Consider the following 288358-nt stretch of genomic DNA (forward strand, 5'->3'; position numbering starts at 1 on the left):
TTTCTATTCTGTTCCATTGGATGACATAGCTATCCTTACTGCAATACTTCATTGTCCTGATGACTGTAGCTTTACACTAAGTCTTGAAAGACTTGAAATCAGGTAGTATAGGTCTTCTGACTTTATCCTTTGTTTTTAAGATTGTTTTAGGTCTTGGGGACCCTGTGTGGCTCAATTGGTTAAGCATCTAACTTTGGCCCAAGTCATGATTTTATGGTTTGCAAGTATAAGCCCTACATAGGCTCTCTGCTGTCAGCATGAAGCCCGCTTTGGATCCTCTGTCCCCCTTTTTCTGCCCCTCCCCAGCTTGCACACGTGCATGTGCATGCTCTTTCTCCCTCTCTCCCTCTCTCAAAAATGCATATTTAAAAAAAAAAGATTGTTTTAGGTCCTTTGCATCTCCTGATTCTAAAATGTGTATATCCATTACATGTGTATACAAACATATGTATCTCTTTGTACACTTTAGAACCAGCTTGTCAATTTCTGCAAGAGTTTGCTGGGATTTTGATTGGGATTATGTTGAATCCATAGATTGATGTGGGCAAAATTGTCCCTTTAACATTTAGTCTACTAATCTAAACTCATGGCATGTATCTCCACTTATTTCATTTTTCAGTTTCTATCAGCAATCTTTGGAGATTTTTTATATACAGTGTTTTGTAAATACGTATTTTGCTAAGTTTACCCATAAGTATTTTATTTTTGTTGCTATCATAAATGGTATTATTTCTAAATTTCATTTTCTTAAAGTTCATCACTATTATATAGACACAGAATTGATGTTTATATATTGACCATATATTCTATGACCTTGCTACATTCACTAACTTGGTTGTTGTTGTTCTCTGGTTCTCTAGCTTTCCAGGATATAGGCCCATCTGACTTTCCTTCACTGTCCAAAGATACCTGAAAGAGGCAGATTCCTAGTCCCATTTGTGCTGACTTTACAGGCATCTCAGATATTCAAGGCTGTAGTGGTAAAGTGGTTGCAATAGTGGAACAAGATGACAAGTCCAGTATTGTCACTTTTATTTGGGATCAGACAGGAATACCTGTGTTAGAACTGTTTAACTGCACAGAATTCATAAAATAAGAAAAAAATTTAATATCAACACTTGGAAATATTTTTAAATGTCTCTCTGACCCCTCTGGAATTTTCTATTTCCTTTTACTTCAGCTTCTCTATCCAGGAGACCCTTGGGAGCTGTGACTTCTGGTGTCCAGAGGTCTTCTCTGCCTCTCCCTCTGTGATTCCCTTGGTGCCACACTACCTCAGGGTGGCAACTCCAATCTGGCCAAGGACAAAACTGAAGTAATTTCCATTTCTTTCTTGCCAACGTGGGACATATTCTCGCTCGTGATTATTCTGATAATTCTTCTTGCACAGAAGACTTGTCTGTCAGGTCCCTGCTCAGCTTTTGGGGGAGGGGTGGTGGAGTAAGGGCATAGTAGATGGGAGGGCCTGGGACATTGTCAGAGCTGCGGGAAAAAGAGGAATCAGAAGAGCATCAGGGATAATGAAGGAACAGTGAAGAAAGGAGAGACTAAGCCAAGAAGGGTAAACAGAACAGCTGACCAATGCCTGAATTAGCTGTTTATATCCACAAAAATGCTCTTATTGACATAGATTAAAATGTCATGATAAAATTTCAGACTTCCAGACAAAACGATAGTAGTTAAAACAAAATAGTATTGGCACAAAAAAATAGATGCATAGATCAATGGAACATAATAATAGAAAGCTCAGAAATAAACCTACAGTTATGTGGCCAATTAATTTTCAACACAGCAAGAAAGAATATGCAGTGGGGGAAAAGGCAGTGTCTTTGACAAATAGTGTTGAGAAAACTGGACAGCAACATGCAGAAGAATGAAACTGGACCACTTTCTTACACCATACACAAGAGTAAACTCAAAATGGATTAAGGGCCAAATGTGAGACCTGAAACCACAAAAATCCTAGAGGAGAACACAAGCAGTAACCTCTTTGACATGGGCCATAGCAACTTCTCCCTAGATATGTCTTCTGGGGGAAGGGAAACAAAAGCAAAACAAACTATTGGGACTACATCAAAATAAAAAGTTCCTGCACAGCAAATAGTATCCCAAATATATTTTAAAGTTATACAACCCAACATCCATAAAACAAAGAATCCTATTAAAAAATAGGTGGGAGACATGAAGAGACATTTCCCCAAAGAAAACATCCAGATGGCCAACCGACACATGAAAAAATACTCAACATCACTCATCATCAGGGAAATGCAAATCAAAACTACAATGAGATTTCACCTCACACCTGTCAGAATAGCTAAAATCAACAACACAAGAAACACAAGTGTTGGTGAGGATGTGGAGAAATAGAACCCTCATGCATTGTTAATGGGAATGTAAACTGATGCAGCCACTATGGAAGATATTATAGAGGTTTCTCAAAAAATAAAAAAAAAAGAACTACCCAGTGACCCAGTAATCATACTACTGGGTATGCACTCAAAGAATACAAAAACACTAATTCAAAGGGATACATGGATCCCTGTATTTATTGCAGCATTGTTTACGATAGCCAAATTATGGGAGCAACCTAAGTGCCCACCAATAGATGAATGGATAAAGAAGATATAGTATATATATGCAGTGTAGTATAATTCAGCCATAAAAAAGAAGGAAATCTTGCCATTTGCAACAACATGGATGGATCTAGAGAGTATAATGCTAAGTGAAACAAGCCAGTCAAGAGAAAGACAAATACCATATGATTTCACTCATATATGGAATTTTAAGAAACAAAACAAATGAACAAAGGAACAAAAAGAGAGAAAAACCAACACAGACTCTTACTGTAGAGTACAAACTGATGGTTATCAGAGGGGAGGTGGGTAGGGGGATGGGTGAAATAAGTGAAGGAGATCAAGAATACACTTATCTTGAAAAGCTCTGAGTAATGTTATGGACTGGTTGAATCACTATACTGCATACCTGAAACCAATATAACACTATATATTATCTATGGTGGAATTAAAATTTTCAACTTTAAATGATTAAAAGCAAATAGGGAAGTATACTCAAATGCTGAAAAGCAGGACTGCCAGCTCTAGAGCCATCTGAGGACTCTTCACAAGGATGCTAGACTCCAGAGAGTCAGGCCTCCAAAGGTGACCTCTATGGTGAAGAGTTCCTTTTCCCAAAGCAGATAGTTTTTCTCAAGGCCAGCTTGCTGGAAAAAGAGGCTCTAGAACAGAGGTCTTTGAGCTAGATGGCTCAATCTAGTGTGAGAGAAAGCCAGGTGATTTCGAGATGTGTGGATCAGGAAGGAAAAAAGGGCCCAGACAGGTCTGGCAAGCCCCCTGTGCTTTTCCCTATTCCAGATCCAAGAGAGGCTGCAGTGGCCCAGTAGATTTTGTGGATCACCTCCTTCCTGAAGGGGCTGGACTCCAACTGGCTTAGCTGATCAAAGGTATTATCAGTGGAAGTAGTTAAGCAGTGAGGACTCCAGGGGATTTGCCAAACAAAGCTTTGTAGAAGGGGAAGGAGGCAGGCCTGGAGCAAGTCTCCGCACCTGGAGAGGGTGCCCACTGGACTTTTTTATATGGTCTATGGCTTCTGTGTGGCAGGTGAAAGAGGCAGTAGGGAATGTGTCCAGGAATGGAATCATATGCCAACTTTTCAGAGGGTCTGAGGCCACCAAGAGTCAAAAGGGTCCAGACTGAGCATCTGAAAAAAAGGCCCATGGAGTCCACAAGAGGCCTTAGGGAGAGGGAGTAGGTATGAGATCTGATTCTGCAGCCTGTCAGGATGGCTATGCCCTGATACTGCTTGACTTCCCACTAACATTGTACTGGCACTCAGCATAGTGGCCTAGCATCTTTTTTTTTTTTATTGAGATGCTCACTTTATTGAAGTGGTCTGGGACCAAACCCACAATGTCTCTAACGTATGTTCCTATATGTATTTGTGAATTTGGTTTTTAAAAAATTTATTGGGTTATCATTGCCAATAGATATCAAACTAAAGTTGTTTTATAGCTTACTTTTTTAAAATTTAATTTATTCTTTAATTTACATCCAAGTGAGTGAGCATATGGTGCAACAATGATTTCAGGAGTAGATTCCTTAATGCCTCTTCCCCATTTAGCCCATCCCCCCCCCACAACCCCTCCAGTAACCCTCTTTTTGTTCTCTATATTTAAGAGTCTCTTATGTTTCTTCCCTCTCCCTGTTTTTATATTATTTTTGCTTCCCTTCCCTTATGTTCATCTTTTTTGTATCTTAAAGTTCTCATTATGAGTGAAGTCATATGATATTTGTCTTTCTCTGACTGACTAATTTTGCTTAGCATAATACTCTCCAGTTCCATCCACATAGTTGCAAATGGCAAGATTTCATTCTTTTTGATTGCCGAGTAATACTCCATTGTCTATATGTACCACATCTTCTTTATCCATTCATCCATCGATGGACATTTGGGCTCTTTCCATACTTTGGCTATTGTTGGTAGTACTGCTCTAAGCATTGGGGTGCATGTGTCCATTCGAAACAACACACCTGTATCCTTTAGATAAATACTTAGTAGTGCAATTGCTGGGTCATAGGGTAGTTCTATTTTTAATTTTTTGAGGAACCTCCATACTGTTGTCCAGAGTGGGTACCCCAGTTTGCATTCCCACCAACAGTGCAAAAGATATCAACTTTCTCTGTATCCTCGCCAACATCTGTTGTTGCCTGAGTTGTTAATGTTAGCCATTCTGACAGGCGTGAGGTGGTATCTCATTGTGCTTTTGATTTGTATTTCCCTGATGATTAGAGATATTGAGCACTTTTTCATGTGTCTGTCTGCCATCAGGATGTCTTCTTGGAGAAGTGTCTATTCATGTCATTTGCCCATTTCTTCACTGGATTATTTGTTTTTTGGGTGTTGAGTTTGATAACTTCTTTATAGATTTTGGATACTAACCCTTTATCTGATATGTTGTTTGCAAATATCTTCTCCCATTCCGTCAGTTGCTTTTTACTTTTGCTGATTGTTTTCTTCTCTAAGCAGAAGCTTTTCATTTTGATGAGGTCCCAATAGTTCATTTTTGCTTTTGTTTCCCTTGCCTCCAGAGACATGTTCAGTAAGAAGTTGCTGCGGCCTAAGTCAAAGAGGTTTTTGCCTGCTATCTCCTCGAGGATTTTGATGGCTTCCTGTCTTACATTTAGGTCTTTTGTCCATTTTGAGTTTATTTTTGTGTATGGTGTAAGAAAGTGGAGCAGGTTCATTTTTCTGCATGTCACTGTCCAGTTTTCCCAGTACCACTTGCTGAAGAGACTGTGTTTATTTCATTCGATATTATCTCCTGCTTTGTCAAAAATTAGTTGGCCATATATTTGTGGGTCCATTTCTGGGTTCTCTATTCTGTTCCATTGGTCTGAGTGTCTGTTTTTGTGCCAGTACCATACTGTCTTGATGATTACAGGTTTGTAATACAGCTTGAAGTCCGGGATTGTGATGCCTCCCGCTTTGGTTTTCTTTTTCAAGATTGCTTTGGCTATTCGGGGTCTTTTTTGCTTCTATACAAATTGTAGGATTATTTGTTCTAGCTCTGTGAAGAATGCTGGTGTTATTTTGATAGGGATTGCATTGAATATGTAGATTGCTTTGGGTAGTGTTGACATTTTGACAATCTTTGTTCTTCCTATCCAGGAGCATGGAATATTTTTCCTTTTTTTATGTGTGTCTTCTTCAATTTCTTTCATAAGCTTTCTATAATTTTCAGTGTATAGATTTTTCACCACTTTGGTTGGATTTATTCCTAGGTATTTTATGGTTTTTGGTGTACCCCAGCTTCTTCCTTCCTCCATGGAGATGTCCCAGCTCCAATGCTTCTGCTCCTCTCTGGCTTTTCCAGTTGCCCCCATGGCTCCTCGGGAGCAACTCTGCTTTTACCCTCATACTCAATCTACCCTGATTCCTCCAGGGAGCTGACCTGTTCCATCTGCCCTGTGTCAGCCTGTATGGCAGTTCTGCCAACATGGCTTACCAGAACATGAACTCCTGGTGTGACCTGAGAGCATAAAGATAGGAAATGTCTTGTCTGGTGTCGGACAGCTGACTAGAAGCAGAGTCAGGGTAGAAATCAGATCCCCAAACCCCAGGACTTAATTAGACATGTAGCGTGGTACATAGAATAATGGCCTACCAAAGATGCCCACCCTCCGATCCCTAGAACCTTACATGGCAAAAGGGGATTTGCAGATGTAATTAAAGGTATAAATCCTGAGATGGGGAGATTATCCTGCATTATTCTGGTGGGTACAGTTTAATCACATGAGTCCCTAAAAGCAGAGAGCTTCTCCCGGCTTGCTCAGAGAGATGAAATGGAAGAAGAAGAAGAGATTCAAAACATGAGCGGGACCCTTGTATTGCTGGCTTTAAAGATGAAGAAAGAGCCCAGATCCAAGAAATGTGAGCCCTCAGCTGACAGCAGCAAGAAAGGAAGACCTTGGTCCTACCAACGCAGGGATCTGAATTCTGCCAACAAGGCACATGAGCAAGGAAAGCCTCCAGAAAACAGCCTGCCTGACACCAGGTGAGATTTACATTGGACGAATGAGCTGAGAAACAGTAAGACAATAAATGTGGGTTCTTTCTGTTTGTGGTAATTTTTTATAACAGCCACAGAAAACTAATTCAGATACATACTCAAAGGCACACAGCACCCAAAGAAGAGCCCAAAGAGCAGACTCCAGAAAGGGTGGGAGCCCAGACATCTCTGGCATCCTGTGTACCAGAACCTTGAAGGGTGCCATGAGATGACTGGGCTCCATTCTCATTCAATGTCTGCCATGTCTCCACATAAGTTTCCAGTTCATGAGAGAGAATTCACTCTTCCAGCAGGGCCCATACCAATCCTGGTGGTCAGGGTAGAGGACCATGTGATTGTCATCACCATATGTGGGGTTGTGGAGATGAGTCTTTCCTAAGAGGAAGAACTATGGATTAGCCAAAACACCAGTTGCTCACTGGCAGTGTTCAGGCACATTCTTCTATAAAAAGTGTTTGAACAATGGTTCTTCACTGGGATATCTATGGTCACACAGGCCTGGGAGTAAAGATATTGTCATAATAATGGTCACCACTTATTTGTTCTGTGACTCTGCCCCTAGCCTTCTGCAGGGAAGTTTTATTGTATTTATATAATGTTCTCTGAGGGTGGTGATGGAAGTGTTTCATTGGGCTCTGTGTAACTAGCCTCTGTGGAGTGCCTGTCACTTAGTCTATTGGTGGAATGAGTGGCCCATTCTTCCTGTCTGCTCCATAGGCCATTCTTCCTGTCTGTCCACATGTCCAATGGACATGTGCCATTGTCTTCTCCTCTGGCTGCCAGGGTGATCTCTCTTGTCCTTTGTAACACCACAGACAGTAACCTAGCCTCTAATGTGGGCACACTAACAGCTCTGCTCCCGGCAGCCACTGTGAGATCTCAGGGTTGGGGGGCCATGACATTGGCATTTGTTACTATGGAAACTATTCACAGCTGTGTTAGTGGTTCTTTGACATCTCAACCTCCCACAGAGGCTGAAATGAAAAAAACATTCTTTCTGCCTTTTGTGCTTCTCTCTACCCTTTGCATGAGTTCTGTGAAATACCACTAGTTGCCTACTGAATGACCAATCTTCCCTTCCTTCCTAAAAATAGTGTCTTCAATTTTTAGCTAGACACATTTCTGTCAAGGAAAACACCTGCAGTCCCCAGACTCTTTTGCAACACAGTGTCTGTGTTCCAGCCACTGAGATATTAGTGGAATAGTCCTGTGCAGCTTCCAGTAAAGATGGGGCCTTTTTTGCTCCTTACTCCTGGCTAAAATACAGATGTGATGGTGTGGTACAATAAATAATTTGTCTGGTCTTTGTGCTGGGTTCCTGGCAGCAAGCTTCAAAAAAGCTTGGGATCTCCTGGATGAGGAGGGTGACTTTGTTATGTTAATGAGATGATTCCTGGTGGGCCTTTATATAGCTCTAGGATGGGGGCAGAGGGCTGGGACTTTCAGCTCTGGTGTTGGAAAAGGGGCTGGAGATTGAGTTCAGTCATCTGGCCAATGATTTCATTGCTCATGCTTACATAGTGAAATACGACTATAGATTCTAGACATTGAAGTTCAGAGAAGTTTCCCGGCTGATGAACACACTGATGTGCTGGGAGGGTGATGCACCCCAATTCTGTGAGAAGAGGGCATCCAAGATCTGCACTTCCTCTCAGATCTCACCGTATGTGTGTCCTTGACAATAAAACTGTAACTATAGCGCTTTCCTGAGTTTCATGAGTCATTCTGGTGAGTTTTTAAACAAATTTGTGGGAACCCCCCAAATTTGTAGCCAATTAGTCAGAGGTACGAGTGGCCTGGGGACCCCCTGAAATTTATTGCTGGGGGCAATAAGTGAGGGCAGCCTGGGGAGGACCCTGCCCCCAACCTGGGGAGGCCTACACTAGTGGGTGGTTAGTGTCTCGACTGAATTGCAGTCCACTTAGCACTAGACCAGCTGGGGTGGAACCAGAGTAATAGATGGCTAGAGCTGGTGCTGCCAACTTGGATCATGAAATTTGGCAGAGCAGGAGACAGCAACTGGGATCTTTGTAGATGGCATGGCCACTGTATCACCTCTCAACTGCCTGCCTTCAGGTTCACACCTTACCTTGACAGGGTTTGGCTGCTACAGTGAGACTCACTCAAGTTAATGTGAACTTATCAACAGGTTGGGCATGGCTGTAAAGAAGATGGGTTCACTCTGGCTCATCTGTATATGCAGATGCTGTAGTTGAAGACACACAAACCTCCTCTGGGTCAGTTCTAGAGACTGAGTCAGCTGGTTGCTCTGGCTGCTCTGGCTTTCTTTTTCTTCTTTAATGTTTATTTATTTATTTTTGAGAGAGAGTGAGAGAGATACCGCAGGGAGGGGCAGAGAGAGAAGGACACAGAGAATCCCAAGCAGTCTCTATCCTGTCAGCACAGAGCCCAGTGCTGGGGCTTGAACTCAATGATCGTCAGATCACGACCTGAGCTGAAATCAAGAGTCAGACGCTTAACCAACTGAGCCACCCAGGAGCTCTGGTTGCTCTGGCTTTCTAAGAGGTAATTGTCCATCTCCCACCCACTGCCTAATGAATTGGCCCTTATCTGTTTCTGCTTCTATGGTTTCTCCCGACTTTCAGTTGTCCTTGGGAACTCTATGCTGCTCTTTTCTGTCTATGGCTGCAGCCTGTTTCTGGCTCAGTTTTCTTATGGTTTTCATTAATGCTCAAGCTTTTCAGCTTCTGTTCCTTCTCTTCTTCTATATATTTCAAATTCTACTTTCAAATTCTGGAGAATTGAGAAGTTTGGTCAATTACATTCCTTCTAGTTTGGACAGTATATTCCTTCAGGACAGCCTATAGAATAGATGCCCTAGGATCAGACGCCACTCTACTCTGAGTGTATTAGTTAGCTATTGCTGAATAACAAATCACCACAAACTCAGCAGCTTAAAACAACACATGTATTATCTCAATTTCTGTGGGTCAGGAGCCCAGGTGTATCTTAGCTTCATTCTCTGCTTATAGTTTCCAAGTCTACAATTACAAGTATCAACTGGACTAAGTTCTCATCCAGAAGCTTGACTAAGTAAGAATCAGCTTCAAAGCTCACCCAGGTTGTTGGCAGAATTAATTCCCTTGGTGTGTAGGATTGAAGGTCTAAGCCCTTGCAAGTGTTTTCTGGAGGCCACCCTCAAATCCTAGAGGTTGCTTACAATTCCTACAAGCCACCTACAGTCCCTTGCCATGTCACTTGGCTGTTTCATCAGCCCAGGTAGGAGCCTCTAGATCAGGTGTGGCAGCAAGACAGTCTCATAGAATATGACATGTCATGGAGTGGCATTTCGTCACCTTTGCCATATTCTATTGGTTACAACAAATCACGGGTCCTCCTCATACTCAAGGGAAAGGAATTATACAAGGGAATAAACACCAGGAGGAGGATCATGAGAGGTCATTCTAGTGTCTGCCCACCACACCTAGCATACATGCATTTGAGGTAGGGACAGTGGTACAGAATGTGGTGCCAGGCGGAGACAGATGCTGAGTCTGGCCTCAGTAATAAACAGATGAAGGTCATAAAGACAATGGATATAAGAAAGTTCAAAAACATCACATCCTTTATATCTATAGTTCATTTAATCTATACAAAAAGATAGAGATAGGTAACGGTATTCTCCCTTTACAGATGAGCAAACCAGAAGGGACTAGGTTTCTCTGTATGAAGAGCTGGGCCAATGGGAGTTTCTGAACTTAGAGGAACTGCAAAGAGTATCATTGGACCACTGAGGCTCTTACAGACTGAGAACCATTGGGGTCCAGTACCAAAGGCATTGTTTACTTCACAAACACGTATAGGCCACCTGCTGACACTTGACTGACCACCACAGGACACTTGCATTGAGAACCTGTGCCCTTTGTTGGCAAAGGGGAGTAGTTACTTCCCTTTCTTTAGATAACCACCTAGTAGATGCATACCTGTTGGTGTCTTTGCTCAATCCATCAAAACTCTCTTGTATGGGCAACATCATTTTCAAGAATCCAAGAGAGTAATGAGTCCCTGAAACTGACAGGGGGCTTGAATACCTGAGATATATGGAAGATTCATCCCAGCCAGGGCACCAGGAGGTTGTCTTCAGCACACCAAGCCCAGTAGATGGGGATTCTAAAACCTAGCAACACAACCATGGATTTTCCTTCAAGTGTACATGATATGAAGGATTGGAGATATGCATGAATACAGCAGCAGAGACTATCCCTAGTAACTAAAGAAAACTCAGATTTCACTCATGTACTCTGACTTGTTTGTGACTAGACTCAGCAAACATTTATTGAATTCTTCCTGTTTATTGGAGATATAAAGATCAGTGGTTTCTTTGCCTACTCCAGGAGAAATACAGAGTAGACAGTGCTATATTAGAGGCACTGAAGAAGTTCCAGGAAGTATCCTGTGGAGGAGAAGGGAGGAGAGGAATTCAGGGAAGGCTTGTAGTAGATAATAAATCCTTTTCTTTCCAGTTAGGTAGCGTAGAATCGGCAGGACTCTACCGGATGATCACTGAAGGTTGAGGCCTTTATAGAAGGCATGTCAGCCTTGAGCAAAACTCTGGAAGTCAAACTGTATGGAAATTTGGTGTAAACTACTGTTGAGAAAGTATCCTATGTTTGGGTAGGAGGGATTAAATTATTAAGACCTTGAATACTGGATTTAGAGATTTATTCTGAAGTTACTGAATGCCAAGGATGGGAGGAATGGACTCAGATTAATGTTTTAGAAAAATAACTGTGGAGGACAGATTGGGGGCAGGATGAGATTCACATGGGGGCACTCATTACAGCACTGCTCTAATCCAGACAAGAAATAGTGAAAGCTTGAGCCAAGGCTATGGTAACCATTGGAAAAGGGGTATAGAGGTATATATGGTGATGTTAGGAGATGGAAAAGTGGAAAATAACAACAATAAAACCACAGGCAGAGAGGATGGTGATGCCATTCATCAAACCCAGAAATCAGGAGTACATACATGAGACAAATCAATAAAGGTGTTCTATCGGTTACTTTTCAGGGGGTTGTAAGACATATTTGTGGACCTGTAAGTGTACAACTATGAGAGAAGTCACATAGTGTAGATAAGATTTTGAGTCATTTTCAAGAATGATATTTGAAAGTGTGAGAGTGCATTAAACCAGTTAGGAAGATAGTATAAATCAGAAGATGGTTGGAGCCTTGGAGAAGGCTGTATTTGTGAGAAAGAAGAGGTACCATGGAGTTTGATAAGGATAGGAGTAGAACAAGGAGAAAGCGTGGTTATAGAGGCCAAGGGAAGAACACTTTAAGGAGGAATTACTGTCAGCCAGGTAGAGGAGATGAGAACTAAGCAAGGACCACTGAGTGAAGTAGGTTACTAGCAACTTTTGGGGAGCAGTTTGAGAAGAGTGGCAGGAGCAGAATCCAACAAGGGGTAGAGACTGCCTAAGGAGAGAGCAGACTAAAGTATATCACATCAGTTACTTTCAGAAGAAATCTGAGAAGGGAAGAAAGTGAGAAAATGGCTTGAGGAAGGAGAGGGGTACTTGAGACTCATCTTTGTTGCCTTGAGCTACAATCGTCCTACCAATCAGTTATCTTACAGAACTGTGCACGATAGAAAGGAGAGATTTAAGCCCCTCTTATTTCTAACTTGTCACAAAAGTCCAGGCCTAAATTACCATCTGGGAAAGGAGGAGGGGAACATAATACAGATCCAAATTTTGCTTCCCCAGTTTTCGCTAAGACTTCTACAGGTGTACAAACTCCAATCTTCCACCCCAAACAAAACAACAAAGCAACACCATCCCCTTTGGCTTCTTTGTAATCTGGAAAAAACTGAGCAAGTGCACAGTGCCCGAGCCTTGCGTCAGGATACCCCCTCTAGCCGGCCTGATTCAACCCGAGGGTGTACCGCTCTGGGGAGGCCCAGCCCGGTGCGCAGTGCCTGAGGCGGCGCGCTCGGCGCAAACCCCACAGAATAGCTCCAGTTCAGCGCACCCGATTCTCCCACGGTGCTTAGGCTTTGCTAGCCGTGGTTGGCCTTCGGTGGTGACATCAAGTCCCACACACCGCGCGGGGAAGTGAGCACAGTCAGGAAAACCCTCGGCCCTGCCTGCGGCCTCTTCGGCCCGCTGCAGTCGGCCTGCATTACCCTTTTCCCGTGCCGCACCTCCATGGGGAAAATGCAACCTAGTGCCATCAGCTGAGGCAAAGGGGTGGGATTCACTACCTTTTAACTAAGCAAAGAGAAAAGGCAGAATCCACTCTAGGCAGCAAAGGGGTGTGTTACACGAGCCGGGTCGCCCGGAGGTCCCGCCCAGGCCCGCCCTCCTGGCACCGGAGACTACATTTCCCACAGGACCCCGCGGCTACGAGGGGCAGGCTCGTCCGCTCTCCGGCTCATACTGGGCGGTGACTGGCTTCCCCAGAGGGAGGCGGGGTCTACCCCAGCCAATAGATGAGAGGCTCGTTACGGCGGCGGAAGCAGCGGCGCTGGGCTGAGGGGTGGGGGGCAGAGTGCTAGCGCCCCGGCGGTGGCGGCGGGTCCAGAGCCTGAGGACGTCGGCCCCAAAAGCAGAGAGCGCACAGGAGCGAGCTCGAGGCGGCGCGGCGGCCCCTCGGCGCAGCACCCAGGTAATGGCGGGACGGGCGCCTGGGAGGGGAGGGGAGGAGAGGGGAGGAGACGAGGGGGCGGGGCGGCTGAGCCGGGCTGCAGCGTCCGTCCCGCTGAGCGTCCCTGGGGAAGGGCAGCGGTGCCTCGTCTCCTGCGGCTCAGATCTACGCTTTTCCATGAGCTGGGCATGGCAGTTGGGCCGGCGGCAGGGACCCGGTGTCCTGCGGCAAGGAAGAGAGAGGCTCCAGGAGGGGTGGGCTGTTTCGGGCTTGGGGGCGTGGCGGGCGTGGGCCTTGGCGGGGAAGTAGAGCGGCTGGGGGAACGCCGGCGGGCGGGCGGCCCAGGGAGTTTGGCTCCTGGAGCAGTTTAAAGTGACTCTCCACATCCGGGCCCTGCGCCCGCCGCTTTCAGACCCCGACCGAGGCGGGGCCTCCCACCTCTCCGCCCCACTCGCCGGGAGCGCTTGTCTTCCTCTGCCATTGGCTCAGCCTCGAGGGGTTTGGGCTGCCCCGGCGAGGCTCGCGCCTGATTGGCTGGGAGTCGGCGGGAGGGTGGGGCGGGATCAGAGCGCGCAGGCCTCTGCGGATTGGTGCGGGCCCTCGAATGACGCGCCCGGCGTGGGGCCAATGGGCGGGCAGGGGAGGTAGGGGCAGGTTCGGGGGCAGAGTACTGGAGCTGAGCCCCGGTGGGGTGGCGGGGGTGAGCGGGGCCGGCTGGGCTGGACAGCGGCGGGCCCGAAGTGGGCTCCGGTAGGATCCGTCTCCACGACTCCAGAGCCCAACGCTGCCACCGAGATGGGCCCTCCGCGGCACCCCCAGCCCGGCGAGATGGAAGCGGGAGGTGCGGGCGGCGGGCGGCGGCTGCAGGTAAAGAGGCACGCCGCTTGTGCTAGGGATCCCTAGAATGCCGTCCTCCCTCTAACCCGAGAGTCTCAGACACCTGAAGTGTGTCTGGAAACCTGTGTTCTCCAATCTCAGCGGTGGGCTTTGGGGTGGGGGTGGGGTTGCGTGCGAATCGAAAGACCGGTAGAGCTTGGCTCTTGAGGGAAAAGTGGGGGTCGATTTAGAGAAAGTGGTGAAGGTCTCTGGTTCCTCTGGCTTAGTGGGGGGTGGGGGTGGTCTGTGAGAGAAAGGGGGAGGAAATCGGTAAACGGAGGCCTGTGCAGAAAATCATTTGAGAGTTCTTTTGAAGTAGGTCTTGATGTCAGGTTTCTGATTTCTTAGAACAAGGTATCTCCCCTCAGATTCCTCCTATGACATACACATGACAGTTGTGGTCACCTTGGTGTAAGCTTCAGTGTTTAAAAGGACATGCTGTTTTCCATAAAACTTTATACCGATGTGTATGTATTGTGTTAATACCTGTCATATGGCTGTTGTACAGAATTCAGTGTTGATTTTTTAGAGTGGTAAGCTGTATTTATGGAGTGTCATAGTATCCCCCAACACCACACAAATGATTTTATTATTGAACCTATGTCCACTAAAAACTTAACAGAATTTAGTTTACTTCTGCACTGTATATTGATCACAAATAATTGTTCTAGGTGAATGATGCTGCATTTGCTTTTCTAAAGGAAAGTATAGGTACTGGAGATGCTTTAATTTCTCATTATTGATTCTAACGTGAGAATTTAGTAATAACCATATGACTGTATGCACTGCAGGTGGAAATGAGTTCTCAACAGTTTCCTCGGTTAGGAACCCCATCCACTGGGCTAAGCCAGGCTCCTTCACAGATTGCAAACAGTGGTTCTGCAGGATTGATAAACCCAGCTGCCACAGGTGAGATATGCGATGTTCTCCTATATTGCTTCTTGTTTTAAGAATGTTGCCAGTTTTGGGGGGGTGCCTGGATGGGTCAGTTAGTTCAGTATCCGATTTCAGCTCAGGTCATGATCTCATGGTTCGTGGGTTCAAGCCCCACATCAGGCTCTGTGCTGACAGCTCAGAGCCTGGAACTTGCTTCCGATTCTGTGTCTCCTTCCCTCTCTGCTCCTCCTCTGCTCACACTCTGTTTCTCTTTTTCTCAAAAATAAATAAACATTTAAAAAAAATTTTTTTTAATTAGCAAATTCCTTGTGGGATTTTAGTAAATACTAGGTTATCAAATTCGAATAAAGGATATATTACAATTCTAATCTAAACAAGGCTTTTTAAATTCCTTTTTTAATTCTTTCACATGTACTAGAGTATACCAGAAACCTACATTAAAGCATTCCTACAAGAACTATATTTTTAATACAGTAGTGTGTTCTCCTTTAATTAACACCCAGAGTATTAATAGTGCCATGAGAGAGTCCAAACTGTGTAAGGCATAGTTCTTGCCTTTTATGAGCCTATGAACTAGGAAAAAGGTTTGAAAAAAAAAGTACATTTGACCCTTGAAAAATATGGGTTTGAACTCCATTACATGTGGATTTTTTCTGAAAAAAATAGTAAAGTACTGTAAATGTATTTTGTCTTCCTTATGATTTTCTTTTTTCAGTAATTTTTTTAAAATTTTTTAAAAATTTATTTTTAGAGATAGAAGGTAGGTGAATGTGGGGGAAGGACAGAGTGAGAGAGGGAAAGAGAGAATCCCAAGCAGGCTCCACACTCAGTGTAGAGCCGGAAGCGGGGCTCTATCTCACAACCATGAGATCATGACCTAAAGCAAAGTCAAGACTGGGCTGCTCAACTGACTGAGCCACCCAGGTGCCTCTTCCTTATGATTTTCTTACTAGCATTTTTTTCTGTAGCTTCATTTATTGCAAGAATATGATATATGATACTTACAACATACAAAATATGTATTAGTCAACTGTTACAGGTAAGGTTTCTACTCAACAATAGACTATTAGTAGTTAAGTTTAAGGGAATCAAAAGTTATATGCAGATTTTTGACTGCAGGTGTGGCCATCACCTAACCCCTACATTGTTCAAGGATCAACGGAAAATGCACACATATATGCAGTTAGTTTTTGGTTGTATACCCTTTGAGTGCTATAGGTCCGTGGTCCTCAGCAGGGATGATTTTGCATTCCAGGGAATAATTTGGCAATGTCTGGATACATTTTTGGTTGTCACAACTAGGGGGTGCTATTGACATCTGATAGTTAAAAGTCAGGGATGCTGCTAAATGGGCCTTAGAGCTTCCCCTGCCCCCGTGCCCCCAAGTATCCAGTCCAGTCAGTAGTGCTGAAGTTGAGGAACTCCTTCAAGTGGTCTTTTCTCTAAATGTGTCAAGAAAAAAGTTGGCACTGCAAAGTGGAGTATTTCTTTTTCTATTCCCTTTTCACCTCCTGCTTCCTAAGTTCCTTATCGTGGTAAATGGTACCACTGTCTGCTCATTGCTCAAACCAGGAACATGGCCTCATCTTTAATTGCTCTGTCTCTCTCTCTTATCTGTGAGCTATGGCCCTTTGTCTAGTGTTTCAACCTCATTATCCCTTTGCTTCCCTCCTGCCAACTTTTTTTTGTTATAAATTCATTTCAGTTCTCTTTAGACTTGAAATAACTTTAAGCTACTTTATGTCTCCTGCTTAATAGTAGCTACTCATTTTCTAAATGAATGACAAAAAGTTCCCAATTTTCTTGACTCTGAGACTTTATACATTCTGTTCCTTTTGCCACAATCTTCCTTCTTCCTTTTCACACTCACTTACCTGATTAATTCCTGTTCTTCCTTGAGGTTTCATCTCAGATGTCACTTTCTCTAGGAGGTGTTTACTGATTCCACCATCCGCAAGTCAGGGGTTGGACCTCCTGGAATGAGGGCTAGAACCACGTCCACCTTGCGTACCTTTGTATTTGCTGTACTTGCTACATCATAGGACACAAAGTAGTGGTCATCAAGTCCTTAGAGAGCCATTTAAAGTTCTTTGCTTTTTAATAAATATTTTTTACAGTATTTTGTCTTTGATATAAATTCATAGAATAATTTAAAGAAACATAGCTTAGGGGCACCTGGTGGCTCAGGCAGTTAAGTGTCCAACTTTGGCACAGGTCACAATCTCATGGTTTGTGAGTTTGAGCCCCGCATCAGGCGCTGCGCTGACAGTGCAGAGCTGGCTTGGGATTCTCTCTCTCCACCCCTCTCTCTGCCCCTCCCTGACTTGCATGCTCGTGCGCTCGCTCTCTCTCTCTCTCTCTCTCTCTCTCTTAAAATAAATAAATAAATAAATAAGCATAGCTTAAAGGGAGTATTTTTGAATGTCTATTTGCAGAGAATTATGCTACTTATTAAAAATGGTGTCATTTAGGAATAATTGCCCTCAGATTTTGTTGAGGAAATCATTGACTTAAAATTGTCTGTAATTTTACTTGTGAATAGTGTGTGTTTTTTCCTTCTATTGCTCTCAGAGAAGGAAACAAAAGTTTTCCATAAGGAGTTAAATATTTTCTTGATATTTCCTATCGCTTTTATCAGAAGTAAAAGCATATCAGGATCTCAAACACGTTCAAATTTCAGAAGTGTAGACTACAACCAGTGTTCTTAACTACCCTTTCAGGATTCTTTTCAGGTAAAAATAAGCTGAAGTGAAGAACTCAGATATCTGGAAGGAAATGATAAATGGTTTCAAAAAGATCTTAACAGGAAATGGTCAGTAAAGTGTATCTTAATGAAATTGTCAAAAATCAAAGTCTTCCTGGACAAATAGGTTTGGGGAAAGTTGTTAAATTGTCCATTCCCTCAAAAATTTAATTATGGGAAGATCTGTTTGGATAACAGGGAAGGTTCAAAACATCATATATAAAGAAAATACTAGGGTGCCTGCCTGGCTTAATCAGAATAGCATGTGACTCTTGATCTTGGGGTGGTAAGTTCGAGGCCCACATTGGGTATAGAGATTACTTAAAAAAAATTTTTAAAGCCCTGTAAAGAAAAGGGGGAGCCGAGTGGCTCAGTCAGTTGAGCATCCAACTCTTGATTTCGGCTCAGGTCTTCATCTCACACTTAGTGAAATCTAGCCCTGTGTCGGGCTCTGTGTTGATAGCACAGAACCTGCTTGGGATTCTCCCTCTCCCTCTCCCTCTCCCTTTCCCTCTCCCTCTCCGTCTCCCTCTCCCTCTCCCTCTCCCTCTCCCTCTCCCTCTCCCTCTCCCTCTCCCTCTCCCTCTCCCAGCTTGCATACATGAGTGCACATATACTCTCTCTCAAAATAAATAAACTTTAAAAAAAAAAAAAAAGAAAAAAGCTGTTAGAACTAGTAAGTGAAATTAGTAAAGGTTTCAGGATAAAAGTTCAATGTATAAAAACCAATTATATTTTTAAATACTAGCAATTTTTTTGAAAAATGAAATTTTTAAAATGTCATTTGCAAGAGCATCAAAAAAAAAAAAAAAAAAAAACCCCAGAAAATATTTAAGGATAAACCAACAAAACGTGTGTAAGACTTAGGGTTAAAAACCTATGAAAAACATTGGCTAAGAATAATTAAAAACCTAGATAAAAGTGGGGCATCTAGGTGGCTCAGTCAGTTAAGTGTCTGACTTCTGTTCAGGTCATGATCTCACAGTACGTGAGTTCCAGCCCCTCATCAGGCTCTGTGCTGACTGCTCAGAGCCTGGAGCCTGCTTTGGATTCTGTGTCTCCCTGTTTTGCTGCCCCTCCCCTGCTCACACTCTGTTTCTCTCTCTCTCTCAAAAATAAATAAACATTAAAAAAAAATTTTTTTTAACCTAGATAAATGAAATGATCAATCATGCCTATGGATTGGAACACTCAATATTTTTAAAATAATAGTTCTACCCAAGGGGATCTGTAGATTTTTAAAAATCCTGATGAAAATCCTTTCATGTCCTTTTGTAAAACTTGCCAGCCTGAATCTATATTTATGTAGAAACCAAAGGATCTACAATAGACAAAGCAATTTTGATCCCCCTAAAAAGAAAAGAAGGAAGACTCTACTACGTTATTTTAAGACTTGCTGTAAGCTTACACTAATCAAGACAGTGTAGTATTGGCATAAAGATAGAAATATAGATCATTGAAAGTGGAGGATCCAGAAACAGACCCATACATAATACTGGTCAGCTGATTTCTGATAAATGTACATAGATAATTCAATAGGGAAATGATAGTCTTTTCAACAAAATAGTGCTTGAACACCAGAATATCCATATGGAAAAAATGAACCTTAACCTTTACTTTTGCCTTACACGAAAATTAACTCACAATGTATCACTATGGACCTAAACGTAAAACTTAAAATTTCTAAAAGAAAACATGGAAACTGCAGTGACCAAATACTGTTTAGGTCACAAAAAACACTAATTATGAAAGAAACAACTGATACATTGTACTTCATCAAAATTAAAAATGCCTGTTCTTCAAAAGACACCATTAACAAAAATGCAAGCCACAAAGACATTTGGATAAATATATCTGCAGAGGACTTATATCCTAAATATGTAAAGAACTCTTGTAACTTAATAGCTTTTGCTATTTGAGACACTCTGATTTTTTTTAATGGGCAAACTTTGAATAGACCGATCACCAAAGATGCTATAGGAATGTCCAATAAGCACATGAAAGATACTCAATTGTGTTATTTCCTCAAGGCTATGCAAACTAAACCACAGAAAATACTACATATCTACTATACTGACTAAAATTAAATACCAGCAATACCAAGTTTGAGGTGTTCATGGAGCAAGTAGAATCCATACCTTCTTGTTGGGAATGCCAGATAATCTAGCTACTTTCGAAACAGTTTGGCAGTACTTCATAGAGTTAAATATAAACTTGACCATACAACCTAGCAATCCCATTCCTAGATATTTCCCCAAGATAAATGGAAATGTATGTTCAAAGACTCATACTTCAGTGTTCCTAGAAGCAATGTTCATACTTCAGTGTTCCTAGAATCAGTGTTCCTAGAAGCAATAGCCATAAACTGAAAACAACCCAGAATTTATCAGCTGGTGACTAGATAAAGTTTGGTTTACACATACAGTGGAAAACTACTTAATAAAAAGGAGCAGACTGCTAGCATATAGAACAACATAGATGAACCTTAAAAACATTATACAGTTAACCGTTGAACAACCTGAGGGTTAGGGTCACTGGCCCTCTGAGTCAATTTGAATATAACTTTGACTCTCCCAAAACTTTACTAATAGCCTACTGTTGAGCAGAAGCCTTACTGATGACATAAACAATCGATACATATTTGTGTTTTATATATCATATACTATATTTTTATAATGAAGTAAGCTAGAGAAAAGATAATGTTACAGAGAAAAGCCTAAGGAAGAGGTGCACCTGGGTGGCTCAGTTGGTTGAGGGTGTGATTCTTGATTTCTGCTCAAGTCATGATTCCAGGGTTGTGGGATCAGTGCCCGTGTCAGGCTCCATGCTGAGTGTGGAACCTGCTTAGGCACATGCATGGTCTCTCTCTTTCTAAAATAAAGAAAGAAAGAAAGAACAGCATATGGAAGAAAAAAATCATTTACAGCACTGTACTGTATCAAAAGCCGCGTGTAAGTACAGCTGTGCAATTCAAATCCATGTTGTTCAAGGACTGACTATACTAAGAGAAAGAAACCGACACAACAGACCAATTATTGTATGATTCTATTTGTATGAAATTCCAGGAAACACAAAGCTATAGTATTAGAAAGCAAATTAATGGTTTCTAAGGGGTAGGAGGGTCTGAGGGAGGGAACTGACTGCAAAGGGGCATGAATGAACCGGTAAGAATAATGGAAAATGTTCTCCATCGTGATTGTATTGTGGTTAGAATACTGTATACTCCTGCAAAAACTCATCTAATTTTATACAAAGGATTAGTGGATTTTCTATGTAAATTATACCTCAGTAAAGCTGACTGACTAGAAAATGGACAAAATATAGAAACATACACTTCATGGGGAATCTGCATGGCTTAGTCGGTTAAGCATCCGACATCGGCTCAGGTCATGATCTCACGGCTCATGGGTTCGAGCCCCATGTTGGGCTCTGTGCTGACAGCTCAGAGCCTGGCGTCTGCTTTGGATTCTGTCTCCTGTCTCTGCCCCTTCCCCACTCGCACTCTATCGGTCTCTCAAAAATAAATAAATGTAAAAAAAATTTTTTTTTGAAAAGAAACATATACTTCACAAAGGAAGATATTTATGAATGGCCTGTGACCACATAAAAAGAAGTTGCACATCACTAGTCATCATGGAGATGCTAACTGAAATCACCATGAGAACCCCGCTAAACACCCACTGGAATGTCTGTGTATCAAGAATTGTGAGGATAAGGAGCTGCTAGAACTCTGATCCACTGGCTGATGGGACTATAACACGATACAACCACTTTGGAAGGTATTTTGGCAGTCTCCTATAAACATTTACTTACCATTTGACCCAGCAGTTCTACTCCTAGCCTGTTGGTTAAGAACGTAAAAAAAAAAACAAAACTGTTTTTGAACTCTCTAGTCTCCGAATAGCCATTTTATTGTATGTAAATTGTACATCAATAGAGTGGTTTTAAAAATCAAAGTAAAAAAAATCTGAATGACCAGGGAGAAAAATCAACATATAACAAAATGTAAAATATACATCTGTCTTTTCACGTAACACCTGTACTCAGAGATTTTTTTTCCTGAGGAAATCGTTGGACAAGAACTCAAAATACATATGGATGTTTATCCCAGAGTTGTTGATAATAGCAAAAATTTGGAAATAACCTAAAAGCCCATCAGTGATATAATGGTTAAAAAAGCTATGGTATATCCAATGGAATTTCATTTAGCTTTTTTAAAAATTTTATTTGTTTATTTTGAGAGAGAGAGAGAAGGCATGCATGGGAGGGGCAGAGAGAGAGGGAGAGAGAGAGTCCCAAGCAGGCTCTGCCCTGTCAGCACAGAACCCAATGTGGGAGTCAAATTCCCTCAATTTTAAATTGTTTTTAAATAGTTACATGTTGTTCCGGTCCACAATTCCCAAAGAAAGAGTGTATAGCAAAAAGTATCTCTCCTATCCCTATTCTCTCAGAATCTACTTTCTTTCCCATCAAGAAATCAAGATACTTTGGGAGTTATGTTTCTACATAAGAAAATAAAGGCATGTATGATTACTTTTTCACTGTTCTGTACCTTGCTTTTTTCCTTTAGATATGTTTTTGCATAATGCACATTACCGATTTTTTAATAAGAATACCTAAAAAGCTTCCTTGTCTTATTTTTATAGTTACATGGTAGTCTGGGAGTATACCGGAATTTATACATCCAGTCACCTGTTGATAGATGCGTAGGTTTTAAAAATTCCTTTACTGGAATAAAAATGGTGAAACAAATAATGTACACAAGTCATTTTACACACGTACTATGTATTTTATAGGATACATTGCTGCAAGTGGAATTGTTGAGTTTCAAAAGGTGTACATAATGATGATAGGATTGTAATAATGATAGAGATCTCCATGTTTGTTTTGTAGGAAATTTGTTTTGAAAAGCTGTATGTTCTTGGGCTTAAGAATATTTATGTTATCTTTTTAATGTTAGGTTTTTATAACTTTTTAAATAAATACCTTAAATGAAAGCATCCTGTCTTGCATTGCTCTTCCAACTGTTTGAGATCATTTTTTTTAATTTTTTTTAACGCCTTCTTATTTTTGAGAGAGAGTAAGTGGGTGAGGGGCAGAGAGAGAGAGAGAGAGAGAGAGAGGGAGACACAGAATGCAAAGCAGGCTCCAGGTTCTGAGCTATCAGCCCAGCCGACAGCTGTATGTGCTGTTTACTTCATTAGTATTATTTAACACTGAAAGCATATGACATGAGGTTTCTCCCTTAATGCCCTTACTAGTCAATGATGAATCTAGTCGAGAGGCTGAAGTCACTGCCAGGGAGCACATGGGTTCCAGCGGCTCCCTCCAGTCCCGTGAAGAGAAGCAAGAGCCTGTTGTGGTAAGGCCCTATCCGCAGGTGCAGATGTTGTCTACACACCATGCTGTTGCATCGGGCACACCCGTCACAGTGACAGCCCCACCAGCACATCTGACGCCAGCAGTGCCACTCTCCTTTTCGGAGGGACTTATGAAGGTAATGGAGAGGTTTAAAATTTCACATTAAACCACAGCTAAGGACTGGCTCATGTTCCTGACAGTATTCACAGAGTCTTAGGCCGCATCCAGGATCACAGTGTTCTCTTTTTGACCCATCAGTTCAGCTCTTTTCTGTCGCTCAGAGCTCTGCTGTTCTGCAGTGCCTATCTTGTGCCGCTGGGCAGTTGGCATCACAGGATCTTTTCTAGTATCCATTTTGACATTGACTTTATTCAAGTTAATGGGCATGCTGACTTAGTTTTTATCTTGGAGTGGCACTCTTCTCCAAGGTTTTGTTTTAAAGCTCACTAATTTGGGGGTATCTGAGAATATCGCCTTGTGTATTACCTTGTCGCAATGTTTTAGTTACTGGGAGTTTTGTTTACTTCCGCCCAAACTTGGGATGCAGCATTGTACAGAAGAAAGAATGTGGGCTGTGAGCCATCCAAGTCTGGGCTTCAGTCCCAGTTCCAGTTTTTACTGTCTGTGTGGCTTGGAGCAAGTGACATAGCCTTGCTTTGTATGCTTCCTCATCTGTAAAATGGAAATGCTGGTACTTGAATGGAAGAGCTGTGATGCTAAGAGATAAAATATATAAGGCTTCTGGATCTTTCCTGGCCCTCTCCAGGTTTGATTTGTGTACTTTTTTAACTATAGAAGGAAATGCATCACTCGTAAAAAGCTATTGATTGTTTCGTGTGGTTTTCTGTTCGCAGCCGCCCCCGAAGCCCACCATGCCTAGCCGTCCCATTGCTCCTGCTCCACCTTCTACCTTGTCACTTCCCCCCAAGGTTCCAGGGCAGGTTACCGTTACCATGGAGAGTAGCATCCCTCAAGCTTCAGCCATTCCTGTGGCAACAATCAGTGGACAACAGGTTTTTCTCCTCTTAATTTGCTGATTTTCAAACTGAGATGCCAAACTGTTGATCATTATTTATTGAATGCCAGCAGTACATTAGGCACTGTATTAAATTAAAAAATTAAATGGTCACTGGTATCTGCAAGGGGAGGATAGCAGGTTTGAGAGAGAAGGATATCTGCAGGGAGTAAAACCAACATGCACAGTGGTCTTTGTCATTTGGCCAGTATGTATTGAGCATCTGCTATGTGTGAGGCACCACTGTCCATGTGAGATACAAGTCTAGACAAGACCGTCCGTATCCTTGAGGTGCTCAGAGTCCACTTGTGCTGGTTAGCTTTGGGGGGTGGAGAACAGCCTCGTGGCAGTAATGCTTCTTTAGGATTTTTCTCTGAGGAGGATGATGATGTATGTCTTGGGCACCTAGCAGGTGCCCTCAAGCAGCTCATCAGTCGTGAACATTTATTTTGTAGTCTCATGTTTTAGCTTATGTTTTTTGGCTGAAATTCTACTCCTACTCTATAATATGTATATGATTTATTTAAATATTTTTAATTATTGACCAGTGAAAAAACCTGAATCTAAAAACTTTCCCTTCAAGTTTTTAAGAAAAAAATTGGTATTCCAAGAAGACACTATGTTTTTTGTTTTTTGTTTTTTCTCTTGTCATACTGCTGAGTACTCCCAGAAATACTGGAACCCCCACCTGGGTATCACTGGCATCAGGGTTGGGAGCCTGTGAGGAAGGTCCTCTAAGGAGGGGAGGAGTTGAAGAACTCGTATGGGAGTACCTGCTGAGTGCTAATTGACATTTGCTTAGAAGTCCTGCATAACATAAAGAGTGGATGAATGCAGTGGCACGTAAAAAAAATAGAATAGGAAATAAGAATAAAATAGAATAAGCTTTTGGCTTATTCTAAAATAGAATAAAATAAAATAGAATAAGCTTTTTGCCAACGCAGAGAGAACAAGTGTGAAAGACTAATATTGGAGATGAGAGTGTCCCAAAGTGGGCAAATGAGTCCATCTGTTAGAGATCTAGCACCTACTGTGGCTCAAGGCAGTTGAAGTGTCCTCACAGTCACTTGCCCCATGCTTGAGGGCATGGGTCTTCATGTAGTATGTTGCATAAAAAAAACTAAACATCCTTTCCCTTGGGGTACTCACTGTCTAAAAGGAACACCCTGACCCACATTTGGAGGCAGCTGACCTCCTAGAAGCAATGGCTAAGCATCAATGGCTAAGACCAAGCACATGAAAATAACATTATGTCCTGTTTCTTGCAGGGACATCCCAGTAACCTGCATCATATCATGACCACAAATGTACAGATGTCTATTATCCGCAGCAATGCTCCTGGGCCCCCTCTTCACATTGGAGCTTCTCATTTACCTCGAGGTAAAAACTGTACGTTTTGCTTAAGTTCTCAAAATGCATTGGCAGATACACATTTGGTAAGAGATACAGTAATAAAAAATGTATCTAGAATCAGCTTATTAAAGTTATAGGACAGCAGGAATAAACTTAGAGCAATACACATTTTTGGCATGGTCAAATATGTGCTAATTACAGTCATACCCCAACAAGCATGTGTGTATGCTTTTGGGTGTAAACTTTAAACAATTCAGATTTTTAGTAGGGTCTAAAGATTGTCCTTTATAATGAGGAACGCCTCAGACTTATGACAGTCCAAAATGATCTTGATGTTTAGAATAAAGTCACAAATACGAATACTGAATATTTTAAAGGTTTAGTGATAATGGTAACTCAATTAATACAGCTGTAAGATGGATTTGTTCTTACAGTTAAATTCTGATAGGTTGTCAAGTATTAAATTCAGTGACTTTTCTCAGCTACTTCATCAGCCTTATGTTGGAGAGTGTAAAATCATTGTTGGCAAAATCAGGCTAACAAGTACAAAACCAGGTTTACTTGGTCATAACGTAATTCATTGGTCCCCAGAGCAAAGTTCACAGATTGCAAGGGCATCTGTGTTAGATCGAATGTACTTTCGTGAAAATACTAAGATGTCATTTGCCTGTATTTGACAATACAAAGGCAGAGGTAGTTCAGGTGAACCCTCACTGATGGTTAAACCGCTGGAGCCTTGCCCTAAATGAAGGCAGCAGCCCCGCGCTGTGCTATTCAGTGTGTGCCTCTCTTCTGCATCCTTGCAGTTAACAAAACAGAAAACAGTTTCATTTCATAGTGTCCTTGAAGAAGCAAAACAGTTTACTAATCTTAACAAATCACAACCCGTGAGTGCACTTTTTAAAATTTTCTATGTGACAAAAGGGAAGTATACAATACGGCATGTCAGCTAAATTATTGACATACTGAGTTTTAGAACATATCTGCACTCTTTTCCTAGGGCATATGATTGGAATATTTAAATGGTGAGCCCATAAGCCATACTAATGACAAAAATTATTTTCCAGGTGCAGCCGCTGCTGCTGTGATGTCCAGTTCTAAAGTGACCACGGTCCTGAGGCCGACTTCCCAGTTGCCAAATACTGCTACAGCTCAGCCGGCAGTACAGCATATCATTCACCAACCTATCCAGGCATGTCAGCTTGTGGGTAGTCAGCCAGCAAGTATCAAGTGCCTACTCAGAGTTCTTGACTCTGCTAGAGCCTGGGAGAGTCCTTTGACCTCACATGACTTTTGATCTAGTCGCCAAGGTGTCCAGAAGGTTGAGTTCTATACGGTGTGAGATGATCAGCCACGGAGATTTAGAAGAGCAGGGCCAAGGGAAGCTGTCGTAGGGATCGGTGTAGAGGGAGATTCAGAGAAGTGAAGAGGCGGTGAAAGGGAGTGAGACTGCACAGTGGCAAGGAAGACCATGGCACTTGTATACTGGGTTTAGTAAAGGTGAGCCAGAACGGAGAAGTTTTAATTCAGATAGGGATGTATGAGCCCCTAAATACTTCGTGCACATTTTTATACACGTGTGTGTGCTTTTCAAGAAAGACAGTCTGTGTCTTTCAACTTTTTTCCAAGGAAATCTATGGCCTCAATAGTACTGAAGTATACTGTGTTATGAGGTGATACTGTGATGTCTCTGAATTCAGAGCTTGAAGATACAGAGTGTAAACTTGATTTTATACACAGCAGAGAGCCACTAAGTTTTTTAACATAGTAATATGAGATCACAGAAAACTCTTTGAAAGATTAATGTAGCTGAACCACAGACGGTAGATGCATGTTCAAATACTTTTGGGGGCCAGACTGGTCACATATATGGGACAGCTGGGTTTAACACAATCAGGAAGATTGCTGGGTAGGACACTGGGTAGTACATGTCCAGCCTAGAGTTTTCAATTTAAAACAAGAGGGCTTGCTGGCTAACAAAGCACATTTGGAGACTCATTCGGCCCCTGGAGTGTAAATGATATACAGGAAGGACAGGAGAAAGAACCCAAACAGGGAGTTCTAAAGCTAATGTGATGACCTGGTGTGAGACAAGCTGTAGCAGTAGGCGTAGGCACTGCAGATCGAAGGTCTGGAGATAAGAGGCAGATCCAAATGGGCAGCATTTGCGAATTGAACTACATGTATCAGGGTCAAGAAAGGGACTACTCAGAAGAGCTCAGATGATCGAAAGAAATGACAGTGGACAAGCCAGTGAAGCCCAGGGTGGAACTTGTCTGGTGAAGATTTTATACACAGATGTAGTATAAAGGAAGGTAAGAGAAGTACATCCATGTGAAAACAGCCAGAGAGAAGCTGGGCACCCTGAATCTTCCATAAGCAAATGCTGTTTTCACGTGTTTGCTGGCTTAGAGGGCCCGAGAGCCAGCATCTCCATCCGACGGCTTAGAGCCCTCTGTGGCAAGCGCTTGGTTGTGTGGGAGTATAGAATGTCTATGTCAGAACCAACAACAAATCTGTGGGCACTCTAGATCTGAAGGGTTGGATCCCAACTACTCCCCATAGGATAAATGTTAAATCTAGTCGTATTTGGAAAGGAGGAATTTATATACTCTATCCAGCCAAAATGGGAATTTTTTTTGTAATTCTGACTCTTGGTCTTAAAATTACCTATCTGAACATAGAATTCCTTAGTCAGAATGGTGAGAATTTCCTTTCATTTGAACAACATACTTGTTTGGAGGCCCAGGTTTTAAATTACACTTACAGTGTTTGGCTTACTGTATTTTATTTTGCTTTTTGTTTTAAATGAAATATTTTTTTCTCTTTTCTTGGTAGTCTCGTCCACCTGTGACCACCTCTAATACCATCCCTCCTGCTGTGGTAGCAACAGTTTCAGCCACCAGAGCTCAATCTCCAGTCATTACTACAACAGCAGCACATGCTACTGATTCAGCACTCAGGTATATTTGGGGCTTAAAAGATCTAGCCCTCCTTCTTTACCTTTTTCTTTCCTTCATCCTTTCATTTACCTCAGTAAATACTCCTTGAGTGCTTTTCTATGAGCTCTGTAGTGTTCTAGATACTAGAGGTAAAGCAGTGAACAACGAGACATTCCTGCCCTCATAGAGTTTCTATTTTTAGGGGCTGGAGACACACAAAAACAAAGTGTCCTAGATGGTGCAAAGTGCTTTGGGGAAAAATTAGATAGGGTGAGATTTGGAGCGACAGGGTAGGCCTACCACTTCATGTAAGGTGATCTGGGAGAACTGTTGATAAGAACACATTGGAGCCAACAGTTGAAAGATGTAATGAAGTGAGCCATATGGCTGTGTAGGATAAGAGCATTCTAAGCAGTGGGAACAGTAAGTGCAAAGGCCTGAGATTGTAGTGTGTTTGCCATGCCTAAGGAGAAGCAAGAGGCTGATGGGAGGAGAGCGGCCAGAGATTATTTTAGGAAGTAACAGGGTCTCCATATCACTTAGGGCCTTAGGAAGCCCTTTACAGATTTAGACTTTGCTGGGGTGCAGCGGGAAGCCTTACCAGAGTTTTGAGCAGAGCAGCGTCCTGATCTGAAGTTTTTGGTGGATCAGCTGTGGAGAGGCAAAGTGAGAAACAGAGAGATGGTTTAGAAGGATGTGTCAGGAATCCAGGAGAGAGGATTGCTGGAGGTGGAACCTGGTTAGATCCAGAGTAGAGGTTTGAAGTTGGTTGAGGACTTCTGAAGAATTATATAGGGGCAGTGAGAGAATAGGAAGAGTTAGGATTTTGGCCCTGCCAGTTGTGTAGCTAGGAAGGTTTCGCAGCAGTAATACTGCGTGGCTAGGAAGGTGACATCATGTGGCTAGGAAGGTGATGCTGCAGTAACGTGTGATGAAGAACAGTGGGAGGACTAGCTTTGGGGAGAAATCCCTGATTGGTTTTGAGCACTGGAAGATGGTGTTGACTTCTGAGCACTGAAGTGGAGATGTTGAGATAGGTTAATAGAGGAGTTTGGAGTCCAGGTAAGAGTTCTGAAGGAGATAATTCAGGAAGACCATATAGATGGGGAAGAGGTTTTTGAGAGAAAGGGTCTCCCAGGTGAGAGGGCTGAAGGGGGAAGGAGTATTCTCAGGGGAGAGCTGAGATTCATTAGGGCAGGGAGGTAAAGGATATATTCAGATTAGAGATTGCGGATTTGCTAGAGATAGACTGTAAGTCTCTAGGCTGTATTGGAAGGTTTGGGTATCTGAAAAGGGAGAGATCAACAGGGCCCTACAGGGATAAAGTCTGGTTGATGAGGAATGATCTGGGGTGCCTCTAAGGAAGTACACCGTTGGGTGAAGACATGATGGTATTTGTCCTCCTGATCCCCAAGGCATATTGCATTGTATTGCATTGTGGGAAGGTTGTGAAAGTCGGGCGGAGACAATGGGATGTGAGCCTTGCCAGGAGGTCTTTCTTGATTAATACCTTTGGTTATGTGTTGCCTTTGGCAATATAAACAAGAAGTGATTCACTGAACAAAAGAAGGGGTAGTAGGCATGAAGACCAAAACAGTCAGAAGAGACCATCCATAAGTCTTGATTACCAGCTGGAGGCAGGGCAGAGTGGTGAGGAAGAAGTCTAGATGTCTCCTTGGTTTTTTTCCTTGTTTGACCAAGTAAGTAAAAAGGAAACAAGGGAAAGAAAGCAAATGTTAGAAATAATTTTGATTTTTGGGATACTGAGTTTATCCATGGAACAATCAAGTGGCTGTTGTCAGCAGGTGGTTGAAGAGATGTCAGAGCCAGAGATAATGGGTTTGGGAGTTATCAGCTTGTGGGCTACAGTTCAAGGTTGGGGGTATGAGTCTCACCAGGGGGAATAAATACAGTGAGAAGAGGGTCTGGAACAGAACTCTGAAGAAAGTAACTTTTAAATGTAGAAGAGTGCCTAGGACTTCTATTTAACCATTAGCTCTGTCATTCACTAGCTGTGTGGCATTAGGCAAGTTTCTCAACATTACTGATCCTTAGTTTCCTCTTCAGTAAAATGAGCATACGTTACCGTTTGGTAATTTAAAATATTGCCTGAGGTATAGAGAAACACAACTGCCCAACATAAAACAGATTATATGTTGTTCATTTTAATTTTGTATTACCTTGAAGAAGTTAATGTATTCAGGGGTGCCTGGGTGGCTCAGTCGGTTGAGTGTCCCAACTCTTGATTTCAGCTCAGGTCATGATCTCACAGTTCATAGGATTGAGCCCTGTGTTGGGCTCTGCACTGACAGCACAGAGCCTGCTTGAGATGCTCTCTCTCCCTCTCCCTCTGCTTGCTCGCTCTCTTTCTCTCTTACTCTCAAAATCAGTAAATAAACTTAAAAAAAAAGGTTAATATATTCAGATGGTATGAGGAAATTTGAAAGTTAGAAATGTGCAGACAATGAAAACTAGAGTTTTTTTTTTAAAGCATGTTATCAAAGTATCTATCTTTTCCATGTATTGAATTTTTAATAAAAAAATGGATGTTGAATTTTGTGAGATGTACTTTGAGCATTTTGCCAGTCTCAGTACTCTGGGCGCTAGAAATACACTAGTGAATTAAACAGGCAAAAACCCTAATGACCAGATTATTTTTCTACTTAAATCTGTAACAGTGATAGGGGCACCTGGCTGGCTCAGTCAGTTAAGTGTTCGGCTCAGATCATGATCTCATAGCTCGTGAGTTCAAGCCCTGCATCGAGCTATACATTGACAGTACAGAGCCTACTTCACATTCTGTCTCTCACCCTCTCTCTCTGTCCCTCCCCTGCTCACACTATTTGTCTTCCAAAATAAATAATTTTTTTTAAGTTTAAAAAATCTGTAACAATGATAAATTTCTAATATTTAGCTCCCTTTGAATTGAGCCAGAAAGTTCATTTATTTTTTTAATTTTGTTTATTTTGAGAGAGACAGAGCATGTGAGTGGGGGAGGGACACAGAGAGAGAGAGAGAGAGGGAGAATCTCAAGCAGGCTGTGTGCTGTCAGCATAGAGCCCAACGGAGAGCTTGAACTCACAAACTGTGAAATTGTGACCTGAGCCAAACCTAAGAGCCAGATGCGCAACCAGCTGAGCCACCCAGGTGCCCCTGAAACCAGAAAGTTTAAATAGACCAATTTCTATTGGAGAAATAGAAAAAAATTTCAAAGCAACATCTCCCAGAAAAGCACTAGGCCCAGACGGTTTCACTGAATTCTATCAAACTCTCAAAGACCAGATAAACCAATGATAATTAAATTGGTTTAAGGCATAGAAACAAAGGAAAGTTCCAAAAAAATTTTGTCTTATTCTTTTTGTTAAATAGAGTAATCCTATCTGCCAATTTTTTAAATCATTTTTTAATTGTTGTTCGTTGCTTGATTGAATGAACTCTATTACCTTCCTCAAAAAGAACTTACAGGACCAGTATTTTGAGTTTTCACATGTTCAGAATCATTTTGCAGTGATCACTATACTTAAGCAGTAGTTTAACTGATAATTCTTTTGTTTCTGTATTCTTTCTGTGAGTACTTTATCAAGTGTTTTTCTTCTGCCTTCCAGAACTAGATGATGTACAGAAGTAAGGCCAGCTTGATTTCTTTTTTTAAACACCTTAAAAGGATCTTGATATTTTTGCCTGATTGCCTAAGATTTTTTTTTCTTTGTTTTTTGTTTTGTTGTGTTTTGTTTTTGTTTTGTTTTTTTAGAGAGAGAGAGAGAGAGAGAGAGAGCATGAACAGGGGAAGGGGTCGGGAAGGGAAGAGAGAATCTTAAGCAAGCTCCATCCTATGCACTGAGCCCAGTATGGGGCTCAGTCTCGACTCTAGGATCATGGCCTGAGCTGAAACCAAGAGCTGGAAGCTCAACCAACTGAGCCACTCAGGTGCCCCTAAGGCTCTCTATCTTTGAATTTCGATGATTTAACTGGGATTTGTTTTGTAGCGACCACTGTGTATTGTTCTGTTCTGAAACATGGTGTATGTTTTTAATCTGCAGTGTGACACCATATTTATGAACAGTTTTCTTGGATTGTGTCTTTATTCTATTCCATTTTAGTGGGAGGGGGCACCCAGTTATGTGTTTGTTGGATCCTTTTTGCATGACTTCCTTATCTAAGCCTTATTAACTTTTCCCCCTTTTGATTCTGCTTACTTTTCTCACAATCTTCTCTGTTTCTTACTGAGTTTCTACCATTGTCTGGCATGCTCTACTTTTTAGTTTTGCTTTCAGTCCCGATGCAGCTGAATATTTTCTTCTGTTTTTCTCTTGAGCTATGCTTATTTTAGCCCCTTCTGTTGTCTAATCATTATGTCCAGTGAGCTCTTACATCTTTGCTTTGTGTTTTCATTTCTGGAAGCAGTTATTGCATCAGGTTTCTTCATTCATGGCACAATTTTCATCTGCTTAGTGAAAGTATTTCTAGTGAACTTCCCCTTTTTCTGTCCACCATTTTTCTTATAGCATCATGAGATAGATCCTGTGCTGGTTGTGTTCTGACTACTCATCTTTGAATGGAGTTGAATGTATTCTGCATCATCTATTTGTAATTGGTTCTTGTTGTAGGCTGGGCTGTGTACTGGATTAGGGGAGATTTTCCTAATGGCTCAGAATCCTGTGTTTGTATTTTCTTGGTCATTACTTCTCTCTTGCTAGTGAAGATAGATTGTCCCAAATGGCAGTTTCTCTCTTCCCTGCATCTCACCACATGCTGTTTGTTTGTTTGTTTGTTTGTTTTTTAAAGTAAACTCTGTACCCAACATGGGACTTGAACTCATGACCCTGAGATGAAGGGTCACATGCTCTACCAACTGAGCCAGCCAGGTGCCCCTCACCACACCCTGTTTTTCACATGGCACTTATTTGTGTGTGTGGTTAATAGTTTAACCCTACATCGTTGATTCCTGGATCTTGGAACTGGTCCGAGTCTAGGTTCTGCTTCAGTGACCCCTCTGATTGTTACAAACAAAAGATTATGGTTTCCTGTGTCAGAGTATGCTCCTCGCTTTGGAGAATTATACTTGACTGGATCTTGTCCCTTAAATTATAGCCGCAGAAATCCTGTCTGTATTGGCTCATGTTTGAGTACCACTGCCTTGGCCGTTCTGCTACCCCTTCTGTGGTTTGAGTTTTCAGGTCTCTCCTAGTTTTGCCAAAGATGGAGACTGAATTCCTTTTTCTTTTCCTTGTTACTGTTTTCTGAGAGGTGAGAAAATCCCAAACCAGCAGTCTCTGCCTACAGCACTTCTTGTCCTCACTCTAAAGTGAAGCAAACATCCAGTTTAACACTGGAGGATGCTCATTAGTCTACTCATTGTAAATTAACCACATATTTTCTGTATTTGTCTAAATTGGGTGTCTATTCCTAGAGCTGCCTCTGAGGCCATTAAAAAGAATAGTATAGTGATTAAGACAACAGACTTGGGAGCACTTTCTAGCTGGCTGACCTTACTTAATCTCTTTGATCTTTTTTTGTATAGGAGGGTGTTGCTACTATGGATCAGGGATATTTTCTTTACTCGGTGTATTTTAATGAAAATCCCTTTCTTTCCTAGCTGCCCCAAATTTGGCTAGTGAGAACCCCTACAAACTGGCTTGAGTGTCATTTTGATATCTCCTTTTGGACTTCACATACTTTCCTATTTCTGGTACATGATAAATTAGGCCCTTTTTTATTTTTTCTGCTTCCCTGGTCTTGAAATCAGCCATTTCTGCAAAGATTCTTGGTTCTCTTTAGTGGAGAATGGGAATTAGAACCCAAGATCTGGTTGCTAGGGGTACACATTGCTCTTGAGGTATCATTCCTTTTGGGCTCTTTCTTTGGACAGAGGTAATCAATATAGTAAACATAGTCATGGCTTCATGCTGATATCTCCAAATGAAATTTAACATTATAAGTTTTTTCTTTCCTTGATTTTATATACATATATATATATTTTTTTTAATTTTTCTAACATTTCTTTATTTTTGAGAGAGAGAGTAAGCACAAGTGGGGGAGGGGCAGGGAGGGTGACAAGAGGATCCAAAGCAGGCTCTGTGCTATGAGTGCAGAGCCAGATGCGGGGCTCAAACTCACGAACTGTGAGATCACAACCTGAGCTGAAATCAAGAGTTGGCCACTTAAACAACTGAGTCACACAGGCGCCACATATATATACACATGTACATATACACACATACATATAAATACACGTATACGTATATGTATGTGTGTATATATATATGTATATATATATATATATATATTTTGTTTTTTGTTTTTGTTTTTTTTAGGTTTATTTATTTTGAGAGGGTGAGAGAAAATCTCAGGCAGTCTCCACGCAGTCAACGTGGAGCCCCTCCTCAGGCTCAGTCTCACAAACTGTAAGATCATGACCTGAGCCAAAATCAAGAGTCAGACACTTGACCAACTGAGCCACCCAGACTCCCTCCTCAATTTTACACTTGTGCATCTTTCATACTGAAAACCTTGTGTCCTCAAGACATTAGCATAACTAGTTGGGTTTTTTGATCTATAATATTAAAAACATAGTTTCATAGTAACACTTCACAGTCCCACGTCCACCGTCGAAAATTAACCCCTTATTTTCTGTAGATTATGCTCACAATAAGACTGAATGAAGTTTAAGACTTCTTTACAGTTCTTTTGTCCTCAAACTGGATCCCACTAAAAGTGAGAATGTGTTCAGAAGTCACTTGATTATTTTCTCTGTAGGATATGTAGTAACATTTTCTTTCTATTCACATATGTCCAAAATGTAAATATATAAAAAGATATACAGTGAGAAGTATCATTCTCTTCTCTGTCCCTCAGGTACCAATTTCCCATGTTCCTATACCTTTGCTTTTTAAGATAACCTGTTCCTAGTTTTTTGGTTATCTTTTTAGTGCATGTTTATTATAATTTAATACATAGTTAGGACTGTTTGTTTAAATTTGTTTTTTAATTTTAAGGATTTAGTTTTTTTTAAGAGAGAGAGCATGCATACAAGCATGGGAGGGGAAGAGAAAGAGGGAGAAAGAGTCCCAAGCAGGCTCTGTGCTGTGAGCTTCAAGCTTGATTTCACGAACTGTGAGATCATGACCTGAGCCAAAATCAAGAGTTGGATGCTCAACTGACTAAGCCACCCAGGCGCCCCTAGAATTTACTTTTTGATTTAACTTTTTAAAAAACATGGAAAATATTTATTTGGTTCAAAAGTCAAAGCTGTATAAAAAGATGGACTCTTAAGTGTCTGTGGCTCCACCTAATTTGCCATTTGCTCTTTAGTGAGTCCCCATTTTATTACTCTCTGATTTGGTGTCTCAGGGTTTTTTTTTATGAAGTAAGTATATGCATAGATAAACCCATACATTTTGTTTGTTTGTTTGTTTCCACTCCTTTCTTACAGAAAATCTAGCACGTTGTATTTATATATACTGTTTTGTATCTTGCATTTTTCTCTTAACAATATATTCTGGAGAGGACTCCAAATCAGTACCTAGAGATATCTTATTCATTCCTTTTATCTTTGGCTGCATTGTACCCCATCTTATGGATGTTGTGTTGGACATTTTGACACATGTGCTGTTCCATGTTTTAGATGGTGTATTTTCAAACTCTGTTTATGGAAGTGAGAGTGCTAGTCAAAGAGTTAATACCTCAATTCCCTCACGTAGAAAATGGCAATAATATTAGCTACCTCAGAGATCATTATAAAAAGTGATTATAGGGGTACCTGAGTGGCTCAATTAGTTAAGCATACGACTTTGGCTCAGGTCGTGATCTCGCAGTCCATGAGTTCGAGCCCCACGTTGGGCTCTGTGTTGACAGCTGAGAGCCTGGAGCCTGCTTTGGATTCCGTGTCTCCCTCTCTCTCTCTGCCCCTTCCTCACTCGCACTCTGTCTCTCTCTCTGTCTCAAAAATAAATAAACATTCAAAATATTTTTAAAAAATTTTTTAAATAAATAATCATTAATATATGTAAAGGACTTAGAATATGCCTAGCATGTAATATATGTTATAGAAATGTTAATATTTATCGTTTTTTATTAAGAGTACACGAAAAGTCAAAGATTACTATACACTATAGTCTGTGCTTTCAAAACCACTTAAAACCATATTTGAATCCTTAATACAGATATTCTTTTTTGGGTATTTTTTGCATGTGCTGGACCTCTTAAATGTCAGTGCATTCAGGGTGAATTGAGGAGACCCTTTCCCAGTTATCCAAATGTTGGCGTTATTCTTTGTTATGAGGTTTTTCAGAATTACTTTTATAATTAAGTTCATCCATCCTAAAATTTGTCCTTATTTTAATTATATATACATGTATCTCTCTGAATGGTTTTCATTATAAATGCTAGGAGCAAGTATCTTATGTGATGCTGTATTCAGCACATTATGTTGTCAACTATTAAAATTCCAGTCTCCAGGGCGCCTGGGTGGCTCACTCCGTTAAGTGTCTAACTTCGGCTCAGGTCATGTGAGTTTAAGCCCCACATTAGGCTCTAAGCTGACAGCTCAGAGCCTGGAGCCTGCTTTGGATTCTGTGTCTCCTTCCTTCTTTGCCCCTTCTCACCCCTCTCTCTCAAAAGTAAACATTAAAAAATCCAGTCTCCAAAATGGATTTTTACCTGATAAAGCTGCAGAGACGTCCTGATAGCTGGAGCAACAAGTTTATGCAGGTGGTCTGTGTCCCCAAATATCTGCTCTTCTCAGGTTATTCTAAAGTCACCTTCGAAGAGGGTGTGAAAGCCACGTAGGGAAGAATCCAGGCTGTAAAACAAAGTCGTAATTACTGTTCATTCACTGGACCAGTGGTGTTCAGAATCCTGTTAATTTGAGCAAGGACTGAGTCTCCACTTGCTGCATCAAGAATAATATCTTTAGGCAGATTCAGCAGAGATTGTACCAAACATCTGACCCTGCAGCCCGCATTTGGACCCTCAGGACAGTGGGTCCAAATGGTCATTGTCGGTAATGTTAGGACCCACAGAAGTACTTCGGTTCGCAATGTGGTATCTTGCGCAGTGTGGATCTCTACATCCTGGTCAGAATTGGTCTACCATGTATGTGCTAATCTAGTCCAATATTCCCACCAGCGTGCCATTTCTCCGGTGGTGACTAACCAGGCTGTGAAATAGGCACAGCTTGTATTTTTCTTCTTTGTGTTTCTGGATATAACTTTTGGGCTCTATGACTTATAAAAAAAATTGGATTCTACCATAATAATGGAGAGAAAATGAAATGGAAACAAAATCTCAAAGTGGTCATTTAAATTATCAAGAGAACATTCATTTCTCATTCCCACCCTTTTTTAGATGACTAACAGAAGAGGCATAATAAAGGCTTGAAATGAATAACCAAAAGACTTTTCAGGGCTATCCAGGTTTTTATGTTTCTAGTTTTTTTTTTCTGGCTTGAGAACATGAGAGTCACTTAAGAGGAAATCTTTTGGGGTCCTTTACATCTTGGGTGAACATAGGGAATGGGTTTGGGGAAATGGCTCATCCTGGAAAAAACAAAAATCCAAACATGAAAATCCAGTCTCCGGTAGTAGGCTTTCTCTTCAGTGAGTTCTACCAAGTTGCGTAGTTGTGTTTGTGGCCAGTCTTTTCAGCTTTCCTTTAAACTCGAATGATAGGCATTTAGTTTTCTTTTCAGAAAGAAAACCATCCTTCATTCAGTTTTAACACTTTATATACACTAATATCCCCCATGTCTGTTTTTTAAGAATTTTGAGACAGGATCCTTATGATGAAATTAACCATTGCTTAGTTTAGATACATGCAGTCCTGGGGCACCTGGCTGCTCAGTTGGTTGAGTGTCTGACTTCAGCTCAGGTCATAATCTCACAATTCATGAGTTCAAGCCCCAGCTGTGCTGACAGCTCAGAGCCTGGAATCTGCTTTGGATTCTGTGTCTCCCTCTCTGTCCTTCCCCTGCTCATGTTCTGTCTGTCTCTTTCTCTCTCTTTCAAAAATAAATAAACATTAAAAAATATTTTTTTAGATATATACAGTCCCAATCAAGTCTACCCTTACAGCTCAACTAACCAACTTCTTTTTAATTTGTAGTCACATGTTTTCATAATATAAAAGCATAAAAAAAGATGTGTAGTAAGGAGTGTTGTTCTCTCATCTGTCCCCTGTCCACCAAGATCCTATGTTCCTTTCCCTTTGCTTTTCTAAATTACCTGATAATAACTTACTGGCTATCCTTCCAGGGTTTCTTAAATATGGTCAGATTCAGGGGCACCTGGGTAGCTCAGTTAGTTGAGCACCCGACTTTGGCTCAAGTCATGATCTCCCAGTTCAGGAGTTCAAGCCCCACATCAGGCTCGCTGCTGTCAGCCTATCAGCGCAAAGCCTGCTTCAGATCCTCTGCCCCCTCTCTCTGCCCCTCCCCGCTTGCGCTCTCCCAAAAAATAAATATGTAAATAAAATGTATATAGTCAGATTCACATACAGTTCTTACTTCTGTCCTTTTTAACCAAAAATTAACTCATAGATTCTCTTTGCTTTCTTTTCATATAGGAATATACATCGAAAGTTTCCCACATTCATAGACCGTTTCATTGTTCTCTTAGTAGCATACATACATACATTGTATGTATGAACGGGTTTGAGGTTGTTTCCAGTACTTTTCCTATCATAAGTAATACTGCAGTCAATAACGTGTGTAAGAATATCTATATTCCCAAAGTATAGATAGATTCCCAAAAGTAATCAGCAATTATATACAGTTATAATTTTGATATCTACTAATTGCCTTCCTTAGGGTTTATACCAGTTTATACTCCATCCAGAATGTTTAGAAGTGTCTGTTTCCAGGCACATGAAAAGATGCTCAACGTCGCTCCTCATCAGGGAAATACAAATCAAAACCACACTCAGATATCACCTCACGCCAGTCAGAATGGCCAAAATGAACAAATCAGGAGACTATAGATGCTGGAGAGGATGTGGAGAAACGGGAACCCTCTTGTACTGTTGGTGGGAATGCAAACTGGTGTAGCCACTCTGGGAAACAGTGTGGAGGTTCCTCAAAAAATTAAAAATAGACCTACCCTATGACCCAGCAGTAGCACTGCTAGGAATTTACCCAAGAGATTCAGGAGTGCTGATGCATAGGGGCACTCGTACCCCAATGTTTATAGCAGCACTCTCAACAATAGCCAAATTATGGAAAGAGCCTAAATGTCCATCAACTGATGAACGGATAAAGAAATTGTGGTTTATATACACAATGGAGTACTACGTGGCAATGAGAAAGAATGAAATATGGCCCTTTGTAGCAACATGGATGGAACTGGAGAGTGTTATGCTAAGTGAAATAAGCCATACAGAGAAAGACAGATACCTATGTTTTCACTCTTATGTGGATCCTGAGAAACTTAACAGAAACCCATGGGGAAGGGGAAGGAAAAAAAAAAAGGTTAGAGTGGGAGAGAGCCAAAGCATAAGAGACTCTTAAAAAATGAGAACAAACTGAGGGTTGATGGAGAGTAGGAGGGTGGGTGATGGGTATTGAGGAGGGCACCTTTCGGTATGAGTACTGGGTGTTGTATGGAAACCAATTTGACAATAAACTTCATATATTGAAAAAAAAAAGAAGTGTCTGTTTCCTTGCACCTTGTTTCCTATGCTGTCCATTTGGGGGATTTTTTTTGGCCATTCTGATAGGTGAACAGTGATGTCTCAGTGTATTTTAAATTGTATTTCTCTTCCTATGAGTGGGGGTGAGCATCTTTTCTTTATTAAGGGGCCGTTTGCATTTTCTGTTAGTGAAACGGAACTGGCTATGCGTATCCCTTGCTTGTTTTCTTTTGGGGAATTATTTTTCTCATTGACTACAAGGAGATCTTAGTATATTAAGATTACACTTTCATTTATGAGTCTTTTGACTATGTTTATAGTATGTTTTGCTCTATGTAGGTTTGCTTATTCACAGAGTAAAATTTATTGATCTTTTTATAAGTTTTGGATTTTCAAAGCTTCTAGTAGTTAAAAAACTCTCTTCCACTCCAAAGTTATGAAATAATTCTTTTTTTTTTCACATGCTTTTTTTAAATTTCTTGTAAAATCTTTGATCCTTTTCCTATGTATCCTGGTGTAATGTGTGAAGCAGGGATCCAATTTTATTTTTTCCAAATGGCTACCTAGTCTTCCCAACATCATTTATTATCAAGTAGTCCATTCTTCCCCCTCTGACTTGAGATGCCAACTTTGTTATAATGTCAAGTTCTCCTGCCACTGTTGGAATTTCAATAGCTTATTGCTAGTTAATTTGACCTGCTCTCTGTGTGGATATCCCTTTCATCATTAGGCACTCATAACTAACACTTTAAGAATGACATGGAAAGGAATAATACAAAATTGGGAGCACGTCAGTGCTTCAAGGGCCCTGACATAGGCTGCTGTTAATCAAGTTGTCTGTAATCCTCCCTCATAATGTAAAAACCTTAGTGTGTATCTCCAGTTTTGTCCGCAGAGTGAAGTGTATTGATTATAATAATGCTTACCTAAGATTGTCCTAGAGTGTTGATTAGCTACACTGAGAGTACTGAGAAGGACTAAGAATTAATTGATTTGGTTCATGGTGCATATTGATACCTTTGGAAATGAGGTTTATGGGACTTTCAGGAGAGAAACTTAACAGGCCATTTATGTCCTAGGTTCATCTGTACACTTTACAGACCTACAAAAAATACAACTGTATGACAGTGGTCTAGTACAAGATAGTAAATGGAGTCTCCTGGGTGGCTCAGTCAATTGGGCATCCAACTTTGGCTCAGGTCATGATCTGGCGATTCATGAGTTCCAGCCCCACATTGGGCTCTGTGCTGACAGCTCAGAGCCTGAAGCTTGCTTCGGATTCTGTGTCTCCCTCTCTTTCTCTGCCCTTCCCCTGCTCACACTGTCTCTCTCTCAAAAATAACATTAAAAAAAAAAAAAAAAGTAAATGGCCTTGACCGCCTGCATCGAGTCTAGAAGCAAGTTAGAAGTCACAATGTCTTTTCTTCCCTTTTCAGTCGGCCAACTTTGTCTATCCAGCATCCACCTTCTGCAGCAATTAGCATTCAGCGTCCTGCCCAGTCACGGGATGTAACAACAAGAATCACACTGCCATCTCATCCTGCATTAGGGACGCCAAAACAGCAGCTTCACACCATGGCTCAGGTAAAACCAGAGGCAAAACCACCCATGTAGGCTGTGGGTTAAAACCAGAGTTGTGCAAAACTTGATAAGAACCTCGCAGTATGGAAGGCAGCAATTGCTTTTAACTGCATTGAGGTTGAGCTGTTCTTGTTTATAACTGTGTTGTGGATCTCCCCCCGCCAGAAAACTATCTTCAGCACCGGTACACCAGTGGCTGCGGCCACAGTAGCACCTATTTTGGCAACCAACACCATTCCTTCAGCGACTACAGCCGGTAAGTTGGCAGCCCTGCTCTCCTGCTAGGGAAGTGTGAGTCTTAAGTGTTGAGTTAATTTTTCATTTCTCAGCTTCAGTCAGAGGAAACGAATAGGCTAGAAGAATTTTCTTATCTTTTCCTAAGACCTTTTGTCAGGTTTTGGAGAATCTGTAGTGTGTGTAAAGAGATCATTGTTGAAAAGGTTTTTTTTCTCCAATTTCAGGCTCTGTGTCACACACACAAGCTCCCACAAGTACAATTGTTACCATGACAATGCCCTCACATTCGTCCCATGCTACCGCTGTGACCACCTCAAACATCCCAGTCGGTAAGTGTCCTGCAACCTTCACACAGAGCTTGAAAGGGATTTTTCTGCCCCTCTGACCAGGTCTTCATATACAAGGCTAGTATTGGTAGGGTTTTGTGTTTTGTTTTTTTTTTTCTAATTGTTGTTGATTTTCAAGGCAATGCTGAATTTAACTCTTAAATGTCTTTGTCATACAGATTTGGCATTGAGAGTAAGGGGGAAAAAGAGGATAATAATGTTTGAGAGCTCAAAGTAAACATTATTTTAACACAGCTTTGACTTCCTCATTCATCAGACTTTACCTCTTCTGTGTGTACCTATTAAGAAAAAGTTAACTTCACAGACATAGACAAGATTCACAGGAAAAACAGGAAAGAAGCACGGATCTGGAATGAAGAGAACTTGTACACGGCTGGATTGTTTAGGAAAAATCTCTGGATGATGCACAGCAGGAAGGGTGATAACCCTCAAGTTAATTACCTTAGGTTCTCATCTGACTGCTACCTCAAGATACTTCACAACCATCATAAAATTTCTTCTAAGCTTTGTTCCCCTTTTAAATTTGTATATGCCTTGAATATTAAGAAGCAAATCTATGTGGGACACCTGGGTGGCTTAGTCAGTTAAGCGTCTGACTTTGGGTCAGGTCACAGTCTCATGGTTTGTGGGTTCGAGCTCCGCATTAGGCTCTCTGCTAACAGCTTGGAGCCTGGAGCCTGCTTCAGATTCTGTGTCTCCCTCTTTCTCTGTCCCTCTCCCGCTCATGCTCTTTCTCACTTTCTCTCAAAAATAAGCATTAAAGAAATTTTTAAAAAAGAAGAAGAAAAAATCTTTGAAACATTTCTGGCAGCCAAACTTTAATCATTAAGAGCAGGGATCGAGCATCTTTCTGTGTAGCTCCAGATTATAAATATTTTAGGCTTTGTAAGCTTCATAGGTCTGTGTCACAACTGCTGAGTTGTGGATAATATGTAAACAAATGAGTGTGACTATAGTTCAGTCTTTTTATGGACACAGAAATTTGGATTTCATATAATTTTCATGTGTCATGAAATGTTCTTCTTTTGATTTCTGCCCTCCCCGCCCCACCATGACAAAGTATGAACCCATGTACAGCCCATGGGCCATACAGAACCAACATCAGGCGGGAGTTGCCCACAGGCTGCCAACACCTGTCCTGGGGGCTGAGGTCTCACCGTCACAGCTTCCAAAGCGGAGACTGACCTGTGAGGCAGAGCACTGCTCTGTTTAATTCACAAGCCCCAGGTTTAGTTTCCAGGGTTAGCTTTGATTTGGTTGTATGAAATTAAGCATGTCATTTTACTGTTTATTCCCAGAGACATGGGACAGCTGCCATGTTTTTCATAAACTTTTGGAAGAGTGCTTTCTGTGAGATGACACACTGACATACTTACCTGGCAGAAGTCTGGTGAGCAGACACGGAAGAATGGCTTCCCTACTGCTACATTCCAGTGTTCCTTCCCTCTGTGCTTCCTTCCTTTCTTCCTTCCCACGTCAGACAGCTTCACATTCCTCTGGGAAAACTTGGAGGACACTTTTCCGGAATGATGGTGGGACCCAGGAAGTCCTTCCCCCTCCCTTAGATAATTTGGCCACGCCAGTCCTTAACTTGGTAGTAAGTCCCACAGTAGGCTTTTAGCAGTGAAAAAACACTGCTACTGCCTTTTTCTCACATTACCGCTCACTGCATCTTGGCGTTGGAGAGACCATACGTCTTTCACACCCCTCTGAATTTAATTCCCTCCTTTGAAAAGAACTTCAGAGGGTATGATTTTAGCATTGATACACTTTTATTGGAAAAGAACGTTGCTTATTCCATATTGTCACCTCACACCATTTTCTGATTGTGTCTCCTCAGCACTGTAACAACAGATCCAGGTTTATTCTTGCCATCTTTATAGTCAAGAGCCTCACTAGCATACCTATAGCTACGAAGAAAGTTAGACCAGTAAAGAGAGGACAGTGTGCCCTATAGGGGCTCTCTGGTTTCATCTTGAATCCTCTCTGTAAAGAGTTATTTAGAGATTAGGTCCTGTTCATGTCACTGTATCTTCCCAAGCGGTCACACTGTGGAAGTAAACTCAGAGTACCAGGAGAAAGAAATATGTGCATTCATTTGGCTAAAACAATTAACTTTTTACCTGTCTTAAGTTACAGGGCAGTATTCTACATCTCCCAGCTGTTTAATCTTTGATTTTTAGCCATTTCGTAAATTCTAGATAAAATCATTTGACAGAAGTGTCCAGATTTAACATCTGCTACTTAATGTGACTGATTTCGTCTAAGTCCCACTAGGCTCATATTCTAGTTTTCTTTTCCTTATTTACGGTAAGCCAAATACTTTCCTGTTACATTACTAGATGATCCCTGTGCAGAGGTACCTCAGTTGAGAAAGGAAACCTGATATTAACCCTACAGCATTGGTTTTCAAGTAGGGTTTTAGGGGATATATTAAAATCACTTAAGCAGCTTTTTCCAAGTCACACTTGCTTTCTCCAGGTGAGATTAAATACTGAATTCAACCATTTTTACTAATAGAAATGTGTTGAGTCAGGGGGAAAAAAGCCTAATTAACCATGAGCATAGTTTCTGCCTTTAAGGAGTGCTCATTTCCAGTAGAATACTGTCTTTATTTTCTCCATGCTCTGGCCTACATATGACAGAGGTGTTGGAATTATAAAAAGCAGAATCGGATGATCACAGCATTCAGAAAACCAGGGATTCTCTTTGGAGGTGGCATTATGTTCAACTTATGATTTTTGCATTATGTTTTTCCTGAAGTGTTTGGGTGTTTTTTTGTTTTGTTGTGTTGTGTTTTGTTTTTTAGATAATTGAGAATATGTGGCTTATTTTAATTTTTTGAATGTTTTGTTTATTTTTGAGAGAGAGAGTGGGGGGAGGGGCAGAGAGGAATGGAGACACAGAATCTGAAGCAGGCCTCAGGCTCTGAGCTGTCAGCACAGAGCCCAATGCAGCACTCAAACCCATGAACTGTGAAATCATGACCTGAGCCAAAGATGAACCCTAACCGACTAAGCCTCCCAGGGGCCCCTGTAGCTTTTTTTAATTAGAAACAAAGGTACAGCAATAAATTTATGGGTGTGTGTATGGTTTACCAACCAGTGGTTAGCTGCTCTCCTAATGACAACTGCATTCCTATTCGAAGCATTCTTTTCTCCTACCTTTTATGGGCACAGTGGGAAAACAAGGCTTGGTTGCTCCCCCCTCCTTACCACCAGTGGAAGATGTGTCATGCCAGCTTCTCCGTTCATTAGCCATTAGATGTCATCATCAGTGGTTGAACTGGGCTTTCCAGTATCCTCCTGCAGAAATTTCTCCAGCTGCCTCCCTTGGGAAATAGCTGGGGATCATGGTGGGTTTGTGCTGCTTACTGTCGGTGTTCAGTGCACTGCACTTTGGCTAATGTAGTGGCATCATCCTCGTCACCAGTGTTTATGTGCCAGTCACTGCTGTGACTTGGGTCTTACACGGATGGTAGCTGTCCTTCTGTCTCTCTGATGTAGCCTGCAGCTCTCCTTTCCAAATTCCCTCACATAGAGTTAACAGGTCTGTAAGAACACTAAAGTAGGTCCCAGTTCAGCTGTACCTTCTAAACAAAACTTGATTGCAAATACTAGAGGAGAGCAAACTTTGAGCCTCACATTAGATTTGAAAACCGTATGTAGTCATCTTGATTTTGCTGTAAAGCATTATGGAGGGGCGCCTGGGTGGCTCAGTCAACTAAGCATCCAACTTAGTCTTGGCTCAGGTCATGATCTCATGGTTCGTGAGTTTGAGCCCCGAGTCAGGCTCTGTACTGACAGCATGGAGCTTGCTTGGGATTCTGTCTCTCCCTCTTTTTCTGCTCTTCGCTCGCTCGCTCTCTCTCCCTCTCTCTCTCACGTGTGCGCGCTGTCTCTCACAAAAAAGAGAGCATTATGCATTTCTTTCTAAAACAGAAGCATTATGTAAAATCACAGGATGTTCAGAGGACCTAAGAAACAAAGTGATTATCAGGGCGCTTGGGTGGCTCAGTCAGTTGAGCATCTGACTCTTGGTTTTGGCTCAGGTCACGATCTCACGGTTTGTGAGTTCAAGCCCCACATCAAGGCTCTGTGTTGTTAGTGCAGAGCCTGCATGGGATTCTGTTTGTCTCTCCCTCCCTCTCTCTCTGCTAAGTAGAAGCTAAGATCTTTGCCATGTCTGTATTCAAAATTTTGTTGATTTTTTTTTTTCCTAATTCAAATTTTTTCTCCTTTTAAAAAAAAAGGCCTCCAAGAAGCCAGGTCTAGGGGAAAGGACCTGATTACTGGTATTTTTGTTAAAGTACTGATGATGTTGAACCCTGTTTGACAAATAAATATATGAATGTATCAGTGGAGTATTGGATTGAAATAATTCAGTTGAATTTTATGTACTCCTCTTCTTTTATTATGAAAACTAAAAAGCCAGGCTTCTTATTACTGTTTGCATTCTTAAGATTGTTGCTGGCCAAGAATGTTTTGGCATGCCAATAAAAGCATATGAGAGGTAATGTGATTGGATTTTGCATTTGTAGCTAAGGTGGTGCCTCAGCAGATCACACACACTTCTCCTCGGATCCAGCCTGATTACCCTGCGGAGAGGAGTAGCCTGATTCCCATTTCAGGTCATCGGGCCTCTCCAAATCCTGTGGCCATGGAAACCCGAAGTGACAATAGGTAGGAGGGAATGTGCTGGTTACACTGCCCCATTGTGTCATTAGTTGGTTTGATTTTTCAGTAACAAAATGTCTCACAATATAGTATATATACACTTATTTTCAAATTTGCTCCTGAAAATAATATGTTGTACAATTTATTTTTTCATTTTGTGAAAATGTGCTGTGTTTATTTAGCTATTCTCCTTTTGATAGATATTCTGCTAGTATCTGCTTTTTTGTTTGGTGTGTTTCTGTGTTTGATTTATTTTGAGGCAGTCTGACCATATGGATTGAAGCATCGTGACCCTTTCTCCCTAAGTACTTTCCTTTTCAGCCCCAAAGAACAGAGACCTTCTCATAACCACAGTGCAATTACCCAAAATGATTCTTTAGTCTTCCATTCCCGTTCAGTGACATTTTTTAAGACTATGGACAGGCCATTTGTTTTTGTAGAACGTTCTTCAGTTTGGGCTTGTTGGATACTTTCATCATTAGATTCAGGTTATGCATTTTTGGAGCAAATAGCACTTAGGTGATGCATTCTTCTCACTGTCACCGCAGCAGAGAGCTTATGACGCCCTTGTGTCTCACCATTAGCCATGGCAATGCTGGTTATGTAATGAAGGTGGTGGTTGCCAGATTTTTCCATAAAGGTATATTTTTCTCCTTTGTAAACCACTGATCCGTGTGGAAATACTTTGAGACTGTAAATACCCTCCTCCTCAGTAAACTTCGTCTCAGTGGTGTTAGCATCTGTTGATGCTTGGCTGAATCACTGATGCTTGCAGTATGATGGTTGCAAAAAAGTGACTTTTTCTAACAGTCATTTCTTCCACATTTGTCAGTTGACATTCTTAGGTAAATAAGTTTTCTCTTATTTACACCCATTTATTTGTTTTGTTGTGCGTCTTATTTTTTTAAATCAGCATGCGCTCATGGATTTGGTCTATTCACTATTATAATCCTTTGCTGTCCTCTGTTTTGATGCTCAGATTTTCTCTGGGAGCTTCTTGAGACCAGTTCCTGTGGGTTTTGTCATGTCCCATTCATTCTAGCCCTTCCTTACTTTCCACTGTAACAAGATACTCCACGCTCCTCAATAGTGTCTGAGCCCTGGCATCTCCCATTTCCCCAGGGAGACCTGGCTCCTTTTCATCATTTAGAAATCTGGATCTAGGTGGTAGCTCTGTTCATTGCTACTGGATTGTAATGATAGGCCCTTTTAGCAGACAGAAGTAGGAAGTATGTGATGTTGTAAAAATTCTTTAGTACACGTTGATACTTCTAGTTCAACCCCATTTCTTCCGCCATTCCGTATTTGTATCTCTTCTTCCCCAGTGAGAAGCTGGTACATACAGTGCTTATGAAGTAATTTCAGAATTGGATCATTTTTAAGTGTTCTTGTTTGAGGACTGTGTGTTCTTGTGTGTAGGAATGCTTATAGGTTTTAATATGTTGGTCTTCTGTCCCATTCACCTTGCTAAACACATCTGTTAGCTCTAAAACTGGTAGATTCTCTTGGATTTCGTATGTAGGTGTATGAGGGATTTTTTTCGTTTCCATTTCACATACCTATTTTTTTCTCGTTAACTAGAGCTTCCAATGTGGTGTTGAATAGAGCAGAGATAGTGAACATTCTTAACTTATTCCTCACCTGAATGGGAATTCTTGTGAAATTTCATTATAGATTTTGGTAGATGCTATTTTCAGGTTGAGGAACCAAGTGTTTTCCTATTCCTATTTTTTAGGTATTTATATCATAAGTATCGAATGCGATTAAAATTTGGAGGGGGAGTATTTTTTTAATTCTATTCTAGTTAACATTTAGTGTTATCTTAGTTTCTATTAAATATTTTTTGTGTATCTTTTGTGATACTTCAAATGACTGTCCTCTTAATTTTTTAATAGTATCTAAAACAGTAGTAGAAATTCTGATAGTGGGTCATTCTTCCTGTGATAAACCTTATTTGATCATGATGTATTTTATTTTACATAGTACTCTATTGAGTTTTATTTAGAAATTTTTGTGTTGATGTAGAGAGCGAGATTTGTTTATCTTTTCTACTATTCTCCCTGTCCAGTTTTGGTATCAGGACTACATTAAGCTAAAAAAAAGTAAGTTAGATCTCGTTTCTTCTTTTTCTCATCTCTGAATCAGTCTGTAGAAGTTTGAGGTTATCTGTATTATGTGTGTTTGATAAGATTTCCAGTAAAAACAGTCTGAACTTCAGAGTCTTTCAAATGGAATTGAGCTGAGCAAACCTTTGATTGTGAGTTTTTCTTTTGAGTCAGTTTGGTTAATTAGTACTCTGTGTACATTTTTATGTTTGTTGATAATGGTTATTTATAGTACCCATGTATTTTTAAAAATCTTACTCTCTTGGTGTGTGTCCTTTGATCTGACAGTTTATTTGGTACACAATTGGGGAAATGTTGGTATGGCATATAAGGGTATGAAGATGATCTGGGGGATAGGATCATTTGAAAGTGAAGAAGAAAATAGATCCATTTTGGCTCATATTATCTGTCTTCCACCTATAGACCGTCTGTTCCCGTTCAGTTCCAGTACTTTTTGCCAACATACCCACCTTCTGCATACCCACTGGCTGCGCACACGTACACCCCAATCACCAGCTCTGTGTCCACCATCCGACAGTATCCAGGTACAAGCCCTGCTAGGGGACTTTTAACTTGCCAGTTTTTGTAAGCAATGAAGTGAAAGTTGCCCAGTGAGTATTTCTAGAATGGGTTTTCTTACTCCACCTTCTCTTTTCAGATTCAGATAAGTTGATAATCTCAGGCTTTAAGGTTTTATCCCATCTGTGTGATCTATAAAAAAGTTGCTGCTTATTAGTATATTTGCATGGTTTTATCCCACCTTGAGGATAATTATGTTAACAGTTTATCTTAAAATGGCAGTATGGTTAAAATGGTAAAAGCTGTACTTTTATGGAGCTTCTGTTGTTTTGTGGGATATCTGTTGTGTTTGTAATATCAGTCCAGTTTTGCTCAACACTCACCATCCTCACTTGTAAATAGTGTTCTTTTTGCTAATCCAGAAAAAATAATACTTAATCCTCAGGGTTTGTGTTTTCTTTTCTCATGAGACCCTCAGCTTACTTTAGGCATAAGAGACCAGACTGTGGGTGTTGCCTTTCTACTGTGTGACCCGGGACTGCAGCCAGGGCTACATGGAGCCATTGAGCACTTGAATGGGGACCCAGCACAAATGAAAAACTGATTTTTTTTCTGTTTTACTTAATGAAAATTAGAGAAATTTTGAATATGTTTGGAATAATTTAGTGATCATGAAACTACTGTTTCAAAACTGTAGATTATATTGAATCAAAATACAAATGAAATATTTTTGATAAAAACTTACCTGATAAAAATTGAAGTCAGTATCTGATTTGAGATGTGCTTTAAGAATAAAACATACCCTGGGGTGCCTGGATGGCTTCAGTTCAGTGTCTGGCTCTTGATTTTGGCTCAGGTCATAATCCCTGGGGTCATGGGATCAAGCCCCATGTTGGGCTCTATACTGAGCGTGGAACCTACTTAAGATTCTCTCTCTTTGCCCCTCTACCCCTCTCACGCTTTCTCTCTCTCTCTCTCTCTCTCTCTAAAATAAAAATGTTTTAATTTAAAAAAATGTTTAAAAAGTGAAACTTACCTGGGGCGCCTGGGTGACTCACTCGGTTAAGGGTCTGACTTCGGCTCAGGTCATGATCTCATGGTTCGTGAGTTCAGGCCCCTCATCGGGCTCTGTGCTGACAGCTCGGAGCCTGGACCCTGCTTCAGATTCTGTGTCTCCCTCTCTCTGTTCCTCCCCCCGGCTCGTATTCTGTTTCTCTCTCTCTCTCAAAAATAAATAAAGATTAAAAAACAAATTTTTTTTTAAAAAGTGAAACTTACCCTGAATTTTGAAAACATAGTATGGAAAGAGAATGTAAAATAGCTTATTAATTATTTTATAGTGATTATATTTTGAAATTGTAATATTCGGGGTGTATTGGTTTAAACAAAATATATCATTAAAATTAATTTGGCCTGCTTTTTACTTTACTAATGTAGCTACTAGAAAATTTACAGTTGCAATGGACTTAACATCCCCATTGGACAACATTGGTCTAAAACTTTCAGATTCTCAGGTTTAATTTAAATAGCTTTGAAAACAGGTTCCTCAGTCTCTGCTTTGGGTTTTTTACTGTTTGTTTTTTTCTTTCCCCACAAAACTTTCTCCAAGGCTTATTTTAATGTGGGGAAATAGCTGATGAAATGTTCTGAGTTATCTGTCCTATTTTGCTGTACATCAAAGTAATAACATCTTTTTTTTTAACGTTTATTTATCTTGAGAGAGAGCACGAACAAGGGAGGGGCAGAGAGAGGGAGAGAGAGTAATAACATCTGTTCAAAAGAAACTTCTAACTATTCTTTATTAACAGTCCTATAAAGATAAAACGTGTTTACCTGATGTCAGAATAGGATGCAAGGGGCGCCTGGGTGGCTCAGTCGGTTAAGCGTCTGACTTTGGCTCCTGTCATGATCCCATGGTTCGTGAGTTTGAGCCCTACATCACGCTCTGTGCTGATAGCTCGGAGCCTGGAGCCTGCTTCAGATTCTGTGTCTCCCTCTCTCTCTCTGCCCCTCCCCTGCTTGTTCTTTCTCTCTTTCTCTTTCTCTCTCTCTCTCTCTCTCTCTGAAAAACAAACGTTAAAAAAAAAAAGTAGGATGCAAAAAGTATGGTAGAATGATGTTGACAGTTAAGTAAACTTCACGTGTGTGTGTGTGTGTGTGTGTGTGTGTGTGTTACATTTAATGCTGAGAATTCTTAAGTCTCCATTAGTAACAACACTTAAAGTTTTTTCATCTACCTCAGCCAGTTGATACTTCTGTAACAGTGCAGTCATGGTTGCCTTTCTGGAAAAGATGACTCACGACCAATATGTATTTTTCTGAATGCTATCCAACTGTAAAGGGCATGCAGAGTCCCTCTTGAGCTAGAACCATCTCTGCAGACACTATCATTTTATATAAATGTTTATTTGTAAACATCGATCAGAAGAGGACTGTCAGAAGTATTGGTGATCCTGCCAACCATCTGTTTCTCTACATTATTATTTTTCCAAGTGTCTTCTTTTACCACTGCAGTACTCCTGATGGATACAAACACAGAAAAATGAGTAGTCCAGTCAACAGCACTTACTTCTTCCAGTATCAGTGCTGTCATTGTTGGTCCAGAGGAGGGGTAATATATTATTTCTCAGACATGTGGATCTTTGCATGGGTGGACACAGCTGAAGGAATGATTTATTAACCAGCTTACAATATCATGTTTTCAAGTGGCTCCTTTGTAAATGATTATAAAGCAGATGTTTCCAAATCAGGAAGAGAACAGGAAAATTTGTGTATAATAGCCTCCGATCTTGCAAAATATGAGATTACTGTAATACGTAGTTTATGATAGATTAGACTAGTTCGTGGGCTCTGGTTGTGTATAAAGATAGAATCTTTTTGGTTATTTAGTTACTAGGTGTAGATACAAATAATGTAATTATGAATATATACACATAATCTATATACTCTGTAAGTAATTGATCCATCTCAAATTGTTCCCGAAATTTCACTTGTTGTAGAGATATTTTCCATTTCATTCATTTATTCATTCATGCGTTAATTTCACAAATATTTATTGAACCCTATTGTTGTATGTAAGGTCCTATTCTAGGCTCTATTTTTAAAGTTGACTCTTAAACATCTTACTTTGATCAAGCTTAGAGCCACATGGGGAGATAAGACATGAAGAACCATTACTGGAGAGAATGTGCTAATCCCAACAAAAAAGGCTTGAGCAAAGCCAGGCTGCTTCTGAGCTAAGGTTATTTCTACTTTGAGAGGGTAGGCTTAGAGGTCAGGAGTGACTTCCTAAAAGAAGTGACATTTGGAAAGCATCTCTCAGAATGAGTAGCACAGAGCCACGGTGGGACTGGGGGAAAGCACTTTTCTGTCTGTGAAGAAAGTTCACAGAATATGCGCTCGGAACAGAGTGGTTTGGTGTGGACAGGAGTGTAGTGTGAGTGAGGATGCTGCACGTGGAATGAGATCAGCCCTTGAAAGGGTTGGGGTGGTGACTGGACTGCATGTTCAGGCAGGAGACCACAGCCGTCACTGAACAGAAACAACAAAGGTTCACTCACTTCTCAAGAAGAAACTAATAATTTGGTGGGTGTTGATTTTTTCTTCTTTCTTTTACAGCAAGGGAAGAATTGCAATATAGCAATGATTATAAATTTATACGTCCTAACATTTTGCTGTGATTTTCTCATTCATAATAATAATCTCCTTTTAACCAGTCTGTGGTTTATAGAACTTAAATTACATTGTTTCCTTTTTTTAATTGGTGTGTAATTGACATGACATTATCTTAGTTTCAGGTGTACAACACCTGATGATTTGATATTTGTGTATTTATGAAATGAGCACCATAATAAGTCTAATTAATTAACATCCATCACCTCAAATAATTACAAATTATTGTTTGTTATGAGGAGAACTTAAAGATCTACCCTCCTAGTAACTTCCAGTGTACAACGTAGTATTGACTCTAGTCACCATGCTGTGCATTACATCCTTGTGACTTATTTATTTTATAACTGGAAGTTTGTACTTTTGACTCCTTCACATATGTCTCCCACCCTACATTCCCTGCCTCTGGCAACCGCCAATCTGTTCTTCATATCTGTGAATTCGGTTTGGTTTTGTTTGTTTTTAGATTCCACGTGCAAGTGACATCATAGCGAGTTTTTTTCTGTTTTTGTCTGACTTACTTCACTTAGCTCAATATTCTCAGGGTCCACCCATGTTGTCACAGATGGCAAGATTTCATTCCTTGTAAGGCTAAATAATTTGTGTGTGTGTGTGTGTGTGTGTGTGTGTGTGTAGATATAGATATCACATTTTATTTACCCACTTATCTGTCAGTGGAACCTTAGGGTTGTTTCTATATCTTGGCTATAATAAATAATGTTTCAATGAACACGGGGTGCATATATTTTTTTCGGGATTGTTTTGATGACTGAGAAGAAACATCTTTTTTTTATGTTTTATTTTGAGACAGAGAGGGCATGTGGGGGGAGGAGGGGCAGAGAGAGGGAGAGAGAGAGAATCCCAAGCAGGCTCTGTGCTGACCCAGTGTGGAGCTTGAACTCACGAACCGTGAGATCATTACCTGAGCCAAAATCAAGAGTCAGATGCTCATCCATGAGCCACCCAGGCACCCCAGAGAAGAAACATCTTTTGTATTTTTCTTTTCACGAAACATGAAAAATCCCTTCTCTGTGGTTTCCTGGAATGCTGTTGTTTTCATTTTTTATGTTACGGAGTTTGTTCTTATTATCAGAAATGCTTGTGATGGTGGTTCTGTCAATTAAAGCAAAGATTCTTGACCTGGGAGCTACAGATGTATTTCAGAAGGTTTATTTTAATTATTTAGCACAGTTCCCTAGCTCACATTTGGAACTTAATGGATGATTGCCTTTCCTGCTTTTAATGCTATTTCTAGTAGTTACCTGCAGCAAGATCAAATCAAATTGATAGGAAATGAGGGGGGAAACTCCAATATATAGAGCTTTATGTAGTGCTTTTAAAAAAAACAAAAAATGACAGAATTTGGGAGCATCTGAGTGGCTTAGTCAGTTAAGCATCTGATTCTTGATTTAGGCTCAGGTCATGTTCTCAGGGTTTGTGGGATCGAGCTCCCTGCCTGCTTGGGATTCTCTCTCTCCCTCTCTCTCTGGCCCTCCCTCATTTGCTCTTGCTTTCTCAAACTAAATAAATAAACTTAAAAAAAAAACAGGATTTAGAAATTTTACAGTGGAAAATTCTGTTTTCATTTTAGTGTTTTTCTCTTTATGTGGACTATGTCTAATCAGAGCTAACATTCGTATAGTCACTTTCTGTCTCATTTTCAGTTTCTGCTCAGGCTCCAAACTCTGCCATCACAGCCCAGACTGGCGTTGGGGTGGCATCCACAGTCCACCTAAACCCCATGCAGTTGATGACCGTGGATGCTTCTCATGCTCGACATATCCAAGGGATCCAGCCAGCACCTATCAGTACACAGGGGATACAGCCAGCCCCCATCGGGACTCCAGGAATACAGCCGGCACCAATGGGCACACAGGGAATTCACTCAGCAACCCCAATCAGCACACAGGGACTCCAGCCTGCTCCAATGGGTACTCAGCAGCCTCAGCCTGAAGGAAAGACTTCAGGTAATTTGAGTTTTTTGCAGGGAGGTTGGTGTGGAAGAAAGAGATATACTGGGTTTAAAATCCTGGTTCTGGGGCACCTCAGTGGCTCAGTTGGTTAAGTGTCCAACTCTTGGTTTCAGCTCAGGTCATGATCTTGCAGTTCATAAGTTCAAGCCTTGCATCAGGCTCTGTGCTGACAGTGTGGAGCCTGCTTGGGATTCTCTGTCTCCCTCTCTCCCTTGGTGTCTGTCTGTCTGTCTCTCTCTCTCAAAAAAAAAATAAACTTTAAAAAAAATTGTTTAAAATCCTGGTTCTGCCTCTTGCTGGCTTGGTGGTTTCAAGTAATTTCTCTGTGCCTTAGTTTCCTCCTTACAACATTGCCTAGAACTTATCTGTCAGGGTCATTGTAAACATTAGAAACTATATATACAAACAGCCTAATATGCATTTGCACATGTTAGGAAGCACTCTGTAAAGTTCAGAAAGCCGATTCATCTTTCCACAGTGTTCTCATTCTGCTGTTTCTTCCGAGTTGTATGTAAAGTTGTAAAATTAAAGTGGACTGATATGTTGGTATCATTTTTAGGAGTTGAGAGGCAATGGTATTTCACAAGAATTGTAGGAGACCATTTCTTGAAGTCTACTATGTACTTTATGTATTTTATCTGATTCATTAGTAATTATGATTCCAAAGCAAAGAGAAGTTGTTACTGATCATGCATCAATAGACTTAGTAACCTCCCACTTTGCCATCTGCTTTTAGGCAGATGAACATTGTGCTCTAAACCTTACTTTCTTGAAATTGATCAGTTATAACACGGGTACTCTAATTCTGGTGGTCTGATTGTTTTTGCCTTATGTGACATTTTAGTAACGTTCGCTTTTGTTTCCCTTTCTTCGTTGTTCCCTTCTGCCCTCTCCCTGTCCTCCAGCAGTGGTATTGGCGGATGGAGCCACAATTGTAGCCAACCCTATTAGCAGTCCATTCAGTGCCGCTCCAGCAGCAACAACTGTGGTGCAGACCCACAGCCAGAGTGCTAGCACCAATGCTCCGGCCCAGGGCTCGTCCCCCCGGCCAAGTATCCTCCGGAAGAAGCCCGCCACAGATGGGTAGGTAGACCCAGTAGTGCCACATGACACCTCTAGTTCTGAGTATAATTGGTAGAAACATTAGGCTCTCTATTGTGCTGGTAGCAAACTCTAAATCTCTCATCTTCTGTGACATTTTTAATCTCTTTCAAAATAACCTCACCCCAGGCTTGTTCAGTAGAGCCTTGCCAAGCCCAGACTGTGGGACGGTAAGAATCCAGGAGTCTGTGGGGGGTTAGTTTATAAACAGCCATTGCATACTACTTTAGGAGTTCTCTCTATTTTGTGGAGTTTAATCCTAGACTCCCTAAGTCGCTTCTAACAGATCCTTCAGGCTTGTCTAGGTAAGCACATTAATGTGTACTGCGTTTGTTTTTTTTTGTTTCCTCATCAGCCAGCATGCATTGTTGTTCAGGACAAGCAGTTTCCCAGGTGTGTTAAGTAAGGGTCCTATTCAGCAGCAGAAGTGTACTGTGTTGCCATAGAACCTGAGTTGGTGGGTGATGGGCAGGAAAGTATGTGCTGTGCTCTGAAAGTTAACTTGAAAACTTGGGAGGTGGGAGATGGGCAGTCACACTTCATAGAGCAGAGTTTCTGTGGCTGCACTGAGCTGATGTGTGTCTACAAAAGATTATAAAGGTTAAAGCATAGTGAGAACATAAGCTGCTGGGTCCATACAGGGTTTCCTGACGTGTGGAGCTTTCCGTAGACCAGACTCTCTTTTAAGGATAAATCAGTCTGTGGCAAAGGAGCCTTATCAATGAAAATGCAGGGCAAAGCTTGTACTTAACATGGCAGGTTGAACATGCACTTCTAAATTTCTTATCCTCTCAAAACCCTATAGAACTTTTAGCAAAGAGGCTTTTTAGAAAGATATAAACACACAAGAATGAGAGAATAGAAGACTGGGTTAAACAGAAGCAGGATTGAAATGTGTTTGAGAGGATCAGAGCCCTGCATCCCCTTCCCTACCCATACTTTGCAGTGCACTGCCCTTCCCAACCCCAGCATGCACCTGGAGAGTTTAACACTGCAAATGGTCCACTGAGATCAAGTAGCACAAGGGGGGGCCAGGAGTATTATACCAGAAACAGATTTGCAGAGTGCTGAGACTTACCAGTCCCCTTCTCCCTTTTAGCCGGCAGAACCCTGGCAGTTGAACGCTGTTGACAAAAAGTGAGATGTTGACTCCACTTTCTTTCTGGGCTTGTCCAGCCGAAGGGAAAAGATGCAGATACCAGCACTAGGGGTTTCCTAAGGTCAGGAATCAGATCCCCCTTACGTGAAATTTAAAGTAGGCAAGTTCTTCCATGAACTCAGAGCTTCCAGCCAACGTTAGTCCCCCGTTCCTAATCATGAACACACATCCAAGGAGGTTTCTGAGGGCCTTCTGGCAAACCACTAGACATACTGAAAAACACAGCTTGGAGCATAAAGCAAGGCAAGGAGAACAAAAACAAAAAGTGAAAGCAAATAAAGACCAAAACTGAATGCTGTCTTCAAAGGACAAAAAAAGATGTATCTGTGCAACAAGAAGTCAGTGCTATCAAAAAGGAACATTTAGAGAACAAAAGAGTGTGTCCTGAAATTTAAACTACAACAGCAGAAATTGAACTCAGAGGAGTTGGAAAATATAGTTGAGGAGGAGCTCTTCGGTGGCTCACTCCGTTAAGGGTCCCACTTGATCTCAGTTCAGGTCTTGATCTCAGGGTTGTGAGTTCGAGCCCTGCATTTGGGCTCCACACCCAGCGTGGAGCCTACTTAAAATTGAAAAAAAAAAAAAAATACAGGAGTGCCTGGGTGGCTCAGTCAGTTAAGCATCTGACTTATCAGGTCATGATCAGGTCATGATCTCACGGTTTGTGAGTTCGAGCCCCTCATCCAGCTCTGCTAACAGTGCAGAGCCTGCTTGGGATTCTGTCACTCCCTCTCTCTCTCTGCCCTTCCTTTCCCCTGTTCTCTCTCTTTCTCAAAATAAATAAACTTAAAAAAAAAACTTAAAAAAAGTATAGTTGAGGAAATCTCTCAAAAGTAGATTGAAAAATAAGAACACAAAAATAAGATAGAAGAGGAAAGACAAGAAAATCAAAGAATCAGCTCAGGAGATCCCGCCTCCAACTAATGTTTCAGTGAGAGATCTGAGAAAAGAAGGAAGATCACTTAAATAACTCCTAGAAAATTTCCAAACCTAAAGGGCATGAGTTTCCTGATTTAAAGAACCACAACATGCCCAGCATAAGTAGATGCAGTGCGTGTTAATAAACCAGCACGGAGAGGGGCGCCTGGGTGGCTCAGTCAGTTAAGCGTCCGACTTCAGCTCAGGTCATGATCTCATGGTCCATAAGTTCAAGCCCCGTGTCGGGCTCTGTGCTGTCAGTTCAGAGTCTGGAGCCTGCTTCCGATTCTGTGTCTCCCTCTCTCTCTGCCCCTCACCCCCTCACTCTCTGTCTCTATCAAAAAATGAATAAACATTAAAAAAAACTTTTTTTAAACTGTTACTTAGATAAACATGTTGAAATCTCACAACCCTGGAGACAAAAAGATCTGTCCCCTTCTCCTCCACTTGGCCGCCTCCCTGTGACCTTTCTGCTGTGCCCCCATAGCTGAGTTGTCATCATCGGAATTCCTTCCTCTTTGAGTGTGTCTGCCTTCTCTAAGTGGAACTTGGCTCTTCCTCAGGATCTCGACTCCTGCACTCTCCCCAAAGTACTGGCTGTCTCTCTTCCTGATCCTCCTGTCACTGGGCCTGGTGCTGGGGTCCATGTCCTCTTGGTGACTCACTGCCACTTTCAAGCCATCCCTCTTCGAAAGCACTCAGTTCGTATTCAGATTTCATAAAATTTGCACTTGAAGAGTATACTTTCACATAGCCAAGTCACTCCAGGCCCACTGAAAAGTTTTCTAATAACTGAATCAAATATCAGTTTTAAATTCAAATTATTTAAATGAAGTACCGGTACAAATTTTGCTCCTGGTTGCACTTGCCTATCATTCCAAGTACTTAGTAGCCCCGTATGGCCAGAGACTACCTTGTTGGTCAGAGCAGCTCAAGATCAGATTCCAGTTCAATTTGGGGGTATGTTTGTATGTCCTTCAGAAGGTACCTAACATCTGGCTGTCATTCTGTCTGAAATGATATCCCAGGTCTCTGATTTCTCAGTTGCTTAAATGCCTCTCCGTCTTCCCCCATCCATCAGCACAAACCCACAAGCACAAGCCTTCCTTGACCTTTTCTTCTGTCCTCCGGTGTCCCACAGCCTACCTTCTGTCTTCCCACCTCACCAGCAGTGGTGAGCACACTACCCACCAGGGAGCCTTCCACCCGTTGATGCTACCCCCTTTCATGACCTTTCTCTCCTCTCCTTGACTCAGTTTTTGGGGTCTGCTGCAATCACTTCCTTGCATATGGCCCCCACTTCCTTGCACCCCTCTTCACTTTGTCAAAACCAGAGTCAAATCCAACTTTCTGCTGAATTTGCGCAGCAGATTGTGGTGGGGTAAACAACTGTGTTGACTGGCCTTGCTTAACCTCAGAGACCTCCACTAGGATCTTGAAGACCAGCATAGGATCCTGTCCTAAGCCACTCTCCTGGACAGTTGCCCCCTGCTCCTCTCAGAACTCCCACACTTCCTTACCCATGTTCACTACCAGCTAATGAACTTGATCCCTACTTTTTTGAGAAAAATGGAAACACCCAAAAGAGAACTTGGTCAACTCTAGCTTTCAATCTCCCTACCTGCCGGCATCTGTATCCCACACTCTACTCATCTCATCTTTTACTGTGGACAGACTCTCAGCCCTTTGCTCTGGAGCCCTTGACCTCTGCCTTTCTAGCCTGCTGAGAACAGTGCTGTAGCTCTCCTCCCTCTCACCTGTTTACCAATGTGTTCTCGCTGGTGTTTCCTTCACATAGAAAGCAAAAAAATGCTCTCATGGGTTTTTTTTGCTACTATTTCCAAAGAAAATAAAGGAGTTTGCTAACTCCATTTTTTCTTCCAGTTTCTTTCTCTCTCCACGTTTTCACTGAGGTATAGAAAACTGCATAGATAATGCAGGTATGGGGTAATTTAGCACCGAGTGAACACCGCATGCAACCACTATCTAGGCAAGAAACAGAACACTACCAATACTTTCTCCCAAAGGGAATTAAGCAGTTTATCTTTTGACCTTGTTGACTTGCTTTGCCTCTTGTGGCATTTGTGTTGAATCATATATTACATGTTTTTGTATGACTCCATCTTCCTTCCCTTTGTTTAGTTCATCCACGTTAATTGTATGTGATTGTAGTATTTTTATTGCTATGTGAGATGCCATTAAATAACAGTACCATAGCTTATCCATGGATATTTGGGTTGTTTCCAGTTTGGGGCCATATGTTATCCTGAACATTTTTGTGCATGACCTTTGACACATAGCTAAATGTATTTGTTACATACCTAGGAGGGGATTGGCTGAGTTGTAGGCTATGCTTTATGTGCAACTCTGGTAGGTACCTGCGTGTGCTCCAAGCAGGCAGGGAGGGAGGGGGGGTCATCGCATTTATCATCACCGGCACTTGTTGTTGACACTCTTTAAGTTTGGTTAGTCTGTGGATATAGAGTGGTGTATCTCACTATGTTTAATTGTTTTCTTCGTTTTCTGCGGGGGTAGTTAGTGGAATTGGTCTTATGTCTTACTTTTTATTATGGGAAACTAAACGTAATAAAATTTTGAACATATGAATGTTATACCCATCATTCAATTTTAGTTATCAGCTTATCACCTCATAGCCAATCAATTATGTTTAATCTAGATGCCTACCCACCCCCTTCTACCAAATTATTTTGAAGCAAATCCTAAATAGTACATCTTCTCATTTGTATACATTTCGGCATATGTCTATTGAGAGATACTTATGAAAAAGTATAACCTCATAATATCAAATATCTAGTTCAAATCTCTAGGGGTCTCAGAGGTCACAACTTTTTTGTTTTAGTTTATTTGAATCAGTATTCTGATAAGGTGCCCACATTGTATTTAGTTGATATGTCTCCTAAGGCTCTTCTATATATAGATTTCCTTCATCTCTTTTTTCCTTGCGATTTATTTGTTGAAGAAACTTGGTCTTTTGTCCTGTAAACTTTTTCCTCTCCTTCCCTGTCTTTCCCAGGGTTTTGTCTGTTACATCCCCTTTGTGTTTCTTAGAACTGCTATAACAAATTACCACAAATCTGGTGGCTTAAAACAACAGAAATTTATTCTCACAGAGGTGCCTGGCTGGCTCAGTCAGTGGAGCATGCAACTCTTGATCTCAGGGTTGTGAGTTCGAGCCCCATGTTGAGTGTAGAGATTGCTTAAAAATAAATCTTTTAGGGCGCCTAGGAGGCTCAGTCATTAAGCATCTGACTTCAGCTCAGGTCATGATCTCACAGTTCATGAATTCAAGTCCCACATCGGGTAAGCTTGAGTCCTACTTTGGGTGAGCTTGAGCCCCACTTCTCTCTCTCTTTCTCTCTGTCCCTCACTCACTTGTGCCTTCTGTCTCTTTCTCTCTCTCTCTCTCTCTCAAAAATAAATAAAAATCAAATCTTTAAAAAAAAACATATCCTCACAGTTCTGATGGCTAGAAATCTAAAATCAGGATGTCAGCAGGGTGTTCCCTTGTGTATGCATCCAGGGAGAATCCATTCCATGCCTCCTTGCTAACTTCTGGTGGCTATTGGCAATCCTTTGGCTGTGGGAATATCACGCCAGTCTCTTCTTCTGTATTCACATGACCTTTCCTGTGTCTCTCTGACTCAAATATCTCTCCTTTCCGTGATAAGGATACCAGTCTACTTTGGGTGAGCTTGAGCCCCACTTCTCTCTCTCTTTCTCTCTGTCCCTCACTCACTTGTGCCTTCTGTCTCTTTCTCTCTCTCTCTCTCTCTCTCAAAAATAAATAAAAATCAAATCTTTAAAAAAAAACATATCCTCACAGTTCTGATGGCTAGAAATCTAAAATCAGGATGTCAGCAGGGTGTTCCCTTGTGTATGCACCCAGGGAGAATCCATTCCATGCCTCCTTGCTAACTTCTGGTGGCTATTGGCAATCCTTTGGCTGTGGGAATATCACGCCAGTCTCTTCTTCTGTATTCACATGACCTTTCCTGTGTCTCTCTGACTCAAATATCTCTCCTTTCCGTGATAAGGATACCAGTCATTGGATTTAGGGTCTACCCTCCACACTAGAAAGATCTTAACCTTGAGATCTCTAACTAAATTACACTCACAAAGACTCTATTACATTCACAGGTACAGGGATTAGGACTTGGATATCAATTTAGCCCACTACCCCTGTAGTTTGGTTTTGCTGTTCTTGTCCCCGTCACGTTGTCTCTTGTTACTTGAATCTAAAGCTTGAATAGATTCTTTTTTTATTATTTTTTATTTTTGGCAAGACCAGTTTATAAATTAAAATGTCTGGTAGTCCCCCATTTTGAGATGTTAGCAGACTTAGTGATCACTGTCTGGATCCATTAATTAGGCTTTGCAAAATGGTGTATTCTGGTTCAAGCCATTTTCTCTCAGCCCGCTCATCTGGCATTTGCTTCCAGCACTCTGCCGACACTGCCCATGTCACACTTACAGCTTCCACATTGCTGAGCCCGCTGGTTCCCATCTGAGCCACACGTGGCCTCTACTGGATGGCACAGTGACACTAACTTGGTCACCTTTCTTTCACTTGACTTCCAGGAACTTTTTCTCAGGTCAACATAAACATGTAAACACAACAGTGATCGGGAGGAACACTTAATACTGATGTTAAGTTTGATAATAAGTAGAAAGGAGATGTGGCGTGGTTGAAGCAGCAGCTGAAAGAGTCACAGTGGTTGCTTCCTGGAGAGAGATGGGCAAGAAATGGGGAGAGATGGAGGGGACCTGTGTTTTGCTAAAAGCTTTTTAGTGCAATTTGGCATTTTCAATAACATATCTATAGTATTTGGATAAAATTTTAAAAACCATTTTAAAAAATGCCTAGCAAATCTAGTGTTTTTATTTTGTCATAGTTATGCCTAGCAAATATTTACTTCTTATCCTTTAATGCCCTCGGACTGTTGTTTTCTGGGTTGTCTGGTCTCTTTCAGAATGGCAGTTCGGAAAACCCTCATTCCTCCTCAGCCTCCTGAAGTGGCTAGCCCTCGAGTGGAAAGCTCTATGCGGAGTACATCTGGGTCACCTAGGCCTGCAGGGTGAGCACATAAATGTTATCACTCTTGGTTCCAACTGCACATAATTGAGGAGGAAAGAGTCTAACATGTGACAAATTTTACATAATTTGCCTGTGTGCATCTTTTTATATCCACATTCTAGCTGTGTGACCTGGACATATTTCTCAGACTCTGTGATTCTTATTTATGAAATAGCCATACTTATAATATCTGCTTCATTGGATTCTTGTGTGTTTAAATGAAATGATGCATTTAAAGTGTTTAGAACAGAGCCTGCCTCGTAGTAAACACCCAGTTATCGTTGCTGTCAAAAATGGCATCATGTCAGTAGTTAATACATGCTGATTTCTTTGTTCTTCATTCCACCAGTAACACTATTTTGGGAAAGAGAGGCAATGTAAGAACATTTAAAGTATAAAGTTAAAATCATTGTCCTGTTCCCCACCCACCTTGCCAGTCCCACTAGCTAGAATTAATATTGATTGGTAACAGTATTAAGTATCTTTCTGCATCTTTTGTCTGTGTACACAGGTAGATAGAGTGAGTCTTAAAAACAGAATCTTGCTGATTAGAGTGTTCTGTATCTTGCCATTTTTACTTCTGTCAGTAACAGCTTGCCATGTTAATGTATTTAGATGTACTTCATAAAACTTCATTCAAGAAGAAAATTATGAATGCCTTGTATGTGCCAGGTACTGTTTTAGAATCTGGGAATATAGAAGAGTGACTAAGACAAAGTGTCCATTCTCCTTAAGCTTATTTTCTAGTGGGTGTAGAGAAACAAATACGTGAAGGAAAAGGAGGCAGTGTGAAGGGAACGTAAAGCGATGGGAGGCAGAGGTGACACCATCCAGAAAGCCTTCTCTGAGCAGAGGTTGAAGGGCAGGAAGGAAGCGCCACATGCTGCCTGATGTCCAGCTGCATGAGTCAGAGCAAAGAGCGGGGCCAGGAATTATGTGGGAGGACATGCGGTCGTTACTTTACGCAGTAGTGCAGAAAAGTACAAATAACCATTCAAGGGGCAGCTGTGAAAAATAATCATAATTGTAGGGGGTGGGATTGTACTTACTCTAGGATCTTTAAAAACACTGAAAATACTCAAAACTCTCTCATTGTCAGTTATATATAAGGAAGTGAAAAAAGTAGTAAAACTAACACTTACTTGGTACACTGTAATTTAAACATGAGAAACATTGAGAACTAAAGTGTCTTCTAAAAACTAATCAAGAGTAGTTTGAACAGCGCTTACCGCCTTCACATTGTGTAACTTGACGCAGAGCGACAGTCTTTCCATGTGTTGGTGAATTGTCATACTCCTTTCTGAGTTTCGGTCTGCTTCTAAGATTGTATCCTGTATCTTTTCAGTGTTGACAAATTGTCTCCAAGAGTTCGTTTAACGTGAAATTTTTTGCCAGCCTCACTTCTAGGGATATCTTCATCCTTTTTATCAAAACCCTCTGCCATAACTAACACGTGGAGTACAAGTGCACATGTCAAAGCAGAATCTTTTCACTGTGCTAGCAGCTTCATCAAATAGCTTAACATTAATTCGTTAAATTGAAGTTAATTAATTACTTAACTTTGAAGTAAACCAGCCTTTATTGGCCAGGAAAGGATTTGTTGTTTTGTTTTCATGGGGTTTTTTTTTTTTCCATTCTCCTTGAAATTGGCCTTTTTCTTTCATTGTGCCAGCTAACTTTACCACTTAGACCTGAATAGGATTGAATAGTTCTCAGTCCAAAGTGGAAGTCAATACTACATTTTGCCACAGCGGCTTTCTGTGCCCAGTGCAATTTAAACTAAAAGATGATAAGCGACTTTACCATCTTTGTCGGTAAAGTCAAAGTCCAATTCATTGGATTCTGTCTGTGTGGTCCATGCCGTATCTTCATACAGGCCTAGCGCTCGTCCTGTCTTCTCTGCTGTTGCTGGTTTCAAATCTTCTAATCACATCCAATTTCACTTCCAGAATGACTGTTTTTTTCTCTGCATTTTTATCTGTGTTGGCCAGTTTTTGCTCTCTGTCATCCATTATTATAAAATTTCACCTGGGTTTGTCTCTGGGAAACAAGAGACTGCACAGCTCCACACTTTGCTGTCCATATAAACTGAATAACAGATTCAGTAACCAGTCATGGACATATTTCGAAGGAAGTGATGTGATTGGTCATAGATCCTGATGCACATCTGTTAGTTACATAGTGATTTATGGACTGAGGAGGCAGCAGCAAAGTTTGCATAAAATTGCTTAAAGTTTATATAACTACTCACAGTTAATATTATAGTGAGTGGTAGCTCAAATTTGAACTGCGTTGGTGGGAGGCTGGTATAATGTAGTTACACATATATACGTACGATTCACACACTGCACAAAGTCAGGACTATCTATATGTTAGGTATATACAAGGAACAGCAAGAGAAACCAGCCTAGAACGAAAGGAGAGTTGCACAGCATGGTTCAGAGATATAACTGAGGGCCAGATGAGGGCTTTGTGGATCATTCAGTGTCCTTTGGATTTTATTCTGGGTAAGACTGAGAGCCATCAGAGGTCTAAGGCATAGGAGTGACATGATTTGACTTTTTTTTACAAGAACTGCTCTGGCTACTGTGCTGGGAATAAACTGTAAGGAAGTAAGAGTGGAAGCAGGGAGACCAAGTAAGAAATAATACAACCTTAGACTATCATAGAGGCATGGACCACTGTGGAGGTAGTAAAAGTCTTCAAAAGAGTTCAGATTCTGGTTGTATCTTGAAGGTACAGCTGACAGAATTTTCTGACAGAAAGGGAGAAGTCCGGCTAGGAGGTTTTGCCTGAGCGACTGCAGATAAGGAATTATTCTTTCTGAAGTAAGGAAGCCTATGGGAATAGGAGAGAAAAAACTTTTTTCTTTAAAAAAAATGTTTTAATGTTTATTTATTATTGAGAGACAGAGACAGAGCGTAAGCAGGGGAGGGGCAGAGATAGAGGGAGACACAGAATCTGAAGCAGGTTCCAGCCTCTGAGCTGTCAGCACAGGGCCTGACGCGGGGTTTGAACTCACAAACCGTGAGATCATGACCTGAGCCGAAGTCAGACACTTAACCAACTGAGCCATCCAGGCACTCCGAGAGAAAAAACTTTTTAAGTTTAGTTCTAAATATTTTACTTTTGTGATCTCCAGGTGGTTAGACACAGCCAAGTGGAGATATCAAATGTATAGTTGGATATAAAATTCTGAAGTAGATACAGCCCTAGAATTGAAGATAGTGGTCTATGCTGGTGATTAAGTTTTGGCAGATACATGTTTCTAACACCGTGAGAGTGGAAGAGAGCCCATCAACAGTGAGTATAGAGAATAGACCTGGTACAAAGACCACGTGTTCAGACATGTCCTCTTAGGAGATCAGAAAAACAAAAAACCAGAAAAAGAGACTGTATTCCTATTCCTTTACTGTGTGATGTTCTCAGAAGTGTTGGTGCCATAATTAGTCCTCCATTAATGAACACTTAAATTATTTCCATTTATCACTGTAATAAATACTGCAGTGAATCTTTATCATTGAGCCCCTTCGCAAACATTTCTCTGGAATACATTTCTGGAAGTAGCGTTACTGGGTCAAATTAAATGTGGAGATTAAATTCTGATTTCCAGTCACTGTATCTGTTTATATCCTCATGAAATGTGTTCCCATTTTCTCCACATTGTTGCCAACATTAGATACTGAACTTTACAAATTTAATACATTATCTTTGTTTTTCAAGTGTTTTTTTTGTTTGTTTTTTTTTAAGTAGCACTAGAGTTAACTTTTAAAGCGCTGGGGAAAAAATACAGTAACTGAAGCGTCTGTGACATACAAAAGTACATTCCTTGTAAGCAACTGTATGTGCAGAAACTTAGGTGAGCAGGGGCTATTTGCAGAGTCTTTCCCGGACTTAATATGGTTCCAAGGTAGATTGTGGAGGTAGGGCCCCAGCATGCAGGCACCCAGATGGCCTTCCTTGCAGTGGGCATTCTGTTTCTGTGCCACCTGAAAGAAGGGAGCATTTGGACGGTGAAAAATAACTAGCTGAAACCAGAGCAGTCTCCCCACACTCCCACGCCCAAGTGAAAGGAATCTCATGGAAATTGCTGCTTTTAGGAATAGCCCACCTCATTCACTGATGAGTAATAAAAGGATATTCATGTGAAGATAACTAAAATTAAAACGTAGGAAAAGAGCAACAAAATATACTCATTTGTTCAGTAAGAATATGCACCAGAAAAGTGTTACAGAATAAGTGTGAAACTTATTTTAAAATTCTGACTGTGAATTTAAATTACTTAATGACGTTAGCACCACCTCACTGATGGAAAACACACAAAGGATGAAATGCAGACTAAGTGACAGGACATAAAGGGATGACATGTGAAGGGATAGAACTCAGTAAAGATTTAGAAGAAACCACAGAATGAAGGTAAAATTAAAATAGAAAACAGTGTAGACATAGAGGATAGAAATGGAAGAAGCAAAATTTAAAAAAAAATTTTTTAATGTTTATTTATTTTTGACAGAGAGAGAGAGACAGAACATGAGCAGGGGAGGGGCAGAGAGAGAGGGAGACACAGAATCCGAAGCAGCCTCCAGGCTCTGAGCTGTCAGCATAGAGCCTGACGCAGGGCTCAAACTCACAGACTGCGAGATTATGACCTGAGCCAAAGTTGGACGCGCAACCAACTGAGCCACCCAGTTGCCCCGAAAAAGCAAAATTTTTAAAAGAAATAAATATAAAACAAAAACCATACAAAATATACTATGATACAAGATCAAACATATACATGTCAACATCTCAGAAACCAATATGTGAGTTAAAAGTAAGGATGTGTTAATGTTGTCATTAATTATTTTTAAGTGCTACACGACATGGGTGTATAATTACTGACAGCTTAGATTCAGTGAAACACTGCAATAGAGTGGTGTTGTGTGGAGATAGTGGAGGGTTAAGGGAGGGAACAAGAGTTCCCAGTACATCCTTTGAAACATGAACGTATCACTGGGGCGCCTGGCTGGCTTGCACAGAGCATGCGACTCTTGATCTTAAGATTATGGGTTCAAGCCCTACATTGGACATAGAGCTTAAAAAAAAAGAAAATGAAACATGACTATATTACCAATTCCAAGCCAAAAGATTAAGGAAGATTAAAATATAAAATGGGGGAGGGGGTAGCACCTGGGTGTGGCTCAGTCAGTTAAGCGTCTGACCAGCTCAGCTCATGATCTCTTGGTTCATGAGTTCGAGCCCCGCATCAAGCTCTGTGCTGATGGCTCAGAGCCTGGAGCCTGCTTCGGATTCTGTCTCCCTCTCTCTCTGCCCTTCCTCTGTTCACATTCTGTCTCTCTGTCTCTCAAAAATAAACATTAAAAAGTTTTCTTTTAATAGAGAGGCACCTGGGTGCCTGAGTCAGTTGAATGTCTAACTTCAGCTCGGGTCATGATCTTGCGGTTCATGGGTTCGGGCCCTGCATCTGGCTCTGCTAACAGCTTGGCGCCTGGGTCCTGCTTCCGATTCTGTGTCTCCTTATCTCTCTGCCCCTCCCCCAGTCATGCTCTGTCTCTTTCTCTCAAAGATGAATAAACATTAAAAAAATTATTTTAATGTTATAAAATAGAAAACAGATTTAGAAAGTAAATCCAAAAGCTGTTAAAATAAATTTAAAATATGAACTTTAAAACAAATCACATAGTACTAATTCATCCTCAGACTCTCCCCGAAACCTATAGAAATTCTCCAAATACAGGCAGACCTATCAGATCTCTGTCAGTTCCATTTTTTTCTAGTTTACATCCCTCCCTCCTTAAAGCCTTGCTTCCACCTACTCCAATCTTCACTGGTTGCTCTCTGGACTCGGTGCCCAGCTGTTACCCCTTGTGTTTCCTTTGTCCTTCACGGTCTGAATTCCCTTCATCTCATCCCTGGTGACGTATATTTCCTTTTTTCTTGATTTACTTTCTGATTTGTTAGAGCATCTCTTTTGCAGCAGACAAACAGTACGTAAGATGTCAATTTTTGACCCTTTGCAAATCAGGAAATGTCCTTTTTCTGCCCTTACTCTTTTTGTTTTTATTTGTAGCAAGAATTACTATCAAACTCCATTCACTGGGCCACGGACCCTTGTGGTGGTAGCGAAAGACTTGCCCCTCATGTGGCACACTACCTACACTTGTGAGTTCATTGGCCAGCCAGTGGCCTCAACTCCAAGCTCTAACAGTGGGCAGGGCCATCACTCTGGAGTCTAAGTCTCCTTTCTCTCTGTTGTTGAGATTAGGTAAATTATATTGATCTGTCCTCAACCCCACTGATTCTATCTCCACTGGGCTCCTGAGAATGTCCAGTGAGTATGTTTGGTCAGTTATTGTTTTTCACTTCTGTAATTTAAATTTGGATCTTTTTGTAACTTTGATTGCTTTGCTGAGATTTTTCTGGTTTTTTTATCTTTTAAATTTGTTTTTCATCTTTTGAATTTGTCATTGCTTGTTGAAGCATTTTTATGATCTCTACATCCTTGTCAGATGCTACCCGACATCATTCATCTCCTGTTCAAGTTGTGATTTTCTTGGCTCTTGGTTAGACGAGTGGTTTTCTGTTTGGACCTGGACCTTTATGGTCTTAGAAGACCCTGGAGTTTATTTCTAGCTTAATGTTTTGGCAGTCGTCCTCTCACATGGCCGCAACTGGGGAAGGGAAAGCATTGCCTTCTCACTGCCAAGAGGAGAGTTGAAGGCCAGGTTCCCTGCTTGACCTCTTTTGACACCACTTCAATAGTGAGATGGCGGAAAGAGAATCACGCTGCCTCATTACAGCCTGGCAAGTGTGGAAGTCTAGGTTCTCCACAGCCTTTGCCGGAGAGCGTGGGAATTGGGACCACAGTCGTTTCTGTGGTGTTTCACTGGGAGAGCAGTTATTGTCTAGAAGTCTCCTGTCTTGCTCAGCTGCTCCTGCCTTGGTTCCTTGAGCAGACTTTTCTTGGGATTTTTGTCTGTGCCCTTTGACATTTCTGTATTATGGCCTTCCAGGACCCAGACTGGAGCACAGTCAGAAAGGAAACCCAGGGAACTCACTGCTATGTCTTCCTTTGGTCCTGAGCGCCCTAGCCAGTCTGCCTTCGTCTCTCAGCAGCTGTTTTGTTGCTTTTATATGTAATACTCATGATTTCAGCTATACTTAACTAGGAAGAATATGGAAAAGTATGTCCAGACCATCTTTCCATAAACAGAATTCCTGCTTACACTCTTAAATAATACAATGGCTGGGAGAAGTTTAAATTGAAAATCTCTTTTTCTTTGCAGGCGATATCTTCAACTTTATCTCATAGCATTCTTTTTTGGAGTTCTTAATATGAAAACCTGTAAACGTAGAACAAAATAGGGAACACAGTATTATTCAACTAGATTTAACTTTTAGTATTTTGCCATATATTCCCTTTTTTGGTGCGATCAAATTACAGAATTTCACTTTTAAGTAATTCCTTGGGGGGTACCTTGACTGGCTCAGTTGGTAGAGCATGTGACTCTTGATCTCTGGGTCATGAGTTCAAGTCCCACATTGGGTGTGGAGTCTACTTAAAATTTTTTTTTAATATATATATGCGTGCATTTTGACAATTTAATTATGTGTCTAGGTGTGGGTTTTTCCAGCTTTTCCTACACAAGTTGGTTGATTGATGTTTTTCATCAAATCTGGGGAGTCTTTGGCGCAGTTTCTTCAGATATTGTTTCTGCCCCATTCTCTCTTTGCTTCTGGGACTCCCATTATGTATGTGTATGTTGGTATAGTTATTGCTGTCCCAAAGATCTCTGAGGCTCTGTTTATTTTTCCTCCTGTGTACCCCCCCTTTTTTTAAGTTTTTTTTTTTTAATGTTTATTTATTTTTGAGAGAGAGAGAGGCAGAGCATGAGGAGGAGAGGGGCAGAGAGAGAGGGAGACACAGAATCCGATGCAGGCTCCAGGCTCCGAGCTATCAGCACAGAGCCCGACACGGGGCTCAAACTCACGAGCTGTGCGATTATGATCTGAGCTGCAGTCAGATGCTTAACCGACTGAGCCACCCAGGCGCCCCCTTACCCCTTTTTATAGTTTCTCAGACTGGATAATCCCAATTGACCTATGTTTGAGCTTATTGATTCTTTCCTATGCCTGCTGAAATATAGTTTTTTTTTTCCAACTGCTATATATATATGTGTGTGTGTATATATATATACACATATACATATATATATGTACATATATACATATATATATATTTTTTTATAAATAATCTCTTTGCCCAATGTGGGGCTCCAACTCATGACCCCGAGATCAAGAGTCACATGCTGTACCAACTGAGGTAGCTGGGTGCCCCAGAAATACACTTTTGAGTCTTGTTAGTGATTTTTTGTTTTCTTTTCAACTCTTTTATTTTTCAAGTGCAGAATTGCTTTTTGGTCTTTTTTTTAATAATTTCTGTCTCTTTATTAATCTCAGTTTGCTGAGACATGATTTTTAGGCTGTTCTTATAACCATGATCTCCTTTAGTTCTTTAAACATATTTACAATAGCTAACTTAAAGTCTCTGACTAGTAAGCCTAACACCTGTGCATCCTTAGTGACCGTTTTATTGCTTCCCCCCGCCATGTTCAAACATTGCTTTGTTTCTTTACATACCTCAGAATTATTGTTGAAAACTTGACATTTTAAACAGTGTGTGGCAACTCTGGAAATCAGATTCCCACACGTCCCTGGGGTTTGTTGTTGCTGCTGGGGTTTGTTGTTGGGTTTTGGTTGTTTAGGGACTTTTGTAAAATAATTCTTTAAAATCACTGTCTTTGTCTAGAGTGGCCACTGAATACACTCTTAGCTTTGTAGTCATCTAATGATTAAACCAATTTCCTTGAATGCCTGGAACCAGTAAGTCTCTGTGTTTGCTAAGGGCCTTGTGTGTCTTGGGGTAGCCCATCAACACTGAGGCAGGCGGTTTTACATCTCTTTTTTCTTTTCGCTTACACAGAGCCAGAGGTGAGAACCTGTGTCCTTCTTGGTTCTTTCCTGGGCTCTGCACAGCCCAAGGTATGCACACAGTCCTACATGTATATATTGCTTCCTGAATTTGCCAGAAATACGTTGGAGCTTTTTGAAGCCCCTGTGGACATTTCATTCTCCAACTTTTCCTTTAAAGCTTTTTGGGTAGCTTATTGTTTGCCCCACTTGTTACCATCCTATCAGTTAGCTGGGAAGCTGATCACTTGTGTCTGATTTGTTCCAGTACTCTAGAAGGAAAAGGTGTTCACACTGAGCAGGTCTGGTGGATAAGACAGTCTTGCAAATGGGAGCAACCAGTTTGTATAATGATAGTTCTCTGGTCAAGAGGGTTTGAAGGGCCTCTAGCCCCTCTGGTAGCTGCCAGGGTGCTGGTTTTTGCTGTAAGCATGGACTGGTGGTTAGCAAGCCTACCATTGGCGGTGGAAAGGGAGAGAGAAATAGGGCAGGGGCGCCTGGGTGGCTCAGCGGATTAAACATCCGACTTCAGTTCAGGTCATGATCTCATGGTTCGTGGATTTGAATCCTGTATCAGGCTCTCTACTGTCAGCACTGAGCCCACTTCAGATCTGTCCCCCTCTCCCTTTGCCCCTCCCCTGCTTGCACACGTTCTCCTACACGCTCTCCCATTCTCTCTCTCTCTCTCTCTCCCTCTCTCTCTAAAAAAAAAAAAAAAACAGTTAAAAATAGGGCAAGTTAAACACCACAGAGTTTATTGGTCTTACTGAGGTTTGGCTGATTTTCTTGAATAATTTTGCTACATTGTTCATTTCCAGAGTTCTGAAAACATTGTTAATGCCAAGTTTTTGTTGCTTTTATGAAAGAGAATTTTCAGAGATCATTACTCCCACATTAATTCTCTTTAATTCCAGAATAATCTTTTCCTGTACCCCACCTTTGTTTACTTATTTTGAAATAATTTAAGACTCACAAAAAGTTATAAAATAGTGCAGAAAGTTCCCATGTACCCTTACCCAGCTTCCCCCAATGATTACGTCTTACATAACCCTCGTATTTTTTCAAAGTGAAAAAATTGGCATTAGTACGATGCTATTGACCAACTACAGACCTTATTAAAATGTCACCAGTTTTTTCCCCCCTTTGGTGTATATTTGAAATCTCATCCATGAATAAATTTATATAACCATTATCATGATCAGATTGTGAACCTCTTTTGTTGCCACAAAGATATTCCCTTATTCACAGTCATACCTTTCCCGCAAACCTAATAATACCTTGCCACTTAGCTGTGCCCCACCAGAATTTTTTCATTTTGAGAGTTTTATGTAAATGGAATCTCAAATTAAATATATACTCTATATATGTAATATATATATTTTTTCATACCTAATGATGCTGGTTTATTTTTTCACCAAATGTTGTACTTTTGAGATCCATCCAAATTGTACTATGTATCAGTAATTTCTTCTTTTTAAGGTGAGTAATGTTACATCACATGGGTATACCTGTATGCTTATTTACCCGTTTGCTTATTGAAGTTCATTGGGATTGTTCTGGTTTGGGGTTATTAGAAATAAAGCTGCTATGAACATTCAGGTACAACTTCCTTGGTAGACGTATATTTTCATTTCTCTGGGATAAAAATCCCAAGAGTATAGTTGCTAAGTTACATGGTCCATGCATTTTTCATTTTATAAGGAGCTTCCTAACTGTTTTGCAGACTGGCTGTACCATTTCAAATTTCCACCGGCAACATGTGAGATCCTTGTATCCTAAAACCTTGCTAACCTCATTTATTAGTGCTAGGAGGTTTTTGGTATATCAAGTTGCTCTACATCCTTTCCTGTGCTTGCTATTATAAAATCTTAAGTTTTATTTTCACCGTCTGATTGGGGTGTGGTAGGATATCATCAAGACTTTAATTTGCACGACTCTAATGACTGATGGTATTGAACATCTTTTCATGTGCCTGTTTGCCTCCTGGATATTTTCTCTAGTGTTTGTTCTTTATTCATTTAAGTTTGTTCCTTATTCATGTTGTCTTCTATTGAGACTGTATGTTTTCCCAGTATTGAGTTTACAGAGTTGTTTATATATTGTGAATATCATTCTTTTATCATAGATAATAATGTGTTTTGGTTTGTTTGTCTTAACCATTTTTAAGTGTACATTTCATCGGTGCTAAGCATATTCTCACTCTCGGGCAGCCCTCTCCAGATCTATGCAGAACTGCAACTCCCTATGCCCATTACTCAGCCACTTCCATTTTCCCTCCTCCCAACCCACGGGGGCCACTGTTGTACTTTTCTTTTTTCAGTAAATTTGACTACTCTGGGTACCTCATGTAAGTGGAATCAACATAATGTGTTTCACAAATATTTTTTTTTCAGTCTGTGCCTTGTCTTTTACTTCTTAAAGTGGTCTTTAGCAAAGCAAAAGTCTTAATTTTATTTTCTTTTTTTTGGCAAAAGCCTTTACTTTGCTAAAACTCAATTTATCGTTTTTTTCTTTGGAGTGTACTTTTGGTATCATGTCTAAGAACTCTTGACTAAATCCTGGGGGGAGGGAGTTGTATTTTTATAAAACTTTTATAGTTTTACATTTTAAACTCAGATTTATGATCCATGTGGAATTCAGTTTTGTATATGGTATGAGATTTGGTTTGATGTTGAATTTTTTGCCTATGGAAATCCAGTTGTTTTTGGCCTTGAACTTGAGGGGGTACTTTTCATACCTTGAAAAGTACTGCTTTTCATATCTTGAATTTTCAGCATTAGTATGTAAACCTTTACAGCTATTAAATGAAATATTTTACTGGGACACCTGGCCAGCTCTGTCGGTAGAGCATGTGACCCTTGATCCTGAGTTCGAGCCCCATGCTGGGTGTAGTGATTATTCAAAAATAAAGTCTTTAAAAATATTTTTTTTACTTTAAAAAATAATGTTTAAGAAGAATTTGTAATGACATGAGGAACTACTTCTGATAAAACTGAAAAAAATAGGATATATAGTTTTTTTTCTAATTTTTTTTTAATGTTTATTAATTTTTTGAAAGAGAGACAGAGCATGAGCAGGGGAGGGGCATAGAGAGAGGGAGACACAGAATCTGAAGCAGGCTCCAGGCTCCAAGCTGTCAGCACAGAGCCCATTGTGGGGCTCGAACTCATGAGAACCACAAGATCATGACCTGAGCCGAAGTTGGACACTTAACCGACAGAGCCACCCAGGCGCCTCAGATAAACAGTTTTAAACATTAAATGTATAGCTACTTTAGAGGCCTGAAGTATTCTGGTAAAATAGCTGGAAAGTTGTGATGCCTCTGGGTAAGGGGCTGGGTATGTGAAGTGGAAGAAAATTATCTTCAATTTGTATTCTTTTGAATCATTACCATGTGTGTGAGCTTCCTCTTCTATAAGAAATAGGTTTACAAGAAACTACAGACAAAGTGAGTATGATTGTGATTTCAAAACAAAACTTCGTAAGGCAACATGTGCATTAAGGAATTGGGGGAGAAAAAAGACTAATGTAGTAAAAGTTCTTTGACTTTTGATGATGTGACTTTAAGTGAATGCTATTTTCTAAGTTAATTTTATCACTGCTTATAAAATTTGGTAGGGTGGGCCCAGGTGGGGATATTTTTAAAACTTACCTTAAAGTTCAATATCTAGAATCAAACTAATAGAGTTAGGGTTGTGCTGTGCATTGTACAAAAAGAACTGGACAAACACCCATCCTCCGAGATGTTTGCTACATTATCTTCATTTTCGTGTTTCAGTGCCAAGCCTAAGTCAGAAATCCACGTTTCAATGACTACTCCAGTCACTGTGTCCATGGAGACCGTGTCCAGTCAAAGCAATGACCAGCCCACCATTGCAGTCCCTCCCACGGCTCAGCAGCCTCCACCGACCATCCCAACCATGATCGCAGCCACGAGCCCCCCATCACAGCCAGCCGTCGCCCTCTCAACCATTCCTGGAGCGGTCCCCATCACTCCTCCTGTCACTACCATCGCAGCTGCCCCTCCGCCATCAGCCGCTGTGGCCGGCAATCTCTCCTCTGTGTTGGGCCCTCCGGTACCTGAGATAAAAGTTAAAGAAGAAGTGGAGCCAATGGACATCATGAGGCCGGTCTCTGGTAGGTTCATTCCCGGAGCACTCTTCATTGGCACGTGACACTCCTTGGGCCGGACTCCTGGGACCCTCAGCTGCAGAGCCCGATCCCTTGGGGTACACTGTTTGCATTTCATTCCTTTTAAGAAAGAGAAGACTCCCTAACAAGGCTCCTTTTGAAAACAACCCATTTTTGCTTCCCTTTTAGCACTAATTTTCTTCTTCAACAGAATCATGAAAAGGATTAACATTTCTCCAAGAATATCCTGAACTAGAGCTTCTGTGGCTATCTGTTGTATTTTCTTTTCCATTTCTCATTTTGGTGTCTGAGTCTTATCTTTTTTTTTTCTTAATGTAGTTAACACATTGCCAGTGTTACTTATTTATTTATTTTGGAAAAACTGATCATTACTTTCAGTAATGTTACTGTTTATCTCTTTCAGATTTTTCTTTGTTATCTCCTTCCTCTACTAAATTTCAGATTAGTTTCTTTTTTTTTCTAGTTTCTTGTGGTATAAGGTTTATTTGAACTTTTTTCTTAATACAAACATTTATAGCATTAAAAAAATAAAAATAGAAAAAATAAAATAAAATAAAAAAATAAAATTAAAGATAGAAAATAAGGGTCAAGATAAATCAAGCCAAGGACTAATTATCTAACAGTTTATTCCCTGCCAGTTTGTGTTGCCTTATTATGCAGTGAAGTAAGATCTATGTTGTTGAAAATACTCTCTTGATAAACTTACATGTGATTAGTTAAATCTTGAAATTACTCGCTACTTTCTTTCCCTCCTCTCCTTGACTCTGAACTTCCAGTGTGTGAAATGCAGGTCACTTTGGAGGTTTTCTGATTGTTTGTATACTTGTTAATAATTTATTGAGGAACGTTGCTTCCCCCGACTGCAAAAATAACATATCATGTACAGAATTTACGAAATGCCGATAAAGCCCAGGTGGAAGGCAAGTCATTTTGTACTCCCGTTACCGGGCGTTGCCCTCTTAGCATTTTGGCATAAAGGCCTCCATCCCCCCATGCTGTTTGTTCAGTAAGGGGTGTGGTTGTGCTGTGTCTGCAGTTATTAAATCTGCTGTTTATTTGTATTTAGGATGCCATGAAATATTCTTCTTACCAATTATTTTATATATATAATACCCACAATGTTACTCTTACCCACATTCAGCCTCAGTACTCCCATTGAAAGACACCGTGGATAACCCAGCATGGGAAATTAAATGTTTTCCATTTTACTGTTCTCTCTTGATTTGGATAGTTCCTCTTACCTCTCTGTACTGGAAAACTGATGGTAATCCTGCCTCAAATTGTAGGGCTTGACACCAGGTACTGTGACACATTCTTGTACAAAACAAGTACATCTCCATCCTCTTGGAGCTTACGTTTTAGCAGGGGAGAGAAACAGTTAAGAAAAGCAATGACAGATACAGGCATACCTCAGAGAAATTGTGGGTTCATATCCAGACCACCACAATAAAGCAAGTATTGCAGTAAAGTGAGTATCACGGCGCCTGGGTAACTCAGTCAGTTGAGTGGTTGACTCTTGATTTCAGTTCAGGTTATGATCTCACTGTTTGTGAATTCAAGCCCCACATCAGGCTCTGTGCTCACAGCACCGAACCTGCTTCAAATCTTTTGTCTCCCTCTCTCTGCCCCTCCCCTACTTGCATGCACGGTCTCTCAAAGATATAAATGCTAAAAAAATTATTTTTGATTAAAAAAATAAGGGACGTGTAGGTGGCTCAGTAGGTTAAGTGTCCAACCTCATGATCTCGAGGTTCATAGGTTCAAGCCCCGTGTCGGGCTCTGTGCTGACAGCTCAGAGCCTGGAGCCTGCTTCAGATTCTGTGTCTCCCTCTCTGCCCCTCCGCCACTTGTACTCTGACTGTCTCTCAAAAATAAACATTTAAAAAATAATAATAATAAAGTAAAATGAATATTACAGTAAATCAAGTCAAATGAATTTTATGTAAAAGTTATGTTTACACAATAAGTGTGCAATAGCATTAGGTCTTTTTTTTTTTTTTAATGTTTATTTATTTAAGGGAGCGTGCACTCACAAGCAGGGGAGGGGCAGAGTCAGTGCAGAGCCTGACACGGGGCTCCATCCCAGAAACCATGAGATCATGACCCAACCCAAAATCAAGAGCCAGACACTTCACCAACTGAGCTATCCAGGCACCCTGTGATAGCATTATGTCTTTAAAAACAATATACATACCTTAATTTAAAAATACTTTATTGCTGGGGCATATGGGCAGCTCAGCCATTTAAGCATCCAGCTCAGGTCATGATCTCACCATTCGTGAGTTCAAGCCCCACATGGGGTTCTCTACTGTCAGCATGGAGCCCACTTTGGATCCTCTGTCCACCCTATCTCTTTGCCGTTGCCCTTCCCCCACTCATTCCCTCTCTCTCTCTCTCTCTCTCTCTCAAAATAAACTTTTTTTAAAAAATACCTTATTACTAACAAATGCTAACCATCATCTGAGCTTTCAGTGAGTCATGATCACTGATCACGATCACCATAACAAATATAATAATAATGAAAAAGTGTTAACAAAATGTGACACAGACACAAAGCAAGCAGATGCTATTGGGAAAACGGTGCTGGTAGACTTGCTTAACACAGGGTTGCCACAGAGCATCAATTTTCGAAAAGCACAGTATCTGCAAAGCACAATAAAGTGAGGTGTGGCTATGTGAGGGAAAGTCGGAGCTATGAATTTAAGAAGAGTTTTAAAGGGAGGGCCTCACTGAGGAAGTCATCTTTGAATAGAGGCATTAAAAAGATGAAGTGCCAGCTGTTCGGATATCTGGAAAAGGAGCACTCCAGGCCTGAGGAACATGCCTAGTGTCCTCCATAGCAGAGACGGTTCAAGCAGACAGTCCAGGGATAGTACTGGACTCCATAGGATCAGAGATCCAAGGTCCTACCACCCCTAGTTTGACACTCATGCTTTAGATTCAAGAGAGCTGCTAGAACTCCAGCTATTGTATCTGAGTTCCAGGGTGACAGAAGACAAGGAGTAGAAGGTCACACCTTCATTTAAGGACACTTGTAAAAAATGCTACAAAACACTTCTGTTTTCATTTCATATGGCCACACCCATCTATAAAGGAGGCTAGTAAATAGTCTTTCAGCTGAGTGGCAGAGTGCCCGTCTACAGGTGTAAGGGTCCTCATTTAAGGATGGTGAAATCATGATGTATTAGGGAGCAGTTGGCACCCTCTGCCACAAGTAGGGTGCTTAGCACACTACCAGCCACATAGGAAGATTCAGTAAATGTTACTTCTCTTTTCTGTCTTAGCCATTCTCATTGGTTGCAAATCCAGTGAAGCTACCCATAATGCGTGGGTTCTCTCACACATGTATGTGCTCTTTTTCCTATGACAGCAGTTCCCCCCCTGGCTACCAGCACTGTGTCTCCATCTCTCGCATTGCTGGCTAACAACCTGTCCATGCCTACAAGTGACCTACCACCTGGTGCCTCTCCAAGGAAAAAGCCTCGAAAGCAACAGCACGTGATTTCTACAGAAGAAGGGGATATGATGGAGACGAACAGCACTGACGATGAGAAGTCCACTGCCAAGAGTCTTTTGGTGAAGGCTGAGAAGCGCAAGTCTCCGCCCAAGGAGTATATTGGTAATGGTCACTTGGGCTAGCTATTGTCACGTGAAGCTTTCCCACTTAAGTCGGGAGTCCATCCCCGAGGCTGTTCCCATAATCCTTCTTAAAGTTACATCTTGAGGATTCTTGACAATATGTAATAAGTTATTTAATGTCTTCCTTTTCTTTTCTTCTGAATAGATGAAGAAGGTGTGAGGTATGTCCCAGTGCGTCCGAGACCTCCCATTACTTTGCTCCGTCATTATCGGAACCCTTGGAAAGCTGCTTACCACCACTTTCAGCGGTACAGTGATGTCCGGGTCAAAGGTTAGTTTCCCCAGAAACATCCATTGTGAATGCATGAAATTGGTCTCACTTGACTGTATGGTAATCATAGTAGAGTAGAAAGACAGAATTACAGTTTTCTAGTTTCCAGAAAACCCAGGGGGTGACACAGTGACCTCCTTAGCCCCCAGGGTAGTTACGGAAAAGCTTTATTGTTATTGGACATAGTCCACATTAGTCCCTAGGATGCTGAGAGATACATTGGAAGCTCCAGGAAGTTTATTTTCCAAAACACCTTTTGTTTAACATGTGAAGCTCCTGAAATGGTCTAGGGCAAGCCTTAAGTAAACGTTTTGTTGTGGTTGTACTTGAGAATTACATTTTGATAAACCCACATATAGTAAAAATAGCCGATAGTACTTGCAAATATCTGCAAATATTTCTACGAGATGGTAGACTTTAAAAGTATCATTAATCTCCGGTATAATCATGGCACAGAGAAGTGTAAGTTTTCAGAGAATTGATCACATTTCCCCTTCCCTCAAATAAATTCTACTTGGAAACATCTCTGATGGTTTCCTTGAATCCTCAAGATGAATCAGATGGTATGGACTATAATGTCTGCGAGCAGGGGTAAAGCTTCTGATAGTTCAGTCTCTGAAGGGAATTCCAGAGGTGGCTGCATGTCCAGCAGTTCTTATGAGTGGACTTTGAGGTCTGGAAAGAGGCTCGATTTCCAGATACCAGAGAGTGGTGGCCTTTGGTGGAAGCAGGGAGTGGCCCAGTAATAAACATCTCTTCACGGCACAGGAGTTCCATGTCATAGCAGGAAAATATTGTAAAGTGTAGCCTGATAACATTTATGCCATACAGAAGGATTGTTACTACTGCCTGGGACTCGCTGTGCAAAAATTTATCTCAGGAAAGGTAATCTGACCACTGAAAGTGTTGATCCAGATGGTCTCTTGACTATTAAACTTTATTGATCTACTTTGCCCAAGCTTTAAAATCATGTTCATATAAATAAATCAAGATGGAATATTGAAAATTGGTCAGGTAATTCACAGGAAGAAGAAAAAAAAAAAACAGAACAATAAGCAACACAGGAAACAAACTCACGATTAGTAGTGGAAGTTCTAGACACGCCATAAGTCAAGGAAGAGATAAAAAGACTATATGGGTTGGAAAAGAATAAATAAAACTATCTCTGTTTGCAAGTGACATCATTGTCTACATGGAAAATCTCAAGGATTCCATAAAAAAAACTCCTGGAAGTAGTAAATGAGTTCAGCAAGGTCGCAGAATACAATGTCAACACACAAATCAATTGTAATTTTAGATACAATTTTATACTAAAATTGTAATTTTCGTATAAATCTAGCAAAACATACATGTTCGCTAATAACTATGAAATGCTGACTAAAGAGATCTGAGTATCTGTGGTTTGTGAGTTTGAGCCCCACATTGGGCTCACTGCTGTCAGCCTTTCAGCGCGGAGCCCACTTTTGATCCTTTGGCCCCCTCTCTCTGCTCCTCCCCCACTTGCCCTCTCCCAAAAATAAATATTAAACAAAAATGATCTGAATAAATGAAGAGACATGCAGCATTCATGGATTTGAAACTCAACATAAGATGTCAGTTTTCCCTAGATCAGTAGGTTTGTTTGATACAGTTCCTAACAGACTCACAGAAAGATTTTTGTAGACATAGTAAATCTTATTCTCAACTTTACATGAAAGGTATAAAAAGTATAATAGCTAAAATAATCTTGAAAAATAAGAGAAATCGTTTTTTCTGCTATTAAAGCATATAGTTTATCTATAGTAGTTTAAACAGGGTGGTATTTGCAGAGGAATATACATGTAAGTGCCTGGAATGGAATAGAAAATGCAGAAATAGACCCACACAAATATGCTCAACTGATTTTTGACCAAATGGAAAAATAATTAAGTGGAGGAAGGAGAATCTTCTTATTTTTAACAAATGGTGGTGGACATCCATAAGTGTAAAAAAAGAGAGAGAAATAGCCTCAACTTAATCCTCACACCTTATACAAAAGTTAACTCAAAATGGATAATAGATTTAAATATTAAATGTAAAACTATAAAACTTTTAGAAGAAAACCTAGGATAAAGTTTTCAGGACCTAGGGCATGGTGAACAGCTCCTAGACACGACACCAAAAACACTGTCCACAAAAGGAAAGGAAAATAAATTGGACTTAATAAAAACTTATCAGGGAAAGACTCTGTCAGGATAAAAAGATAAACTATAGACCAGGAGAAAATACTAGCAAACCACATATCTGATAAAGGGTTCATATCTAGAATATATGTATTAGGAACTTTCAATACTTAACTTTCTAATAATCCAATTAGAAAATTGACAAAGGCATGAAGAGACACTTCACCAAAGAGGATAACACGGATGGCATGCACAAAAAGATGTTCAAGGGGACAGAAATTTCCAGTCTTTAAGTGGGATCTGCACATAGAGACTTTCTTACAAAGTGTACTTTGGTGGGGAAAAGAGTAACTTTATAGTGGACACACCCTACAAACACCACCTCAGTCAGGTGTTCAAGGTCAACATGAATAATGACGCATCATGCTAATAGTATGCACTCTTCTGTTCAAACATAAGTGACTGTCAGTGTAGACTGCTGTATGCATTAGATGTTACATATAAAACTGATGATAACCACAAGTCAACAACTAGTAGTAGATATGAAACAAATATAGGAATCCAAGTATATCACTGAAGAAAGCCAGCAAACCATGAGAGAAGAGAGCAAGAGAAGAAAAGGAACAGAGAAAAACTACAAAAACAACCATAGAACAAGTAACAAAATGGCAAATAGATATCTGTCCATAATGACTTTGAATGTAAATGAACTAAATGCTCCAACCAAAAGACATAGGATGACAGAATAGATTAAAAAGCAAGACCTATTTCAGACCTAAAGACACATGCAGATTGAAAGTGAAGAGTTGAAAAGGCATTGATCATGCAGATGGAAGTGAAAAGAAAGCCGGAGTAGCAATGCTTATATTGGACAAAAACAACTTTAAAACAAAGAGACAAAGAAGGACACTATATAATCATAAAAGGGAACAATCCAATAAGAAGATATAACAGTTGTAAATATTTGTGTACCCTGCATGGGAGCACACAAATACATACAGCAGCTAATAACAAACATAAAGGAAATAGTCAATAGTAATACAATAATAGTAGGGGACTTCATCCCACTTACATCAGTGGATCGTGCAAACAGAAAATCAACAAGGAAACAGTGGCTTTGAATGACACATTGGACCAGGTGGATCTAACAGATACATTCAGAACATTCCATCTCAAAACAGCACAATACACATTGTTTTCAAGTGCACATGGAACATTCTTCAAAACAGATCACATGTTGGGCCACAAAACAAGTGTCAACAAAGTAAAAAAGATTGAAGTCATACCCTGTATCTCTTCTGACCACAGCGCTGTGAAACTAGAAATCAACTACAAGAAAAAAGCTGGAAAGAATATAAATACATGGAGGTTAAATAGCATAATACTAAAAAAATGAATTGGTCGACTAAGAAATGAAAGAGGAAATCAAAAAATACATGGAGACAAATGAAAATGAAAACAAACACAATCCAAAATCTTTGGAATGCATTAAAAGGTGTTCTAAGAGGGAAGCTCATAGTAATACAGGCCAACCTCAAGAAGCAAGAAAAATCTCAAGTAAATCTTACTCCTAAAGGAGCTAGAAAAAGAAGAAAAACCTGAAACCAGTACAAGGGAGGAAATAAAGATTAGAGCAGAAATAAATGAGAAGCTTAAAAAAAAAAAAAAAAACCACCATAGAACAGATTAGTGAAACCAGTAGCTAGTTCTTTGAAAACATCAACAAAATTAATAAGCCTTGAGCCAGAATCATCAAAAGAGAGGATTTGAATAAACAAAAACAAATGAAACAGGACAAAGAATAACCCAACACCACAGGAGTATAAGAATACAAAGGAGTATAAGAGAATATTATGAAAAATTATGTGCCAACAAATTGGACAACATAGAAGAAGTGGATAAATTCCTAGAAACCTATAACTTCCCAAAACTGAGTCAGGAAGAAATAGAAAATTTGAACAGACCGGTTACCACCAATAAAATTGAATCAGTAATCAAAAAACTGCCAACAAACAAAAGTCCAGGACCAGATGCCTCCACAGGTGACTTCTATTCAACATTCACATTTAAAAACTTTTTTTAGTTTTAAGTAGACTCCATGCTCAATGTGGGACTTGAACTCACAACCCCGAGATCAAGAGTTGCATGCCCTACCGACTGAGCCAGCCAGGCACCCTCTACCAAACATTTAAAGAAGAGTTAATACCTATTCTCAACCTATCCCAGAAAATAGAAGAGGGAAGAAAACTTTCAAATTCATTCTATGAAGCCAGCATTACCCTGATACCAAAATCAGATAAAGACACCACAAAAAAAAAAAAAGGATAGGCCAGTATCTCTGATGAACATAGATGCAAAAATCTTCAACAAAATACTAGCAAGCCAAATCCAACAATATATTTTAAAAAGTCTTTCACCATAATCAAGTGAGATTTATTCCTGGCTTGCAAGGGTGGTTCATTATTTACAAATCAATCAATGTGATACATCACCTTAATAAAAGAAAGAATAAGAACCATGTGAATATTTTAATAGATGTAGAAAAAGCATTTGGCAAAATGCAACCTCCATTCATCATAAAACCTTCCAACAAAGTAAGTTTAGAGGGCACATATCTCAACATAATAAAGGCCATATATGAAAAACCTATAGCTAACATCACAGTCAGTGGTAAAAACTGAGTTTTTTCCCCTAAGAACAGGAACAAGACAAGGATGTCCACTCTCACCACTTTTATTTAACATATAACTGGCAGTTCTAGCCACAGCAGTCAGACAAGAAAAAGAAACAAAAGGCATCCAAATTGGGAAGGAAGAAGGAAAAATTTCACTAATTGCAGATGACATATATAGAGAAAACCCAAAAGACTCCACCAAAAAACTATTAGAACTAACAAATGAATTCAGTGAGTTTTCAGGTTACAAAATAATTATACAGAAATCTGTTGCATTTCTATGTACTATTAATGAAATACCAGAAAGAAAAATTAAGAAAACAGTTCCATTTACTGGTATACCAAAAATAGTAAAATACCTAGGATTAAACTTAAATGAGGAGGTGAAAGACCTGTACTCTGAAAACTATAAAACATTAATAAGAGAAATTGAATATGACAAAAATGGAAAGATACTTATGGATTGGAAGAACAAGTATTGTTAAAATGCCATTACTACCCAGGGCAGTCTACAGATTTAATGCAATATCTATCAAAATAAAACAGCATTTTTCACAACTATAACAAATAATTCTGAAATTTGTACGGAATCGCAAAAGACCCTGAATACGCAATGCTGTCTTGGAAAAGAAAAACTAGAGGTACCACAATTCCAGATTTCAAGATAGAATACAAAGCTATAGTAATCGAAACAGTATGGTACTGGCACAAAAATAGAAACCTAGATTAATGGAAAAAAATAGCCCAGACATAAGTCCATAATTATATGGTCAATTAGTCTTTGACAAAGGAAGCAAGACTATCCAATGGGAAAAAGACAGTCCATTCAACAAATGATGTTGGGAAAACTGGACATCTGCATGCAAAAGAATGAAACTGTTGGAGCACCTGGGTGGCTCAGTCAGTAAGTGTCTGACGTTGGCTTAGGTCATGATCTCATGGTTCAGGAGTTCAAGCCCCATGTCAGACTCTGTGCTGACAACTCAGAGCCTGGAACCTGCTTCAGATTCTGTATCTCCCTCCCTCTGTCCCTCCCCTACTCACTGTGTCTCTCTCTTTCTCTCAAAAATAAATAAACATTTTTAAAAAAATTTTTTAAAAAGGAATGAAACTGAGCCACTTTCTTAACACCATACACAAAAATAAACTCAAAATTGATTAAGGATCTAAATGTGAGATCATAAAAATCCTAGAGGAGAACACAAGCAGTAATTTCTCTGACAGGGGCCATAGCAACATTTTTCTAGATAGGTCTCCTGAGGCAAGAGAAGCAAAATCAAAAATAAACTATGGGACCCTATCAAAATAAAAATCTGCACAGTGAAGGAAACAACTAAAAGACCGTGTACTGGATGGTAGAAGATATTTGCAAATGACCTATCTGATAAAAGGTTAAAAGCTTTTATAACTCAACACCAAAAACACCTAAATAATCTAAGCAACAAATGAGCAGAAGACATGAACAGACATTTCTCCAAAGAAGACATCCAGGTGGCCAGCAGACACATGACAAGATGCTTAACATCTCTCATCACCAGGGAAATGCAAGTCAAAACCACAGTGAGCTACCACACCTCACACCTGTCAGAATGGCTAAAATCAAAAACAAAAGAAGCAAATGTTGGGGAGAATGTGGAGAAAAAGCAACCCTTGTGCACTGTTGTTGGGAAAGCAAACTGGTGTAGCCATTGTGGAAAATAGTATAGAGGTTCCTTAAAAAATTAAAAATAGAAGGGCGCCTGGGTGGCTCAGTCCGTTGAGCCACTGACTCTTGATTTCAGCTCAAGTCTCATGATCTCATGGTTTGTGGGTTCGGGCCCTGCACTGATGGTGCAGAGCCTGCTTGAGATTATCTGTCTCCCTCTTTCTCTCTGCCCTTCCCCTGTTCACACACACTCACTCGCTCTCCCGCTCTCTCAAAAATATATAAACCTTTTTTTTTTTTAATTAGAAATAGGGCGTCTGGGTGGCTCAGTCAGTTAGGCATCTGACTTCATCTCAGGTCATGATCTCATAGTTCCAGAGTTTGTGCCCCGTGTTGGGCTCTGTGCTGACAGCTTAGAGCCTGGAGCCTGCTTTGGATTCTGTGTCTCCCTCTCTCTCTGCCCCTCTTCCACACGTACTCTGTCTCTCTCAAAAATAAACATTAAAAAAAATTAGAAGTAAGAATTATCATATCATGTAATTCCACTATTGGGTATTTACCCAAAGAGTATGAAAACACTAATTTGAGAAGATTTATGAACTCCTATATTTATTGCAGCATTATTTACAATAGCTGAATTATGGAAGCAACCAAGGTGTCCATTGATAGAGGAATGGATAAAGATGTGATATATATACCCAAGGGAATATTACTCAGCCATAAAAATGATTGAAAGCTTGCCATTTGTAACAACATGGATGAATCTAGAGGGTATAATGCTAAGACAAGTGCCATATGATTTCACTCATGTGGAATTTAAAAAAACAAAACAGGGGCGCCCGAGTGGCTCAGTCGGTTAAGCATCTGACTTCAGCTCAGGTCATGATCTCACAGTTCGTGAGTTCAAGCCCCACATCGGGCTCTGCGCTGACAGCTCAGAGCCTGGAGCCTGCTTCAGATTCTGTGTCTCCCTCTCTCTCTGCCCCTCCCCCATTCATGCTCTGTCTCTCTCACTCTCAAAAATAAATAAATGTTAAAAAAAACAATAACAACAAAGAAAGAGACAAACCAAGAAACAGACTCTTAATTATAATTCTAGAACAAACTGATGAAACAGATTGTTACTAGAGGGAAGTTGGGGAGGAGGGATGGATGAAGTAGGTACAGGGGATTAAGAGTACACTTCTGGGCTGCCTGGGTGGCTCAGTCGGTTAAACATCCGACCTCAGCTCAGGTCATGATCTCATGGTCTGTGAGTTCAAGCCTCACGTAGGGCTCTGTGCTGACAGCTCAGAGCCTGGAGCCTGCTTCAGATTCTGTGTCTCCCTCTCTCTCTGCCCCTCCCCCACTCATGCTCTGTCTCAGAAATAAATAAACGTTAAAAAAAAAAAAGTACACTTCTGATGAGCACTGAGAAACGTATAGAATTGTTGAATCACTATATTGTACACCTAATACTAATACAACTGTATGTTAATTGTACTGGAGTGTGTACCCCTCACAGTTTTTGATGGAGTTGTCACTTCCCCTCTGTATCTCCTCTCATAACTGCATTCTAATCCTGAGAAACATCAGACAGATCCACATAGAAAGGCATCTTTCAAAATTCCTTTACCAGTACCCTTCAAAACTGTCAAGGTCATCAGAATCAAGGACAGTCTGAGAAACTGTCAAGCCAAGAGCTGTCTAAGGAGACATAATATTTTCATTAGGTCCTAGAATGGAGAATGACCATAAAATGTGTTTGTTTGTTTGTTTGTTTGTTTGTTTATTTTGAAAGAGTGTGAGTGGGGAGGGTCAGAGAGAAAGAGAGAGAGGGAATCCTAAGCATGCTTCACACTGCCAGCACAGAACCCACAAAGCATGAGATCATGAGACCTGAGCAGAAACCAAGAGTCAGACGCTTAACAGACTAAACCACTGAGACACCTCCGTAACATTTATTCCTATGCTATGGGAACCCACTGTTCCTAGGAGTGCCTTTAGGTTTCAGCTTCATAGTCTGTGGCACATGGAGCCTGTTGCTTTGGAAAAAGATTAGAAACTACCTGATTTATGGCCAATTCCCCACCCCCTGCCCCAGGTAGAATCTCTGAGCAAGGACTCTGGAGGTGGGGTGGGGACAATGGCAACCTTCTCTCTGAAGGTGAGCAACCTTCTCTAGGAGGTGAGCATCAGTGGAGGGGAAGAGGAGTGAGCAGCCTGGGGTCCTCTTGGCTTGCTTCTCCTAGCATAAAACCATCACTTCAAAAAGCGGGAAAAGGGTTCCCAGGGCCCCAGTGTTCTTAGCACACTTGCCTTGGGTACAGTCTCCATTCTGGACTAGGGATTGAACAGAAGAGAACCCCTGCATCTCAGTTGTACACACCTAGTACTTAGCCTCAGCAGCAGGTAGCAGGGGTCAGGATGGGAAATCCTGATGACCTGCTTCTCCTGGGAAGATCGCCTTTCACCTGGCAGCTGGAGGGAAGGGAACCCCATGTTCTGGGCTGCTGCAGTCCACATGGGGTATCCACCTCACTGAGCTGGGAGAGAAACAGAGAAATGGTCTTGATTCAGATACCATGGACTCTCTGTTCTTACCGCAGATTTGCTTAAATATATGTTGCATGAGTAGAGTTGCATTTCTGTTTTCCCTTAATGTGCCTTCCCAGAGGTTTAAATAGTTACTAAAATTTTCTCTTTCACTGGAGAGATCAGTGGTGCACTGTCATTCCACAAGTCAGTTGTCTTGCACACTTTGCCCAGCTAGCTGCTCAGGAAGGCAATTTGCCAGTGTCATAAAAACCAGAACATACACTTACCATATGACCTTACACTCCTGGGCATTTACCCAGAAAAGTGAAAACCTGTGTCCACACAAAAATTTGCACAGCTGTTCATAGCAACTTTTGTTGGAATAGCCAGAAACTAGAACGTACTTATTGGCCATTTGTATATCTTTTTCGGAGAAATGTCTGTTTGGATCCTTTGACTTTTTACACGATTTATCTCTGTATTATGGAGTTGTAAGAATTTTTCGTATGTTCTACATACAAGTTTCTTATCAGATGTATCCCTGTACCATCTTTGCAGTTTCCTCTGAGTCCATCATTATTTCAAAGTAAAGAGTTTTTTTTAATGTCTAAAATGAAATACCCAAGTACAGTACACCAAGTACTGGTGAAATCTAAATAGGCTGCATCATCATCATGGTTGTGGCATTGTACTGTGGTTTTACAAGATGTTACCACTGGGGGAAACCAGGTAGAGTACTTAGGATCTCTGTGTTATTTCTTACAACTTCATGTGAATCTCCAATTGCCTCAAAAGTTTAAAAAGTCTTTAAATCATATGCACGCTAATATTTACCTACTAGGTAGGTTTTTTTTTTTTTTTAAGGTTTATTTTTGAAAGAGACAGAGTACAAGTGGGGGAAGGGACAGAGAAAGAGGGAGACAGAGAATCCAAAGAAGGCTCCAGGCTCTGAGCCATCAGCACAGAGCCCAATGCCGGGCTCGAACTTGTGAACCGCAAGATCATGAGCAAAAGTTGAATGCTTAACCCACTGAGCCACTCAGGTGCCATGGGTGGGGGGGGGGGGGCGGGGGGGTTGGTTAATTGATAAACTTCTTAAAGCAGTTTTAGGTTCACAACAAAAATTGAATGGAAGGTACGGGGATTCCCATGTACCCTCAGCTCCACACATGCATAGCCTCCCGCACTATCAACATCCCCACCACAATGGTAGATTTGGTGTGTTTGATGAACATACATGAACACATCAATATCACCTAAAGTTCATCACTTACATTAAGGCTTAGTATTGGTGTTCTACATTCTGTGGGTTTTGACAAATACATAGACAGTCTTTTCAAGAATATTTTTTTAAATAATAAAGTAAAATTTTAAAAATATTTTAAAATAATTTTTAATGATCTGTTAATCTGTAAATACATTTTAAGTTATAGCTAAACAGTAATTAAAAATTCACATACACAGCTAAACTCACCTTTGACAAGTACCCCTCTATCCTAGTTTATCCCTCCCCAGTCCAGATGATACGTTTCATATTTATTTTACTACAGTTCTGGTTACTGGACTTTTCTATCCAAATGTGAAATGTTATACAAACTTGATTCCTTTCATTTCTCCAACATCTAGATAACAGCAAAACTCTTCTAAAACTTCATGCCCAGTTCTCCACAGGCTTGGAAGCATCACACATGAGCAAGGGCTCTAAGCAACCACAGACCAGTTCCCTTCCTTTAAGAGATTAAAACATAATTTGCTCTCTTTTGAACTCTCTAGATTAGCAGAGTACGTCATTATGGCATTCTTCGGGGATGAACAAAAGGAGAAACTTTGATTCATGTTGTGACCTCTATTCCTAATGACTTCAATGGAAAGGAGTTATTTAAATAAAGATATTTAAGTGAAGACATTCTTGATAACATAGTAGCACCTCAGCAGCTTGAACCCGAATTCTTTTAGCTTTATAAAAATTGAAATACACTTTTTATTTTTTTATGGCTCCAGAAGAGAAGAAAGCTATGCTGCAGGAAATAGCTAACCAGAAAGGGGTGTCCTGTCGTGCTCAAGGCTGGAAAGTTCACCTCTGTGCCGCTCAGTTGCTACAGCTGGTAGGTGGAGTTCTAGTAAAGTTGTTATGTCCTGCTGACATGAGGAACAGGTGCCAGAGGCATCCGTATTCATAGTGTTTCCTTTTGAGTAATTCTGAAGCATTTCCATCTGGGTGATGGCAGAGTTTTTATGTCTAATACGTAATATTATAATTATTATATCTATCCCAGAGATACAGTTCAAACATATCTTAGTCTGATGCCCGGAACCAAAATATATTGAACAACTGTGGGTGTAAGACCCACAGTTAAGCTTCAGTATTTTGTGTTGCCATGAATCTGAAACAGAGAGCCTCAAGTGGCCTGACTGTAAACCCTTGCTGCCCACAGTGCTCCTTATCACGGGAACCAGGCTCAGCTCCCACCTCTTCCTGATTAGTGGGATTTATTTCCCTGCCAGTTTGCAATATTGTTCAAATAAGCTGTCCCATCCTCCCATGTGAACTAGGGGACACCTCTCCCTCTTAATACTACAAAGCCTGCCTCCTACAGCCACTGCTTGTTCACTCTGTTCCTGAGTGCAGCCCCTGCGTGGCCCTGCGTGGTGTGTGGTGTCCTCCTCCCCTGGGCTGTGAGTATATCGACTAGTAAACTGCTGTTGATCTCATGTGTGTCCAGTGTTGGCTGGTGTTACGTGTCCGTTTCCATCACCCTAGGGTGGGAGTCCTTCACCAAGAAGGTGAAGGGGCACCAGTCAAAACAACCTCATGAAGTTTTCCATCTTTGGAGTAGCACTGATGTGAAGAACATGATCTATTATGAGTATCTAAAAATAAAGTAGTGCCGTGGCTACTTTTTGTACTTTAGAAAAGCATATTCTCTGAAACCTTCAGACTTTTTTTTTTAGAGCAGTTGTGAATTCAGGGCAGTATTTAAAAGTTATCCTTGAAGATGGACTCTGTGATGCAGTGTTCTGTTAATCGTTGTTGAACAGTTTCCCTTGCTCTATGTTAGCGCCCTAGTCCTCGGGAGAAAGGATCCTATCACCCACACAGTTCTCACACCAGTTTACAGAAGTGATTCAAGGTGGGTGCATCTGCCTGACGTTACTCAGGAAAAGTACCTCTGAGGTCATGATGCCCTTCCTCTTGTGTGTTGCAGACAAATCTGGAGCATGATGTTTATGAAAGACTCACCAACCTACAGGAAGGGATTATCCCAAAGAAAAAGGCGGCCACTGATGATGATCTGCACCGAATAAACGAACTGATACAGGTTTGATTGAGCCCTTCCCTCTGACCATCCAGTTTAAGGGGTTATCCCTACGTAATGGTCTTACTTCTCCCATTTCCCTACCTCTTTCACTAACTTATTTAGTAAAAACCTACTGTTTACTTCAACCTGCAATACCAAGAAAGACTAAAACATTTTTTTATATGACAGCCTCAGAATGGCCTCAGTCCAAAGGTGAAGTTATTTAAAAGCCTGGTGGTCTCCTGATTACTGATTGGTGATGATGTCTTCTGTTGCAGGGAAATATGCAGCGGTGTAAACTTGTGATGGACCAGATCAGTGAGGCCAGAGACTCCATGCTTAAGGTTTTAGATCATAAAGACCGTGTCCTGAAGCTTCTAAACAAGAATGGGACTGTCAAGAAGGTGTCAAAATTGAAGCGAAAGGAGAAAGTCTAGACCCAGAAGAATCAGGACTTTGGAAACAGAATTTATGAAGAATGATGGTGCGGGTGGGGGGAGGGTTTTGGTTCTTTTCAAAATGGAACATTGAAAAAAAGGAAGTGTTCCTTAATTCACACAAGAAAGCAGAGGGACCCATGGTACCCAATGGCACAAACGGATCAGAGCTGTTCTGATGCAGTGAACTCCATTCTCTCTTTCAGGCATATCCCTCTTAAACTCGCTGTGTCACAAACGACTCCTGATGCATCGGTGTTTGCCAGTGAGAATCAGTGACACAAATGAGTGGCTGGCAGTTTTCAGCCTTCTGGTTTATAAGTTGTATTTATCTGACGGATTCCTGCAGGACCCATACTGAGCCTGGACTGAAAGTATCCACTTGGACCATCTGTTATCTCTCTACACTGAAAAATCAAACCTCTTCCCCTCAGCCCAGCCAGTTCTTATCTGTCTGACCTTCAAATGCCTGAGCTGGCCTTTTACAGCAGTGTCATATGGCACCAAGAGACTTGCCACATCTCACACTCTAAAGGGTTTGAACTATTAATTCTTGTCATTTTTTTAAAGAACCATTTCAAAGTGAAATTGTTATATTGTCTGTCCTGCGTGTGTCAGAGTTGGGTTTTTGTGGAGGTTCCGAGCAAGCAACATCTGAAGTTGCTCTGAGATCCTTGTTCTGAAGTACATTCTCAGTTATCTGTACTTCGCGTAGCTGGTGTGATGCTGTTGATTGTATGTACCGCACATCTCCCAATGTTAATAAAGGACTCAAAGAGGTTTTTGTACATGAGCGGTTTGCATCTTTTTATCAAGTGAATCAGGGCTGTGCTGTCCACCATGTGTGTATCCTACCGTAATTTCTCACACATTGTTGAGAGTTGACTCTGCTAAAGTTTTGTTCTTCCGTATGAGTGAGTTCCACTTATCCTGGTGTTTTGAAGAGGTCACAATGGCTCTTGGTTATCATAAATACAAGACTGTATTTTGTCCCATTGCAGGCACAAATTGGTCAAATTACAGGACTGAGGCTGCAGGAGTGGGGGTGGAGCTGCCAACGATGGTGGATTTTCTTCACACGTTTGCTCTTGCTTCCTCCGAGCCACCTGAGTGGTGTAGTGGCTAGGCCTGCTTCCTTTGAGCACCAGCCGCCACCTCTGTCCCTTCCAGCTGGATGTTCTTCCTTAGGACATGGGTTGCCAACTTGGGCCTGAAGCTCACCTCTTTGCCCCGACCCAAATAGATTTAAGATGGGGAGTCTGTGCCAGTTCTGCCCTGGTCTTTGGGACTAACACTCTGCCTCACCTGCAACAAGCTTCCTCCGGTTGGAACGGTAAGCTCCCATCTGCTATGGCACTGGAGAAGAAACAAAGCAGGCTTCTGGTTAGGCCACATAGGCCTGGGTAGCCTAGGCCAAGAAGCCCTCAGAATAATCAAGGCTATTCCACTAGAGGTATGGAGCCAACTTTAAAAGGTATTATTGGTTGCTTGCTAGACACCAGTGCTGGAAGAATGTTCCTTTGCCTCAGTTTCTCTTCTGTGCACACATTGCCCCCATGGTTTCATGTGGTGTGCTGGCTGTGATTCACGTACTTGGGATCCTGCATTGCAGACCTGTTCTGTCTAAAAGTATTGTCACCTCACTTTAAACAAAACTTAACCCTGGTCAAAGGAGCTTGTCAATGCAGTTTAGAACAATAGTGTTTTCAGTACTTCCTTGCCTTACACTGTCAGAAGTTGGGAGAGGCAGGGAGATGAGTCTTGTCACGTGTATTTGCCCATTTTACCATCCCCACAGTCAAGGTCATATCCATCAGACCCAGTAGTTTCTCCTCATGCCTCTGATTTCTTCCCTCTCACCCCTACCTGCCTCCCTATCTTCAGACAAACACGAGTCTGCCCTCTTGTCACTGGATTCGTTTGTATTTTCTGGAATTGTATATGAGTGAAATCATACAATATATTCTTTTTCGAGGGAGGGCGTCTGCTTGCTTTACTCAGCATAATGGAAATTTATCCTGAAATTCATCCATGTTTCTATAGGTCATTGCTTTTTGTTGCTGAGTACCAAGCTCTCCACTGCATGGATGTTTCACAAGTTGTTTTATCCGTTCACCTGTAGGAAGACTTCCGAGTTGTTAGCAGGTTTTGATATTATAGATACAACTGTTCTGTACATTTCTTTGTATGGACATATGTTTTAATATTAAAGTACTTCTGCTTTCCAGGGGTTTATAACCAAGAGATAATCCAGAGACCAGGCTTTTGTTCCAGAAAACTATCATTCACAAACTTAAAGATTAGAAAGAATTGGAAATATATTTGGGGTAAGGCTTGGATTTGGCTCCTGTTCTCTACATTGGAAAATCAAAGAAACATAAAACTGGGGGAAAAAAAAGTTTTAACCTATCTGCTTTGTCTAGAAAATCTTTCATATATATATTTTTAACGCAGATATTTCAAAACCCCATTAAATAGAAATATGCCTTATACTATTTTCATTTTCAGTAGTTTTTATCACAGTAATAATATAGAATCACACAATTTTAGAGTTTTAAAGCTATTTAAAGATTCTCAACCTGGGAAAAAATGGACACCTTTTGAAAGGATTATTTTTTGGTACTTTTTTATTGTAAAATACAACACAGATAAAGAAAACTACATGAAACAAGTGTATAGCTTCATAAATTTTTTTAAAAAACAACTTTGAAGTTACCACCCAGGGTAAAAACTAGAACTCTGTTGGTCACCTCAGAAGCCCCACCACTGCCCCATCCCAGTCACAACCCTCTACCTCCCCGCAAACAGCCACTATCTTGACTTTTTCAAATAACCAATGTTACTGTGATACAATTATCTGGAGTAAAACACCCAAATCTTAGCTTTATAGTTTTATGCATTTTGACAAATACATAAACGTTTAGCTAACATCTGAATACAGGTATGTGTGACATCACCGTAACCCCAGAAAGATGACCCCTTTGTAGCCAACACACCTCTGCCCCTCACCAAGGTAAACAGCTCATCTGTACATTATCACAGATTAGTTTTGTCTGTCCTTGAACTTCATATAAATGCAGTCATAGAGTATGTGCTTATTTGCGTCTTATTTTGAGATTCATCCATTTGTTGTACGTATCATAAATCGTTCCTTTTTACTGCTGAGTGGTATTCTGCTGTGTAAATATGCAAGTTTACTCATGTCCCTATTGAAGGACATCTTGCTTGCTTCTAGTTTTTGACCATTGTGAATAAAGCTGCTTGCTATAAACATTTGCACACAGGTTTTGTGTGGAAATAAATTTTCAGATCAGTTGGGAAAAAAACGAAGAATGTGATTGCTGGCTCACGAGGTAAAACTGTTTATTTTTGTAAGAAACTCCCAAACTGTCTTCTAAAGTGACTGTCCCATTTTACATTATCATCAGCCATCAGTGACAGTTCTTGTTGCTTGGCATCCTCTCCAATGTTTAGTGTTGTTGCCTTCTGGATTTTAGCCATTCTAATAGATAAATAGTGGTTTCCTGCCTTTATGCATAATGACATGATAATCACTTGTCATATGCTCATTTGCCATCTTTATACCATTTTTGATGAGGTGTCTGTTCAGATCTTTGCCCATATGTTAATTAGGTTGTTTTCAGATTGAGTTTTAAGAGTTCTCTGTATTTTTAGGATACCAGTCCTTTTTCTGAAAGGTATGCATTTTGCGAATAGTTTGCTATCTACAGCATGTCTTTCCATTTACTTAACAGTGCCTTTAGAAGAGCAGAAGTTTTCAATTTTAATAAAGTACAACATCAATTTCTTTTTGTGTGTGTGGATCATGCTTTTGGGTTATATCTAAAGACTGCCAAACCCAAGGTCATCTAGATTTTTCTCCAATATTTTGTTATAGGAGTTTTATAGTTTTGTGTTTTACATTTTAGGTCTGTGATCCATTTTGAGGTAATTTTTGTGACAGTGGTAAGGTCTGTGTACATGTTTGTGCTTGTGTATTTCCAATCCCAGCACCATTTGTTGAAAAGACCATCCCCATTAAATTACCTTTGCTCCATTTGTCAAAGATCACTGGACTGTATTTGTGTGGCACTATTTCTGGGCCCTTTCTTCTGTTCTTCTGATGTACTTGTGTATCATCGCACCACCAGCACCGCTCTGTTTCAATCACCATAGCTTTTTTTTTTTAATTTTTTAAAATTTTTATATATTTTTTAAAATGTTTTAATTAATTTATTTCTGAGATACAGATAGAGACAGAGCATGAGCAGGGGAGGAATGGAGAGAGAGGGAGACACAGAATCCGAAGCAGGCTCCAGGCTCTGAGCTGTCAGTACAGACCCCAATGTGGGGCTCGAACTCATGAACCACGAGATCATGACCTGAGCCAAACTCGAGTCAGACGCTTAACCGACTGAGCCACCCAGGCACCCCTTAATCACCACCGCTTTATAGTCCTGAAGTTGAGCAGTATCGGTTCTCCAACTTGGTTCTTCACTGTTGTGTTAGCTATTCTGGGTCTTTTGTCTTTTCATATAAATTCTAGAATCTGTTAATATGTATGGAATGCTCTGCTGGAATTTGGATTAGGACTACATGGAATCTATAATCCAACTGGGAGAGAATTGGCATCCTAATAATGTTGGATGTTCTAGTCCATAAATACGGATACCTCCATTTAGTTAGGTGTTTTATTTTTTCATAAGAGTTTTGTAATTTTCCTCATATACATTTGTACATATTTCATTAGATTTATACTTAAGTATTTCATTTTATGTGTATGCTATTATAAATGGTACTGTGTTTTCAAATTCTAATTGTTCACTAGTAGTGTATAAGAAAGCAATCAACATCCATATACTATTAACCTTATATGCTGTGGTATTCCTATATTAACAGAAGTGCTTTTGCCAACTTTTTGGGACTTTCTACATCAACAGTGCCATCTGTAAACAAATACAGTTTTATTTCTTCTTTCCCCATCTGTATAAGTTTTCTTTCTTTTTCCTGTCATATTGCAGTAGATAGGACTTCCAGCAAGATGTTGAATAAGAGTGGTAAGAGGTCCAATAAAGACTGCATTGGCTTCTTCTGCCATTAAAAAACAAAACAAACAAACAACAACAACAACAACAAACAGTGGTAAGAGGGAGTATCCTTCTTTGTTTCCAATCTTAGGGATAAAGTGTCCAGTTTCTCACCATTAAGTACGATGTGAGAGAAGGGGCTTTTCTAAAAGTTCTTGATTAAGTTGAGGAAGTTCTTTGTTTCTAGTTTTCTGAGAGTTTTCAATCATAGAATGGATGGTGGGCTTTGTCATATGTTTTCCTGCATCACTGATACAATCATATGAGTTTATTTAGCATGTTGATTTAATAGATTACATTAATTGACTTTTTAAATTGCTGAACCAGCCAATCAAACCAGCATACCTGGAATAAATTCCACTTGGTTATGATGTATAGTTCTTTTTATTCATTGTTAGTTTCAACTTGCTGACGTTTAGTTACATCTATGTTCATGAAAGAACATATGATTTATTTTTTATACTTCTCTTTATCAGTGTCAGGGTGATGCTGACGTCCTAGAAGGATTTAGGAAGTGTTCTCTCTGCTTCTGTTTTTTGGGGAGAAGTGTAGAGAATTGGTATAATTTCTTCCTTAAATGTTTGGTCAGATTCACTGGTGAAAACATCTGGATCTGGTACTTTGTTTTTTGGAAATTACCAGTTATTGATTCAATTTTTAAAATAGATATAGGCCTATTTCTCCTTGTGTGAGTTTTCGCTATTTCTTTCAAGGAATTTTATTATTTCATCTAAGTTAGTAAATTTGTAGGCATGGAGTTTTTTGTAGACGTCCTTTTTGGGTTTTTTGGGTTTTTGTTTTTGTCGTTTTAAGATTTCATTTTTAGAGGCACCTGAGTGGCTCAGTCAGTTAAGCATCCAACTTCAGCTCGGTTCATGATCTCACAGTTTGTGAGTTCAAGCCCAGTGTCGGGCTCTGTGCTGACAGCTCAGGGCCTAGAGCCTACTTTGGATTCTGTGTCTCCCTCTCTTTCTCCCCCTGCCCTGCTCACACTCTGTCTCTCAAAAATAAACACTAAAAAATTTTTATAAGATTTTATTTTTAAGTAATCTCTGCATCCAACATGGAGCTTGAACTCACAATCCTGATATCAAGAGTCACATGCTCCACCAACTGAACTAACCAAGCATTCCTTTATTATCTTTTTCATGTCCATGGGATCAGTAGTGATACCTTTCCTTTTTTGTTGTTTGGATTTTGAGGGGTGCCTGGGTGGCTCAGTAGGTTAAGCATCTGACTCTTGATTTCAACTCAGGTCATGGGATTGAGCACCATGTTGGGCTCTGCACTGGGCATGGAGCCTGCTTAAGATCCTCTCTCTTTCCCTTTGCACCCCCCTTCTCAAAAAAAAATTTTTTTTGAGATGGGGCATCTGACTGGCCTACTCAGTAAAGCATGTGACTCTCAATCTCAGGGTTGTGAGTTCAAGCCTCATGTTGTGTGTAGAGATTACTTAAAAATAAAATCTTAAAACTTTGAATTATAATTCACATAACATACAGTTCACCTACTTGAAGTGTATAACTCAGTGACTTTCACTATATTCGGAGTTGTGCATCCATCCCATAATCAATTTGAGAATATTTTCATTGCCCCCAAAATCAGCCCTGTACCCAGAACCACTACTCCCATTTAGGAGTTGAATCCATTTTTGAGTTAATGTTTGCATCTGATGTGAAGTAAAGGGTCCAACTTCCTTCTTTTGCCTATGGCTTACCAGTCTTCCCTGCCATGTATTGAAAAGGCTTCTTTCACCTCATTGAATTGTCCTGGCAGTTTGTCAAAGATGAGTTAATTATATATGTGAAGAATTACTTCTGAACTGTCAATTTATTTCTTAAGATTTTATTTTTAATCTCTATACCCAATGTGGGGCTCGAACTTACAACTCCAAGATCAAGAGTTTTATGCTGTACCCCACTGAGCCAGCCGGACGCTCCTGATCTCTCAATTCTATTCCCTTGATCTGTATGTCTAAACCTAGGGCATGCTATCTTATTTACCTCAACTTTTTAAAAATTTTTTCAATGTTTCTATTTATTTTTGAAAGAAAGCATGCACACAAGTGGGGGAGGAGCAGAGAGAAGGAGACAGAGGATCCAAAGCAGGCTCTGCACTGACAGCAGAGAGCCCAATGTAGGGCTTGAGCCCACAAACCATGAGATCATGGCCTGAAGTCAGACGCTTAACTGACTGAGCCACCCAGGGGCTCCATTGTTTACCTAAACTTTATAGGAAGTTTTGGATTTGGGAAGTGTGAGTTCTCCTTTTTGTTACTGTTTTTCAAGATTGTTCTGGCTATCCTAGGTCCTTTGAATTTCCAGGTCAATTTTGGGATTAGCCTCTCAGTTTCTGCAAAGAAGCTGTCTGGGATTTTGATAGGTACTATGTTGAATCTGTAGATAAATTTGGGAAATTTTGCCACCTTAATATTAAATCTTCTCATCTATAAACATGGACTGTCTTTCCATTTATTTGTACTAATTTAGTTTCTTTCAACAGTATTTGGTAGTATTCAGAGTAAAAGTTTTTCATTTGTTAAACTCAGATACAACTGATTTTTTATGGTATTAATTATTTATATTAAAGCAGCTTGACTGAAATATAATTCACACACTGTATAGTTGACCCATTTAAAAAGTACAATTGAGGGGTGCTGGGGTGGCTCATTGGTTAAGCTTCCCACTCTGGATCTTGGCTCAGATCATGATCTCACGGTTCATGAGATCAAGCCCCATGTTGGGCTCTGCACTGACAGCGCGGAGCCTGCTTAGGATTCTCTCTCTCCCTCCCTTTCTGCCCATCCTCCCCTTTCAAAATAAATAAACATTAAAAAAAATTAAAATGTACAATTAAGTGGTTTTCGATATGTTGCATTATGTGTATGTATATATCACATTTTATCCATTTACCTGTTGAGGGACACTTGTTATTTGTACCTTTTGGATTGTAAATAACTTCCTAGTTTGTTTTTGTTTCTGTTTTTGTTTTTGTTTTAAGTAGGCTCCATCCCCAGGGCTTGAACTCACAACCCTGAGATCAAGACCTAAACCAACTGAGCCACCCAGGCTCCCCGTGGATTGTAAATAATGTTCTAGTGAACACTGGCATACAAGTACCTGTTCAAGGGCTTTACTTCACTTTGGATATATATTTAGGAGTGGGATTTCTGAATCATATGAAAATTCTGTGTTGGGGCACCAGGGTGGTTCAGTCGGTTAAGCCTCGGACTTCGGCTCAGGTCATGATCTCACAGTTCGTGAGTTCGAGACCCATGTCGGACACTGTGCTGACAGCTCAGAGCCTGGAGCCTGCTTCTGATTGTGTCTCCCTCTCTCTCTGCCCCTCCCCCGCTCACACTTTCTCCATTAAGGTTTCCTCAAGTTTTGCCAAATTCACGTTATCCTTCTGACTGTGTTTTGGAGTGATTCACCATCAGTCCACCTCACCAGCACTTTGCATCTTTCTACAATATGTTGAAACCAGCAAACTGCAACTTGTGCAAACTGATGGGGCAAAGATTTAGGAGAGATAGTTGGCTTTTTCTAAGTGGCTGGAGCCTCACATTAGACATACAAGGCCCTGACAGTGTTTCAGTCCATATTTGTGTGTAATCTCATTGGCTAAAGTCTTACAAGACTGACGCAGCAAAATACTAGTCACTGTAGGTATAGAAGAGTTATCAGAAATTGAATCGTCACTTGATGTTTCCTGGATCTCTTTACTTTGTTCTTCCTATCATGAGCTATAAAAAGTCACTGCCATAACCTGGCAAAGCTGAATATTCCCACACCATCTGTCAAAGAGGCCTGTCCAAAGAAAAAATTCCAGGAATCTCTTGAGTAAAGATCAATTGTTGTTTTCCCCACAACAGAATGCATCTTCGGGTTTCTTTTTTGTTAAACCTTCACAATGTGCCCTGCATACATTTGTGGATTTTTTGCACTATCGTTGACTCTAACAATGCAGAAACAGGAAGTGTTTCTAGGAGTTTTACTGTGAACCCATAGAAAAGTTTCCACTGTAACGCTTGAGCCATGTAATACATTCTTAACTAGTAATTCTGGTGTTTCCTGAAGATCCAGTATATACCAGTGGACTGTATGTAAATACTGCATTTCTTTGGGGAGGGTGTCTTTCTACAAGGATCACTGAAAACCTGTTCAACATTGTCAGGAGCCTCATGATGGGAAGAGATCCGATCTGATTACAAATGCAAGGTGATGACCTATCAGAATGGCTAACATTAACAACTCAGGCAACAACAGATGTTGGTGAGGATGTGGAGAAAGAGGATCTCTTTTGCATTGTTGGTGGGAATGCAAGCTGGTGCAGCCTCTCTGGAAAACAGTATGGAGGTTCCTCAAAAAATTAAAAGTAGAACTACCCTATGACCCAGAAATTGCACTACTAGGTATTTATCCAAGGGATACGGTGTGCTGTTTCAAAGGGACACATGCACCCCAATGTTTAGAGCAACTCTATCAACAATAACCAAAGTATGGAAAGAGCCCAAATGTCCATTGATGGATGAATGATAAAGGATGAATGAATGGATAAAGAAAATGTGATATATATATATATATATATATATATATATACACACACACACATACACACAATGGAGTATTACTCGGCAATCAAAAAGAATGAAATCTTGCCATTTGCAACTACGTGGATGGAACTGGAGGGTATTATGCTAAGTGAAATTAGAGAAAAACAAAAATCATATGACTTCACTCATAAGAGGACTTTAAGATACAAAATAGATGAGCATAAGGGAAGGGAAGCAAAAACCATATAAAAACAGGGAGGGGTACAAAACATAAGAGACTCTTAAATATGGAGAACAGAGGGTTACTGAAGGAGTTGTGGGAGGGGGGATGGGCTAAATGGGGAAGAGGCATTAAGGAACCTACTCCTGAAATCATTGTTGCACTATATGCTTGGATGTAAATTAAAAAACTAATAATAATAAAAGAAAAAAATGCAAGGTGATGAGTCCAAAGAGAGCACTGTCTCTGGCTGGAAGGATTCACTCACCAAATGCTGTTCCCCAGCATCTAAGTTCTCATACTGTTACACAGTGCTGGATTCTTTGAGATGAGAGCTATTTTTAGTGTCTGTTCAGGTGGTCACACTGTTTCCATCTTTAGAGACAAAGGTTCCCATTGAAGTTTTTGCCTTGGACAGAAGTGTCTACACCTGGCCATAGAATTGTGTAGGATGCCTTCCCACATCAGGCCTCAATGCCGTGCACTCACCTCCCATGGCAATACTTGCACACCTCCATTTCTTCTTGCATTAGTTTGGGTAGAATATCCTTTTTATTTCCGTAAAATTGATAGTAATGTCCCTACATTCATTTCTGATTTCTTTTTAATTTTTTTAATGTTTATTTGTTTTTGAGAGAGAGAAAGAGACAGAGAGTGAGAGGAGGAGGGGTAGAGAGAGGGAGACATAGAATCAGAAGCAGGCTCTAGGCTCCGAGCTGTCAGCACAGAGCCCGACGCAGGACTCGAACTCACGAGCCATGAGATCGTGACCTGAGCCAAAGTTGGACACTCAGCTGACTGAGCCACCCAAGTGCCCCATCATTTCTGATTTTAGTAATTTGAATCTTTTTTTTTTTGTTCTTAGTCAATCTAGAGAAAGGTTTTTGTTAATTTTGTTCATCTTTTCAAAGAACCAACTTTTAGTTTTGTTGATTTTCTCTTTCTGTTCTCTTATCTCTATTCTGTTTTTATTTCCTTCTGCTAGCTTTGGGATTAGTTCGCTTTTTTACCCTAGCTCCTTAAGATGTACAATTAAGGTTACTGACTTGAGATATTCCTTTTTTCAGCATATACATTTACAACTATAAATTTCCCTCTGAGCACTGCTTGTGCTGTATTCCTTAAGTTTTGCCGTGTTGTGTTTCCACTTGTCTCAAGGTGCTTTCTAATTTCCCTTGTTAGTTGTTCTTGTGGTTAAAGAGTGTTTGTTTACTTCCCACCTGTTTCTAAATTGTCCAGTTTTATTTCTTTTATTCATTTCCAGTTTCATTCTATTGTGATTGAAAAAGGTATTGTATATGGTTTGAAGCTACTTAAATTTATTGAGACTTGTTTTGTGGCCTAACATATGGTCTCTTCTGGAGAATATTCCACATGTACCTGAGAAGGATGTGTAGCAACTCCTGTTGCTAAGTGTTCTGTATCTGTCTGTTACGTCAGCTCAGTTTATAGTGTTGTTCACATTCTTGGTTTCCTTATTCATCCATCTGGTTGTTTCTATCCACTGTTGAGAGTAGCAAGTGTAGTCTCCAACTATTATTGTTGAACTATTTCCCCTTCAATTCTGTCAATTTTTCCTTCATATAGTTTTGGTGGTACTTATTTCTGGATATGTTTATAATTGTTATGTCTTCATGTATTTTATGAAATGTATTTTTTGCAGTGTACCATTTGGATTCCCTCCTTTCAGTTTCTGTATATGTTATTTTCCTAGGAGTTACCTTAGGGATTACAATCAACACCCCAAATTTATGGTGTGCTTGGTGGTGTCCCACAGCTCTTTAGACCGGTCACTTTCTTCATTTTGTTTTTCTTTCTACTCTTCTGGATAATTAATGTCTAATCTTCAAGTCCAGTGATCCTTTCTTCTACTTGCTTAAATCTACTATTGAATCCCTCTAATGAGTTTTTCATTTCAGTTATAGTACTTTTCAGCTCCAGATTTTTTTTTTTTTTGGTTGCTTTTTATAATTTCCATCTCTTTACTGATATTCTTATTTTGTTCAGACGTCGTCTTACTAATTTCCTTCAGTTCTTTGTCTATGGTTTGCTTTAGATTATTAAACACCCTTAAGGGGGCGCCTGGGTGGCTCAGTCGGTTAAGTGGCCGACTTTGGCTCGGGCCATGATCTCGCGGTCCGTGAGTTCTAGCCCCGCGTCGGGCTCTGTGCTGACAGCTCAGAGCCTGGAGCCTGCTTCAGATTCTGTGTCTCCCTCTCTCTCTCTGCCCCTCCCAAGCTCATGCTCACACTCTGTCACTGTCAAAAATAAACTTAAAAAAATTTTTTTAAGGATTTGTATTAATTCTTCCTTAAACATGTATTAGAATTCATCAGTGAAATCATCTGATCTTGATATTTTCTTTGCGGGTAGTTTTTTTTTATTGCTATCTCAGTTTGCTTACTTACTATTGATCTATTCAGATCTGTTTCTTCTTGAGTCAGTATTGATAGTTTGTGTGTTTCTAAGAATTCATCCATTTACTCTAAGTAGATTTTTTGGCTTAAAGTTGCCTCTAGTATTCCCTCATGATTCTTTTTAGTTCTGTAATGTTGATACTTTAACGTTTCCTCTTTAATTTCTGATAATAGTAGTTTGTGACTTCTGTTTTCTCCTTCGTCAGCCTAGTTAGAGTTTTATCAATTTGATTGATATTTTTAAAGAACCAGATTTTGGCTCTGTTGATTTTCTCCATTGATTCCCTGTTGTCAATTTCATTTATTTCTGCAGTGATTTTAATTATTTCTATTCCTTTAGAAACTTGCTTTAGAAAGTTGCTATTCTTTCTCTGGTTTCCTAAATTGGAAGTTTATATTTTTTAAATCTTAGATCTTTCTTTTTGTCTACTAATATGTGTTTAGAGCCATGAATTCCCTTCTAAACATTGCTTTCTCTGAATTCCACAAATTTTGAAGCTTTGTATTTTCATTTATTTCAAAATTCTTACCTTCTCTTGAGACTCTTTTGACCCACGTGCTATTTAAAAGTGTGTGGTTTAATCTCCCAATATTTTGGGATTTTCCAGCCATCTTTATGTTACTAATTTCTACACTATTAAATTTGTTAAGATGTATTTTATGGCCCAGAATGTGATTGCTCTTAGTAAATCTACTCTGCCATTAATGGATGTCCCCATCTTGACAGTTATGGTAATCACATTTTTTAAATTTCCCCATAGTTTTAAGAACCAGTGTATATCTCTTAACATTACCGTCTGTCTTATCTGTTCTCTGTCTTTGATATACCTTTTAAATTTTTAGTAGGTGGCCCTTGTTTTTTTCTTAAAATTTATTTGTAAAACTTTTTTTTAATGTTTATTTATTTTTGAAGGAGAGAGAGAAAGACAGAGCATGAGTGGGGAAAGAGCAGAGAGAGAGGGAGACACAGAATCTGAAGTAGGCTCCAGGCTCTGAGCTGTCAGCACAGAGCCTAACGCTGGGCTCTAACTCACAAACTGTGAGATCATAGACACAAGCCGAAGTCAGATGCTTAATGGACTGAGCCACCCAGGTGCCCTTCTTACAATTTATTTGTAAAAGCACTCAATCCTTTAAGTTCCCCGCATTTTGATTTTTTTGATTGTACTTAATACTATAGTTCAAACATGATTTTCTGTCCAATGGATACAGAGTCTTGGTCAATTCATTTTTTTTTTTTTTAATTTTGAAAGACTACTTATCGTATTGTGTTCTTTCATTAGGAGTTACTTATTGTCTGATTGTATCTTTTTATAGGAGCATCCTTAGGTTGGCTCTTGATTCTTTCTGATATGATTTTGCTATCTGGTATGGCAAGATATTCTAGACACATCTTATGTATATCCTGCTCTTTAGTCATTCTTCCAAGAATCTCTGGTTTTATTTACTGGGAAGCAGTATTTTCATAGCATAATCTAGGTAGTGTGGCATGACCATTGCTTTTGGGTTTGTAATTATTGCTAGGATCTTTTAGTAGACAGATACACAAACATGTTTAAGTAGTGTTTACTAGGTCCATCTACTGTCAAGTTATCCCTCCCTCCCTCCTTTCCATAATCAACTCTGTGGAAGCAAGTCTCTAAACATAGCTCACATTAAGGGGGTGAGGAATTAATCTCCATCTCCTTTAGGGGTCTCCTCTGACTTTTTAAATAGTTGTGCTGTACCTATAATGTCAGAACATACTGACAGCAGGTAGCATACTATACTCTCCCTTTTAACCTGTGATTAATATTAATTTCTAGGGAAAAAAAACAAATATTTAATGCTTACCACCAGTCTTATGTCCATATCTCTCTAGTCATTTTGTTGCCTGAAACTTCCTCTCTAGTAGATTTCTCAAGAAGTCCTCATCGAGGGGCACCTGGGTGGCTCAGTTGGTTAAGCGTCCAACTTCGGCCCAGGTCATGATCTCACAGTTCGTGGCTGAAGCCCCGCATCAGGCTCTGTGCTGACAGCTCAGAGCCTGGACCCTGCTTCGGATTCTGTGTCTCCTTCTCTCTCTGCCCCTTCCCCACTCATGCTCTGTCTCTCTGTCTCTCAAGAATGAATAAACATTAAAAAATTTTTTTAATAAAAAAGTCTCACTTATAAATTAACTTTTACCATTTCAATAGCATGAAATTGGTATTTTTTTAAGGTTCCATGCTGTTTATTTTTTTTTAAGTTTATTTATTTATTTTGAGAGAGAGAGAACTAGGGGAGGTGGGGCAGAGAGAGGGCGACAGAGGATCCAAAGCAGGCTCTGAGCTGTCAGCACAGAGCCCAATGCGGGGCTCAAACCCACAAATCATGAGATCATGACCTGAGCTGAAGTCAGACGCTTAACCGACTGAGCCACCCAGGCGCCCCGCAGTTGGTATTTTTAAAGCACTGTCAGGGATTTGGGGTAGCAGGTTGCTGCAGTTATTGCCTTCAGGGTACAGATCATTCCTGCTTTCTCTTCTCATTACACCTATCTGTATTCTCCTAGTTTTCCAAGCTGTACAACAAATTACCGCAAAGTTAGCAGGTTAAAACAACATTTATCATTTCAGTTGCCATGCTTCAGGAGTCTAGTATAACAGAACTACACGGCCTTGATCAGGGTCTCGCAAGGCTGCAATCATGGTACCAGCCAGGGCTGGGAGCTCATCTGAATCCTCCTCCAGCCTCACAGGTTTTTGGCAGAATTCATTCCTACGGAACTCAAGATGGCTTGCCCTTTCAAGGCCCAAGGAGTGTTTTTCTGGATGTACAACATAAAAGGGAAGGTGGGTGTGGTAACCACAAAGGACTGCAGAATCAAAGCAAGCAGAATAGTCTGACTCACAGAGACCCACGGCACTAGCCGGTTAATCATCGTGTTCCTAGAAACGAAATAAATAGGAAGCCTATGAAATTCTTACTTGGTCTGTATAAGCAGAAAAGTTCTAGGTAAAGTGAACAAAAGTCTAACTCAAATCATAAAATAGATCAATTCTCAGACTTGAGCCAGTTCCCAGACCAGGAACCCCTTGAATGAACCAGGGAAATGGGTCCCCTTGACCTTTACCAGATCCTTTACAGCCATTTACCTGGATAACTGTGCAGTGGGTAAAAGGAAACAATCAGACCACTCATGGATTACTGGACACTGGCTGTGAATAGGCATTGACTCCAGGAGGCCCAAAACGTTACTGTGGCCCTCTGGTCAGAGTAGGGGCTCAAGGATCAATGAGATTTTAACTCAGGTCCATGTCACTGTGGGCCTAGTGGGTCCCCAAGCCCATCTTGTGGTGATTTCCCAGTTCAGAATACATAAATGGAATAGACATAGCTAGCAGCTGGCAGAATCGCCACATTTGCCCTCCAGCCTGTGGAGTGAGGGCTACCAGGGTGGGAAAAGCCAAGTGAAACCCTTAGAACTGTGCATACCTAGAAAGCACATCAGAAGCAACTCAGGGACACCTGGGTGGCTTAGTTGGTTAAGCATCTGGTTCTTGATTTCATTCAGGTCATGGTCTCAGCGTTCATGAGATTGAGCCCCACATCGGGCTCTGTGCTCACAGCGCAGAGCCTGCTTAGGATTGTCTCTGTCTCTGTCTCTCTCTCTCTCTCTCTCTGCTCCTCCCTTGCTCACATTCTCTCTCAAAATAAATAAACATTTAAAAATATTTGTTAAAAAAAGCCATTCAGCATTGCTGGAGGTACTGCAGACATCCGTGCAAGGACGTGAAAGGTGACTCCCAGCTCACCCTCACCCCCATTAAGCCCCCCTATGTGGCCCTTGCAGAAGACGGGTAGGTCTTAGGAAATGATACCAGATTATCACAAGCTAAAGCAGGTAGTGATTGGAAGCTGCTGTCCCAGCTGTGGCTTTGTTGCTTGTGCAAATTAACATCCCCTGGTGCCTGGCATGCAGCTATTGATCTGGTAAATTCCTTTTTCTCCACAACCTGTCCATAAGGCCCAGCAGAGCAAAGCAGTTTGCTTTCAGGTGGCAAGACCAGCAATACACCTGCACTGTCCAGGAGGACAACTCTCCAACCTCCTTGGATTTTGGAGGCAATGTACTCCTCATTTGGGTGTGTTACTCTGGCCCATCTGCCAAGTGACCCCAAATGCTGCTAGTTTTTAGTGGGACCCAGAACAAGAGAAGGCTCTGCAACATTCCAGGCTGCTGTGCAAGCTGCTCTGCCACGTGGGCCACGTGACCCACAGATCCCACGGAAGTACTGGAAGTATCAGTGGCACTAGGGATGCTGCCTGGAGCCTTTCACAGGCCCCTGTAGATTTATTGCATTACAGGTCTTTAAGATTTTGGAGTAAGGCCCTGACATCCTCTGCAAATAGCAACTCTCCTTTTGAGAAACTGCTCTTGGCCTGCTACTGGGCCCTAGAAGAGACTGAATGCTTGGCTGTGGTCCATCAAATTACATGTGACCTCAGCTACCTATCATGAACTGGGTGTTATCTGACCCACCGAGCCACAACATTGGGCGTGCACAACCACACTCCAGCATCAAATGACAAGTGGTATATATGTGACCAAACCCGGGCACCTGAATGTGCAAGTAAATTATGTGAAGAAGTGGCCCAAATGCCCATGCTCTCCACTCCCGCTGCATGGCCTTCTCCCTTCCTTCCTGCACCTGTCACCTCACGGGGAGTTTTTTGTGACTAGTTGACAAAGGAAGAAAAGACTCAGGCCTTGTTTACAGATGGTTCTGCGTGATATGTAAGCACCACCTGAAAGTGGATGGTCGTAGCCATGCAGCCCCTTTCTGGGCCATCCCTCAAGAACAGTGGTGAAGGAAAATCCTCCTAGTGGGCAGAACTTCAGGAAGTATGCCTGCTTGTCCACTTTGCTTGGAAGAAGTGGCAAGATGTGTAATTGTATACTGATTCATGGCTGAGCCAATGATTTGCTTTCATGATTGGGGACTTGGAATATGGTTGGAAAATTGATGACAAAGAAATTTGGGGAAGAGGTATTTGAATAGACCTCTTTGGGTAAAAAAAAAAAAAAACATGAGTATATTTGCATCCTATGTTCACCAAATGATGATCTTAGCAGAGGAGGATGTTAATAATTAAGCAGATAGGATGACCCATTCTGTAGACATCAGTCTGCCTTTCCCCAGCCAGCCCTAGCATCGCCTAACTGGCTCATAAGCAGAGAGGCTATGATGGCAGAAGTGGTTATGCATGGGCTCAGCAACATGGCCTTCCACTCATCAGGACTGACCTGGCTATGGCCACTACTGAGTGCCCAATCTGCCAGCAGCAGGGACGAACACTGAGCCCCCAATATGGCACCATTCCCCTGGGTGATCAGCCAGCTACCTGGTGGCAAGTTGATTACATTGGACTGCTTCCATCATGGAGGGGACAGTGTTTTGTTCTTACTGGAATAGGCACTTACTCTGGATATGGATTCGCCTTCCCTGCATACAAAACTTTTGCCAAAACTACCATCCATAGAATTACAGAATGCTTTATCCTCCATCATGGTATTCCACACAGCATTGCTACAGTTCAAAGAATTCACTTCACAGCAAGAGAAGTGAAACAATGGGCTTATGCTCATAGAATTCACTGTCTTACCATGTCCCCACCATCCTGAAGCAGCTGGCTTTTGAAGACTCAGTTACAAACAGCCCCGAGCTGGGTGGCAATACCTTGCAGTGCTGGGACAAGGTTCTCCATTAGGCTGTATGTTCCATAAAACAGCAACTAGTATCTGGTGCTATTCCTTCCATAGTCAGGATTCAAGAACCAAGGGGGAGAAACGGGAGTGGAACCACTCACTGCTACCCATAGCAACCCACGAGCACATTTGCTTCCTACTCCTGTGACTTTATGCTCTGCTGGCCTAGAGGTCTTAACTCCAAAGGAAGGGAAACTTCCACAAAGAGACACAACAGTGATTCCATTGAACCAGAAGTTAAGACTGCCTCCCAGTCACTTTGGGCTTCTCATGCCTCTGCATCAACAGGCAAGGAAGGGAGTGACTGGCGGATTGGTCCTGACTACCATGGGGAAATTGGACTACTACGTGATGGAAGAAAAGAAGAGTGTGTCTGGAGTACAGGACACCCCCAGGCCGTCTCTTAGAAGTTCCATGTCTTGTGATTAAGGTCGGTGGAAAACTACAACAACCCAATCCAGGCAGGACTAGTAATGACCCAGACCCTTCAGAAATGAAGGTTTGAGTCATCCCACCAGGTAAAGAACCACAACCAGCTGAGGTACTTGCTGAAGACAAAGTGAATACAAAATTCTTAGTAGTAGAAGGTGTTATAAATACCAGCTGTGACACATGACTGGTTACAGAAACGAGGACCGTAATTGCTATGAGTATTTCCTCTTCATTTTGTATTGAATACACTTTTGTTTAGATATATACATATATTAAGAAAATATCTCTGTTTCCTTTCCTCTCTTATTCTCTCATATAACATGAGATATACTGACTTTATATCATGGTGCTTCGTACTGTTAATTTTAAATCGTGTTATTTGAGCCACAGAATATCAAGAAGAAGAACAAACATCACTCAGGAACTTGGCCTCCTCTTCCAGGAAAGGGGTTAGCAGGTTTTGGGTTGTATACCAGATAGTAGTAGCACATTAAGGAGAATTATAACCTTGTTACTATCTTTCTTTGGAGATTAAGTATGGTTTAAGGAGATGTGTATAGCTGACAAGGGGTGGACTTGTGATGGTTATGTGTCAACTTTACCGGGGTAAGGAATACCCAAATAGCTGATAAACATTTCCGATTGTGTCTATTATAAGAGTATTTCTGGAATAAATTACGTGATTCAGTAGAGATCCACCCTTACTAACGTGGGCAAATACCACCCAATCCATTGAATGCCCAAACAGAACAAAAAGTCAAAAAAAGGGTGAATTCACTCTCCATCTTGAGCTGGGCCATCTTTTCCTACCCTTGGACGTTGGCCTGATTTTTGCACCTTCAGACTCTGGAACTTACACCAGCAGCCCCCTGGTTCTCAGGCCTTTGGCTTCAGAATAAATTATACCACCAGCTTTCCTGATTCCCTAGCTTGCAGATGGCAGTTTGTGGGACTTCTTGGCCTCCATAACTACATGAGCAAATTCTTACAATAAATCTCCTCAGATACATAGATAAGCAGATGGATGGATGGGTGGATGGATAGATAAATAGATACATAGATAGATAGATGCGTTTATTCAAGTACCCTGGATGAGCTAATTAACATCTTGAAGTCTCAATTGCCACATCTGTCAAATTAGGATCATAGTTCCTATTTCTGAGGTGTTAATGAGATGATTAAATGGGACATTCTACTCAAAGCCTTTAAGACAGCAACACAGGACCAGGCATTCAGACAGCAATGAACATTCACTGCTTTCATCAGAGGTGAGGGATCTCTAGATCAGAAATAAGTGTTAAAGGGTAGGAGAAATGGGTGTAGGTGGCCAAACCTTCCAGTTATAAATGAGTCTTGGGGATGTAACGTACAGCATGGTGATTACAGTTAGCAACACTGTATTGTACAGTTGCTAAGAGTGCAGATCTTAAAAGTTTTCGTCACAAGGGAAAAAATGTAGAACTATATGAGGAGATGGGTTTAACTAGACTTACTGTGCTCATGATTTTGCAACATATGCATATATCAAACCATTATGCTGTATCCTCGAAACTAACACAATTTTATATTTCAATTATATCTCAATAAAATTGGGAAAAAAGATTAGTAAAGTACAACATTGCAGTAATATTAAAGAACGAAATTGCTTTGATAGCCATTTAAAGGTGTTTGAAAAACTTATGATGAATTTTTGAACTCATGACTTTACTTTTATATAAAAGTGATACATTCTCATTATTGTTTTTAATTAACCCACACAGAGAGATATAAAGAAGAAATTAGTAAATGTGCCCAAACTCTACCATTTAGGAAAAAATTAGTGTTAACATTCAGTGATTATATTTCTAGACATTACAATAAGAGGGAGATAATTGAGATGAAAGGCATATAACACTTTTATAGAATGGATTGTGCTATGCAAACTATTTTTTTATATGAACAGCATCAAACTTTATTTTGCTTAAATTTAAAGGTGAAAAACTAAAATGGAATGGAGGGAATTACTGAATTTTAGTATAAGAGGTGTCAATTTTTTTTGGAGCTGCCCTTTGAAGGGGAGAAGAATACATGACTCTGTCACTTTGGCATGTGGATTCTTTTGAGCTGAAGTCAATCAAGACCCTCCGGAAGACCTATTTACTTCCCCTTTAACTACCTAGAAGACTTTAGATGGAGAGTGTGGTTCAGGAAAAGGACTGTCACCAGGAATCACTACAAAGAATATGGGGTAGGCATGTTAAACTGGGGGGGAAGCTGGCAGGGCCTGGAGATCAAATTCTTCTGTGTCCCACCTCTCTGCAAAACATGGCAAATATGTTTACCAAACATTTGTTCTTCCCAACTTCCAATAAATTGTCTTCCTCTCCTCCCTTTGAAGTCCCAGATCCCTACCCCTTCTCCTCTGCTCATGATGCCATAGTATATTCAATTGCCTGACTGCCTGTAGGGCTCCTATTATTATGAGGCTCCTGTACACATATAATTAAATTTGTTTTTCTCTTGTTAGTCTATCTCATGTCAATGTAATTAGTAAGCCAGACAAAGAAACTGGAAGGGAGGAAAGAGAAGTTTTCTTCCCCTACCCTCTTCTAGTATACAGGCAAACCTTATTTTATTGCACATAGCTTTTTTTTTAATGTTTATTTATTTTTGAGAGAGAGAGGGAGAGGGACGGAAAGGGAGCAAAAGTGGGGGAAGGACAGAGACAGAGGGAGACACAAAATAGGAAGCAGACTCCTGGCTCTGAGCTGTCAGCACAGAGCCCAACGTGGGGCTCAAACCCACTAACCATGAGATCGTGACCTGAGCCAAAATCGGATGCTTAACCGACTGAGCCACCCAGGCGCCCCTATTGTATTTAGCTTTACTGTGCTTCACATATACTGCATTTTTTACAAATTGAAGGTTTTTTTACAGCCCTGTGTGGAACAAGTCTATTGGTGCCATTTTCCAACAGCATCTACTCACTTCGTGTTTCTGCATTTGTTCACATTTTGTTAATTCTTGCAATATTTCAAACCTTTTCGTTGTTATATTTGTTATGGTGATCAGTGATCTTTGTTGTTACTATTATAATTGTTTTGTGGTGTCATGAACATCCCATGTAAGATAAGATGGCAAACTTAATAAATAAATATTGTATGTGTTCAGACCACTCCATCAACCACTAGTTCCTGTCTGTTTTCCTCTCAGGCCTCACTATTCCCTGAGACAAAACAATATTGAAATTAGGACAATTAATAACCCTACAATGGTCTCTAAATGTTCAAGTGGAAGGAAGAGTCACACATGTGTTACTTTAAATCAGAAGCTAGAAATGATTAAGCTCAGTGAGGAAGGCATGTCAGAAGTCAGTACAGGCCAACAGCTAAGCCTCTTACACCAAAGTCAGCCAAGATGTGAATGCAAAGAAAAAGTTTTTGAAGGAAATTAAAAGTGCTACTCCAGTGAACACATGAATGATAAGAAAGCAAAACAGCCTTGGGGTGCCTGGGTGGCTCAGTTGGTTAGGTGTCCCACTTTGGCTCAGGTCATAATCTCATGGTTCATGGGTTCAAGCCCCATGTCGGGCTCTGTGCTGCCAGCTCAGAGCCTAGGGCCTGCTTCGTATTCTGTGTCTCCCTCTCTCTCTGCCCCTTCCCCACTTATGCTCTGTCTCTCTCTCTCTCTCAAAAATAAATAAATGTTAAAAATTTTTTTTAAAAAAGTGGATCCTGAAGATGGTATTGAGTTGCGGCAGTCTCATAAAACTTGAGCAGATGAGAAGTTGCTTCTTATGGATGAGCAAAGAAAATGGTTTACTGAGATGGAATCTACTCCTGGTGAAGATGCTGTGAAGATTGTTGAGCTGACAACAAAGGATTTTGAATATGACATAAACTTAGTTAATAATACAGTGGCAGGGCTTGAGAGGATTGACTTCGATTTTGTAAGAAGTTCTGTGGGTAAAAAGTTATTAAACAATATCGCATGCTACAGAGAAATCATTTGTGAAAGGAAGTGTGGATAGATGCCACAGACTTCACTGTTGTCTTACTTTAACAAATTGCCACAGCCACCCCACCTTCAGCAATCAGCACCCTGGTCAGCAGCCACCAGCGCTGAGCCAAGGCCCTCCACCCCCTAAAAGATTAGACTCAGTGAAAGCTCAGATGATAGTTTGCATTTTTCAGCAATCAACTGTTTTTAAGTATGTACATTGTTTTTTAGACATAATGCTATTTCACACTTAATAGACTACAATATTGTGTAAACATAACTTTTTATGCACTGGGAAACCGAAAACTGCATTGACTTGCTTTATTGCAATATGTACTTACTTTATTATGGTGGTCTGGAACCAAACCCACAATATCTCCAAGATATGCCTATATAGCATAGTTTTCCCTGAAATGAACATACTTAAATTAAAAAAAATGTTTTTACATTTATTTATGTAATCTCTATACCCAACATGGGGCTCAAACTCATGACCCCAAGATCAAGAGCCACATACTCTCCCAACTGAGCCACCCAGGCATCCCTGTAGTGAACATACTTTTTAAATATATATATTTATATGATTACTTTGTTTTAAATTTTTTTTTAATGTTTATTTAGTTTTCAGAGACAGAGAGAGCACGAGCAGGGTTAGGGCAGAGAGAGAAGGAGACACAGAATCTGCAGCAGGCTACAGGCTCTGAGCTATCAGAACAAAGCTTGATGTGGTGTTGGAACTCATGAACCACGAGATCATGACCTGAGCTGAAGTCAGATGCTTAGCCTACTGAGCCACCCAGGAGCCTGCACATGATTACTGTTTTTAATGTTTATTTTATTATTTCTTTTCAGAGAGAGAGTGTGTGCACAAGTATGCACTGGCAGGGGAGGGGCAGAGAGAGAGAAAGAGATAGAGAGTCTCAAGCAGGCTCCGTGCTGTCAGCGTGGAGCCCGACCTGGGACTCAGACTCAGTCACAAACTGTGAGATCATGATCTGAGCCAGAATCAAGAGTTGGGACACTTAACCCACTGAGCCCCCCAGGCGCCCCTGTAGTGAACACACTTAAATTGCATGTCAAAGAGACACGCACAAGAAAAAAGCGATAGAGAACAATTGCCATAAAGACCCTACTTGGCATGCCTGACTGGCTCAGGTGGTGGAGTGTGCAACTCTTGATCTGGGTGTTGTAGTTTCAAGCCCCATATGAAGTGTAGGAATTACTTACAAATAAAATCTTAACAACAACAAAAAGACCCTACTTGGTTACATTTTTGAACTTTAAGGATAAACATTTTTTCAGACAACTAAGCAAAAGGCCAAGTGTCCATTCAAAGACAATTCCATGGGAAAAGAATAGTCTTTTCAAAATGATGCAGGGCAACTGGATGTCCACATGCAAAACAATGGTTTGGGATACTCACTTCATACTACATGCAAAAATTGGATCCAGATGGCAGAAAAACCCATATGTAAGAGCTAAAATTATAGAACTCTTGAGAAGAAAACAGTGTATCTAGGTAGACAATAATTTCTTAGATGTAAATCCAAGCATAAGTGACAAGAGAGAAAAATAAGTTGGACTTTATCTAAATTTAAAATTTTTGTGGGGCACCTGGGTGGTTTAGTTGGTTAAGCGTCCAACTTAAGCTCAGGTCATGACCTCATGGTTTGTGAGTTTGAACCCTGTGTGGGGCTCTGTGCTTGTCAGCATGAAGCCTGCTTTGGATCCTCTGTCCCCCCCTTTTTGCCCCTCCCCTGATCTCTCTCTCTCAAAAATAAAATAAAAACATTAACAAATTTTTTAATTTAAAACTTTTGTGATTCAACCCCGATATCTATAGCAGCACTATCGACAATAGTCAAAGTATGGAAAGAGCCCAAATGTCCATCAACGGATGAGTGAATAAAGAAGATGTGGTATATATATACAGTGGAGTATTACTCGGCAATCAAAAAGAATGAAATCTTGCCATTTGCAACTATGTGGATGGAACTAGAGGGTATTATGCTAAACAAAATTAGTCAAAGACAAATATCATACTACTTCACTCATATGAGGAATTTAATATAAAAAACAGGGGTGCCTGAGTGTCTCAGTCGGTTGAGCGTCTGACTTTGGCTCAGGTCATGATCTCACGGTCTGTGAGTTCGAGCCCTGAGTCGGGCTCTGTGATGACAGCTCGGAGCCTGGAGCCTGCTTCAGATTCTGTGTCTCCCTCTCTCTGCCCCTCCCCCACTCATGCTCTGTCTGTCTCTCTCTCTCTCTCTGTCAAAAATAAACATTAAAAAAAATTTAAGATATAAAACAGATGAACATAAGGGAAAGGAAGCAAAAATAATATAAAAACAAGGAGGGAACAAAACATAAGAGACTCTTAAATATAGAAAACAAACTGAGGGTTGCTGGAGGGGTTGTGGATGGGGGGGATGGGCTAAAGGGGTAAGGGGCATTAAGGAAGACACTTGTTGGGATGAGCACCAGGTGTTATATGTAGGGGGTGAATCACTGGATTCTACTCCTGAAATCATTATTGCACTATATGCTAAGTTGTATGTAAATTTAAAAAAGAAATTTAAAAAAAGAAATAAGTGTGCCTGGGTGACTCAGTTGGTTAAGCGTCTGACTTCGACTCAGGTCATGATCTCACAGCTCGTGACTTCGAGTCCCACGTTGGGCTCTGTGCTCACAGCTCAGAGCCTGAAGCCTGCTTCAGATTCTGTGTCTCTCTCTCTGTCCCTCCCCTGTTTGTGCTCTGTCTCTGTCTCTCAAAAATAATAAATAAACATTTAAAAATAAATAAATAAAAATTATAAAATAAAAAAACTTTTGTGTTTTAAATGACATCACCAAAAAAGTAAAAAAGTAATCCACAGAATAGGAGAATATATTTGTAAATCTTGTATCTGCTAAGGATTTGTATCTTGAATATTTAAAGAACTCTTGCAACTCAATAATAAGACAAATAACTCAATTTTTTTAAGGATTTTAAGGGCCAAGGATTTGAATAAACATTTATTCAAAGAAGATATGAAAATGGCCAGTAAGTGCATGAAAAGATGCTTAACATCATTAGTTATGCAAATAATCATAAGAAGACACCAATTAGCATCACTGTAATAACAGCATTGTTCACAATGTGGAGAAACTGGAACCCTCATATACTGCAAGCTGGAATGTGAAATGGTGCAGCCACTCTGGAAAACAAGCAGTTCATCAGAATGTCAAACAATGTTACCATGTGATCCAGCAATTATGGTCCTAGGTATATACCCAAAAGAATGGAAATGTATGTCCACACAAAAACTTGAACATGCATTGGGGCACCTGGGTGGCTCAGTTGGTTGAGCGTCCAACTTCAGCTCAGGTCATGATCTCACAGCTTGTGGGTTTGAGCCCTGCATCAGGCTCTGTGCTGATGGCTCAGAGTCTAGAGCCTGCTTCCGATTCTGTGTCTCCCTCTCTCTCTGCTCCTCCCCCACTCATGCTCTGTCTTTCTCTGTCTCAAAAATAAATAAACATTAAAAAAATTTTTTTAGGGGTGCCTGGGTGGCTCAGTTGGTTGGGTGACCGACTTCGGCTCAGGTCATGATCTCACAGTTTGTGAGTTTGAGCCCCACATAGGGCTCTGTGCTGACAGCTCAGATCCTGGAGCCTACTTCAGATTCTGTGTCTCCCCCTCCCTCTACCCCTTCCCTGCTCACGCTCTGTGTCTGTCTCTCAATAATAAATAAATGTTAAAAAAAACTTTATACAAAAATTTTTTTAAAAAAAGCTTGAACATGAATGTGCATAATAGCCTAAAAGTGGACACGACCCAAATATCCATCAACTGATGATTGTGTAAACAAAATGTTATATGTCCTTGCATACACAGGAATATTACTTGACCCTAAAATGGGATGAAGTACTGATACACGCTGCAACATGGATGAGCCTAGAACACATGCTGAGTGAATGAAACCAGACACAAAAGACCAAACATTGCATGATTCCATATATATACACGAAATGTCCAGAATAGCCAAATTCATAGATCAATGGTTGCCAGGGGCTGGAAGGAGGAGAGAATGGGGAGTGACTCCTCATAAGTAGCAGGTCCTTCTTTGCAGCGATAAAAGTCTTCTAGACTATGGTGATGGTTGCAAAACTCTGCAAATATACTAAAACCCATTAAGTTGCACGTTTTTAACCAGTGAATTTTATGGCATGTAAATTATATCTCTGTAAAGCTATATTTTTAAGAAAAGGTTTCTTCAGGGCACCTGGGTGGCTTAGTCAGTTAAGCGTCTGACTCTTGATTTCAGCTCAGGTCACGATCTCACGGTTTGTGGGATTGAGCCCCATGTCGGGCTCTGCACTGTCAGTAGAACTGACTTGGGATTCTCTCTCTCCCTCTCTCAGCCCCTCCCCTGCTGGTGTGTGTTTGTGCTCTCTCTCTTTCAAAATAAATAATAAACATTAAAGAAAAAAATGTTTCTTCAAGAGGTCAAAATATAAGACTCACCTGACTTCTCTGTACCAAATTCAATGACTATATGGCAATATCTAAATTTTAAGGGAAAGATTGACCTATTTTCTTATAGGAACAAAAATCCTAAAATCCAGTGGCTTAGGGCACCTGGGTTGCTCCATCCGTTGGGTGTCTGGCTCTTGACTTCAGCTCAGGTCATGATCTCACAGTCCATGGGTTCAAGCCCCTCATAGGGCTCTGCACTGACAGTGTGGAGCCTGCCTGGGATCCTCTCTCTCTCCCTCTCTCTCTGCCCACTTGTGTGCTCTGTTTCCCTTTCTCTCAAAATAAATAAATAAACTTGAAAAAAAAATTTTAAATCCCAGTGGCTCAACAGCACAAGTTTATTCCTTGCTTAAGTTACATATGTAATACCGGTTGTCCCAGGACTCTGCACTGCACACTCCCCTTGCAACCCAGGCTGACAGAGCTTTACCATCTTGTAGCTGGAAATAACTGGACCCTCCCTGTCAATACCCCAGAGGAATAGACTGCTGGAGAGGGGTCACCGGGCAATAAAATGCTTCCGCCCAGAAGTGAGACTTGTCACTTTGACTCACACCCCTTTGGCTAGCCCATTTGACTTCCAGCCCATTGCCCTTTCTGTCTTACTGCAAGAGGACAAGAAGATGTAACACTTAATGTCCCTGGCAGGAAAAGAGGACTAGGTGTGGGCAAGCTCTAGAAGGGTCAACCACGGCATAGGATGTGACTCTGACTGTCAGATCTGTCTCCCCCGGACTTGAAGTAAGTCCCTAAGATGCGAAGGGTCCAGAATGATAGCGAGTCTTCCACCACTAGTCATGACAAAATAGACCTCCCCTCCTGGGGTGCTAACGCCAGGAGCACTATGCCCGAGGCTTGGCTTCTGAACCCTGTACTGCTCAGCAGCAGCCTTGCTGTCCTCGCAGGACCTGTGGTAAGGTTCAGTTTTGACTGTGCTTTTCATGCACGGCCTGGGAACCAAGCTGCTTCATCAGCTCTCCAAAGAAGTCCAGGATTTTCCATAAATTCTTCATCTCCTTAAAGCAGCCAAAATGGATTTTTGTCATCTGATACTGAAAACCCTTCCTGATTGGGGACAGCTATGCATACAGCAATGAGGACAATCACATGACTGGGAAACCTACCCATTGTCATTAACTTGTTCTGTGCTTATGGATGAGACTTATGATAGAAAAGCCAGATTTATGGGTTAGGCACAAAAGGAGTTTACTCCTGGGGCGCCTGGGGGGTTCAGTCGGTTGAGCGTCGGACTGTTGATTTCAGCTCAGGTCATGATCTCACAGTTTTGTGGGACTGAGCCCTGAGTCGGGCTCTGTGCTGTCAGTGCAGAGCCTGGTTGGGATTATCTCTCTCTCTCTCTCTCTCTTTCTCTGTGTGTGTGTGTGTGTGTGTGTGTGTGTGTGTGACCCTCCCCTGCTCATGCTCTTTCTCTCAAAATAAATAAACTTTTTTAAAAAAGGAAGTACAAATCTCTCTATGTCACTTGTGCACACACCCTCTTATTTTCAAAGAGCAGGTAAACACAGGCAGAATTCAGGCATCCACTCCAATGTCCCTTCCTTTGCCGCACATTTGTCTGGCTATCAGCTTTAGATGCATCTACTCATTCTTGATCTTGGATGTGTATATTCTTTGAGTGTACAATACCAAGAAAACTATACCCAGATACCAAGAAAACTATAATGTGTGGCCTTTTAGCCCTTGCAAAGAGCCAAGATGACATGAGAGAGAGACTGTAGGAGATGAGGCCCCTCCTCACCTTTGATGGGTAAGTAAACACTGGGAGTGTTGTTGATGCCTGCGTCATATCTGGGCTGTAACAAGAGCCTGAGGAGGGTAATAGTGACCATTACCATGCATGTTAAAATACTTGTTAAAATCATGTTTCCACAAGCACCTAGTTGTATGCCTTTGTCTCCTAAAATTCACAGTACAGCTAAGAGGCATCTTAATCTGCATTGATATACTTTCCTGCTGGGTTTCCTGAAGTGTCCAGGCTGAGATAGAGGCACAAGACGCCAGGATTGGCTCTTGTTGGCAGTTAGTAGACAGGAAAAGCTTCCATAAAACATAAAATTGCCATTAGCTTAATTTTTTTAAGGTCACTCAGGAAGGCTGTATTTGGCACCCGCTGTCTTGGCTCAGTCATCGCCAGCAATAACCTCAAAGCCAGCACACAGCAGCTGCATCTGCAAATGATTTCCTTGAAGGTCAATTGCGAACAGCGTTTCTTGGAAAGTTTACCTTTTCTAGAGCAACACTGAAAGCTTTAGCCTACAGCCGCTTAGGGGTTAATGGCCACCAGAGAATCTGCATTTAAAGCCGCCTGCTGATTCTGCCTGCAGGAGCCTGGGGACTTTGCCACATCAAAGCTTCCCATTCCTCACCATCATGCTTAGCACTCCTCCAGCTGTGAGAGTGCAGGGAGCAGAGCTTGTGAGGACAGGGTCTTTACGTACGTGTTTAATCTTGGCAACTCACCTGTTGGGCAGTTACAAAGCTGAGCCTCAGAGAGCTTAAGTGACCCTGCTCCCAGGGGTGAGAAGCATAACTACAAACCCCAAATCTGTGCAGTTGCTCCTTGCACTCTTTTGCGGGGGGGGGGGGGGGGGGGAAGGCGTGGACTGGTGATGCTTTACTCACACAGTTTGGTCATTTGCATATTTGTTTGGTCTTTCACCTAATGAGCTGATGAGAGCTGGCAAATACGTAATGAGTATATCCTGTGTGCTGTAAACGGTCAGGCACCTTACATAGGTGCTCACTTAATCCTCACCGTTCTAAGAAGTAAACCTTTGAAATTTTTGTTTGAATGTTGTCTTTTTTTTTTTTTTTTAAGTAGAAGTACACACAGGAAAGTACGCAAATCCTAAGCCTAACAAGGTTTCACAAAGCACATGCATCTGTGTAATCACACCCTAACCAAGAAACAGAGCATTGCCAATATTTCAGGAGCACCCTTGTGCCCCCTCCCAGCCACTGGTCCCAGCCTCCAGCCCGCTAACCGCTACACCTGGCTTTTCACACCAGAGACTTGAGATCTAGAATGAGGGTCCCTTCTTTGTAGCTGACAACAGACTGGCATTTTTTGCCCCCGAATCTGCCTTAGCCAGCTCAGCCTGCTACAACAAAGTGCCACAAAACCCTGGTGGCTCAAAGCACAAAAATTTATTTCTCATGGCTTTGGAGGCTTGAAGTCCAAGATCAAGGCATCCACCAATTTTGTTCCTGGTGAGAGCGCTCTTCCTGCTAGCACACCTGCTCCCTGACGATCTCATTTGACCTTAATGTGTCCCAAAGACCCTATCTCTATAATGTCTATATACAATCACATTGCGGGGGTTAGAGCTTAAACATATGAATTTGGGTGTTGGGGGAAGCACAATTCAGTCCGTACAAGAAATCAATGCTTCTCAAACTTTGATGGCTTTAGAATTCCCTGCGGAATGTATTGATTGCGATTACAGATCCTGTCCTGCAGTCACTGACGGAGTAGGTTTAAGCTGGAGAACTTCTTCTGACCCATTCCCTTGTCGACACTTGCTGTACTTGGTGGAAAACCGCTGTCTCGAGCCATCAAGCAGAAACAGCCTGCTTTGAGCTGTCTTCCTCACTTTCCTCCTGTTCATTCGCCCTCTCTCTGGCAAACGCATTTATCTCTAAGCAGGTTACATGAGGATTTTTGCGTATGATTTGGAGAGGGCTGCCAATAATCAAGGAAACAGCATTTTTCCTAATACAGGTTTTATATTTTACAAACTCAAGAGTGAGACTGGTAAACTGGGCCCCTCCTGGCCTGAGGGACTAACCTCAAGGTGAAGAGCATAGAATAATGATTTCAAATCAGAATCTGGAGGGGCATCTGGCTGTCTCCGTTTGATCTCAGGGTAGTCAGCTCAAGCCCCACACTTGGGTATGGAGATTACTAAAAATAAATAAATGAACTTGAAGTAAGAATCTTTAGTAAATGTCCCATAGCTTTTACTAGAATATTCCAGATGTCCCCATATTGCAAGGCATTTCAGCATTCAACTTATTTTTAATAACTATTTTTTCTACAGGCAGTGAGTTCTTAATATGCACCAGATACACTGAGCTTGCCTGCCTGCCCAGTCTCCTTTTCCACAGATGCCTCCTTTTGGAGCCAGAGAAGATGCCCACCTGTCATTACAGTTCTGGCATCAACTCTCAGATTCTCTGGGACAGCGACCTGATATCCAACAATTCAATTCAATTCAGTTCTGACAGTAAGTACCCAGAGTTAGTGGCAGAACCCCACAGGTTTAAGGATTTAGTTCCACATGACTACCCCCACTGCAGGTGCCAATTGCAAGTCCCGGAGGGGCCACCCATACTTCTGATGGAGCAGCTATAGATCAGGGGTCCTGTGACTCCCCTCTTCAGGTTCCATGCTTGGCTAGAATGACTCGTGGAACTCAGGAAAACACTTTACTTCTGTTTACTAGTTTATGGTAAAGGATACAATTCAGGACCAGGCAAATGGAAGAGATGTATACAAGGCAGGAATAGCCAGAAGATATTTGGAGCTACTACAGAGCAACCTATCCTCTCCAGGCACACCTCCCCCCAGAACCTCACTGTGTTCATCCATCGGGAAGCTCTCTGAACCTGCTGCTTAGAGATTTTTACAGGATTGTCATCACAAGGGCATGACTCATTAAATCACTGGCCATTGGTGATCAAATCCAATCTCCAGCCCCTCTCCCGCTCCCCACAGGTCAGGAGCTCTAAGCTCCGACCATCTAATTCTATGGCTGTTTAGGTACCCAGGATGCATCCTGAAGCCATCTAGGGACCCACCAAGGCCACTTTATTAGCATAAACTCAGATCTGGTTGAGAGAGTTTTATTATGAACAAAAGCGCTCTCGTAACTCTTATGTCCTACGATATCCTACGGGCTTTAGGAGCTCTGCGCCAGAACGGGGGATGAAGATCAAATATATATTTATTACACCAAATGGTAATTAAGAGCTGCTAGTGTGTTTTTGTTTGTTTTTTTAAGTTTATTTATTTTGAAATACAAAGAGAGAGAGAGCACACACACGAGTTTGAGCAAGGGAGGGGCAGAGAGAGAGGGAAAGAGAAAGAATTCCAAACAGGCTCCAGGATGTCAGCACAGAGATCAATGCGGGGGTCGACACGGGGCTCAATCCCACGAACTGTGAGATCATGACTTGAGCCAAAATCAAGAGTCGGATGCTCAACCGACTGAGCCACCCAGGTATTTTCCATTTTGATTTTCCACAGGGAAGGTTATCATGTTTCAGTAGAGTTTTCCACGCCTTGCTCAGTCCTTGCTCACACTCTGTCTCTCTCTGTCTCTCAACAATAAACAAATGTTAAAAAAAAATTTTTTTTAAATGGTGACAATGAACCATTTTGTTATGTGTTTTTTGCCACAATTTTTATTTTTTAATTTTCTAAGATTTTGTTTTATTTTATTTTACTTTGTTTTATTCATTTTTAATTGTTTTTCAATGTTTATTTATTTTTGAGAGAGGGAGACAGAGCATGAGCAGGGGAGGGGCAGAAAGAGAGGGAGACACAGAATCCGAAGCAGGCTCCAGGCTCCAAGCTGTCTGCACAGAGCCCGACCCAGGACTTGAATTCACAAACTGCAAGATCATAACCTGAGCTGCAGTCAGATGCTCAACTGACTGAGCCATCCAGGTGCCACTGAAACCAGTATATTGTTATTAAAGAGAAATTAAAGTTAAAAAATCAAGTACCATTTTTATCACCTAAAAAAAAAAAACCTTTTCATTGAGTGAATTAATGAATTAACAAACAAGTACACGCTGAGGCCTATCTTCAGTCCCCTCCTTTGTCTCCGTTCAGGCTGCTGTAACAGAACCCCACAGACAGGGTCTTCAACAACAGATACTGATTTCTCACAGCTCTGGAGGCTGGGAGTCCAAGATCAAGGCACCAACAGATTTGCTGGTAAGGGTCTGTTCCTGGTTAATAAACACCCATCCTCTGGGGCACCTGGGTGGCTCAGTCGGTTAAGCGACTGATTTCAGCTCAGGTCATGATCTTGGGGTCTGTGGGTTCAAGCCCCACATCAAGGCTCTGTGTTGGCAGCTCAGAGCCTGGAGCCTGCTTCATATTCTCTCTCTCTCTCTCTCTCTCTCTCTCTCTCTGCCCCTCCCCTGCTCATGCTCTTTCTCAAAAATAAACATTAAAAAAAATTTTTTTTTAAATAAACACCTGTCTTCTGGCTGTGTCCTCACATGGCAGAAGGGGTGAGGGAGCCCTATGGGGTCCCTTTTATATGGACACTAATCCCATTTGTGGGGGCTCCACCCTCATGTCATAATCACTTCCATAAATATCACCTCCACAAAGGCCCCACTCCCAATACCATCACACATACGAATTTTGGTCTCAACATATGAATTTTGGGGGACACAAACATTCGATCTATGGTACGTCTATGGCAATAAAGGAATTCATGTAGTCTTTTTTTAAAACACTTCCTTTACAATTATTCAAAAGGCATTTAGTTAGGATATCTTGGGGTCATTTCCTTCCTTCTGCCAAGGTTACTGAAATATCTCACAAAAAGTGTCACTTCATAATGAGAATTTGGCAGAAATTTTCTGCTAGAGTAGTTGAAGTCTATGGGCCTTAATTATAAAGTTGGCTAATATAGCTCATTATAATACAGTAGTTTTAATGTAGGGGCCAGTACTAAGTTTCACATGGATAAAAGGGATTGACTTTCAGCCCAGGTGATTGGTGGGTTCCTTATGTTTTATTCTAGCCCCATCCCTCAATGTCTCACTCTTCTTGTTAAGAGCCTGGACCAGATCAGGTGACCTGTCACATGAGGGCACAATGGCCAACCCCTCAGATAGAAAGGAACAACAGCCAGGCTCCTGGAGCCTGCTACTTCTTTGCTATCTGTGGATGGAAATGCTGAGCTGGTAAAGAAGAATCAGTTTCCTTGAAGCTGCTAAAATAATATTCATGTCGCTTCATCAGTGAACTCTGTTTGGACTGTGAGAAACTATAACCTCTCTTAGGCTGGGGTACCCCCCCCCCCGCCCCCGCCATCACACACACTTCTTTCCCTCACTGGTTTCTAGCAAAGGGAGGAAACATTACACATTGCTGTCTGTTACTTGTATTTTGTAAGCTTTCTCTTTATTTAAAAAAAGTTTTTTAATGTTTATTTATTTTTGAAACAGAGACAGAGGGTGAGTGGGGGAGGGGCAGAGAGAGAGGGAGACACAGTATCCAAAGCAGACTCCAGAGCTGTCAGCACAGAGCCCGACGCAGGGCTCCACCTCACGAACCATGAGATCATGACCTGAGTCAAAGTCAGATGCTTAACCAACCGTGAGATCATGACCTGAGTCAAAGTCAGAAACTTAACCAACTGAGCCACCCAGGCGCCCCATGAGCATTCTCTTTAGAGGAAAAAGAAACTGATTCTGGCTCCACTCCTGGAGCTAAAAAGTTACTCCTTGGGGCGCCTGAGTGGCTCAGTCAGTTGAGCGTCCAGCTTTGGCTCAGGTCATGATCTCGAGGTTTGTGAGTTCAAGCCCCACGTTGGGCTCTGTGCTGACAGCTCAGAGCCTGGAGCCTGCTTCAGATTCTGTGTCTCCCTTTCTCTCTGTCCCTCCCCCACTCATGCTCCATCTCTGTCTCTCAAAAGTAATAAATAAACATTAAAAAATTTTTTTTAAGTTACTTCTTAATGAGACTGTCACAAAAGTGGGTCAGAAAAACGGGTAGCTGCTTGCACAAAAATCTTCTGACTTACTGAGGGATCTTCCATTTTTGTTGACATGGAAGACGGGGCTCAGGTAACACAGGAGAATGTTTCTCTAATCCACTTATTCAGAGTAGAGGCATCTTGTCCACTGTTACTTGAATTGTCCCAGGGACTCTATAGTTTGTTCCTTTAATAGAAGATACAATTTATCACATGAGTCTGGGGTAGTTTTACCTGCAGGCATGGACTCTTTCAGAGGCTCAAACAGTATAATCAGCGTGGTTCCTTTCCAGCTGCTCCAGGTCATTTGCTGCATAGTAGTAAGACACCCAGGGGCAGAGCCTGGAGAAAGGCATCCTGTGGCTCACGCCCAGCCCCTGTCTTTGGCCTGAGTTGTGTCACATGGTCATGCTTGAGCCATGTGCTAGGACAAGAAGGATGAGATGTTAGGCCTGAGTTCCATCCTGTCCATGCAGTGGAGAGTGAAGTCGAGCTGCCCTAAGTGCAGGCTGGGGAGGGGCAGAGCTGTGCCCCTGGGGGACCTCACATCACATCCTGCTCCTTGAGCTCCATCCAGGTGGGTGCATTTATCAGTAGTTTGTTCATTTTTACTACCGAGTAGTACTTCATGGTATGGACCTATCACAATTTATTTCCCCCACTGAAGGACATCTGGGCTGTCTATAGTTTTAGGCTGGCATGAATAAAGAGGCTGTAGGCAATTGTGTCAGAGTTTTTGTGAAGACACAAATTTTTGTTTCTCTAGGAGAAATGTCCAGTGGTGTAGCCAGGCCATAGGGTTAGGAAACTGCCAAACTATTTCCAAAGTGGTTGTACCAGGTTACATTCCCAGCAGCGAAGTACAAGGCATCCAGTTCTCCCCACATCCTTGCCAGCATTTTGTATTACCACTGCTTCTTACTTCAGTTGTCCTGGTAGATGTGTAAGAGCGTCTCAGTGTGGTCTTTACTTGCCTTAACGTAATGGCAAGTGATATTGAGCATCTTTTCACATGCCTGTTTTCCTTCCATCTATCCTTTCCAGTGAAATGTTTATTCATGCATTTTGCCCACTTTCTTTTTTTGTTAATTTTTTTTTAATGTTTATTTCTGAGAGAGAGAGCACAAGCAGGGGAGGGGCAGAGAGAGAGGGAGACGCAGAATCCGATGCAGGCTCCAGGCTCCAAGCTGTCAGCACAGAGCCTGATGCAGGGCTCAAACTCATGAACTGTGAGATCATGACCGGAGTTGAAGTCGGACGATCAACTGACCGAGCCACCCAGGCGCCCCACCATTTTCTAATTGGATTGAGAGTTCCTTATATTTCTAAAAATGAGTTCTTTACCAGATATGTGGTCTGCAAGTGTTTTCTCCCAATCTGTAGCTTGTGCTATTACCCTCTTAACAGGGCATTTCCCAGAGACAAAGGTTTCATGAAATCCAATTGATTGATATTTTTCTTTTATGGATAGTGTTTTTTGGTGTCATATCCACAACTTCACCAAGCCCCAGGTCCTGAGTGTTTTCTGCTGTTTTCTTCTAAACGTTTAATAGTTTCACACTTTACTTTAAAACCCACGATCTTGGGCACCTGGATGGCTCAGTCTGTTAAGTGCCCAACTCTTGATTTTGTCTCAGGTCATGATCTCACAGTTCATGAGATCGAGCCCTGCATCGGGCTCTTGGCTGACAGGGTGGCGCCTGCTTAGGATTCTCTCTCTCCCTCTCTCTCTGCCCCTCCTCCAGTGCACACATGCATGCACACCCACTCTCTCTCTCAAAATAAAATAAAATAAAATAATTTATGATCCATTTTGGGGTGCCTGGGTGGCTTGGTCAGTTGAGTGTCCGAGTCTTAATTTCAGCTCAGATCATGATCCCAGGTTCCTGGGATCAAGCCCCGTGTCAGACTTTGCACTAAGTATGGAATCTGCTTAATAGTCTCTCTCTCTCCTTTTGCTCCTCTCCCCTGCTCACTCTCTCTAAAATAAAATAATAAAATAAAATTTAACTTAATTTAATTTAAAAATCTATGATCCATTTGAGCCAATTTTTGTGAAAGGTGTGGAGTTAAGCCTGGTTTTTGGGTTTTTCCCATGGATGTCTAATTACTCCAATGCCATTTGTTGAAAAGACTCTCTTTTCATTCACTGAACTGCTTTTTTATCTTTGTCAGAAGCCAGTTGGTTAGACTTGTGTTGACTATCACTTGGTTCTCTGTTCTGTGATCTATGCGTTTATCCCTCAGCCAATATTGCAGTCATGATTACTGTAGCTATATAAGGAAGCCATAATATCAGGTAGAGTGAGTCTTCCTACTTTTATTTTTTTCAAAATTCTTTGAGATATTCTAGTTCTTGTTTTTTCTATATGAATTTCAGAATAAACTTTTCTATGTCAACCCAATCCTTGGTAGAATTTTGATAGGAATTGCGTTAGATGTGTAGATAGATCAATTTGTATAGAACCTTTATTATGTTCAGTCTTCCAATTCATGAACGCAGTATGTCCCTTCATTTTTTTTAGATCTTTTTGTATTTCTTTCATTAGTAGTTTTCATTATACAACCCCTTACATATTTTGTTGGGTTTACAACTAAGTGTTTGGGGTTTTTTGAGCAATTGCAACTGGTATACACCTTTAATTTGAGCCTTCACATGTTTATTGCTAGGATATAGACATACGATAGATTTTTGTGTTTTAATCTTGTGTTCCATGGCTTTGCTAAGCTGACTTGTTAGTTCTAGGAGTTTTTTTTGTAATTTTCTTGGGATATCCTATATAGACAATCATGTCATCTGCAAATGGGAACAGTTTTATTACTTTCCAATCTGTACTCCTTTTATTTGTTTTTTCTTGCTGTGTTGCATTGGCTAGAACTTCTAGCATCATGTTGACTACATACTTCACTTTTATTTATTTATGTTTTTAATGTTTATTTTTGAGAGGGAGAGAGAGCAAACTTGAGCAGGGGAGGGGCGGGGGGCGTGGACAGAGGATCTGAAGTGGGCTCTGCGCTGACAGCAGCGAGCCTGATGCAGGGCTGAAACTCACGAACTGTGAGATCATGACCTGAACCAAAGTCGGACCCTCAACCAACTGAGCCACCCAGATGCCCCCATACTTCATTTTTATAAAGAGAATTTTAAAAATACTTAAAAAATTTTTTGCAAGTAATAAATTTTTTCTCCTAAATCATCTTCAGCATGTTTTTAAAGAAATTATCTGTAAACACTTATTGAGCATGTACTCCTAATAGAACATTAAGGGGGAAAAGGATGGTAGTCTTCAATTGCTGTCATGTTTCTATATCCAAGAGACTTAAAGTCATTATATCAAGAAAGTCCTTGTAACATTTGTAAGGTACTGACTCTTGGAATGTGTCCCACTGACCTCAGATAGGGCTAAGAAGAGAAAGTGTACCCGACATTAGGCTCTTTCCTTCCCTTGGTGTATATCCAATTGCTGTACCTTTAGGAGTTAGACGTTTAGGAGCCCTAAGGTGCTAGACAATTCAAGGAGGGTGACAGCTTTCAGCATTCTTGGAAGAAGTACCAGAACTTCTAAGGTTTCAACCAGGACCCAAAAGAGTTGCAACTGGCATATTCTCGGGGCGGCGGGGTGTGGGGGGGGGGGCAGTCTTCTTGTTTTGGTTAAACCTTGACGTGACATCTGCAATGGTAGTTACCTATTGTTGCTCAGGACAAGCCTACCCTCTCAATTCCACTCTGAGATGCTGGGTCTGGGTGTCAGCAAACCACGTTTCCCAGAACCCCTTGCCACCTGATTTCCTTTTAGGCTCTGCCTATGGGGGGCACTGGTGAAAAACTGGAAGGAGGGAGGAGATAAGAAGGGCATCTCTTCCTGTTTTCAGCTACTGTGGGACTCCTCCAGTAACTGCAGTTAGTTCCATCTCCCTGCTACTCTGGTTCTCAAAGCCCTCAGTTCAAGGGCACCCCTCAGAGGCCCGAGGCCCAGCTGCACAGTACCGTCTTAGAGGTCCCAGCACCAGAGAAGTTCTACAATGGTCTCTCAATCAAGCCAGCCTATCCTTCCAGTTCCTCCATTCTGGTAATGCTAAATCTTCCCTTGTGTTCTCTCACCCCTAGAGATGGTAGCTACTTCTTACAGTTGCTAATTTGGGGGTTACCTCAACATCAACTTTATTCTTTTAGACTTCTAGCATCTGTATAACCAATTCCTTGTATTAAGACCCTTTTGTTTGAAATGCCTAGTGTGGTTTATATTTCTTGGACCTTAGTCAATATGGTACTTGGTACCAGGATTATTTCCCACCTCCTGGAACACATGTGACTTTCTAATGCATCACAAGTACTTGCCATCTCCTCATCACGTCCATTCAGCAAAATGTCACCAATGTAATGGATTGGTGTGATGTCCTGTGGAATGTCAGGAAGACTAAGTTCTCTTCAGGCAAGATTATGGCAGAGAGAAGGATAGGTGACATAACCCAAGGCTAGACAAGTGAGGATGTGTTGCTATCTCTCAAATACCTCTTTCTTAACTGGATTCTGATGGATACAATAGCCACTTATAACCACTGCAATTCAAGGATGAACCACACTGAGGTTGCAAAAAACATGAGATCTTGTAGAAAGTCTTAAATTCCTAGACTCAGAGAAGGGAACAAGATTTTAAAAATAATAATAATAATGCTGGATAGACAAATTGTGACATATTCATTCAATATGTATTGAATGGCCCAACAGTCTATGCAGCAAAGAAAAAGAATGAACATACCTGCACCTAACCAGAGAGATGAATTTCTGTGACATAATGTTGAACAAAAAAACCCAGGCAAAAATGAATACATACTGTATGGGTCCATTTCTATGACATTCAAGAACAAACAAAACTATTTCTGGTGATATAAGTCAAAATAATGGTTGTCTTCTGAAGGGGGATTAGCACCTAAGTGAGGGCACATGGGAGGTTTCTGGACTGCTGGATATTTCTACATCTTAATTTAGATGGTGATTACATGGATACATACTAATGTAAGAATCAGCCAACTTATACACTTAAGGTTTGTGCATTCTATATGTGCATGTTACATCTCAGTAAAAAAGTAATATAAAAGTTTCAGTACAGACTAGACATTAAGAGTATTTATAGAATAAATGTATATGTGACTTGAGCTTTCCAACTTGGTTTCATTTATTTCCACCAGTAATAACTAGTAGAAGTTTAGAAACTTTTTGAATTGTGTACCAAGTGACATCCAGTTTAAAAATACAATTTCTCAGAATAATATGGTTTAACTCTACCACAAACAAAATACTGTGGGTCTTGTCAGTTTATTTAAACTATTTTGTATTTCTAATACTCAACCCACATAGACATTTGTATACAGAGGTAAAGATTTTATTTTAATCAGATTAGTATTCACCACCCTTTTAAAGTGCCCAACTGGACTTATCCTGTGGAGGATACACAAGAGGCAGGCACTATCTCCGAAGGAGTTACAGTCTCTCTGTGCCTGCCTTTTCTGGAGACCAGAGCACAGATTCAGACTCTGTATTTCCTAATAAGACCAGACCCATGTCAATCTGGAAAGTGGGACAGATAAAATCTGTGCAACCCATCAAGATCTCTTGTGAAAGCTTATTTCCTGACTACTGGTTGACAAATGCCTTTAGTGCACCGAAGCTGAGAGAATGTGTATGTCTGTTGTACAGGCCAATTTCATGTTTATCACTGCACCTTAATACTAATAAGGTTCACAGTTATTGATCATCTGTGACCTGCTAGTCCTATAATAGCTTCATATGTGTAAACTTATTTAAATCTCACAATAACCTCGAGTTACATAATGCTGCAATCCCCATTTTACAGATGATAGAACCAAGTCATTGACATTAACTTACTCTAGGTTCAAAGGTATTCAGTGTCAGGGCTGGAATTTGAACACAGGCTGATTCCAGAATGCACTCTCTTAATCATTACCATATACAATTTTTAAATTGAGATATAACTGTCATATAACATTGTGTAAGTTTAAATTGTACAATCTGTTAATTTGATACATTTATATGTTGCAATATGATTACCACTACAGAGTTACATAACACCTCTACCATATCACATAATTATTTCTTGTTTGTGGTGGGAACAATTAAGGTCTAGTCTCTTATGTTACCATATATTCTTAGCCATCCAAGGTAAGAAATGATGGAAAGCTGTGCATCTGGAAGCAGGTGATTTGAGCTATTTTAATAGAGCAGTGCAGTTATATCACAGCAGACTAGGATGACATTTCAGGATCATGCAGAGAGCTTGAGCTACAGTTCCCTTTCCCAACTATATTACATTCCTGCTGCTTGCTGGATTGTTTCTTCACTTATTTAGGTTACAAATAATTAGTGCATGCCTCTTATGTACCAGGTTTTTGTATTTTGTGTGGGAAAAGAGAAAACAACTAAGACAGCCTCTTCCCTATTTCTGGCATATATTGCCCTCAGCTTCTTCTTCCTAGTCATAATTTCATTCTGCTTATCTTTGCATCAGTTTAAACTGTTGCTTACCGATGGGAAGTGACCCCAAAGTGACTTTTTAAGAGTCCTGACCTTTTGCCTTTTGGCATCCATTAACAATGGCCACATCCGAGTCCTAGCTCTCAGTAAAATGCCTTTTTTGACAGCTCAGCGCAAGGTTTGTTTTTGTTTTAATTTGGGAGTGCTTCAAATCCGACTTAGTTCCATCATTTACCTCCTGACAGCTTGATAACGAGGGAGCAATAACTCCCTTATCTGTGGGCTGTTTAATGACGATATAGTAGCGCCCTGGGAGCAATAGACTAAGGCCCTTTCCAGATGCCGTATTTTAAGACTTTCAGCTGGAAAAACCTTCACTATGTGAAATTTATTCGGATTATTTTAAGTCAGGATTTTGTCTTCTTATTTAGAAACAACAACAAAAAAATTGACCGCTGGCTTGCTGCCTCCTAGATTTCTGGCTGGGGGCCATATGATCATCTAATTTGTAGTTTTTCAGGCAGACAGAGGTTAGAAACAGGCAAAAGTGGCCTCAACAGCAGATAAATGTGTCAAGACTGTGACAGGAATTGTGAAGACTGCTATAGAAATAGCTTTTTTAAAGTCACCCCCTGTTCTACAAAGCATAGCTGTCTGTTCCTTTCCCCGTTGTCCTTCGCCAGGTTCCCTTCGACAGTTAGGTCCAAGAGACTGATACTCAGTTTCCTCGGTTTTTGTTGCCGACAGGTAATTATGCTAAAAGTCTGTAGTAGTAGATCTTATTATGCTTGAGTACATTATGCATTCTAGAGCAGAAGGTTTTTGCTGGAAAGCTTCACTGTCAGATACGATTTGCATTTTTTACTAGATGCTTTCTTTGCTCCTTGAGGACAAACATGTTAAGGATTCCTTTGTGCATAAACAGAATAGCAAAACACCAAACAGTCTATCTGTGGGCTCGAGTCTGTGTTCTTAACAAGACTGGCATTGCTTCAAAAGAGGGCATGCCTTTGCTGCAGGACCTAGATGCAGTTTGTGTTTGGAATGGTGAGGGTGAGGGAGCAGGACAGAAACTTCGTGCAACTCCATCTTAACTGAAAACAAAAATGCCAAGTCCTCAAATCAAACCAAATAGCAAGTATTGGAAACTAAAATCACTTACTTCTATTATTTTCTAAAAATGTTTTCTATTGGTCTTTTTGAGCCCCTTGCCCTGATAAGTGCTGAGGAATATGCTTTTACTGTGCCTACGGAATAATCCTGTCCTGTGGGCGATTGCACTGAAGTCATCTCCAGCCTGGGAATTCAGGGATTCAAGACAGAGAGACGGACTCCTGACACCAAACGCTGGGTGTCGTTTGCCCTTCTCCGTCCATGAGGAGGCTGGCACCGAACCTGGAACATCTCCCGCGGCCCTGACCTTGGTCAGGGGGTAGTCTTGATTTACGCTGCCCTGAGCTGCCCCTTCTTGGTTGCTTTTGAAGGCTGTGGCCGAATCGGCTTGGGCGCTTGGGAAGAAAGGCTGTGGGAAGCTGGGTGTCTGTCCGCCTCTAACTCGGGCGAGGGCCGGGCACCCCAGGAAGGCCTCTGCGCGGACAATGCTGCCTGCCCGGGCCCGCACGTAATCTCCCGGAGCACTCCGCGTCCGCTCTCAGAGGCCCGGGCGGCCCGGCGTGCACTGCGCCGGCCGACTGTGCGGGTCTCCGAGCGGGCAGAGCGTGACGCCCGGTTACGAGGCCGGCCGGCGCCTTTGGATCCGCTCCGCATCCTCTTTTTATTGCCAACTCCCTGGGACTCAGCCCCACGAATGGAAAGCAGCCCTGTAAATTCAACCCCGTAGAGTAGGCGCCAGCCAATAAAATGCGCAGACCCAGGCCACGTGACAGTAGCGGGGCGGTGCTCTGGCGGCTCCCTGATCTCTATGGTTTTCGAGGCTCGCTAGAGGGCGTGTGGTCCACTGGAGGACTCCCTACATTCTTCCTCCATTACCTCACTGCCTCCGGTGGCTGCTGGGATACTGGAGGACTCGGGTCCCGGCTCGACTCAGTCCTCCAGCTGCCCGGGGAATACCTCTAGCAGTTCTTCCCTGCCGCCACCGCCGCCCCGCCGCTTCCTCCTCCGCCCGCCCGCCGGCCTTCTTCGCCCCGCCCCGTCCGCGCCGCGCGTCCGGCCCGCCCGCGGGCCCGCTTCTCTCGGGAGCCCCCACCCAGGCGCATGGCTCCATGAAGCAGGAGGAGAAGGTAGAGCGCGAGAGGTCCCGTCCACCCCGGCTGCGTCTGGGCCAGGAGAAAAGGTGGGAAACTCGGGCTGCGCCGCGCCCTCCTCCTCCTCCTTCCCCGCTGGGCCCGGCCTCCCTCGGGCCTCAGCCGCCCTGCCCGCCGGGCCTCCTTACCCGGAGGCGAGTGGAGGGGCCCGGGACGGGGTCCCTGGGGTCAGGGTCCCCGGGGTCAGGGGCCAGGGTCCCGGGGCAGCGTGGGGGAGGGGCTCCCTGGCGGCGGGGTAAGTGGGCGGGCAGGCGGGGCCTGCGGGCCTCGTGTCCCGGCCGGGGGCAGGGGAGTCGGGAGGCAATGCTGGTGAGGGGTGGGCGGCCGCCCCTGCCCTGGGCCGCGAGGTGAGGCGAGGCGAGGCGAGACTCCAGCTCCTTTCTGCACTCCCTCCAGGAAACAGTCTCGGGTCTGTGTAAAGTTTGGTGGTCTCCGGCGCCGCCTGGCGGCCCCCACCCACTGTCCCGCCGCCCCCTCCCCCGCCCGGCGTCTGGATTCCACCCCCGCGGCTCGGCCCTCGCTGTCCTACTCGTCGCCCCGGCATCTCCCCAACAACCCCCAGCGCACCGTACTCTCCCTCCCCACCCCCTTTTTTTCTTACCTTTCACCTTTCTCTCTGCCTGCTGTGCCCCTCCCCGCTCCGGCCTCTCCTTTCCCCACTCTTTCTCGTCCTTTTCTTGCCTAACTCTTTTCACGCGCACGCTCTCTCCTGTTCCTCTTCTCCCTCTTCTCTTTTTTCCCAGCCCCACCCTCACTCCCTGCTTCCTTATCCAGCCGTAGCCCCCATTTCCATTATCCCTCCACCTTACACTCTTTGGGTTTTAAGCTTCTCTCTCCTTCCCAAGCTGTGGGTTTTGCCCTTCATTCCTTGTCCTCCTCCCTCCCCTGTCCTGATCTGAACTCCTCACTTTGCCACACTCCCTTACCCTTATCCCTCTGGGCCTATCCTCTTTCACTGCCCTCTCCTTGGATAGTGTGGGTGGGGCTTGGAGTCTCCTGTTTACATCTTTGGGAATAGCTTAATTTTGTACTGGGGGGGTGGGAGAGTTGTTAAAGGATTGTGAAGAGATTTGTGCAAGACTAATAGTAAGGATGGATGACTCTTACCAACAATTATCATCTCCACCTGGGATGACAAGATGGCCTGTCCTCAGGACCTTGGCATGCTGTCCAGTAATTCTTCAACACCATCTTTGCAGAGAATTTGGGACTATACTTGTATTCTGAAACCAGTGGAGAGCCTTGAAATGGTATATCTTGGCCTGAGAGCAAGTTTTGATCTAAATAAGTGGTGGAGGAAGTTTTAATGTGTGTCTCATGTTCAGGTTCAATAAAACCTTTGATCCCACTGTCCTCCCTTCTTGGTGATGACGCCAAGGATGAGGTGATTCAGTGCATGGGACTGCCATTGCTGCCTTATATTTAGATTTTGAAATGTTTTGAAGTAGGGAGAGCCTGTTCCCTAGCTGTTGTTTTCTTTTTTTGTTTTTGTTTTCTAGAAATTGCTCTAGGAGTTGTAATTTTTCACAAGCCTTATCTCACCTCTGGACTGACTTGATTTTGTTCATTCACTACCCCTGAATTTCTGTCTTAGGTACAGGAAGAAGGAATGGAATCGGAAGGAAGAAAATTCATTTCAGAGACAAAATAGCTCCCCTCCTCTGTTATAGCTGTACCCCTGGCAATAGAAACTGTCTGCTTTCAGTGAGTATTACCTTGGACATACTTAGAATATTTAGAATTTGTTGCTGTTAATTGGTTTTAGCCCTGTGCTAGGACGTTAGGATGTAGACTTTTTCACTTGTATTTTTCTGCTTCCTTGAGGGGGTCCTAATGTTGATGGAGTTCCTTCCACGTGTCCTCTTAAAATAAATGTGTAAAGATGAACTTGTTTTCCATAATCCCATTAGAGTGACCTAGATGGTGGTATAGTAGTAGTACACTTATCCTTTATGTTTTTAGTACGTAAGTCTAGCTCCCACCCCTTCCCAAATTACTCATTTTTTTAAAACAACCAAAGATCAACACTCAGAGGTTAATGCAGTTCCTGATCAAGGTCAATTATTGGGTCTCTTCTATACAGTTATAATCTTCAGAGAGTTTTGGAACATTTTGCCCTAAATCTGCTATGGTGATACTGTTTTCTGGAAAAATTTTTATTACTGCTGTGTCCCCTTGAGTGTATTAATTGTGGTATGCATACACTTGTAAGATAGAGTTTTTCACAGTTCTTCACATCTTATTGGAGCCTCATAATCCCTCCGTAAAGGAGGCAAAGGACAAATATTTTCATTTTATAAATGAAAGAACTAAGGCCCAGAAAGATGTGGCACTTTGCCACAGATCACATAGTAAAGGAAGGGGAACTAAAAACAAAACTTTTGACCCCTGTGGGTTTTTTTTAAGCTATGTTGAAATGAAAATCTATAGCCCTGTGCATTTTTGTAAATCTGTAAATTTAAAAATTTTAAATTTAAATTTTATGGGTAGGTCTGTATTTTGCATGGAAAATTTTCACACAGCAAGTGTTTGGATATGTGTACGCGTGTATGTTGAGGTTTCAAAAATATAGAAGTGATTATTTGAAATGATTACCAGAATGTTTGTGGGTTTTTCATCTGACTGTTTCTTGGAATAGTTACATAAGTAGGCCAGAATTACAGTTCAGGTGCCATTTCCCTACTCATACCACATAATTATTAAATTGAATTTTAGTTCAACTCTCTGTGTCACAAAAGAAACAACAACCCATTCCTTTCTGTATAAAGCTTGATTTGAACAGACATTGGGACACTACATAATAACAACAACAAAAAGCAGGCACTCCTTTTTTCTTTGCCTCTTTCCTATCTCCCAGATCTGCTTTCTTTGTTATAAGGTCATGCTCCCAGTAAGCTGTTTTGAGGCTTGTCTTCAAAAGGTGGATCCAGATTTTTTTTCCCCAGGCGTTTTTAGATATTTTAACTTGGTTTTTGTTCAAAATCTAACTACTTTGACGCAGTATTTCCATTACTACTCAATATATATCAAGACTTTTACAATAATAGCATATTTAGCAAGTTTCATCTCCTTGCAGTGTATATCTGTAAGCTTAAAAGAGGACTCTCGTGGAATAGAACTATGTACAACTCTCAAACAGCCCAGTATTCATACTTTATATTTTTTGGCACCTCAGTGTGAACAGAACAGTGGATGATTTATTGGAAGCCATTGTTCTCCAAAGAGGAAGAGCATCAAGGTCATTAAAGTAATAATTTCATGTTAATAATAAGATCTTTTTTGACTACAAGGTAGTTCTTAATAGAATTTTATTATGAGGGCATTTATTTTCCTAGAAATTGTAAGAATTCTAAGCTATGTTATTTTTATAACATACCCTACTTACATTAGGTAGTGGTAGTATTAATCATAGCAGACACTTGAATAAATAATAGTTAATGTGCCAAAGAATGTTAGATGCTTTTTCACGTGTTAGTTATTGAATGGTCACAAATAACCTTCTGTGGTATCAGGAACCTAAGTCCACAGACCTGTGACAACCTCCCTGAGTTTGCATAGCCAGTACGTGACAAGTCTGAGTTAGAATTTGAACCTAGACTGTAATCCCAGAGCCTAGGCTCTGCCCTCTGATGTTTGGAGCTGCTCTGTGAAGATGTCAGTGAACTTAAGGAGCCTTGGAAGGGGGGAGGGCTATCCTGTCCGCCAGCCAGATCAGTCAGGGTATCTTCACATCTTCCTCTCCATAGTGGTCTCTACACCTTTATAAACATCAGAAGTTTGGGGCATCTGGGTGGCTCAGTCAGTTGAGCATCCAACTCTTGATTTTGGCTTTGGTCTTGATCCCAGGGTTGTGGGATCCAGCCCCACATTGGGCTCTGGGCTGAGTGGGGAGCCTGCTTGAGATGATTCTTTCTCTCTTTCTCTGTCTCAATCAATCAGTCCATCCTCTGCCCTTCTCCCCCTGCTTGTGCTTTGTCTAAAATAAGTAAAATGCAAAAATATATAAATAAATAGACATCAGCAGTTTATGAGACATCATTTGTATTTACTCCTGAAATGATAAATTGTTTCTCAAGCAAATAATGTTCCAGTGGGTAGCTCTTAAAGCACCCCGTCATTTAAAAACAAACAAAAAAATTTCTCAGGTACAGTTCAGAAGCTAGGTATGGCCTGTTAAAGGAAAGCCTTGAATCATCTTAAAACTAAATACCTCCCAAGGCTAAGTCCAGGACTAACCAGTGACTGTTGTGTTTTAGCAAAGAAAACCGCTACAAGCATAAATCAAACCAAGAAGTTAATTTAAGAGATATTTGATCTAATTTGTGGAATGAATTGGACACATTGGCTATCCATTTAGCTGTGAATTAAACCATTCCTTGGTTTGGGCTGAATAGAGTTGACATTGTTGATAAGATTTGTAATTCAGCTGCCTTCAGCTTCTGACGCACTCCACAGTCAACACCTCACAGTGGAACCAAGGATCTAAAGATTAGTTTGTGCCATAAGCATTCTTTTTATAAAAAAGACAAACTTTGGGTGGCTCATTCAGTTGAGCATTTGACTCTTGATATCAGCTCAGGTCTTGATCTCGGGGTTGTGAGCCCCGTGTTGGGCTCCGCACTGGGCGTGAAGCCTGCTTAAAAAGAAAAGATGAACTTCAGTGAAATTACCAGATTTGTAGGTAAGACTGTTGGTGTGTATACTATATGCAGGGACTGTGTTAGGTGCCGTGAAAGAAAACACAAATGCCGCAGCCTCTGAGATGGAAGGCGATGACGAGCTCAGTGCTGGCTGGGACAGAAGCGTAAGCTCCCCAGCCCAGAGCAGCAAAGCACTGCTCTGCTTCCCCAGAGGGAGGAAGAGCTACCATCCAGCTTTTATTGTGGAACCTAATGACAGCAGATCCTTTGAGGGTTGTGTGTCAGGGAGGGCGTGGTGACTTTTTCAGCAACGAACATACTTCAGTGTATTTGATGCTTGTTAGGTTAGGAGATCTTGAAAGAAGAGGTAAAACCATGATTCTTGTTCACTTTTCCAGCTTTTTGTGGAAGTATAGTTATTGTCTCCATCTGGTGGAAATCCAGTTTTAACTTGTTCATTCTCGTTGACTGTTCTAAAATGGACAGGCAGTAGGAAAATGAGATCGGCGCTGCTGGCTTTTTAAGTGGCCCTTCAGGGGCACCTGGGTGGCTCAGTGGGTTGAGTATCCAACTCTTGATTACAGCTCAGGTCGTGATCTTACAGTTTCATGAGTTCTTGCTGGCCTCATGGAGCCTGCTTGGGGTTCTCTGTCTCCCTCTCTCTCTGCCCTCCCCTGCTAACACTGTCCTCTCTCAAAATAAAAAAAAATTTTTTAATTAAGTGGCTGGCCCTTCAGTTTAGCTTTGAAAGGAAGGCGTGGAACCGTCTCTGTGATGTATGTGTATACAAAGGTGGTTGATGAGCCCAGTGCTGACTGGATTTTGGGAGCATTGTAAGCCACCCAGCCCAGAGCAACTTTTTACACTCAATTCCAGTTATTTCAAATGAACCAACTTCATAGTATCCATTCAGGTATGTTTCTGCTCAAAGTACCATCATTGGCAGTTTTCATGAGATTTGGGAAAGGTTAAGAACAAATGCACACACGGTTTTAGAAAAGATAGAGTATGCCATTAGGGGTATTTGGTTTTAGCTGGTTAGTCTGTTGTATTGAAATGCTGTTCTGAGATCTCTTAGGCTGTACTCTACAAAGCCAAACTATTGGGGAAATGAGTGACTCTTTGGTCATTGGAGGACAGTCCTGGGAGTGGAGTCTGAAACTGCTTAGTTGTGGTGAGATGGCCCACTTTTATTGGAGTAGGATTAAAAGCATCTCAAAGAGGGGCGCCTGGGTGGCTCAACTGGTTGGTCGTCAGACTTCGGTTCAGGTCATGATCTCATGGTTTGTGGGTTTGAGCCCTGCGTCAGGCTCTGTGCTGGCAGCTCAACCTGGAGCCTGCTTCATATTGTGTGTCTCTGTCTCTCTGCCCTCCGCCGCTTGTGTGCTATCTCTCTCTCTCTCTCTCACAAAATTAAATCTTAAAAAAAAAAAAAATCTCATAGAAAAAGTTTTGATGAGGGGTGCCTGGATGCTGGATGGCTCAGTCTGTTGGGCATCCAACTTCGGCTCAGGTCGTGATCTTGCAGTTTGTGAGTTCAAGCCCCGCGTCGGGCTCTTTACTGATGGCTCAGAGCCTGGAGACTGCTTCAGATTCTGTGTCTCCCTCTCTCTGTCCCTACCCCACTTGTGCGCTGTCTCTCTCTGTCTCTCAAAAATGAATAAATGTAAAAAAAAAAAAAAAAAAAAAAAAAGTTTTGATGAAATTGATAAATAGGGTTGATGTTGTAAATGTGTATTCACTCCCAGCACTTTGGTTTACTTTACATTCTTTGCCTGTAATTCACTTGTTATTTGCCTTATGCTGACAGAATATGTAAAATATTGGCCCCCTTAAAAACATGTCTTTGTAATGATTCAGTAGGAGGGGAGATAAGAGTGAGTAGGTAGACTATAGATGAAATAAGATTAGCCATATGTTAAAAATTACTGAAGCTGGTTATTTGGTTCATTACACTATCCTACTTTATGTTTGAAATTTTTTATAGATTGAAATTTATAGAACAAATTTTTGAAGAAATACCTTCTCATGTATTTTTGATGCAAAAAATCTAACTCCGCCTTTGGTCACTAATTGAGAATATCGATTGAATTGTTTCCTTAGTGGCCTCCAGAGAAATGCTTGGGCCTAAGGAGCCACAAGATTTGGGTTGGTTCTATTGATTTCAAATCGTAGTTTAGGTGTGGGGAGTTGTTGAATGTAATCACTTGGTATCGGTTGTGATCGTGCTCCATGACAGAGCAGTGCTTGTACATGGTGGCACAGAGGCAGAATCTTCCTAGGCTTGAGTTCACCTGCCTGCCTTGGCCTGGTTTGAAAATCCTTTCTGTTGCTCCATTGTGGGGTGTTTCACCAGTCAGGTAGCAGATGACACCTGCTAAGGAACACCTGAGTTGCCACCATGTCATGACATTTCACTCTTTCTTCAGGTGTGCTTTGGTGCAGTGAGAATGAGGAAACGTACCTTTTTTTGACTTTTGTGTTTCATCCCTTCTCTTTGCTGCTTTGAACTTTGGGGCTTTCCGGACACCCTGTTAGAGCTCCAGCTCTTTAGACGTAGTTCTGCTGCTTCATTCAACATGTGTCTTAGCCCCCAGCCCACAGTGATACACAAGATAGAAAGACAAGAGGCCAGTGACATCCACTGTGGAATCAAATGACAGTGACAGGGGCACTGGTAATTTTCAGGGTCATGGCTTGAGATCTTGGCTTTTGGCTTAGGTCGGTTTTTTTCCTGCTCCATTTTTATTTTTATTTCATTGAGTTTTATTTATTTATTTTTAGTAATTTCTGTGTCCAATGTGGGGCTTGGACCCATAGCCCTGAGGTCGAGTCGCATGCACTTCCAACCGAGCCAGCCTGGTGCTTCTCCTGTTCCATTTTTGTTGGCAAGATTCTGTGAAGTATTAGGTTTGTTTTTAGTATACCCTTGAATGTAACTTGTTTTTTTTAATCATACCCTTAAGAAATGACTGAATCCAGTGGATATTATTGGCAGGCGTCATTCTTCTTTGTGGCTGGTGGAAGGACCCAGGCCTTGGAGTCTGACAGATAGACTGTGGTCCAAATCCTAACTCTGCCACTTAGCAGCATGCTGTCTGGCTTTGGGCAGGTTATCTTGCTTATTAAGCCTGAGGTTCCTCATCTGTAAAATGATGGTTACGTTGCCTACCTTGCTGAGGATTTGAGGTTTTGAGTATTTAATGAAATCCTGTTTAAAGAGCACCTGTTCAGAGTAAGCACTCCTCTAAGTGCTGAGTGCCTAGCAGTCCTGGCCCTCTGGGAATTTCCATCCTAATGGGGCAGTTGAACAAAAACCCAAAGTGATAAGAGCAGCTAAATGTATTATCACCTAGTACATGGCAGGCACTGTTTCAAGTACTTTATTCGTATTAAGCTCATTTAATTCTCGTAAAACCCCATGAGGCAAGTATTATTGTTGTTCCCATACTGAAGAAACTGAGTCATGGGGACGTTGATCCTGGAGGAATCTGAATTTGAACCCAGGCCATTTGGCTCTGGAGGCACTATTTTTAAGAAAAATGTTCTCTTTTTGTTTTTAAATTTTTTTAATGTTTATTTATTTTGAGACAGGGACCAGGATCAGGGGAGGGTCATAGAGAGAAGGAGAATCCCAAGCAGGCTCCCTCTTAGGGCAGAGCCTGACATGAGGCTTGAACTCATGAACCATGAGATCATGACCTGAGCCGAAATCAAAAGTCAGATGCTTAACTGACTGAGCCACCCAGGTGCCCCTGGTTTTTGTTTTTAATTAGAGAGTGTGCATGCATAAGTTGGGGAGAGGGGCAGTGGGAGAGACAGACAGAATCCCAAGCAGCCTCCACGCTCAGTGCAGACCCTCACGTAGGGCTTGAACCCACGACCCTGGCATCATGACCTGAGCTGAAATTGAGGGTTGGACGTTCAACTGACTGAGCCACCCAGGCACCCCTCCCTCTTGTAACAGTCTAAACAAGACAGTGACATCCACGTTCAGAAACAAACTTGTCATTGGGGCTTTTATTGTATCAAGTACCTAAGGCTTTCTCAAAAAGAAGCTGTTTTCAAGTGAGACATTGAAGTGTACAAGCTATTATCCTCAGCTACAGACAACTTTCATCACACTAAGAATTGCCCTAAATACAAAAATCTGTATTTTGCTATGGATTAGCATATATCAAGAACATAAATAATACTTGTGAAATTTTTGTGTCTCAGCCTAAAGTGACGACTTGTTTGTGTAAAATAATGGCATTGCAAATGGGCATGTAAATATCTGATTTGATTTAAAAGGTTGTAGAATTTACAACCAAAATACCGTATTATATAGAGCATTGCCTAAAAAGGCATATATCCAAATCACAGGAAAATTTAAGTATGCTTTTCTCAAGGCAGCAGAATTTTACAAACTTTGATATCATCACTATTGAAATAACTAGGATTAGGGCACCTGGGTCACTCAGTTGGTTAAGCGTACAACTCTTGATTTTGGCTCAAGTCATGATCTCACAGTTTGTGGGATCAAGCCCCATGTCAGGCTTTATACTGGCAGTGTGGAGCCTGTTTGGGATTCTCTCTCTCTCTCTCTCTCTCTCTCTCTCTCTCCCCCCCCCCCCCTCTCTGCCCCTCCTCTGCATACATGAGTACTCTCACACAAAATAAATAGGTAAATAAACATTTTTTTAAAAAAAGAATTAGGATCTATTTTCCTGATTCTGTTGAGTCAGAGAAAGGATCTTGGTCGTGTTATAACTATGCATTTTTGCCTCTGGCTGTTTAAGAAAAAAACTTAGTAAAAAACCCTTCCTTCCTTCTGTTCACATCATCAGATGGGATGTTCTCATTTTCTCGCTTGTCCACTGCCACATGTTGTTAGGCTGAGTGGCTTTGCCTGCATCTGCCTCGCTGTGACAGGGAGGAAATGGCTACCTCACAAAAGGCCTCTGAAGCTTAGGTCATTTCTGTGAATAAAGGTTCCTACTAAGTTGTAGCTTTTTTTGAATTGGAGTTTTGAAAGGATAGATGTGTAGAAATTGGAGTGAGTTCAGAGAACCAAAGAAAATGAGCAAGGCATTGGAGAGCTAGAGCTGTGAGGACAGAGGGTTGGGAGCCTTGTGTTGGAAGGCGTGCTCTTCTCAGAATGGCAGCTTTTCATATTCACTAAGGTCTAGGGCCAAAATCACACAGATAGATTTAGGTTAGTGATGAGTAAAATGCTGAAAGGATGTGGTCAATGAGGAAAAAGCATGAAAGTCCTTCTGGGGCTCTTTAAAAATAGGGCGGTCTAATTTGGAGGTTCTAAAAAGGTAGAGAAGACAATGATGAAGAATCTGACAGGTCCAGTGCTGTCTTGCAGTCTTGAAATGTCCTCATCCATCTTCATGATGGCTGCCATCCCATCCTTCTGCCCCTGGGAGTCCTAGGCAAGAGGGGCTGTAGTTGCCTGCCTCTGTGATGATCATAAGCTTTATGGAAAGTGAAAAATAGTTCTTCTTTAGGAAAAGGTTAGGAGTCCCTGGCCTGGAGATCAGGGTCTTCCAGTTGTGTTGGTCTGAAGCCTTTTGTGACCTGGTGACCTGGATGAGAAAGAGGATTTGATGACTCTTACCCTCTCCATGTAGACCCTGTCTTTTGGTTATTTTCTCCTTTTAACTAATCTTTTGAATTAATGCTTAACCTTTCTCTTGTTGTTAGGGTTCTGCAGCATTCCAGACCTCGAGCACTGAATCAGGATGGGAAAAAGACGTTGTGTTCCTCCACTCGAGCCCAAGTTGGCAGCAGGCTGTTGTGGGGTCAAGAAGCCCAAGTTATCTGGAAGTGGAACGCACAGTCACGGGAACCAGTCCACAACTGTCCCCGGCTCTAGTTCAGGACCTCTTCAAAACCACCAGCATGTGGATGGCAGCAGTGGTCGGGAAAATGTGTCGGACTTAACTCTAGGACCTGGAAATTCTCCCATTACACGAATGAATCCCGCATCGGGAGCGCTGAGCCCTCTCCCCCGGCCAAATGGAACTGCCAACACCACCAAGAACCTGGTGGTGACTGCAGAGATGTGCTGCTACTGCTTTGATGTCCTCTACTGTCACCTCTATGGCTTCCCACAGCCACGACTTCCTAGATTCACCAATGACCCCTAGTGAGTAAATCAGGTACAGGGGACAGTGAGAAAGGCGTGACGATGTCTTTCTTGGGTTGTTCTCTTGAGATCCTGTACTTATACAAAGCTTTGGCATCATTTGGGCAGAGGGTAACAGGATTAGGACGATGAGAAATGTCCAGGCATAGCTAAAACGGTATCTGGATTCAGGAGTGGAAGAGGTCTACATTATGCTTGGAGGAGGTATAGGCTTGTTTTTAAGGTCATGTTCTAGAAATCAGGAGGATTTCGTTCTTGGTTCTTCTGTTGGTTTGTTGGTTCATATTGCAGTGGGTAGGAAGCCACACCATCACATCATTGTGGACCTGGATGTTGAAGTTCAGGTGAATTGGATGTGTCTGAGGGCCAGGCTGGAGACTAGGAGCTGTGATGCTCTTAAGGAAGGTCCCCTCACTTTGTTGGTAATCCCGCATGGCTGCTGGTACCCCGCCAAGAGTGTCAGAATCTGCTTTACTGTTTTCAGTTCAAGACTCTGTTATTTGTCCCAAGCTGTCTCAAGGTGTCAATGACTTAAGAATATGCAGGAGCGCCTGGGTGGTTTGGTTGGTTAAGCGTTCTGACTCTGGATTTTAGCTCAGGTCACGATACCACGGTTCATGAGTTTGAGCCCCACATCGGGCTCTGGGTTGACAGTGTGGAGCCTGCTTGGGATTCTCTCTCCCTCTACCCCTCCCCTGTTAGTGCCCACACATACTCCTTCTGTCTCTCTCAAAATAAATAAAAATAAAAGGGAATATGTATAATGTGAAGAAATTTCATGCTGGTGTTTTCTTCCTTCTCAGAATTGGAAGCAGGTCTGAGGTGGCTTTAGTTTGTTTTTTTTTTTTTTTTTTTTTTTGCCTTAATGTTTATTTATTTTTGAGAGACAGAGCATGAGCAGGGGAGGGGCAGAGAGAGAGGGAGACACAGAATCTGAAACAGGCTCCAGGCTCTGAGCTGTCAGCACAGAGCCCCACGTGGGGCTTGAACCCACAAACTGTGAGATCATGAGCTGAGCCAAAGTCAGATGCTCAGCCAACTGAGCCACCCAGGCGCCCCTCTGAGGTGGCTTTAAAAGCACTGAAGAGATGCTTTTGGAGCATTCATTGACCTAAGATCATTCATTCCTCAACTGTTAATGCCATATTGGGGCAATGCATAGCCCCGCTGGGCAGGGAGTGGAGAGGTATAAAGAAAAAATCCTCCCTCTTGGGAGACTTACTGAGTTGGCAGATCACACACACAAAGCTAAATAGTGTGTATGGCACACTGGGCAGAAAGAGAGGGGAGGTTATACCTGTGTGATTATGTCAGAGGAGAGCAAGTATAGAGGAAAATGTTCTAACTTTTTAGGGAAGTATTGCCATGGGATACCATGGTCAGAAAATTCCTGACTGAACATGTGGAGATTCTGAGCTTTGATCCTAGTGGGATCAAATGTGTCCCTAGCAGGAGACAGACATAGATTTGGAAGAGTGGGTAGTGGCTGCAGCGCTATAAGGTATGGGCTGTTGTATTCAGGGGCTGATCTTTCCATCCTGCAAACAGTGGAATTTTTGAGGGGTTTTGAGTAGGTTTTGGGACAGGAACTTCGGCTGCTGCTGTTCAGGTGTTTACTGGAGGAAAAAGATAGCTGGCAGATCTGCTTCATAACGGTGATCAGAGTAGACAGCTTTAAAAATTTAAGTTGCTTTTAGAAGTATTTTGCTCAATCTAAGAACTAAGGGCATAGACATAGAGAAGAATCTCAGGAAGAAGAGACAGCCCTGTAACCTGTTGGTAAAATATCTATTCCCGTCAATCTAGTGTAGCCTGATAAAGCAGGACTTGGCCTAACAGCAGAAAGTGGCAACTTCCACTAATAACAAGCTTTCTTAAGGATACATAGTTTTTCTTTTCCAAACATTTATGAGCAGGACCAGGGGCAGAAATAATTAGGAGAACAGTGTGGGGTTGTGGGGAATGGAGAGGACATATGCAGGTTGTGTCTTCACGAAGGATGTAACTGGGAAACATGGACACTTCTAAGAATAATTAAGAGGAGAAAGATATGGAAAATTAGAAGAAATTGAGTCCTGGGCAGAAGAAAAGGAAAATACCCCAAACGTGTCAAAGTGAACTGAACCATAGGCAAGGAGCACAGGAAGGGCAGAGAGCGCCTCCCTTCAGGCTGCCGTGCTGTAGTGTCCTCCCGTCTCCATCTGCATGGTTCCCAGGAAGCCAGAGTCCTTCAGGTGGCTGCAGTTCAGGAAACAGTCCTTTTGGGGAATAACCGAAATGAACAGGGCAAAAGCAAAGCTTTGTTCTTATCCATAATTGATTTGGGGCTGGAGAATGTTTTTTGTTTTGCTTTTTTAGTCCGCTCTTTGTGACATGGAAGACAGGGCGGGACAAGCGGCTTCGTGGCTGCATTGGGACCTTCTCAGCCATGAATCTTCATTCAGGACTCAGGGAATACACGTTAACCAGGTAATGACACCAGACGTAAGCTGTGCAGATAAATTGGCTAGAATTGAAAAGAACTACCTGACTTTATTTCTTCTAAGTGGTAAAAGTTTGAGTGTTCTTCTTTTGGTAATCAGGAATTGTGGGGCCTTAATCTGGTGAGTCACTAATCAGTTCAAGTGTAGACAGTTAATAGCATCATGTTATTTTTAGCACGTTAGTACAGATGGGTAATCAATATTCTCTGCATAGCTCAGGGTTCATAAGTATTTGGGCATATAATGTTGGCTCCTAACTCCAGAGCAGCCTCACTTCTGTTTTCTGTCCCCTCCAGTGCACTTAAGGACAGCCGATTCCCCCCCCTGACCCGAGAGGAGCTGCCCAAACTTTTCTGCTCTGTCTCCCTCCTTACTAACTTTGAGGATGCCAGTGATTACCTGGACTGGGAGGTGAGAACAGCCGCATTTGGAACTCTGCATCTCTCGTTGCATTTGGGTTCGGGTTAGTACATGGTAATGTATCTCCTTCATTGAGAGAGGGTATAAGAATGTAAAAGCTGAGTTTAGAAGCAATTGGGGGCCATATAGGGGATAGGAAAGGTGCTGTGATCTTAGAATTAGGGAAGAAATGTGAAGTCTTTCTTTTCTTGTGTCTTCCCAGTCCATTCTTTTCCCTATCCTTCTCCCACTCCTAATAGAAACTGATATTGGGGATAAAAGAGAGCATTTCAGATCCCTCTTGGCCAGCCCTTGAGTAAAAAAAGTTGTTGTTCAGAGCCATGTGTGAGGAGTCATGAGCCTAAATCAAAACCCTGTGGTATGTTTAATGGAATAGATTAAAAGTGGAATATTTAAGATTATTGGATGAGCTATTGAAAGAATGTATTTCTGCAACCCTCATACTCGGGAGAGGTGGCTACAGGTAGACTCACAGCTTCCCTCAAGCTGAAGTTACTTCGGCTTCAATACCTGAGGAAAGAGTTAATCATGAAGAGTAGCAGGTTCTCCTTTTCTCAGACCTGGATTGAGCTGGTCAGGGGACAATGTCAATTAAGTGTGGATGACTGCAGTTCCATTAGAATAAGTAAATGCCATTTATTGGTTATTTTTTCTGTAGGTAGGGGTCCATGGGATTCGAATTGAATTCATCAATGAAAAAGGCGTCAAACGTACAGCCACATACTTACCTGAGGTTGCTAAGGAACAAGGTGAGTTGGACAAATGGAATTTCAGTGAAGGATACTATTCACACAATTACCATGTAAATGCAGGAAAGTGGAGTGTTGTCTTTCAGCCCAACTGCAACTACAAATGAGTGCCTTTCTTCCTCTTACCATCTATCAAGTCTTAGGGAATGAGAAATAAACCCCCAAAAAGATGCAGGAGCTGAGGGTTTCCTTTGTGGCACAGTCGGTTAAGCATGACTCTTGGTCTCGGCCCAGGTCACGGTTTCACAGTGAGTTTGAGCCATGCATTGGACTCTGCTGATGGTGTGGAGCCTACTTGGCTCTCCCCCTCTCTGCCCCTCCTCCATGAGAGCGTGCATGCGCACGCCCACGCACGCGGTCTCTCTAAATAAATAAACTTTTTAAAAATTCATAAGAAATAATTTTTTAAAAAGATGTAGGAGCTGAGAAAGAAGAGAGGTTAAGACTTCCCTTACTCACCCCCTAGTTTCATTTCTTGGTGAAAAATTTTGTTTTTTGGCCCCAAAAACGAGTAGTATTTGTAGCAGAATTCCAGTAATCAACTGGATGATTTTATGGAGCTCATTGTAAAGTGAAGTTGCCTGTATCACTGGGTTTTGAACTTTTGGTCATTAATTATTGAACAATGTTATACCTGGATAAAGGGAAAACATAATCTTCCCTCTTCCACTCGCTTGCTCTCTCTCTCTTTAAGAACTTAGTAAGTAAGTTCTTATAATGAGACAATAAAGGTAGGAGGTGGGTTAGATAGGTTTTCTCTTTAAAAGAATAGAATACCTTTCAGTGTTGCCTCTGTGTTCTGTGATACATAATTCATTTTTCTTTTGGGACATCTGGGTCGCTCAGTTGGTTAAATGTCCAGCTCTCGATTTCCGCTCAGGTAATGATCTCATGGTTTGTGAGATCGAGCCCCGTATCAGGCTCTGCGCTGATAGCAGGGAGCCTGCTTGAGATTCTGTCTGCCTCTCTGCCCCTCCCCCTACTCTCAAAATAAATAGACTTTAAAAAACGTATTAAACATAATTTACTTTTCTTTCTCTCTTCTTTTTGTCCCTTTCTTCTTTCTTGTCTGTTTTTGAAAATAATATGTAAAACACAACAGTATTTGTTGGATGTGAACCTGGAATAGAGAAAAATAGCCATTTCAGTGTATCGATGAACTAATTATGTGGAGAGTGATTGCCTTATTGGTTTACATCATGGTTGTGTTTAAACTTTTTCAAAAGCATTGTGGATGTAGCATAAAAAGGAAGCCTTTTAGCTACCTTAAGGTCATAAGTCTAACATTTCTGTATAAGGAGGCACACCATAAATACTTCCTAACAGTGAGATGTGGTGACAGTATAGGTAAATGAAATTACTTGTGCCGTTTGAAAATTGGTTGACATAATTTAAAAATTGGGGGTAATTTTAGGGGTTTCTCTTTGGTTTCCAATTTTGATACATTTGACTTTATCTATTAAAAATGTACAGAAACAACATAATATATGTGTGAAAAATTTTCCTGTCCTTCATGAAGGAATAGCTTCCCTCCTGCTATCAGTTCTCTGTACTAGAAAACAGGACTTCTAGAAATGATCAAAATAAAGGAAGGGCCACACAAAGGAGTATAGGCGACAGAATTTGAATTCTCTCCTCCCACAGAACAGTCTTAGTTACCAGCACTAGTCCAGCAGGCAGGTCTTAAGTTGACACTATGTTTGTTGCTAGGTAATTATGCTGGGATCACATCTGACAGGAAAGACACAGAGCAGAGGGCCTAGGGACAGCCGTTGTGTGTGTTGGGTTTATCATCTCACATCTCAGGTTCTACTTGGACTGTCAGTGAGGCAGATGGGGCTCTAGGGATGTGGGGCCAGTATCCAAGGCTCCCTTTGACCGTAGCAGACTTGGCGGCTTCTCTTCTCTTGCCGTGTTAGAACATGCCCTACTCTTGTGTCATCAAGCACTGACCTCATTGTGCCTCTCTTCTCAGACTGGGATCAGATCCAGACAATAGACTCATTGCTCAGGAAAGGTGGCTTTAAGGCTCCAATTACCAGTGAATTCAGAAAAACGATCAAACTCACCAGGTAAACCCACTGTTTCATTTTCTTTGTCACTTTAATTTAGTTGGGGTTGGGTGGAGGATACTTGTGATGGAAAGGGTTAGAAAAGATTTTCTCTGCTAATGTCCCTAAAGAAGCGTGGGTCAGGTTTAAGCTGGGAGGAAGCAGTGGCAGCAGAAGCAAAGACTCCCCAGTGTCTTGGGCATCTCTGCAGCTGAAGTGATGGCAGAGCTGGAGCAGAGTTTAGGCCACGATCAGGTGGTGGGTGTCTTTGCCAGACCCAATGGTTGGGAGGCTAAGAGGGCAGACTGAGGCCAGGAACAAAGGCTCTCAGCGTAGAGTTCCAGGGTCAGTTGAAGTCACATGCAGTCAGGTGGCAGGGGATACAGGTGGTGTGTTAACAGGATAGTCAGTGCTTTTTACAGAGGGTTCCAAGAAAGGCCACACCTGTTGGGGGAGGTTGCCTCATGTGATAGAATGCACATGGACTTGGAGTCTGAACCCCAGCTCACCGCTGCCTAGCCATGACCTGAGCCGGTTACTTACTCTGCCTCTTTGAGGGGGAGGGGGACTTTGCTGTATGTAAGAAGTGAATTATAATTCCTTGGGGTTGTATTAGATGTGGTAAGGTAATGTATGAAGAATTTCTAGCACAGGGCCAGGCAATAATTGTAGGTGGTCAGTAGATGTCGGTTCTCTTGCCATCCCTACTGAAATCGGAAACACTGAGAGGTTTAGCTTCTGTGGGCTTCTGTGGGCCTCTGTTGGCCCCTTCATCTGTAAAATACTGAAAATCATATACTAACCTCACAGGTCTATTTGGAAGATAACCCAGTGTTTTTGAAATGCTTTGGATTCCAAAAAAAAGAAAAACTTCAAATACAAAGCATTATTATTATTATTATTATTATAATTTATTTGAACAGCCATTTCCCTGTCAAAATTCAGGAATAATCACCTTGCAGTGGAGGAGTGATTACAGTGGGAAAGAGATGGCTCTGGGTAAGGATTGTCACACCCAGCTCCTGTGGTCTGTAGTAGGCTCCATAGGTTTGTAACACCCCATGCTTCGCATCCTGACTCATGGCTCTTTCCAGAGCAAAGCCAAAGTGCTATGAACTCTGTTCTGATGACCCTGTGATATGATATGGCATATTCATCTGGGAATTGAGACCCGTCCTATATAGCCCCAGGATCCTTTAACCTGCTGCATCAGAATTTGACCCAGAATAGGTATCTGTGCCCCTTTTAGTTATCAGTAACTTGTTTGTTGCTTTTCTGCAAATTGAGGTTGCATTTCTGTCAAATTTATCACATTTTATGCAGTAGATATGCAGTTTGCACTGGGCATTGGTATAGCCATCTTCCAATCTGCCACCCGCGTAATTTGACCTTGACATTCTTCATCCAGACCCCAGTAGCAGATTGCTTAAGAGCAGCCTGACGATAAGCATATGTAGTGTTTAAAGGTGGGATGTGCAGAAAATACATTCTCAGGGGTGAATTGTGATTGTGCTTTTTCATCTTGTTCATTTGTAATAACAACATTGTTTTCTTGTGCTGTCTTTCATTTTCTGTAAGTAAGATTGCTCTTGGTCTTCCATCTTATTCTTTCAAAATGTGGAATAAGCTTTTGGTTTTCTCTGCTGAGTGACTTTACAAAATGAAGGGTTTGAGGTTCCTAATACCCTTTCCTGTTTCCTTATACAGGTACCGAAGTGAGAAGGTGACAATCAGTTATGCAGAGTATATTGCTTCTCGACAACACTGTTTCCAGAATGGCACTCTTCATGCCCCGCCCCTCTACAATCATTACTCCTGACACAAGGCTGCATGACCAGTCCCACCCCCCTGTGGCCACCAATGGCTATGACATCATTGGAGCAGATGCCTCCTCTTCCTGGTCCAGTTACTTCTATTACTGCACCATTTTATGATGCTAGCTTCCGTTGCCAAGTCTGCCTCCAGCTGACTGAGGGGGGGGGGCAGGGTTATACTGAATGAAACAGAACTTGAGGGGCCCAAGCCTTATCTCAGCCTTTCCTCAATATGGGGTTCCGTTGGATTGGGGCTCCTCCATGACTAGTGAGAATTACCGTGTGGGTTCAGAAGACCCTTGGCATGCAGGTGCCACTGGTGATTTGCCGCCTGTGTGTTGGCCACACAGTGGAAGCTGGAATTGGTGGTCCATGAAGGCTTACCCCACACGCACCCCTACAGCCTCCCCAGATCAAGTAGGTGTATTCCCCTGGCAGTCTGGGCAACGGAGACCAACAAGAAACATTTTTAGGTTGTTTTAAATTCCTTTTTTAAACTTCCAGTTTATTGCGTACCAAGAGTTGATCACAACCTCCATGCTTCATAAGTGGACGCCATGTTAGGGTTGAGCGTGGGCACCATGAGTCCTCTAAGGCTCTTGGACAGAGACCCACATCAAGATCGGAAGCCCTTTGGATGGCGTTGCAGATCTCATTGCTCAATTAGCCTCGAAGGTTTTAATTCTCATCCCACTCTCAGTTGGATTTTCTGGCACTCTTCCTGCATCAAGTCTCCTGGTATTGAACAAAGCTCTGTGGTGTAGCCTGCTGAGGACTGGACTGGGATGCCCGTGGGAGGTCCCGAAATCATCGCTGCATGCAGTGAGAAAGGAGAGACCTCTTCCTTACCACCCGGCTACCTCACTCCTCTACTGGTAGCAGTGCCTATAGCTGGATCTAGGTTCTCAGAAGGCATAGGTGTTCAAACAAGCACTTGGGTCGGGCTTCTAGAAGGACACGTTGTCATAGGAAAGAATCCAGGGTCTCCACACTGTTTTCTTTTCAGGCAGACATCCTGAGGGACCTTTAAGCAGAGGAGTTCCTTGTCTAGTTTGCCTGTAGAAGTGGGAAGACTGTTGCTGTTTCAGTCCTTTCCAGGACTTTAGAACAAAGCTGTGTAATTAACAAGATGAATCTTTATCTTGCCTAACATGCTGGGACTCTTCGCCCCACCATGGTAAAGTTCCAAATAGCTCATTTTATTCTAGGTCATTCAAACTTTCATGTGGCATATTTATCCCTTCCCCATTGTTGCTGATTCCAAATAGCTGTCAGCAAGTTTCTCCTCCCTCTTGCCTGTTCTTCACTCATTTGGTGGCAGAGTTCATTGAAGCTGGGGACTTGGAAGATGCTTTGGAAACATTGTCACAGAGGCACTGCTGAATGGATTCACAGGAAGAGGTGGCCAGTTGGAAGAAAGGACCCGGAGGGTGATACACTGGTTTTCAACAACATGCTCAGAGAACTCTTGAAGTGGATTGGGTGTCAATCTGGTGAACACAATTGTTTTGATTTAATTTATTTTTAAAGTTTATGTGGTGATGGTGTGGCTTTCCAAAATGGGCAAATATCCAAATCAAAAGAAATTTTGAGTTTTCTTCTGCCAGGAATGGGGGAGGGGGAGCAGGGACATAATCCAAGAAATGACACACATGCCATTCTAGGCATTGCTGTCTTGTTTCCTGGAAGAAATGCATGAGGGTGAGCAGATTGGCTCGGTACCATCCTCTGCTGTTCGCGAGGATCTAGAACGTGCAACGGAAGCGGGCGGACGGTGGGGTGGCCAGGTCAGGCCACACCACCCCACCTTACTGTTGTGCTGCGTTCTCGCATCCTGCCACTTGTCCCTTGCGAGGTTAATGAAAAAAAAGCTTTTGAAGATGAAGGGATTGTTTCGTGATTTCCTGCTGCTGAAAATAATAAATGTTTTGTTACAAACAAACGTGACGATAGTTACTCTTAGGTGCCATGGATTGATGTCAGGGTGGTCAGCTCTGGACTAAACCACCCACCTCCAATTTGTACAACAGTATTGATACATAGGGCTACACTCATTACTGTTCAAGTGTTCTATGTTAAAAGTTGTGTTGAATTTCTAAAGATTAAAAAAAGCAAAAAAATTGGTGCTAAACTTTCATCCTGAGCACGCTCAGTGAGACTGGTCATGCAAGCATTTACTACAGTGCCATGCTCTTCAAGCCTGTTTTTCTTGTGGAAATGTTGCCCTATTTGTCTTCCCCAGTGTATAGTATGTTTTTTATTTTGTTTTACTGAGGGTGGGGTAGGATACCTGCCATTTATGAAAATGAACAGAAAACTTAAAAACCCACAAAATGGGGAAAAAATCAGTGCACAAGAATTGGGCTGGGTACGCCCAGCACCACACTGAAGTGGGCTCAGTGGTTTTGGAGTGAAGAAGCCTTACTCCCTGCACATTCCCTCATGCTCCCATACAAGTCCAGCAGTGGAGATGCTCGAGTCCCTCTGGCCTTGTCAGGGGGACTCAACGAGTCGACCAAGGAAAACTATTTGGCCCCATAAGAAATGCCACTGTCAGTGTCTGTCCTGAATGGGGCCTAGTCAGGAAGCAGTCTGGAAGTGTACAGTCACAGTCACTTCATGAAGATGTGTGGCAGGTGGCTCTCAGGAAAAATACTAAGTCTGGATCATCCATGTGGCAGCTTTGCATGGGGAGATGACGGCTCTGAACTCGAACTGAACTACCTTCCACGCGCTTGACCAAAGCGGTGGTGAGGGTGGCCAGTACGTATGGTGTGAGTGGCAGGTGTAAAGAGAAGGGAATGTTTTCTGCTTGGTGTTGTTCACTTTGTCTTCGGGCTGCTCAAGCTGAACAGTAGGTAACCGCTGTGAAGGAACCAGCCCACCTTGGCCGGTTTGATTCAGAGTTCGTTTTACCCCTAGCTGTGAGTGCCTTTTGGTCTGGAAAGTTGGCTTGTCTCATAATACCCACAGCTAGGACATTCTGTAATTATGAGTCGTCCTTGTTTTATGTTAACTAAGAGAATGTCTTTGATCACTAGGATTTGTCAGTGTTGGATTGTTTCCACTGTGAGGTTCTTAAACTTTTTTGCTTCATAATATTAAAGCAACTCATGTTAGAGACCCTTTCAACATGAAAGGTTTGTAGTTGAGACATTACATATATTTTATTGTTTATAATAAAAATCATCTATACAGAAGTCCTGGGTGTTAATTTTAATATTTGCACAAGACCTGTTTTCCATGATGTGTTAACACCTACACTTTCACTAACTGTTGATGCTCTTTTCTATCGAGATTCTGGAGCCTAGGGAGCTATGTGTTCGTTTTGTTTATTTTGATTCTTAACTTCCCTGAAGCAAGAGACTTTGTATGGCCTTCAGTGCAAAGACTTCAGACCAATTCTTTGTATTACACTTGGTTGCCTCTTGGCTATATAACTTCTGAGTGCAAATCATTGAACTCTTTAACGAAGTATTGTAGAGAATAAATCATAATGGGTAAAAACTGTTCTTTGTCCTGCCTTTTTTTTTTTTTTTAGAATAGTAGTAACATTCATCTTTTTAAGTTTATTAGTGTATTTAAGTAATTTCTGCAACCAACATGGAGCCCCAACTCACCATCCCGAGACCAAGATTCACACATTCTTTGGACTGAGCCAGCAGACGGTGTTCAGTCAGCCAGCATGGTTGCATGGTGTCCATCATGATCCTCATTGTATTTTTTTATTTACACTTGCATTTTTTTGTGGGGCTGGTAGCAGTGCCACTGGCTTTTTAGAACCAAATTTCCTGAACTGAGGTTCATGAACCTTTTAAAATTTGGATTTTTCTAGAAAGAAGGTTCATAGTTTTCATCAGATTTTCTTTTATAACTGATATTATCAAAAAAGCTAAAAGCAAGGGGTCAGGGCAGTAATGCTCTAACTGAAGCTATCATTGGGTGACCTTAATCCAAGCAAAAGCCCTGGGACATATTGGTGTGGTCTAACGATGTTGTGTTTGTTTGTTTGTTTTTAAGTTTGTTTATCTTGAGAGAGCATGAACCAGTGAGGGGCAGAGAGAGGAAAAGCAAGAGAACCCCAAGCAGGCTCCACATTGTCAGCACAGAGTCTGACGTGGGGCTCTGAGGTCGTGACCTGAGCCAAAACCAAGAGTTGAATGCTTAACTGAGTCACCCAGGTGCCTCTTGGTGTTGTCTAACCTTAAAGGGAAACATTCATTACTTTTGGACGGCCCAGAAAAGAGGCGAAGTGTTTGAAGAAAATGGCCCAGAACAGTTTTTCAAACATACAAATACACATGTGTTTGGACTGTCTGTCTTAAGTTTAAATCTTTATTTGCAAGGATGGTTTTTTGTTTGTTTTGTTTTTAAGATACCCAGTTCTGCGGCCCTTACCCTTAGCAGAACTCATAAGCCTGTGGCTACAGGTATAACGTGCTGTCAGGGCTGGATAATTTGGAAATAGACTACAAGCAACTGGTTAAAAACAGAAATTGGTAGTAACACTGCAGGGTGTGAAAGGGATTCTCTGTTTCTTAAAGAGAAATTCTGGTTCTAGAAATTGCTGTGTGTTATACTATCGCCTGCAGTTAAACAGCATGGGATGCCACATCATTGTGGGTTTTTGGGATTGGGGGGTGGGTGGTAGGTGGTGGTAGTTAAACATGCATAACCCAACATTTGCTATTTTAGCTGTCCCTATAGTCTTGAAATGTGAACTAAGCCACCTGATCAGAGATCGGCAGGGCTATTTCTTGTGGGAGTGGAAGTGGGGTAAGTGCTCTAAAGCTTCTTCCAGATCACTCTGGGTCTGACCTTGATTGAAGACCTGGCTTTGAGATACTTGAAGGACTTGACTCTAAACCAACACTGCACAAAGAACCATAGTAGTGTCCTGAGGAATGTAATGCAAGTGCTGTCCCTTCTGAGTGTTTTCCTCATTCTGAAATGAAGCTCTGACAAGGATTTTAGGATCTCTTCCCTCTGCTTACTTTGTTTCCATGAGGTTCTGTATGCTAGAGCAAATTAAAAAATAAGTGACCCCTCTAGTTTCAAGACTGTACCTATTGCTAGGGGAACCAAACAGCAGAGAGAGGTTTCAAATTCATCCTGTCAGCCACTCAGGTTCCTGCTGCGAATCCAGCCTCCCACCTGCCACCCCCAGTATGGCCATTCCTTCTTTGATCCCACCCTGGTTTCTGACCAAATAAGTAACCAAGGATGCTGATACTGGAATCTTTAGGCTGGCAGTCTGCTAGGCCTGAGCTCAAATCTTGGTTCTGCCATTTATGAGCCAGACAGCTAGTTACTACTCTGAGCCAAATGTTCTGCTTTGTGACAGGACTGTGAACCTCCAAGGTAACCTGCCAGGAAGGCTTTGCCCAGGCCCCAGTGTACTGTTGTAATGGCTGGAAGACTATCTGGACTGTCATCCAATGTCAGATGTAGATGGGGACCACTGGGCAAGTATCAAAACCTCTGGGACCCCTAAGCTACTCTGGACATGTGGGAGGAGGAAGCATAACTATGCTCAGACCTTCAGGTCAGGACAGGCTTTCTGAAAGGGGTGGGTGCTGAAGTAAGCCCAGCTTGACCTCAAGCCCTCAAGAGGGCTTTTCAGAGAGAGTCTTAACAGTTCCAACACAGGGCACACTGCCCAGACGGGCTTTAGAATCCAAGAATGGGACTCTCAGGGCAGCCTCCAGGAAGTTGTTGTACCTGGAAGGCAAGGGTGGTTTGCACAGTTACATAACCTCCCCACATCCCCACATCCCCATTCCGTTGTATCCCTAGAGATTGTATTAATAGTGAAAGGGAGGGGGTCACATGTTTATTCCTTTGGTTTCCTTTGTACACTTACCAGGCGACTTCCAGCAGCGGGTGCCAAGATTTTTTTTTTTTAATTTTTGAGAGAATAGATGAAATTGGGAGATTCTTAACATTAACTTTGAATATAGGGAGAAGTGGGAAACATATCAGCATACTATATTAATGGCAGAATACCTAGGTCCAGGAAAGACATTAGTGATTCAGTCTACAAGAGATTCTTTGAGAAGCAGACCAAAAGGTTACAAAAGTTGTAAATTACTATTTTGGTTGAAAAAAATGTAGAGCAACATTAATAAAATATGTATTACAGCAAACGTGTTTGCGTAAGTTCTGTATAATTAGTGTTTTCCTTCATTTCCCAAGAATTATATGATGAAAATGACATTTAAGGAAATTGAAATATGAATTTACCTCAGAGTGAATATTCTTCTTATGTACCTGATAATTTCATTCATGTTACTACCCCCCATCTGTTTTGACTAAATGTTAAAGAACAGTTCCAGTGCCCACCCCTGCTCCTCAGATCTCTTGTGACTCACCTACCCCCAACCACAAGTAACTTTTTTCTCTATGTATCTTAAAAAAAATTTTTTTTTAATGTTTTTATTTTTGAGACAAAGAGCATGAGCAGGGGAGGGGCAGAGAGCGAGGGAGACACAAAATCTGAAGCAGGCTCCAGGCTCTTAGCTGTCAGCACAGAGTCGGATGCGGGGCTTGAACTCACAGACTGTGAGATCATGACCTGAGCTGAAGTCAGACGCCTAACCAACTGAGCCACCCAGGCGCCGCACTATGAATCTTTCTATAGCATTTTCTTTCACTTTCTTTTCTCTGACCACTTGCCATTTTCTGTCTTTTATTATGGAAAATAAGTCCAGATTTTGCATCAGCTGCTTTTGGTCATCTTGTGGGGACGTATTTATGACTGAATCATCTTTTTAACCCCAGGGCTTTCCACATGAGTGTTTATAAAGGTTTCCTGAATGAAAATGTTGTAGACCATCCACCTTGCAAACATCACAGTGTGCATTAATTCTCTCCTTACTTTCTTCACCTGTTCACTTCTTTCCTGCTGTGTGTATATAGAAGATACCAAGTGTTGGGTATCCAGCTTGATGTTGGGCCAGCACATGGTAAGGTCCAGTAGGTATTTGGTGCTCTTAATGGCCTGTTGGTTGGACAGATGGAAGAAAAAGGCCTATACTGAGTTCCAGGCCCATTTCCCACACCCAGCTGCTGCATGTCCTCAGACTCCTCATCAGGACATTTGTCCTGCGCATCCAATGAACCATGTAGGAAAACATTTTCAAACAGTCTGCCTATGCTATGTAACCTACTATTATTTTACCCAGTAATTTTCTTCTGGAAATACAGATATACAGCAAATTAATTTTGTAAAAATTACTATATTTATAAATCAAAAGAACACAGATTACATATTGTCAAGTAATATATATATTTTTAATGTTGATTTATTTTTGTGTGTGAGAGAGAGAGCACGTGTGATCAGGGGAGAGGCAGAGAGAGAGGGGGACAGAGGGTCCCAAGCAGGCTCTGCTCTGACAGCAGAGAGCCAGATGTGGGGCTGGAACCCATGAACTGGGAGATCATGACCTGTGAAGTCTTAGGCTTAACCGACTGAGCCACCCAAGGCGCCCCTTAATTCATCATTTGTAAACACAGTTTAAAGGACAACTAAACACTGTTCACCACAGAGACAAATAATGCACTAATTCCTTCCTTTGTTGTACAATCTTGTATTTTCTCTCAAGCCGAAAACAGCATCGTTTTTCATTTGCTTACATTTCTGTGTATCATCCAAACGTTCCAACAGATGTATTAAAGGTCTCTCAGTATCACTTCCCACGTGCTCAGAAGTATCAGAATAATTCACTACAAATCGATCACATTTTTTAAAATACTTAAGCGTTCAAAGAAATTCCACTGTGTTTTCGGCGTCACTAACCCAGCTTTCCATCAAGAGGAGTTCCTAGAGTTCCCGCGTTTCATCTAATCCTTCCTCCGGCTCTAGGAAGCAGGCCTTACGACAGGCGAGGAAGCTGAGGCTCAGAAAGGTCAGTTGACCAGTCCGAGGACGCGCGACAAAGGGACCCTCGGCTCCCCAAAAAGCTCCGGGACTCCGTCGCCCTTGTCCGCCTGGGCATCCCAGAGAGCCGCGCCACCCCCACCAGCTTCCGGGTGGAAGCCCACCCCATCCTCTGCGACCACGCCCCTTCCGTGGCCGGGACCCGCGCTTCCGCTTCCGGCGGTGTGAGTGGGACGCGCTGCGTGGTGTGGCGTTTCGTGGCGATGGCGGCCGGAGGTAGCGATCCGCGGGCCGGCGACGTAGAGGAGGATGCCTCACAGCTTATCTTTCCCAAAGGTGGGGCTGGGGCTGCGCGACTGCCCCCGCTGTCCCGCGTGGTCGCCGCAAACCTGGCGTCGCCCCGTGCCTCGCCCGAGGCGGACAGCTGGGCGGGTTCCCGGCTAGGAGACTGGCAGGGAGGATGGGGGATGCGGCCGTGGGAGGGGCCTGGGCCCGCACGGCCACTGTACCTCTAGAGGGGCCAGTCGGATTCCACGCCTGCTGCCTTGGAACCGTGGGCACCCCGCTCCACGCCACCCCTGAGCAGCCTCTTGCTACTCGTTTAAGTAATTTACCCGATAAACTGCGAAGTGCTGCAGGAATGTGGCAAGGATGAACAAAGCGACACTAGTTAAAGTGGTAAGGACATCATCATTAATCATTAATGTGCCATTCCAAGGGCGCTTGGCTGGCTCAGCCAGTAGAGCATGCGACTCTTGATCTCAGGGTCATGCGTTCAAGCCCCACATTGGGCAAGGAGCCTATTAAAAAAAAAAAAGGTAATGTAAGGTTGCAAAAGGAAAAAGAGACTAGCGTGGACTGAACTTCCGATGTGTGCAGAGTGACTGGGCCTTTTATAGGCAGAATAAAGAAATGGGGAGGAGGTGAGTGGGGTCTCCATAGGATCAGGGAAGTGAAAAATTACAAAAACCGGGAAGGGGGGGTTGGTCTATTTGAAACCCATTTGGTTTTGTTAACTGGCGCTTGCAAGAGTTAGACTTCTCCTCTCCCACAGCTCTTACTGTGAACTGACGGAGGCCCTACCTTCAGGTGTTGGCTGGGACAAACAGTAAATTTCTTGGGCAGACTTGGTTTTCAGAGGCAGGAGCTTTAAAGGGGCTAAGGTAATCCTAGGAACATGGCCTTGAGCTGTTAGAAATTATGTTAGTGTTTTGTTAAAGTCTTTCTGGGCCAAGGTTGAGTCCCAAAAGGAGGACTCAGGAGCCTGGCTAGAGTTTGGGTCAAGGAGAGCCATTGTCAGAGGACTACCTACAAGTACAGCACATTTTACTGTCAGGGAACTTCCTTTGTGCAGTGTGATGTATTTTATTTGTAATTCCCCCCCCCCCCCCTTTTTTTTTAACTTTAGTTTTTTAATTTACATCCAAGTTAGTTAGGTTATAGTGCAACAATGATTTCAGGAGTAGAATCCTTAATGCCTCTTACCCATTTAGTCCATTCCCCCTCCCACAACCCCTCCAGTAACCCTCTGTTTGTTCTCCATATTTAAGAGTCTCTTGTGTTTTGTCCCCCTCCCTGTTTTTATGTTATTTTTGCTTCCCTTCCCTTGTGTTCATCTGTTTTGTGTCTTAAAGTCCTCATATGAGTGAAGTCATATGATTTTTGTCTTTGACTAATTTCGCTTAGCATGATACCTCCAGTTCCATCCACGTAGTTGCAAATGGCAAGATTTCATTGGTTTAGATTGCCGAGTAATACCCCATTGTATACATATACCACATCTTCTTTATCCATTCATCTGCTGATGGACGTTTGGGCTCTTTCCATACTTTGGCTATTGTTGATAGTGCTGCTATAAACATCGGGGTGCATGTGTCCCTTCGGAACAGTACACCTGTATCCCTTGGATAAATACCTAGTAGTGCAATTGCTGGGTCGTAGGGTAGTTCTATTTTTAATTTTTTGTAGAACCTCCATACTGTTGTCCAGAGTGGCTGCACCAGTTTGCATTCCCATGAGCTGTGCAAAAGAGATCCTCTTTCTCTACATTGTCGCCAACATCTGTTGCCTGAGTTGTTAATGTTAGCTGATGTACTTTATTTGTAATTTAGAAGCCAAAAATAGGCAAGAAGCTTAAGATTTTAAAATAACCATATTTTACAGATAGTGGAAAATGCAAACTAAATCTTCACAGTATCCACCTTAACAATAACCTTAAAATTACCCAATAATTTTAAAATTGTTATATCCACGATAAAAACTGAAACTCTACACCCTTTTCACCCAGAGGAAACTACTGTAAACAATTTAGTGCTTATCCTTCCAGACTAATTTTATGTTTATTTATTAATATATACATACACTATTTTTCTTTGTAAAAATGAGATTATACAAAAGAAGTGTTACAGCCTTTAAAAATTTTGACGGTAGGAGTGCCTGGGTGACCCAGTCAGTTAAGCGTCCGACTTCGGTTCAGGTCATGATCTCACAGTTCATGAGTTCCAGCCCCAAGTCAGGCTCTGTGCTGACAGTTCAGAGCCTGGAGCCTGCTTCAGGTTCTGTGTCTCCCTCTCTCTCTTCTCCTCCCCCGCTCGTGCTCTGTTTCTCTCTTTCAAAAATAAATAGACATTAAAAAAAAATTTCTTTTAATAAAGAAATTTTTTGACAATTTATTGTGTAGAACTTTTTTGTTTTTGTTTTGTTTTTAAACTCCAGGCCCATCGTGGGGCTTGAACTCATGGCCTGAAGGTCAAGAGTTGCTTGGACTGCTGACTCAGCCAGCCAGGCACTCCTGTCTTATTCTCTTAAAGGGCCGGATATACTTAGTGGTTTACCATAATACTATTTATCTGTTGATAAGCATATAGGTGGCTTCCAGTTTTTTATTTCATAGGCTCAAGGTCAAATTTCCATAGGATAGCTTCATAGAAGTTTTTGGCAGAATAGAATGTGTGTGTGTGTGTGTGTGTGTGTGTGTGTGTGTGTGTGTGTTTAAGTGTAATAACTGAGACAGAGATGCTTTCTTAATGTATGATAAAGCTTATTGTACTTGGGTTTTATCTAGGTACTTTTTATTTTTTACACTCTGAAAATATTTGTTTTGATAAAGGCAGGTAGCATCTGGTACACATGAAAATTTTATTGAATTTGGTATAATTAGATCTTAGATTCTGTCAAGTAATGGTATGTCAGAGTTCTGAATATCTCTTATCTTTAACTTCTCAGCTCATATGTGGGGGGGGGGGTCACAGTGTTTATTATGTAGTTTAGAACATGTGAAGATGCGGGCACCTGGTTTGCTCAGCCAGTAGAACATTTGACTCTATGTCGGGGGTTGTGAATTCAAGCCCTATTTTGGGGGTAGACTTGACTTAAAAAAAATGTGAAGATATATAGAAACAACAGTAAGTACTTAAAAGTTAAGGAAAGCCTTTGCTGTAGATAGCAAGCAAACAAATGTGTGCTAATTCATTGTAGGACAGAAAGAATGCATGAGGCAACTGAAAGCATCTGAGAGTTTGTAGTGGTAGTTTTCACAGCATGTTTGCCTGAAAATACAATTTGTCCTTTATCCATGTGATATAATTAACAGCAATTCTACTGAAAAAACTAGTAAGTAAGCCATTTTTTCCAAAAATGTTTGTATGATCCCAGTCCCTCCCTCCCTCAATTAAAGAAATCCCCTAGAATATTTTGTACTAGAGAGAAAATTTTGTAGTAGAAGACCATCTGAAATTGCTACCTTTATCATAATGTTTGTAATGAAGCGTCCTCAAAATTCCCAGTGGAGGGGCCCCTGGGTGGCTCAGTTAAGTGTCCAGCTTCAGCTCAGGTCATGATATCATGGTTTGTGAGTTCGAGTCCTGCATCAGGCTCTGTGCTGACAGCTCAGAGCCTGGAGCCTGCTTCGGATTCTGTATCTCCCTCTCTGCCCCTACCCTGCTTGTGCACGCGTGCGCACTCCCTCTCTCTCGCTCTCTCTCAAGAATAAACATACATTAATTTTTTTTTTTTTAATAAAAAAGAAAATTCCCAGTTGAGGTACTGGTCAAGGAATATTTTTCCTTCTTATAGGAAGGAATTGATAAATAATTTGGATGAATTGATAAATAATTTGGATTAATAAATTGTGGCTATGGTTCTTAAAAGATCAGTACAGAGGAAGAGTAACATGCATAGTTTGGCTGCTTTGACCTTTCATTGTTTGAAAGGAGTGAAAGTGATGTATAAATAGTACTTGGACATTACCCTCAGTAAAGAATAGGAACAGGTGACTTCCTGGTGTTCTGACAGTTCTGTTCTGTTACATTTAACAGGTAAATTTTGCTTGGTATGGAAAGGGAGGCATATCTTACTTGGCCAATTTTCCAGGAGCCTTAAAAGCAGCAATAGCTGTAACAAACATGGAGATGATTCTTACTAGTAATTCTTGTTTAGCCTATTGGTTTCCATTTTCTTTTTTTTTCTTTAAGTTTGTTTATTTTGAGAGAGCTTGCCCACAAGTGGGGGAGGCGCAGAGAGAAGGAATGAGAGAATCCCAAACAGGCTCTGCAGTGTCAGCATGGACTGGAACTTAGAAACCGTGAGATCATGACCTGAGCTGAAACCAAGAGTCAGATGGTTAACTAACTGAGCCACCCAGATGCCCCTGATTTCCATTTTCTGAGTCTGTTTCAATGCAGCAGCCTCAGAAGTTGAGATTAACCCACTTTTTAGCTGCTGCTGCTTTTTTTTCTCTTATGTCACTTGTGACTGTCACTTCAGAGATGTGGAGTCCTACGCTCCTAATATTTACTGCTTTCTCAGCTCATTGCTTTGAAAGCAGTAGTTTCTTCACTTGTACATCACTTCACCAGTGAGTAACAGGCAGTGACCTGGGCTGGACAGGAATTGGCTCTGAGTTCCTCTTGTTCAAATTCTGCTGACCTCAAGTAGAAAATAGCTTTTTGGTGCCTTTTAGATTCAGAAGTAATGAGAACCTTGCAAGTAAAAATACTGTTTCCTCCTGCTGCCACCCTCCCCCAGCACAGACTGTTGTGGAAGCAGAGTGGAGCTCTTGTCACCTGGCCCGAGAGAGGGGGGCCACCCCTCTGATAGTGGTATTAGTGATTTCCCGAGAGTAAACATACCCAGATCCCATGGAAATGCTAAATTGCACGTAATTTTGGGTTTTCCTCATTAGTCTTCATCAGTGTGGGATTAGAAACATGAATCCATGTTTATGAATGGTTCCTACTCTGGAGGAACTCCCTGATAAAGAAAAGGCAGAAACCAGCTCTAATACTTTATAATAGTTATTAGGAATGTATGTTCCTGTGGGATGCAAGGGAGACACTGGTTTCCCAAGGAGATAATGTTATTCTGAAAATATAGGGAAAGTTTGCCATATATTATGGAAAAACCTAGTTTTTTTATGTATTTCTTTTAAAATTAGTTTTTAAAGACTGCTTACGGGTATTCTTACTGTTCATGAGGATTATTATAATTTTTTTTTAAGTTTGTTTTCAGAAAGAGGGCACAAGCAGGGGAAGGGCAGAGAGAAAGAATCCCAAGCAGGCTCCATGCTGCCAGTGTAGACTCCAGTGTGGGACTTGAACTCACAAACCTTGAAATTATGACCTGAGCCAAAATCTAGAGTTGTACATTTAACTGATTGTGCTACCCACGTGCTCCAAGAGGATTTTTTTTAATGTTTATTTTTTATTTTTGAGAGCAAGTGTGGCAAGGGCAGAGAGAGAGGGGACAGAGGGTCTGAAGCAGGCTCTGCGCTGTCAGGCTGATACCAGTGAGCCCCATGCAGGGCTTGAACTCATGAACCGTGAGATTATATATAACCTGAGCCAAAGTCAAATGCTCAACCGACAGGATTATTTAAAAAAATTTTTTTAAATGTTTATTTATTTTTGAGAGACAAGACATGGTATGAGTGGGGGAGGGGCAGAGAGAGAGGGAGACACAGAATCTGAAGCAGGCTCCAGGCTCTGAGCTGTCAGCACAGAGCGCAATGTGGGGCTCGAACTCCTGAGCCATGAGATCATGACCTGAGCCTAAGTCAAATGCTCAGCAGACTGAGCCACCCAGGTGCCCTGACTGAGGATTATTTTAAATGAGCGAGCCCAAATGTCCATCACATGATGAATAGATAAAAATGTGGCATGTGCATATATATATATAATATATATGTGTGCATACACACTCGTACACACTCAGTGGAATATTACTCAGCCATAAAAAGAATGAAATCTTGGCAATTTACAATGACATGGATGGAGCTAGAGAGTATAATGCTAAGTGCCGTAAGAGAAAGACACTGATTTCACTCATATGTGGAATTTAAGAAACAAAACAGATGTACATAAGGGAAAAGAAAAAAAGAGGGGCAAATCAGAAGACAGACTCTTTATAGGAAAAAAAAACAAGGTTGCTGGAGGGGAAGTGGGACCGGGGGGATGAGTTAAATGGGTGATGGGTATTAAGGAGGGCACTTGTAATGAGCACTGGGTGTCATGTATAAGTGATGAATCCCTAAATTATATACTTGAAACTAGTATTACACTGTATGTTAACTCAATAGAACTTAAGAAACTTGAAACTAAAAAAATAAATAGGTATCAAGGGCAGGAGATTTGTGTGATGGTAAATATTTGAAATAGGTTTAGTTGGTAAACTACATAAGACTATGAAACCTGGAAGGTAGGGAGTAGGGACTTCTGGCCTCAGGCCCAATTCCAAGTACGTGATCTGGGTGAATGAGTAGATAATAGATTCATTCAGCTACTAAAGTAGAATTGGGGGTGCATTATTGTGTGTTTCCAAACCCTTGGCCCTCCCTAATGTGTAATAATTATTAAAATTGAGGGTATAGTATTAGTATTATGGAACTACATTAGGAGCTCATGCAAGCTAAAGAGAAATAATTGTTGGTTATAATTGTTGGCTCCCTTTTGGAATCAGTAACTGGCCTAATTAGGATAATGACGTGTCATTATTTAATAGCACGTCCAGGTCAGGTTCTTTGATGTTAGAAACTGTCTGGCCCCACTGAACTAAATTTTAGTCCCATGAATTCTTCTGTGCCTTGTGGTAGGCAGGTCTGGTTGAAGGTGAAGCTGTGGGATATGAGGCCTCTGGATTTATGCAGGGACGCAAACTTGCTGTTAATCTCGAAAGCAAAATGAACATTTAGAAGCTGTCTTTTGAAGGAATATTTTCAGCTGACATTTGTGCTTCTCACAAATAGAGTTTGAAACAGCGGAGACACTACTAAATTCAGAAGTTCACATGCTTCTGGAGCATCGAAAGCAACAGAATGAGAGTGCAGAGGATGAACAGGAACTTTCTGAGGTCTTCATGAAAACTTTAAATTACACAGCCCGTTTCAGTCGTTTCAAAAACAGAGAGACTATTGCCAGTGTCCGCAGGTGAGTGCTAAAGGAAAGTTTTTATTAATCCAAATTCGTGGATGTCTGAGCATAAAATACTTTTGCCTCCAGCACCACCAGCACCAGCACCCAATGGGCATCATCTATACCATGAATGTAAGAAAAATAATGTCTTTGTCAGAAATTTAAAAACGGCTCTTTGATCACCAAAATGCTCTTTGATCACCTTTTCCGGTACCTGAAATCCCCGTGGTCATCCTCCTGTACAGTAACCACTATTGGCAGTTTGTTGTTATTCTTCCAGATCTTTTCCATGCATTCACATACATATATACACCTATAAACAACACACAAGTGATTTGTGATGGTGGTTGTTTTAATAAAATGGGCTTATTTATTTATTATTCACCTGAAATGTCTTCAAGATCTTTTTTTTTGTATTTTAATTTTAATTGTTTTTAATGTTTATTTATTTTTGAGAGAAAGAGACAGAGCATGAGGGGGAGGGGGAGAGAGAGAGAGGGAGACACGGAATCTGAAGCAGGCTCCAGGCTCCAGCTGTCAGCACAGGGCCAGACGCAGGGCTCAAGCCCATGATCCACGGGATCATGACCTGAGCCACGCAGGCTCCCCTCAAGATCTTTATATGTTTGTAAATATAAATCAGGAGCTGTACCTTTCAGAAGGTGGATTTTAGCATTTTTTCCCAAGGCATTGCTTCTCAAATTGAGTTGGATGTAACCTGGGAAACAGTGATGCTCTGGGGCATATAGCAGGCCACAGGAGAAACATCTTCCTCAAGTAGCAGTTTAATTTAATGGTAGGTGATTTTAAAACATTTCTACATTAAAACAAACAGATACCAGCATACTGTGGAGTAAAACAAAAACTGTGTATAAATTCTTGAATTAAATTACAAGACTTAAAACCCTACTTGTAGATGCAGAAAGTCATTTGAGCCCATGCGCCCAGGTTGCCTAGGGGTACTTGTTTGCTCTGTTCCAGAGAAAATGTTTGAGAAGTACTGTCCTTAGGAAAAGCAAGTGTACAAAAAAGATGTATATACACATGCTTTTCAGGGAGATATTTCTAATAGCCAATGGTAAAAAGAAAAAAAAGAAGAGCAACCTAAACATTCAATAGTAATTAAATAAATAAAGTAGTAAATCATTTGGTGAACTACTATATTGTTATTAAAATTGTGGTAGCGGGGCACCTGGGTGGCTCAGTCGGTTAAGTGTCTGATTTCGGCTCAGGTTGTGATCTCGCAGTCCGTGAGTTCGAGCCCCGCATCGGGCTCTGTGCTGACAGCTCAGAGCCTGGAGCCTGTTTCGGATTCTGTGTCTCCCTCTCTCTGACCCTCCCCCATTCATGCTCTGTCTCTCTCTGTCTCAAAAATAAATAAAGGTTAAAAAAAAATTAAAAAAAAATTGTAGCAAATGAAAGATGTTGACATGTTAAGTGTGCAGAAAATGAAGGTGATAAAATTGTATCTGAAGTATACAGTCTGTTCTAGAAGGTGTGGGTGTACACACTGAGGAAAGATGGGAGGGGAGTGTGCAGTGTTGGGCCTGTGAGGTGACCTGAGTAGATGAAGGTAGGCTTATACCTTTGTGAATAAATGGTCTCAGGATTGTAAACATGTTGGTTCTCCCCAAATTACTGTATATATTTAGTGCCATTCTGCAACCTCAAGGAAATGGAGGGGGCGGGGGGGGGGCTAATAAAATGATCTTAATATTGTAAGAATTGTCAGAAAAAATTTTCTAAGAAAAATGAAGAAGAATTTGTTGTAAATGACAACAAATTCAAATACAATTCTATCATATTTTGTGTGAGTCCAGTATACGGCATTGTAGGTTAGTGGGGAAATACTTTAAAACAAAGTTTGAACACTATATCACATTTTTAAAGTTTATTTATTTTGAGTTGGGGAGGGGCAGAGAGAGATTCCTTAGCAGGCCCTATGCTGTCAGCACAGAGCCTGACATGGGGCTCTGTCCCTCAAACTGAGATCATGACCCAAGCTGATACCAAGAGTCAGACATTTAACCGAATGAGCCACCCAGGCACATACCCCCTCCCCCTTTTTTAAGGTTTATTTATTTATTTTGAGAGAGAGTGTGGGAGGGGCAGAGAAGAGAGGGAGAGAGAGATTGCCAGGCAGCCTCTGCCCTGTCCGCACACAGCCTGTCTCAGGGCTCAAACTCACAAACTGTGAGATCATGACCTGAGCCGAAACCAAGAGTTGGACACTTAACTGACTGAGCCACCCAGGCACCCCTGAACACTGTATCTTACACTGAAGTTAATTCCTCAGGAATTAAGGATTGGAATATAAACCATGGCGAATAAAAGTGTTATGTGACAATGTGAGTGAATATATGTATTATTTTGGCTGTGGTTAGTAGGACTTTAAATGTGGGGAAACTTGAGTGATTTCAGTTGAATATAAGTTTTGTGAGGGCAGGAACTTGGTCATATTCATCACTGTCAGACTCATTGTGGGCACTAAATAAATACTGAATAAACAAAAGAATTTGTATAAATATCTTTAAACTCCCCTACATCAAATAAAATGCCGTATGCAAAATATAAGTATAAACAGGGAAAGAATTGGTATCCTTAATATTCTCTTAATATTGAAAACTCCCAGCAAATAATTAAGAAAGAGGTGACACCAGTTTTTGAAAATGGACACCGTCTCCAATTAGAGGCTTGATTTGAATCAGAACTTTAAATGGCTAGCTAATTCACATGAAATTATGCTTATCTTCAAGGAAATCAAAAAATGGTAAAAGAGCTAAGTAGATTTGAAAAGATTAGAAAAAGGGGCTCCTGGGTGACTCGGTTAAGCGTTTGACTCTTGAATTTGGCTCAGGTCACGATCTCGCAGTTCCTGAGTTCAAGCCCCATACTGGGCTCTCTGCTGTCAGCGTAGAACCCACTTCTCGGATCTTCTGTTCCCCCTCTCTCTGCCCCCCCCTGCTTGTTCTCTCTCTCTATCCCTTTCACCCTCCCTCCCTCTCTCTCTCAAAATAAATAAACTTAAAATAAAGACATTCATATCCTCTGGATAATTTGACTTCCAGGAATTTATCTTTAAAACACACAGTAATTGGGGCACTTGGCTGGCTCAGTTGGTGGAGCAGCCAACCTTCTATGTCAGGGTTGTAAGTTCAAGCCCCATGTTGGGCATAGAACTTAAAAATTGAATCTTTAAAAAAAATACACAGTAATCAAAACTAAATCACACAGTAATCGATCAAATACACCAAGAAGTACACATAATGTTCAAAAAGCGTTACTTAAAATGAATAATTGAAACAGTTGAAATGTTCAACAGCAGGAAATTTGATATATAAATTATGGCACAGCCTTTTAGTGGAGTGCCATGTTCAGGGTGCTGTTATGTGTGTACTAGTAGGAAAACAGCTGTGTTGTTGATTGGAAAAAGGCCAATCACAGAATGACATTTGTTATGACTCATTTGTTTTAAAAAAGAAATTACAGAGGAGGGGAAGGTGATCTCCATGGAAAAGTTAATACTAGTTATTTCTGGGTAGGATTTCAGGTTATCTTCACCTTTTTGATATCTTTTGTATTGTTTATGAGTATATGTTCATTTTACAACAAACCCCTCCACACACATACCTACACTACACTTCTTTAGAAACCTCTTCCCAAGTAACTAAGTTTACAATATTTTCTTTAGAAAATGGATATAGCTTTTTAAGTGACAAAAAGTGATGAATGTATGAGTGAATATTCTAAAACAGAAAAGTGTTTGGAATGATACGCTAAGATAATAACATTGATTTTGTTTAGGTAGTGATATGGGTAGCTTTTATTTATCTGTCATGTATTTTCTAAATTCTGTGTGATAACTAATATGCTTGTAATAGAATGATACGCACAGTAAATGTTTTGTTTCCGAACAGATGTTTAAGGTGTTCTCTGAAACCAAATCCACCATGGATGAGCTCTCTTTTTAAGAGCTATATGTGTGAAAAACCAAGATAGGATTTGACAGTGTTTTATACAATTTGAATTAGAACTGTGCATTTAAAATAAGATGCTGTTTGCACACATATTTGTACAAAGTAAGGTTTGCCTATATTTATTTTGTAGATAAGTTTAAAAGAGAATTTCCTCCTTGTCACAATATCCAAACAAGGGAGGAGAGAACAACAAAATAAATTCCTGAGGAAAAGGTTGTGTAGTCCTTAAGGTGTATATGGTGGTTTTTCAAAAGTTAAAATGACAGGGCTTCTCTTGCCCTGTGTGCTCTGCTCACTTTTGTGGCCTCTGTCTGATTTCACTGTAATTTCCTGTTCTCCAGGAACAGAACAGGAAATGATCTGAAAGTGTGATTTGGCAGCCAAGCAAACTATATGAAAGATTGCAAGTGCTTTGCTTGCTTACCTTTCTTGCTAAGTACCTTTGGGTTCTCTTTTTCCTAGTCATCATTCTTTGATTTTTGTTTGTTTTGATTCTCTACTCCGTGATCAGCTTGTTGCTCCAGAAGAAGCTTCATAAGTTTGAGTTGGCCTGTTTGGCCAACCTTTGCCCAGAGACTGCTGAGGAGTCGAAGGCTCTGATCCCAAGGTTAGTACCGGCTGTGCTGAGTTCTGTATGTTGGATAGATTCCTACAAGTAGAATTAGTGTGTCTAAATGGTGTGTGCATTTAAAATATGGACTGATATCATCAGCATTGAATGGAGTGCCTTTTTTAACAGGGTATGAAAATGATGGTTTTATAGCACACCAACTGTTAGCAAAAATGTGGAACAGCTGAATCTTTCATACACTGATGGTAGGAGTGCAAATTAGTACAGTCACTCACTTTGGAGAACAATTTAGCTACATCTAGTAAAGTTAAAGATGATTATACACTGACCCAAAAACCATTCCTGGGTACATGCCCTGAAAGCAGCTCATACAGTTCATAAGAAGGCATGTATTCTAGTGCTCATTACTGCATTGTTCGTGGTAACAGAACTTGATAATCTGTCAAACATGGGCATGAATAAAAAAATCATTTATATAGCAATGAAAAAATTAATGAACTGGAATAACATCAAATACCAAAATGAATTTGGAAAAGAAAATTGTAGAAGGATATATACAGAATGATGCCATTTCTTATAAAGTGTAAAAACAGTGCTGCATATGACTTGAGAGAGATAGATAATAGGTATAAAATAAGTATAGAAATGATAAATACCAAATTTAGCATAATGGCTAATTCTGGGGAAGGTATTTTGATAGGGAGCATACACAGAGCCATTCATTAATTTGTTCTGTTGTGTTTATCCAAGAAATGTAAATCAAGTAGGAGTAACTATTAAGGTTACCTTATTTTCTATACTTTTTTAAATCTTTGAAACACTTCATAATGTTTCTAAAAGGAATGGCATGCAGGAAGTACAGCTGAAAGGGTAAAGGTGTCAGCATTTAGAGGTAAATGGAGAAGTGGGCACAGCGGTGCTCAAAGATCAGTGTGTTAAAAAGAGATCGGGAACATTGTCAGTCGCTGAGACACTTAGTTCTTTTGGTTTTCTTCTCGTAGCCTGGAGGGGCGGTTTGAAGATGAGGAGCTGCAGCAGATTCTTGATGATATCCAGACCAAGCGCAGCTTTCAGTATTAATCTCCAGATACCATTCTGCTGCTGAGGGCACGACACCCCAGCCCAGCACCACTGTCCCGGTCTCTGGAGCTGACTTACACAGAAATTCTATGGCAGAAGACACTTGGTGTAGGTTGCTGTGTCGGACTTGACTAGTGGACCTTGATAACCTGACCTTGCCTCTCAGAAGGGTGAGATGGGGTGATGTGCTCATATGCTACACTGTTGACTACCTCATACCACGGTTTTGGTCCTAGTGGTATTTCTAAAAATTTTTTAAGTCATCTCTACTCCCAGCATGGGACTTTAACTCATGACCCCAGGATCAATTGACGCATGCTCTACCAACTGATGTAGCCAGGTGCCCCCTTTTTAAGATTTTATCTTTTTAGCTCCTGTGTTATTTTTGATTCCTAAGATTTCGTGTTTAATAATTTCAATCTGTTTATAGTTCTTAAAACGAATAGAATGTATAAAACTGGTATAGGAAGCAATAGTCTTATCTCAATGTGAAAGGAAGAATTAAGGGGGGCCCCTGGCTGGCTCGGTCAGTATAGCATACAATTCTTGATCCCAGGGCCATGAGTTCAAGCCCCATGTTGGCATGGAGCCCACTTAAAAAAACAAAACAAACAAAAAAGCCCAAACAGGGGTCCCCAAATATAAATGCAAAAGGAAGAATTAAACCAGATCTGTATCGTCATTTAAAATTCTTAAAGAAAGGAGGATAGTCATGACTGTGAGACAGCATTGGCATCGTGCTTAACCTGGAAGTCCAGGAAGAAGCTTGCTGGAAAGCAGTTACACCTGAGGATAACTGCCAAGCATCATGGAGCCCATAGCCCTGAGGTAGATGGGTACTTGGCCTTTTTTCTTGGACTGTTGCAGAATGTAGGTTTGGAGGCAGTGGTCCTTAAGCACTATTTTCTCACTCCCAAATTAAGATTTTTTTCCTTCATAGGCCAAACTTGAAGGTTTGAACACTTTGAAGAGTCTTTGAATGGGACATTCCAGTCCAAACCTCTGGCTTGCTACTCAGTAGGTGTTCTCTGATGAGGGTGACTTGGAAGGAGGGAGCCTGCCTCTTCGGGAGCCACTACAGTGCAGTCACTTGATGTGACGCTAGTTGGGGGAATCTCTTTAATAGCTAAACATTCTAGCTGGGTGTACTGCAGTATCATAGCCAATGAGGTTTAGCCACGGCACAGATACTGGTCACTGAAGAAAAAAAAAAAAGCTAAACATTCTAGCTTTGATATTTCTGAAAGGAAATATGCCTGTTTTCTTCACAATTTGGAGATTTTTCTTTAGAGCGCTTGTTGGCTCCAGATGAATGTATGATCCAAAAAAAGGTTGGAGAGACAACAAAGTTTGTTTTGTTTTGTTTTAAATAGGTTCCACATCCATTGTAGGACTTGAACTCCTGACTCGGAGATCAGAGTCTTATGCTCTACTGACTGAGCTTGCCAGAGGCCCCAACAAAGTTAGCTTTTAAAAGGTAAGATAATTTGGAGTGCCTCATTGGCTCAGTCAGTAGAGCATATGATTCTTGATCTTGGGGTCATGAGTTCAAGCCTCATGTTTGGTGTAGAGTTTACTTAAAAAATAAAATAGTTTGATATGTGCTGGCTAAGGCAAAAATAAACTTTATAAATTCTTTCATTTTCTGAAATGACACAGTTTATAAGTCACTGATATTTAGTATTTGAAGGAAATCATCTTTTCATCCTTGGCAACTTCCCTTCTTTGAAACACATCAGTGTTCTGGGTTATAAAATGTAGATGCTAATAATATGTATTCTATAGATAATTTTGAGAAGATTGCTAAAAAGAGCCTAATTAGTGTCTGACGTCTATTATGCCCCAATAAACGTTAGCTCGTATTAGCATCTCGGTCAGATGAGCAAGTAGACATAGGTAGTTAGCTTGCTTCATAAAAATTAGTGTAGGAATTTGGTAGCATGCTACTGGTACTGGTATCAGGCTATGAAAGCCAAATTACTTGGATCCGTAGAATTGTTTTTATTTTTAATTTTTTTTTAATGTTTGTTTATTTTTTTTTGAGACAGAGAGAGACAGAGCATGAACGGGGGAGGGTCAGAGAGAGGGAGACACAGAATCTGAAACAGGCTCCAGGCTCTGAGCTGTCAGCACAGTGCCCAACGCGGGGCTTGAACTCACGGACCGCGAGATCATGACCTGAGCTGAAGTTGGCCCCTTAACCAACTGAGCCACCCAGGCGCCCCCGTAGAATTGTTTTTAAAGAGAGGCAGTAACACGTGTGGCTTGGCACCAACTAGTGGCACAGAAAGAAGAGACCTAAAAGCAGACCTAAGGGACAGTCTAGGCCCGTGTGCTATATTGCAAGGGAGCAGTGCATTGCCGCCCACGTGCCATTAGTCCGTGAGCCGCCTGAGCATGTCAAAGCATGTAATGGGCCCGGCATAGAGTTAGGCACTGATGAATGGTAGTAAGATGATCAGAAGTACTAGGGAAAAAAGAACAACAACATATCAGGGAACTATTTGTAAAAGCGATGTCATGCTATGTTACAGATTCAGTCTGGCTAATGTTCTGCTGGACATTGTTTTCTACAGTGCGGTCCCAGACCACGTCTTACAGAATCATTAGGAGACCCTGCATAATCTTTAGTCATCTGTGACACATGGTGAGGCTCACTGTACTGTGTTTGCAAAAGCTGAAACAAAACCTACTGAGCATTAAAACAGGGATGTCATGTTGTCAAGCCATCATCAGAAAGCTAAGTTAACTGGAAGAAACTTTTCTCAAGATTGTAGTCATTCTGGTTTTATTAAACTTTATTAAACTTAAGGTTTGAAAAACAGCCTTCCTGAACGGAGCCTGAACAGCACAAGCTGTTCTTATCAAGCATTAATGTTTTAAGTTTATTTACAGAACCACTGCTGCCCACATGAAGACCTGCACGTGAATGGTGGTTGCAGTGTTACTCATAATAGCCCAAACCTGGAAACAATCTGAATGCCCACCAACTGATGAATAAACAAAATCTATATCCAAATGGCAGAATACTATTTAGCAATAAAAAGGAACAAACGTACAAAAAGCACAAAATTACTGAAGCCCACAGGATATGCCGGTGGTGTGACATTTTTTCTACTTTTTGTTACGAAAAGTTTAAACAGAGAAGCTCAAAGACCGTACATTGATCACCTATCATCACCTACATGTAACATAACGTTTGTAATATTTGCTTCATCTCTATTTTTGCTAGGAAGCAGTTGAAAGCAGCTTGATGCTTCATTGAAATTACTTAAGCTTGCACTTTTAAAAACACTTTATTGGGGCACCTGTGTGGCTCAGTCAGTTGAGCGTCAACTTCAGCTCAGGTCATGATGTTTTGGTTCACAAGTTTGAGCCCCGCATGGGGCTCTGTGTTAATGGCTCAGAGCCTGGAGCCTGCTTTGCGGATTCTTTGTCTCCCTCTCTGTCTGCCCTCCCCCACTCGTTCTCTCTCTCTCTCTCTCTCTCTCTCAAACATTAAAAAAATTAAAAATAAAGCACTTTGTTCTGGAGGTGCCTGGGTGGCCTAGGGTTAAGCGTCTGACTTCAGGTCATGATCTCATGGTTTGTGGGTTCAAGCCGCACATCAGGCTCCGTGGTGACAGTGCAGGGCCTGCTTGGGATTCCTTCTCTCTCTGTCTCTTTGCCCCTCCCCACCTCAAAATGAATAAACAAAACTTTTAAAGTTTGGGTAAACTTTAAAAAAATAATATTTTGTAAGTAGCATTTTTGCACTTGGGAAAGTCGACCAGAATTTCCTGGTATTTAATACTCATAATTCCAATTTTTGGGGGGGAAGAGTTCTGAGCCAAGGTCAGACCCAGTGTTGGTATAATTTAGTATTCTATGAAAGCAGTTACGATTAAGGGTTTAAACTGACACTTGTGAAAAATATACATGTAATTACTGCCATTAAGTCACCACAAGGAACCCTGACGAACACTTCTGTGCAGCCCTGGATGAAGATCGACCCTGGGTAGATCTGGGTCCCAAGTAGCACTTGCTAGTAATGTGTCTGCAGTCTTCCTTCCAGTCAGCAGGAGGGCGCTTTGGGACTAGAGGCAGAGCCAGGTGAATGGTGACAGTGAAGGCAGGTCTGTAAGCCACCAAACCTGGAGTAACATTCAGATTTCAGTCATGTGTGACTCCTTTCCCCATTGCATGGCACTGAGTAGGCACTTAGTAAATGTTAAATACACATCCCCCATTTTGAGAAAGGTTAGTGTGGAGCTGCAGGGAGAAGCGAGAATGCACCTGAAGTAGTAAAATAAGAGCAGCAGTTCCATGAGATAAGGTGGAAGGGCCGGACAAATAGTCCGGAAGACACCTGGGAATCTGGAATGACAAGTCAAAGCTGTCCAACGAAACTTTGCAAGACTGGAATATTCTATGCCCTGTCCACCACGGTAGTTACCAGCCACAAGTAGCAATTGAGCACTTGAGGCTAGTGTGACTGAGGAGCCCAATTTTAAATTTTACTTAGTTTTAATTTTAAGAAAACAGTCACCAGTGGCTAGTGGTTACTGTGTTGAACAGCATAACTCTTGGCTCCCAACACCAATGTCCTACAGGCCATTGAAATGAAGATTTCAGCAAGATTAACTCAACAAAAGCAGTAGTAATAATCGGGCCATTAATCAAAATTTGGTCTCCAAATTTCTGGGGTTTAAAGATGTATATCATTTTCTATACACCCCTGAGTTTTGTGTGTGTGTGTTTTTTTTTTTTAATATTTGTTTTAGAGAGAGCAAGCAGGGGAGGGGCAAGGAAAGACACAGAGTCCAAAGCGGGCTCCAGGCTCTGAGCTGTCAGCACAGAGCCCAATGCAGGGCTCGAACTCATGAACTTCAAGATCATGACCTGAGCCAAAGTGGGACGCTCAACCAAGCTGCCCAGGTGCCCCTGAGTTTCTGTATAATATAAGTTCTGTTTTTAAAAATCTGTCTCTACTAGCGGGGCATCTGGGTGGCTCAGTTGAGCGTCCAACTTCGGCTCAGGTTATGATCTTACAGTTCATGAATTCAAGCTGCACTTGGGGCTCTTCTGCTGTCAGCACAGAACCCTCTTCAGATCCTCTGTCCCCCTCTTGCTCTGCCCCTCCCCCACTTGTGTTTTCTCACTCTCTCTCTCTCTCTCTCTCTCTCTCAAAAATAAACATTTGGGTGCCTGGGTGGCTCAATCAGTTAAGTGTCTGATTCTTGATTTCGGCTCAGGTCATGATCTCAGTTGGTGAGTTTGAGCCCTGCGTTGGGCTCTGCACGAACAGTGTGGAGCCTGCTTGGGATTCTCTCTCCACCTCTCCCTTTCTGCCCCTCCCCTGCTTGCTTGCTCTCTCTCTCAAAATAGATTAACTACTTTAAAAAAATATACAAAAGACAAATCCCCCATGTTATCACTTAATGAGCAACTTCCTTGCATTAAGTGCTGTCCTGTAATGATCTAGGAGTAAGACAGGATGCCAGCTCTCCAAGTCTGCAGCCTCAGTGAGACATAAGGAGATGTATTTCCTGCTTGCCATGCTTTTCTATGTCAACCTGCCTGGTATTGGAGTGAGTGTTACAGCCCTGCCTTCATCTTCCTTGTAAAGTTGTACCTTCTATATATTTTTTAGGTAGTCACCCTTAAAACTGAATACTTCCAATTGTCTTACTAAAGTCTTAGCTCTCCTAAGTAACACAAGGACAATGGAACGCTTCAGTTCTAATCATATTATCAGCTCCTGAGTTCCAACCCCCTTCCCTTTCAGGCTATTTTTGTCCAGGACTTCAGCTTGACCTTGTTTTTACCAGGGATGCACACATCTACATACATACATATTAGTTGTTACTTTACAGTTGATGCATGGATTTACTCACATTTTTATCAGCTTATTTGCTTATTGTTCTCTCCCTCCCTTCCTCCTGGTTTGTTCTCTTTTTCACAAAGATCCTTCTTTGAATCAGTGTGAGGGTAAATGCTCTCAGCCTGACTTTGGCCAAACATGTCTTTTAATGTCATTCTGAATAGTAGTTACAGGAGTCCATATTCTATATAGACATTAACTTTCTAGGGAGCTTTTATTTCTTTTAATTAACTTATTTTGAGAGAGAGTGAACGAGCGTGAGTGGGGGGGAGGGGGGGAGAAAGAGGAAGAGAGAGATCCCAAGCAGGCTCTGTGCTGTCAGCACAGAGCCCGATGTGGGGCTCAAACTCATGAACCATGAGATCATGACCTGAGCCATAATCAACAGTCTGACGCTTAACCAGCTGAGCCACCCAGAGGCCCTCCAGGGTACTTTAAAGATCATGTTAGTCCACTGTTTTATGACCTCTTTGTTGCTAGTAAGAAATCTGACAGTCCTAATGTTGGTAAATAATGTTTCTAGTTGCTTTTTTGATTTTCTTGTTTGTTGTGTTTTACAACCTCACTACAAGATATCTGGGTATGGATTCATTTTTATTTATCCTCTTAGGGGTTACCATGCTTCTGTGAGTGGATTCATGTCTTTTATGATTTGGGACAAGTTCTTAGTTTTTGTCGCTTTAACTGCAGCTTCTTTTCCATTCTCCCTTTTCTCTCCTTGACTTTATTAGATCTAGATTTGGTTTTCTGATTTTCTGTATCTTGACTTCTCTTTTACATTTCTCATTTATTTATACCTTGATGCTATATTTTGAATGATTTCTACAAATCTATTTTTTCAATCACTAATTCTCTCTAGGTATGCCTAATTTGCTCTTTAATGTGTCCATTGAGGTTTTTTAAACAACTTTATTGAAATAAACTTGTGTACCATAAAGTTCACTCATTCAATATGTACAGATTAAAAATCTTTAGTATATTTACAGTGTTGTACAACCATCAAAACAATCTTTAAGTTTAGAACATTCCATCACTCCACATAGAAGCCTTGTATCCATTAAGTCACTTCCCATCACTCTCCACCATTCTCACACTCCTCAACGCTAACCCAAATTGCTTATTTCAATAATTACAGTTTTCTACTTCATGATTTTTAATTTGGTGTCTTCCAAATCAGCCTGTTTTTTTAATAGTGTCTTATTTTTGCATCATGGTTTCTATCGTTTCTTTTGAATATATTTTAAATATATATTTTTTTCAGACTCTTTGGTTATCTCAAGTTCTTGGTGTATATTCATTTGTTTTGTATTAATTTGATCTTTAATTGTGGAAACATGCCTGCACTGTAGGACTGTTTGTGTGCATGTCTCCAGGCCTGTAGCATCAATTGCCTGGGCACATTTCTGACCATCATTTCTCAGCTGAGGCATTCCTACACCATATGGGCAGTGTCAATTTGAATACAAATCCACATGTGGCACATGTGCCAGGTTTTGATTTCTCAGGGAGACTTTTTTAAACCCAGGGCCAGGAAGACAGGGCCAGGATATGTCATGGATATGTCATGGATAGTGACAAGCGTCCTTGTCTTCCTGGCCCTGTGGCCAGAGCCCACCTTTCACTGAGAGGACAGCCTTCAAATTCCTGGCTTGATGCAGGGGGTCTCTGTGCTAATTTCCCAGCTCTGAGAGCTAACCTGGAGAGTAAACTGAAGGAAGCTGCTAGCCAGTCAGGCCTGATACCACCTCACTGACCCAAACCAAAGTTGCTGCAGCATCAGTTTGAACTTGAAACTGGAAGCTCAATTGTTCGTTCTTTCTTTCTTTCTTTCTTTCTTTCTTTCTTTCTTTCTTTCTTTCTTTCTTTTTTCTTTCTCTCTCTCTCTCTCTCTCTCTCTCTCTCTCTTTCTTGGGTGGTCATGGCAGGCATGTTCAATTAAAGTATTTCTAGGATTTTGTGTCTTTAGGAGTTTAGCATGCTGTGATGCTCAAGATCACATGCGTGTGAACATGTACAAAGTGAGATGACTTCACACCCTACCTGTCCTGCAGTTCAGCCACAATGAACTTCTCAAGGGTCCAGGAACCAACCAGGTTGCCTGTCTTGAGCATAGCATGCTGCTCCCTCTGTTTAGAATGTCCATCCCCTTCCTCTCCACTTGACAGTTGATTTCTAGCCTGGCAGGACTCCGCTCAGCCTTTCTAGGAAGACTTTAAAACTCCTTGCAGACTCAGTTGCTTATTTTTTCCACCTGCGTCTCAGCTACATCCCACATGGCTTTCATTAGTTGGAAAGTGTGTGCTGAACACCTGTTACCTCTCTCAGACACTGTCCCAGTATCCAAGGATACAGGGATGATAAGGCCAACAAGATCTTTTCTTTCGGGAAGCTTGCAGTGTAGTAAGAAGAGATACTGAGTGATTACCAGCAGTGATAAATGCATGAAGAACACAGGTAACAATGGAGTGACTTCTTGGGGGCCTACTTGAGGTTGGTCGGTCAGAGGCTCCTCCTAGGAGAACAGAAGTCTGGAGACAGAACCTGCAGGGCAGAATGAATACAAAGTGCAATGATCCTCAGGTGGGAATGAGCTTAGAAGAAACAAAAAGATAGTGGGCCTGAGGTCAGTGTGTAGCTATGTGGGGAAGGGTTGTGTGAAGGGAACAGCTTTGGAGAGAGAACTGGCAGGGGAAATGGGGAATCAAGAGAGGACCGGAGACAGAAGATGCTTTGTGCATGTTTATCTGTTGATAGGAATGACCCAGGGGCTGACAAATTTACTACTTGGGATGGAAGGCAACTGCAAGAGCAAAGCCCACATAGAGGAAAGAAGAAATTGGGTCTAGTGCCTAAGTAGAGGAGAGGTACGATAAGAAAAGAGATGGTTTATCTGTTTTCATAGGAAAGAACGTGGAGAATGTGGACATACAAAGCATGCATGTAGGCTGTAGGCTAGTAGATTTGGTCATGTGAAGACAAGTGTCACTAAGTTCATTAACTACAGATATTCCCCAAGGAACCATATGATTGGAGGGGGGGAGGGAGGTGGAGGTGGTTCACGGCAGGTAGTATAGACAAAAGCCCACCAATATAGATCAAGTACCATAAAAATGTTCATGCTCTGACCTAGTGATTCTATTTCTTGAAATTGTATATCAAATATCTGGAATATAGAAAAAGCTCTGTGAAGAGCTGATTTCTTTTTCTTTTATTATTAAAAAAACTCTGGGGGGGGGTGCCTTGGTGGCTCAGTCAGTTAAGCATCCGACTTCAGCTCAGGTCATGATCTTGTGGTTCATGGGTTTGAGCACTGTGACGGGCTCTGTCTGACAGCTCAGAGCCTGGAACCTGCTTCGAATTCTGTGTTTCCCTCTCTGCCCCTCCCCCCACTGGAGCTCTCTCTCTCTCTCTCTCTCTCTCTCTCTCTCTCATAAATATAAAAAAATTTTTAACGTTTATTTTTGACAGAGACAGATCATGAGCAAGAGGAGGGGCAGAGAAAGGGAGATACAGAATCTGAAGCAGGCTCCAGGCTGAGCTCTCAGCACAGAGCCCAATGTGGGGCTCAAACCCATGAACTGTGTGAGATCATGACCTGAGCCGAAGTCAGATGCTTAACTGACTGAGCCACCCAGGTGCCCCTCTTTTCTTTTTTTAAAAATAATTTCCCTGTAGGCTCTGTGGCAACAGCTTAGAGCCTGGAGCCTTCTTCGGATTCTGTGTCTCCTCTCTCTGCTCCTCCCTGCTCGTGCTTGGTCTCTGTCTCAGAAATAAATAAACATTAAAAAAAATTTTTTTAAGACATAAATAAATAAAATAATTTTCCTCTATCCTTCTAAGGTGTTTTTGGTGTCGTTGTTGTTGTTTTTATGTTTTACTTGTTTTTTGAGAGAGAGTGTGAGCAAGGGAGGGGCAGAAAGAGAGGGGGGCAGGGGATCCGAAGCAGGCTCTGCGGTGACAGCAGTGAGCCCAATGCAGGTCTCATGAGATCATGACCTGAACCAAAGTTGGATGCTCAACCAACTGAGCCACCCAGGCACCCCAACTGATTTCTTATTCCGATAGAAAAATGGTGTGGTATGTTGTGATCAGTTGTTAATGAAATATTTCTCACCTACTAAACAGGTGAACTTTTTTCAGGAACTAAATGGCTTACAACCCAAGTATTTTGTATTTTGTATTTGATGGACATTTAAGGACATTATGCTATGTGAAACGTCAGAGGAAGGCAAATATCCTATAATCTCACTTATATGTGGAATCTAAAAAACGCAAACTCAAACAGAACAGATTGGTTTGTCAAAAGTTGGTGTGTGTGTGTGTGTGTGAAATGAGTGAAGGTGGTCAAAAGGTACAGATTTCCAGTTATAAATAAGTCCTGGGGACATAATACCCAGCATGGTGACTACAGTTAATAATACTGTATTGTATGTTTGAAAGTTGCTAAGAGTGGATCTTAAAAGTTGTCACCACTGGAAAAAAAATTGTAACTATGTGAGGTCATGGATGTTAAGTAAATTTATTGTGGTGATCATCTTACTATATATATATAATGATTAATACAATGTTATATGTCAGTTACCTCAATAAGGCTAGAATATATATGTGTGTATATACATATACACAAAACATATTTTTTATAAATACATGTATACACACACACCTTTAAAAATTTTTTTTATTTTGGGACACCTGGCTGGCTCAGTGGGAATAGCATGTGACTCTTGATCTCCAGGTTGTGAGTTGGAGCTCCACGTTGGGCATGGAGCCTACTTTAAAAAAAGGTTTTTTGTTTTTTTTTTATTTGACTTAAAGTTAAAACTAGATACTTGAGTAAACACACAAAAGAGGTAAACATTTGTACTTCCAAAAGGGATGTTTGAGAACTGAACTTGCCTTCTTATCCAGGTCAGTTTACTTCAGAGTAGACAGGAAGTGCCAACTGTTCAGCCCCCCTTCCCCTTATGGATGTGGGAGCTCTGGATCTCATGCCTGCTGACCCCTGCTAAGCCTGCACTCACTTGGATAGACAGGAGCAAAGGCCTCAGCTACCTGCCGTGATACCAAACTGGCTTGGGCTCTCTGAACAGCACAAATTGACAAGAATCCAAAGGAGAGTTCCAGACAAGCCTTTACTGGGGCTTGTGCTCCAGCACAGGAGAGACAACACAAAGGAGAGTCTTTAGGCTGGCTCCCAGAGGAGAAGTCTCCCAGAGAGCCTGATAGAGACTTAGGTGGGAAAAGGGTAATGTCTAAACATGTAGGAGCAAGGATTGTTTGTTTTTTCCACTTAAAGGTCATGCTGCTTCTTGCCTCGCACGTCTAATTAGCCTGTGAAATCTCCACTCCTGGGCATGATTTTTAGTATTGTAATGGCGGACAAAGTCGGTGAAAGGTCAGCGTTGGCATCTATCTTAGTGCAGACTGGTTTGTTCCTGTTCTGCCAGCGAGCTTCCATTTTAGGTGACTGTCCCCTCCTGAGCTCTATTACTCAGGGGTTAGTTGGCTTAGCTCTTCTGCAGACCTAGCAGCAGAACACTGGATTCTGTGGTTAGGGGTGAGGGGGCCCGATTCCAGTTCCTGCCTTGCCTCATCAGGGCCCCTGAGAAGGCTTCAGCAGTTTCAGTGCCTCCTTTTATGGTGCCAGCCTGCTGTTGTCCCTCCTAGTCACCAACTTCCCGTGGACTGCAAACTCACAGCTGGGTGAACCGCAGCTCTGCATCTGGTATCACAGCTTTCGACATCTCTGTTTGCATTTCAGGATCAGATGAAGAGGCTGTCAGTCGTATATGCCTCTTTAAAGTGGAAAAACAAAACCGTTAGCTGTATGTCCTGTTCTTGGTGGATAAAAATGGGCTGGTTTAAATCATAATCATAGCTTGCTTCTCTATGTAAGATTGCACAGAGGTAGCTCTGGGATTCTAACTAGGATCTGATCAGAACTCACCTTTTCAGAAACTTGGCTTCTGCCAGTTTCTAATTTTCAACGAGCAGGGGTGGTTTTCAAAATGTTTAACAACTTAGGGGCCATTGACCTTAGTGCTGTCAGACATTAAGCCTCTAATGCCAGATCAGGGTAAGGTCCTGGGGAGATGGGGAGTGGTCAGAGGTTACTTATGAAAGTATTTTGATATTTTAGTAATTGGTATAGCCCTGGGGTACTACTCAGCTGAATCTCCTCTTTCTGTCTCTCTCATACACGTACACACACAGGTCTTGTAACTCCCAGATTTATTTGCATTCAAAATAGAGAAAGGATCTGGGAATGCAAGCTGGTGCAGCCACTCTGGGAAACAGTATGGAGGTTCCTCAAAAAACTAAAAATAGAGGGGTGCCTGGGTGGCTCAGTCGGTTAAGCGTCCAACTTCGGCTCATGTCATGATCTCACAATCCGTTGAGTTCCAGCCCCGTGTCGGGCTCTGTACTGACAGCTCGGAGCCTGGAGCCTGTTTCAGATTCTGTGTCTCCCTCTCTCTCTCTGCCCCTCCCCTACTTATGCTCTGTCTCTCTGCGTCTCAAAAATAAATAAAAACATTAAAAAAAAAAAAAAAGTAAAAATAGACTACCCTATGACCCAGCAATTGCACTACTAGGCATTTATCCATGGGATACACGTGTGCTGTTTCGAAGGGACACATGCACCCCCATGTTTATAGCAGCACTATCAACAGTAGCCAAAGTATGGAAAGAGCCCAAATGTCCATCGATGGATGACATATATATATATATATATATATATATATATACATACATACATATATATATGTGTGTATATATATGTATATATATACAATGGAGTATTACTCTGCAATCAAAGAGAATGAAATCTTGCCATTTGCAACTACGTGGATGGAACTGGAGGGTATTAGGCGAAGTGAAATCAGAGAAAGACAAAAATCATATGACTTCACTCATATGAGGACTTTGATGAACATAAGGGAAGCGAAACAAAAATAATATAAAAACGGAGGAGGACAAAACAGAAGACACTCATAAATATGGAGAACAAACTGAGGGTTACAGGAAGGGTTGTGGGAGGAGGGATAGGATAAATGGGGAAGGGGCACTAAGGAATCTACTCCCGAAATCATTGTTGCACTATATGCTAACTAATTTGGATGTAAATTAAAAAAAATTAAAAATAAAAAATAGAGAAGGATCAAGGGCAGCCTGCCTGTGAGCCCAGGTGTTTGTGGCTAGGCACTGTTAAGTGTTTTCTATATCTTACTGAAACTTCACACAACACTTGGGGAATTTTTAAAACACTCTAACGCACTTAATGCTTTTATGCTCTCTAATGCTTTTACAATCTTTACATCAGGTCTTTCATTTAACACGTTTTATTATGTGCCCACCATATCAGGCTGGGATTAAAGAAGGAGACCAAGATAGGAAGGTTCCAGCTCTGCTGGAGCCTTCATGCTAGTGGGGAGAGACAGACAAGAAAAAAACCCCCAACTATGTAGATTAGCCTGGGAACAAATGCTACATTAGATATAGTGCTTGGGGGTGGCCTTTTTGAGAAGATGCTATTTGATCTGCCAAAGATAGAAAAATCGGTGAGAGGGGGGCGGCAGGGAGAGTTCCAGATCAGGAGAGAGAATGCTAAGAGCGAAGGCATGAATGGGGGTAGGGGTACTGATGCAGAGAAAACAAGCTGAAATGGCTGGCGCTTTGTAAGTCAGGGAGAAACTCAAGAGTTGAGTTTGAGTCCCCACACTGGGGTGGGGGTGGTGGTGGTGGTGGAGATTACTTAAATAAATAAACAAAAAATATAAGAATACATAATATATAAAAATATATATAAAAATATATATGTAAATATATATAATATATATTATATAATATATATATTTTATATATATATAATATATATATATATAAAGTTACCTAAGTGCTATCAATAGAGCACTCATTACATGATTGTTCAGAGGTGCCTGGCTGGCTCATTTGGAAGAACATGTGACTCTTGGTCTTGGGGTTGTGAGTTTGAGCCCCACATTGGGTATAGATATTACTTAAATAAATATTGTTCAACCATATGACAGAAAACCATGAAGCTGTTAAAAGTTGAAGGACATATCTGTGTGTGAACTGAGAAATTAAAAGAGTCAAGATATAAGTTTGTATAGTATCCTACTTATGTAGAAAAAATAATCTTGTGTACAGTATTTTCACATATGTGTCTTTGGAAAGGTACTCTCTTTGGTAAGCGTGGCGTGAGGTGAGAGAGTGTGTGAGGGTGAGAGAGTGATCCTCTTTTCACTGTTTTCCCTTTTTGTACCTTTAAGTTTGTGCCATTTGCATGTATTAATCCCCCCAAATCAACGAGGCAATTCTTCAACCTTTTATTTAAAAAAAATTTCAAATACACACAAAAACAGAATAGCGTATAATGAACTCTCGCCTATCACCTAGCCAACTTGTGTCATCTAACTCCCTCTTTCCTCCCTTTCCCCCTTAAGGATATTCAGCTATTAAAAAAAAAAAAAAAAAAAAAAAGAACATTCCTCCAATCGTTGCAAACCCTTAATTTCCCAAATTCTGAAAAACTGAAAATTCAGGTTGATTTTGAGAAATTTTTGCCAATGTGTTTATTCCTTTTATGGAGGAGTGCCTTTTTGGATGTCCTTACTTAACCATACCTGCTGATGTCCTTGACTGGAATATTTTAAACTTTTTTTTTAAGTTTCTTTCTTTGAGAGAGAGAGTGAGTGTGTGTGCATGCGTGCACATGAGTGTGAACAGGGAAGGGGCAGAGAGAGAGAGAGAGAGAGGTCAGCACAGAGCCAGATGTGGGGCTCAATCCCACTAACCACGAGATCATGACCTGAGCTGAAATCAAGTATCAGACACTTAACTGACTGAGCCACCCAGACACCCCTATTACATCATTTTATATATCATTTAACACACAAATAATTCAGAATGTAACTAATATGAAAAGATTTTTAAGATTTAAATATCATTGTTACATGTAAAAAATTGAATAGTTCTTTAATGCCATCTAGTATCTACCCAATCCATGTCCAGATATATCCAGTTTTTCAAAAATTTTTTTACTTTTTTTTTTTTTTTAAAGTCCATTTGTTCAGTTCAGGATACAAATAAGGGCCACACATTGCGTTTAGCTAGCATGTCTTTTGTTAAAAAGAAAAATCACAGGTCCAAAACGGAGTCACTTATTCATGATAGGCCACGTTGCCAAACTGAGGTTTAATACTTAATGTAATTGCTGTTTCAACTTCCTCCAGAAATGCAATCTTACCTGGTCAGTCAGGGATTTTCTGGCCAGCACCAGTGAGGTAATCTGTTGTATGGGCCAAGGTTAAGCCAACCCAAAATGTGCTACTTTGGCATACTGATTATTTTATTTTTACATTTATTTATTTATTTTGAGAGAGAGGGAGAGGGAGAAAGTGCTTTCAAGAGAGAGCAGGGGAGGGGCAGAGAGAGAATCCCAAGCAGGCCCCAAGCTGGCAGTGTAGGAGCCCAACGTGGGGCTCAAACTCATAAATTTTGAGTTCATAACCTGAGCTGAGATTAAGAGTTGGAAGCCTACTGACTGAGACACCCAGGTGCTCCATGGCATACTGATTATTTTAAGTAAAAGTTACTTAAGAAACAGCGAATGCTGAAAAAGATGTCTGATGCCCCTTTGTCTCCAGAAAACAGGATAGAAATTTCCCTCGTGAATTGCATCCTTTCTACACTAGGAGGTAATGATATATACTTATTACCAGAGATAGGGAATTTAGACCTGAGAAGGGTATATAAATAATGATGCTACTTTATACTAATTTACTGCCCCAACACAAATTCAGTTTAAAATTCCTTATTAATACCATGTGATTTCATTCTTATGTGGAATTTAAAAAACAGATGAACATATGGGAAGGGGGAAAGAAAGGAGAGGGAAACAAACCACAAAAGAATATTTAAAAAATTTTTTTAAATTTATTTTTGAGAGAGAGAAAGTGGAGGAAGGGCAGAGGGAGAGGGAGACACAGAATCCAAAGCAGGCTCCAGGCTCTGAGCTGTCAGCACAGAGCCCAACCTGGGGCTTGAACTTACAAACCTTGAGATCATGACCTGAGCCAAAGTCTGCACTTAACCAGCTGAGCCACCCAGGCACCTCCACAAAAGAATCTTAACGACAGAGAACAAACTGAGGGTGAATGGAGGGAGGGGGATGGGGGATGGGCTAAATGGGTGATGGGTACTAAGAAGGGCACTTGTAATGAGCACTGGGTGTTGTATGTATGTAAGTGATGAATCACTGAATTCTATGCCTTGAAACCAGTATTACACTGTAAGTTAACTAGCTAAAATTTAAATAAAAATAAAATTCCTTACTAATTGAAGCTCACGAACATGAATTTTCTTTGTCCTGTCAATTCCTCAAAGATTTTTTGTCTGTGTAAAAACTACAAAAACTGCCTGCCCTACTAATTTGTTTGGTCTGAATTTTGTTATTGGGCCTTCTTGCACATGTAATTAAATCGGCTTTTTCCTCCTCTTAATCTGTTTCATGTCAATTTTATTCTTAGACTAGCTAGAAGAATCTTGAAGGGTATGGAAAATTTTTCCTTCCCAACACTGTGACAGGGGCCCTCTCCATCCCTCAAAGGAAGTTGAGATATTTCACCTGATAAGATTTCTCACTCCACCAAGGGAAGGTGATCTTATCTGAAACAATCCTTTCTTTTCTTTTGCTAACTATCCTACCCCATTTCTGTCTATAAAACCCTTCCTTTTGTATAGCTCCTTGAAGTTCTTTTGTATTTGCTGGATGGGATGCTGCAGGATTCATAAGCAGCTTAACAAAGCCAATTAGATCTTCAATTTTGCTCAGCTGAATTTTTTTCTTAAGTCTCTAATTGATAAATCAATCTGTAACAGTTCCATGCCTCTATTTTTTTTTTAAGTAAGTTTTATGACCCATGTGGGGCTTGAATTCACCATCCCAAGACCAAGACTCCTGTTTTATGGACTGAGCCAGCCATGCACCTTGATGCCTCTATTCTTTAATAACTTTTCTTGGAGATAGATCACTTGTATAGAATTCTATAGAATATGACTGTTTGTATACTTGTGGTGTTATCTCCTAGTCAATTTAAAAAACATGGGGCACCTGGCTGGCTCAGTTGGTTGAGCATCATTGAGCTTTCAGCTCAGGGCATAATCTCATGGTTTGTGAGTTCAAGCCCTACATTGGGCTTTGCACTGACGGTGTGGAGCCTGCTTGGGATTCTCTGTGTCTCTCTGCCGTGACTCTGCTTGCACTCTCTCTCTCAAAATAAATAAATAAATAAACTTAAAAACAATAACAACAAATTTCCTGGGGCGCCTAGCTGGCTCAGTTGGTAGAATGTGCGACTCTTGATCTCAGGGTTGTAAGTTTGGGCCACATGTTGGATGTAGAAATTGCTTAAAAATAAAATATTAAAACAAAACCATTTTCCTGGCATGACTCACAAGATTAGAGGTATGAATAGCTTTTACTTATAATTAGATTGATCCTCTAATGCAGCGCATCTTAAGACTCTTCAAGGATCAGGATACTTTAATATGCTTGAATGCCTTCCCTACCACTTGGAGCTGTAATAGCTAGGAACGGACCACTTGCTTGTCAATTTTCTTTTCTACCTTTAGAATTCTACGTAAGGGTGGATGCCTTAAGGTCACTCTCCTGACTCCATTATCCAACTTCAGCTTCTGAGAATCCTGCATTCCATCCTGACTGGACTGTCCTTCAGTGTTCCTGCTATCCTATCCTACACTAACGACATGGCACTGGAATTGTCTGTCTCTTGTACTGCAAGGAACTCTTTGAGATCTGGTTCATTCTGTGCTTGGAAGTTAGAGGAAATGCAGGGCAGTACTGTTTATGGCTTAAATAGTGGTTTATTGACTGAATTATGAATTCCTTCACACCAGCCATCATCCCTGCTCCTCTCATTTCCACCTCTACCGTATCCTCTAAGGGGATATACACCCTCATATATCCTAGTGTTAAAAAACAAGACCACCATAAAACGGAGTCACTTAAATTTAGCCCCACATCACCAAAACAAGATGTAAGTATAGTTTCGGTTCACCCCCAGAAGTGGGATCTTCAAGCAGTCATTCAGGAATCATCTATCAGCACTAGTTAGGTAATTTGCCTGATAGACCTTTGCCATCCTCTAAAGCAAAGTGACTTTGCCATAACTAATCCACTTTTTTGTCTAATTTCCTTGTTCCCAATCCCATCTTTCTATAAAAGTCTTTCATTTTGAAACCTTGTTATTTATTTATTAAAATTTTTAAATGTTTATTTATTTTTGAGAGAGAGAGCGAGCAAAGGAGGGGCAGAGAGAGAGGCAGACACAGAATCTGAAGCAGGCTCCAGGCTCTGAGCTGTCAGCACAGAGCCTGATATGAGGCTCAAACTCACAAACTGCGAGATCATGACCTGAGCTGAAGCTGGATGCCTAACTGACTGAGCCACCCAGGTGCCCCATATTTATTTATTTTTATTTATTTACTTACTTTGAAGGAGGGAGGGAGGGGGAGAGAGAAAGAGAGAAAGAGGGAGAGAGAGAGTCCCAAGCCAGAGATCCACATTGTCAGCATGGAGCCTGATGTGGAGCCTGAACTAATGAACCATGAAATCATGACCTGAGCCAAAATCAAGAGTTGGATGCTTAACTGAGCCATCCAGATGCCCCTTTATTTTTTTAAGTAATGTCTCTGTCCAGTATGGGGCTCTAACTCACGACCCTGAGATTGAATTGTATGCTTTAACAACTGAGCCAGCCAGTTGCCCAATATTTAAAAAATTTTTTATTCACATTGTCGTATTATTTCCCAAAAGTTAGAAGACTATTTGTTTGGAATTTGTATTGTGAACCTCATATAAATGGAATCATCCCTGTCCTCTTTTGCCCCTGATTTAACGGCATCTGTGACATTCATCCAAGTTGTGTTTATCAGTACTTATTTCATGTAGTTCACTCTATAACCACACTACGGTTCATTTACATGCAGCAGCACTGATGGACATTGGATGGATCGATTATTCTGATCAAAGCTGCTATGCACACTTCTGTACAAGCCTCTATTAGATGTATGCCCTCATTCCAATTGCTGGGTCGCACGCCGAGTGAGTATAAACTTAGCTCCAACAGACACTGTTAAATGTTTTTCAAAGTGGTCGTACCACATGGTTCAGCTTTTATAACTTGGTCTGACTCTCATGAAGGGAGTCACACTAAGAGGCCCGACTTGCACTGGGTCCAGCTGCACGCTTGACTAAGCTAAGTGCTTTCATTTAAATGCTCAAAATACTAGCAGGCAGGAACTCCAATTTCACGGGTAAATAGACTTAGCATGGCCAAGTGCCTTGCCCACAGTTTCACTCTAGGCCCCACACTGGAACTGCCACTCCGCCCCCGAACAAATTTCTTATTCAAACCCTGAAAAACTGGGTGTTCTTGAGGGCATTAAGTTTAGCTCACAGCGCAAAGAAAGCCAGCACCGCTTAACACCTTCGCCGCGCCTCCGTTGGCAGCGCTGACTTCCGCTCAGCGGGAACAAAGGAAGCCCTCAGGCAAGCCGCAAGGGGATTCGGCCAGGTCCCACCCCTCACCTACGCACCTGCGCAGATGGAGGCCGACCGAGCTAGGCGCCCCAGGCGCGAGTGACGTATAACGTCCGACGGTGCGTGGTGACGCCAGGGCGTGCGCTCGGTGGCTCGTAGGGGAAGATGGCGGCTGCTCTTTTGGAGGAGAGGGATTGAGAGGGGAGGAGGGAAGAGGCTAGATGCGAGAGACCTTCCCGGCGGTGGAGACGAACTCTTCGCTCGCCATTCATTAGGAGCTTTGCTCAGCGTCGGAGGGTGAGTGCGGCGGCGGCACGGGACTGCTCGCTTGCTGCAGACGATGGCACTTTCCGCCATTTTCAAGCTCGGCCGTTGCGTGCTTTGGGGGCCTAGAGGGGCGCCTGGGGACAGGTTGGGAGAACTGGGAGCATCGTCGTCGGGAGGGCCCTTTGAGGCTGGGTCGACTTTAGGGGAGGGAGCTGGAGGCTTGAGGTAGACCAGAAAAGGAGGGCATGGTGGAAGTAAGACCCCTGACTGGCGACGAGAAGACGTAGGTAGGGTAGGCCACGGATAAGACGTGAAGTTTGGAGAAGGGAAGCGCGTTAAACGTAGATTTGGGGCGGGAGTGGAAGGGGCTGAGCCGAGAGTTGAATGGAGTGCGGCTTTTGGTTCAAGGGTCGCGGGAAGTTAATGGGAAGCCTGTGAAACAGCAGCAGGTTTAGCCTCGATATTATCGTGTCTTGAAATTGGTGTTTGTAATAGGTCCACAGCTTGACGGTCAAAAACCCTTCTCCTTTGGAATAGTTACATTCCTATTTTGCTTGCTTTCGATCATGCTAGTTGCAAGTGTGCCTACAGTAACTCCCTCTTTATCTTCGGTTTTAAGTTGCTTCCTGACAACTACGTATTTAGGATTTTAGCTTTTTTTTTTTTTCTTTTAGAGAAATACTAATACTCTCTTGTAACCCTTGTGGTTAGTGACCCTTCCGTTGTAAGAGGAAGGTGGGTCGACAGGGAATTCCGTGATTGGATCTGTTTAAATCAGATCAGAAAAGTACTTGTTATTTGTAGAAAACTTGTCAAGAATGTTTTTAAGTAATTTCTGCACAGATGACATTATCTTAACTGGAACTTTGGAAGACATTAGAGTATGAACAAAAAAAGCCGGTGTTAAAAGAAATACCTTTTGGGAGCACTGAGTTGACTTTTAAGTACACTCTGGAGATAGACTGTATGCAGTATTTTTGCCTGTGAACGTGATGCAATGGTAGATCTATTTAAAACAAAACTTTTAGAGACTGTTAGTTAAAAGGAAACATGTTAATTGTTCTCATGGTGGCTTTTTCTTTTCCTAATCTTAATTGCATTTGACACCTATCTTTAATCGCCATAAGATACTTTTGCAGTTTTTAATTGGTCTCCTTGCTTGGAAGATAAAATAACTGGAACGATTTTTTTTTTTTTTTTTTTGGCAGAGGTTTGCAGTTACTCTTTAGCCTGTTTCATTGAACTTTACGGAAAAGTTTTCTCTTTTTGTACTCGTGGTAAGAATATTGATAGAAAGTTGACCTTAACATCACCATGATGTAGTTACAAATAAATTCTTATCTATGATGTTGATGGCTTAACTTACATACTTTGGTGAAAAGTACTAAAGGTCAGATTTTGCCATCACAAATTTGTCTTGATCTAAGGCTTTAATTATACTTTTGCTAACCACTTAATGTATTTTTTCAGTTCTCTTTGCTAAGTAATAAGTCCATATTTCACATTGCTTTGGGAAAAACTTGTTATTTATTGCCAAATTCCAAACTCTTTCATATTTCAGAGTAGGAAAGTAAGGTTATAGCAAAGCTTTAAAACTACAACAAATCTGTTGCTTGTGTGTCGGTTAAGCATCTGATTCTTGATCTCAGGGTCGTGAGTTCAAACCCAGTGTTGGGCTTTTTATTAAAAAATAAAAATTAAAAAAAACCCCAAACTACAACAGATATATTGACAGAAATATTAGTGAAAGTCTCACTTATGAATATATATGTAATCCTTTTGAAGTTGCTTAGCAAAAAATTAGGGGTCTTAGTACTGTTTTTAGATAAAGTGGTATTATTTGTAGTCTGCAGATTAGAAATCTTTATTATCAAAGAATATTTAATAAATACCATAATACCATAAACTTACAACTTGCTTAAACACTGCAGATTTGTTCTTTTAAGATTCCAGAACATTCCAAGATTTTGTGTTGAAATTTTTGCTTGTAAGAGAGGTTATATCTGTTTTTCTTTTCTTCTCTTTTTTTTTTTTTTTGTCGAATGGTGAAAGTTTCTCTGTTGCTGTGTAATGTGTTGTGACAAGTAGGTCTCCTGACCATAGTTTTAATGCTTCAAGATATTTTATCTTTTGTCTTTGACAGTGACATAGTTTAAAAACTTTCCTCCTTGAACACACACTGTGGCTGGTAACATTTGTGTCCCCATTGCAAAAGATTTACATTAGTCCTAGACATGGAAGCTCTTAAGTATGTTGGAAAATATTCCCCAAATTACACTTCTCTATTTCTGGTCCTTGATTGTTTTATGTAGTATTTTCTCGTGAAAATTGACTGACTTCATAATGTTTGTATTGTACCGTATATTCATAATTTGAATGCTTATAAATTTTCAGAGCTGGGTAGTGTTGGAAAGGGCTTGACTTCCGGCATCAGAAAGACCTAGGTTTGAATGCCAGGCTTACCACCAACTAGCTTTTTTTAATTAATTATTTATTTATTTATTAAAAAAAAATTTTTTTTTTCAACGTTTATTTATTTTTGGGACAGAGAGAGACAGAGCATGAACGGGGGAGGGGCAGAGAGAGAGGGAGACACAGAATCGGAAACAGGCTCCAGGCTCTGAGCCATCAGCCCAGAGCCTGACACAGGGCTCGAACTCACGGACCCCGAGATCGTGACCTGGCTGAAGTCAGATGCTCAACCGACTGCGCCACCCAGGCGCCCCTAACTAGCTTTTTTTTAAATATTGGGTCAGGTAATGAAACTCTGAACATCAGTTTCCTTACATATGAAAGTGTTAATTATTATAATAGTTATCTCAAAGGTGAAAGAAAATGATAATGTAGTAAGCATTCAATAAATTTTGTCATTTTTCTTTCTGTTACTTGAATTTAGTTGGCTAAGTCATTTGTAGGGTGTTTTCATTTATTTATTTATTTATTTTTTTGAGGTATAATTGACATGTAACACGATATTAGTTTCAGGTGTACAACATAATGATTTAGTATTTATATCTATTGCAAAATGACCACCTCAATAAGTCTAGTTAGTATCTGTCACCATAGAAAGTTACACATTTTTTTTTCTTGTGATAACTTTTAGGATCTACGTATATGCACTATAGTATTATTAAATATAGTCGCCATGTTGTACATTACATCCCCATGACTTATTTTATAACTGGAAGTTTGTACCTTTTCCCCTTCACCTATTTTGCCTCCTTTCCACTTTTCAGTTCTTAAAGATTAACTCAGATATCTTTATTAAAGACTTGACAGTCTCATTGTCTTGTAAACTATTCCTTTCCCTGTGTTATTAAAGCATTTGGTACATATCTCTGTTTAATGTATTTTGATTGTGTATCTTCTCCACTACTTTGTGAGATCTTTGAAGGCAGATCCTTCATTGCCTTACATTTTTGTATTCATAAAACCATGGCATTCTAAAAATTGTTTTATAGAAGTGAGTGAATTTTCCACAAAAACTATTCTCATGATTCTACTGGGATTCATTTCACACAGATCTGGTTTATTTCTACTCCTTGGCTTTAACTTTTTGCCTGTCTTCCTCCTCTAGACTATTCATAACCTATCCATTCCTCAAAATCCAGCTAAATCTCATCCCATTAATAAGGTCTTCAGAAACTTTTCATGTATTTATTTATTAAAAACATTTTAAATGTTTGTTTTTGAGAGAGACAGAGACAGAACGTGAGTGGGGGAGGGGCACAGAGGTAGAGAGACACAGAATCCAAAGCAGGCTGCAGGCTCTGAGCTGTCAGCACAGAGCCTGACGTGGGGCTCGAACCCATGAACCGTGAAATCATGACCTGAACTGAAGTGTGACACTTAACCCCAATCAGCTACCCAGGCTCTCCTTTTTATTTATTTATAATTCCTCTCTCCAGTTAGCCTAGGGTCTGTGTGACTGCCTTCTGTTACTTTGTGTCCTTTAGTACCTGGCACTATGCCTTACCCATTTTGAGTAGGTCCTTGGGTGGGATGATAAATGTAAAATTGTGCTTGAGGCTGAGTTTGTTATAGGCTCCTGCTCTATTCACTGTCCCACTTAGGAAGATACTTTTAAGAGCCATTTCTCCTTTTTTGGATGTGGGATATTCTGGTAACTTTCTTATCTTTTTATGTTATGAGAAATTGCAAACATCCAGAAAAGTTGAAAGAATGAATATCTATTACCTTCCATTTAGATTTACCTGTTACTAACACTTAACCATTTTGCTTTAGCTATCTACGTCCCCTCTCAACAACCAATTGAAATTAAATTGCATATGCCATGCTATTTGTCCCCTAAACACCTCAGGATGCCTCTTTTTTTTTTTTTTTTTAAAGTTTATTTATTTTGAGAGATGTTTTAAAGTTTATTTATTTTGAGAGAGCATGCATGTGCATGGGGAGGGGGGGATTGCAGAGCAGAGAGAGGGAGGGGGAGAGGGAGAGGGAGAGAGAGAATCCCAAGCAGGCTCAGCACTGTCAGTGCAGAACCTGACTTGGGACTTCAACTCATGAACCATTACCTGAGCTGAGATCAAGAGTTGGATGCTTCACTAACTGAGCCATCCAGATGCCCCAGGATGCATCTTTTAAAAATAGTGTCATTCTTCTACACTTTAAGCATTTTTATTTCAAGCCTGACTCCATCTAAGGCAGTACTAAAAACACGATACCATTATTGTGCCTGAGGCAATTAGCATTAAGTCTTTGGCATTGATTATTTTTTTAATTTTTATTTTTTATAGATTTTTAAAATTTTTTAAATTTATTTATTTGGAGGGAGAGAGAGAGAGAGAGGGAGGGAAAGAGAGAATGAGCAGGGGAGGGTCAGAGAGAGAGAGAGGAAGAGAGAGAATCCTAAGCAGGCTCTGCACTGACAGCACAGAGCCAGATGCAGGGCTAGAACTCAGGAACTGTGAGATCATGACATGAGCTAAAGTTGGATGTTTAACTGACTGAGTCACCCAGGCACCCCTTTAAAGATTTTATTTTTTTTAATTAAAAAAATTTTTTTTTAATGTTTATTTATTTTTGAGACAGAGAGAGACAGAGCATGAACGAGGGAGGGTCAGAGAGAGAAGGAGACACAGAATCTGAAGCAGGCTCCAGGCTCTGAGCTGTCAGCACAGAGCCCGACGCGGGGCTCGAACTCACGGACTGTGAGATCATGACCTGAGCCGAAGTCGGCCGCTTAACCGACTGAGTCACCCAGGCACCCCATTTAAAGATTTTATTTATTTATTTATTTTTTAATTTTTTTTTCAACGTTTATTTATTTTTGGGACAGAGAGAGACAGAGCATGAACGGGGGAGGGGCAGAGAGAGAGGGAGACACAGAATCGGAAACAGGCTCCAGGCTCTGAGCCATCAGCCCAGAGCCTGACGCGGGGCTCGAACTCACGGACCGCAAGATCGTGACCTGGCTGAAGTCGGACGCCCAACCGACTGTGCCACCCAGGCGCCCCTAAAGATTTTATTTTTAAGTAATCTCTACCCCTCATGTGGGGCCCGAGCTTACAACCCCGAGATCAAGAGTCACATGCTCCACTGACTGAGCCAGCCAGGCACCCCTATATTGTTTTCTCTCTCTCTCTTTTTTTTTTTGATGTTTTTATTTTTGAGACAGAACAAGTGAGAGAGCGAGCGAGAGAACAAGAGCAGGGGAGGGGCAGAGAGAGAGGGAGATAGAGGCTCTGAAGCAGGCTCCAGGCTCTGTCAGCACAGAGCCTGATGTGGGGCTGGAACTCACCAACTGTGAGATCATGACCTGAGATGAAATTGGATGCTTAACCGATTGAGCCACCCAGAGCCCCTCTTGTTTTTTGTTTTTGTTTTTGTTTTTAATGTTTGCTTACTTTTGAGAGAGAGAGAGGGAGGGAGAGATTTAGCAGGGGAGGAGGGGCAGAGAGAGAGGGGGACAGATGATCTGAAGCAGGCTCTGTGCTGATAGAGAGCCTGCTGTGGGGCTCGAACTCACAAACTGTGAGATCATGACCTGAGCTGAAGTTGGATGCTTAACCGACTGAGCCACCCAGCACCCAATCGATTTAATTTTATAATATATCAAATATGTACATGGTTTACAATTTAAGACTATACTGAAAGAATTACTTCAGTCTTGGTTCTGTCTCTAGGCTCTCCACTACAATTCTAACTCACCCAATGTATGTATGTGTGTATTCTTATTTTTCTTTTCTGTAAAAACTTGTGACCTTTTTTTAATTGTGATGAAAAAATTTACCATCTTAACCATTTTTAAGCGTACAGTTTAGTAGTGTTAAGTATATTCACATTGTTGTGCCACAGATCTGAGAACTTTCTTCATCTTATAAAACTGGAACTCTGTACCCATGGAACAACTCCCCATTTCCCCCTCCTCCAGCCTGTGGCTATTCTACTTTGTGTTTCTAGGAGTTTGACTATTTTAGATACCTCATATGGTTGAAATCATGCATTATTTTTGTGGCTGGCTTATTGCACTTAACCATAATGTCCACAAGGCTCATCCATGTTGTAGAATGTGGCAAGATTTCCTTCCTTTTTTATAGCTTAACAATATTCCATTGTATGTATATACCACATTATATTTATCCATTCATCCATGGCTCATTGACTTTCTGGTTATTGTGAATAGTGCTGCTGTGAGCATGGAGGTGTCCAAATATCTCTTCATGATCCTGTTTTCAATTCTTTTTAAATTTTTTTTTGTTTTAACGTTTATTTATTTTTGAGACAGAGAGAGACAGAGCATGAACGGGGGAGGGTAAGAGAGAGGGAGACACAGAATCTGAAACAGGCTCTAGGCTCTGAGCCGTCAGCACAGAGCCCGACGCGGGGCTCGAACTCATGGACCGCGAAATCATGACCTGAGCCGAAGTCAGCCGCTTAACCGACTGAGCCACCCAGGCGCCCCTCAATTCTTATGAATATATACCCAGAAGTGGGATTGCTGGATCATATGGTAGTCTATTTTTCATTAAAAAATTTTTTTTAAAACGTTTATTTATTTTTGAGAGACAGAGAGGGCATGAGCTGGAGAGGGGCAGAGATAGACACAGAATCGGAAACAGGCTCCAGGCTCTGAGCTGTCATTGCAGAGCCCAACGCGGGGCTCAGACCCATGAACTGTGAGATCATGACCTGAGCTGAAGTCAGATGCTTAACTGACTGAGCCACCCAGGCGCCCCTATTTTTCATTTTTTGAGCAACTTCCATCCCGTTTTCCATAGCGATCATACCATTTTATATTTTATATTCCTGCTAATAGTACAAAAGGGTTCCAATTTCTCCACATCCCCATCAACACTTATTTTCTGTTTCTTTGATAGTAGCCATTCTGTTAGGTGTGAGGTGATATTTCATTGTGGTTTTAATTTGCATTTCTCTCATGATTAGTGATGTTGAGCATCTTTTCATATGCTTGTTGGCAATTTGTATTATCAGCTTTGGAGAAATGTCTATTCAAATCCTTTGCCCCAATTTTAATTGGATTATTTGATTTTTTGTTGTTGTTGAGTTGTAGGAGTTCTTTACCTCTTCTGGATACTAACCCCTTATCAGGCATGTGATTTGTGGGTATTTTCTCCCATTCTGTAGGTTGCCTTTTCTCTCTTAATTGTGTTCTTTGCTGTGCAAAAGTTGGAAAGTTTGATGTTTCCCATTTCTGTGTGTGATCCTTGTTCTTTTTCCACCTAACAATATATTCAAGAAATCATTCCATATCAATTCAGAGCTTCCCCCTTCCCCCACACCCACCCCATGATAATGTGATTTATATAAGAAATACATATTTGATCTTTGTCCAGTTTTTAGCACAGAGCTCCTAAAACTCTTGGAATTTCCTAAGTGATTAGAGTGATGTGTGTCTTGACATTCAAAACAAACCTCTTTGAACCACACTGTATTTATGTTAAGGAGCTGACTTTTGGAAAGCTGTGGGATAGGGGCTGGTTGCCAGGGAAACCAACCAAGTGATTAGATGGTTGGATTTTCAGTCTCACCTTCTCAACCTCAGAGAGAGAGGTTGGAGGTAGGATCAGTTGCCAGTGGCCAGTGATTTAGTGAACCATGCCTAGGTAAAGAAGCCTCCATAAAAGGCCAAAAGGATGAGGTTCAGAAAGCTTCCAATTTGGTGATTGTGTAGAGATTTGGGTAGCTTGGTGGGTCAGTGGATGTGGATGCTCTAACCCTTTTCCCACATACCTTGCCCTGTATGTCTCTTCCATCTGACTAACCAGTAATCTAGTAAGTAAAATGTTTGGGTTGTTATCACTTTCAAGTTATTACGAAAAATAGTGAATAATGTTATGAATAATAGTCATGAATAATAGCATACAAGTTTTTGTGTAGACATAATGCTTTCGGTTCTCTTGGCATTATACCTAGGAATGGAATTGCTGGTTGTTATGGTAATTCTGTATTTGGGATTTAAGGAGATTCCAAATCTGTTTTCTCAAAAGACTGTACTATTTCATATTCTTATCAGCAGTATATGAGGGTTAGAATTTCTCCTTATCCTCACCACCATGTGTTATTGCCTTCTTTTAGATTATAGCTACCCTAATGGATGTGCAGTGTTATCTCATGGCTTTGATTTGCATTTTCCTAATGACTAATAATGGTGAACATCTTTTCATGTGCTTATTGGCCATTTATATATCTTAGAGAAGTCTCTTTTCAGATACTTTGCCCATTTAAAATATTAGGTTATTTGTTTTTTATTATTACTGAATATATTGTAAATGCTGCAAGTCCCTTATCAGATACATGATTTGCAGAAATTTTCTCTCATTTTATGGATTGTCTTTTCACTTTCTTGATGGTATTATTGAAGCACAAAAGTAATTTTGATGATGTCCAATTTATTTTTTCTTCTGTTGATTGTGCTTTTGGTATTATATCTTAAGGCTTTGTCTCATAGTCATGAATATATTATATATTTGCTGTATTTGATGCAGTTAGCAATTGGTCAAGCATGTGATTTACCCCACCAAGAATGTGTGTTGTCCATAGGGTAAATATGAGTAGGACTTTGACTTTTTGGTTAGAAACTTGTAGGGCTTTACTTTGTGGTTAGAAATCTATAAGCTTCAGTTTTGGCTCTAATAAAAGCAGTTTTACATAACTGTACTTAACCTTTATTTTATAAAGGGTAAGGAAGGATATATATTCCATTGGTGAAATTTATTTATTTATTATTTTTATTTTCTTAAAGCTTTTATTTTTAAGTAATCTCTACCCCCAACATGGGGCTCAAACTCAACCCTGAGATTAAGAGTTGCATGCTCTACTGACTGAGCCAGCCAGGTGCTCCATTAGTGAAATTTTTTTAACTTCATTTTTATTATTAAAAAATTTTTTTTAAGTTTATTCGGAAAGAGAGATAGTGTGTGTGTGCACATGCGAGTGGGAGAAGGGGCAGCGAGAGAGGAGAGAGAATTCTGAGCAGGCTCTGCACTGGCAGCGTGAGCCCAACACAGGGCTTAAACTCAAAAATCATGAGATCATAACCTGAGCCAAAATCAAGAGTTGGACGCTCAACACTCTGAGCCACCCAGGTGCCCCTAATTTCACTTTTAATATTTGATTAACTCTCAGTTTACTGTGTCCTTAATAACCACTATATTTTTGAGGTCCAGACTGGGTTGGAGGGAAATACAAATTGAGATAGTGTGTGTCATAGGGTAATTAAAGACACCGTAAATGCCAAATACTGAGGAACTTGTTAGGCTTTTAGGCCAATATGGGTAAGAACTAGAAACCGAGAACTGGTCCAAAATCAAGAAACATTCAAAGCCTTGAGCATGTCAGTTTATCTTGCTGTTGACAAATTTGAAATATTCAGGACCATGTCTTTAGGGATTGTTGCTTTGGGAATGATTTTGGGTATTCTGTTAAGTGCTTTTACCTTCAGTTGTTAAGCTAGATTAAAAATGAGCTGAACGAAATTTAGGAAAATTCTTACCTGCTCCCTGTGTAATCTTGAAATTATAGAATTGTTTTACTTTTGAAGGTCATCAAATCTAGACTTTTTAATTTGAAGATAAAGAAACAGGATTGAAGAGATTAAATTTGTTTGTAGGCACACGGTGGCAGAATTCAGGTCACCTGAATACCAGTTTAGTGTTCTTCATTCCACCTTCACAAAAAACCCAGAGCCCTTGGAAGGGCTGTTTGGTTCATTGTCTTTGGGAGAGAGCTAAAATGACAAGTTACATACCTAAAAGAGTCTAAAATAGGAAAATCTTCCATCAGGATTTAAGTGGTCACATTGTTTGCGGTCCTTAAGTTGTCACAAATAGCTTTGTTCAGAATTGGTTACTGCTGAGGACTTTGGTGTATTTTTATTTTAGTAATGTGATGATTTTCAGTCTTTAAATCTGCATTTGGGAGAATATTTCTTAGTAGATTTTATACACACAGAAACACACATAGCCACCCACCCTCACATCCCAAATGTAGCCCCGTGCCTCCCTATGTTTCATATACTCAAATTGTAGTTGGTATTATTAATAAGAGTCTTTTTCATCCACATTTTCTCTCTCTTTTTAAGTTTATTTATTTTGAGAGAGAGAGCTGGGGAGGCACAGAGAGAGAGGGAGGGCAGGAGGGAGACAGAATCCCAAGCAGGCTTCCGCACCCCCAGTGCAGAGCCTGATGTGGGGGGGCTTAAACTCATGAACTGTGAGATCATGACCTGAGTCAAAATCAAGAGTTGGACGCTCAACCGACTGAGCCACCTGAGCCACCCAGGCCCCCTTCACCTACATTTTCTACCCCAATGCTCATTTCCAGTTATATTTTTTATGTCGCTTTTGTGCCCAGAGTAGACATTTCCAGTTTTGTGTCTGGCCATGTTCATAACACTAACACTACAGTTGGTAGCATTACTTTTATAAGTTATTTCATTTTTGTGTATTTATTCATTCATTTATGTGCTATATACATGTGTTAAGAAACTGAAAAGTACAAGAGGATGTGCAGTGATCTGTCTCCTTGCAACTATCTTCTTTCTTCTATGCAGTAGCTATCTTTATCAGTTTGTTGTGAAATCTTCCAAAGTAATGTGAGGTATATGTAGCAAATTTATGCACTATAGATGTGTATGTGTTCCTTTTTCTATTGCTTTTCACACACACAGTAACATTCTATATGTTGGTTTGTACTTCCCTTTTTTTCACTTAACAGTTTATCTTGGAGATCCTAAATAGAATTACCTCCTTTATTGTAGTTTTCGTAATATGCACTGTATGTATATTTCATGGTTTACTTTGACTAGTCCTCTGTTTAACAGACATAGGTGGTTTCCAGTCTTTGTTATTGCAAAAAGTGCTCTGCCTATGTAGGGGTGAATTCATGGACATGGGATTGCTTGGTCAAAGTATGTACCCCATTAGTGTCTGAGTATAGTTGTTTCTCTCACATCAACACATGTATTATGGATTTTGCTTTTTTTTTTTAATTTTTAATGTTTGTTTTGAGAGAGAGAGAGAGAGAGAATGAGTGGGGGAGGGGCAGAGAGAGGGAGACACAGAATCTGAAGAAGGCTCCAGGCTCTGAGCTGTCAGCACAGAGCCCGACGCGGGGCTCGAGCTCATGGAGCATGAGATCATGACCTGAGCTGAAGTCGGTCGCTTAACCAACTGAGCCACCCAGGTGCCCTGGTATTTTGCTGTTTTTTTTAAATAAAGATTTTACTTGAAGTAATCTCTACACCTAATGTGGGGCTTGAATTCACAACCTTGAGATCAAGAGTCACATGTTCTACCTGCTGAACCAGCAGGCACCCCTGATTTTTGCTTTTTTGAGTGATGTTGCTTTTCAGTAAGTGATGAGTCATTCTTCAGCATGAATATTGAAGGGAATTTAAAATCACCAATTTGGGAGCTCCTGGGTGGCTTGGTTGGTTGAGCATCTGGCTCTTGGTTTCAGCTCAGGTCATGATCTCATAGTTCTTGAGTTCAAACCCACAGATAGAGCCCTTGACAGCACAGAGCCTGCTTGGGATTCTCTCTCCCCCACTCTGTCTGCCCCTCCTCTGCTCACTCTTTCTGTTTTTCTCAAAATAAAATCAAATCACTAATTTGCCCCTTTTTGATCATTCTTCTGGGATAATTTTTGCATAGTAAAATGTTATGCAGCTCATTGAATACATTATTTAAAGTAGATCTCAAGGGCAGTCCATTAGAATCTTGTTTTGTATAGGTAAAAACCATAGATTTAAAAAAAATTTGTGAAGACTAAAAAATTTAGTGAGAGATTTTGGTAAAAAGATATGTACATCTTCCTTGATTATTATAGTTGAGTAAATTCTTTTCTTGCCTCTTATTCCTCCTTTAAAATTGCATAGGATAATTTATCTTTCTGAAATTCAAATTTTATCATTCACATTTCTTGGATGACTCATCATTGTCCACAATAGTAGTTTTATACTTTTTTGAACCCCGTGAGGTGTCTGATGAAAGTTGTTTACTCTTTTCCCAGACAAATAAGTAAATATTCATATTAGAATTCCTGCAGCTGTGAGGTGAGGGGGTCACTGAACTCCTTTTGCCCATTTATGTATCCATAGACCCCAGTTAAGGCTTCCTGCATTATTTGATAGATTTAGCATGACTTCAGCATGTGTAGGTTGACATAACAGGAATTTCAGAATTCAGCTCCAATATATGAACTTCCTCTGCTGCTCACTCTTAACACCTACCCTGACCATGAACCACTTTTAAAAACTTAAGTGCACCTAAAACCAATCCGGTGTTATATGTCAATTGTGTCTCCATTAGAACAGAGGCCTTTTATTCTTTTTGCTATTTCACTCTGCCTGTTGTCCAGTTGGTATATTCCTTTTTTTAATCACTGCATAATTTTTAAAATTTTTATTAAGAGAGAGCATGAGTTGGAGAGAGGAGCGGAGGGAGAGAGAGAGAGAATCTTTTTTTAAAAAATGTTTTTAATGTTTATTCATTTTTTGAGAGAGAGAGAGAGAGAGAGAGACAGAGCACAAGTGGGGGAGGGGCTGAGCTGTCAGCACAGAGCCTGATGCAGGGCTCGAATCCATGAACCTCGAGATCGTGACCTGAACCAAAGTTGACTGCTTAACCGACTGTGCCACCCAGGTGCCCTGAGAGAGAAGAGAGAGCGAGAGCAAGAACGAGAGAAAGAGAAAGAAAAAGAAAAAGAAAATCTTAAGTGGGCTCCACACTCGGTGCAGAGTGTGACCTGAGCATGACCATGGGATCATGACCTGTGCTGAAAACAATAGTTCAACCAACTGAGCCACCCAGGTGCTCCTATCACTGCATAAATGAATTCACTTGAAACTTGTTTTACATCTGTGCTTCTGTGCTCATTAATTCTTGTTTCTTCCCATAGTATTCCCTCTCATAGCATTTAAAAATTAATCCTTTAGTACACCTTTATTAAAGCCACTAGTTCATTACATAGTTATTGAATACCTGCTAGGTTCCATGTCTAGCTTTGTTTGTTTGTTTGTTTGTTTGTTTTGGTTAAAACATGCTTAGTGTAGAATTGACAATTTAACTTCATTCTTTTCTCCCAGTGGTAGTTAACCTTTTTAAATACACACTTGTGGGACATTAAATACATTAACAATATTGTACAACCATCTGTTTCCAGAACCCTTTCAACTTCCTTAACTGAAACTCTGTACGCATTAAAAACTAACTTCCCATTCTTCCCTCCCTTAGTCCGTGACAACCACCAATCTACTTTGTCTCTATGAATCTGACTACTCTAGAAACCTCATATAAGAGACATTATACTATATCCTTTTTGTGGCTAGCTTATTTCACTTAGCATAATGTCATTACCAAACATTTCAGAAAGAAATTCTACCAATTCTCTATAGTCTCTTTCAGAAAATAGAAGGAATACTTCCAGAAAATAGGGAATACTTCCTAATTCATCCTATGAAGCCAGCATTACCCTAATACCAAAACCACATAAAGACCATACAGGAGGAAAACTACAGATCAGTATCTCTCATGAACATAAAAGCAGAAATCCTCAACAGAATATTAGCAAATTGAATGAATCTTACGGTAAATAAAAAGAATTACACACATTATGACCAAGTGGGATTTATTTCAGGTATGCAAGCCTGGTTTAGCATCCAAAAATGAAATGATGTACTTTATCACATCATATGATTATATGAAGAAAATTCATATTATATTAATAGATTAATAAATCATGCTTTATATTAATACATGCAAAAAAGCATTTGACAGAATTCAGTATCTATTCATGATAAAAATGTTCAGCAAACCAAACATAGAGGGGGTCTCTCCCAAGTTGATATGGCACATCTCTAAAACCCCCATGGCTAACATCATACTTTAATAGTGTGAGAAATTAAAGGCTAAGATCTGGAACAAGGCAAAGATGTCCCTGCTCCCCACTCCTTTTCAGCATTGTCTTGGAAGTCCTAGAGAATGCAGTAAAACAAGAAAAGGAAATAAAAGGTATACAGATTGGTAAGGAAGAATTAAAATGGTCTTTGTTCGGGGCACCTGGCTCAGTTGGTTGAGTGTCTGACTCTGAATTTTGACTGAGGCCATGATCTCACAGTTTGTGGATTCGAGCCATAGGTTGGGCTCCGTGCTGACATTGCAGAGCCTGCTTGGGATTCTGTCTCTCTCCCTGCCCCATGCATCCGTATGCCTCGTGTGTGCTTCCCCCCCCCCCGCCCCCAAAATAAATAAAGTTAGAAAAAAATAAACTAAGCTCTTTGAAAAAAATAAAATTGTCTTTGTTCACAGATGTGATTGTCTATGTAGAAAATTTCAAGAGTTAACAAAGTATCTTTTGTAACTAATTGATTATAGCGAGGTTTCAAAATACAAGATGAATATACAGAAGCCAATTGCTTTCTTATATACCAGCAACAAACAGTTGGAATCTGGAAATAAAGCAGTGCTATCTATATTAGCACCCCCCCCCCAAATCCCTTAGATATTAATCTTAAAAAAAATGTACAAAATCTGCATGAGGAAAGCTGTAAACTCTTTGAAAGAAATCAAATAATACTTAAATAAATGGAAAAATATTCCATATTGCATGGACAGGAAGATTCAATATTGTTCAAGCTGTCAGTTCTTTTGAATTTGATCTGTAGATTCAGTGTGATCCAAGTCAAAATCCCAGCAAGCTATTTTATGGATATATCGATAAACAAAGCTCCTTTTATTCAGGTAAGTATCATCAATGGCTACTAAATGGTTGATTATTAGAGAACAGAATATTCACACATTTCTAAGGTATTACCTGAGGTACTAAACATTTTAGATATGCAGAAAAGTTGAAAGTAGTTAATACCATATACTTGCCCCCTAGATTCAACATTTATTACAATTTTGGTGTAGTTTCTTTTTCTATTAGCTTGCTAGGCGGCCATAACACAACTGGGTTGCTTAAACAATAGTCACTTATTGGGGCGCCTGGGTGGCTTGGTTGGTTGGGCGTCTGACTTCGGCTCAGGTCATGATCTCACGGTCCGTGGGTTCGAGCCCCGTGTCAGGCTCTGTGCTGACAGCTCAGAGCCTGGAGCCTGTTTCGGATTCTGTGCCTCTCTCTCTGCCCCTCTCCTATTCATGTTCTGTCTCTCTCTGTCTCAAAAATAAATAAACGTTAAAAAAAAAAACAATAGTCACTTATTGTTTTACAGTTCTAAACATTTATTTGTTTTTTATTTTATTTTTTAAGTTTATTTACTTAGATATCACAAGCAGGGGAGGGTCAGAGAGAAGGAGAGATAATTCCAAGCAGGCTCCACGCCAACAGTGCAGAGCCTGATGTGGGGCTCGAACCCATGAACCATGATATCATGACTTGAGCTGAGATGAAGAGTCAGACGCCCATCAAACTGTGCCACCCAAGTGCCCCTCTGAACATTTTTGTTTGTTTGTTTTCTATTTATTTATTTATTTTTTAAAACTTACATCCAGATTAGCATATAGTGCAACAATGATTTCAGGAATAGATTCCTTAGTGCCCCTACCCATCTAGCCTATCCCCCCTCCCACTAAACATTTTTTTTATTTTTTATTTTTTTAATATGAAATTTATTGTCAAATTGGTTTCCATACAACACCCAGTGCTCATCCCAAAAGGTGCCCTCCTCAATACGCATCACCCACTCTCCCCTCCCTCTCACCCCCCATTAACCCTCAGTTTGTTCTCAGTTTTTTTTTCAAATTTTATTTTTCTAATGTTTATTTATTTTTGAGACAGAGAGAGACAGAGCATGAACGGGGGAGGGTCAGAGAGAGGGAGACACAGAATCTGAAACAGGCTCCAGGCTCTGAGCTGTCAGCACAGAGCCTGACGTGGGGCTCGAACTCACGGACCGCGAGATCATGACCTGAGCCGAAGTCGGCTGCTTAACCGACTGAGCCACCCAGGCGCCCCTATTCTCAGTTTTTAAGAGTCTCTTATGGTTTGGCTCTCTCCCTCTCTAACCTCTTTTTTTTTTTTTTTTAATTTTTCTTCCCCTCCCCATGGACTTCTGTTAAGTTTCTCAGGATCCACATAAGAGTGAAAACATATGGTATCTCTCTTTCTCTGTATGACTTATTTCACTTAGCATAAAACTCTTCAGTTCCATCCATGTTGCTACAAAAGGCCATATTTCATTCTTTCTCATTGCCACGTAGTACTTCATTGTGTATATAAACCACAATTTCTTTATCCATTCATCAGTTGATGGACATTTAGGCTCTTTCCATAATTTGGCTATTGTTGAGAGTGCTGCTATAAACATTGGGGTATAAGTGCCCCTATGCATCAGCACTCCTGTATTCCTTGAGTAAATTCCTAGCAGTGCTATTGCTAGGTCATAGGATAGGTCTATTTTTAATTTTTTGAGGAACCTCCACACTGTTTTCCAGAGTGGCTGCACCAGTTTGCATTCCCACCAACAGTGCAAGAGGGCTCCCGTTTCTCCACATCCTTGCCAGCATCTATAGTCTCCTGATTTGTTCATTTTGGCCACTCTGACTGGCGTGAGGTGATATCTGAGTGTGGTTTTGATTTGTATTTCCTTGATGGGGAGTGACATTGAGCATCTTTTCATGTGCCTGTTAGTCATCTGGATGTCTTCTTTAGAGAAGTGTCTATTCATGTTTTCTGCCCATTTCTTCACTGGATTATTTATTTTTTGGGTGTTGAGTTTGGTGAGTTCTTTATAGATTTTGGATACTAGCCCTTTGTCTGATATGTCATTTGCAAATATCTTTTCCCATTCCGTTGGTTGCCTTTTAGTTTTGTTGTTTCCTTTGCTGTGCAGAAGCTTTTTATCTTCATGAGGTCCCAGTAGTTCATTTTTGCTTTTAATTCCCTTGGCTTTGGTGATGTGTCAAGTAAGAAGTTGCTGCAGCTGAGGTCGAAGAGGTTTTTTTGAGGAGAGAATGTGAGTGTGGGAGGGGCATAGAGAGAGGGAGACAGACAATCTGAAGCGGGCTGTGCACTGACAGTAGAGAGTCTGATGGGGGCTTGAACTCATAAGCCGTGATATCTACCTAAGCCGAAGTTGGATGCTTAACGCTGAGCCATCCAGGTGCCCCTATTGTCTTACATTTTGGAAGACTAGGTGTCTGGGATCAAGTATCAGTGGGGCCTTGTTCCCTCTGAAGATGTTAGGGAAGGATCTGTTCCAGGTTTCTCTCTTAGTTTCTGGTAGTTCTTTAGCTTGTGCTGGCATAACTCCAATCTTTACGTGTGTCCAAATCCCCATGCCCCCCTTTTTTTTCAAACAAAAGGCATTTATTCTCTCACAGTTCTGGAGGCTAGAAGTCCAGAATTTCCCCTTTTTATCAGGACACCAATCACGTTGAATTACAGGCTCATCCTACTCCATATGACTTCATACTAACTAATGACATCTGCAATGACCCTAGTACCCAGTAAGGTACTAAGGGTTAGGGCTTCAATTTAAGGATGTTGAGGGGGAATGTAATTTAATCCATAACATTCTGTCTCTACATACATACATACATACATACATACATACATGTTTTTGAACCATTTGAGAGTAATTGCAGACATGACACATATTGCTTCAGCATGCAGTAGTAACATGCAGTATCGTATCTAAGAAAATTAGTCATAGTTCCCTATTATTATGTAATATCTGTTCTACATTCAGCTGGTCTTTGATAGCTGTTTTTTTCAAACACCAGGACCTAATCAAGGTTTATATGTTCGATTTGGTTGGCTCCTAAGTCTTGTTTATTTAAAAAATTTTTTTTGATGTTTGTTTATTTTTGAGAGACACAGAGTGAGAGTGGGGGAGGGGTAGAGAGAGAGACACACACATACAAAGAATCTGAAGCAGGCTCCAGGCCCTGTATGTCTTGTTTATTTAGAGCAGTCGTCCTTTTTATTTTTATTTTATTTATTTATTTATTTATTAAAAAAAATTTTTTTTTAATGTTTATTTCTGAGACAGAGCATGAGTGGGGGAGGGGCAGAGAGAGAGGGAGACACAGAATCAGAAGCAGGCTCCAGGCTCTGAGCCCCAGTGCGGGGCTTGAACTCATGAACTGTGAGATCATGACCTGAGCCAAAGTCGGTTGCTCAACCGACTGAGCCACCCAGGCGCCCCTTTATTTTATTTATTTTGAGAGGGGGAGTTTATTTATTTATTATATTTATTTATTTATATATATATATTTATTTATATATATTATTATATATATTTATTTATTTATAAATAAATAAAGTTTATTTATTTTGAGAGGGGGAGAGAGAGTGAGTGAGCACCAGGGAGGGGCGCAGAGAGAGAGAGAGACAATCCCAAGCAGGCTCTACACTGTCAGGGCAGAGCCTGATGCAGGGTTCGAACTCATGAACAGTGAGATCATGACCTGAGCCAAAGTCCAGAGTCGGATGCTTAAAGGACTGAGCCACCCAGACGCACCCATCCAAGAGTATTAATACAGAAGGCTGTATTAATATACATGAGTATATATACAGAAGGCTCTTGATGGATAGTTAAGAGGGCTGTTTACATTAGTTGTCTCTGTTATAGTTATTCTGGCAGATGGACTTTATCTTTTTGTGTATCTCAGGGATTGTGTCACCACCTCAAAATGTTTATTTTATATGTGCAGCACATATTCTGTATTTTAAGTTTTGACTATCTGGAACATACCCTTTCAATCTGGTGAAAATTCTCTTAGCTCATTCTCTGTAATATAGAAACACAACAATTAATGTTGTTCTCTGAGCAGATACTTTCCTGGTTCTCTACTGCATAGTTACTGTTTTTTCATTTGTAATTAGTAAGTATCTTGGAGTAGATACTTTGGAATTATGTAAAATATACTGTTCTCAAACTTCAGCCTACGAATTTTCTTAATCCATTGGTGGATCCTGTCTGCAGCAAGTATTATTGGGTGTTCCAATGGTGATTTTCCGTTAGTATATATATATATTTTTTTAATATTTTTTTTTAAGTTTGTTTATTTTTGAGACAGAGAGAGACAGAGCATGAATGGGGGAGGGTCAGAGAGAGAGAGGGAGACACAGAATCTGAAACAGGCTCCAGGCTCCCAGCTGTCAGCACAGAGCCCGACGTGGGAACCGCGAGATCATGACCTGAGCCGAAGTCGGATGCTTAACCGACTGAGCCACCCAGCCGCCCCTGTTAAGTATATATTTTAACATATATATATATATATATATATATATAACAATTTTTATATGTGCCAGGCTGTATGCAAGGCATTGGAAATACAGAGATTATAAACATTCAGTCCGGGGTACTTGGGTGGCTCAGTCAGTCAAGCTTCCGACTTCAGCTCAGGTCACATTACAGCTTGTGAGTTCAAGCCCCGTATCAGGCTCTGTGCTGATAGCTCGGCACTGGAGCCTGCTTTGAATTCTTTGTTCCCCCCGCCCCCGCTCATTCTGTGTGTGTGTGTCTCTCAAAAAGAAATAAACATTAAAAAAAAAAAGAAACATTCAGTCCTTGGGACGCTTGGATGGCTCAGTTGGTTAAGTGTCTGACTTTTGGTTTCAGCTCAGGTCATGATCTCTCTCAGGTTTGTGAGATCAAGCCCTGCATTGGGCTTTGTTGGCAGTGCAGAGTCTGCTTGGAATTTCTCTCTCACCTCTTTCTCTACCCCTCCCCCATGCTCTCTTTCAAAGTAAATCAATAAACTTAAAAAAAAAAAAAACTTAAAACCCAATGCCGTCCTTGCCTACAAGGAATTTGAAGTTTAGGTAGAAAGATTGTGTGTGTGTGTGTGTGTGTGTGTGTGTGTGTGTGTGTTTACCAATGTGATGTATGCTTTCTAGGATTATGCATAGTATATTTTGGGAGTTCAAAGACTGCTGAATAAATTGAGCATAATAGGTAAGAATAAATTAACAAAAAGAATTAAGAGCATCAGATAGGAATATATTAACTAACAGTGGTTTGGTTGTAGTTAACAGTGGTTGTGGGAGTATTTGGCAAAGTTAGAGATATTAGAGAAGCATTTTTATTTTTTTGAAGAGTTTTGTTGTTGTTGTTCACTTGAGAGAGAACATGGTCAGGGGAGAGGGAGTGAGTCCCAAGCAGGCTCTGTACTATGCAGGGTTGGACCCCACAAACTGTGAGATCATGACCCAAGGTGAAATCAAGAGTTGGGCACCCAAATGACTGAGCCACCCGGGTGCCCCCAGAAAAGCATTTTAAAAAGAAAACACCATTCCTACCTTCTTGTAAAAGTAATCCACATCTGTTGTGGACAGCTTAGAAAAACTGAAGGTATAAAGAAGACAGCAAAATTTTACCATAACTCCCATGCTTTGTTGCCTTTCTTATGTGTTCCTTCCCATTTTTCTGCCCCCCCCCCCCCCCTTTTAAATACGGAACGTTTCACGGATTTGTGTGTCATTCTTGTGCAGGGACCATGCTAATCTTCTCTGTATTGTTCCAGTTTTAGTATATGTGCTCCTGAAGTGAGCACCTATTTTTTGGCTTTTGCGCAAAAGTGTATGGTTCTTTTAAAGTAATTGTAATTATTCACAATCTGATTTTTCCACTTAACATTAGATCATGTGCAATTTGTTTAAAATATTTCAAGATTTTAAATGGTTATATAAAATTTCATGTTACAGATAGGTTGAAGTAATAGTCTTTTTTTTTTCCTCTCTGGTGCTTATGCCTGTGAACTTGACTGAAAGATTTTTTTGCAAGACAGAATTTTTTGTAAGACATTTTTTGTTTGCCTCTGTTCATCTCTATTAAATCATAGAATGGTTTTCTGAAATTTGTAAATATACAAAGGTACTTTTGGAAATCACAGCCAGTTGTAACCTGGTTTAAAAATAGCAAAAGTTTTCTTGAATATCAAATACAGGATTATAATTCATAATCATTCTGTGCTTTACGAATTTTAAGTATTGAGTGATATTAGTGGTCCTTAATTTTATTCCTTCATTTTAGAAATCAAAATATTGGGGTGACTGGGTGGTTCAGTCAGTTGAATGTCTGACTCTTGATTTCAGCTCAGGTCTTGATCTTGCAGTTTGTGAGATTGAGCCCCGCATCGGGCTCTGCATTGACAGTGCTGAGCCTTAGGATTTTCTCCTCTCTCTGTTTGCCCCCCTCCCTCCAAAAAAAACTTTATTAAAAAAATGTTTTTTTAATGTTTTTATTTTTGAGAGAGAATGTGAGCCGGGGGAAGGGCAGAGAGAGACGGAGATACAGAATCAGAAGCAGACTCCAGGTTCTGAGCTTTCAGCACAGAGCCCGACGTGGGGCTCGAACCAATAAGCTGTGAGATGACCTGAGCCAAAGTCGGATGCCCAACTGACTGAGCCACCCAGGAGCCACCCAAAAAAACTTTAAAAAAGAAATCACAGTGTCAAAAAGTTCCCCAGCATTGACAGGGAAGTTATCAGAGCCTCAAATAGAGTCTTAGTTAGCTTTCCTAGTTCCTTATACTTTTTATTCAAATGCTTTGTACTCCTCTCCCCCCAAGGCTTAGGTGTTCTGTGGAGGAGTTGTGAATAGTATTAGAGTGGTACAGTTTTCTTGTGTATCTTGAACTTGCTTCTAAGACTGACTTGAGTAAGGGGCTCTTATAGTTGGAAGAGATTAAAAAGAGAATGAGAACATTCTTGTACTGTCTTTCCCATCCAATTCTATTATTTTTTCCCTGTGAATAGTAAGTATTCCCAGCTCTAGTTGATTCCTGTTATTCGTGGCAATAATATTTTGTGATATTGTTATGACACTGAATTAGCAAATACTAAATGGTTGTTCCTAGGGGAAATACAGGGTTAGGTTCTTGTGAGCCTTGGATGACATTTGCATAAGACCAGCTGAAACATAATCTTATGTGTGCTTCTGTATAAAAATACTAGGGGCACCTGGGTGGGTCAGTCACTTAAGCACCTGACTTTGGCTCAGGTCATGATCTCACAGCTTGTGAGCTCGAGCCCTGAATTGGGCTCTGTGCTGACAGCTCAGAGACTGGAGCCTGCTTCAGATTTTCTGTCTCCCTCTCTCTCTGCCCCTCACCCACTCACACTGTGTCTTTCCCTCTCTCTCAAAGATAAATATTTAAAAAAATTTTAAAAATACTTTTAAAAAATGCAGCAGTGAGATTTTTTAAAGGTAAACCGTCCAAGCAGTTTTTATTCATTGATACTCATAAATACATACAGCTTCATTAGAGATTTCAGTTTTCCTGTTCAGTTTGAATGTGGATTATTAGGAGAGCCTTTTGCATGTCATGGTACAGTAAACAGAGATCACCCCTGCACTGCTACTTAATGTTTACCTGTTAGAAGTAAAAATTAGTTGAGATGATTATATGTATTTTTCTCTCTTCCTTTGAATGTCCACCAGTGTCACAAGAGTGACAGACCTGAAGTTATAATCACCAAACAAACCCAAGGTAATTGTTGTCCACTTCCATCGGCAAATACAGCATAGAGGACATTGTCTGTGAATTGAGATCTTATTAAAGAAGAGATGGTGGAGGCTCATTTCCTTTACTAAGCATTGAGACATTTAAGTAAATCATATTCTTAGTGGAACATTTAGGAAGTTGTTAAAAACATTTACAAAGAGTTTTGTAATATGGAAAACTCTTAAATTGTAATTATTAATGTGAAAAAAGAATACAAATGTACATAATCCACAATTGTACACATGATTAATGGCAAATGGTGGTATATCTATTTTCTACTTTATTTTCTCCTCTTTTGTTTTAAGTGTTTATTTATTTTTGGGGGGGGGGGAAGGGCAGAGAGAGAGGGAGGCAGGAGATCCAAAGTGGGCTTTGTGCTGACAGCAGAGAGCTTGATGATGTGGGGTTCAAACCCACAAACTGAGATCATGACCTGAGCTGACATCAGATGCTTAACTGACTAAGCCATCCAGATGCCCCGGTTTTCTCCTCTTTTAACAGATAATCTGTTATTACCATGTGTTGTTTTCACAGTGGACCAAGGCTTAAAAATATGCAAATTATGTAATAGACAATACAGATTTGACTCAGCATATATAATGGGATCATCAGTGTCCATAATAATGTGATATTGAGATGGAACAGGATCTTCAAGTGACTTCTAATAGTTGTTAGAGAGGGATTAATTTGTTCATTTAGGTTTTTTATGAGCTCTGAAAGATGCAGACTTCTAAAAACCTCCGTGTTCATCATCAGCAGTAATAAAGAGATTTTCTTAACCATATAGCAGTAAGAAAAGAAAATTAGCAATAATTACCTAATATTAATTAATATGTATTCTGTTTATCTAATGTGACAGACAAATTTTATTTACCTAATTTTATTTACCCAGGTTACCTAATTGAACTATATATAAATTCAATAAATTATTTTATATAACTTTTTTTGCACTATATTTTTAAAATTCTGGTATACTTGACATATAACATTATATAGTTTCATGTGTACAACGTAATTCAGTATTTGCATATATTGAAAAATGATCACCACAAATTTAGTAATAGCCATCACCTCACATAGTTACAAATTTTTTTTTCTTGTGATGAGAACTTTTAAGATCTGTTTTAGCAGCTTTCAAATATGCAATACAGTATTGTTAATGAGTGTCCATTAACAAGTGTTGGTTATATCCCCATGACATATTTATTTTATAACTAGAAGTGGTGTACCTTTTGATCCCCTTCACCCATGTCTCCCACCTTCATCCCCTGCCTCTGGCCACCACCAGTCTGTTAATCTGTTTTCTTAAATGTATGAACTTGGCCTTTGTTTGTTTGTTTTGTTTTTAGATTCCACATGTAAGTTTCACCTATACACTATTTGTCTTTTTCTGACTTATTTTACTTAGCATAGTTTCCTCAAGGTCCATCCATGTTGTTGAAACTGGCAATTCTTTTTTATGTTGAAACTCCATTCTTTTTTATGGCCAAATATTGTGTTGCATACACACACACACACACACACACACACACACACACACAGATTTTCTTTATCCTTTCATTTGTTGATGGACACTTAGGTTGTAAACATGGGGTGCATATATCTTATTAAATTAGTAGTTTTATTTTCTGTGGATAATTACCCAGAAGTAGAATTCCTTGATCCTGGGGTAGTTCTATTTTTAATGTTTTGAGGAACCTTTATCCTGTTTTCCGTAGTAGCTATACCAATTTACATTCCCGCCAGCAATGTACAAGGTATCCCTTTTCTCCACATCCTCACTGACACTTGTTTAACATTTTCTTTTTTTAAATCAGGATTCCATCAAGGTTAGTTACATTAAAAAAATTTTTTTTTAATGTTTATTTATTTTTGAAAGAGAGAGTGTGTGTGTGAGTGGGGAAGGGACAGAGAGGGAGGAAGGCAGAGAATCCAAAACAGGCTCCAGGCTCTGAACTGTCAGCAGAGAGCCTGATATGGGGCTCGAACCCATGAACCTCGAGATCATGACCTGAGCTGAAGTCAGGTGCTTAACTGACTGAACCACCTAGGTGCCCCCAAGGTTAGTTTATCTAAACAGATAAACAGTCACATAATCTGGAATAAGTCTTCCTTTTCTCTTCCAGTATTGTGTAAGCACATGTGAAAGGACAGTTTTTTTGACAGTCATATTTTCCATTTAAAATTAATTTTGGTTAAAAGTATTAACAATGGTATTCCAAATAAAATAGTTGTTAGACTTGTGCCTTATTTGTCTGTGTGTTTGAAATAATGTACTAGTGAAACTGTCAGTTCTCCAGAAATAACTGTATTGAATTGAATTCTCCATTTGGAGAGACCTATCACATAGATGTCAAGCATGTAAGCATGTTTTTCAGCCTTACAGAGCTTCCAGCTAAAAACTATCCAAGTTTTTGGTTGAAAACTTAATCCCAAATAGAATACGCAATTAAACTTGTATTTTTGTCATTTATAAATGGATACTATCTACTCATTAAAGGAGATCAAATAGGACCCTTACTGCTTTAGAATGATAATGCATATACTATATACTGAAATGGAAAAATATGTTCTTGTAGATGGAGAGAGGGTACAAGGGAGCAAGGGACAGAGAGAGAATCCCAGGAGGGACAGAGGAGAGAGAGGGAGGAAGGGAGAGAGAGAGAAGCGGGGATTATTTGAAGTGGGCCTTGTGTTTTACCTGAAGCGGGGCTTGAGCTCACCGGATCTGGGGCTCATGCTCACCTGAAGCGGGGCACAGGCTCACCTGAAGTGGGGCTCCAGCTCCCCTGATGTGGGACTCGAACTCCCAAACCATGAGATCATGACCTGAGGTGAAGTCAGATATTTAACAACTGAGCCCCTGGAAAAATATATTCTTAAAAACAAAACTGAATTCTGGCTTCTGTTTTTTAAGTTGAGTGAGACGGTGAAATTTTACAGTGTTTTACATTGAGTTTTTAATATACCGGAACATTAAATACTACCTATGAAACAAATCTCATTTATTTTGGGCGGTAACACATATAATAGATGGTTCCAATAGAATTTGAACACCTACAATTCAAAAGGTGTTGAGTAAGTTTCTTCTCCTCCTTACATTAAGTCATCTAATTCCCTTCCCCAGAAGCCATCACTGATAGTGTTTCTGGCATATCTTTTTAAAAAAAATTTTTTTTTTAATGTTTATTTATTTTTGAGACAGAGACAGAGCATGAATGGGGGAGGGCAGAGAAAGAGGGAGACACAGAATCGGAAGCAGGCTCCAGGCTCTGAGCCATCAGCCCAGAGCCCGACGCGGGGCTCGAACTCACGGACCGCGAGATCGTGACCTGAGCTGAAGTCGGATGCTTAACCGACTGAGCCACCCGGCGCTTCTGGCATATCTTTTTATAAGTAATACAAGCATAAACAAATTTGAGAGTGTTTATAGCATACCACTGGCCTGCTTTGTTTGTTTGTTTGTTTCATTCCAACCAAGATAGTTTTATTTATTTGTTCTTTTTAGATTCTTTGGAATTTCCCATTTCTTTCTAAGGTGTATATTCATCAAGTTGAAAGCATAACTTTATCATTTTCATAAATAAATTTGGAAAGCTTAGGAATTGGTCAGGTTTTATTGGTTATGTTTCTTGTGAATAATTTGTAATAATATCTTAAATTAATAACGTACTTCATAGTTTGTAATAAGTTCTTCTGTGCTAGTTATTTGAATTTAATTCTGTATGGCAGTGGCGAGTTTTCAAATTAAGGTCAGAACTACTTTCATAATACTAAGATATATTAGGCCTTTTTACTGTGTAGACATTTGTATGTATGGTGTGAAAGCAGTAATGGATAAAACTCTTGGCTCCTTAGCATGGTTCAAGGCAGTGGTATCAAATTTCTACTAATAGTCATTTTATGTTTACTACCACCTTACACTGGTAGTTGGAAAGAAAAAAAGAAGTCAATTTCACCTGAGAATGTTATTGGTAAAACATTAAAAATAATTTAATTAAATATCAACCCTTGAGAAAATATATATATATATATATATACATATATATATATATGTATATATATATATATATATATATATATATATATTTTAATGTTTATTTCTGGGAGAGAGAGACAGAGAGGGAGGGAGACAGAGAATCCCAAGCAGGTTCCACACTGTCAGTGCAGAGCCCGACTTGGGGCTCGAACTCACTAATTGTTAGATCATGACCTGAGCTGAAATCAAGAGTTGGATACTTACCTGACTGAGCCACCCAGGCGCCACTTTGGTTTTGCGTTTTTAATTTATTTTATTTAATTAATTTTTTAAATGTTTGCTTATTTTTGAGAGAGCACCAATGGGGGAGGGGCAGAGAGAGTGGGAGGCACAGAATTTGAAGCAGGCTCCAGGCTCTGAGCTGTCAGCACAGAGTGCGTTGCAGTGCTCAAACCCACGAACCGCAAGATCATGACCTGAGCTGAAGTCTGATGCTTAACCAACTGGGTCACCCAGGCGCCTCTAATTTATTTTATTTTAAAATTTATTTATTTATTTTGAGAAAGAGAAAGCGTGTATGCCCAGGGGAGGGGCAGAAAGAGAGGGGGAGAGAGAATCCCAAGCAGGGTCCGCATGGCCAGCATGGAGGCTGATGTTGGGCTCAAACTCACAAACCCGTGAGATCGTGACCTGAGCTGAAATCAAGAGTCAGATGCTTAACCGACTGAACCACCCAAGTGCCCCAAATTGTTTTTATTATTATTATAATTATTTTTATTTTTTATTTATCCAAAATGGGCTCCACACTGACAGCAGAGAGCCTGATGTGGGTCTCCAACTCACAAGCTGTGAGATCATGACCTGAGCCTAAGCTGGATGCTTAACCAACTGAGCCACCCAGGCCTCCTTCCCCCTCAAGTTATTTTAATTCCAGTATAGTTAACACACAGTGTTATATTCGTTTCAGATGTACAGTGTAGTGAGTGATTCACCTATTCCATACATCATCCAGTGTGCATTATGACAAGTGTACTCCTTAATCCCCATTACCTGTATCACCCATCCTCCCACCCACCTTGAATATATGTTTTTTTTAAATAGAGCGTTCTGTGGATTGAATCATGTCTCTAAAATTTATATGTTGAGGCCCTAACCCCCAATGTGATGGGATTTGGAAATCTGGCCTTTGGGAGATAATTAGGTTTAAATGAGGGAATGAAGGTAGGGGCTTCCTGATGGGTCCCTATAAGAAGAGACACAGAGTACTTGCTGTCTCTTTCTGCCACATAGCAAGAAGGTGGCTGTCTGCAAACCAAGAGCCTGACTGTGCTGGCACCCTGATCTCAGATTTTCAGCTTCCAGAACTGTGAGAAAATAAATTTTTGTTTCAGCCTCTCAGTCGGTACTAGTTTGTTATGGCAAGCCAAGCAGACTAATGGATAGTGTGTGATGAAATGGGAAGTGTGGATAAAGCACTTTTGCTATTTACAGAAGTACAATAGTTCCCTGAGGAAATTATGTAATATTCATAGTAATATTAATATTCACTTTTTACAGAACCTGGTGTTTTACTTGAAAGAATGACAGACTGTTTAATAGAAGCAGAGCATGGATAGTGAGGGAGGAGACCAAGTTAACAATATCAGGAATGAAAGAGGAGCTGTCACTACAGATCTTATAGACATTAAAACAATAATAAGAATACCATGAACAACTCTATGCCCAAAATGTGACAGCTTGAGTGAAACTGCTCAATTCCTTCAAAGAACAAACTACCAAAACTCACTCAGAAGGAATAGATAACTGGAATAGTCTTCATCTTTTTTTTTTTTAAGTAGGCTTCGTGACCAATATAGGGACCTACACGGGGCATGAACTCATGTCCCTGAGATCAAGACCTCAACTGAGATCAGATTTGGATGCTTAACCAACTGAGCCACCCAGGTGCCCTAGATAGTCTTCTTTTAAAGAAACTGAATTCATAGTTTAAAACCTTCCAGTGGAGGAAACTTGAAGTCCATCCAGATGGTTTCGCGGGTGAATTCTACCAAACATGTAAGAGGAAAAGATACCAAATCTGCACAGTGTCTCCCAGGAAATGTTAGAAGGAATACTTCCCAATTCATTATATGAGGCTTGATAATAAAACCAGATAAAGATGTTACAAGAAAAGAAAAGTATGTTAATATTCTTCATGAGCATAGATGAAAAAGTCACGACAAGATGTGAGTTAAATTCCACCAATATATTAAAAGGATGATACATCATGACCAGTGGGATTTATCTTGGGAATGCAAGTGTGTTCCACATTTAAAAGTTGTTGAGGCTTATTTACTGTATTAAGACTAAGAAAAGCCATATGATCATCTGTGTACATTGAGAAGAAGCATTTGACAAAATTTTTCATACTTGATAAAAATTCTTACAAACTAGAAATTCTAGGAATTGAATTTTTCTTTTATGTGATGAAGGGCATCTACAAAAGTATGTAGCTAATGCCATAATGCTTACTAGTGAAGACAATGTTTTCTCCTTTAAGATGGAGAAGTGTGATAAGGCAAAAAAAGAAATAAAGTTTTTAGAACAGAAAGGAAGAAATAAATTGCCCGTATTTGCAGATGATATGATTGTCTATGTAGAATACTCCAAGGAATCTACAAGAGAGATTCTAGGACCAACATGTGAATTTAGCAAGGTTGCAGAATATATGGACAATGTATAAGAATTAATTGTATTTATTTATACTAGCAGTGAACAACCAGGAATGGAAATAAGTAAAAAACAGTACCACTTAAGTGGCACCAAAAATAGGTGTAAATCTGACAAAGTGTATACAGGATCTGTGTGTCTAGAACTACGAAACACTGATGCAGCAAATCAAAGAAGGCCTAAATATTTGTAGAGAATTACTGTTTGTGGTTTGAAGACTCAGTATTGTTAAAATGTAATTTCTCCTTAGCCTGGTGCACCCAGATCAAAATCAGTAACACTTTTTTTTGTAGATAATGATAAACTGTTTTTAAAAATTATAAAATGGCAGAAGAACACAGATTGCTAGACCATTTGATAAAGAACAACATAGTTGGAGGATTTGATCTGAAATGTAGCTGATTTCAAGACCTTATGTGAAGTTACAGTGATCAGGGTATTGAGGTAGACCCATAGAAAAAATGCAGTCCGTTGATTTCGATAAAGGTGTAAAGGCAATTCAGTAAAGATAGCCTTTTTTCCACATAATGGAGTCAGAACAATTGGACAGCATATGAGAAAAAAGAATTTTAAACTATCTCTTATACCTAATGTGGCAATGAACTCAAATAGATCAGAGATCTAAATGTAAAATGTAAAATAATACAATTGGCAGAAGAGAACAAAGGAGAGAAATCTTTGTAACCTTGGCTTAGATGAAATTTCTTACATATGACCAAAAGCATAACATAAATTGATAAATTGGATGTTGTTAAAATTAACGACACCACAAATTAATCTTTGTGGTGTGATTCTTGATTTCGACTCAGGTCATGATCTCATGGTTCATGAGTTCGAGCCCCTCACTGCTAGTGCGGAGCCTGTTTGGGATATATTCATTCATTCTCTCTCTCTCTCTCTCTCTCTCTCTCTCTCTCTCCCTCCCTCCCTCTCCCTCTCCCTCTCCCTCTCCCTCTCCCTCTCCCTCTCCCTCTCCCTCCCTCTCTCTTCCTCTCTCCCCCCCAATAAACTTAAAAAAAGATAAAACTTCCATTTTTTGAAAGATACTCTGAAGAGAGTGAAAAGAAGTGGCAGACTGAGAGAAGATATTTGCAGATCACATATCTGACAAAGATTTTATATGTAGAGTACAGAAATAATTCTGAAACTCTATAATAAGAAAAAAACCGAATTAAAGAATGAGCAAAAGATTTGAACCCGAAACTTCACTGGACATGATGTATGGGTAGCAAGTAAGGACTTGAAAGATTCTCTGCATCATTAGTCATTAGGGAAATGCAAATTACAGCCATAGTGAGATGTGACTGTACGCTTGTTAGGGTGACTAAGAAAATAAACAATCCTTCTCTCCCTAGCTGACAATATTAAGTATTAGTGAGGATGTAGAGCAACTGGAACACATACATTCCCACATACAATACATTGCTGTGGGAATGCAAAATGGTACAGCCACTTTGGTAAATCTTTTGAAAGCTTCCCATAAAGTTAAACAAAAACTTCCATGACCCTGTAGTTTTGTTTTTTAATTAAAAAAAATTTTTTTAATGTTTATTTTTGAGAGAGAGCACTAGTGAGGGAGGGGCAGAAAGAGAGAGGGGAACAGAGGATCTGAAGTGGGTTCTGTGCTTACAGCAAACAGAGCCTGATATAGGGCTCAAACTCATGAAACCACGAGATCATGACCTGAGCTGAAGTCGGACGCTAAACCAACTGAGCCACCCAGGCGCCCTCCACCATTGTAGTTTCAATCCTAGATATTTACTCAGGAAAAATGAAGACTTAACAGTTCACACAAAAACTACATGTGAATGTCAGTAGCAATTTTGTTCAAATTGTTAAGTGCTACAGGCATTCTCCTGAATTGGAGAATGGATAAACAAAATGTGGTATATCCATAGAATTCAATAATAAAAATGGAATTATTGGTGGGGGGCACCTGGGTGACTTAGTCGGTTAAACATCTGACTCTTGATTTCAGCTCAGGTCACGATCTCATGGTTTATGGGATTGAGCCCCGTGTCGTGCTCTGTACTGATAGTGTGGAGTCTGTTTGGGATTTTATCTCCCACTCTCTGCCTCTCCCCTGCTTTCTCTTTCTCTTTCTCTCTCTCTTTCTCTCTCTCTCTCTCTCTTTCTCTCTTTCTCTCTCTCTCTCTCCGTAAATAAATAAAACTTAAAAAAAATGGAATTATTGGTACTTGCTACAACATTGGTGAATATCAAAAGTGTTAAGCTACGTGAAAAATGCCAGACTCAAAAGGGTACACAGTGTGTGATTTTATGTGACATTCAACAAAAGAGAAAAATTACAGTAATGGGAAACATCAGTTGTTGCCAGGGATTAGGGGTAGTGATAGGAGATTGATAACAGAGGGTTCTGCATCTTGGTTGTGGTTGTTTGATGATTCACGCTTTAAAAAGCGCTGCTGCTCACGGAGTGCCTGGATGGCTCTGTTGGTTAAGCGCCTGATTATTGATTCTGGCTCAGGTCATGATCTCGTGGTTTTTCTCATTGAACCTTTCGTCGGGCTCTGTGCTGACAGTGTGGAGCCTGCTTGGGATTGACTCTCTCCTCTATCTCTTTCTCTTCCTTGCTCTCTCTCCCTCAAAATAAATAAACATTAAAAAAAATCTCTGCTGCTTGGTTTATATCCCATACAGTTAAATCAGAATGAAGATGAGAGCTTTAAAGCCTGGCTTTGGGAACTGCTGGTTTTGACTCATACTTGAATCTTTGAATTCCTTATTCCTAGTTTAGGAGATTACTTTATCTAGAAAATGTTGCATCATTTTTACTTTTGCAAAGATGAATTCAGTAATCCAGTGAGACTTCGTTTGTTCAGTTTTTATTGGCTTAAATAGTTGGTAAATTAATACATAATCCAGTTTAAAAACACATAAAAATGGAAAAGCTCTCTTGTTTTGTATGCTAATGACAAGGGGAAAAACCACACTGAGTTTATCTCCATTGAAACAATTGATAGTACAGATTTCTTTATCCCAGAATCACATTTGTGGAATATTGAATTATTTTCTAATTAAGTCGACAGCCAGAATTATGTTCATGTGTGGATTATATGTAAAAGCTCTTGAAATGGCACAGAAAACAATCTAAAAGCCCAAGTATAGTATTAAGTAACATGTTAAATTGGTCAAGTTCAGTATCCATTAAAATGTTTCAGTAACTTCACAGCTAAGTATGCAGTGCAAGCTCCTTACCCCAGGTTATGAAGAGTTCTGCAGTTGAAACTGTGGCTGAAAGTTATAAAAGTTGGAAAACTCATACACTGAGAGTTAAATAAAATTGATTTTTAGGGGTGCCTGGGTGGCTCTGTTGGTTGAATGTCTGACTTCAGCTCAGGTCATGATCTCATGGTTTGGGAGTTCGAGCCCCAGATTGGGCTTGCTGTTGTCAGTGCAGGGCCTGCTTTGGAACCTCTGGCTCCCTCTCTCTCTGCTCCTCCCCACTAATATATTCTCTCTCTCTCAAAAATAAACATTTCAAAAAATTTGCTTTTTAATGTCCAATTTAGTTATCAACAAATTTATGGTAGTCTTAAAATGCTCTTTTTTTTTCTTTCCTTTTTTTTCCCCCAGAGAGCGAACAAGTGAGCAGGGGAGAGGGGCAGAGGGGGAGAGATAGAATCTTTACTTTTTAAATTATTTTTTTATTTTTTAAGTTTATTTTGAGAGAAAGCGCAAACTGGGGAGGGGCAGAGAGAGAGACTCCAAAGCTGGCTGTCCCTGTGAGTGCAGAGCCTGATGGAGGGCTTGAAACTCCTGAACTGTGAGATCATGACCTGAGGGGAAGTCTGACACTTAACCGACTGAGCCACCCAGGCCCCCGATAGAGAGAGAGAGAGAGAGAAAGAGAGAGAGTGGGGGAGGGGGGGGGGGGAAGAATACCTGAATGGGGGAGGGGCAGAGAGAGAGGGAGGCTGAGAATCCGAAACAGGCTCTAAGCTGACAGTGCAGATCCCAGGGTGGGACTCAAACCCACAAACCGCAAGATTGTGACCTGAGCTGAAGTCAGATACTTTATGGATTGGGCCACCCAGGTGCCCCTCATGTTAACATTTTTAATCAATTTTTATTGAGATGATTATATGTTCAGTGCATTTGGAAGAAAAATACCGAATGGGGTGCCTGACTGGCTCAGTTGGTTAAGCATCCAACTTTGCCTCAGGTCATGATCTCACAGTTTGTGAGTTTGAGCCCTGTGTTGGGCTCTGTGCTGACAGCTCGGAGCCTGGAGCTTGCTTCAGATTCTGTGTCTCCCTCTCTTCTCTGCCCCATCCCCACTCATGCTCTGTCTCTCTCTCTGTCTTAAAAAGTAAATTTAAAAAAATTAAAAACAAAATACCTAATGGTCCCATGTACTTTGTCTAGTTTCTCTCAGGGGTAACAGCTTGGAAATGATAGCACAATATCACAAGATGAGATTAATACTGATTTTAATCTATAGATCTTATACAAATTTCTTGAGTTTTACTGGTGCTCGTGTGAGTAATTTTCTGTAATTTCATTATATGTATATATTTGTGTATTTACCACCACAGTCAAGATCCTTAACAGTTCATCACCACAGTAGTTCCCCTTTTATAATCACACCCCTTCCCTATCCCTAACTCCTGTTCTCCATTTTTGTTATTTTGTTATTTCAAGAATGTCACATAAGTGACACTGTACAATCAGATATAACCTTTTGGATAGGTTCGTGTATCTGCTACCACAGTCAAGGTACAGAATCATGTGAACTTTTAAAAACTACTTATATAAACAGCTGTCTTGTTTATTCTTTAAAAAACTGAATGGTCTCATTATAATTTCTCCTAATTTGTTGGGGATTCACATTTATTAAAGATTGGGCAGTGAAGAAAAAGGGATCATGATGATTCTTTTGTTACTGGCCTTGTTTACCACTCATGTAGGTCCCCTCAAAGTTCTGGGACTTTGTAGGTATCAGATCTCATGTAGGGTAGACTATTCATCCCAGGACATATTTACTGGTTTGGCTATCGATAGTCTTAAAAATTTTTTTTAAGTTAATTTATTTATTTTGAGAGAGCGTGAATGGGGTAGAGAAAGAGGAATTCTAAGCATGCTTACATGGTCAGCACAAAGCCTGACATAGGGCTCAAAATCACAAAACTGCGAGATCATGTCCTGAGTTGAAATCAAGAGTCAGACGCTTAACCAGCTGAGCCACCCAGGTGCCCCTGGAGATCAATAATCTTAAAATAGAGGTTTCCAGGCTAAGGTTCTGACAGTGGAGTCCAGGTTTGTGTTAATCATGTGGGGATCTTAAAACCTTTTATTATTTTTAGAAGTTCCATACTTATTGTACTTGCTATCCTAGCTCTTTAATGCATAGATAATTTGCTCTTGGTTAGAATTATTTCATCTCAGTTTGGGAAAACAAGCTTTTTTTTGTGATCAGAAGCTCTGATTACTGGTTGACATGGTAAGAATTACTTGATTTGATAATTGGACCAAATTCTGCCATAGCTACTGTAGTCAGGCACAATACCTACTTACAAACTGTCAGTCTTTTGATAGCAGTGTGTGTGTGTGTGTGTGTGTGTGTGTGTGTGTGTCTTTTGAGCCTGTCAGGTAGTTAGTGCTCACTGATAAATTCTTGAAATGAATTGAATTTTTCATTAGGCTTCCCTTTGCCATGGGGATTTTTCAACTGTTTCAGCAATTTCTAAATGTGTGTGTATTCATGGCTGGGAACTGCCTCAGTACATTTGGTAGTGCCTGCTCATTACCCTATATTAATTTTCCTATCTAATTTCCAACTTAAGTCTTACCCTTACTAATGAATACCTTCCTGTTCTTTCTCTTCATTGTACTATTCGTTTCATAATTTTTGAGGCTTTGTTAGCATTCATGTACAGTTTTTGTTACTTTATTTGGAGGCTTAGGTTCAATAAAATGAGTTCTTGTTTAGCACAGTTCTACAGTGTGAAATTTGTAATGACTGTTATTGAAGGAAAGCACTTAACGGTTTTTTTCTATTCACTTTTCTATCTTCAGGTATAGTTTTGGTATAATTGCCACATGGTGAAGCTTACAAAACCTGTTACTTTGTGTCAGTTGCGACAAGAACCATAATTATAATGCTGGTATAGACTTGTGTGCACAAACAGTAGAGAACTAAGTCTGGATATTCCACTTTGTTCAACAGACTAGTCCCTGTGTTGGCTAACAGAATAGTAGATTTCATTTAAAATAGTATCTTTGAGCAAAAAGAATCTTGGAAGTTAGGTACATTAACTTCCTTGTCCAGGTTGAGAAAACATAGGCAGAGAAGTTGAGTGGTTTGCTTATTTTTGGGGAGTAGTTGAAAGCTTGAAGGCTAAGAATATGCTGCAAACTCTTGTGAACTCAGGAGTCTTTGTATTTGCCAAAAATAGAGATGGGTCCAACCACCACAAGGTCTGAAATCTGTTCTCTGAACTTAGAAGTGATACTCAGTAAATCAGAATGATATGCTGTATGTGGTGCAGCGTATAATATAAAGTAGGCACTTGATGAAATTTTGCTTATTGCTTGAAACATTGAAGGCTTGTGTGTACAATAAAGACATGATGAGTTCATTGTTTCATGTGGATTTTTTTTTCCTTAGCCGTTTGGTTTTCTTGTTAGTATGTAGTGTTTAATAATCATATCCAAATTACTTGTCCTCTCTGTACCTTAGTTTATCTTTCTTGTCCCACCTTCCCTCCACACTAGATAGATGAACATGCTTTGGGGACAAACCTGAGTGTAGTTTAAGTTGTTCTGTTAATGTAGCTAAAGTGAATAATAGAGTAAGTAGAAATCACAGTAATCATGAAGGATAAAGCTCTTATTTTCATTTTCTCCATTTGGTGATATATAGTTCCTTGAAGTGTAGCCCCTAAAAATGTTTGTTTGTTTGTTTATTTGTTTTTAAAAATTTATTTTAGGTAGGTTCCATGCCTAGATTGGGGCTTGAACTCATGATCTTGAGATCAAGAGTTGAAGGCTCTACTGACTGAGCCAGTCAGATACCCCTAAAGATGTTCATTTGATTTTTATTTATTTTTGAGCTTTTTAAAACAATTTATTATTTTTTTAGAGAGAGCACAAGCAGGGGAGAGGGGCAGAGGGAGCGAGAGAGAGAGAATCCTAAGCAGGCTCCCTGCTCAGCACGGAGCCCCAGTGTGGGACTCCATCTGATGAACCTGATGTCAAGACCTGAGTCGAAATCAAGAGAATATTTTTTCTGTTCAGATGTTAGTGTTGCTTGTATGAATATGTAAATACACAATGCTGAGAAATACGTTTTTGTGGTAGTTGTTTTGATCCTGAAATTAGATATACATACTTTCAACATTCATACGAAATAGGATAGTTTATTGCTCTTTTCACACTATTCCTAGGAAATTTGAAAGGACAAAAAAGATTAAAAATTAGAAAAAGAAAATTTTTTTTTTTACAAATTTTTTTAATGTTTATTTATTTTGAGAAAGAGTGAGAGCCCACAAGTCAGGGAGGGGCAGAGAGAGAGGGAGAGTGAATCCCAAGCAGACTCTGTGCTGTCAGCACAGAGTCTGATGTGGGGCTCGATTTCATGAACTTCAGGATCATGACCTGAGCCGAAATCAAGTGTCAGTCACTCAACTAACTGAGCTATCCAGATGCCCCCCAGATTTAAAAATTTTTTTAGTTATTCTTGCATAAATAAAATGGGGTCTTATGATAAGCTTAATATTTTTATTTATTTAAAAAAAATGTTTATTTTGGGGGGCACCTGGGTGAGTCACTTAAGTGTCCGACTTTGGCTCAGGTTATGATCTCGTGGCTCCTGAGTTCAAGCCCTGAGTCAGGTGCTCTGCTGACAGCTCAGAGCCTAGAGCCTCCTTCTGACTCTGTGTCTACTTCTCTCTCTGCCCTCCCCTGCTTGCACTCTGTCTCTCTTCCTTTCTCAAAAATACATAAACATTAAATTTTTTTTTAATGTTTTTATTTATTTTTGAGACAGAGAGCATGAGCTGGGGAGGAGCAGAGAGAGGGGGAGACACAGAATCCGAAGCCAGGCTCTGAGCTGTCAGCACAGATCCCGATGTGGGGCTCAAACTCACAGACTGTGAGATCATGACCTGAGGCGAAGTCGGATGCTCAACCGACTGAGCCACCCAGGCGCCCCCATAAACATTAAACAAAAAAATTTTTTTTTCTAATGGAAAAGAGTGTGTGAGCAGGGGAGGGGCTGAAAGGGAGGCAGACAGAGAATCCGAAGCTGGCTCTGTGCTGACAGCAGAGAGCTCAACATGGGGCCCGAACCCACGAACTGTGAGATCATGACCTGAGATGAAGTCGGATGCTTAGCCACTTGAGCCACCCTAGTGCCCTGAAAACTTCATATATATATATACACACACACACACACACATTTTTAAAAATTAATTATTATATTTTTTTTGAGAGAGAACACAAGTTGGGGAGGGGCAGAGAGAGAGAGGCAGAGAATCTGCACTGTCAGCACAGAGACTGATGTGGGGCTCAAACCCACAAACTGTGAGGTCATGACCTGAGCCAAAGTCAGACTCTGAACTGACTGAGCTGCCCAGACGCCTCCCGAAAACTTCATTTTAACAATGTGAACAGTTCTCAGTAGTTCTACCCTACCCCCTACCTCACACATGCACAATACTCAGCACACACACCCCACACTGTTATAAACTGTGGTTTTTTCCTTCCGTCAGCCTGAATTTTATAATAAATGCTTATTAGCACTTATTCTGTGAATTGACCTTTTTAAAATATATAACTGGTCTCTGCCATTAAATCCAATAGTTCATTTTGTAAATAGGTTGACTAAAAGCTAGAAATGATACTTATTTGAAAAAGGAAGAGAAGTGTAAAAAGTAACTCATTTAAAAATATTTTCAAGCAGTGCTTAGTGCTGATGTTTGTAGTGAAAGTACTTTTTCCCTACCCTAGTGTCCTAGAACGAAAACTTCACCATGGCTACAGAAATTGGTTCTCCTCCTCGTTTTTTCCATATGCCAAGGTTCCAACACCAAGCACCTCGACAACTCTTTTATAAGCGACCTGATTTTGCACAGCAGCAAGCAATGCAACAGCTTACTTTTGATGGAAAACGGATGAGAAAAGCAGTAAACCGAAAAACCATAGACTATAATCCATCTGTAATTAAGTATTTGGAGGTAAGTTAATGTGCTTCTGATGATCAAACTTTGTCTTTTTTAAAAAAAAAAAAAGTTTTTAAAATACAGGGTTATAAGCATAGCTGTGTCCTTGGATTAATGGGATGGAGTGCAGTTCCAGAGTGCAGCTGGTCACCAGTACATTTTGACTCTTTGCATGTGTGAGTCTTCTCAAAAATTGTGAAATTTAAACTCTAATTTAGAAATAGGCCTTGTTCTAAAGTTCATAGCAAATCTTAGAAAGTGGTACTTTAATCCCTAGGCCAGCCTTAAGACACTTGTTAAACCCACGTACATATGAAATGTTGACACTACCAATGTGAGGATATTCCTGTGACAACACAGGTTCAGAATAGCGGTTCTGTGTGTCTGAGGCTCTGGCACAAGGCACAGGGACTCTTCAGGCCCTGCTGGTGGGTGGCACTCACAGGCAGGATAGGGGTCTGCAGAAACCTCTGTCTGATCTTTCTCCCTTTGAGTTCTTTATTGTCTTCACCAAGGAATTAGCCTCTGTGACTCGCTTTTGATTACTAACCCTATTACTTTGATCAGGTTTTGGTCTTCTCTGTCCTCCAATGAAGAAAATGTTTGCTTTTTCTTACTTGAGATCTGTTAAAGACCTGTTGGCATATTGGATATAATTAGTATGTTGCAGACATGAGAAAAAGATTCATTCAGAGGTGAAGACAGATTTAGGTTTTTCCAGGTAATTCAGTTGCAAAACTAGTCTAAGAGAGCTTGAGATGTCTTAAGACAACCAAGGGCAGGATACCAGAAATTGTTTTGTGCTGAGGATTTTGAAGAAACTGAAGACATCTGCCTATCTATCCCTTATTCTTTTTCCTTTTATTAAAGTATGGTGAGAATGGTCAGCAGTATCTTGGATGATTGGTTGGGGATGAGGTGTAGTAAAGAGAGGAGGGAGGGGCGCCTGGGTGGCTCAGTCGGTTAGGCGGCCGACTTCGGCTCAGGTCACGATCTCACGGTCCGTGAGTTCGAGCCCCGCGTCGGGCTCTGTGCTGACAGCTCAGAGCCTGGAGCCTGTTTCCGATTCTGTGTCTCCCTCTCTCTGACCCTCCCCCGTTCATGCTCTGTCTCTCTCTGTCTCAAAAATAAATAAACGTTAAAAAAGAGAGGAGGGAGATTCTAAGCAATGTAAGTAGGGTAAGAGCTCTCTCTCGAGCTCTCTCTCTTTTAATTTTTAATTTTTTAAATGTCTTTATTTTTGAAAGAAGGGGAGAGACAGAATATGAGTCGGGGGGAGGGGCAGGGGGTGGGAGAGAGAGAGAGAGAGAGAGAGAGAGAGAGAGAGAGAGAGAGAATATGAATCTGAAGCAGGCTCTGAGCTGTCAGCACAGTGCCCAACACGGGGCTCGAACTCACCAACCGTGAGGTTGTTACCTGAGCTAAAGTCAGACACAACTGACTGAGCCACCCAGGTGCCCCTGATTTTTAAAAAAATTTTTTCTGGGGCACCTGGGTTGCTCGGTTAAGCGTCCGACTCTTGGTTTTGGCTCAGGTCATGATTTCACACGTTGTGGGTTTGAGCCCCACGTCAGGCTCTGTGCTGGGAGCTCAGGGTCTGCTTGGGATTTCTCTCTCCCTCTCTCTCTGCCCTTTCCCCATTCATGCTCGTTCTTTCTCTCACACACACAAAAATAAACAAACATAGAAAAAAAATTTCTTTCTGTGTTTATTTTGAGAGAGAGAAGGAGTGCTGTGGGCACATGAGTGGCAGAAGTGCAGAGGGAGGGGGAGAGAGAAAATCCTAAGCAGGCTCTTTGTTGTCAGTGCAGAGTCCAAGGTGTAGCTTAACCTCACCAACAGAGGTCATGACCTGAGCGGAAATCAAGATTCTGGTGCTTAACCCACTGAACCACTCAGGCACCCCTAGGATAAGATCTCTTTAAGATACCCACTGTTATCTTTGTGTTAGAACCTGTGAAAAGGTTTTAATCCTATTTTCTCCCCATTTGATAGCAGCTTACATTCTGTTAATGCTTACTTTAGTTTGAAACTGAGTATAATGCGCCATATGTTAATTAATTAATTTGTTTATTTCAAACAGAATAGAATATGGCAAAGAGACCAGAGAGACATGCGGGCAGTTCAGCCTGACGCAGGTTATTATAATGATGTGAGTATTAAGATGTGTCACACTAGTTTAATAAAGCCTCTTTGCTTGGACATTTGAACCTAAAACTATGTGACCTCAAACGCAACATGGAATTTTCTTTTTACGGATTTATAATTAAAACAAAAGATTCCTAAAGAGATAATATAACATGTATGTACTCCATTGGTTTTTATCTCAATTAAAATTTTTCTTGTACTCTAATGGTGGGTGAACTTTTTATTTGGGGCTTAAAGCCATGTCTAACAAAAGACCACTACCTCAAAGTCTGTGGAATACGAAAGCTAATTTTAAATTTGGCTTATTGTGAAACATGTTTTTATTATGTTGACCTTGAGAGGTAATTGGTGAAATCTGGTACTTGATTTTTTTGTTTTTTTATTAATAATGGGCATTTAACTGTCCTGTGTCTCAGTTTTTTAAATTTAATTAATACTGACTGATTATTATCTATAATAATAGTTTTTTGAAAGTCCTGTATAGTCTTGAATTTGTCTTTACATGTTGAAATAATTACCTTGCTCTGTCCCTGGTTTATGCTCTGTGCATAATCAGGAGCTCTTTAAAACCCAATTTTCTCTTTTTGTAGCTGGTCCCACCTATAGGGATGTTGAATAATCCTATGAATGCAGTAACAACAAAATTTGTTCGAACATCAACAAATAAAGTAAAGTGTCCCGTATTTGTTGTTAGGGTAAGTATTCTTTTGGATGTTATTTGGAAAAGTTAATCCTGAGTTAATCTGTACATATGCTTAACAGGACAGAGAAAATTAAATTATTTTAAATATATATCTGGTATGAACATTGGTGTGTTGCTAATAAATCTTTTGAAATACCCAGTCACTTACCTACTATAGCCACATTGAGTAAGATACTGCTTTTGGATTGTTCTTCATGTTACAATTTCCATAGAATTCTCTGCGCAGGCTATGGATCTATATTGCAGCAGGTCTCGGACTTGCTCTTGAATAGGGATGCTTTTGCTGCTGTTTAGAAAGTGCATCTCAGGGTTAATGAAGACTGTTAGGTGTCACTAGTAAGGAAAACACCTGAGAAGAGCTAAAGACCAATGGTCAACCATAAATATTAGCTCCATTAAGGTACATAGTAGGTACTCCATACATTTGCATGAAATTAAAAAATGTATATTTTTAAATAAATAGTGGATTGACATGGTTCAAAACTTGAGAATTTGAAGGGGTTTGGAATAAAAAGTCTTCCCATCTTTGTCTCCCAGGCATTCAGTTAATATTACCATTTGTGATAGTATAATCATTTTCTTTGTGATTTGCTAAGTAAGAATGTACTTGTTGGTTAGCAGTACATCAAGTCCAGAAATGTAAGATAGCTAATAGAGTTGAGCAAATAAGAATTGGGGAAGAAAAAAATGGGACAGAGAAAAGAGAGTTATAGCAAACATTGTGGCAAATGAGCATAATAAGCAAGTTCTCTGATACTAGGTATGGCAGACAGCAGGCAGAACTCAGGGGCTGGGGGAGATGCCACAGTCAGTCTTCTGTCTCCTGTTTGCTTCAGAGGCCTAAAGCAGTAGAAAACATCAGTCGAGAAACTTATTTTAATGGCTATTTTGTTGGTAGAGCCAACCAGTATGTTATATAATTTTGTTTGTCAGGAAATTTGGTAAGAGCTAATTTTATTTTTAACATTTATTTATTTATTTATTTATTTATTTATTTATTTATTTTTAAATTTTTTTTAAACATTTATTTATTTTTGAGACAGCATGAACAAGGGAGGGTCAGAGAAAGAGGGAGACACAGAATCTGAAACAGGCTCCAGGCTCTGAGCTGTCAGCACAGAGCCCGACGCGGGGCTTGAACCCATGGACCGCGAGATCATGACCTGAGCCGAAGTCAGACGCCCAACCGACTGAGCCACCCAGGCACCCCTATTTATTTATTTTTGAGAGAGAGAGGTGGGGTTTAGTGGGGGCAGAGAGAGGGAGACAGGATTCAAAGCAGGCTCCGCTCTGTGCGCATAGACTCTCACAGCTTTGAAACTGTGAGATGGTGACCTGAGCCGAAATCAACAGTCAGTTTCTTAACGGACTGAGCCACCCAGGTGCCCCGGTGTGCAGCTGACTTTAATATCTTCTTAGCATAATAGAGAACATCTTTTTTTTTTTTAACTTTTTAAAACATTTTTATTTATTTTTGAGAGAGAACATGAGCAGGGGAGGGGCAGAGAGAGAGGGAGACACAGAATCTGAATGAGGCTCCAGGCGCTGAGCTGTCAGCACAGAGCCCCGCTTGGGGCTTGAACTCACGGAACCGCGAGATCATGACCTGAGCTGACATCGGATGCCTAACCAACTGAGCCACCCAGGCACCCTGAGAACATCTTTTTTTTTCCTTTTCTTTTAACATTCTTTTTTCTTTTAAAAAAAAAAAAAATTTTTTTTTTTAACCTTTATTTATTTTTGAGACAGAGAGAGACAGAGCATGAACGGGGGAGGGTCAGAGAGAGAGGGAGACACAGAATCTGAAACAGGCTCCAGGCTCTGAGCCATCAGCACAGAGCCCGACGCGGGGCTTGAACTCACGAACCGCAAGATCATGACCTGAGCCGAAGTCGGACGCTTAACTGACAGAGCCACCCAGGCGCCCCTTAACATTCTTTTTCTTAATGTTTATTTAGTTTTTTTCAGACACACACACACACACACACACACACACACACACACACACACACAGAACATGAGCAGGGGAGGGGCAGAGAGGGAGGGACACACAGAATCCAAAGCAAGCTGCAGGCTCTGACCTGTCAGCACAGACCCCGATGCAGGGCTCGAAATCACAAACTGTGAGATCATGACCTGAGCCAAAGTCAGACACTTAACTGATGGAGCCACCCAGCTGCCCCAGAACATCTTTTGAAATGAATAAAATCTGAGCGTTTTGCATCACAGTACAGAAGGGTAAAACTTTATTTGTTGCAGTTCATTAGATAAATTTCTTATATGGTGATCAAACTGTAAGATCTTAGGAGACACTTGCATATAGTGGAGGCAGAGTCCAAATTATAAGAAATTAAGACATAAAAACAGGGTCCTGTGCCTATAGTTGGTTGCCTGTAGTATTTACTTGGTTACAATCCGTAGCAGATAACAGGAACTAGGAAAGTAGGAAGATTTTATTCATAATAGTCAAAGTCGTGATGTGCAGGTAAGCAGTAAAAAGCCAGGTTTACCAAGTAGTCTTTTTTTTTAATTTTTTTTTTTTTTTTTACCTATTTGAGAGAGAGTGCACGTGCAAGTCGGGGAAGGACAGAGAGGGTGGGGGGAGAGAGAATCCCAAGCAGGCTCTGTGCTGTCAGCACAGAAGCCAACGTGGGGCTTGAACTTGGAAACAGTGAGATCATGATCTGAGCCGAAACTAAGAGTCAGACACTCAACCAACTGAGCCACCCAGGTGCCCCTTATTTTTAAAAATTTTTGTTTATTTTGAGAGAGTGCGCAAGCAGGGGAGAGGTACAGAGAGAAGGAGAGAGAAAGAATCCCAAGCAGGTTCTGAGCTGTCAGTGGGGAGCCCTATGTGGGGCTTGAACTCACAAACTGTGAAATTGTTGACCTGAGCCGAAACCAAGAGTCAACACTTAACTGACTGAGCCACCCAGGCACCCCCCAAATAGTCTTTATTTTATGTATCTCATCCTGCTATTCTGATAAGCACACTTCAGTTTTCAAGTATGTGTTACAATTTTTAGTTTGGAAAATGCAGTTGTTGTATTTTCATTTCATGTATTTACATTGTCTAAGGAAAATTAGTGTGTAATCTGTCATGGAAACTTGAAAATAAAAAGTTGAGAAAAAAATGTTGTGTTTTGAATTGATAAGCATATGTCACAGATTTCCTTCAGTATACAAATAATAGCATTAAAATATTGCTGTAGTGTTAGTCGTGAGTGTTGTATTACATGTTTTGGAAAGTAGATTAGTATAAGACTGCTTGATACTGTGAACAGAGGAGAGCTTTTTAAAGTACATTTAGTTGCCAGGAAAAGTTTGATAGCCTTGATGTCCTTAAATTAGCTTTTTTCATAAAACACCACTAACTTTTCTGCTTGAATTGGTCCACTAGCAGATGTAATTCTTTTTTTTTTTTTTTGGTGACTGACCATTTTATTTGTTAGCCTGCCTTGTATCCTAGAAAAATGTGGTCTTTGCAAATTTTGTTTTTAAAGGTTCTTTAATGTATGTAGGTATATGTAACTTAACCAGATACTTACAATATATTTACCATTATTTAGTTTATGGGCTAAAGTGCTAGAGCTTTCCCTGCACTGTGTTAACATGTTTTTTTTTTTTTTTTCTGACAAAGTACTTATAAATCTGAACTACGATTCAGTGAAAGTATTGTCTATTTAATGGTGATTATTGGATATTTTATAAATCCTTTCTAAGTGCTTTAAAAATTAAGATTGAGGAATTGTGACCTTGGATAACCTGTCTTCTTTTTCTTTCCTAGTGGACTCCAGAAGGAAGACGTTTGGTCACTGGAGCTTCTAGTGGAGAGTTCACTTTGTGGAATGGACTCACCTTCAATTTTGAAACAATATTACAGGTAACAGTAATCATCAGACTGTAGCATCCTCCTGTGGTCCTGTAACGAACTGGAGATACAGTTACTTTGTTGGTGTTTTAAACTTGAAATTGGACAAGTAATTGTTGTGAGTTGATGTCTGCTCCTGTAAAGCCTTCTGTCATATATTCTTTTATATAATGTTTAAACTGTTTTATGTTTTCACAGGCTCATGATAGCCCAGTGAGGGCCATGACTTGGTCACATAATGACATGTGGATGTTGACAGCAGACCATGGAGGATATGTGAAATATTGGCAGTCGAACATGAACAACGTCAAGATGTTCCAGGCACATAAGGAGGCGATTAGAGAGGCCAGGTTTATACACAATATACCATTTTCTGTAGTCCCTATTGTCATGGTTAAATTATTCTCTAAGTGTATTCTGGGTGCAGAGATGCATGGGCTCTGTCAGATTCTGGGATACTTTCTGCACCCTATAAACACAATATTTTTCTTTGTTTTCACACATTCACCATTTTGCTGGCACTTTTCTGAAGTAGTGTTGTCCCGGTATCAGCCTTTGCAATATGTTAGAGATGTATTGTCTGCCGCATTTTGCACTGGTTTTCTCTTTTCATTTATGGTTAATAATGTGTATACGTTATTCCTTTTTATTACCTACTGTGTAAGATAAGAATCTTTCATTCCAAATAAAGAATTCAGTCTTTAATTATACAACTGAATAAAATCTAAAGCCTACAGAAAACACCTTCAGAGTTCACACAAAATACAAGAAAAAAAGGCTTAAGTGAAGACCTGGTTGGCTTGGTTATGCCACGACTTCAAAAGGAAAGTGTAGTAGGACTAAAAACTCACAAGTGACCCTGGATGTGGCAAACGTTAATGGAGTAATGAATGGGTTCTTCAAGCTTTGAAACTGTAAGCAGACCATTGTCAAGAGGACTCTAGGACTTTTTCTTCTGATTCACTGTTGAGAACATCAGTTATGCAAATGTATAATAATAAGTGGAGTTTAAAGTATTTTCAGTGAGTTGTATATTTTTACATATCAATGAGATATGCATAGTAAAACTGGAAAACAAAGTTTCAAAAACAAGCCTGACGAATTGCTGCAGCCTCAGAATAAAGCTAAGCAGCATTCTTTACGGTCGTACCGCCCATGTGTGGGAGGAGGTTGACATCTTTATAGAAACATCATCCGCTGCAGTCACTTGTTTCTACATTCAGAGCCTTAACAAAAATTGTTGGACTGACATGCTTCTGCAAAGACTGTGCTGTAGTGTCCTGCCCATACATTGAGTTTTCACAGTTGGTTCTTTGTTAGTCACAGGACCCAAAAGTTCAAGGACGTTCTTAGAGGTAGATGAGAAACGTGATGGTCTTTCATGGCAAGGAGGTAAAGATGGCAAAATCCTTTGCAGGAGATTACCTTTGGCTTCAAACACAGTCTGAAGGTCCCTGTGTTAAAGTTTTCCCTAAAAGGAGCAACATTCACGGAATAGCTTGCCAGGGAGAAGGTGTGAAAGTTTTCCACAGACCTTGCAAATAAATGAGAAACATTGTATGTAGTGATGTTTAGCCACGAGTTTTAAAGAGCCTGTCCAAAATTTTCAGCTCATCATGTCATGAAGTGTCCCAGGCAGAAGAAGCTGATGCTAATTTTTGGAGCGGTATTCCTAATGTGATTTAACAGCGTGTTTGTAGGAATATTGCAAAAACAGATTTCATTTAGTTTCTACACTTAAATGAGCTTCACGTTTTCTGTTGGTATGACAGGAAATATTCTACTGTGGGGAGTGTGGGAAGCATCAGTGCTAATAATACACCGGTAAAGGTCTCTGAATATCAATGATTGAAAACTAAGACGCAACTGCTGTGTTAAATTCTTCGTTTGATGAGATGCTTTTGTTAGCTGACAACATTCTCTTTAAGGGCTTCTTCACTCTTGGAATACTTCCCTCTCCTGTTTATAACGCAGCACAGTGTTTTTATTTTTCCCTGTCTGAGAAGCACAGATAATCTGTTAAATGCTGACTTCTTTCCCCTGCTGTGTGTCTTCATGTAACAGTTTCTCACCCACGGATAATAAATTTGCTACATGCTCTGATGACGGCACTGTTAGAATCTGGGACTTTCTTCGTTGCCATGAGGAAAGAATTCTCCGAGGTACGTGTACTAACAGTCCTGATTGGAATATTTAAATAGGGAAGGCATTTGTGGTTAAATCATCACAATACCACAATACCAGCTTACATCTCCATTCAATTTTTTTACATATACACCGTCTCCGCCAGCCTCTTTAAAGAAGCCTGAACTCTCTTTCTGGTTCACAGTCATTTTGTAGATTTTTATTACTACTAAAATCTTTGAATTCTTTGAGCTATAAATTAAATACAACTGTTCCCCTTCTGTCATTCCACCCCCCTCCCCAATTACTTGCTTATCTGTATTTATCTGTTAGGGCTATATTCCTTTTCCTGTCTTGTAGCCCAGGTAGCTTTCTCCAACATAATGACACTATATTTTTTATTTACATGGCTCACATTCTCCTGGTAGTCCTATTACAATGATTACCTGAAGTATCAATAGCTGTACTTCTCATTATTGCTGTTTCTGCAAGCAGGTGTTTAAAAAAATGTATTTTTTTAAAGTATATCACATTTATACATTACATGGCCCACTTGTTATTAAATTTTGGAGGGATTTCTTGTTTACTTTTATTGATTTCATAATTAGAAACTAACGTTTATGAATTACTCCCTTCTACAAAAGAAATCCATATTTTTACCTTGGATTAGGTTAGTTTTAAAGTAAGGCTCTGAAAATGCTAACAATTTATCAGTACCATTTATGTGAAATCAGTGGGTATTAGGGAATTAACTGTGTTTTATATATGTAATACAAACATTGAGGCAAAAACATTTACATTTAATAAAAACATGTAATCTCATTGGTTTATTGTTAACTAGGAAGGTAGTTTTCTCAAGTGCTTAATTTGAATTTGTACTGATTTAACAAACATTTTACTTCAATCTCTTGATTTCAGTATAGCATAAAAGTAACATCTTCCTCTGACACATAAATGCAGGGTAGACACATGAGTACCATAGACATTGGGTGTCAAGAACTTACTGTTCAGCAATTTTCCTTTCCTTTCAAGTCTTGATTAAATTATAAGCTTTTAACAATGTTCCAGAACTTTATAAAGCCTTCAGTGTTGATGCTTTCTAGATAAGAAAATAAATGCCCTTGATATTTAACCCATATTTCAAGCCAGTAGTTTTTGAAATCATATTTGTTTAAACATTCCTGGCTTTGCACATTTTGTGTGGGTTCATCCACAGTACTTACTGTATGGTGATAGATAGTATAAGGATATAGTACGTATTAAAGAGTGTACTCACTATGACGGCTATAATATTGTGTAATTTCAGAACTAGATGGAGTCTTTGGAGTTATTTAGCTGGAGTTATTTTATGGATGAGCATCATAACCCAGCAGGAGTAAATGACATGTTCAGGGTCATCTGAAAGAAGTTCAGATCCAGGACTAGAATCTTATCACTTGACTCCTTGCCTAATTCTGTGATAATGTTGCATCTTTCCTCACTCTTGATAGAAGTCTTCGCTGTTAAACAGAAATAAGATGGACAACTTTTTCTGGGCTTTGAAAATCCTAAGAAATAAAAAGGAAACAATAATTGTAGTTACTAAAAGCAATATTCTAAAGTATCAAAACAATTATTTTTACAGAGGACTAGGGAGGACCACAATAATTGTGAAGTCTGATTTAAAATCACTATGTATCTTGGATTAAAAAAGAAAACCTGACATATGATAACATTTTTCAGTTTCATGTTCCAATGAAATGTTACCCAATTTGGTGATGCAGCTGTTTCTAAATAGTACTTAAAAAACTTTTCCTCTGGAATGTAGAATGTATGTGAGATGTTCTAGCAGTTAAATATTTTCAGATTTGAATTGACGTGAATTTGGATAACGGTAAATGGATGCTGAGTTATTATCTGCTCCTGTGGCTTAAAAAATATACCAGCATCCTGTCTATATTAATTGAGAGTAGAATTTTCTTCTTTATGTGGGGGCTCTTTTAATTTTAAATTTAAATATTTTAAATTTTGCTACGGAAATTTCAAACATACAAAAGTATAATGAACTTCCATGTACTTTTATGATATGTGTTCTAGCTTATTCATGATTTTTGCTTCCTTTTAAAAATATTTTTTCTTAGTACCTCCATGAGTATATGGGACCAATATAAATCTATTAAACCAAGTTAATTGTATCTCCAAGTAGTAGTTCTAGTAGCAGGCAGGTCTGGTATAGTAGATAAGTTACTAGGTTCCAAGTATCCATTTTCTGTCATTCCCTGTTTTTCTAAATTTTCTGAAATGTAGCAGTGATTATAAAACAGTAAAACTGGTGTTATGATTTTCCTGTTCTTTGCTTGTGGGTTGAGGATCCCCAGGGTGATGGGATTCCAGTTGTCTCAGGGCTGCTGTGAAATTCTTCATATAAAATTTGAAGTGAATTTAATTTAGCTTTTATACATAGAAAATTGGATCACAGAGTCAAATAAGGATAGGATCTTCCAACATCTAAAATGCCAGTTGGCCTCTGTGAAGGGTTGCTGTTCCTGTAACCCACACAGACTCTTAAACACTGGGCAGGTAAGCATACTCCTGCATCATGTTAGTGTTGTACATTAGACTGCAACTTGGGTTTAACTATAAGGAAAATATAAGAGCATTTTAATTGAAGGGGGTGTTTATGATCATGTAGTTCAACTCTATCAAATACTTAACCTTTTCTACATCATTCCTAAAAACCAGTCTTCTACTCATAAACATTTTTAGCATTCTAGTATTCACTACCTCAGATGATTCTCTTTTACAATTTTGGATAGCTCTAGTTTTCAGAAGGTTCATTCATTATATCAGAAATCTGCTTCTGTATGACTTGTCCTGCCTCTGGATAACAAAAAAATTAGTCTATACTATACTGTCTTCTTCATGGCAGCCCTTTATTTGAAGACTGTTATCATGTCTTCTTAACGTAGACTGTCAGCTGTAAGAATACAGGATCCCTACGCATGGCAGAAGCCATGATATCATACTACTGACCGCAGGATTTATGGTTACCTTTAAGTGTCCTTCCTGAGATCGTTCTCATGCTTCTTGGAAAAGGAAGAAGTTACACAAGAGAAAGCAATCAGATTTTTAAGGTTAAAACGAACACAGACCTATCATTAGGAGATTTGCTACTCAAAAGATGATGGTGATTGGTCCATAGGTATGAAATTGAATATACTGCAAAATTGAGAAGTGTCATATACCAGTCATTACTAAAGCACATGCAAGTCAGCATAATTTATACACAGTTATTCTTCTTTTGTTTTGTTTTGTTTTTGAGAGAGCAAGCACGCACAAGTGGGAGAGGACAGGGTGAGGGAGAATTTTGAGCAGGCTCCATGCCCAGTGCGGAGCCCGACGCAGGTCTCTATCTCACAACCATGAGCTTATGACCTGAGCCGAAACCAAGAGTCAGACACTTAACCGCCTGAGCTGCCCAGGTGCCCCTATTCTTTTCTTTGGAGCACTCAGTATATGGGCTGGGATTAAAAGAACCTTTAAGCACCAGGAGTACATGAGACTAAATGAGTCTCTGGTTTACTGATACTTCTCCATTTGACTCCAAGTGAAACAGAGCCATTAAAATTAATGAGCATATGCTTCTACCATTGGTAGAAGAATCTTTTTAAAAGGTATGACCCCTCTCCTTCTTAAAGTTTAGTAGTGGGAGTGCCTGGGTGGCTCATTCAGCTAATTGATTTGGCTCAGGTCGTGATCTCATGGTTTGTGGGGATTGAGCCCTGCACCGGGCTCCACGCTGTCAGTGTGGGTGCTCTCTCCCTCTCTCTCAAAATAAACATTAAAAAAAAAAGTTTAGTAGGGAAGATAAGGTATTTTCACATACTTAAGATGGTGGAGAATATGGAAGAAGAGTCAAGATAGCGTTAGAAGTGTAGTTTTATCAGTTTTATCAGAGGTCATGATAGTGTTAGAAGTGTAGAGTTAGAATGCACATGAGAAGGGGTAAAAGCATAGAATCAATAAGAACACTGAAACGAATTTTAGAAGCATAATACTCTTAAAAAAGAACCCAGGTTACAAGTTTTAGCATGCTTTAGTTTTTGTTTTACCTTCTTAGTTTTAACTATAGCCGACATATTACACTTAACTATGTATTGGGCATGTTCTAAGAACTTTGTTTAATCTCTGGTAACCCTGTGAGCTGAATACTGTTTGTTCCACACTTCAAACGAATAACCAAGGTATGGAAAAATTAAGTAAACCTGTCTTAAGGTCAGGTAGCTTATAAGAGGTGGGACTAAGATTTGGACCCAGGGTTTTTGGTCCAGAGTTCATACTCAACCTCTATGTTAAACTGCCTCTTTTCTGTTTTAAAATTGATATCAACATGGATGTAACGATGTCTTCCTAAGCTGTGATGACAGAATTGTAGAGTTTCTTTTGGGGGTGGGGGGGAAGAGGAGGAGTGTAGTTAGAGGGAAGTAATTTAAGTACTCAAGGTCATTTTACTATTCTTTAAAACTGTCCATATTACAGGTTTTCAATGTATGATATATTTAACAACAGAAAAATTAAACTATAATGAATAGTTTAAACTGAATGGGTTATAAGATATATGCTGGTTTATATAATAAGGACATGGACATAAGGAGTTATCGTGAGACTTATTCGGGGGTAAGGTCTGTTTTTAGTTTTCAGATCTAGCACTCATGGAGAGGAAATGAACCCCTGAGTACACACAACTTAAGAAGAATATTATTAGTACTTTTGATAAATCCCTGTGTATGCCTTCCTTATTGCATTGACTGTGGTCTTCAATAAATGAGATCAATCCCTCTGCAAAGATCTTTTGGTTCAGCAGTGTGTTTTGAAATTTGTGAAGACATGTTTATGAAGTCTGAGTATTCCAAAAATCTTTGATGCTTTACTGGAAATAATTTTACTTATTAAAGTAAAATTGGCAAACCACATAGTTTATGATTAAGAGACCTACTTTATTTCTATAATGTTTTACAAAACATTCCTCAAGATCCTCTGTTCTCCCCCAGACAAAAGCCAGAAACACCCAGTTTCTTTTAAAAGATCCTATTAAAAAAAAAAAAAAAAAGCAAAGCAAAAAAGACTGTATCAGAATAACTCCTTCCACTAACATAGCATATTTTAATATTAAAGCTCTTCAAGGACATCTTACTTAATCATCCAAATAACCATGTAAACCAATTTTACTTATGGACACTGATTTTCTTGGTGTTTCCTTATTTTGAGGAAGTTTATTCTAAGGCTTTTTTCCTTCTCTCCTGTAAGGACTGGATTATGGTAGGTTCTTCTATGTAAAGAATCATCTGAGAATGAGTGGGAAAAAGACTTAATAAGTCTTAACAAGACTTCCAAAGCATATTATTTGGAGAAATTAGTAGGGCTCTGAAATACCCATTTTGTTTGTTTATTTATTTATTTAAAAAATGTATATTTTGAGGGGGAGAGAGCGAGAGCAGGGGGAGGGGCAGAGAGAAGGAGAGAGAGAATTCCCACTGCAGTGTTAGCATAGAGCCTGATGAGGGGCTCAAACCTGTGAACTGGGAGATCATGACCTGAGCTGAAATCGAGTTGGATGCTTAACCGACTGAGTCACTCAGGTGCCCCTGAAATATTGATTTTATATGGTACATTCACATTTTTACAGGAATTGTTTTCAGATTTTTATATTGGGCTTTATTCTTTCTGTCTCTGTACTTAATTTCAAATGTTGCACATAATATGACAAAAAACTTGTTGAAAATAGATCTGTGGCTTTCTTGGGAAGCCAGAGTTGCATGCTGTTGCCACCAACAATGTTTTAATTAAGAGTCTAGCAATTTCCAGACACTTCTATATAAAAGATTCTGGTTTCTTGACAGCAACAAATCACAATGATTAATAGTTTAGGCAGTTGAGGGGCACCTGGGTGGCTCAGTCATTTAAGCGTCTGACTTTGGCTCAGGTCATGATCTAGAGAGTTCGTGAGTTTGAGCCCTGCATGAGGCTCTGTGCTGACAGCTCAGAGCCTGAAGCCTGCTTCCGACTCTGTGTCTACCTCTCTGCCTTCCCTGCTCGTGCTCTGTCTCTCTCAAAAATAAACATTAAAAAAAATAATAATAATTTAGGCAGTCAATTCCCAGAGTGTATCGCTTCAGTCAGTTATTTATTTATTTATTTATTTATTTATTTACTTATTTACTTACTTACTTACTTACTTCTGAGAGAGATAGAGACAGAGTGTGAACAGAGAAGGGGAGAGAGAGAGAGGGAGATACGGAATCCAAGCAGGCTCTAGGCTCTCAGCTGCCAGCACAGAGCCTGATGCAGGGCTTGAACTCATGAATGGTGAGATCGTGACCTGAGCCGAAGTCAGACACTCAACTAACTAAGCCACCCAGGTGCCCCTGCTTCAGTTTATTTTGAGTGAGGCTGAAATTTCCATTTGGTGATGAATTAGTTACCTGGTTATATTGTTAGAGCTTCCCAGCTAATTAGATCTTTCGTAGTTAAAAAAAATTTCTTTAGGGGTTCCTGGATGGCTTACTTAAGCATCCAGCTCTTGGTTATAGTTTTAAATTATTAGTCATATTTTGAGGTGGGGGGGTGGGCAGAGAGAGGGTGAGAGAAATCCCAAGCAGGGTCTGTGCTGTCAGCGCAGAGCCCAACACTGTGCTCAAGCTTATGACCTTTGAGATCATGACCTGAGCCGAAACGAAGAATCACCCAGGTGCCCCTATCTTTGGTAGTTTTTTTTTTTAATGTTTATTTATTTTTTGATAGAGACAGAGCGTGAGTGGGGAGGGGCAGAGATAGAGGGAGACACAGAATCCCAAGCAGGCTCCAGGCTCTGAACTGACAGCACAGAGCCCGATGTGGGGCCGGAACTCACGGACCGTGAGATCATGACCTGAGCTAGTGTCGGACGAGCCACCCAAGCTCCCCTCTCTGGTAGTTTTTAAAGTTAAAATTCAGAGCATTGCAAAGAGCTGATGAAATTAGATAAATAGGTAATATACTTTTGGCTTTTTCAGTTTTAGTGGGTAGATCCTTAAATGATTAAAGTATGATACATTAAAAATAATTGTCAACGAGGGAGGTTAAGTACCAAAACAAATACTGTGTTTTTTATGTTTTTTGTTTTTAATTTAGAGAGAGAGTGAGCAAGTGGAAGCAGGGGAGAGGGGCAAAGGGAGAGAGAGAATCTTAAGCAGGCTCTGTGCTCAATACAGCCCGACATGGAGCTCGATCCCACGACCCTGGGATCTTGAGCTGAAATCGAGAGCTCAACCGACTGAGGCACCCAGGCATCCCAATACTGTTGTTTTAATAGTTACTTTTTCCCTTTATATTTTAACGATGTGTCAGAAAACCATTTTAAAGTTTGATTTATGTCCTATGTCTGGAATCTATAAGAAGCACCTACAGTGCTATGGTCTCTTTAGTTATAGAGAGACCAGATTAAGAATTTCTGTTGAAATCAAGAAATGGTATTTCTAAGTCCTATCCCATCCACCCCCCCACCCCATTTATCCTTTTTTATGGATTATTTCATAAACTAGTCTTAGTTTCCCCAACATGCACTAATAAGTTTTTCAAAGCCAATCTGCTGAATCCTCTGTTTTTTTCCCTTTGAAGGTATTTTGCTGTAACTCTCTTCACTCTCAAAGAGCAAACTTTACCACTATTAGCATTCTTTTGGCATATCACATTTTACTTGGATGATTAGCCCAGTGAATTGTATCTGCTTCAATTTGCTGATATCTTTAAATACTGTATTGGTCCCTAGGGAATACCAGGAAGGCACAGCCACCACAGGGGGCCAGCAAGCAGACCTCCCAGTTTGGGCCAGGGAACGTTTAAGAGCTCACACGGCAGCCCTCTCATCTTTCTATAGGAAAAAGTTTCCATCATTAAACCCATATATGATATATCCTCCCCACCCCCTGAATTCTAGATCTGTATATAATAAATCCAACCCGACTTTCAAACATAATGCTTTAAATATTTGAAAATGGCATTTAAGTCTCTCTTACCCAAGTTGAATACTTAATCCCTTTACTCTTTCTCATGATTTCTGGACCGGCTGCCATTTTGAGCATCTCTAGTCCAGAATTAAGCTTCACCATTCTGAACACCCATTTTTGCTAAATGGGGGAAGGCAGGACACCATATGAATTCACACTAATCATCTAAAACCACATTTTTTAAAGTTTGTTTATTTTCGGTGAGAGAGAGGGAGCTGGGGAGTCCCAAGCAGGCTCTGCACTATCAGCACAGAGCCTGAGCTGAGATCTAGAGTCAGCTACCCAGTGCCTCTACATTTGTTCTTATATAAACTCATAAGCCAGAATTGAGGTTAAAAACCTTAATACTGGGCCTTATATTTATCTTCAGTTAACATTTTATGTATTAAGTCATTAAATTTAACATCACAGTATCTTCTTGAATCCTAACACCTAGAGAACTGCCAGCTTTGGATCACCTGTAAATTTGCAAAGCTGGCCATCTGGATTATTAAAAAAAGATGTTAAACAGGACAGAGGCCAAGTAAAGAACCTTGCAGCCCTCTCTGCAGACTTGCATCACAGGTAACAAAACATCTAGTGGAGACTAACGTTGGAAATGACCTTTCAGTCATGTGGCTATAAAGCCATGATCTTCTGCCATGATCCACAGACTAGTTCAAAAGATTGCCTATTATTTGACTATAATTTCATTGACACTCCTTCAGTAATTCTGAAAAGAAAATTAAAAAAAGGATTGTTTTAGCATAACTTATTCCAAACCACTGGTTTTTGGTGGAGGCAGTAATACCCTGTAATGAACACTTTATGTAGAATAGATTTTTCTTCTCAAGAGTGTGCACTGGTGGTTCCTTTATAAAAAAGTTTTATGTGTAGTGGTCATTATCAGTGAAGATAAAGAATGTTTTCAGCAGTCTAAAGATTCCTTCATGCCTTTTACTCCACCCAAGCCTTTTGTTAGGTAGGTTAGACCTTCAAATATATTTTCTTTAAATTACTTTCCCTTTTTTTCTACTGTTTTTCAAGGGGTTTTTTGGGGTCATTTTGTGGTTTCTTTCTATCATCTCCCTTTCCTTTTTGTAGAGTTGTATTAATTTCCTTGATTTGCCTTTGTGTTCTTTCTTTTATTTTTCAATTTGTTTACTTTGAGAGAGAGTGCATGTGCACGGGGCAGGGGCAGAGATCAAGGGGGTGAGAGAGAATCCCCAGCAGGCTCTGCACTGACAGTGCACATGCAGGATTTGAACTTGTGAACCGTGAGATAACGACCTGAGCTGAGGTCAAGAGTTGGATGCTTAATTGACTGAGCCACCCAGGCACCCCTGTTGTTGTTGTTGTTTGTTTGTTTGTTTGTTTTAATTTTTTAGCATTTATTTTTGAGAGAAAGAGACAGAGCACAAGTTGGGGGGTGCAGAGAGTGAGAATCTGAAGCAGGCTGCAGGCTCTGAGCTGTCTGCACAGAGCATGATGTGGGGCTTGAATCCACAAACGGTGAGATCATGACCTGAGCCAAAGTTGGACGCTCAACCGACTGAGCCACCCAGGTGCCCCTCTTTTTTTTTTTTTTTTTAATAAACATTAAGGGTTTATTTATTTATTTTTAATTTTAGTTTTTTAGGTAAACTCTAGTCCCAAAGTGAGGGTCATACTCATGATCCTAAGATCAAGGGTCACATGCTGGATCACCTGAGCCAGCCAGGAGCCCTGCCTCTGTGTTCTTTTGAAAACAGTGTTTTATTATTTCTCTGATTAGCTTCATTTACTAGTTTCCTGATACTAAAAACAACACAACAAAAGTTATTATATAAAAAGATAGTATTGTGTATTATCATCACAGGCCCTGGAACCTGGATGTTAGTCACAGTTTATTCCTTACCAGCCATGAGACATTGGGGCAAGTCACATTCCTGTATCTGTGTTTTCTTCTGTGTAATGGGGATTAATAGTAGTACTGACCTTCCTGAGTAGTTATGAGAATAAGATAGGTTAATTCATGAGAAGCATGTAGTGCCATAAAGAACGTTTGATCAATGTCAGTTATTACCTTATTTCCAAAACTAATTTCAGAGCCTGCTTCCATTTCTCTGCCTACTTAAGGATAAAAATGGTTATTTCAGAAGTATATTTTACGTTTCTCATGTAAATTTTTTCAGCCACTGCCATTAGTTATTGCAGTTGTAAAGGTTCCTGTTTATGAGTGGTCCATAAATAGGACCACTTCTTTAGTGTACGTTCTGCTGGGGTTAGCACTGTGGCCACTTGCTTAAATGTCATGATTTTCCAATGTTTTCAGGTATAAAAAAATTCCACACTCAGAATTGGCCTTTTTAAACAAGATCTCATATGGAAGCATTTAAAGATTCTATTTTATTTCACTATTTAAAAAAAAATATTTATTTTTGAGAAAGAGTGTGAGCGGGGGGCAGGGGCAGAGAGAGGGAGACACAGAATCCAAAGCAGGCTCCAGGCTCTGGGCTGATAGCCCAGAGCCTGATGCGGGGCTCGAACCCACGGACCGGACTATGAGACCATGACCTGAGCTGGAGTCAGATGCCCAACCGACTGAGCCACCCAGGCGCCCCTAAAGATTCTATTTTAATTGTTAGATGAATCAAATATTTAATGATTGCCAACTCTGGTCAATAAAAATTCTCAAGGCATGGCCTCATCCTTAAGCAGCATTTCCAACATTTCCCTAGTTCTTCATTTCTTCAAATACGTTTTGTGAATTGGGCAAGCACCATGGTGAATGTGAATGTGAATGCTGAATACACTGAAAATCAAGTTGTCACAACTCATCACACCTCTACAGACTGGTCACTGGTGTCTAGACTGTTTCACTGGGACAGCATTTATTGTTCTCTGGGGGGAGGAACAGGTTTTTTCCTATTGACCAAATTTAATCACAGTAATTTCTAACTCCATTTAGTAATGAAGTTGGATGAGCTAGTGCTAACTGTGGTAGAATATCATTTCTTTTTATCCTCTTCGATGAGTAAGGTGGTCAGTGGTAAGTTAGGGGTCTTGGGGAAGCTATCTATGTATTTTCTGTCCTAGTAGACGGGACTTAAATACAGAAACCTAATGTCATTTTTTGGGGCCTTCTGATCAGCCTCTACTCCATCCCATCAGACTAGCTGGGATGTCACCTGTTCTACCCCAAAAGTCTTTGGTGGAGTTTGTTGGAGGGTGGGAGGCTAAATCCTTATCTCAAGTGTAGCAGATATTGGCCCTACTGATAAAGTGATTCTAAGAGCAAATAGAATGGTATTAAAGGGGATACTAGGCATTAAAGAACACTGTAAGTTTAGTAATTCCCAAACTTAAATTCTGCTTTTTTGAGGTCATACAATACAGTGCCCAGTTTTAATGTTATTTCTGTAGGCCCTGAATGTTAAATACTGTGGAAGTTTGGTTATTAATAGTTTACATGTTTCATCATTTTCTAGAAATTTATGGAAACTTTCATTTACATCTTTTAAAAGTATATTATTGCTTTACAGATTTATTGTTTTAATGTGTCATGCAAATGTAAATTACCAAGGATCTTCTTGGTAAAAATAAAATGCTTATTTAAACAAAAATTCGAGCTCACCCAACCTGGGTGACTCAGTTGGTTAAGTGTCTTGACTTTGGCTCAGGTCATGATGTCGCACTTCGAGAGTTGAGCTCCGCGTTGGGCTCTGTGCTGACAGCTCAGGGCCTGGAGCCTGCTTCGGATTCTGTGTCTCTCTCTCTCTCTCTCCCCTTCCCCTGCTTATGCTCTCTCTCTCTCTCTCTCTCTCTCTCTCTCTCTCTCTTTAAAAAAAAAAAAAAAAACTTCAAGTGATTTGCTAGGCATTTTATTTGGTTTATTAAATTCTAGAAGAGAAATTATTAAGTCAATTACTGTAAAATACTTTAACTCTTTGAATGAACTGTTTGAAATTTAGGTTTTTTTTTTAATATTTGGCCATTTTTTTTTTTTAAGGGGAAAAAAAACACTGCTGCCCTCCCACACTGGGGAAATCAGGTGGTGACAGTTCTGATTTAGGAATTGGATATTAGATATTGATGCTTATGAAATGAAAGGTATTTGAAAGAGGAGAGTTTTAGTCCTGGAGGAGGCACACCAAGGTCTGTGATCATCATAAAGGATAAAACTTGGCACTATTAGGATTACATTATAAAGAGAGAGTAGTCAACAGTTTGGTGTCTTTTTTCATTTTTGTTGTAGAATGACACTTGAATTAAATGTGCTAAAATTCACTGGGTCGTAATTCTCCTTTTCATAGAAAAATTGTAGAAGAGGTGTACAGAGGAGGTCGGGAGTTAGTGGAAAAGTCAGCCTTCTTAATTGGATTATCTCTAATACTCTAATACAAATACAGATGAAAGGATATAAACGTACTATAAAATGTAACTTAGAATATTTAGCCCATTATTCTCCAAAATACCTAATACCTCCTTCACCACATGGACTTGGAGACCACAAACTCTCTTTTCCTACTGTAAGTTACACAGGCATTACTTCATATAATACGTATTATCTTTGAACAAGCTTTTAAATAGTTTTTTAAAAATTGGTTCTCATTTTTATATTGAAATCATAGGGTTTTTTAATGTTTTTATTTTATTCTTGAGAGAGAGAGACACAGTGAGAGCAGGGGAGGGGCAGAGAGAGATGAAGACAGAATCTGAAGAGCTCCAGTCTCCGACATGGGGCTTGAACTCACAGACTGCAAGATCATGACCTGAGCGGAAGTCGGACACCCAACCGACTGAGCCACCCAGGCGCTCCGAAATCATAGTTTTTGGTTTCTGTTTTTTTTTTTTTTAATATTTATCTGAGAGAGAGAGACAAAGTGCAAGTGGGGGAGGGGCAGAGAGGGAGAGGGAGACACAGAATCTGAAGCAGGCTCCAGGCTCTGAGCCGTCAGCACAGAGCCCAGTGTGGGGCTCAAACTTACGAACTGCAAGATCATGACCTAAGCCGAAGTTGGATGCTTCACTGACTGAGCCACCCAGGTGCCCCTTAAATCATAGTTTTGAACTACATAATGGCATCAGAAGATGAGTTTAAATCATTGCTCCTTCTACTTGTAACAAGGTTTTCATGATCCATAAAAAGTAAGTGGTAATGCCTAACGGAAATCAGATTGTAATATATATAACACTTTATGTGCTACACAGATGAGAGGGTAGTGGTGATGAATGTATTTTTTTTCTCTGAACCAAAATTCCCGTACAGTGCAGGTTGCTAAGAAATGATGTGCCTTCGAAGACAGTGACTTTTATGTGATGATCCACACTTAGTCTTCCAAGTCCAGGAAGGACACAGTAGGCACTTGGGGAAGTGGTGTGTGTGTGTGTGTGTGTGTGTGTGTGTGTACACACACACACAACCCATGTCCCCACCTCCTAGACATGAAAATCTTTCAGTTTTATCTAAAAGGTAGGTAGGTAATGGGAGCTTTATTTTCATAGGTTTGTAAAAATCTGATTATACAATTGACACTTAAAAGGTGTTTTCTGCCTTATCTTTGGGGCAGAGAAGGGTTTTAAAAAAAATTATTATTCCCCTCAGGTTCTTCAGGATTTCTAGTTTTTTAGTGTCTTCAGTAGATTTATTTGTGTTGTAAGGACTTGTTTTTTTTCTAAGTTGGTATTCTTGGTTTTTATACCTCTGTGTGGTGTGATTTATACTTACAAAAATAACATTTAGCTGCAAAGTGGGAGATTTTGCACATTGAGAAAGTCTTTCAGTGAAGAGCACATAGAAAAATTTTGCTTTCCTTTTCCTCTCACAGCCTGTTACCCGGATTTTCCAGTAGTTATGGTGAACACTATTTAAAGAAAAAGTTACCCTCTGCCACCTTTTCTTTTCCTTACACCTTTGGCTTTATTATTGTTGGGTATCTTACTGGAGTCCTTGTTTTAAAACACTTCTGCATCTGGGTATAGCCCAGATATGTGAGCATGTCCCCGATTGACATTGTTCCTGGCGAATGCCTGCTCATTCTTTTTTGTTTTTTTTTTTTTTGAACTTTTTAATGTTTATTTACTTTGAGAGTGACAGAGTGTGAGCAGGGGAGGGGCAGAGAGAGAATGAGACACAGAATCCAAAGCAGGCTCCAGACTCTGAGCTGTCAGAACAGAGCCCGATGTGGGGCTCGAACTCACAAACCACGAGATCATGACCTGAGCTGGAGTCGGACACTTAACCAACTGAGCCACCCAGGCGCCCCTGCTCATTCTCCTAATGAACATTGCTAGCTGGGCTTTTCCTACATGCCTTAACAATTTTCAGTGCGATTGTCATTAATGCTTTTTATTTTATCTGAACTTTCAACACATGTTAGCATGGTCTTGACATTAAAAGCAAAATGGAAGAAGTGTTATACCAAAGTTATCCAAAGCTGCCCTCTCTGTGAATTGTGAGATGTGTACTAATAAGCCATATTTTGGAACCGTTTTGTAACCCTAGAACATGTAGTCTATTTTCATTCCACCATTAGTATTTACAGACGTCAATACCCTTCATTCAGAGACCTCCAGGAACACTTGTAATTGAGCAAATTGGATTTAATACTCTCTGCAGCAAAGAATACAGACCATAGAAAACTATGGGGTGTCTCAGTGAGAGGGTGTTACAAAGATTGTATTATAGGATCTGGGCTTTGGGTAATTTGGGGGAGGGAGGGCTGTCACTCATTTAGCATAAGAGACATTTTATATTTTGTGGGTTGAACGGTGATCTTTTTTTGATCTGACTTCATTATGGTCTCAGAATGACAGAGATGTCTGGAGAGATCAGGAGAGCAAAATGGTAAATGTCAAATCAGTTTGTAATAACATTGCGGCTTAGCTGTGAGTATTAGATTATTTCTCAGGGGTCAGAGACTAATTTTTTTTTTTTTTTTTAAACTTAAAAGCATTTAAATCCAAACTGGCTTCTCACTCTGTAGAAACCAGCTTGGGGTGGGGGGAGGTCAGGATTCAGTAGCCATGACATTGGGCATGTCATTGGAACAAGCTGCAGTGGTACCAATAGTTATGTTTTTATAAAACAAAAACAGTTGGGAAGCACATCAGTTTTCAGCTGGCTAGATGTATTGGATAAAATACAAACATGTTCTTTTTAATAAAAGAAATGAGATGTGTGAGTTTTTCTGCATTAATCTCTGGGGGATCCCAGGGTTTACCCCACTAAATTTGGTATCCAGGGATTGGTTTGTAGTGCTTCAGGGGTGGTTTATTTCCATCTGGGAAGGGTCAGTCATTCATTTTCTATATTATCTATGTTAATATAAAGCAGTAAATACCAAAGGGATTTTAAAGATTTAAGAACTCTGTCAAATACTTTACGAGTAAAAATTATAATAATTGGGGTTCCTGGGTGGCTCAGTTAGTTGAGTGTCTGACTTTTGATTTCGGCTCGGGTTGTGATCCCAGGGTTGTGGGATCAAGCCCCGTGTCGGGCTTTGTGCTGAGTGTGGATCATGCTTGGAATTTTCTTTATCTCTCTGTCTGTCCCTCTCCCCCTCACACACACACACACACACACACACACACACACACACACACACACTCTCTCTCTCTCTCTCTCTCTCTCTCTCTCTCTCTCTCTCTCTCCCCCCAAACAAACAAAAACTTATAATAGTTGTAAAAATTCCTTATGAACTGTCAGATTGACTTAAGGTAAAAAAAAAAGGATCATGTTTTCATAGCTCCATTGTCCATCTTAGTCATGTTCATCAAAGAGCACGAAAGGGAAATTTATATCTATTCATTTATTCAAATAATTGCTGCTTACTAAGTGCCAGACCCTGGGTATGGAAGAAGGGGTCAAACAGCCATTCCTGTCTTCATGAGCAATACTAGTGGTAGCTGATTTTTGCTTTACAGTCATCACTTTTAATAGTCTCTTAATTTCACATATATTCTAGACTAAGCACTGCATGATTTTATTACAGTATACAGAAGAATATATGTATGATTAATAAAGTAGTTTTATAGTTTTTGTAGCTTTAAAAGTAGTAATTTTTAAAAATCACATGTTTCTGGAGCATCGGCTCAGGCAGGTCCAGAGATACTTCTAAATTGGAGGTCTTGAGACAAAATTTTGTGTCCTAGTAAACTGCAATATGTATCAGTTGCTTCTTTATATATCTTCATCTTGAATAACAAGTTGAGGGTATTCTCCTTAATACTGAAAAAAATAAAAACTGTGGTAAAAAAAAATGAGTAAGTGTTAGAACTAGAAAAGTTAGGTTAGTAGTTAAGACTTAGCTGAGTAGCACATTTGGGTAGTGTCACAAGAAGGGAGAATGCAAAGTGTGTAGTTCCATCAGGCAAGATACCTTCTAGGCAAACCAGTCTTCCTCCTGCAGTACTACTAGATCTGTTGTTGGTCTGTGGAATTTTCCTGTGGCAACAAAGAATATAATGTTCGGTCATTGAACTCTTCATAGCTTTATGATAGCTTTGAATATTCATGAGATTCTCAGAAACCTTTAAGAAAGTATTTAGATTGCAAAACTTTTTACATCTTGGTGCTTTTGATAGAGCAGTAGTAGCATTAGAGTGTGGTTGCTTTGGACCCAACTAAGGGCGATAACGTTTCAGACCTAAAGACCATTCCACGCAGAAAAATGTGTGTGTTTTAAGTTTTAAACACCCTAAAATGAACTATCATTTAGATTTTATTTGCCAACTACAGTACGTATTTTTGCATGGGAAAAGGGATCCTAGAGTTACCACAATTTTAAGATTAGCAGGGAACTATTACATAACCATTTTTATCAGTGTCTAAATTATGTGTTGATGCCAGGACATGTCTTCATATAATTTAGGCATGTAGGTTTGTGGTACATTCTCTTGGTTAAAGTTTCTGGATCAGGTTTTGTGTTTTGAAACTAAATCTGTCTGGGCAGCAACCCACTTTAATGATCCCCACAGGATTTACTCCTCTATGATTTATTACAACCAGTGGATTTACATTTATGTCTTTGTAAGTATCCATCTACCAGATGGATTGATGTGGAATAATAGTACAGTTTACTATGTCTTTTCCTAATTGATGACTGTAAGTCTATTTGTAGTATGTTATTTTTTCCCTGTAAAATGGGAGGGGTAAATTTTGTGCGTTGTTAACATTCAAAACTTAATGATAAGAGGGGTGCCTGGCAGGCTCAGTCAGTAGAGCATGCGACTTTTGATCTTGGGGTCACGAATTTGAGTCCCATGCTGGGTGTAGAGATAACTTAAAAAATAAACGAATAAATAAAAGATACCCTCCAAATTAAAAAAATAACTTAATGGTAGGAGAACATAGTGTAATTGCTGTTTACAATGCTTAAGTGATGAGGAAAAAGGAACTTAAAATTATCGAGCCTCTTCTCCAGCTGCGCCAGAATTCTAGGTACAGTATAGTTTTTCCCTGGGGGCAGTCATAAATCATCTGAGAGTCCGTAGTTCTGGCTTTGAGTCCCAGCTCTGCCACTGGGCAAGTCCACCTGAGTTTGTGTTTCCTCCTCTGTCACGTGGGGCTAATGATACCTACCTCACAGGGTGGTTGTGAGAGTCGGAGAAGTACACAGAAGATCCCCTTCTCACGTGGCAGGCATGCAGTAAATGTGTGTTGCTTACATCACTTATGTGCAAAGAAAGATGGTGTAAAGAAAGTCACATATTTCAGTGAATTTGATTTAAGAGGATTTTAGAGCTCATTAGGAAAGGCATTATGAAGGATTTATTTAAAAGGAGGTGACTAGATCAAGAGTTGGGATTTGGGATGGGATATTATATGTGGTTATCCTATTTTCAGTAAGGGTTCTTAGGATTAGAAGTGTCATCAATCAAATTAATTGTATTGTAAGCCACATTTAAATAAATAACATTGAAATGGAACTATGACTTATTTTTTAAAACTTTATTTATGTAAGTCCTCATACTTTACTTCCACTGTCATCTCAGAACCACCATATTGCCTTAAGGCGGTTAGTGCACCTCCATTATTCCCCAGGCACTGTCCCCCAGATTCTGTGCTTTTCCTTTGGTCTGTTGCTTGCCTGTTTGCTTTTTGAACAGATAATGATTGGAGTCTTCTTGATAACTCCTAGCTTTTTTCTTTTTGAGTTCTAGTTAGGTCAGTTGATAGTTGGTGAGCATAAGATATACTGAGTTGTCTTACAGATTTGTAGCAGAATTTTCTTTTCATTGCTACTTAAAAAAAAAAAAAATTTTTTTTTTGAGAGAGAGGGCGTGAGCAGGGGAGAGGCAGAGAGAAAGGGAGACAGAGGATCTAAAGTGGGCTCTGCGCTGAGAGCGGAGAGCCCGATGCAGGGCTCCAGCTCACAAACTGTGAAATCATGACCTGAGCTGAAGTCAGATGTATAACCGACTGAGCCACCCAGGTGCCCCTTTTCCGTTGCTACTTTTTACTAGGTTTACAGTATCCTGAAAAAAATATAAGGGCCAAAAGCATGATACGTTTTTGTTGTGTGAGTTGTTTATTTGGGCATTTTTAATAGACATTGAAAAAAAATTTTTTTTCTAATGTTTTTTTTATTTTTGAGACAGAGAGAGACAGAGCATGAGTGGAGGAGGGAGAGAGAGAGGGAGACACAGAATCCAAAGCAGGCCCCAGGCTCTGAGCTGTCCGCACAGAGCCCGACACGGGGCTCAAACCCATGAGCCCTGAGATATGACCTGAGCCGACATCGGATGCTCAACCGACTGAGCCACCCAGGCGCCCCTTTAATAGACATTTTAAGTTTAGATCAGAATCCAATACTCCATCGTTAGAGATATTTATATAACTAGCACTGTGGTCCCTTTGTAAGTCCACATATATTCTATTATCCGTCAGTCTTGATTTTCTCCTCTTACTGTTGCCTTCTCTAAAAATGAGTAATGAAAGAAAAATGATACTTCAAGCACAGTGAAGGTTGTGTAGCCTTCAGTCTGTCATATTACTTTGATTTTTTTGTTCACTGTGATGACTGAAGACGGGAATTAAAGAACAGAAACTGAGAACTTCGTGGTCCCACATACCCCAGCATCACACTATTCCCACAGAGCACAGACAGGCAGTGTTGCTGCAGATACTCAGCTGACCAGCGCTCTCTGGGCAACATGACACAACTCAGTGACTGTGTACAGTCGACTGGCAAAGAAATGTGTAAACTGGTCACACAAATGTGCATGTGTGTTCTTCAGAATACAACCATGAGACTGAAGCCCACTGTCCGTTTGTTCCCACTAGTTAAAATGGATTTACTTTGCTCTTTCCACACCTTGTACTGTCACCAGGAAGATGACCGATGAGTATGAAAGCAGACTGCATAACAGTTTTTGGCTGATGTGGGGATATCACTTGTAACTTTGGCTTTATTAGCAATGCCATACCGCAGCCAACCAAGCCGAAGACTAAATGCAACATTAAGATGCACTGTTTTCATCAGTCATGCATGGCAGCAAGTATTTTCTGTGTATCGCACGGAAGTAAGATTCGGAGAGTATTGTAAGGTCTGGATTCACACATCCCCACCATGTGCCAGATGGAAGGCTGAGATCTGTGGTGCAACAGTGTTGGGGGAGTGGAGGGGTGGAAAGGTAAGGAAAGAACTGGGTGGGATTAATGTGGAAGTTATCTTCTTGAGGTTTTCTGCCTTTACAAAGGTAATAAACATTCATAAAAAGTTCACACAATTAGAAGTGAAAGCTCTGTCTCTCCCCTTTTTCAGTCTCATGTCCAGAGTTCATCACTATTCTGTTAATAGTTTGGTGTGTATGTTTCCACAGTTCTTACGCATATACAAAAAGGTATACATTAAAAAAACTACATGAAATGGGATTATACCACACATATATTCTTCTGCTGTTTGCTTTTCTCCCACTACAATATATCACGGTCATGTTTCCGTGTCATTACTACCTCAGTCTTTTTAGGTAACTATAACATTCCATAGCATGTATCTACCATAACTTACATAACCATTCTCATTGACAGACGTTTAGGATTTGCAAGAGGTTTAGAGTTGTACACTAAGCTTTCTTGTACCTTTTTATTTGTTCCCACTCATGTAAGTTTTCCTTTAGGATAGACCGCTAACCGTGAACCTGATGGATCAAAGACTATGAACATTTAAGCTTTTGGGAGATACTTCTTAGTTGTCCTCACAGTCCTGGAGTCCTTAATGATAAAGTTTAAGAATGTTGTTGTGGTCTAGCCAAAAACTAAAGATGACAGGGTTAACATTTTAGGATTTTCCCACCATTTAAGAATGCAATCTTATTTTTAAAAGTTACAATCTGCTCACATGGTAAAGTCTTTTCTCCAACATCATAGCAGGATGGAATTTGAAACATAAAAATCTGCCAATCCATTACGACTCCCCAGAGATAAAAATTTTAAGCCAATTTGTTTTTATTCCTGTGGTTACCATCAGAATTTAAAATAATATTTCTTGGTATATCTGTCTGATATGGTGTCTCTTTACTTCCTGTCATGAAAGATGAAGAGTTTCATGTACTTACACCACCAACTGCCTTCTGCCTCCTGGGTTTTATCATTACAAATTATAGTTGTTTTGATGGTTTCTGATAGCTTTCGATGTGCTTATTAGTTCATTAGTTTTTCGGGCCACCAACTTTAAGCAACCTCCTTTGACTCACTCACCTTATGTTACATGAGGAAACACATGCCCCTCGGTGTCTTTCTACTTTCTCTCCTCCCTTTACTTTTAGACACTGCCAAAGATTTTAGTTTGCGTTAGTTTTTCTTGCAATTTCTAACTACTTCCTCGTTTTTTTGTTTGTTTGTAATGTCACCAAAAGCATTTAAAAATTCTTTTAGTTTTGCAGTGACAGTACATGAATTTTGGTTTGTTTGTTTATTTGTTTGTTTTAGTGCAAAAAAAAAGTGATTTTATTAAAGCATGGGGACAGGACCTGGGGGCAGAAAGCTGCCTGTTTTTATTTTTGAAGACATTCTTTAGCCGGCTCTCTGACTTCCTGCTTTGATTTGAACTGTCTTCTGGGCCAGTGACTGCAGTCATACTGGGATTTCTTTGGCTTCCTTTGTTAAGTCCACTCATTTTTTCTGTTTAATTGACATTACATCAGAAAAAAAAAATTTTTTTCTGGAGACAGTGTTTGGGAGATAAATTTCAAAATTCTTAGTGCCTGGAGAGGTGTATAATTTGCCATCATATTTGACTCATAGTTTGGGTTGTGAATTCTTGCTTCTAGAATACACCTCAGAATTTTGAAGGCCTCTATTATCTATCAATTTCAGATGTTATTCTGATTCTCATTATTATGCGTATAACCTAGATTTCCTTTCTGAATGTTCTTGAAATGATTGCTCTTTCTCTGTCAACTTCTTTTCTTACTGTACCCACACTAAGGTGTAAGTATTTTATTATTTATTTATTTTTTTAAGAAAGCTTGAATGGTAGAAGGAGAGAGAGACTCTTAAGCAGGCTTCACACTCAGCATGGAGTCCACTGTGGGGCTTTTACTCATGATCCTGAGATCATTACCTGAGCCAGAATCAAGAGATGGATGCTTAACTGACTGAGCCACTCAGACTCCCCATATATTTTATTTTATTTAAAAATTTTAAAAAGTGTTTATTTTTAAGAGAGAAAGAGGAAAGAGAGAACACGCAGAGGAGGGGCAGAGAGAGAGAGAGAGAGAGAGAGGGAGAGGGATAGAGAGAATCTCAAGCAGGCTCCAAGCTGTCAGCTCAAAGCCCAACTTGGGACTTGAACTCAATGCACTGTGAGGTCATGACTTGAGCCAAAATCAAGAGTTGGTCGTTTAACCGACTGAGCCACTTAGGTGCCCCAGCCCTTAGCATTTTAAACTTTTATCTTTTTGGGCTCACTTTAATCTACAATTTCAAATCTTTCTTTCAAAGAGTTTTTCTTCTTTCTTTGATTATCATTTTCTGTTATCTCTTGTAGAACTTTTAATATATTAATGTTGGGGCTCTTGGAGCTATCTGCCTTGTATTAACTGTTCCTTTCATATTTTGTTTCTCTCCTTTCCTCTTAAGAATTGGGAGATTTCTTCTGTTTTTATCTTCAGAATATTAACTTTAGTCATGCCCAGTCTGTTCTGTAGCCCTTCTGATGAAATTTTAATTTTACCACTGTGTGTAATTTCCAAGATGTCCTAGTGGTTCCCTGGTATTTTTGTTTTTCATAGTGACCTGCTTTTTTTGTTTGTTTTAAATGAATATACCCCTTTAAGTTTTTAGCATAGCAATCAGCTTATTTGGTTTGGTTTGCCTTGGTCTTGTTCCTGTTTGTTTTCCCTGGGGTAACTTAATCTTTCTTTTTTCCTGGTCTTTCTCTTTCTTCCTGTTTGACTTTTCTCAGATGTTCAGTGATCCTTGGTTGGTTAAATATTTGAATGAAGATTTGTATTGGTTAGCATAAGTTGCTGTCTTTCATTTCTTTTACCATTAAATAAGTCCACTTATCCCAGAGTCTTCTCCCCTGGATGCCAGCCCTCACTGTTGACTGTGCGTGCATGGTGGGGGTGGGGGTGGTGATGGTGGGAAGGACAGGCATGGAGTGAGCAGCGGCTGCCACAAGCCACGGTTAAGTGGATTGTGTTACGAGGTGAAATGCTTGGTTGACTTCACTCTCAGATAGAATGCCTCTTCTCCTTTCTCCCTCCTCCTCATCCTCCTTCCCTCTCTAGTCTCCTCTTTCCCCATTCACTCTTCCTCTTCCTTCCCTTCTGTCCTTGCTTCGGGGTCATAGTGCGGCATTGCCTCAAGCTATGTGCTGCTTTCTCCTCCAGTCTTAAATCCTGTTCTTGGGTTTCTCCCAAGACTTAACTTCTGCTTTGTTTAGAAAGCTGTTGTCTGACTTTAACTGAAGGTGGCTGTTCTGTATAAATGAGAGGTCAGCAGGGGCCTGGACAAGTCACTTTATGGAAGCTTCTGTAATTATCCTCACTACAACATCACAGCCTTTGTCATTGAACTGTCTTGGAGCCTAGAGTCTTTTATTGTTTATTTTTTAGTAATCTCTACACCCAGTGTGGGGCTTCAACTCACGACTCCGAGATCAAGAGTCACATGCTCTTCCAGCTGAGACAGCCAGGTGCCCCCAAGTCTCTTAAAGGCCTCTAACAGTCTGCTGTGTATTTAGGGTTTGGTTTGTTTCTGCTCTGGTTTATTCTTCAGTAATAAGCCCACTTATTTTTTGAGAATGCTCACACTTGGCTTGAAGTTTTTTGAAATTTTAATAAAATTAGTGGTCTTGGGAAATAAGTGCCTCCACTGTAAACCTTTGAAAGTAAAGGAGGGGCTTGTATACACCATTTCATTTAGTACTAAAATCATGATTTATTTTAAGACATAATTTCTTTTTCACATCAGTGACCTTTAGAAATAAAATAAATAGAAATAAAGCAATTTCCATTACTTCCCTCCTGGCATTTTTCCTACTTACATCATTTCTCTATATCTTAAAAAATAGTATGTAGTTAAATTTTTAATCATGTATTTGAAGCTTAAGATAATACATGGCAGTGGGGGATTTAGAGGTAAGTGATCGAGTAAAATGACTGAAAGACACTTGAGTTAAACCTGGTATTTTTCCTGTAGGTTTCTTTCTCCCTAGAAAGGAGTTAATATTCTTTAAAAAAGAGAAACTGCAGAGAATCGTCAAACATCTCCTCCATACATATAAAAGTTAGTCTCTGTGTTGGAGACTGCATTATCTTAGTCTAGTGGAATCCGTTATAGCAAAAGTATTATCTGTCTTTCTTAGTTACTTAAAACATAGTCAAAGTCATTCAGGCAATGACGGCCCCCGTTTTCGATTTTCCAGTTCTGAGAGAGACACGGCATGAGATCAAGTCTAAAACTTGGTTTGGATGTTGGTCATTGGAGCTCAATGTTCGTTTCTCAGAGGTCATTTGAAAACTGAAATTTAGCTAAATCTTAAGTCTTCCTTTGTGGAAGTAGTTTTAAATCGAGCCATTTTCTGCTTTCCTGTATTCTGTTCATAGTAGGAAGAGCTCTTGCTGGATAACTGACTCTGGAAATATCTGTCCTCATGGTGGAATTTTTCAGGGCAGAGACTGAAGCAAAATAAGAGCATTTGTTGACTGTTCAAAATGTGTGCCAGGCATGATGATAAGTTATTTATATAGCTCGCATTTAATTCCTGAAACAACCCAATAATTGAGTATTAACACTTAAAAATATTAAGGCTTAGCATGGGTTAAGTAAATTACACAAGGCTGTAACTGGTGACATCTGATGTTTGAACAGGTCAGGTTTACTGCAGGTTTTTAAAAAAATGTTTATTTATTTTAAGAGAGGGACAGAGAGAGAGAGAGTGGTAATCCTAGGCAGGCTCTGTGCTGTCAGTGCAGAGGTAGGGCTCGATCCCGCGAAGTGGGAGATCATGACCTGAGCCAAAATCAAGAGTCGGATGCTCAACTGACTGAGCCACCCAGGTGCCCCTACTCCATATTTTTTACCAGTAACTGCTGTATAATGTATGAGCACTAAACAATGTACCAATATGAATTAAAGTATATTTAATACATCTTTGCTTTCAAATAATACTGTTTTGGCACTGTACCTGTGCTCCTACTGGACAAAGCTAATTTCATCTTTTCTTCCTATGGAGGGAAGTCTAGTAGACTATATGGAAATTAGAATTTTTGTGATTCTGTGTTGATGCTGCTCAGAGAGGAGGGCAGAATTAACCATTGATCTCTTTTCCCTAAGAAAACAATTTTGATTTTTAATACAATGTACATGGATGTATTTTTTGCTCTCTCAGCTTTTCATTATTCATTCAGTAAAATACAAGAAGATGGCAGATTTTAATCACCTCAAGGAAATGCTGGTATTCTTTATAATATATTAAGTTTAACTTAAAGCGGTTTGGATTTTCACATTTCCTACTAAGTATTTATTACTTGGTTTCCACATTTCTAGAATGGTAAATATTTTTTTCTTTCTGAGATCTGTGGGAGAAATTAAAAAAAATTATTGTATGTCTTCATTTCATGTTTACCTTTAAAAGAGGCATTGACTGGGTAGTGAATTCTAGATTCAGAGTCTCCCTCCACCCCCGCACCCCCAACTTTAGCACTGTCAAGATCTTGTTCCAGTCTTCTTGGAGCTAGTGTTTTGATGAGAAGTTTTACTCTGTCTTTAAAAACAAATTTTTTTAATGTTTATTTATTTTGAGAGAGAGGAGGGGCAGAGAGAGATGAGAGATGAGAGAGAAACTCAAGCAGGTTCTGCACTGTTAGTGCAGAGCATGATGCAGGGCTCAATCCCATGAACCATGAGATCATGACTTAGGAGAAAATTTTATGGTACTTTGTAGAATGTCCCTCAATTGGGATTTATCTGATATTTTTCTCATGATTGGTTGTGGTTTTATGGGATTTGAGGCGGAACATCACAGAGGTCAAGTGCCTTTTTCATTACCTCAGAGCAAGGATGTACACTAACAACATGACCTGATGACCTTGATCACGAGGTTGAGGCAGTGTTTGTCAGAATTGTCCAGTGTAAGGCTACTCTTTCTCTGCCTTCCCCTGCTGTGCTCTTTGGAAGGCAGAGTCATGAAGCACAGCCCACAGTTAAGGTGTGGGAAGTTCCACTTCATGTCCTTGAGGGTGCAGTAACTACATAAGTTATGTGGAATTTTCATGCACAAGAGATTCAACTCTTCTCCCCACTCTTATTTGTTTATTCAGTTATTTATGTCATTGTGGACTCATATTTATTTGATTGTTTATACTATGATGGAAGCTAAGTAATATCACCAGCTCCCAGCTGAGGTTTTGTTTTCTTATTTCTGCTTTGAAACAGAAAGGGAGATAATAGTCAAGAGCCAGTTGGAGTGTTGATGCCATCTCGGATTACGTATTTATAGAAAAAGTTCTTAGTAATAATAGCTTGAAATTACAGTCTGCTGGGAATCATGTGGTAGACACCTGCCTCCAGCAGTTACTTAGGGGTTTGTGTAACCTTGTTCTGATACAGGTAAATTTCTTTTAAGTTTGCCATTGTTACCTTCCTTAGTGGTAGATGAAAAGGGCTTATAGGGAGCCAAAAATGTGCAAATATACACAAGTAGATACTGGCAAAACTCAAGAGATTCACAGTACAGTTGATGTTGGGCATAACTATGATTATCATGGGGTTAATTAATTACTTCTAGTTTGGTCAGGATTCCTTATTGCTTTTGTGTACCTAAACCTCCAACTTTAAAAAACAGTGACCTTAATCTGGCCAGTTGAGGGTGATGAATCAGTTTACTTTTTAAATCTTTTTTTCAGAAGGAAAGCTTTCCCAAAAAATGCCTTAAAGTATGATTTAAAATTACTCTTGTTTTCCTTTTGTGATTCTGCCTTTTCTTCTTTATTAGGGGTTTCAGGCATGGCTTCTTTTCACTTTTGGCCAAGGTGTCTGTCTACTGGTGCTCGTGACTCTGTTGTTAATGTGGTACACCATAGGTGCTACTCTTTCTGGGAGTCTTGGGAGTCTTGGTATTGCCAGGCCTTCCCATCATTCTTTCCAAGATTTTTTTGTTTGTTTGTTTTTATACTTTCTTTTCTAGTTTTTCAAGTGGTGACTATATGCTTCTTTTCGTGATTCTTTAAGACTATTACATCATCTGTATATTAATACTGAATTATGAATGTGTGCAGAAATGTTTGCTAGAGAACTTCTGATCTTACACACACACACACACACACACACACACATATATATATATATATATACCAGTGCACACTTTCTTATAAAGGACTTTGTAGCTGGTTTCTGCCATGTGTATGGGACACCAGGTAGCTCCCATCTCAGACTAATGGCTCCTGTGCTTTGTGATACTGGTTGTTAATATTTGGGACAGTAAAATAGCAATGAGATTGAAAGAATATTTGGTTGCATTCTTTCCCTTTAGGCTTCTTTGATGAATATTGTCCAAAATAGCCTTGTAATTTTATTTTTTTTGGAATATTTTAAAAGAAGAAAAACCAACAAAGAGTTTGCTGGTTGGCAGAAAACATGATGCAATGTTCCTGCTTTTTGAACTGAAGCATATAGAGTGTTGACACTCATTCTTTACACTATCAGGCAGTGTTTTGGGGGGAAAGTGTAGAGTTTCCTGTTGTATCAATCATCTCTTAATTGTTTTTCTCCCTTACATAATTCACAAGATTTTTCTAAATACAGTCTTTTAAATTGACTCAGAGAAGCTGTGTTTTTCCTCTGTTACACCCTTCCCCCACATTATTGTGTAAGTTCAGTAGCAGTCTGACATGTAAGTTTTAGCAAACTTACACCTGTATATGTTTTTATTGGGCTCAGAAATTATTTATATGTCATATATTCATAAAACATTTCACTTTGATGCCAAAAGTAGCTACCTGGCATTAATCTTATGACATGTATGCTTAATTTCAGTTTTTAACCTACCTGACAATTTCTTTTAGGTCAGTCTTCATGTAAATACATGGTACAGATAAATAGAAACCATTTTACTTGCATATGCAAATTAAATGTGTGACTTAAGTAGGAGATTGGCAAATTTATGATGTATCTTACCCCCTTGTTTCATTTGAATTTTTATGCCTGTATACTGGATACTCTTCTGACACCATACATTTCAGTTTTTTACAACCTGATAAACACTTTTGTGTTAACACTCAGCTGTGTCAACTCCTTCCATTTTGCCATGCTTATTTCTGAATTTTTTAAAAGAAGAGCACATTACAGACGTGGTGAAAATCCCTTTACACGCCCTTCCCCAGTGCCCTTCCCCTCTTCCCTCAGAGGTGTCTGCGGTCCTGAATTTGAGTTCATCACTGCACACAATATAATAAGCTAGCATTTCATAATTTCCCACATTCATCTTCTGGGAGACTCGTGAGTGGTTTGAGGGGAAAAAAAAAACCCATGGTCAGATTCTCACCTGCAGATTTGTAATCTATATTGAAAGCAACTCTCAGACATGGAAAAAAAAAAAAAACTTAATTTTTAAAATTCAACATTGCCTGACTCTTTGACCACAGAACCCCTTCATCCAAGATTTTGTGCTCTGTTGTTGCTTGGAACATACTCCTTGAAAACACTGCCTAGAGGTATAATGTTTCCATGATTGACTTTCCATTTAATTCTATCAGTTTTTACTAATGTCACTTTCTAGATTTAGATGACGGAAATACTAATAGTATCACTTTCAGTTGACATTGACAGTTGGATTGGCTTTAAAATCATTTTGCAAAAAAAGGGAGGTAAAATGTTAATAAATTGCCTATTTATTGGCCAGCGTACAAGTTATTTATGATGTTTAATTTTTTAATGGAGTTTGCTAATCTGTTGAATACTAAAATGTCTGGTTGTGGACCCTGGCAACAAATACCCTTTGCTTTAAACTGATCTGTCACATTTATGTTCCTGTGGCTGGAAGTAGATGGAGTTTGTTGTTATTGTTTGACACATTTTCTTGAATAACAGTTCTTCAACTGTTAATGTATGAGATGGTACTTGAATTCTTTGTTTGCTTTTTTTCTTCCTGTATTAGAAAATCTTGGTGCTTTTTGTAAGTTATGTGTAAAAGAAATTTTTCTTAAGATTTGTTCATATACTGGCCTGATCCAGGAGAAATAAAATGGGAAAATGGACACTATATTTGACCTTCAAATAAAAATACTGGTTTTCAGACTGTTCACCGAGCCTTGGGGTCATATGCATTGTCTTAAGGCAGGACTATTTACCTGTGTGAGATGACATGTGCCTTAGGATCTGGTGAGGCTGTGGAGGAGAGATGAGGTTCTTAAATACACAGAGGCACACAGTTTACATACAATGTCACAGAAGCCAGGGAACCTCCTCTTCTAAAGGAAGAGTCCACAAACAGACCTCATTCCCCTACTGGCTTCTATCACTGAACTACATGTTATGGTTCTGAGATAGGAAATAAACAGAAAAGCCTCCACTTTCTACAAAAGTACATCTGGGACTGTTCATCAAATATCTAATGACTAAACCATCTGTCCTGTTATTCTTAGAGTTTTAGGTTTTATTAAGAAGTCTCTGCATTTTATTTCTAGGATCTGTCCTAAGAAAAACACATCAAATTAGGAAAAATTGTTTTGCATTCTGCATCTTGCTATTTTAGGCAAGTTATGTAACTTTTTTTTAAAAAAGAGATTTTTCTGTTTTCATTTGTGGAGAAAAGTCTCTTAAGAACCATTAGTTTTTGTTAGCTTGATTTCAGTCTTTATTCGGCATTTTATTCTAAGTATTAACTTTGTTGAAAGTTACTGTACCTGGATTATATGATTCTACAAATATTTCCCCAGTGTTCAGTCCTCATTTTGTTTGGTGATCACATACATATTTTAGAGATTGAGCATCCAAAGTAGGAGCCCAATAAATGTTGCTATTGTGCACACTTATTTTGAATTAATGAGCAAGGGAAAGCACACAAATGAGCGTGTGAAGGAATGATCACGTGTAATAAGTAAAATTGTTGTTTTCTTCCTATTTGGCATAAATTCTGGTGTACAACTTATGGCTATTTTTTGCAAATAATTATTTTGAAGAAGTAAGTTAAACAAGTGTGGTGTGTCAGACTCCAGTTCATCCACAAAGCAGTACCACCTGTCTCCTAAAAGATGCTAATTCTGTCACTGTTCATTTAGCTAGGACTGGAAGAGTGTGTTAGCTAGCTAAGAAATGATGCAGAATTCGTTCCCCCCAAAGCTTAATCTCTAAAGGTAACCTAGTATTGTTAAGTTAGTTTATAATTTCTTTGGGTGGAGTTAGGTCATGGTTGCCATGTTCCTTTCTTTTTCTTTCCTTCCCCCTGTCCCCCACATCCCTTTATTCTTAATAAGACTCCCTGGTCTCCAGAATCCATCTGATTACTTCTCAGGTAGTTAAAAGAAGCAATTCTCATTTATGTATTTATTTTTAAATTTTACCCTTCGATTCTGTTCTTCTGTCATTCTGAGACATGGAAAGGTGTACAGAAGTTGGTCTACTGCAGTCTCCTCAGTTACATGTGACTGATGGTGAAACAAGAGGAACCTTTTTGACCCTTGTCCAATGCAGGGGTTAGGGACCTGGATCCCTCCGCTGCAAGCTCCATGTGTAACTTTTGATTCCCTAAAAATAATTTAGCTGCTCATAACCTACTGTCGATGGGAAAGCCTTACTGATAACATAAACAGTTGATAAATACATATTTTATACGTCATATGTATTATATGTTGTATTCTTAGAATAAAGTAAGCTAGAGGAAAAAAATGTTACCAAGAAAATCATAAGGAATAGAAAATACATTTACAGTGCAGTGCTGTATTTATCAAAAAAACATGTGCATGTAAGTGGACCTGTGCAGTTCAATCCCCTGTTCAAGGGTCAGCTGTATTTTGCCACTTCATTTGGATGTTCTATATAGTAAGGTGAAGGGAAGATAGGGATGGTAAGGAAATCCAGGCCACCTCTGGGCACTGGCTTACCCCTTTTAGGCCTCAGCTTTATCTTAATGTAACAATTTCAGCACTGGATAACTTTGCAGGTCTTCCCTGGCTCTAGTATCAATTGAAGATACTTCTTTTGTTGTTCATTATGTAACAGTGAATAAAAATGATACCATTATGGGAACTTAAGGAGGAACTTTCTTTAAAATGGCTAATTACAGTCTATACCTGTGTTGTCCAATAGGAATTTTTGTGATGATGGAACTATTCCATGTCTGTATTGTCCAGTATGCTAGCCAATAGTTCCATGTGGCTGTCAAGCACTTGAAAAGTCACTAGTGTGACTGAAGAACCTAAATTTTTACTTTGATTAACACAAATTTAAGTAGCCACGTGTGGCTGATAAGTTTTACTGTATTGGACAGTGCAGGTTAAATTCTTAAGTATCTGTAAGTATTTAAGGGATTCCACACATAGATTTATTATGACAGTCTTGTTCTTTATGTAATGATTTGCAACTGGAATCTCTTAGTTTTAGAATTTAGCAATTGCAGCTCCAACTTTGAATATTAATCTTTCTTCCAGCCTATCCTCCCTTTGTAATTGCAGTCAAGTGTGGGTAGAGGTACTGTGACCTTTCCCAGGGATCCTGGAATCTTTACTTGGTAACCATGCATCTATGTTGCTGGCTCTTTAAAGCTCTTCTCCTATGGAAGATTATATGTGTTTACCACAGTCTACCTGTAGACTCCTGTCAGATCCCTGCAAGGCTACACCTTGCCCTGTGTTAGGCTTTGTAGTACCTGGAGCGGGTTTGATGTTGAATTTTATCTTCATATTTTCAGGCTTGATTCTGAAAAGTTACAATTAAGGGCCACTTTAAAAATTGCTTGGTCTTCCATTGGCAAGAAGTTTTTAGTCTTAGATCTTGAGCCATTAGCAAGATGTTAGCTCTAAAATATCTAGGTCACTGGGTCGTAAAAACGGTTATCACTTGAATAAATTTTCAATTCCATCTGTGTTAATTGCTTCAGCATTGCAAATACTAATTACGTTCTTGAAGTTTCCATATTTGGGGATCACAAAGAATTTTGAATGGTTCTATCCTGAAATTCTGGACCTTTCAAATGATAAAAATTAGTATAGAGACATTCTTTTGGGTTAATGGTTACAGTTGGTAAGCTGTGTGTTTGGGCTTCAATCATTTTTCTGTGAGAGAATAATTTATATAAAATTAAGCTTCTATATATAGCACCCAGCTCACAAAACCTGAAATATACAACTTAATTCATTCATACTGAGTCTGAGAGCTATCCGAAAAAGTGCATCCCCACTGAGGTTCTGAAGCACATCTTCCTGGGACTGCAAGCACTGGTTAGTTCTGTATTGACAGACAAAGGCACTAATTAGTATCAGTCATTTCTTAAGATTTGAATAGAAGGAGACCAAAGGCAGTTGCCATTAAGTAAAATAATAAAAGAACATGTTAAAAACTTCAGGCAGTACAAGAGTAAATGCCTACTTATTCCCATAGCATTTCTTTTCCCTAAGAAACTATTATCAGCTACGTTTTCTTTTGTACAAATTGGATGAAATTACACCTTGCTTTTCTGCTTATATTTTTTTAAAAGTCAGGCTTATTGAGGTCTAAATTACACATGGTAACATTCACCCTTGCTAGGTATTCAGTTCTATGAATTTTGACATATACCATAATGAAGATATGTAACATTTCAGTCCCTTCAAAATGTTCCTTTCCTTTGCTTCATTGTTGTAACCACCACCATAATCAAGATACAGAACATTTCCTTCACCCCCAAAAAGTTCCCTCATCTTGCCTCAGTTTAACAGCTGTACTGTTTTCAGTTACATGGATTTACCTTAATTTTCCTAAGTAACCCCTCATTGATTGATGTTTGGGTTGTTTCCAGTCTTGCGAATCAAACAAGGAACAATAAATATGTTTGTAAAATTTTGGTGTGATTTTACAACTACAGACACAGGCAAATTTCTAGGAGAATTAAGGCTATAACATTTTTTTAAATTTAATTTTTTATTTTTTAAAATTTATATCCAAATTAGCATATAGTGCAACAATGATTTCGGAAGTAGATTCCTTAGTGCCCCTTACCCATTTAGCCCATCCCCCCTCCCACAACCCCTCCCGTAACCCTCAGTTTGTTCTCCATATTTATGAGTCTCTTCTGTTTTGTCCCCCTCCCTGTTTTTATATTACTTTTGTTTCCCTTCCCTTATGTTCATCTGTTTTGTCTCTTAAAGTCCTCATATGAGTGAAGTCATATGATTTTTGTCTTTTTCTGACTAATTTCACTTAGCATAATAGTTCCAAGCATGTAGTTGTAAATGGCAAGATTTCATTCTTTTTGATTGACGAGTAATATTCCATTGTATATATATATATACCACATTTTCTTTATCCATTCATCAATCAATGGACATTTGGGCTCTTTGCATGCTTTGGCTATTGTTGATAGTGCTGCTATAAACATTGGGGTGCATGTGTCCCTTTAAAACAGCACACCTGTATCCCTTGGATAAATGCCTAGTAGTGCAATTGCTGGGTCATAGGGTAATTCTGTTTTTAGTTTTTTGAAACAGTTCCATACTGTTTTCCAGAGTGGCTGTACCAGCTTGCATTCTCAAGGCTATAACATTTTGATAGATTTGACCAAATGGCCTCTCCCAAAATTGTACCAGTTTACTTTCTGACCAGTAATGGATGACGGTGCCTATTATTCTCTTATTGCTGGGGTCACCAAATTTAATTTTTGTTACTCTGATAGAAAAATATTGCCTAGCAAAGTAACTTGCATTCAGTGGTGGGTTTTTTTCTCATTTTAAAAACATCAGAAAGTTACCCACACACAAAAATCTAACCTATGTGATTTATGGTTAAAACCACACTGTAACAGAGAAAATATGAACACTTCACCTTTGTTTCTGTGATCTCAATATAGTTTTCATTTGCTGCTTATTCATATTTCTGTACTTACACATGAACATTTTCATAATCACCCTTGTGGTATATGCACCATTTATACATATGTTATTTTGGTTGCTAGTTTAAAATTCACTTTATTTCACGAGCATTTTCCTTTGTTCCTAGAATCCTTATTTTAATAGTTGTATGTTCTTTTTTTTGGCCATGACACAGTTCGCTTAATTATCCCACTTTTAAAATTTGTTCACACATTTTCACTACTTTCAACAAGGTTTCAAATGCCATCTCTTAAATATAAAAGTTAAAAAAAACCTTTAGATTGTTTTCTTAGGATAAATTTCTATTAGTCTCCTTGTTCTGGATCTAATTGTGTCAACACTGACATGAGAGGGTACAATTTTATCATTTGAAAGCATTTTTGTCACTTCATTGGAAATTCAGTAACATTTTTTTACTGAAGAAGGAAGCGGTTGCAGATCAGTGTGCTTCTGGGCCAGGGTTAAGCTATTTATTTTTCCTCCTTTTCATTTGAAAAAATTGTAACAATGATACATGCTACTTGTAACCATTTTGTATCCACTTTCCAGAGGTAATCAGTCTACTGCTATTTAGTAAATTCAAAATTTAGTTGATTTTTTTCTCAATAGATGATTCATGTGTTTCAGTATTTAAAAAGTACCAAACAATATACAGTGAAGTCTCCTTACTCAGTTCCCTCTCTTGGAGGCAATTAATGTGATGAGATTCTTGTGTTTTCTTTCAGACGCATTTTGTACATTTTTGAGAAATGTTTGTGTGTGCTCTCTGTGTGTGTCTTTTTAAGCTACAAATGTTATTAGCATGGTGCACATATTGTACATATTTTCTTAGGTAACTTTTATTTGTGTTTAATAAAAAAATAGATGACATGTGCATATAGTTAAAAATAAAATAATGTAAAGACTTGGATACTTGCCTTTCCATCTGTTCCCTGTCTGCTATCTTTCAGTGAGTCTTTGTGCATATAGAAGCTAATAGAAAGAGACATGTTTTCTTTTCCTCCTGTAACTCTTAGACGAACCTTTCCACATCTAATGGGGCAATAGGCATTTAAGAGCTATGGCTTAGGGGCCAGCTCCCTGCATTCAAGATGTCTGCTCTGCCATATATCAGCTGTGTGATCATGGGCAGGTTGTTCAACCTATTTGTAATTTTCATATGTAAAGTATTAGTATACATGCTTTGTTTAGAATAACTAATAGTGCCATACAGATGTGTCTGGGTGGCTCAGCCAGGCGTCTGACTCTTGTTTTTTGCTCAGATCACAATTCCAGGGTTTTAGGACCGAGCCCCTCATTAGGTTCCGTGCTGAGCATGGAGCTTGCTTAAGACACTGTCTCTCTCTGTCTCTCTCTGTCCACCGCCACCCCCCCCCCCCGCCCCCGTGCTCTTACTCTCTTAAAAAAAAAAAAAAAAAGAATAATACCATACATATAAGAAGTGTATATGCTTGCTAATAGTAGTATTTTTATTTTATTATTAAGAACAATGACCAATAAAATAATATCTAAGAATCAGTTCCAATCACTTGGATTTTTATTAGTGATTTGTCTGGATATGGGTAAATTTGTTTAGCAGAAAAGGATAGATGGGATTCCTCACTTGGCTTGGATTCTACTTAAATACATTGTAGAAAACTTCAGAAAACAAAATCAAAGCAGCTAAAATATATTTTGTTGTTTCTTTTTTATGAACTGATAGGGTTTTCTTTTCTTTTCTTTTCTTTTTTTGCATATACTTCTTTAAACATATACTATATAGACTAAACATATAAAGTGGAGGCAATATCAAAAGTATCCCAGAAAAGGCGAGGTTAGAGGGGGCTGCTTAGAGTATGAACTTTTTTTTGCACAGTGCATCGTATTTTAAAAGTGTTTTCTAACGTATTTTCCAAATTTGGCTAAAATACACATGTATCTATACATAATACTTGATTTTGGCCCATACTTGATAGTGGCCCATAAAGTTTTTTTAATTTCCTGGCCATATCTTAGTTGTTAATGACATTAAACTTTCTTAAGCCAAACAAGGGGCTGGGGGACTGAAGTGCATTTCTATTCAATTTTATCATCCTCAGTTCTTTTTCTTAATAAAATCAAAACAACAATAAAATTTCCCCTTTTCCACCTTCGGGTCCCATATATAAAATTATATATGTTCATTATATATATACAGCACAAAACATTACAAAAATAAAATATAAAAACAAAACACAGGAATAAGAATCACCTTAATACCTCTACTCATCTTAATAATATTTCTGGTAACAGTTTGGTGTCTAGACTTCTTGCATTTTTTCTCTAGATAGATTTGCATACACTCATGGTCTTAATTTATCTTTTACATTCGTGGCATCAGGAATACTGCACACACTGGTATTTTTGAGATTGTATCATGAACATTGTAATTACATCATTAAATTACTATATTATCATTTATAACAGGTGCATCATATTCCATTGAGCCCATATGCCATTACTGAAATATATTTTGCAATATGTTTCTGGAGGGCATTTCAGAATAAACTATCAGTTAACATTCTTGTAAATAAATCTTTCTGTACATACATTATTTCCTCAGGATAAATTCTGAGACATGAGGTCATTGGGTTGTAGGATACACACATTTTTCAGGCTTCAGTACACATTGTTAAACTGTTGCCCAGGCAGTTGGCATCTTCTTACATGCTTGCCAGCATGGGGTCTTGTTTTTAAAGTTCCTGCTTATTTGAGATGCAAATCCTTCTTTTCTCCTCCTCCTTCTTCTTCCTCCTCCTCCTCCTCCTCCTCCTCCTCCTCCTCCTCCTCCTCCTCTTCCTCTCCTTCTCCTTCTCCTTCTCCTTCTTCTCCTCCTTCTCCTTCTTCTCCTCCTCCTTTCTCCTCCTCCTTCTCCTTCTCCTCCTTCTTCATTTACTTTTGAGAGAGAGAGCACGAGCAGGGGAGGGGCAGAGAGGATCTTAAGTGGTCTCTGCACCGTCAGCGCTAGCCCAACAGAGGGCCCCATCTCACGAACTGCAAGATCATGACCTGAGCCAAAATCAAGAGTGGGACGCTCAACCAACTGAGCCACCTGGGTGCCCCAAATCACTCACCTTAATTGGTGCAAATTTACTTTCTAGTGCCTCTGGAACCATCTCTTCCTTCTTCCCTACCTCCCTCCCTTGATATTCTTCCATATCCTTTCTCCTTCCCACCTCAAACTTCATAGAAGCTGGATTTGGTCTTGATTAGAGAGGGAGCTGTTTGAAATACTCTGTACCTCCCTTTTCACCTGCTTTGTAGTGCTGTATAAACTGCTCCTGAGGCTTTTTCTGGATAGCACTGATTTTTTAAAAGCCATAACTAGTTTCTTTGAGTTCTGTAAATTGTGATTTTGACTTTAGTGAGGTTTAGTATCAGTTAATGTGTTCCACTTGTGAAGTGACCTCATGCTCTAGCACTGTGGTTGAGAGAACTATTTCTGGAATCCTGTAGACCAGGTTCACATTCCAGCTCCTGTTCTCGTTGACTACCTTTGGAAACTAGGACATCTTAGTTAACCCCTCCAGTCCTTCTGTTTCTTTACTTCCCTTATAAAAAAGATGTAATGATCATATCTTTCTCAGGATTTTGTGAGGATTTCAAGAGGTGATGCTTGTAGTAAGCACTAAACAGAGTAGCTGGCATGTGTGTGAATGACGCAGGGATTGTTTTTCTCATTTCGATTTAATCAAATTCATCAATTCATTTCAATAAGTGGAATACTTTTCCTACTGACACATCTAGAAAATGCTGGTGTGTGAATCTGAATTTAGGACTTTTGATCTATAAGGATCATTGTGAAGTGGGAAAACCTGGAGTGAACGGCAAGGATTGTGCCCAATGATTATGATCGTCCTGCAAAAACATAAAAAGCTTTAAATATGGGGCTTGGGTGATGTAGCTTCCAAAATGCTTTGACTGGCCCTCCAGCAGGTAGGCAAGAAGATGAGCTTAGTTGTAAGAGAAGAGGAATAGTTCCTGTGCATCGTGGCCTTGAAAGAGGTTGCTGTATCCAAAACTCGAAACACCAAAGAGTCTTTTCAAAAAGATTAATATGACAGTACTAGGATCAAAACTTATAATAGTTTTGTCTACTCTGGTTTAAATTCAGTGGAGTTCTGCTTTAAATGTGTCACTGATTAGGTTTTATCTTAATTTGTTTCCCACAGGGCATGGTGCAGATGTGAAATGTGTAGACTGGCATCCAACAAAAGGGTTAGTTGTTTCAGGAAGTAAAGATAGTCAACAACCAATCAAGTTCTGGGATCCCAAGACGGGGCAGAGTCTTGCAACACTGTAAGTGATAGGAACCCTACCTTGGTCCCTAAACAAAGGGGCACAAGGCTGCCTGTATTCCTTAACTTTGAGCCTTCTTTCCCACCATGTATTCTTGAAAATCTAGGGTAGACAACAGATGGACTCGTACCTAGAGTCTTCTTATTAATTAAGTGTGGTTTCTGTTCTGCTGTATGTATCTAAATGTAATTTAGGGATCCTGGGGGTGGGGGTGGGGAGGAGGAAGTGGTTCTCGCTACCCTAGGTTGCCATGTCTCACGATGTATCGTTTGGTACCATATGGAGCTGATGTTGTGCCACTTGCTAGACATACCCCAGGCCTCTCCATCTCGCCACATCTGCCCACCTCGCCACATCTGCCCCAGCCCTCTCCATCTCGCCACATCTGTCCATCTCGCCACATCTGCCCCAGCCCTCTCCATCTCGCCACATCTGCCCCAGCCCTCTCCATCTCACTACATCTGTCCCATCTCACCATATCTGTCCATCTCGCCACATCTGCCCCAGCCCTTACCTTCTCACCACATCTGCCCCAGCCCTCTCCATCTTGCCACATGTGTCCATCTCACCACATCTGCTGCAGCCTTCTCCATCTCGCCACATCTGTCTGTCTCGCCACATCTGTCCCAGCCCTCTCCATCTCACCACATCTGCCCACCTCGCCACATCTGCCCAGCCCTCTCCATCTCGCCACATCTGTCCATCTTGCCACATCTGCCCCAGCCCTCTCCATCTTGCCACATCTGTCCATCTCACCACATCTGCCCCAGCCCTCTCCATCTTGCCACATCTGTCCATCTCACCACATCTGCCCCAGCCCTCTCCATCTTGCCACATCTGTCCATCTCACCACATCTGCCGCAGCCCTCTCCATCTCGCCACATCTGTGCATCTCACCACATCTGCCGCAGCCCTCTCCATCTCGTCACATCTGTCCATCTCGCCACATCTGCCGCAGCCCTCTCCATCTCGTCACATCTGTCCACCTCGCCACATCTGCCCCAGCCCTCTCCATCTCGCCACATCTGTCCATCTCGCCACATCTGCCCCAGCCCTCTCCATCTCACCACATCTGTCCATCTCATCACATCTGCCCCAGCCCTCTCCATCTTGCCACATCTGCCCACCTTGCCACATCTGCCCCAGCCTTCTCCATCTTGCCGTATCTGTCCATCTCACCACATCTGCCCCAGCCCTCTCCATCTCGCCACATCTGTCCCATCTCACCATATCTGTCCATCTCGCCACATCTGTCCATCTCGCCACATCTGCCCCAGCCCTCTCCATCTCACCACATCTGTCCCATCTCACCATATCTGTCCATCTCGCCACATCTGCCCCAGCCCTCTCCATCTCACCACATCTGTTTAGAGGGAAGTTTCCCCTCCAGTTTTGAATCCATTCTCATTTTTTGTCTGAGGTGCTTACTTCTGATGCAGCCTCATAATAAAGTTTTGTCTTTGAATTATCTGTTGACATTCCTATTTAAATGGCTATGTTACTAACATGTTTTTGACGAAACAGCTGGATCCTGGTCCTTGTGACTGGGAAGGGAGGCAAATCCAGAGTGAGGGGTTGGAGCAAGGCTGCTTTGCTGCAGACTGCAGTGGCTGCAGCCGCTGGAGGGAAACGTGAGCGGTGCTCCTTGCAGGCCTCGACTTGTTGCGGTGTTTTTAGTTCACATTAACCCTCAAACTAGTCTGTGCCCCTTTTTTATGCTTTGTCTTAATGAGAGGAGCTTCACTGAACTTTGAAAAGTTAATGAGCTTTATTGAATATTAATTTACATGTTCAGGTGCTTCCCTGCTTCACAGATCAGCTTCCCTGTACAGTTGAAGTTCTGTTGCTATTTTAGTTGGTTAATGAAAACTATGCTTAGATAATGGATGTTATTTCTGTCATTGACCTATTTCTTTCAAGTGTACTTTAACTGTGGTCTTGTGCTGTTACATGCTTTACAGACCTCTTGCCGTCTTGACCCATGTCCTTTTTAACCAAAATGGCCATTGTATGGATTCATACTTGTTTTGAATTCTGACAGATTATTTCCTTGGTACTTTGTTTCTAGTCACGCCCATAAAAACACAGTAATGGAAGTGAAATTAAATCTCAATGGCAATTGGCTGCTCACCGCATCACGTGACCACCTCTGCAAACTTTTTGATATCCGAAACCTGAAGGAAGAGCTTCAAGTCTTCCGAGGTCACAAGAAAGAAGCCACAGGTCGGTGGCTGTGGCATGCTTCTCATTCTGTCACCACTAGTATGCTGAGATGCTGACGACTTTGCCTTCCCCCACGTTTGTTTTACAGCTGTGGCCTGGCATCCTGTTCACGAAGGACTATTTGCCAGTGGCGGGTCCGATGGCTCTTTGTTATTCTGGCATGTGGGGTATGTAATACTTACCATGTAAAACAGTTGTATATTTTATGAAGAGAGCTCCCAAAAGTATAGAACATGGTATTTTGTGGTTTTTTCTGAGTATTCCTATGTCCTGTATCAGAGTCTTCCTGCAGTTTTCAATTCTGTAAACCCAGCCTGGAATAGAAAACTTAGCACCTTCATTTTGGATGTGGAAACCTTTAAAGGAGAATAAAACAGATTTCTTTGTTTCTTATTGGTGAAATCATTCTTGAAGCATTTTTCCCTCTGAAGTGCTCTTTGAATCAAAGATTATATTACTGATGACAAATCAGTACCCCTGAAATATGTGGAACTGACCAGATTCAAAGTAAAAGGCTTTGGTAGCTTTGTGTTACAGTAAAATAAAATGTCTGTGTGTGTGTGTGTGTGCGTGATTTTATTGAAAAGACTTCTTTCTGTGGTGCTATTACAGGGTAGAGAAGGAAGTGGGTGGGATGGAGATGGCCCATGAAGGAATGATCTGGAGTCTGGCTTGGCATCCTCTTGGACATATTCTCTGCTCAGGTTCAAATGACCATACTAGGTAAGCTTTATATCAAAAATAACAAGGAATTACTGTGTTTATAGAGCTGCAAAGAAGATATATGTTTATTTTTATTGATGTATTAATTTGTGGTCCAACCTCTTTTTTATATATTTTTTAAAATTTAATTTTGAGAGAGAGAGAGAGAGAATGAGAGGGGGAAGGATAGACAGAGAAGGAGACAGAGAATCCAAAGCAGGCTCCAGGCTCTGAGCTGTCAGCACAGAGCCCAACGCAGGGCTCGAACCCACAAACTGTGAGATTATGACTTGAGAGCTGAAGTCAGACTGAGCCACCCAGACACCCCTTTATGAATTTTTTTTAATCTTCATTTATTTTTGAGAGAGAGAGATAGAGCACGAGAGGGGGAGGGGCAGAGAGAGAGGGAGACACAGAATCTGAAGCAGGCTCCAGGCTCTGAGCTATTAGCACAGAGCCTGACATGGGGCTCGAACCCATGACCTGTGACCTGAGCCGAAGTCAGATATTCAGCTGACTGAGCCACCCAGCCGCCCCTGTAGTTCAACATTTTTATAGTGATTTATAAATATGTATATAATAATAAGGAGATAGAGTATGGAGTATGACTTTGTTATTCAAATTTTGTTCTGCCTTCTTATAAAAAAAAAATCATTCAACATTTTAAATTTTTACAAGAAAGGTGTTGTAAAACTTTATTGCGTTTACCCTGCTTGGTATTTGTAAGTGCCCAGAAATACACCAAAACTGTGCTCCTCCCCTCGCCCCTCCAAATGGTTTTGTTTTGACAGCAAATTTTGGACCCGAAACCGACCAGGTGATAAAATGAGAGATCGATATAATCTCAACCTATTGCCTGGAATGTCTGAAGATGGAGTAGAATATGGTGAGACCCTTGCACATTTATTGTTCTTTGAAATCTGATATTCTTTTATAAAAGTGTTATTAGGTATGGATAAGATTATATAAAACTAATTTCAGTTTTACAGTTTAGTGAGTGATAATTCATTTTTATAAAGTGTTCATTTTATTGGACTACTATGTTTATAAAATCTCTATTGACAATAGATGTATTTCTATTTGTAGATGACCTTGAACCTAATAGCCTGGCAGTAATTCCAGGAATGGGAATACCAGAACAACTAAAACTGGCTATGGAACAGGAGCAGATGGGTAAGAGACATTGTACCTATATGTTTTATTTTTATAAAATTTTTGGAGACCTCTTCTATTTTCTTCTTTTTTTAAGTTTATTTATTTGTTTTGAGAGACAGAGAGAGCATGCACAGGCTGGGGAGGGTCTGAGAGAGGGAGAGGATTCCAAGCTGGCTCTGAGCTGGCAGCCCAAAGCCCAGTGTGGAGCTCCAACTCACAAACTGTGAGATCATGACCTGAGCTGAAATCAAGAGTTTGGACCCTTAACTGACTGAGCCACCCAGGCGCCCCTGGAGACCTGTTTCTTACCTTCATGATACTGAATTATTTTGAAAATGCCCAAATGATTTATGTTGAGACATGTTGATAAAAGTCATCTAATTATCTATTACATATTATTTAAAGTCTCTTCTAAAAATGCGTTCACTGATGAAGTAGCCACCTTCTCTTATTTCCTTGGCTAACTGCTTCTTTTTATGGTTACAGGGAAAGATGAGTCAAATGAAATTGAGATGACAATTCCAGGTTTGGACTGGGGAATGGAGGAGGTGATGCAAAAGGATCAGAAAAAAGTTCCTCAGAAGAAAGTTCCATATGCAAAACCTATTCCTGCTCAGTTCCAGCAGGTGAGTAACTATCAGCAGCCCCCTCCTCCACCAGGAGGTTCTGCCTGCTGAGGCTTTCTTGCATGTTTTCATCCGTGGAAGGTATTTCTGCACTACAGACTTCTTTGGAGTATTCTTAGACAGAGTTCCCATCTGCTGCTCTGCATTCGTGTGGAGTTCGTCATGACTCTTGTAGCTCTTTGATTCTCACCTATGTCTTACTGTCCAAGTCATCAGAGGAAAGAGAAGAGAGAAGCATGGAACAGAGAGTATGTTGACTCTCCTCTGCGTTGTCTGTCTGTCTTCTACTTTATTTGTCTCTGCAACACAAAGTGCATGTGCCCTTTTGAAGATGTGGGCAGGCTTTTCATTCTTAATAACACATAAGATCTTATAGTTTTTATTAAGTTAGTAATTTCTACCTGGCAATGTGCTTGCCTAACTCCATTCTTGTGTCACTAAGAAGGAGCATTATAAATAAAGGCAGTGTACCAGGTGAACTGGCTTCTTTTCAGCAGGTTGGAATGAGCCAATGACCTTACAGAATGGTTTTCACCTTCTGTCATTATAATATACACACTTAGGGTATATTTTAACATTCTCTTCTTTCCCAAGGCGTGGATGCAAAATAAAGTTCCAATTCCTGCCCCAAATGAGGTACTGAATGACAGAAAAGAGGACATTAAATTGGAAGAGAAGAAGAAAACACAAGCGGAAATTGAACAAGAAATGGCCACGTTACAGTATACTAACCCACAGCTTCTGGAGGTGTGTGATGCTCTTTAGCAGAGGGTTCAAGATGATCTAAGAAAGTAGATCTTTCTTAAAAGACATTTATTGACATGCTGTTAAGGAGAGGGGAAGGGACTCTCAGATGGATCTGACGAACGCCACCATTTCTTTCTGTTTTTCTCATTTTTTAATTGAAGCATAGTTTACATACAATGTCACAGTTTCAGGTGTACAACATAGTGATTCAACAGTTCTATACCTTATGCTGTGCACAGCATGATAAGTGTATCATCTGTCACCATGCAACATTATTACAGTATTAGTGACTATATTCTCAATGCTGTACGTTTTGTCCCTGTGACTTAATTATTTTATTAACTGGAGGTTTGTACCTCTTAAACCTCTTCCCCTATTTTGCCCATCCCCCCACCCAGCACCACCATTTCTTATTGCTATATTAGGAAGCTAGTTTGTGAAAGAATTCTGTTTCTTAGACTTTGAAACCAGATCAGTCAAGCAGTGAGTCGAACTAAGTTAAACGTACCTTTTTAATAGAAAAGATAAAGCCAGCATAGTTTTAACTTGAATTCATTTATTTACCCACAGATAAAATAATTTTTCTTTTTCTGTCAGCTCTAGAGCAGGTGATTTGCTCCTTTTTTTTTTTTTTAACCTTTGAAAGTTAGCAAGAATGATAAAGAACTAGTAAATTATTGGATATGAATAATTCTGACTGTTGTTTCCCAGTATTTCAAAAGAAGGTGCTTACATGCTCCCAGAATACCTGAATGTTGTATGGATTATAGTTACTGTGGAGTGTTGGGAGGTTGATGCCTTATGTTTGTATTGAGGCTCTCCCAGTGAAGTAAGTGATAGCAATATTGTCATCGTTGAGGGCTGCGACATATTTATCAGTGTGTTTTTTCTTTTTTTCTTTCCAGCAACTTAAAATTGAAAGACTTGCACAGAAACAGGCTGAGCAAATTCAGCCGCCTCCTTCATCTGGCACTCCTCTCCTCGGACCCCAGCCCTTTCCAGGACAAGGTCCAATGTCTCAGATTCCTCAAGGTTTTCAACAACCCCATCCGTCTCAGCAGATGCCAATGAACATGGCTCAAATGGGGCCTCCGGGGCCGCAGGGACAGTTTAGACCCCCTGGACCCCAGGGACAAATGGGACCACAAGGTCCTCCACTGCATCAGGGAGGTGGGGGGCCACAAGGATTCATGGGACCACAAGGGCCCCAGGGCCCACCCCAGGGGTTGCCGAGGCCTCAGGACATGCATGGGCCCCAAGGAATGCAAAGGCATCCTGGACCTCATGGCCCTTTGGGACCTCAAGGACCACCTGGACCACAGGGTAATTCTGGTCCTCAAGGTCATATGGGGCCTCAGGGTCCACCTGGCCCACAAGGTCACATAGGCCCCCAAGGCCCACCTGGTCCCCAGGGTCACTTGGGCCCTCAGGGGCCTCCTGGTACTCAAGGTATGCAGGGACCACCTGGTCCCAGAGGAATGCAAGGACCTCCTCACCCTCATGGGATCCAAGGTGGGCCAGGGTCTCAAGGGATCCAAGGTCCTGTGTCTCAGGGACCTCTGATGGGATTGAATCCAAGAGGAATGCAGGGTCCTCCAGGCCCCCGAGAGAACCAGGGTCCTGCTCCCCAAGGGATGATGATGGGCCACCCGCCTCAAGAGTTGAGAGGACCTCACCCTCCAAGTGGACTGCTGGGACACGGCCCTCAGGAGATGCGAGGCATGCAGGGGCCTCCAGCCCAAGGGTCCATGCTAGGCCCTCCCCAGGAATTGCGGGGGCCTCCAGGCTCACAAGGTCAGCAGGGGCCGCCCCAGGGCTCTTTGGGGCCTCCACCCCAGGGTGGCATGCAAGGGCCCCCTGGACCTCAGGGACAGCAGAACCCGGCAAGAGGGCCACATCCGTCTCAAGGGCCAATACCATTCCAGCAGCAGAAAA

At 40.6% G+C, this 288358-nt stretch overlaps 4 protein-coding genes, 1 long non-coding RNA gene, 2 other non-coding genes and 2 pseudogenes across 34 annotated transcripts in view; 5 read left to right on the forward strand and 4 right to left on the reverse strand.

Moving 5' to 3' along the window:
• Nucleotides 1-13058: 13058 nt before the first annotated feature.
• SAP130 (Sin3A associated protein 130) lies at nt 13059-93917 on the forward strand. 13 transcript variants are annotated; one of them, XM_027056080.2, is made up of 21 exons: nt 13059-13216; nt 14863-14980; nt 22973-23208; nt 23927-24085; nt 25356-25467; nt 26508-26632; nt 28279-28403; nt 41441-41588; nt 41751-41841; nt 42047-42151; nt 46710-46851; nt 49374-49495; nt 54803-55105; nt 56017-56194; nt 63281-63385; nt 76133-76491; nt 79877-80125; nt 80291-80416; nt 91395-91498; nt 92600-92713; nt 92971-93917. In XM_027056080.2, the coding sequence occupies exons 2-21, from the start codon at nt 14869-14871 to the stop codon at nt 93127-93129; spliced, it is 3174 nt and encodes a 1057-aa protein (XP_026911881.1). In that variant the 5' UTR covers nt 13059-13216; nt 14863-14868; the 3' UTR covers nt 93130-93917. The 13 variants fall into 13 exon arrangements, with proteins under 13 accessions (XP_026911881.1, XP_053070815.1, XP_026911883.1 ...); XM_053214840.1 differs by lacking the exon at nt 13059-13216 and adding an exon at nt 13309-13449; XM_027056079.2 differs by lacking the exon at nt 13059-13216 and adding an exon at nt 13893-14062 and having other exon boundaries at nt 56020-56194.
• LOC113598363 (small nucleolar RNA SNORA62/SNORA6 family) lies at nt 69447-69600 on the reverse strand. Its single transcript, XR_003419029.1, has one exon. It is a non-coding gene; the product is annotated as a small nucleolar RNA SNORA62/SNORA6 family (small nucleolar RNA).
• A 7694-nt stretch (nt 93918-101611) lies between the features above and the next one.
• LOC106966413 (archaemetzincin-2-like) lies at nt 101612-103509 on the reverse strand (annotated as a pseudogene).
• A 4652-nt stretch (nt 103510-108161) lies between these two features.
• Nucleotides 108162-111755, forward strand: LOC128311835 (uncharacterized; annotated as a pseudogene).
• Nucleotides 111756-136292: 24537 nt separating this feature from the next.
• AMMECR1L (AMMECR1 like) lies at nt 136293-158373 on the forward strand. Of its 4 annotated transcripts, none has more exons than XM_027056077.2 (8): nt 136293-136599; nt 138165-138274; nt 146905-147349; nt 149708-149818; nt 150129-150243; nt 150911-151001; nt 152977-153073; nt 154760-158373. In XM_027056077.2, the coding sequence occupies exons 3-8, from the start codon at nt 146943-146945 to the stop codon at nt 154869-154871; spliced, it is 933 nt and encodes a 310-aa protein (XP_026911878.1). In that variant the 5' UTR covers nt 136293-136599; nt 138165-138274; nt 146905-146942; the 3' UTR covers nt 154872-158373. The 4 variants fall into 4 exon arrangements, with proteins under 4 accessions (XP_026911878.1, XP_053070819.1, XP_053070818.1 ...); XM_053214844.1 differs by lacking the exon at nt 136293-136599 and adding an exon at nt 136898-136917; XM_053214843.1 differs by lacking the exon at nt 136293-136599 and adding an exon at nt 137629-137820.
• A 4551-nt stretch (nt 158374-162924) lies between these two features.
• Nucleotides 162925-177793, forward strand: POLR2D (RNA polymerase II subunit D). Its single transcript, XM_015062535.3, has 4 exons — nt 162925-163081; nt 169986-170166; nt 174640-174735; nt 175701-177793. Exons 1-4 carry the CDS (start codon nt 163009-163011, stop codon nt 175777-175779), a joined length of 429 nt encoding a protein of 142 aa, XP_014918021.2. The 5' UTR covers nt 162925-163008; the 3' UTR covers nt 175780-177793.
• Nucleotides 177794-186755: 8962 nt separating this feature from the next.
• On the reverse strand, nt 186756-195274 carry LOC106966372 (uncharacterized). Its single transcript, XR_001428759.3, has 2 exons — nt 195145-195274; nt 186756-187437 (listed from the first exon to the last, which is right to left on the reverse strand). It is a non-coding gene; the product is annotated as an uncharacterized LOC106966372 (long non-coding RNA).
• Nucleotides 195275-195342: 68 nt separating this feature from the next.
• Nucleotides 195343-288358, forward strand: part of WDR33 (WD repeat domain 33) — a 107724-nt gene continuing 14708 nt past the window's right edge. For 6 of the 13 annotated variants that reach the window (XM_015062487.3, XM_027056069.2, XM_027056071.2 and 3 more), the window contains exons 1-16: nt 195344-195524; nt 234096-234322; nt 236391-236459; nt 237046-237150; nt 240946-241041; nt 241228-241379; nt 243094-243191; nt 280844-280970; nt 283039-283193; nt 283282-283360; nt 283806-283916; nt 284687-284781; nt 284982-285068; nt 285537-285676; nt 286271-286423; nt 287329-288358. The exon at nt 287329-288358 is cut by the window's right edge and continues 41 nt beyond it. In XM_015062487.3, coding sequence (XP_014917973.1) covers nt 234119-234322; nt 236391-236459; nt 237046-237150; nt 240946-241041; nt 241228-241379; nt 243094-243191; nt 280844-280970; nt 283039-283193; nt 283282-283360; nt 283806-283916; nt 284687-284781; nt 284982-285068; nt 285537-285676; nt 286271-286423; nt 287329-288358 — 2701 coding nt within the window. In that variant the 5' untranslated portion in view covers nt 195344-195524; nt 234096-234118. The other 7 variants (XM_027056070.2, XM_015062489.3, XM_053214849.1 and 4 more) reach the window with 6 other exon arrangements.
• LOC113598417 (U6 spliceosomal RNA) lies at nt 216375-216481 on the reverse strand. Its single transcript, XR_003419068.1, has one exon. It is a non-coding gene; the product is annotated as a U6 spliceosomal RNA (small nuclear RNA).

This window comes from Acinonyx jubatus, chromosome C1 (genome assembly GCF_027475565.1).
Source record: "Acinonyx jubatus isolate Ajub_Pintada_27869175 chromosome C1, VMU_Ajub_asm_v1.0, whole genome shotgun sequence".
NCBI lineage: Eukaryota > Metazoa > Chordata > Mammalia > Carnivora > Felidae > Acinonyx > Acinonyx jubatus.

What these genes read in the sequence shown, in the direction of transcription:
- SAP130 (XM_027056078.2), top strand. Translation starts at nt 13,991, where the DNA reads ATGGGCCCTCCGCGGCACCCCCAGCCCGGCGAGATGGAAGCGGGAGGT. An exon ending in GATAAACCCAGCTGCCACAG is followed by an intron (nt 14,981 to 22,972) that starts GTGAGATATGCG and finishes TGCCCTTACTAG; the next exon opens with TCAATGATGAATCTAGTCGA. An exon ending in TTTCGGAGGGACTTATGAAG is followed by an intron (nt 23,209 to 23,926) that starts GTAATGGAGAGG and finishes TTCTGTTCGCAG; the next exon opens with CCGCCCCCGAAGCCCACCAT.
- AMMECR1L (XM_027056077.2), top strand. Translation starts at nt 146,943, where the DNA reads ATGGGAAAAAGACGTTGTGTTCCTCCACTCGAGCCCAAGTTGGCAGCA. An exon ending in GTGATTACCTGGACTGGGAG is followed by an intron (nt 150,244 to 150,910) that starts GTGAGAACAGCC and finishes TTTTTTCTGTAG; the next exon opens with GTAGGGGTCCATGGGATTCG. An exon ending in TGAGGTTGCTAAGGAACAAG is followed by an intron (nt 151,002 to 152,976) that starts GTGAGTTGGACA and finishes CTCTCTTCTCAG; the next exon opens with ACTGGGATCAGATCCAGACA.
- POLR2D (XM_015062535.3), top strand. Translation starts at nt 163,009, where the DNA reads ATGGCGGCCGGAGGTAGCGATCCGCGGGCCGGCGACGTAGAGGAGGAT. An exon ending in ACAGCTTATCTTTCCCAAAG is followed by an intron (nt 163,082 to 169,985) that starts GTGGGGCTGGGG and finishes TCTCACAAATAG; the next exon opens with AGTTTGAAACAGCGGAGACA. An exon ending in ACTATTGCCAGTGTCCGCAG is followed by an intron (nt 170,167 to 174,639) that starts GTGAGTGCTAAA and finishes CTCCGTGATCAG; the next exon opens with CTTGTTGCTCCAGAAGAAGC.